Raw genomic sequence first — 288,358 nt, 5'->3', positions numbered from 1 at the left:
TTTTTTGCTTTCCACTTTAACTTTCATCAAGAGGCTTTTTAGCTCCTCTTCACTTTCTGCCATAAGGGTAGTATCATCTGCATTTCTGAGGTTATTGATATTTCTCCCGGAAATCTTGATTCCAGCTTGTGTTTCTTCCAGTCCAGCATTTCTCATGATGTATTCTGCATATAAGTTAAATAAGCAGGGTGACAATATACAGTCTTGATGTATTCCTTTTCCTATTTGGAACCACTCTGTTGTTCCACGTCCAGTTCTAACTGTTGCTTCCTGACCTGCAGAAAGATTTCTCAAGAGGCAGGTTAGGTGGTCTGGTATTCCCATCTCCTTCAGAATTTTCCACAGTTTATTGTGATCCACACAGTCAAAGGCTTTGGCATAGTCAATAAAGCAGAAATAGATGTTTTTCTGGAACTTTCTTGCTTTACCATGATCCAGCGGATGTTGGCAATTTGATCTCTGGTTCCTCTGGCTTTTCTAAAACCTGCTTGAACATCAGGGAGTTCACAGTTCACGTATTGCTGAAGCCTGGCTTGGAGAATTTTGAGCATTACTTTACTAGCAGGTGAGATAAGTGCAATTGTGCAGTAGTGTGAGCATTCTTTGGCATTGCCTTTCTTTGGGATTGGAATGAAAACTGACCTTTTCCAGTCCTGTGGCCACTGCTGAGTTTTCCAAATTTGCTGGCATATTGAGTGCAGCACTTTCACAGCATCATCTTTCAGGATTTGAAACAGCTCAACTGGAATTCCATCACCTCCACTAGCTTTGTTCGTAGTGATGCTTTCTAAGGCCCACTTGACTTCACTTTCCAAGATGTCTGGCTCTAGATTAGTGATCACATCATCATGATTATCTGGGTTGTGAAGATCTTTTTTGTACCATTCTTCCATGTATTCTTGCCACCTCTTCTTAATATCTTCTGCTTCTGTTAGGTCCATACCATTTCTGTCCTTTATTGAGCCCATCTTTGCATGAAATGTTCCCTTGGTATCTCTAATTTTCTTGAAGAGATCTCTAGTCTTTCCCAATCTGTTGTTTTCCTCTATTTCTTTGCATTGATCGCTGAAGAAGTCTTTCTTCTCTTCATGCTATTCTTTGGAACTCTGCATTCAGATGCTTATATCTTTCCTTTTCTCCTTTGCTTTTCACCTCTCTTCTTTTCACAGCTATTTGTAAGGCCTCCCCAGAAAGCCATTTTTCTTTTTTGCTTTTTTTTTTTTTTTCCATGCAGATGGTCTTGATCTCTGTCTCCTGGACAATGTCACAAACCTCATTCCATAGTTCATCAGGCACTCTATCTATCAGATCTAGACCCTTAAATCTATTTCTCACTTCCACTGTATAATCATAAGGGATTTGATTTAGGTCATACCTGAATGGTCTAGCGGTTTTCCCTTCTTTCTTCAATTTAAGTCTGAATTTGGCAATAAGGAGTTCATGATCTGAGCCACAGTCAGCTCCTGGTCTTGTTTTTGTTGACTGTATACAGCTTCTTCATCTTTGGCTGCAAAGAATATAATCAATTTGATTTCGGTGTTGACCATCTGGTGATGTCCATGTGTAGAATCTTCTCTTGTGTTGTTGGAAGAGGGTGTTTGCTATGACCAGTGCATTTTTCTTGGCAAAACTCTATTAGTCTTTTCCCTGCTTCATTCTGCATTCCAAGGCCACATTTGCCTGTTACTCCAGGTATTTCTTGACTTCCTACTTTTGCATTCCAGTCCCCTATAATGAAAAGGACATCTTTGTTGGGTGTTAGTTCTGAAAGGTCTTGTAGGTCTTCATAAATCCGTTCAACTTCAGCTTCTTCAGCATTACTGGTTGGGGCATAGACTTGGATAACTGTGATATTGAATGGTTTGCCTTGAAGATGAACAGAGATCATTCTGTCGTTTTTGAGATTGCATCCAAGTACTGCATTTCAGACTCTTTTGTTTACCATGATGGCTACTCCATTTCTTCTGAGGGATTCCTGCCTGTAGTAGTAGATATAATGGTCATCTGAGTTAAATTCACCCATTCCAGTCCATTTTAGTTTGCTGATTCCTAGAATGTCAACATTCACTCTTGTCATCTCTTGTTTAACCACTTCCAATTTGCCTTGATTCATGGACCTGACATTCCAGGTTCCTATGTAGTATTGCTCTTTACAGCATCGGATCGTGCTTCTATTACCAGTCACATCCACAGCTGGGTATTGCTTTTGCTTTGACTCCATCCCTTCATTCTTTCTGGAGTTATTTCTCCACTGATCTCCAGTAGCATATTAGGCACCTATGACCTGGGGAGTTCCTCCTTTGGTATTCTATCATTTTGCCTTTTCCTACTGTTCATGGGGTTCTCAAGGCAAGAATACTGAAGTGGCTTGCCATTTCTTTCTCCAGTGGGCCACACTCTGTCAGCGTGAAGCCACAGTTAGGAATAGTAATAATCATATTATCATTATGATTATTATTATCTTGTACTTATTGATTACTTTCTATATTTCAGGCTTTGGATCAAGTAAATTAGGAAATTATGTTATAGCATCACTAACACATTTTATCCCTGCTTTGATGATCTGGTGATTGAGGCTCAGAGAAGCTAAGCAGTTCACCCAATTGACCCAACTAATAAATAATGGATCCAAGATTTTATCACACACTGTATATTTTCACACTTTCAATTTCTTATAAAGAAGTTACATTTCTTATTTTGAGACAGAAAGAGAGCCAGGTAATATATGTAGGGGCAATGAAGATTATATCCCAAAAGTATAAATGTTATGAAGATCAAGTGTATTCCTAGGTGAAAAGTGAAAGTCATTCTATCATGTCTGACTCTTTGCTACCCCATGGATTGCAGCCTGCCAGGATCCTCTGTCCATGGAATTCCCCAGGCAAGAATACTAGAGTGCATAGCCATTCATTTCTCCAGGGAATCTTCACAACCCGGGGATAGAACCCAGGTCTCCCATTTTGCACGTGGATTCTTTACTCTCTGAGTCACCAGGAAAGCCCAAGAATACTAGAGTGGGTTGCCATTTCCTTCTTCAGGGGATCTTCTTGACCTAGGGATCAAACCTGTGTCTCTTGCATTGGCAGGTGGATTCTTTACCACTGAGTTACCAGAGAAGCCCCTGACTTTGGCATTTGTTGATGTTGTTTAGTCACTAAGTCTTGCCCCATTCTTTGCTACCCTATGGACTGCAGCATGCCAGGCTTCTCTATCCTCCAATGTCTCCCAGAGTTTGCTCAAACTCATGTCCACTGAGTTGTTGATGCCATCTAACCATCTCATTCTCTGTCTCCTTCCTCTCCTCATGCCCTCAATCATTCCCAGCATCAGGTCTTTTCTGATGAATCAGCTTTTCATATCGGCTGGGAGAGGGGAATGGTTTTCCACTTTGGTATTCTTGCCTGGAGAATTCCATGGATAGAGGAGCTTGGCAGGCTACAGTCCATGGGGTCGTAAAGAGTCAGATATGACTGAGTGACTTGGGCAATGGCTGCCTTCTATTAGAGAAGGCCAGAATAAGGGTTCAAATGTATGCATGGCACCAAATGATACTATTCAAATATAAACCAGCCCACTGTCTAGTAGGCTGCTTGTTGAAGAGAAATTGATCTCAAAACTTTAAAGATAAATTCATCCTTTAGTGGACTTAATGCAATAATTTTAATAACTGGGAGATTTGTATTTATCTTAAGCTCTGTTGTACATAGTACTGGTGGCTGGGTGAAGTAAAACATCAGTATTTATACCTCCATCTGCAACTGTGTCTCCATATTAAAAAGGTAGCTATGGAAAATTCTGAAAGAGATGGGAATACCAGACCACCTGACCTGCCTCTTGAGAAACCTATATGCAGGTCAGAAAGCAACAGTTAGAACTGGACATGGAACAACAGACTGGTTCCAAATAGGAAAAGGAGTACGTCAAGGCTGTATATTGTCACCCTGCTTATTTAACTTCTATGCAGAGTATATCATGAGAAACGCTGGACTGGAAGAAGCACAAGCTGGAATCAAGATTGCCGGGAGAAATATCAATGACCTCAGATATGCAGAGGATACCACCCTTATGGCAGAAAATGAAGAGGAACTAAAAAGTCTCTTGATGAAAGTGAAAGAGGAAAATGAAAAAGAAAAAGTTGGCTTAAATCTCAACATTCAGAAAACTAAGATTGTGGCATCTGGTCCCATCACTTTATGGGAAATAGATGGGGAAAAGGGAAACAGTGTCAGACTTTATTTTTTTCAGCTCCAAAATCACTGCAGATAGTGACTGCAGCCATGAAATTAAAAGACGCTTACTCCTTGGAAGAAAAATTATGACCAACCTAGATAGCATATTTAAAAGCAGAGACATTACTTTGCCAACAAAGGTCCGTCTAGTCAAGGTTCTGTTTTCTCCAGTAGTCATGTATGGATGTGAGAGTAGGACTGTGAAGAAAGCTGAGCACCAAAGAATTGATGCTTTTGAACTGTGGTGTTGGAGAAGACTGTTTTTTCCCCCCATTTATTTCACTTTTTATTTTAATTTTTAAAGTTTATTTTGTTTCTTTTTTATTATTTATTTATTATTATTATTTTTTTTACTTTACAATATTGTCTTGGTTTTGCCATGCTTCAACATGAATCTGCCTCCAACTAGTCCATTCTGAAGGAGATCGGCCCTGGGATTTCTTTGGAAGGAATGATGCTGAAGCTGAAACTCCTGTGCTTTGGCCACCTCCTGCGAAGAGTTGATTCACTGGAAAAGACTCTGATGCTGGGAGGGATTGAGGGTATCAGGAGAAGGGGACGACAGAGGATGACATGGCTGGATGGCATCACTGAGTCAATGGACGTGAGTCTGAGTGAACTCCGGGAGTTGGTGATGGACAGGGAGGCCTGGCTTGCTACGATTCATGGGGTTGCAAAGAGTCGGACGCGACTGAGCGACTGAACTGAACTGAACTGAACTGCGTGACATAGGGAAACCCTTGCTGATTGCAGATCCTGAGCCATGGAAAAGACATTTCCCAAGTGGAGCCACCACAGAAATGTATGAATCAGGCAAAACACTTAGGGAAAGGGAACTACCATAATTGTTGTCACTGTCAGCTCTAATGGACAAAGATAGTTTGGTCTACCTGTAGGACTGGTTGGTCCTGTAAAGAGGGTTGGGTCATTTACTTTGCAATATTAAAGGAGGAAATCAACTTCTATATTAGTCTGGAATAGTCCTAATGGTCTACATGTCTGATTAGATAAGTGAAGTGAAGTGAAGTCGCTCAGTCGTGTCCGACTCTTTGCGACCCCATGGACCATAGCCTACCAGGCTCCTCTGTCCATGGGATTTTCCAGGCAATAGTACTGGAGTGGATTGCCATTTCCTTCTCCAGGGGATCTTCCCGACCCGGGGATCAAACCCAGGTCTCCCGCATTGTAGACAGACGCTTTACTGTCTGAGCCACCAGAGAAGTCCTCGATTAGATAAGAGAACATAGTTAATATTTCTCTAAATTATTAAATATTTACCACACATATATGATATTCTGTTTAGAAATATTTGCTCCAATTATTGCAATATTCCCATGAGGTAGAACTTTTATTATACCTTTTTTAGTAAAATAGTTTAGAAAACAGGATCAAAGAAATATACATATCTGTATTAACAGTAGAGCCTATACTTGAAACTGATCAATTTACTTAGAATCTAGAGCTTTCAGTTACTATACTAAAGTAATAATCTCTAAGTAGCATCAGTAGTGATTACAAGGCAGATGGAGGCGAATAGTTCTAGGAACAAAGAAAGATGATTTAAATGCTTGTAACTGACTTGCAACTGAAGGAAGAGAGGTTAAATAGGATCAGGGCTCAACCTATCAGATCAGAGCTGAGAAGGGAGTTAACCATAAACACAAGAATTCCATGCAAGATCCCAGACATGAAGAAAAACTAGAGTGTAAATAGACAATTGAATGAGATTTAAGACAGGATTAATGAGAAATATTTTTCCTCAGGTTTTGTGAGATCTCATGGACACTAGATAGCGGGCTTATTGCTACATGATCACCTAGAAATGGCTTATTGGTAGCTATGGCCTTCTACTGCCCATTGATCAGGATTGCCTCAACACTGGTCTGTAATCAAAGCCTGTGAGTGACAGACCTTGATGACTGACAAATATAAACTGTTACTTTTAAGTTTACATCTCAAAGTTCTTGTGGCCCATGGAACCATGAACTACATATTTTATAAGATAATTTATGGCTTGCCTTTCAAATACAGAACTGTGTAAATATATCAGAGTCTCACGTCAATATATTATTTGTTACAGAAAAGCATTCAGTGTTGAGTAGGCCTGTTTTGGACACCATGCAAGACAATATTACTTCAGTTCAGTTCAGTTCAGTTCAGTCACTCAGTTGTGTCCGACTCTTTGTGACCCCATGAATCGCAGCACGCCAGGCCTCCCTGTCTATCACCAACACCCAGAGTTCACTCAGACTCATGTCCATTGAGTCGGTGATGCCATCCAGCCATCTCATCCTCTGTCATCCCCTTTTCCTCCTTCCCTCAATCCCTCCCAGCATCAGAATCTTTTCCAGTGAGTCAACATGAGGTGGCCAAAGTATTGGAGTTTCAGCTTTAGCATCATTCCTTCCAAAAACACCCAGGGCTGTTCTCCTTCAGAATGGACTGGTTGGATCTCCTTGCAGTCCAAGGAACTCTCAAGAGTCTTCTTCAACACAACAGTTCGAAAGTATCAATTCTTCAGCGCTCAGCTTTCTTCACAGTCCAACTCTCACATCCATACATGACTACTGGAAAAACCATAGCTTTGACTAGATGGACCTCTGTTGGCAAAGTAATGTCTCTGCTTTTGAATATGCTATCTAGGTTGGTCATAACTTTCCTTCCAAGGAGTAAGCGTCTTTTAATTTCATGGCTGCAGTCACCATCTGCAGTAATTTTAGAGACCCCCAAAATAAAATCTGTTACTGAAGCATAAAACAACTTATATGCCAATATCACTTAAAATTTAACATTAAAATCTCCAGTCTGTCAGCCCTTGAATATCATAACTTCATGAGTCCGCTTCTATGTGGGTTTTTTTTTTATCCCCAATAACAAATAGTGCAGTACTACAATCTATAGATGTACAGAAAACTCTGATGTAGATCACTTACTGTGAGTTATGCATGGATTTATGACTTTGGGGAGGTTCAGCACCTCTAATCTCTGAGTTTTTCAAGGGTCAACTGTATATAGAAACATCAACCTATTGAAAGAGGATAGATAGGTTTATATTTATCACCATTTCAAGTGCCCATTCAGATTTGTTTTCTAATTCATTGGGAAGATCAACATGTATTGATAAATAATAGGTGAAATTGATAATGTTCATCTATGAACTAAGAAAAAAGGCAGTTCCATGATCTTTCTGGTACATGCCCCTGAGTTTTCCAAAGTCGCATTTGTTTCTTTTTTTTTCCACGTTTCCATATGTGCTCAGTCGCTCAGTCATGTCTGACTCTTTGTAAACCCATGAACTGTAGCCCGCCAGGCTCCTCTGCCCATGGGATTTTCCAGGCAAGAATACTGGAGTAGGTTGCCATTTCCATATACTATCTATCAGTCTGTTTTGATCTCAAATGGATATCTGACACAAGGGTGAATAGATTAAAATTCCAAATGTTCTGAAATTGAAATGCATTCAGTATTTTTGTGCCAAGTTGAGGAAAAGTTTCAATACCAACCTTTTTCTTATTATCCTTTTCTTTCCTTGAATAGAGTTTCTACTGAATTGAAAAGAATCCCCACGCACCAAATGATACAGGGCTCAAAAAGGAGACTTGTGCTTAACGATCTATACAGACATATAATCAAGTAGTAATTGTAAACCTAGCTGATATGTGACTGGAGTACAGTGTTAATGAAATTTCACAGCGGTTCTGGTAAGATGGTGATGGTTATTAAAGCTGACCCCCTTCAGCAACGTAGATTGCCTTAGGTTTTAATTTTATTTTGACAGGATCCTTTATTACTTTTTCTGAAATCAATATTGACACACACAGCACACTGCAGAAACAGCTAAACAATGCAGACACTCAGCAGTGAAAATCTGAACAACAGGTGGTTTATATTTTTAGTTGCTACATATATCATCCACTGCAGAAAAATTATATATGACACATGGAAAAATGCTATGCATGCATTAATGCCATTGAATGCATTTAACGTAGGCTCCAACTTTATATCCAGTAAATATAAAAAGCAGTATGATCTGTCATCACTTTTGAAGGCTTCCTTAAAATGGATGGTTAAGAAAGGTTACTATAAGTTTATATACCAATTCTACTTTGAAGTACAAAGGCAACTTTGAATGTAGACCTTAATTTTTTGAGACTACTTAAAACAAAACTCAGACAGGCAATACAATTTGATATATACAATGGATCTTATAGACTATCATATTAATTAAGCTTTCACAAGTAGAAATCTTTAGTTAAGTGACCTCACAACAAGAACCAGTATCTTAGGTAAATATGTTTTCTCTGAAAAGTATCACCTTTGAAATTTATGATTAAACGTTTCAACAAGTAAAATGACTGAGGACTTTCAGCTATAGTTCAAATGAGAATTGTTGTAATAAAATATTACAACAGATTGTAATATTTTATTATATATTTATTATTGTATATCAAAATTCTCCAAGCCAGGCTTCAACAATATGTGAACTGTGAAATTCCAGGTGTTCAAGCTGGTTTTAGAAAAGGCAGAGGAACCAGAGATCAAATTGCCAAAACGTACTGGATCATCGAAAAAGCAAGAGAGTTCCAGAAAAACATCTATTTCTTCTTTATTGACTATGCCAAAGCTTTTGACTGTGTGGATCACAATAAACTATGGAAAATTCTGGAAGAGATGGAAATATGAGACCACCTGACTGGCCTCTTGAGAAACCTGTATGCAGGTCAGGAAGCACCAGTTAGAACTGGACATGGAACAACAGACTGGTTCCAAATAGGAAAGTGAGTACCTCAAGGCTGTATATTGTCACCCAGCTTATTTAATTTATATGCAGAGTACATGATGAGAAACGCTGGGCTGGAGGAAGCACAAGCTGAAATCAAGATTGCTGGGAGAAATATCAATCACCTCAGATATGCAGATGACACTACCCTTATGGCAGAAAGTGAAGAAGAAAGTGAAAGAGGAAAGCAAAAATGTTGACTTAAAGCTCAACATTCAGAAAACTAAGATCATGGCATCTGGTCCCATCACTTCATGGGAAATAGATGGGGAAACAGTGTCAGACTTTATTTTTTTCTGGTCTCCAAAATCACTGCAGATGGTGATTACAGCCATGAAATTAAAAGACACTTACTCCTTGGAAGGAAAGTTATGACCAACCTAGATAGCATATTGAAAAGCAGAGATATTACTTTGCCAACAAAGGTCTGTCTAGTCAAGGCTATTGTTTTTTTCCAGTAGTCATGTATGGATGTGAGAGTAGGACTGTGAAGAAAGCTGAGTGCCGAAGAATTGATGCTTTTAAACTGTGATGTTGGAGAGGACTCTTGAGAGTCCCTTGGACTTCAAGGAGATCCAACCAGTCCATCCTAAAGAAGATCAGTCCTGGGTGTTCATTGGAAGGACTGATGCTGAGGCTGAAACTCCAATACTTTGGCCACCTCATGCAAAGAGTTGACTCATTGGAAAAGACCCTGATGCTGGGAGGGATTGGGGGCAGGAGGAGAAGGAGGATGAGATGGCTGGATGGCATCACTGACTCAATGGATGTGAGTCTGAGTGAACTCCAGGAGCTGGAGAAGGACAGGGAGGCCTGGCGTGTTGTGATTCATGGGGTCACAAAGAGTCGGACACGACTGAGCAACTGAACTGAACTGATTTTCCTTTTACCACTGAGTGTCAAAAAAGACAAAAGCTTTCTGAAGAGCAGATACTTTCCCAATCTTTCTCACTTTGGTAGATACTGTTTTTCAATGCCTATAGTTGTCACAATCAGTCTGCCTGGAACTGTTCTTTCAGGTCTCCACTTGTCTACAATCATCATCTCTAAGATTCTCCCAACAGTGCCAATATTTTTTCTCTGAACGTCACTGAGTTGTATGCTCTTGTACCCAAACCTGAAATCTTAGGCACTCAGTTGTGTCCAGCTCTTTGCAACCCCATGAACTGTAGCCTGCCAGACTCCTCTGTCCATGGAATTCTCCAAGCAAGAATGTTGGAGTGGGTTGTCAGTCCCTAGAGAAGGACCTAGGGATTGAACCCTAGTCTCTGGCATTGCAGGCCAATTCTTTACCCTTTGAACCACCAGGGAAGCACAAAGCTCCCTCCAAAAGCTCACCATTAATTTGCACATGTTCAGTTCTCTGTACTCTGTTCTGTTTTAAACCTTTCTAAACTTTGCTTGTTGTGACCATCTTCCTTCCCTGAAGTCCTAACCCATAGAGTAGTATTAAACAATTTCTCTATATGTTTATCTCTGAATTCATTTACTTTAATGCTGTTGCTGCTGCTTCATAGCCTATAAACATGGCCCTTTCCTAAATATTTTGTCATTTCTTTTCTGCTTTCATGTTGTTTGTACCTTCTCTTTTCATGGTTTCATTTCTTAATCCTCCTGGTTCTCTATTGTTTGTATAGGCATTACTCTAAAAATTTTCTAATTTTTGCCTCATCTTTAATTAGGTACTAGTAAGTTTTTTTTTTTTTCAATAATTCCATTAAAAAAGCATTTGGAGTGAAAATACTCAGAATGGTTAAAAACAACCACCCAAGAATAAGCTTGCTTTTATGCTGGAGACTGTCCCCAAAACTATCAAAGGATCACTTGTGAGTAATTACATGGATTTCAATTAATATAACTCATATATTAAAATGAATTATAGAAAAAAGATTATGTAAGAATATGGAAAATAGGTTATATTATCAGAAGTTAAATTGATTAGCTTGATTTTTATGACAGGCAAATAAATAAATGGTGAATTATAATTCCTAAACTATATATAAATTTTTCTTCATTTTGCATAAAAAATGAGAAATACTCTTTGAAGTTGTGAAGCCTTGCCATTACATTTATGCTCACTAAGCAGTGTACCATAATTATTTAACTAGAGTTTCTATATTTTTGTGTATACAGCATCGCTGAGCCATTAGAAACCCTGTATTATTGTGTTTTTGTTTTTTTTTGCAATTACCTGAACATCCCCTGGGTCCAAGAAGATGAATAAGTTTTTCTAGAATGCTGACTCTCTTACCCTATTAGGAATGATTCTGCTTGTTGTTTCTACTGTATAAACCTAATTTTATTGGTGTTTATTTAACAACCTCAGATTTCTTTTGAAGTTAATTTTAAAAGCCTTTTAAAGACTATATAAATATAATGGGAAGGTAACTAATGTCTTCCTACTGAAGTTATTCACTCATATACAAAAATAATGCCACTATTATATAATTTTTTCTTATTTTATTCAAATAATTTTTTTTCCTTTGCAACACTGAGAGCACCGGTTTACTCACTCCACTGAGAATATGCAAAGAGCAAACACACAAGGAACAATTAAGTGTGTCCCCAAAATTGGAGTATGTGGGATTTAAGTTAGTAATAAATATAAAATGTCCTCACTGTAGATACTATCATACAATAAATATCATTTGAAGTTATTTGGTTGGATTATATATGTTACTATTACACACTCATTAGCTTTTAATTGACTTCAATCAGAAGGAAGAAATATAGACAAAATGACTCTCAATAGAATTCCTCCACAATACTATTCATCAATAGTATTCATCTTCAGTCAGTTGAACACAGACTGTGACAACTATGGGCATTGAAAAACAGGATGAATACTATTGACAACGATAGGCATTCTTTTTTTAAAAAAGTAAAACTTCTTTTCTAAGATTAAATTTTATTAGAATAGTTGATTTACAATGTTGTATTAGTTTCTGCCATACATTAAAGAGAATCAGTTATACATACACATATATCTGCTTCTTTTTAGATTATATTCCCATATATGTCATTACAGAGTATTGAATAGAATTTCCTGTGCTATATTAAGTTGGTGCAAATGTAACTGCAATTTCAGACAATGAATTTTTAATCACTATAACTAGGCTCAAACATATCTTTATTAATCAGTATAGGAACCATTACAATCAGCAGATTTTTGTCAATGCAAAATAAGTTTGTTTATTCCTATAGCATAAAAATCCACACTTCAGGATTCAGCAAATTTTGGAAAACATTTTCTGCTTCCTGTTGGTTGTAGACATATTTTCCCTGCAAAAAGATTTCCAGATACTTGAAGAAGTGGTAGTCAGTTGGCAAAAGGTCAGGTGAATATGGTAGATAAGGCAAAACTTCATAGCCCAATTTGTTCTATGTTTGAAGTGTTGGTTGTACAAAGTGCAATTGGGTGTTGTCATGGAGATGAATCAGACACTTTCTGTTGAACAATGGTGGCTGCAGGCATTGCAGTTTTTAATGCATCTCATCAATTTACTGAGCATACTTCTCAGATATAGTGGTTTCACAAGGATCATAAAGCTATAGTGGATCAGACCAGCAGCAGACCACCAAACAGTAGTCACGAGCTTTGTGTGTGTTTGTGTAAGTGTGACTTTGGGAAGTGCTATGGATCTTCTTGGTCCAACCACTGAGCTGGCTGTCACCTGTTGTCATATAAAATCACTTATTTTTCACACATCACAATCCAATCAAGAAATGGTTCATGTTGTATTAGAATCCATAGAATAAGAGAATAAGAATAAGAGAAGATAACACTTCAAAACAATAATTTATTTTTTATTTTATTTTTTAATTTTCAGTCAGCTTATGAGGAACCCATTTATTTTTTCACCTTCCCAGGTTGCTTCTGAAGCGACTTAGCTGCAGTAGCAGCAGCATTATCTGTTGTATACATCCATGGTCATGTTCAGTTATGTCTGACTCTTTGTGACCCTTTGTACTGTAGCCCACCAGGTTCCTCTTTCCATGGGATTTTCCAGGCAAGAATACTAGAATGGATTGGCATTTTTTCTTTGTATCTATAAGCCTTTTATTTTGACTGTTTTGTCTTTTAGATAAGTGAGGTCATGTGGTATTTGTCTTTTTCTTGCATCTTTCACTTTGCACAACACATTCTATATGCCAAATGATCATAGAATGGTTGATGTTGAGTTCTTTGGCAATTTCTCATGTAGTTGTAAGTACTCTTGCCTGGAAAATCCCATGGATGGAGGAGCCTGGTAGGCTACAGTCCATGGGGTCATGAAGAGCTGGACACAACTGAGCAACTTCACTTTCTCTTTTCACTTCCATACATTGGAGAAGGAAATGGCAACCCACTCCAGTATTCTTGCCTGGAGAATCCCAGGGACAGAGGAGCCTGGTGGGCTACCATCTATGGGGTCACACAGAGTTGGACACAACTGATGTGACTTAGCAGCAGCAGCAGCATGTAGTTGTAAGAGGATTGGCTTCAGTGATTGCTCTCAGTTGATCATTGTCAACTTCTGATAGCTGGCCATTACATTCATCTTCAAGGCTTGTATCTCCTTTGTATAACTTCTTGAACTACCACTGCCCTGTACATTTGTTAGCAGTTCCTGGGTCAAATGCATTGTTGATGTTGCACATTGCCTCTGATGTTTTGTGACACATTATGAACTCAAATAAGAAAATCACTGAAATTTGCATTTTGTCTAACATCATTTCTGTAGTCTAAAATAAATGTAAAGTAAAAAGCAAGTAATAAGTTATTAGCAAAAAATAAAAATAAAGCGAGAAATACACATTAAAATGATGTATAACATAACCACATCTATTTAAGAATGTATTCCAATATTAAATGGCAAAATTCAGCAATGCAAAACTGCAATTACTTTTGCACCTATCTAATAGTAGGTTCTTATTATCTATTGTCAGAGAAGGCAGTGGCACCCCACTCCAGTACTCTTGCCTGGAAAATCCCAAGGATAGAGAAGCTTGGTATGCTGCAGTCCATGGGTCGCTAAGAATTGGACATGACTGAGCGACTTCATTTTCACTTTTCACTTTCATGCATTGGAGAAGGAAATGGCAACTCACTCCACTATTCTTGCCTGGGAATCCCAGGGATGGCAGATCCTGGTGGGCTGCCGTGTATGGGGTCGCACAGAGTTGGACACTACTGAAGGGACTTAGCTGCAGTAGCAGCAGCATTATCTATTGTATACATCCATGGTCATGTTCAGTTATGTCTGACTCTTTGTGACCCTTTGTACTGTAGCCCACCAGGTTCCTCTCTCCATGGGGTTTTCCAGGCAAGAATACTAGAATGGACTGGCATTTTTTCTTTGTATCTATAAGCCTTTTATTTTGACTGTTTTGTCTTTTAGATAAGTGAGGTCATGTGGTATTTGTCTTTGTCTTGCATCTTTCACTTTGCATAACACGTTGTAGATCCATTTGTGATATTGAAAATGGCATGATTTCATTTCTTTATTGGCTGAGTAATATCTTACTGAAGATATATATATATATCTCTAAAATCCCAACATATATATATGTACACACACACACACACACACACACCCCACATCTTATTTATGGACACTTAGGCTACTTCAACCCACTCCAGTGTTCTTTCCTGGAGAATCCCAGGGATGGGGGAGCCTGGTGGGCTGTTGTCTATGGGGTTGCACAGAGTCAGACACGACTGAAGTGACTTAGCAACAGCAGCAGCAGCAAGCTACTTCGATATTTTGACTATTGCAAGTATGCTGTAATGAATCCATTATCAATGTGAATTCTATTTAGCTAGATAAGACATCAAATAATTGCACATCAGATAAGTTATAATGATAATTTTCAATTTAAATCATAAAGACAATTTGATAAAGACATAAAAACAATGTACCAAATAAATTATTTTGTCTCTGTAGATTAAATAATATATATAAATCTATGGCCTTACTATTTTAGACATACATAATACATACAAAAATAAATCTCTCCTAAGGCCACAAAAGTAAGATGTGTCATCAAACCATCTCAAATTTCCTAAAAGTTAGATTTATCTAGTTTACTTTTTCTCAGAATTCTCTTTGTTTTCTTGCAAAAATAGGAAAAATTTAAAAATCTACTTCAGGATATCATGTTGATCACATTAGATTGAGTTTATTCAAGTTTCTCAGAAGACTTTTTGAAAGTACACCCCCCATTCCCCAATACAATGTTTTATCTTTTAATACCAGATTACTTTATGTTATAACTCTGTTAACTCTACTTCCAAAACTTTCCTTGGTTGACAATGCTGGTATGGAAAATTTATTATAAAACAGATTACATGTGAGGCTTTTCTAGCAGTGCCTAACAACTAAAACAAAAAACAGAATGTTAGAGTTGATTTCATGGACATTTTTTCTTGAGTTCTCTTAATTCCTTTCAGAGTCTCTGCTTTACTTTTTTCATTTTCTCCAAAGAAACTTATTAGAATTCAGAACTGAGGGAATTGTCCCATAAATCCCTAAACATAGAAGCAAAAAAAGAAATTTGAAACTAAAAATATTCCTTTTTTTTTCTCTCAGTGAAGTCTCCTCTATCAAGTACTTCTGAAAATTGAATATCCCTTGCCTAATATATTTTCATATATTCATTTTCAAATAAGCTGGAGATCATTTTACAAATACTCATATTGGATTGTAGGTTTTCTACTTCAGCTAGCAAACAAAGGGCTTTGTATTGATCCTTTCATTTTCACATATATGTAGACTGAATATTATCTACCTCATATTATTGTTGGCTCATTTATATTTGCACTATAAAGTCAAAAGTTACAATAGGTAATCTAAAAGGTCAGTCCATCAAAGATTATCTAAGGCAAAGTTTAGCATATAGGAGTCAAAGGTCATGGAACCTGCATGCAGGACCCTCTGTCAAACCACGCTTACTGTCACCATAACGTTGTACTCAATAGAATGGCGTTAGAGACTGGAATAGATAGTAGAACTGGGAGTATAGATCAGTATCTAACATACCTATTGTGTATTCCCAGTAAACCGACAGGCCTGTTCAATACCACAATATAACTATAACACTAGGTCTTAATTTTGCATGGATTTTAAGTCTCTTTTCTTTGTTTTTAGGAAAATGTCTTTTTTACTAAATGGGTAAGCAAAACTGGATATTGTTTTACTTATTCTTATGATATTCTTATGAAGAAGGCAAATGTCAACGCTTATAATCTTTACCTTGTGAATAGGGCAGGTGTTAAAAGATGAAACTGTTTTTGTCAGTTTGAAAGCTGAAACTAGAATTCCTAAGAATACTCATTCATGGTCAGTGCTCTTTCCCTACAGTTGTCTTTTACTTTGGAAGAATGCAAAGATTATAGTCCACACATAATGTGTAATGTTTGACTCTGCATGTATCCAGTTTGTGTTTGCCTTCAGAATGATCTCCCTATCTACTGATACTAGTGCAATTAATGCTAATTATGGGCTTTCCAGGTGCCTCAGTGGTAAAGAATCCTCCTGCCAATGCAGGAGACATGGGTTTGATCTTGAGGTTGGGAAGATCCTCTGGAAAAGAAAATGGCAACCCTCTCCAATATTCTTGCCTGGGAAATCCCATAGACAGAGGAGCTTGGCAGGCTATAGTCCATGGGGTCTCAAAAGAGTCAGACACAACTTAGGGACTGAACAACAACAATGCTAAAAATTGTGTTTACCAGTTGACCTTCAAAAACATACATACCTTGACAAAATTTTTAAGAACAAATTTATAAGGAATATTTGTAATCATTTATAGATACTGGACTACTTAAACGTGTTTTAAAATTATATATTACATGTTATAGAATATGTAATTATATATTACAAAGTATAAAAGTCAATTGTTTCTAGAGCTGGTTTATATTGTCTCACAGAGCATATTATTAAATTTTCAGGACTTTCATAAGTACAAACTGGTTTTATATATACATAGCAAAAATAAAGTAAAAACAAAGGTAATACATACTAAAAACTTACTGTTTCCTAATTATGTTATGGCACTTTACTTTTCTCTCTGCTCTATACATCTTGTATGTGTATATTTGAAATACTATGTGACATTGTGCTGCCAAGGCTCTCTTTTCAAGTACTCTTTCAGTGAAGTCACTTTAGGAGCTTGAATTTGGCCACAGTGGGAGGGCTTACACCATTGAAGTTGGCAATTTTCATAGACCAGATCTTAATTTATTGTTTTATTCATTGTCTAAACTCGGCTCTGTAGATTAGCTGCTTGTTTTTATACAATAATTGTTATGGGAACCTAGGCATGCTGGTTGTTTTTGTACTTCAATAACAGAGTTGAGTAGTCATAACAAAAAGTCATGTGGCTAGCAAGCTTGAATCATATACTACCTGGCCCTTTAAGAAGTTTGCAAAAACCTTGTTCTGTACTCATGAAAGCAATGGAAAAATTGCTAATAATGCAGTTGAACTTTAAAAGTGTGTTGTGACTTTGGCTGTTATACTGTGAATAATACAGAATAATAAAAATTTATTATTGAAAAAATTATCCATTTCACCAAAGTCCCTAACATTACTGATAAGTGACATTTTAATGCATATCTTCTTTGTTTCACTTGCATCATGCTCATTAAGGTAAATAAAAATATCCACCAACATTTGTCAAAGTTATATTTATTAATGACTGGGCAAACATAGTGGCTATAGATACAAGCATTTATCAAAAGCCTATAAAAACATGTTGAGAAAATCAATTTCCTGTATGGAATTTAGAATAAAGAGTACTGCCTATTTTTTAATGGAGAGACAGGTTCATCCTTTATCAGAACACTACCACCTAAATCTGTGTGCTTTTACCTTCCTTAAATCTATTATACAGTTATATAATTTTATTATATAAATACAACTATACAATGGTATGTACTGTACATATACCTAATATAATATGCAGTTTATTGTATATTATTTTTGACTGTGTTAGTCACAAATAATTTGCAAATTGGATTTATTTGAAGAATTGGCAAAATTCATACACAGAAAGAGATGAATTATTATACTATGAAAAAGCTATTACACCCATTGCAACTTTATAGAAAAAAATCATATTACTAGTTTTATACAGCTATCAGTTTATTGATCCAACTGTTTCTAGAAAAGCAACCGTTTTAAATAGACTGCTTTTATCAAATTACCAAACACTTTTTCCACTTTTTATCTAATCATTAATAGGTAGAATTAGAGATACAAAAAGTCTGAACAATCAGTGTGCAGTGTATTGTCTTATGTAAAAAGTTAAAAAATAGAGAATCATCTTTCTCCACAATCAAGAAGTAAGGCTTTATTTTTTTCATTTTTCACAAAATAGCAAAAATTACCTCATTAATAGTTTTTCACTATCAAGACTGAATTACTTCCTCAACTTGTTAGAACTCCAAGAGGACTCAATAATTTCACATTTATTGAAAGAAATTGAAGGAGGCAGACTGTAATCTAGGGCTGTGTAATTCAGTATTTCAATGAATTTTATATTCAGCATGAACCAACAAAGCTTACATGATGAGTATTTCAGTTGTTGAATGACTCCCTTACAGTTCCATTGTGAGTAAGCTATTCTATAGTATATTTCAGAAATTAGGTTTTGAAGCTTCAGTGAAAGTAAATTTCAGTGTTCTCCACTCTAGCTATAGGATATATGAAGAGAAAAGATTGAAAACAACAAAAACTAAAAGTAACTTAGTAATATATTGTTTAAAGAAATGGAAACTAAAACAAATACAATTTATTCCAACTAATTGGTAAAATACATATCTGCGAATTAAAATAGAATGTTGATTGTAGTTGCTGGTTTTGATGGAGAAAATTGATGAAGGATAGAAGGAAACACCTGTGGAGATTGGACAATATAAAAGCAATTTATCAAATTAAGACGTATTTTTCTTTATATAGTACAGTAGAGGCTATGCTGCTGCTGCTGCTACAGCTATAGAACTGGGAAATTAAGGATTGTATCTACAGGGATGCATGGATATATTTGTCAAGTTTTGCTGAGGAACTGATTAAAGACTGGGCAAGGTGATGGCACCCCACTCCAGTACTCTTGCCTGGAAAATCCCATGGACGGAAGAGCCTGGTAGGCTGCAGTACGTGGGGTCGCGAAGAGTCGGACACGGCTGAGCGACTTCCCTTTCACTTTTCACTTTCATGCATTGGAGAAGGAAATGGCAACCCACTCCAGTGTTCTTGCCTGGAGAATCTCAGGGACGGGGGAGCCTGGTGGGCTGCCATCTATGGGGTCACACAGAGTCGGACATGACTGAAGTGACTTAGCAGCAGCAGCAGCAAGTATTCTTCAGATGAATTACAATAGGAGTTTCCTGGCGTGGTTCCAAGCCTGCAACACTGGTTGTTCATAACAGAGAACTAGCCTCTGTCTATTTTATTTTGTCTTGTTCATGTTTGGTGGGAACCTGCAGAATTTGATTGAAATACTACCTGGGAGGCAAGAGTCATATAGAAGGGAAGTGCCATAATAGAGATGAGGCTTTAAAAGAGATGATGCCACAAGAGATCGAATAACAAGGTCCAGATGCAGTAGTAATAGTAAATTGAAACAGATGAGCACATCTGGGCCACAAATATAAATAGTGTGCTAGAATTTGCTGGTGACTGATGCATGCGGCCTTTTAAACCCATGGAGAACTTTAAAAACTTTGATGCTCAGGCTATAGCTCAGAATAGTTAAGTTAGAGCCTCAGGACGTAGGACCCAAGCATTCTTTTTTTTTTTTTTTAAAGTTTCCCAGATCTTTCCAAAGTGCAACAAAGTTGACATCTGTCTTAAAATAATTTAAAGAACAGATTGCATGTTAGAATAACCTGGAAGGTTTGGTGCACCAATGCCTGATTCCCTCCCAAAGCTAATCAATTCAATCTCTGGGGATAAGGCCTCAGAGTGGAGATTAACTGTGTAATTTAGACACCAATTTATGTCTCATTTATTTTCACTAAAGTAATTCCAGTCTGGGACAATATGAAACCAAATGAATTGAAAAAACTACAAGGATGCCAAAAAATGAGTAATGGTTTACTTCATGAAAGCTATTATATGTTCTTCACACTTGAACTTTATTACGTTTTAATTTGATTACCCTGTGTATAAAAATATATTAAATGCAAGTTTAACATTTCAGGTATCATTATCATTTCACAGTATTGTAATTTTTATGAAAATACTATTTGATTTGAAATTTCTAATGCTGAAAACATTTGACTTTTAAGGAAATGGCAACCCACTCCAATATTCTTGCCTGGAGAATCCCAGGGACAGAGGAGCCTAGGGGGCTGCCGTCTGTGGGGTCGCACAGAGTTGGACAGGACTGAAACGACTTAGCAGCAGTGCTCTGTAGTTAAAGAACTAAAATAGAAACTCCCTAAAACCAATTCAACCAAGAGGATTCAATTCCTTCAGCCCCCATTTTGTAATTCTTCATTGTCATGAAAGTCAAAGCATGTGAGTAATACTGTTCTTCAACACTGTGAAGGGAAATTGTTACATCAATAATTAATGCTCTGAAAGGTTAAATTTAATTTGAAAGTAGGTGATTTTCTCTCACCAGAGTTATGGACATTGAAGGTGACAGACTTCCTTGTCATGGGAAAGCTAATGCTAATTGGGTAGCTTTTCTTACATTGTGCAGAGTTACCAATATAATTTCTGTTTATCAACTGTTGGAGAAAAAAGTTTTCTTTTACTTTAAAACCGAGGGAGCGAATTTAGAATGAAATTAGAATGAAATTTTAAATTTGACAAAAAGGAAAGTGCTGTCAGAGAGCATGCATCCTGAAAGTAAACTGAAACTTTAGGAATACATAATAGAAATAAATTTATTTTCTGAGACAAATGGAATTCTGATTTTCACTGTAAGATATTTTTATAATTTCCTTGTTTTAATTTACAACATTTTCTTGAAGATATATGGCTTTCATTACTACATTCAGAGAGAAATTCTATACAGTTGTAGATAAGCCTCTAGTTAAAAGAGCTACTTGAAGGAAGAAGAATGCAAATGAATAATTAGCTCTGTAGCAATATCTGATTTACTGGTCTAGTTAACTACACTAATTAAATCAAAGTGCATCACAATTTATTATTGGAAGGCATTTTATCCAAATGTTAAAAAAATTTTTATTCATGCACCATATAATGGTACAGTTTATTTTATTAATTTAAGTTGGATCAAGAATAGTCAAGTTTGACTTGTCAAGTGTTAACACATCAATCTAACTGATGTTGAAGAGTATGGCTTTACCTTTCTCAACTGAAAATGACTGTTACCTTAGTCTAGACAAATTTTTACGTGTAAACAGTGGTAGACACACACACACACACACACACACACACACACACACATACACACAGTCATTAGCTAGGCTCATAGCCAGAGGCTAGTCATTTTGTTGTGAGTCTCATGGAATGAAGAAAATGTTCCAGTGCCCTCCTCATAAAAGATTTTTTCAAGTACAAGTTTATTTTCAAACAAAAGAGGTACGTCTATGTATTATTTTCTATTGATTCTCTTAATTAAGTTACTTCATGATAATTTGCCAATAAAGCATTTAATTCATACCAATGAAAGATGTTCCTGAGTCTGAGAAGTGAAATTGAATATTTCTTGTCTTAGTAACACGTTTGGGTAAGACAAGTCCAGGGATATGCAGGGCTGAAGAGAAAGCTTTCACAGTTTATTCTTCATAAACAAATATTAAAGCCTAGAACACTAACATTTCTGAAGGTATATCAAGAATTATGGCCTGCACATCCATATAGAAAAACTTAAAGGAACCATGTGTATGTGTTGAAATAAGCACTTGCAGAGATGAGAAAATAATTGGGGGATCTCTCTACCACACTTTCTTTGTTAAAACAAAATTCTTCACTTATCTCCCACTAAGGGAAATCCATGTGTGATTTATGCTACACTATATTTAGTAGAAGATAGATGACTATTTGATGGAATAAATAGTAAATGGGCTTCATCATTAATCTATTACTTTATTTATATATGAACAACATGCTAAAGAAATGCCCCCATTCTATTCCATTCACATGTGAATTGGTGAAACTACAGAAGTTTGGATAGCTTACAATTTTAAAGCTTTTCTAAGGTCACTTAGAGAAATGGATGAGTTAGCAAACATCTATGATAGATAGCCTAAAGGGACATAACCTATTCACTAGTAAAGCTTGTGAGCTATGAAAATTGAGCAATTACCTGAGGAAATGCTTTGTGGAGCCATGACCCTTGTCCCTTGTTGTCTCCATGGAGACTACAGAAAAATGAATTGTGTATACTAGCTAAATAAATGTTGATATGCATTATGGGCAGAAAAGGACAATCATGATAAAATATAGCAAATATTTTTTTCTAAACCTTACCTATAAATCTTTGGTTGGTAGTTATCTACTTCATAGTCAAGAAAATTGAGGTCTACACCAGTTCCTCTTGATATGTGTAGAATCAAATGGCAAACTAAGAAATTATCAGATATTTTGAATTTATTGAAGTGATCTGTCCATTGAATTTTACCACCCTGATTGCTAGGGGTGGATATGCCAATAATGATGTATGTAAAAATGTAAAAAAAAATCATTTTCCCAAGATGTCTTCTTTCCCATTTTAATCATCTTCATTAAATTAATAAATGTGTGAGTGTCCAGGTCTTTTTCTTTCATCTCAAAAGTTTATCCACATCAACACATGGAATCTTCAGCCTTAGAAAAGATGAATTTAGAAGGAAAAAGAAACCCCTCCAGTCACCAGAGCAGGTGAATTACCAGGTGATAGTCATTAAGATAGCAAGTATTCAGCCAGATTTCTCTCTCATTTCTAATTTAAGAATTACTATATTAAGAAAGCAAGAGCAAAATTGTTTTTTGTTCCTCAAAAACAAAAACTGAACCTCTGTTGAAGGGAAAAATGGAAGAGAAAGGTAGTTTATTAAATTTCTTATTAAATCCACTGTCTCATTTTCATTTGATCAATCACCTTTACAAAGCTAAAACAAAACAGTGGTTTAGCAAGTGTTTAAAGTGTGTGCCTTTACAAATTGAGACAGCTTAGCTGAAGCAAGCATTTATGCATATGTGTTAACATTAGAGATATCTGTTCTTCAGTAATTTTGTGTTACTTTGTTTTCTCAGATCCTGCAAAGAAAACATGACCAATTGTTGTATAATGATGATGAATACAGAATAAAGTTGTTCCCTCTTATAAGGGGAATCTAAAGAAGTATTAAAAATTGACTATTTTCCTAATTACTCAGCTCTAATTCTTCATCCTATACTGAAGTGACCAAGGCAATACAACTTACTTTCTTCTTCTCTAGAGCACTTGTGGCTACATATATGACAGAAGTTCCTCTTCCATTATAATAGCAGTCATGGTGTTTAAAATTCAGAGATTCAGTTTAGGTTAAAAACAAACAAACAAATAAACAACTCTTAGAAAAGTAGCCCAAAATAAACATTTTTGTTAAAAATCTGCTTAATATAGCATGATATAAATCAGAATATTTTCAAGAACCATCATTCTAATTGTGTTCTAAAAATTGCAAGTTAAATGATTGAAAAATGAATTATTAGGGAAAATTTGTCTTCAGTCAAGCATTAACCTCTCTCTAAAGTAAGTGGTTCATTCTAAATAGTGGGAAAAAGTAGCACTTGGGTTTTTTTCTTTATTGTAAGTGACTTGATGACTGAACTTCAATGTAATTAATATGTTCAGTTCAGTTCAGTCACTCAGTCATGTCAGACTCTGTGACCCATGGATTGAAGCACACCAGGCTTTCTTGTCCATCACCAACTTCTGGAGTTCATTCAAACTCATGTCCATCAAGTCGGTGATGCAATCCAACCATCTCTTCCTTTGTCGTTTTCTTCTCTTCCTGCCCTCAATCTTTCCCAGCATCAGGGTCTTTTCAAATGAGTCAGTTCTTCATATCAGGTGACCAAAGTATTGGAGTTTCAGCTTCAGCATCAGTCCTTCCAATGAATTTTCAGGACTGATCTCCTTGAGGATGGACTGGTTGGATCTCCTTGCAGTCCAAGGGACTCTCAAGAGTCTTCTCCAACACCTCACTTCAAAAGCATCAATTCTTTGGTGCTCAGCTTTCTTTACAGTCCAACTCTCACATCCATACATGACCACAGGAAAAACCATAGCTTTGACTAGATGGACCTTTGTTGGCAAAGTAATATCTCTGCTTTTTAATAAGCTGTCTATGTTGGTCATAGCTTTTCTTCCAAGGAGCAAGCGTCTTTTAATTTCATGGCTGCAGTCACCATCTGCAGTAATTTTGGAGCCTCCAAAAGTAAAGTCTCTTACTATTTTCATTGTTTCCCCATCTATTTGGCATGAAGTGATGGGATCAGATGCCATGATCTTAGTTTTCTGAATGTTGAGTTTTAAGCCAACTTTTTCACTCCTCTTTCACTGTCATCAAGAGACTCTTTTTTTCCTCTCCATTTTCTGCCATAAGGGTGACGTCATCAGCATATCTGAAGTTATTGATTTTTCTTCTGGCAACCTTGATTCTAGCTTATGCTTCCTCCAGTCCAGCATTTCTCATGATATACTCTTCACAGAAGTTAAACAAACAAGGTGAAAATACCAGTCTGTTCTTCCATGTCCAGTTCTAATTAATCATTAGGATCACTTAAAATGCATTTTTGGCACAGAGATTATTAACAATAAAAATTTGTTTCAACCATCTACTCAGTGATTGTGTATTGAAGTTCAAGTGTTGTGAAATTCACAAATGAAAGCCCTATCAGAACTAAAAACTTAAGCTTCCATTCCTATCCTTTGCCTGAGGCATGCGTGTGTGCCTAGTCGTGTCCTACTTTTTGTGACCCCATAGACTGTAGCCTGCCAAGCTCCTCTGTCCATGGAATTTTCCAGGCCAGCCTACTGGAGTGAGTAGTCATTCCCTTCTCCAGGGGCTCTTCCCAACCCTGAGATTGAACCCAGGTTCCTGCATTACTGGCAGATTCTTTACCAGCTAATCATTAGGGAACCCCAAGAATACTGGAGTGGGTAGCCTGTTTCTTCTTTGGCAGATCTTCCTGACTCAGGATTTGAACTGGGGTCTCCTGCATTGCAGGTGAATTCTTTATTGGATGAGCTACCAGGGAATCCAGATATTGAGACATTTGAATTCAAATTTGTATTACTAAATACAAATTGTCGCCTTTAACAAAGTTTGCCAAATGCTAATGCTCAAACTACTGCACAGTTGCACTCATCTCACATGCTAGTAAAGTAATGCTCAAAATTCTCCAAGCCAGGCTTCAGTAATACGTGAACCGTGAACTCCCTGATGTTCAAAGTGGTTTTAGAAAAGGCAGAGGAACCAGAGATCAAATTGCCAACATCCGCTGGATCACGGAAAAAGCAAGAGAGTTCCAGAAAAAAACATCTATTTCTGCTTTATTGACTATGCCAAAGCCTTTGACTGTGTGGATCACAATAAACTTTGGAAAATTCTGAAAGAGATGGGAATACCAGACCACCTAACCTGCCTCTTGTGGAATCTGTATGCAGGTCAGGAAGCAACAGTTAGAACTGGACATGGAACAACAAACTGGTTCCAAATGGGAAAAGGAGTACATTAAGGTTGTATATTGTCACCCTGCTTATTTCACTTATATGCAGAGTACATCATGAGAAACACTGGACTGGAAGAAGCACAAGCTGGAATCAAGATTGCCAGGAGAAATATCAATAACCTCAGATATGCAGATGACACCACCTTTATGGCAGAAAGTGAAGAGGAACTAAAAAGCCTCTTGATGAAAGTGAAAGAGGAGAGTGAAAAAGTTGGCCTAAAGTTCAACATTCAGAAAACGAAGGTCACGGCACCTGGTTCCATCACTTCATGGGAAATAGATGGAGAAACAGTGGAAACAGTGTCAGACTTTATTATTTTGGGCTCCAAAATCACTGCAGATGGTGATTGTAGCCATGAAATTAAAAGACGCTTAATCCTTGGAAGAAAAGTTATGACCAACTTAGACAGTATATTCAAAAGCAGAGACATTACTTTGTCGACTAAAGTCCGTCTAGTCAAGGCTATGATTTTTCCAGTGGTCATGTATGGATGTGAGAGTTGGACTGTGAAGAAGGCTGAGCACCAAAGAATTGATGCTTTTGAACTGTGGTGTTGGAGAAGATTCTTGAGAGTCCCTTGGACTGCAAGGAGATCCAACCAGTCCATTCTGAAGGAGATCAGCCCTGGGATTTCTTTGGAAGGAATGATGCTGAAGCTGAAACTCCAATACTTTGGCCACCTCATGCGAAGAGTTGACTCATTGGAAAAGACTCTGATGCTAGGAGGGATTGGAGGCAGGAGGAGAAGGGACGACAGAGGATGAGATGGCTTGATGGCATCACGAACTCGATGGATGTTGAGTCTGAGTGAACTCCGGGAGTTGGTTATGGCCAGGGAGGCCTGGCTTGCTGCGATTCATGGGGTCACAAAGAGTCAGACACGACTGAGTGACTGAACTGAACTGAATGAAATGTGTTGGATATTTTTGTGTACATATTTTATATAATGTACATATGATATATTGGTTTTTGTACTTTTAGGTTTACTTTTTACTGGTAGTATTTTGAAAGAGGTAGAAAATTTAATTTTGTAGTAAGTTATGCTGCCATTAGACATCTGAACTACATTTCATCTGTGTGGAGGAACATAATTATACTGATTTTAGGAAAACCCTGAAACATACCTTTAGAAAAAATTTAGTTTGGGAAGTAGATGAACCAAGAGAATGGGTGAGATGATGTGGATAAAGAAAAGTGAGAAACAACGTAAACTAAGAATTATATGCTTAGAAACATCATACTTTAAGGGTGTATCTAAAAAAGCAGACCTAGCAAATGGAGTTAGTAGAAAGAGGATTCATATAGGAACAAGAGAGAAATGCTATCATGGGAAATAAGGGGATATTCTCAAGGAAAGGAAACAAAGTATTAACTGTAGTGGAAATATCAAATATGTGTAAGTATTGATCATTGGAACAAGCAACAAAGCCCATACTGGTGAGCTTCACAAGATGATTCAGAGAAGAGATGAGGCCAAGACTGCTCATTTGGAGGAAGGGATATAACAACGTGCATATTACTCTTGGTGACATTTCCTTCATGACTTTTATCAAAAATGAGAGAAACATAACAGAAGCTAGATGGGAACCTAGACAGACAATCTGCTTCTTTGTTGGTTTGGGTATAAGAAATGGGACAAGTTCTAGAAAAGATGGGAAGGACTGGAATCAGATAAAGTGGTGGGACTGGACGGTAAAGTGTCTGCCTGCAGTGCAGGAGACCCGGGTTCAATCCCTGGGTCGGAAAGATCCCCTGAGAAGGAAACGGCAACCTACTCCAATATTCTTGTCTAGAAAATTCCATGGACAGCGGAGTCTGGTGGGCTACAGTCCATGGAGTCACAAAGACTCGGATATGACTGAGCGACTTCACTTCACTTCACTTCAGGGGAAAAATGCAAGTGAGGGTGAGAGGAGATAGTATTAGGAGTTGCGGAGATAGGAAGTTGAATGATTTCATGCCTTATACATTGAATGGTCTCTGCAAAGCCAGAGATAAACTTCACAGTTGGAAAAGGGAGAGTGGCTTTGCAGATGCTTTAGAAATAGTGGTGGATGTCTGGAGTGTGTCCCATGAGGAATGGATTTTAGAATTCCAGAAGGAAAGCGCTTCTAGGAGGTTAGGCCTGAGTATGACTATGGAGTGGTTTGATAAAATGTCTTTTATATAACCAGTCTTGTTATCAACAAAGTAAAATAACTTTTAAGTTATTTTAAGTAGAATTAAATTTCCTAGTGTAGTTATTGAAGCCATCTATGTTAATAAGAATAGTTTATAATATCTGAATGCATAACATGTAGGTAGAGTTCCTACATGCACTTAAGGTTTTTCTTTGTTTTGCTACATGTTCTAAGGAAAAAAAAAAAGCACACCTTTAATAAATAATTTTGCTTTCAACCTAAGAACTAAGTCTTAGCTTATAGAACTTAATAGCATATTTTTTCTCATTTGTATCGACTGAAATGTTTCTGCCCCTGAAGCTAATATAACCTTTTAATGTTTTATTAGGTACAACTACTACTTATACAGCAGTCACTAAGTATCAGACACTGTATTAAACATCTTACAAATAATTCTCATGAAAAAATCAATCCTCATATAAAGCTTAATAGGTTAACAATTATCATTCTCCTTGAAAAAATGAAGAATTGGATTTTGGAGTGGTTAAGACTTTTTACCCAGGTAATATAGCTACTGAAAGTTGGAGCCAAGATCCAGACTCAGATTTATCAATTCAGAATGTGAGCTCTATAGCATTTTTTATGTGGTTAGAAGAGTTTCTGCTAAGAAGAGACCCTCAGGTTGCTTCTCTAGAAGAAGAGTTTCATGGGAAAGGCAACAAGGATATACTTCCCATGATATTGCCAAGATTAATTACATTAGGGAGTTCTTCAGAGATTTCCTACAGATACTATGAGCTTTTCAAAGGTATTTGAAAAGAGAATCTTTTTAAAGGAGAACTTAGAATAAACTCACAATATAAAGGTTTAGCCTGGAAATATTGAAATGACATGAAGTAAACACAAGCATTATATAAAGGAAAGGTGTAATGAATTAGTCTCACATAATATTCACAATAAGACACTGCCTGAAATCTTTTTTTTTTTTTTTCTCACTGTGAATAGTATTCCAGCTCACTAATTTCTGGAGAAAAAACAGAATATCTTGGGAATTAAAAGGGAAAGAGGAAATGGGGGAATAACTGAGATTGCCATGCTGACAATGATAAGTTAAATGGTTTGGGGATTGGTGATTTTATTACAATATGTTCTTATAATTTTTTCCAGTAATTTCACATTTTGATATTTTGATTTAAAATCTTTATTTTTATGTTCAGTTCTGAACTATTAAAATATTGAAAGGAAAATCTAGATGTTTTACAATTTCAGAGGTTTATGGAAATATAGCTCTGTATTCTGTTATTCTGTTAAAAGTACCCTTGGACTGCAAGGAGATCCAACCAGTCCATTCTAAAGAAGATCTGTCCTGGGTGTTCTTTGGAAGGAATGATGCTAAAGCTGAAACTCCAGTACTTTGGCCACCTCATGCAAAGAGCTGACTCATTGGAAAAGACTCTGATGCTGGGAGGGATTCGGGGTAGGAGGAAAAGGGGACGACAGAGGATGAGATGGCTGGATGACATCACCGACTCGATGGACGTGAGTTTGAGTGAACTCCGGGAGTTGGTGATGGACAGGGAGGCCTGGCATGCTGCGATTCATGGGGTTGCAAACAGTCGGACACGACTGAGAGATTGAACTGAACTGAAACCTCAGCCTAATGTTTTAAAATTTTATTCTTCTATGCTAGACCCTGCCACAAAGTATTAAAAATATAGCAAAGAATATATGTGTATATATATATATATATATATATATATATATATACACATGTATATATATAGGCAACTCCATCTATTTCTAGTGTTTACAGTGACAGACTGTAAAGATAAATAGCAGAATCCAGAAATGCTCTTGAACTCCCATGCAAGGCACAAAACTTGTTATTACATGAAAGTAGATGCTCTTTACATCTTAGCTAAGTCTTTATTTCACCTCTGAGAAATAGATTAACTAAAGCAGAAACATTTATCCTAACCAGACTGAGTTACAGTGTTAGCCCATTGACCATCAGCCTCCCCTGTAATCATGATTGTTGCCACAGAGTGATCCCTGCTAATTAATTTCCTAGTTAGGTCACAAGGGAACACTTAGGGAAGAGCTGTTATAGTTTTCTCCCTTCTACCCTGAACAGATAAATCAGTGATCATAGTTTATTTTTAAACCTTTGAATAATCATTTTCAGAAGTAATTTCACACTTAAGAAATATTTTATATTTCACTGTATTGCTAGGATTTTTTACTGAAAGTAAGACAAAGTGCAAAATTACATTTATTTCACTTTTGCAAAAACAGTACAAAATACAAACCTGCCATAGTCTGGTTTTGCTTTAGTCTTATCTTTGGGCTAAAAAAACTTTATAAGGAAAATACAATTTTCTTCTTCCCTAGAGATGAAGGCAGATGGTATCAAGTATGTTTAGCTCTTCCAGCAACAGTTTTCTATAGCATTAGCAGTAAATCTACCATTTGCAATCTATTGTATATTTAAATCTATTTAATTTACATTTAACAAGACACCTCTTATTCTTCTGAGTTAATTAAAGGGTTAGTGACTATTAAAAAGATACTTATTGAAATGCAATAAATAAGATAACTGAGTTGGTGTGTAATTAACCAAATTTACATAAGTAATAAACATCGTTTTGCAGTCTTCTGGAATGGCCTTGAACTAACGCTGATAGTCCAATCTTATACAAGAACAAGTGTCTAGGCATTTAATTAGCATAAAACTGAATTGCGGTGGAAAATTAATTGTATATAAATTTTTAAAGTAACTGCCAAAGAATAATGTAATGGTGCTTTATGTGGTCTTTTAACATTCTAGGGATGCTTATTAAATTTTCAATGTGTCTTTTCAGGATGAGAAATATTTCAGATAGAATGCAAACCAAGTTCTCCCCTACCTAGGACTTGTGTTTCTCTACAGCCACCACAGATACTTTTCGTGGCCCTAGTTTACCTTGATGGAGAAGGCAATGGCAAGCCACTCCAGGATTCTAGCCTAGAAAATCCCATGGACGGAGGAGCCTGGTAGGCGGCAATCCATGGGGTTGCTACAAGTCGGACATGACTGAGCGACTTCACTTTCACTTTTCACTTTCATGCATTGGAGAAGGAAATGGCAACCCACTCCAGTGTTCTTGCCTGGAGAATCCCAGGGACGGGGGAGCCTGGTGGGTTTGCCATCTATGGGGTCGCACAGAGTCGGACACGACTAAAGCGACTTAGCAGCAGCAGCAGCAGCAGTTTACCTTGAGTATGTCCCTCAGTGCTGTCTCCTACATGTCATGATTCTCAATTTGAGAAATGAAACATTTCGATAGAACTTTCACAGGACAGTCCAAATTTTCTCAGAAAATTCAGGGTCCTTCCAACTTCCTAACTTATAATGGACCTATATGTTTAAGGTACAATTTAATAGAAAATACATAATTTATAATTCTTAATATTACAAAAGTAATTTTGTATTTTTTCAATGTGTGTGAATCTGTCTATAGAATACATTAATGCATCATTTAATGGAGGCCTAAAATCTCCATTCTGTGTTACTTGGTGATACAGCATTGCTGGTTCAAGTAAATGGTCATCATATGTTCTAAAACTGAGGACAAATGGAAAAGGGACAGAAAGCCAGCAGTAAATCCAAGGACTTTAGTGTTTAGAGTGTAGTTATGGAAAAATATTTTCTGCTCTGATATTATGTATAGCGATGGTTTTCACATATATTAGTATGTCTGTGATAAGCAGGTTAAACATATTCTCTGAATATGTTGCCTTTAGAATGTTGTTTTTTGGTAGCTTTTGAGAAGATCAGTCTTGGGTGTTTTTTGGAAGGAATGATGCTAAAGCTGAAATTCCAGTACTTTGGCCACCTCATGCGAAGAGTTGACTCATTGGAAAAGACTTCGATGCTGGGAGGGATTGGGGGCAGGAGGAGTAGGGGACGACCCAGGATGAGATGGCTGGATGGCATCACTGACTCGATGGACGTGAGTTTGAGTGAACTCTGGGAGTTGGTGATGGACAGGAAGGCCTGGCACGCTGCAATTCATGGGGTTGCAAAGAGTCAGACACGACTGATCAACTGAACTGAACTGAACTGAACTGACCCATATACATGTTTTTTCCATTTAAATTGTTTGAGTACCTTTGTTTGCTTTATTTGAAAGAAATATGATTTTTTTTCTCTGTAAGATAAGCTTTTCATATAATACTCATACAGATACAAGACTATGTTGTAATTAATAGAGCACTTGTGTCCAAATTCACAAAGTATTTCTGATTTAATTCTTAGCTTTTTGCTTTTGTGGACTGCTTATTCAATCTCTACACTCACTGAAAGTTAAAAAAAAATGGATTAAAAGCCAGAGAAAAATAATATCCAAGCAGGATGGATTTAGATAAAACAAAATAGAAACAAACACTGTTGTATTTTCACTGGAAAGTGTCTATTAAATAGCTTAGCCACTGACTATATTGATGGTTTTAACAGCGAAGGTAATTCATCAGAAGTGAATCAGCTAAGATATTTATTTCTAAAGAATTTACAATGTTTCACAAGAACTACTTAAGCAATACTGTATCATATAGTGAATATGTGTTTTCAAGTCAGGTTTACACCTGCCAAAATGATCTGTTACTATCACTGAAACTATAAATTACTCTGTGTTCACCTGAGATATAATGATGTAACTGAGAGAATTATCCACATCCCTAATATAATACACTAAGTCTTCATACAATAATGAAAAGTGGTAGTTGCTCGTTGCAACCCCATGGACCATAGCCTGCCAGGCTCCTCTGTTCATGGAATTTTCCAGGCGAGAATATTAAAGTGGGTTGCCATGCCCTCCTCCAGGGGATCTTCCTGACCCATTGTGGGCAGATGCTTTACAGATGTATTTGATGGCTACAATAGTTTTTAGAGCTTTTTGCCCAATGTGAGAATAATATGATTATTTTTGGAACTATTTTCTCTTCTTGTTTGGTTTCTCATCAGCATATTCTGTGAGGACATTTCTTGCAATGGATAATTATGTGGCAGGAAGCTCTCTTTTCATATGATTGATAAAGGTTGCTTGTACATTTGGATAGTACAAATACATATAAATTTAGAGGTGTGAAAAATTAGTCAACATTATTAAAATAATCAGTTGAAAAATTTGAAAGCATGCATGTTATATCTATATATATTTCTTTTTATATAAATATGTTAACTACTGCATCAATAAACGTGATGGACTCCAGGTAGTTGAACATTCTCTCTTCATAATCCATAAACCAAACATCCAAACTATTCTAACTCTCTTCACTGCTCTCCCTCATTAGGAAGCTTGTTTGTATTAAGCCATGATGTCTCAAACTATGCTTCTGTTGCACATAGATGTTCTATTAAATTCACATAAGGACGATTTTTACAAATTCACTAAGAAGAAAATAAGAGCTAATATTTTCTGAAGTTTAAGTTTTATTAACCCTTTGGCATTTGCAAGGAGAGCTTGCAGTTATTTACATAATAAATGAAAGCATAACAAATGCTAACAGAAAAACTGTGAGCCTTTTTAGAACTATAGAGCCTTTTTTTTTTTTTTTAAACCAAGTGAGATTTCTATTTTCCTTTCTGGGATATAGGCACTTGCTGCTGGTAAAAGTGATTTATATTTCAAATGATAAAATCCAGTATGTCAATATTTCCTAGAGTTCTGGGAAGAATGGTCAGCCCATGAACACTGAGAATGCTGGCACTAAGCTTTTAATTTACTATTCTTCAGTTTCATCACTTGACTCACATTTCCTTGCCTCTTCCAGAATGCTGATTTGTATTCTTGCTGAAGTAGAGTAACTAGCTATTTTTTTCTGTAGTTGACTCTAACATAACTGTTCTGCCTAAGGAAAAATATTGTCAGCTTTTCTCCTCACACTCATTTCTCCAGAAAGAAGACTGTCTGAGGATCAGATCTCTGTTCCTGTTGTCCTCTTGCAACACAGAAGACATCTGAGTGTGGGTTGTCTGGGACAGACTGAGTCAAAGACTTCTTTGCAGAAGGGGTCTGAGGGATACCTCAGGAATAGCATCTGTGAGAAGCATCAGAAGGAAGCAGGATTGTAGACAGGGAAGGGAATTGCAATACAGTTCCAACCATGGCATTAGTATATCCCACAGGGATCTCTGGAGTTGGGATGACCCATTAGAAATGTTTCAGGTTGAGGCAGGACCTGGGGCTTTTCTTTTTCACGTTGCCTTAAAAAAATTAATTGGAGGATAACTGTTTTACTGTATTCATTAAAAATGTACAGTTTTACAATACTGTAAATATTATGAAACATATTTCTGCCATATGTCAACATGAATCAGCCATAGGTATACATATGTCTGTTTCCGAACCGTACTCCCACCTTCTATCGTATCCAACCACTCTAGGTTCCTTTCATTTCTGGTGGTCATTGGGTGAATGTTATCCCAAGAGATGTGTGTGAACTTGAGCAAGGTAGTTCCCTTTCACTCTCCAAGGCAATTCCGTGGTAAATACTAAACTGTAACTGGCCAATATCCAGCATTCCAGTTGGTGTAGGCACAAATGACTTAGTCTCAAAGGCGAGTATATGGTTGATGCGCCAAAGTATTCAATTGAGTCTGTTGACTAACACAGTCAGGAAATTTTGCTGATCTTTCATTAAACTAATTGCCACATTACAGCTATCTGTGGAAAGACAGTACCACACAATGGAGTATTACTCAGCTGTTAAAAAGAATTCATTTGAATCAGTTCTGATGAGATGGATGAATCTGGAGCCGATTATACAGAGTGAAGTAAGCCAGAAAGAAAAACACCAATACAGTATACTAACACATATATATGGAATTTAGGAAGATGGCAATGACGACCCTGTATGCAAGACAGGGAAAGAGACACAGATGTGTATAACGGACTTTTGGACTCAGAGGGAGAGGGAGAGGGTGGGATGATTTGGGAGAATGACATTCTAACATGTATACTATCATGTGAATTGAATCGCCAGTCTATGTCTGACCCAGGATGCAGCATGCTTGGGGCTGGTGCATGGGGATGACCCAGAAAGATGTTATGGGGAGGGAGGTGGGAGGGGGGTTCATGTTTGGGAATGCATGTAAGAATTAAAGATTTTAAAATTTAAAAAATAAAAAACTAAAAATTAAAAAAAATAAATAAAGTAGGTCAGACTCTGGAAAAAAAATAAATAAACTAAATTGGGGCAAAGAAGTTAATCTGAAACAATAAATATGTGATTTCACATATACTCTAAAAAAGAAGAGCAATAAAAGGAGGCCAGGGTACTGGATGAGAAAGCAAATCATAAATTAGAACAATTAAGCAATGTCATTAACACATTAAAACGTTAAACATTAAATTTAAACATAAAATTAAACATTAAAACATTAGTCCAGAAATAAACCCAAATATACAGAGGTATTCAGTATCCCGGGAAAGACTGAAGGCAAAAGCAGAAGGGGGAAGCAGAGGATGAGACGGTTAGACAGCAGCACTGACTCAATGGCCATGAATTGGAGCAAACTCAGGGAGACAGTAGAAGACAGAGGAGCCCGATGTGCTACAGTCTGCGGGGCTGCAGAGAGTCAGACACCGCTTAGCAAGTGAACGATACCAACAACAGACACAGGTCGGGGGTGTGTGTGTGTGTGTGTTTTCTGTAACAGTAAAAACAAAAAAAAAACAACCCTTAAATGCCCATTTAGTGGGAACTGGATAAACAATGATAAGCCTATACAATGGAATACTGTACAATGATTTTAAAAAATAAAGTTAAATACCTTATTGACATTGAAAAATCAAATATATGTTTACATGCAAAAAGGCAAGCTGCAAAACAATAATATAACCTTATTTTGTTAAACACATAAAAAGCACACACCAAACAAGGGTTAACAAGGGTTAACCCAATGGATTAACCATTAAGCTATGGGGAAAATTTTACACAGCATAAAATCTATTTCTGTAATGTTTAAAATTTTTATAACAAGCATGTTCTATTGTAATAAAACTATACACAAATATTTCAATAAATTTAGCCACTAAAATCACAAAAAAAAAAAAAACAGCCATTGAAATCTTTTGAGAGAGAAAATAGTTCTCTTAGGGTGTTTAATAAACTAACCTCAACCATGTGTATGCAAGTAAACAGATAAGGATAGAAGAAATGTAGGTATTTTTATGAAATTAATGTTGACATTTTTAAAGAAATTCCTAAATTCAGATTATAGCTAATAACCAATTGACATTGAATTGAATCATTCATAAAAAATAATGATCTTAAATCATAGATTTTTTGTTGTCCTTGAATATTACCTAGATCAACTATATAAAAGTTATGTTTTCTCAACTTGATGCATAGGAAATGCAAAATCTAAGGTAAGAGAATTTCAAATATTATAGATAATCTCACTATTATATTGAATTATAAGTATCATATTTAAATAACAAGAATTATTGTTTTCTACATAAGAAATGCTTAATTAGAAGCAGAACTGGGCAAAGCTATTTTAGTGTTACAGTTATTTTTCAATTGCTCAGTTGTGTTTGACACTTTGCAACCCCATGGACTGCAGCATACCAGGCTCCCCTGTGCTTCACCATCTCCTAGAGCTTGCTCAAACTCATGTCCATTGAATCAGTGATATCATCCAACCATCTTGTCCTCTGACATCCCCTTCTCCTCCTGTTTTCAATCTTTCCCAGAAGTAGGGTCTTTTCTAACCAGTCAGCTGTTTGCATCAGGTGGCCAAAGTATTGGATTTTCTGCTTCAAAATCAGTCCTTCCAAAGAATATTCAGGACTTATTTCTTTTAGGATTGACTTATTTGATCTCCTTGCTGTCCAAGGGACTCTCAAGAGTCTTCTGCAACAATACAGTTCAAAAGCATCATTTCTTCAATGCACAGCCTTCTCAGTAGGATTTGTAAATAATTGAATTTGATCCTGGGGATTTTATAAGGCCTATTATATAAATCAAATGGTATTATGGTTTTAATTTAAATTTGTTTTTACTATACTCTAGTTAGCTAGAATCTACCATTAGTGTTTCTTTTAAGATGTATTATTATAAAGTGAGGGCTTCCCAGGTGGCTCAGTGGTAAAGAATCCACCTGACAAGCAGTAGACATGAGTTTAGTCTATGGGTCAGGAAGATCCTCTGGAGAAAGAAATGCAACCCACTCCAGTATTCTTGCCTGGGAAACCCCAGGCAAGATGAGGAGATCCCATGGTTAGAGGAGCTTGGTGGGCTACTGTCTATGGGGTTGCAAGGAGTTGGACATGGCTTAACTAAACAATTTTGAAGTGGGGAAATCTTAGGATATGACCATATAGTTTTTTGAGCATAACTGATTTTTACTATATTAATTTCCTCTTCTTGCACCCTGTAATGAAGTAAGATTTGTACATCAAGAAGAGAATAGCAGATTCCATCATTTGTAATAAAATAAACCTGGTGTAGATTAGTTACTGAAGTGAGTATAAACCCTAAAGATCCATGTGCTTTAATTTCTGCATTTACTCACTCATAAACATATATCACTTGCCTTCTTAAACAAAAATATATATTATTCACCTTCTTACTACACATATAGCACTTGGCTTTAGCTGATCAGCCCCTTGAAAATCTGCTTAACAATTACATTTTGCAGAAAAGTCAGTGGAAATTATGATTAGCAGGTTCATTGTTAAAGACTCAACTTAGACATTGTTATATAGACAGTACATAAATTTCACAAGTTATATATACTTCTGTAACTAAGTAGCAAATAACTTATATTAATATTTGGCTGTTAAAAACACTGTATATCTAGAAACATTGATGAATAAATGAGTGTACTGATTTGTGATAGCATCTCATTAATATCCTTGTCCTGGACAAATGGTACTACAAACAAACGTAAACAATTTCAGACAAATGTTAGCAAATTTACAATTTTAAAATTTCCCCCCAAATCAAAACTACTGATACCTCAGGCTGTTCATTATAATAGGAAGTTGAACAGTTCCATGTTTTCTAGTCATTTTGAATCAGTAACTGAGCAATTTACTGGTGAATACTGAACTATAACTCCTGATAGTACCGGTTCTACTGAGCTGTATATTTAATAACTGGAAAAGCCTGATTCCTTCCAAGTAAAAAATGCTTCTATGTGACATTTATAATACATTAGCACTGGCTCTTTGGAGAAGGCAATGGCACCCCACTCCAGTACTCTTGCCTGGAAACTCCTGTGGATAGAGGAGCCTGGTGGGCTGCGGTCCGTGGGGTCGCTAAGAGTTGGACACAACTGAGCAACTTCACTTTCACTTTTCACTTTCATGCATTGTAGAAGGAACTGGCAACCCACTCCAGTATTCTTGCCTGGAGAATCCCAGGGATGGGGGAGACTGATGGGCTGCTGGCTATGGGGTTGCACAGAGTTGGACATGACCGAAGTGACTTAGCAGCAGCACTGGTGTTTATGGAATTTAGGAAATTTTATTTTATCATACAATTTATACAGGTTTGTCATCCCCTTGTTTCTTTTTATGTGTAACATCAGCTTAGGTGGTACCATATATTTAAGTGCATTTTTAATTATACAGTGATTGTTACTCTAGTGTTAAGAAAAGGAAAACACAGACAATATATCTTTTATTAAAAAATAGATCATTATAGAGTGTCTCTTATATTTTAGAAGACATTATGAGTTATTTACCTGCCACGAATATCATCTACAAGTGCTCTATTTAACATAAGTGTACTCTGCAGTGGGAACATTTGCACATTCATGAGTTATACATGAGTCTCCTATGAAATATTGAGACTGCCTGTTTCGTCTTCCAGAAGAGGGTGCAACTAGTTTACTCTCCTAGTCACCATCAGGTCTGGAATAACGAGAAGGCCTTTGACAAAATTCAACATCCATTTATGATAAAAACTCTCCAGAAAGCAGGAATAGCAGGAACATACCTCAATATAATAAAAGCTATCTATGACAAACCCACAGCAAACATTATCCTCAATGGTGAAAAATTGAAAGCATTTCCCCTAAAGTCAGGAACAAGACAAGGGTGTCCACTTTCACCGCTATTATTCAACATAGTTCTGGAAGTTTTGGCCACAGCAATCAGAGCAGAAAAAGAAATAAAAGGAATCCAAATTGGAAAAGAAGAAGTAAAACTCTCACTGTTTGCAGATGACATGATCCTCTACATGGAAAACCCTAAAGACTCCACCAGAAAATTACTAGAGCTAATCAATGAATATAGTAAAGTTGCAGGATATAAAATCAACACACAGAAATCCCTTGCATTCCTATACACGAATAATGAGAAAGTAGAAAAAGAAATTAAGGAAACAATTCCATTCACCATTGCAACGAAAAGAATAAAATACTTAGGAATATATCTACCTAAAGAAACTAAAGACCTGTATATAGAAAACTATAAAACACTGATGAAAGAAATCAAAGAGGACACTAATAGATGGAGAAATATACCATGTTCATGGATTGGAAGAATCAATATAGTGAAAATGAGGATACTACCCAAAGCAATTTACAAATTCAATGCAATCCCTATCAAGCTACCAGCCACATTTTTCACAGAACTAGAACAAATAATTTCAAGATTTGTATGGAAATACAAAAAACCTCGAATAGCCAAAGCAATCTTGAGAAAGAAGATTGGAACTGGAGGAATCAACTTGCCTGACTTCAGGCTCTACTACAAAGCCACAGTCATCAAGACAGTATGGTACTGGCACAAAGACAGACATATAGATCAATGGAACAAAATAGAAAGCCCAGAGATAAATCCACACACATATGGACACCTTATCTTTGACAAAGGAGGCAAGAATATACAATGGAGTAAAGACAATCTCTTTAACAAGTGGTGCTGGGAAAACTGGTCAACCACTTGTAAAAGAATGAAACTAGATCACTTTCTAACACCGCACACAAAAATAAACTCAAAATGGATTAAAGATCTAAATGTAAGATCAGAAACTATAAAACTCCTAGAGGAGAACATAGGCAAAACACTCTCAGACATAAATCACAGCAGGATCCTCTATGATCCACCTCCCAGAATTCTGGAAATAAAAGCAAAAATAAACAAATGGGATCTAATTAAAATTAAAAGCTTCTGCACAACAAAGGAAACTATAAGCAAGGTGAAAAGACAGCCTTCTGAATGGGAGAAAATAATAGCAAATGAAGCAACTGACAAACAACTAATCTCAAAAATATACAAGCAACTTATGCAGCTCAATTCCAGAAAAATAAACGACCCAATCAAAAAATGGGCCAAAGAACTAAATAGACATTTCTCCAAAGAAGACATACGGATGGCTAACAAACACATGAAAAGATGCTCAACATCACTCATTATTAGAGAAATGCAAATCAAAACCACAATGAGGTACCACTTCACACCAGTCAGAATGGCTGCGATCCAAAAATCTGCAAGCAATAAATGCTGGAGAGGGTGTGGAGAAAAGGGAACCCTCCTACACTGTTGGTGGGAATGCAAACTAGTACAGCCACTATGGAGAACGGTGTGGAGATTCCTTAAAAAATTGCAAATAGAACTACCTTATGACCCAGCAATCCCACTTCTGGGCATACACACCGAGGAAACCAGAATTGAAAGAGACACATGTACCCCAATGTTCATTGCAGCACTGTTTATAATAGCCAGGACATGGAAACAACCTAGATGTCCATCAGCAGATGAATGGATAAGAAAGCTGTGGTACATATACACAATGGAGTATTACTCAGCCATTAAAAAGAATTCATTTGAATCAGTTCTGATGAGTTGGATGAAACTGGAGCCGATTATACAGAGTGAAGTAAGCCAGAAAGAAAAACACCAATACAGTATACTAACACATATATATGGAATTTAGGAAGATAGCAATGACGACCCTGTATGCAAGACAGGGAAAGAGACACAGATGTGTATAACGGACTTTTGGACTCAGAGGGAGAGGGAGAGGGTGGGATGATTTGGGAGAATGACATTCTAACATGTATACTAGCATGTGAATTGAATCGCCAGTCTATGTCTGACGCAGGATGCAGCATGCTTGGGGCTGGTGCATGGGGATGACCCAGAAAGTTGTTATGGGAAGGGAGGTGGGAGGGGGGCTCATGTTTGGGAATGCATGTAAGAATTAAAGATTTTAAAATTAAAAAATAAATAAATAAATAAAAATAAAAATTTTCAAAAAAATATATAAATAAAATGTATTGTTAATCTCCAAAAAAAAAAATAAAAAATAAAATATAAATTTATTTATTTAAAAAAAAAAACAAATGGAAAGTATTTTTTCCTTTCAACGGACTATAACTGCAAAACAACTAATTGGAATTTCAATGAATAAAAAGGACAATTGGTTAAGAAAATATAGTAGAGAAGAAAATATTTATTCCAAACATTACATATTACATATACCATATAAAAAGTACGCATAGACAAATTAAGAGATGTTAATAAAAATTACTCATGGATATGCTTTGTCAGTTTACGTTAGCCAAATGTGTCATATCTGAGTTAAGCACTTGGTCATTTAGAGAACCTTGAATCCAAGCTTACCTTAGGGTTCTATACCCGTAAAAGTGAAAGTGAAAGTTGCTCAGTCGTGTCCAACTCTTTGCAACCCCATGGACTATACAGTCCATGGAATTCTCCAGGTCAGAATACTGGAGTGGGTAGCCTTTCCCTTCTCCAGGGGATCTTCCCAACCCAGGTATTGAACCCAGGTCTCCCACATTGCGGGCAGATTCTTTACCAGCTGAGTCACAAGGGAAGCCCCTATGCTCATGAGTAATTTTGTGGAGTATTTATCACAACTGGTAATTATACACATACCCAGTGATTCTAGTAAAATAGAACCATTATACAAAACCTCTAATTGTATAATTATAGTGTGCTGTGTCATCATACGGAATATGGTTCTTTTAGACAAAACATTGTTCAAAGTACATAAAAGTTCTTCTGAGTTTGAGCTCAACTCCAGTATTCTTGCCTGGAAAATCCCATGGACGGAGGAGCCTGGAGGACTACAGTCCATAGGATTGCAAAGAATTGGATATGACTAAAGCAATTTAGCACAAGAAGAATAATTACAACTGTAAGGCATCAGTTCAGTTCAGTTGCTCAGTCGTGTCCAACTCTTCAACCCCATGTCCTACAGCATGCCAGGCATAGGTGAGTAGAATCATAACCTTCTGAGTTTTGCTTAATCTCCTTAAAATTACTATCAGTTAGTCTTGGCCAATCTTTCACCAATAAAAAAAAAAAAGAGGAAAATACATGCTCAAAAACTGAAAAACATTGTACATTACAAAAAAAAAAAAGATACACATATTTGACTGACTTTTTCCCTAGGTTTGGATTTGAAATAGTTTTGGCATGCTTCACTTGAACAGATTTAGATGCTTTGTAGAGGCAAAATAAAAGATGACCGGTTAATTAAACATTGGAGATGTGCCAAAGCACAGACCCCTCCTCATCACAGGGTTCAGCAGGTGCTTCCATCCCAAGTGTGATATCTCAGTTGTAGGTAAGTTCACAAGCTAATTAGGATCCTGCTGGATGATTGGCTATTCAGTCAGTTCAGTCGGTCAGTCTTGTCTGACTCTTTACGACCCCATGAAGTGTAGCACTCCAGGTCTCCCTGTCCATCACCAGCTCCCGGAGTTCACTCAAATTTATGTCCATTGAGTTGGTGATACCATCCAACCATCTCATCATCTGTCATCTCCTTCTCCTCCTGCCTTCAGTCTTTCCCACCATCAGGGTCTTTTTCAATGAGTCGGTTCTTAACATCAGGGGGCCAAAGTATTGGAGTTTCAGCTTCAGTATCAGTCTTTCTAATAAATATTCAGGACTGATTTCCTTTAGGATGGACTGTCTGGATCTCCTTGCAGTCCAAGGGACTCAAGAGTATTCTCCAACACCACAGTTCAAAAGCATTAATTCTTCAGTGCTCAGCTTTCTTTATAGGCCAACTCTCATATCCTTACATGACTACTGGAAAAACCATAGCTTTGACTTGATGGGCATTTAACTTCCTTGAATAATTTGGTATTCAGTGTTTAGGAAAATTAGCATGAGATCACTAGAGTAGTATGCAAATATTTATTAATAAAGTTAGTATTAATCCACATAAGCACTATGTTTCTTTCAAAATTTCACTTAAATGAACAGAAGTAGAACATAGGGAAAACAAAGATGCAAAAACCTATCCAACAAGAAACAACCCAAAGTTAAAGAAACCATGATATCCTACCTAAGCTTCTAATGATGTAATTAAAAGGTTTATATGTCATGTAATTAGCTATGTCTGCTGCTACTGCTGCTGCTAAATTGATTCAGTCGTGTTCGATTTTGTGCAACCCCATAGATGACAGTCCACCAGGCTCCCCCGTCCCTGAGATTCTCCAGGCAAGAACACTGGAGTGGGTTGCCATTTCTTCCAATGCATGAAAGTGAAAAGTGAAAGTGAAGTCGCTCAGTCGTGTCCGACCCTCAGCGAGCCCATAGACTGCAGCCTACCAGGCTCCTCCATCCATGGGATTTTCCAGGCAAGAGTACTGGAGTGGGGTGCCATTGCCTTCTCCATAACTATGTCTAAATATCATTAATCCCTTGGTGATAGATTTTTTCATAGATGGGATAATCTGAGTTCATGCTTACACTAGAATCTCAGAATTCTAGGAACTCCTATAATTCCCTAGTAGTTACTGATTTGCATTCCCTAGGTTGGATTCTAATCTCTGTTACCATTGTCTTTTTCATCTGCTCCTGCAGTCCCAGGTTTCTATTGGACTAAAATCTCCTTGAGGGCTGCTGTCTTTTATGTTAATGCCTATCACTAGAAACTAGAATCAAAACAATTATAGAAAAATCTCCTTATATATTTAAGAAAAATTAGTAACATATTATTTCAGATTATATACTCAATTTATTTTTATTTATAATTTATAACTAGTAATAGATTAAATAAATTGAATTTTAAGTACACAATTTACTTTTGTGTCTAGCTCAACTTCATGGCAAATACATGGGGAAACAGTAGAAACAGTGATGAACTTCAGTTTTTGGGCTCCAAAATCACCGCAGATGGTGACTGAAGCCATAAAATTAAAAGAGGCCTGCTCCTTGGAAGAAACCTAGACAGCTCATTAAAAAGCAGAGACATTACTTTGCTTTCAAAGGTCCGTCTAGTTAAGGCTATGGTTTTTCCAGTAGTCATGTATGGATGTGAGAGTTGGACTATAAAGAAAGCTGAGAGCCGAAGAATTGATGCTTTTGAAGTGAGGTGTTGTAGAAGACTTTTGAGAGTCCCTTGGACTGCAAAGAGATCCAACCAGTCCATCCTAAAGGAAATCAGTCCTGAATATTCATTGGAAGCTGAAACTCCAATACTTTGGCCACGTGGTGTGAGGAACTGACTCATTGGAAAAGACCCTGATGGTCGGAAAGATTGAAGGCAGGAGGAGAAGGGGACAACAGAGAATGAGATGGTTGGATGGCATCACGACTCAATGGACATGAGTTTGTGTAAACTCTGGGAGTTGTTGATGGACAGGGAGACCTGGCATGCTGCAGTTCATGAGGTTGCAAAGAGTCAGACACAACTGAGAGACTGAACTGAACAATATCCTTAAGGGCTTCCAACATACCTTTATTCCTTATACAGAATCTCTTGTATATTCTATATTTCTATGTATTTTCAGGGATCACACAAAAGCATACTCTAAACACTGATTATATTTTCTATAATGTTTTTCTCTTTATTCTGAAGTACACTGATGTCTCATTTCTGTGGACCCAACCCACATGCATATTCGTAATAAAGAATCTGTATTAATAGAGCATGTTAAAAGAATAATAAAAATAAAAAATAAATCACCCAAAAGTCATTTATACTTACTGTTTCAATTCTCTCCACTCTAAAGCATATGTATTTCATAACAAAACTAACCACACCCAATTTCAAAGAGAGAATTATGACTCTGCTTGGCCCTATGTTACTAGACAAATATGCCAGGTCTGGGTCCCAAGATGGTGAAATGTCTTCAAGACAACCTGAGAGAAATAACAATTTGGAAAAATGTGTGCTTGGCTTTCATTTGTCCACCTCTGAGTATGCTATTAATTTTGTGGTTAAAGAGCTATTACAAAAAAGAACAGAATAAAGTAATATTTAGCAGGTGCAAGGCAATATGTGCACACTATCAGCATCAGGGAGCCACCTGGGTTCCATCTAACTCTATCCAAATCAATCTTTTATCCAATAACACAAGATGATTCAGACACAGAGGAAAACAGTGCACAGTATTGCAAGTTACTTACTCCTAAGGCAGTGATATACATTAGCTGTTTGGTCTTGGTCTGTCTGTTTTTCTCTGTGTGTGTGTGTGTATTAACTATCCATTCACCCAGATATATTTATATGTATTTCCATCTATATGGAAATATATATTTATATATATAGAGAGAGTTCTACATGTCCTCTTCAAAAGTTGAGATTTCCTAAAAAGATGAATGAAGCCCTTTTATTTTACTATTAAGGAAAAATATGTATTGTTCTCTAAGCACAAGCAATCTATAAATATTTATGGCATGCTCATTAATATTTTTGAGCATTATAAACAGTGGCTAAAACTATGTACTTGGTATCAGATTGTCATGACTTTATTTGTTCAACAAATATTCAGAGATTTTAAGCTCTATCCAAGATAGTTAGTACTGTGTAGTATATGAACTTCAACTAACTGTGTCTCAGTTTCCTCTCATTCATAATTAAAAAACAATAATAGCTCTACTAAACAATGTTGTTTATAGGATGAAAGTAAAAGTGGCTCAGTTGTGTCTGATTCTTTGTGACCCCATGGACTAAACAGTCTGTGGAATTCTCCAAGCCAGAATAATGGAGTGAGTAGCCTTTCCCTTCTCCAGAGTATTGTCCCAACCCAAGGATCAAACCCAGGTCTCCTGCATTGCAGGGAGATTCTTTACCAGCTGAGCCACTAGGGAAACCCAAGAATACTGGAGTGGGTAGCCTATCCCTTCTCCAGGGATCTTCCTTACCCAGGTATCCAACCAGGGTCTCCTCCATTGCATGCAGATTCTTTAACAGCTGAGCTACCAGGGAAGGATGAGATGAGCTAATACAAAGAATGTCCCTAGGAAAGGGTTTGCCACTTATTAAACACTGAGTTTCTGTTAAATTATAGATCCATCCTAAAAAAATTTTATGTGATTACAGAGATCAGGTCCAAATAAATCCTCTTACACCCCAGTCTAACATTCTGTCCATACTACATTAGTTTATTAGATACTATTTGAAAGGAAAAGAGTATTACTTGGGACTAGGATACTTTTATATGAAAAAATATTACTTTGATAGTCATTGACTATTATCTTTGTCAGGGAGGCATGCTTTGCAGTAGGAAAGATAAGCATGAGAATTTGGAAGATTATCGCTTTGCTAATCTTTTTTTTTTTTTTTTTTTTTTTTTACTTTTCTACTGTCAATAGTGCCTTTATAGCTCAGACCTAGAAAAGGTGCCACTCATCTTCAATATTAACCTCACAGGTGACATTACTGTTTGTAAATTAAAGGATCTGTGAAAAATGGTTGACTACTAATATAATTTGCCTAAGTTATACATGAGAAAACATAAGGACACAGATTCTATTTACAGTTTCCCAATGAGTACTTTCATCCTTGATAAGAAGTAAGAGATTGGAGTATTTTTTTTTAATTTTACTTTCTTTTAATCTGTTACTTTCTATTAATTTTTATTTTATATTGGAGTGGCTTCCCAAATGGCTCAGATGATAAAGGCCCACACTGGTGGAGACCCCAGTTTGATCCCTGGGTTAGGAAGATCTCCTGGAGAAGAGATTGTCAACTCAGTTCAGTATTCTGGCCTGGAGAGTCCTATGGGCAGAGGAGCCTGGCAGGCTATAGTCTACAGGGTTGCAAAGAGTTGGACATGACTGACCAGCTAACACACTCACACATAGTTGATTTACAGATGTTTTAGTTTCAGGTGTATATCAGTGTGATTCAGTTACACATGTGTATATATTATATACACATATGTATGTATGGATGGATATACACACATACATATGTATGTATACTGCTAAATCACTTCAGTCATGTCCGACTCTGTGCGACCCCACAGACATCAGCCCACCAGGCACCCCCTCTCCTGGGATTCTCCAGGCAAGAACACTGGAGTGGGTTGCCATTTCCTTCTCCAATATGTATGTATATATATATATATATATATATATCCATTCTTTTGCATATTCTTTTCTTATATAGGGTATTGCAGAATATTGAGTTGATTTCCCTGTGCTATATAGTTGGTTCTCATTATTTATCTATTTTATATATATATATATATATATATATATATATATATATATATATATATAATTGTGTAAATGTTAATCCCATTCTCCTAACATCCCTCCCACTAACCTTTCTTATTTGATAAACATAAGACTGTTTACAAAGTCTATAGATATATTTCTATTTTATGAACAAGTTCATTTGTACTTTATCTTTTTATATTACACATATAGGTGGTATCATGTGACAATTTGTCTTTCTCTGGCTGATTTATGTCACTTAGTATGAAAATCTTAGGTCCATCAATATTGCTGCAAATGACATTATTTCATTCTTTTTGTGGCTGAATAATACTCCATTGTGTATATATATGTCCTGCATCTTTATCTATTCCTCTGTCAATAGGCATTTAGATTGCTTCATGTCCTGGATATTGTAAATAGTGCTGCAATAAATGTTGAGGGTATATGTCTTTTGGAATTGTGGTTTCCTTCAGGAGTAGGGTTGCAGGTTATTTTGTAGGTATACTTTCAGCCTTTTTACAAACCTCAATACTGTTCTCCATAGTAGCTCTACCAATTTACATTCCAACCAATAATGTAGCGGGGGGGCTTCCTTTCTCTCCACATCCTCTCCAGCATTGTTTTTAGATTTTTTGATGATGGTCATTCTGACTGATGTGAGGTGATCCTTCATTGTAGTTTTGATTTGCATTTCTATTAGTGATGTTTAGCAACTTTTCATGTGCTTTTTGGCAATCTGTATGCTGTTTTTGGAGACACTTCTATCTTTTGGAGATCTTCCAACTATTTTTTGCCTGGGTCCTTTAATTTTTACATAGAGTTGCATGAGCTGCTTGTGTATTTTTGAGTTTAATCCTTTGTCATTCCCTTTGCAAATATTTTCTCCCATTCTGTGGGTTGTCTTTTCATTTGGTTTATGGTTTTCTTTGCTGTGCAAGAGCACTTGAGTTTAATTAGGTCACATTTGTGTTTTGTTTGTTTGTTTGTTTCCTTTTCATTACTCTAGGATATAGAACAAAAAGACCTTGCTGCGATTTGTGCCAGAGGGTGTTCTGCCTATGTTTTCCTCTGAGCGTTTTATATTAACTGGCCTTAAATTTAGGTCTTTAATTCATTTTGAATTCTTCTTTGTGTATGGTATTAGAGTGTGCCCTGATTTCATTCTTTTCAATGTGGCTGTCCAGTTTTCCCAGCACCACGTGTTGGAGAGAGTTTTTTTCCACTGTATATCCTTGTCTTTTTTGTCATAGATTAGGTAACTCTGGATGCTTAGATTTATCTGTGAACTTGGTGTCCTGTTCCATTGATCTGTACTTCTGTTTGGGGTCTAGTACCACAATGTTTTGATGACTGTATTTTATAGTATAGTCTGAAGTCAGGGAGCCTGATTCCTCTAGCTCAGCTCTTCATTCTTAAGACTGCTTTGGCTATTCATGGTCTTTTGTGTTTCCATACAAATTGTAAATTTTTTATTTTAATTCTGTAAAAGTTTCCAGGTTCCTACATAGGCTGCTTTATGCTGTGTTCTAGTGCATGTGAGACCTTGTGTGCACCCTCAAAAAATGAAGTCTCTGTTACCCCCAACCCTTTGTAGCTCCAGCATTCAAGCTCTGCTGGCCTTCAGGGCTGAGTTTTTGCAGCCATGCTTTATCCTGATACCAAACTCTAAGACTTTTTTGGCAGCTATTTTTATGTGGGAACATCCCTGTGTAGTCTGTGTGGGTTTAATTTTTTGTGTGGGGTGTGTGTGTGTGTGTGTGTGTGTGTGTGTGTGTGCATGTGCACACACTAGGGCTGTATTTGGTGTGAATGTCTACCACCTCTTTCTGCACTGTATGCTGGCTGTTATCTCATTGATAGGGTGTTTGAATGGTGTTGTGATGACCAGAGCCTGCCCTGATTATTGAGCAGGGCCTCCCCTTTGCTCTGTGGTTGCCACTGCCTTATCAGGAGCTGCATTTGTTCTTTCGCTGTTGATGTAGAAGTCCCCACATCTCTTTCTTATCTGTGCTTCTGATCTGTGGTGTGAGGTATGCAGTACTGGAGCATCCCCACCAGAAGAGAAGCCACTGAGTATTCCTTTCTGGAGCTGTCGTGCATGCATGGTCTGCATGCACATGTTCTGCATGCTCTGTTGTATTGCTTTTCACTCATTGTTTTGAGATCACTAGTTACTCTCTTGTTGGCACTTCTCTCAGTCCAACCTTAACTAGGGTATGCTGGCAATTGGGCCTGGTGGTGTTTTCACTAAGCAGTGTAGGTCCACTGATGTCAGTTCCTAGGATTGCAGGAATTATGGATCTGGACCCACTGTGGGTGGTATGGGGACAGCTTAGACTCTGACCTAGCCCAACCCCAATATGTGCATATCCTCAGAGTTCACAGCTGCTAAAGCTATGAACTTTAGCAGGTGTCCTGGTCTCAGTTGCAGGAGCACTCACCTATCCAGATGTTTCACAAGTGCTGAGTTTACTAAGACAGTCGCAGGGCTTTAATCTGTGGTTTGTACAGCAGCAAGGAGATATTTCAGCTCTTCTTCCTCAGTTGCACAGCCCCTGGAGCTCAGCTTTGGTATCAGCTCCACCTCTGTTTGTGAGCCACCCACAAGAATCTGCTCCTAGACCAAGTGAGAAGGGGCAGAGGCAGTGGCTGACTCTGGTGTGAGGGGCACCCACTCCAGCAGTGCTTAAAGATAGAGAGGCTCTGCCCTTCACACATTACTCAACAATGCTGTTTTGCTTCTCTAGTGATCTGGACTTCCTTCAGGAGTATTCCTGGTTGTAGAGATCCTCACTCCTGCTTCCTCATGCTGTCTCTGCAGGTCCTCTCCCCAGGTCTCCTCTCCAAATCCCATCTTCTAGTACCCAGCTCCCGTCCACACTAAGAGACACTTATCTCAGGCTGGAGAGTGCAGGGTTGTGGCATGGAACATCTGTGTAGACCTCACTCTGGCCTGCTTGCCACAGACCTTAGTCGTATCACTTTCCTCTGATAGTCCCCGAACCTCCCCCTTTGTCCCAACTGTCCTCTTCACCTATGAGGGAGCTTCCCCAGGTGTGGGGACCTTGCCTCTCCTTCAGTTCCTCCAGGGGCATAGGTACCATCCCATTTTTTCCTTTATTTTTTCCCCCTTTATTTCTCTTTCATTCACTCAGTTACATGAGGATTTTTTCTTGTCCCTTAGGTGTCCAAGGTCCTCTGCTAGAGTTCAGCAGGTGCTCTGAAAGAACTGTTCAGCTTGTAGATGTACTCTTGGTGTCCCTGTGGGAAGAGATGAACTCCATATGCTCCTTCTCTTCTGTCCTGACCCAGTCTTTTTCTTTCACACTTTACTTCTGTAGTTGTGGAGTGACAACAAGCATTATCATTTTTTTCTGTCTGTTTGTAGACAACCCTTATATCGAATTAAAAAGAAAAATAAGCAAGACATGTTCTAAATATTTTACAGTTATTTCACTATTACAAACATCTTAAGGGAAGTTGGAGATAAACATTTCTGTTACTATTCAACTGTTGGAAAGAAAGGTTTAGTTCTTTGGTATATTAGTCTAAGTTTTCTGTGCTCATTATTCTAAGAAAAGCTAAATATTTTCTTTTTAAGAAAAGTGTCAATAAAAATCCCAATCTTAAAGTGGTTGGATTATTGAAGCATTTGATTCAGATAATAGAACAAAGTTTTGTTTTCTGTTTCATCTTTAGATCTCTATCATCAATGAAAATTGATAAATGGTTAATTATAGATGTTGTCTGAGCATATTGCAGCTCCTTTCTTCATTGTACAAACTAAATTATAGAACATAAATTGAAAGAAACATGTTGAAAATTTAAGAATTTTACCAGAGTAAGAATAAAGCTTTTATTTTATTAATAGCCTAAACTTTCACATCAGTGAGCTTTTAAACTAATTTTATTACACATTGTGCTAAAACAGTGAAAATGTTTTAAGCTATACTCATCCTTTTTTAGAGGAAACATTTTTTTTTAAGTCTCATTTACAATTTAATTCTAACCCATTTGAATTGACAAGCTAAATGTGAGAATGTAAATAGAAAACCTGAAGGGAAGAGGAAAAATCTCTTCAGAGACAGGCTATTTTTCTTGCCACTCTGTTAATATGTCAAGAAGAGGGTCTGAGCAATTTGGGGGCTAGAGTGATTTATAGTGACTCATTCATTTTAATTATCCTTCTAAAGTTTTAAATAAACACCACACAAGCTCTTTTTGTTTTTCGCTTTTGGTTAATGTACCTCTTCTAAGAACATCTTACTGTAATTAAATGATCAAATTCTGGCTGCGACTATAGAAAAAGCTATAAACCTCTTTTAGTTTTCAGGAAGTACAAAATGATTTCACTTCCTCTGACACCATAACTTTTACTCTTTGATTGATGTTTCCTCAAACTTTCTATCTAGTTTCTAACATCACCTTAATGTTGAAGAAACAGAAATTGTTGAAAACTGGAGACAATGGAAAAATAGATAAGATGATTTCTTGTTAGGTAATAAGAATCAACTGAGATATTTAAAAAAAAATGTTTGGCCATGGAGAAGAGGACAATAAAGAAAAACTAAAAAAAAAAATCATTTATTTTAGCACTACAGAAATTTCTAAATTCAATTTTATTGCTTAAGATGAGCATCTAAATGACAAGTCATTTATTTTTTAGAAGTTATCCAGTGTTGAATCTAATGCTGCCTTTATGAGCTTCAAAATATCTTACTTACCTCAAGCAATCATGCTGAATAGAAAAGCACACTGTCATCTGAAACACTTACCTCTTTTACTGAGCTTCCCAAGTATGTACTCATATTTTCCAAAGTAAGTTTAAAAATAATTTATAAAAACAATTTTGTGTTCTATACTACTGTAGTTTCTCTTAGGTATATATGAAATATATATAAATATGTATATGTTATATATTACATTTCCTCAGTACCTCTCATATTTCCAGATTTTATTTCAAAGAGTACACAAATTAATAAAAATACCAACTTTTAAAAAGATTCATTTGTATTATTCTTTATTATCTCATATGAGCACAATACTTGGCAAAAATTAGAAGCCTTCTTAGACCTGTATTAAATTTTGCCAACGGTGTGAATGCATGCATGCTCAGTAACTTCAGTCACATCAGACTATTTGTAACTCTATGGATTGCAGCCTGCCATGCCCTTCTGTTCATGGGATTTTCCAGGCAAGGATACTGGAGTGGGTTGCTATGTGCTCCCATCAGAGGATCTTCCTGACCCAGGCATCAAAACTGTCTCCTGTATTGCAGGCAGATTCTTTACCCACTGAGCTGCAGCTTTGCCAATGATAGCATTATACATATTGTTAATATCAACTGTTTAAATTTGGACAAACTCTTTAAAATGTAAATCCTAATAAGGTTGAAGGTCTTCAAAAAGTAATAAGCACCTTATATTGCATGGAAATTCTATTTCTGTATTTTTAAGGGTTGAATGAAATATCCTTTACCTTGTGGCTCAGCTGATAAAGAATCCGCCTGCAATGTGGGAGACCTGGGTTTGACCCCTGGGTTGAGAAGAACCCCTGGAAAAGGGAAAAGCTACCCACTCCAGTATTCTGGCCTGGAGAATTCCATGGACAAGTCCATGGGGTCGCAAAGAGTCGGACATGACTGAGCAACTTTCACTCACTTACCAAGCTAGGTTTAAAGTCCAGGAAAGTAACAACAATTTAACAATCAATGTCCAAATTGGAGAATAGTAGCAAAAGGCCTCCAAAGACAGAGGCTACGGGGAAAAGAGAAGGAAAATATGAAAAATTAAAATTGCATCTCAACCATCTATTTGACTTTCAGATATTGTACATTGAAATGTGCCATTGCAAACAACAAGGGATATTTATAAGGGTTATGTTATGTTACGATAAAGAGGTCTTAAACTCAGTATGACTGGCAACAAGGCAGATGATGAAAAAGAAGTAATAATGACTATACATTGCAAGATTTATTGAAGAGACTTTGTGGTTAATTTACACATCTTGTTTCCAGGTTTCTGTTTGTCCAAATTGGCTCTAATATGCTGTGCTCAACCAAGCACTAGTTTTCTTACCCTTCCTCACCCATATTTTGTGAATCCATTTGAATATTTCATATTCAATCAAATTTAAACTGCATGGATATTTGTCATTCTGCAGCCCATGATTTGAATTGTTTAATTATTTTCAAGCCTCTTTTTTTTTTTTTTTTCACTTTCAACTCACCAGTATTGATGTTGGGACTCCCATGTGTGTATCCTATAATAAAACTAAAAAGAGCTGCTTATTGAGTATTATGCTGCTGAGAAAATTATTTAAGTTACTACAACAAAGTGACTACTGATAATAATATGACTTCCATGTAGCGTAACTAGAACATGAAGATCTACTGCTTGATCTGACATAAGTTCTGAATTTCAGGTCTTATGACAACTTTATTTCTCACTTTAATTAATAAAATTGCAATCTGTTTTTTTTCTTCAGTCTCACAGTTTAGTTAGCATTAGGCAGTCCCTCAGGGACTGATTATCCCTGAAAATGGAAAGAAGAGCATCCCTGAGCTTCCAAAGCAGAAAGCCAGATACAGCCAGTCTTCCCTTTGATCATTTTATTATAACTTACATCTTTATCCATTCTAATGATTTCTAAAATGAGGATATAGATGTACTTATTTCCAAGCAAACCTTTTAAATACACCAGTTGAACAACCTCTGCTTTTCTTAGAAAATGTTAATTTAGTTTCAAATCAAGTATTATATTGAGTTCATCTTGATCGGAAGAAAATTTGTCAAACTGGTCTTTAGAAATATGTAAATTTGTTTGTAAATATAAGTTGAATAAAATTAAAGTTTTTAAATGTATGTATGGAATTCAGCATCTGAGTTTTATTAACCCTCTAAAAATGTCCTAGCATGATTCCTGGAAGCTGTGTATTGTTATTTCATATGGCAAAAGAGTCAAAGGGTCTTTGCAGATGTGAGTAGGGATATGGGAAATTGCCCTGGGTTATCCAGTTGGCTGAATCTAATCACAACTCCTTTAATTAAAAAAAAAAAAAAATCTTTCCTGGCTGATGTTAGAGCTAGATATGACAATGGACGGAAAGTTCAAGAAATGTGATATTGCTGGCTTTGAAGATGAGGAAAGGAGAAGACAACCTAAGGGATGTTGGTGATCTCTAGAAGTTGGAAAAGGCAAGGAGACACTTCTCACCTAGAACATTCAGGAAAGAACAGCCCTGCAGACATCCTAATATCTGACCAACAGAAATGCAAGAATATAAATTTGTTTAACCTGATGAGCTTGTGGTAATTTGTTATGGTGGCAGTAGAAAACTAATACAGTGAATACTTTATATGAGATTTATCAAGTATAAGAAGAAGATACCTGTGAAAATATCTTGTAATCGTGACGATGAAGGATAAGAATGAAACAAGAATTCTTGGAAACTCAACTGCACAAATAGAGCATGCTACTGAGTTTGTTAGGAGGATTCCACTGCTTAAGAATGCCCTCTAAATGATCTATCATTTATGTACAGAGAATGCTCCTAACAGGACAAAGATCTTAAAACTTCAACTCTGGGAAAAAGGATTGACAATGAAGGATCTTAGAATATGCACCGAATGTGAATAAAAAATCAAAGTAGGTTACCAACCTGTTTTTTCTTTCAGTGATATTCTTATAGTGACAGTAAACAAAATGTCCCTTATTCCAATTAAAAGGAAACTAGAAGAAGTGGATTGGAGCTCATTGTGATTTTGCTTTTTACAAATTGGGTTTTTGGAACTTGTGAGACACTTGCCCCAGCTTTTTCAAACTCTTCTTTGCTGCCCATGATGAAAGTGTAGCACAGTCAAAGGGAAGAAGATAGAACAATCAGAAATTGCTTGGTTATGCTTTTTCTTTGGTTAATCCAGGTTTATTGAGATATAATTGACACATACTATTGTGTAAGTGTAAGTCTAAAATGTGGTGACTGGATATATATATATATATATATATATATATATATATACTGCAAAATGCTTACCACAATAAAGTTAGTTAACACATCCTTCATCTCAGAAAAAAATCATTCTGTTGTTTCGAAAAGAACATTACAGCTTTACTTTCATAGTAATTTTCAAACTATACAGTACTTTTAACTGTAGTCACCATGCTGTCCCTTAAATGATTGGAACTTATTCATCTTATAACTAAAAGTTTGTATTCTGACTGATGAATTCCCAGTTCACTCACTCCTCAGCCCCTCCCTCATAACCACCATTCTATTCTGTTTCTATGAATTAAAAGATTTTAGAATCCATATTCACTTGGGATCACACAGTATTTTTCACTTGCTGCTTGACATATTTCACTTAATATAATGACTCCATGTTGTTGCAAATGACAGTATTTCCTCTTTTTTTTTTTTTTTTTGCATGTGGCTGAATACTACTCTATTGTTATATAGACCTCATTTCTTTATCATTCATTCGTTGAAGGACACTTAGGTTTTCATGCCTTCATTACTTTGAATAATGCTGCAGTAAACATGGGAATACAGATATCTCTTCAAGATAGTGATTTCATTTCCGCTGAAAATGTACCTCAGTTTAGTTCAGTTCAGTCCCTCAGTCGTATCCAACTCCTTGCAACCCCATGAATTGCAGCATGCCAGGCCTCCCTGTCCATCACCAACTCCCGGAGTTCACACAAACTCATATCCATTGAGTCAGTGATGTCATCCAGCCCTCTCATCCTCTGTTGACCCCTTCTCCTCCTGCCCCCAATCCTTCCCAGCATCAGAATATTTTCCAATGAGTCAGCTCTTCGTATGAGGTGGCCAAAGTACTGGAGTTTCAGCTTGAGCATCATTCCTTCCAAAGAAATCCCAGGGCTGATCTCCCTTATAATGGACTGGTTGGATCTCTGTGCAGTGCAAGGAACTCTCAAGAGTCTTCTCTAACACCACAGTTCAAAAGCATCAATTCTTCGACACTCAGCTTTCTTCACGGTCCAACTCTCACATCCATACATGACCACAGGAAAAACCATACCTTGACTAGATGAACCTTTGTTGGCAAAGTAATGTCTTCTGCTTTTGAATATGCTATCTAGGTTGGTCATAACTTTCCTTCCAAGGAGTAAGTGTCTTTTAATTTCATGGCTGCAATCACCATCTGCCGTGATTTTGGAGACCAAATATATAAAGTCTGACACTGTTTCCACTGTTTCCGCATTTATTTGCCATGAAGTGATGGACCCAGATGCCATGATCTTTGTTTTCTAAATTTTGAGCTTTAAAGTCAACTTTTTCACTCTTCTCTTTCACTTTCATCAAGCAGCTTTTTAGTTCCTCTGCACTTTGGTAAAGCATCTGCCTACAATGCGGGAGACCCGGGTTCGATCCCTGTGTCAGGAAGATCCCCTGGAGAAGGAAATGACAATCCACTCCAGCACTCTTGCCTGGAAAATCCCATGGTCGGAGGAGCCTGATAGGCTACAATCCATGGGGTCGCAAAGAGTCGGACACGACTGAGCGACTCCACTCACTCAATTTCTGCCATAATGGTGGTGTCATCTGCATATCTGAAGTTATTGATATTTCTCCTGGCAATCTTGATTCCAGCTTGTGCTTCTTCCAGCCCAGCGTTTCTCATGATTACTCTGCATATAAATTAAATAAGCAGGGCACAATATACAGCCTTGACATACTCCTTTTCCTATTTGGAACCAGTCTGTTGTTCCATGGCCAGTTCTAACTGTTGCTTCCTGACCTGCGTACAGTTTCTCAAGAGGCAAGTCAGGTGGACTGGTATTCCCATCTCTCTCAGAATTTTCCATAGTTTATGGTGATCCACACAGTCAAAGGCTTTGGTGTAGTCAATAAAGCACAAATAGATGTTTTCTGGAACTCTCTTGCTTTTTCAATGATCCAGCGGATATTGGCAATTTGATCTCTGGTTCCTCTGCCTTTTCTAAATCCAGCTTGAACATCTGGAAGTTCAAGGTTCATGTGTTGCTGAAGCCTGGCTTGGAGAATTTTGAGCATTACTTTACTAGTGTGTGAGATGAGTGCAATCGTGCAGTAGTTTGTGCATTCTTGGCATTGCCTTTCTTTGGGATTGGAATGAAAACTGACCTTTTCCAGTCCTGTGGCCACTAATGAGTTTTCCAGTTTTGCTGGCATATAGAGTACAGCACTTTCACAGCATCATCTTTCAGGATTTGAAATAGCTCAACTGGAATTCCATCAGCTCCACTAGCTTTGTTAGTAGTGATGCTTTCTAAGGCCCACTTAACTTCACATTCCAGGATGTCTGGCTCTGGGTGAGTGATCACACCACCATGATTATCTGTGTCATGAAGCTCTTTTTTGTACAGTTCTTCTGTGTATTCTTGCCACCTCTTCTTTTATTTTTTTAAATTTAAATTTATTTATTTTAATTGGAGACTAATTACTTTACAATATTGTATCAGTTTTGCCATACATCAACATGAATCTGCCATGGGTGTACATGTTTTCCCCATAATGAAACCCCCTCCCACCTCCCTCCCTGTACCATCCCTCTGGGTCATCCCAGTGCACCAGCCCCAAGCATCCTGTATCCCACATTGAACCTGGACTGGCGATTCATTTCTTACATGATATTATACATGTTTCAATGTCATTCTCCCAAATCATCCTACCCTCTCCCTCTCCCACAGAGTCCAAAAGACTGTTCGATACATCTGTGTCTCTTTTGCTGTCTCACATACAGGGTTATCATTACCATCTTTTTAAATTTCATGTATATGTGGTAGTATACTGTATTGGTGTTTTTCTTTCTGGCTTACTTCACTCTGTATAATCGGCTTCAGTTTCATCCACCTCATTAGAACTGATTCAAATGTATTCCTTTTAATGGCTGAGTAATACACTATTGTGTATATGTACCACAGCTTTCTTATCCATTCACCTGCTGATGGACATCTAGGTGGCTTCCATGTCCTGGCTGTTATAAACAATGCTGGGATGAACATTGAGGTACACGTGTCTCTTTCAGTTCTGGTTTCCTTGTTGTGTATGCCCAGCAGTGGGATTGCTGGGTCATAAGGCAGTTCTATTTCCAGTTTTCTAGGGAATCTCCACACTGTTCTCCATAGTGGCTGTACTAGTTTGCATTCGCATCAACAGTGTAAGAGGGTTCCCTTTTCTCCACACCCTCTGCAGCATTTATTGCTTGTAGACTTTTGGATCGCAGCCATTCTGACTGGTGTGAAATGGTACCTCATTGTGGTTTTGATTTGCATTTCTCTAATCATTAGTGATGTTGAGTATCTTTCCATGTTTTTGTTAGCCATCTGTATGTCTTCTTTGGAGAAATGTCTGTTTAGTTCTTTGGCCCATTTTTTGATTGGGTCATTTATTTTTCTGGAATTGAGCTACATGAGTTGCTTGTATATTTTTGAGATGAGTTCTTTGTCAGTTGCTTTATTTTCTCCCATTCAGAAGGCTGTCTTTTCACCTTGCTTATAGTTTCCCTTGTTGTGTGGAAACTTTTAATTTTAATTAGATTTAATTTTATTTTTTAATTTTAATTTATTTTTGCTTTTATTTCCAATATTCTGGGAGGTGGGTCATACAGGATCTTTCTGTTATTTATGTTGGAGAGTATTTTGCCTATGTTCTCCTCTAAGAGTTTTATAGTTTTAATGGCTGAGTAATACTCCATTGTGTATACGTACCACAGCTTTCTTATCCATTCACCTGCTGATGGACATCTAGGTTGTTTCCATGTCCTGGCTATTATAAACAGTGCTGCAATGAACATTGGGGTACACGTGTCTCTTTCAATTCTGGTTTCCTCGGTGTGTATACCCTGAAGTGGGATTGCTGGATCATAAGGCAGTTCTATTTCCAGTTTTTTAAGGAATCTTAAAAAGATTAGGTCTTATGTTTAGATCTTATGTTTAAATCTTAGGTCTTATGTTTAGATCTTTAATCCATTTTGATTTTATTTTTGTGTATGGTTGCCACCTCTTCTTAATATTTTCTGCTTCTGTTAGGTCCATACCATTTCTGTCCTTTATTGAGCCCATCTTTGAATGAAATGTTCCCTTGGTATCTCTAATTTTCTTGAAGAGATCTCTAATTTTCTTGAAGAGATCTCTAGTCTTTCCCATTCCATTGTTTTCGTCTATTTCTTTGCATTGATCGCTCAGGAAGGCTTTCTTCTCTCCTTGCTATTCTTTGGAACTCTGCATTAGGATGGTTATATGTTTCATTTTTTCCTTTGCCTTTTGCTTCTCTTCTTTTCACAGATATTTGTAAGGCATCCTCAGACAGCCATTTTTCTTTTTTGCATTTTTTTCCATGGGAATTGTCTTGATCCCTGTCTCCTGTACAATGTCACGAACCTCCGTCCATAGTTCATCAGGCTTAGGTGTCATTATTATGCTATCCACATAAAATAGCTTGAATGTGTTCTCTCATTTTCAAATTCCTAGCATAAATTCTTCTTTAATATTTGATAGAATTCACCAGTGAAACCATCTAGTCCTGACATTTTCTTTGTTGGGACCGTTTTGATTGCTGATTTTGTCTCATTGATTGTTATCGGTCTGCTCAGGTTTCTATTTCTTCATGATCTAGTTGTGATAGGTTGCATGTTAGTAAGAATTTATCCATTTCTTCTAGGTTTCCCCATTTGTTGGCATGTAATTATTTATAGCAGTCTCTTTTGTTGTTGTTGTTTAGTCCTTAACTCATGTCAGACTTTTTGTGACCTCATGGACTGTAGCAATGCCAGGCTCTTCTGTCCTGCACTGTCTCCCAGAGTTTGATCAAATTCATGTCCATTGAATTGGTGATGCTATCTACCCATCTAATTATCTGCTGCCCCATCTCCTTTTGCCTTCAATATATCCCAGAATCAGAGTTTTTTCCAACAGGTCAGCTCTTCACATCAGGTGACCAAAGTATAGGAGCTTCAGCATCAGTCTTTCTAATGGATATTTAGGATGATTTCCTTTAGAATTAACTAGTTTGATCTCCTTGAAGTCTGAGGGACTCTCAAGAGTCTTTCCAGTACCAGAAATCAAACCAATCAGTCTTAAGCACTTAGCTTTCTTTATGGTCCAACTCTCACATCTGTACATTACTACTGGAAATGACTATATGGACCTTTGTCAGCAAAGTGATACATCTGCTTTTTACTATGCTGTCTGGGCTTGTCCTAGTTTTTCTTTCAAGGAGCAAGTGTCTTTTAATTTCATGGCTGCAGTCACCATCCTCTGGAGTTCAAGAAAAGAAAATCTATCACTGTTTCCAATTTTTTCCCCTTCTCTTTGCCATGAAGTGATGGGACTGGACGCCATGATCTTAGTGTTTTGAATGTTGAGTTTCAAGCCAGCTTTTTCACTCTTCTCATTCACCCTCATGAAGAGGCTCTTTAGTTCCTCTTTACTTTCTGCAATTAATGGCAGAAAGTCTCTTTTGAGCCTATGTATTTTTAAGGTATCAGTTGCAATATCTTTCATTTTTAATTTTACTAGAGTACTGTTTTTATGCTGTCTAGTTAAATATCCATTTTTATTTACATTTTAAAAAAGAGATCTTACTTTCATTGATCATTTCTAGTGTTTTTAATTCTGTTTCATTTATTTTCTGCTCTTACCATTGCTATCTTCTTCCTTCTATTAAATTTGGGCTAAGTGTAATCTTATTTTTTTAAGTATGTTATTAAACATAGCTATTTAAAGATTTTTTTTTCTAATTTAAATATTAATTTATTGACTATGCCAAAGCCTTTGACTGTGTGGATCACCATAAACTGTGGAAAATTCTGAAAGAGATGGGAATACCAGACCACCTGGCTTCTTGTGAAACCTGTATCAGGTCACGAAGCAATTGTTAGAACTGGACATGGAACAACAGACTGGTTCCAAATAGGAAAAGGAGTACATCAAGACTGTATATTGTCACTGTGCTTATTTAACTTCTATGAACTTCTATGAATCATGAGAAACGCTGGGCTGGAAGAAGCACAAGCTGTAATTAAGATTGCTGGGAAAAATATCAATAACCTCAGATATGCAGATGACACCACCCTTATGGCAGAAAGTGAAGAACTAAAGAGCCTCTTGATGAAAGTGAAAGTGGAGAGTGAAAACGTTGGCTTAAATCTCAACATTCAGAAAAAGAAGATCATGGCATCTGGTCCCATCACTTCATGGGAAATAGATGGGGAAACAGTGGCTGACTTTTATTTTTCTGGGCTCCAAAATCACTGCAGATGGTGATTGAAGCCATGAAATTAAAAGACCTTTACTCCTTGGAAGGAAAGTTGTGATCAAACTAAACAGCATATTAAAAATCAGAGACATTACTTTGTCAACAAAGGTCCATCTAGTCAAGGCTATGGTTTTCCAGTAGTCATATATGGATGTGAGAGTTGGACTATAAGGAAAGCTGAGCGGCAAAGAATTGATGTTTTTTACCTGTGGTGCTGGAGAAGACTCTTGAGAGTCCTTTGGATGGCAAGGAGATCCAACCAGTCCATCCTAAAGGAGATCAACCTGGGTGTTCATTGGAAGGACTAAAGCTAAAGCTGAAACTCCAATACTTTTGCCACCTTATGCAAAGAGCTGACTCATTTGAAAAGACCCTGTCTGGGAAAGATTGAGGGCAGGAGGAGAAGGGGATAACAGAGGAGGAGATGGTTGGATGGCATCACTGACTCAATGGACATGAGTTTGGGTGAACTCTGTCTGGTAATGGACAGGGAGGCCTGGCATGCTGCGGTTCATGGTGTGGCAAAGAGTTGGACACAACTGCAACTGAACTGAACTGAACTGAAGTATTAATTGCTATAAACTATCTTAGGACCACTTCTTCCTGTTATGAATTTCTAATTTTGTACCATTTCAGTCAGAAAAGATATTTGGGATGATATTAGAGTTTTCTTAAAATTGCTCAGTGAGACTTGTTTTGCTTCCTAACATATGATTTATCTTGGAGAATGTCCAGTATTCCAATGTGCCCTTGAGAAGAATGTGTATTTGCTTCTATTGGATGGAATGCTCTGTATATGTCAGATGGGTATTTTGGTGTAAATCATGGATCAAATAAAAAGTTTCATTGTTGATCTTCTATCTGAATGATCTATTTATTGTTGAAATGTTATTGAAGTGTTTTATTATTGTACTGTTGTCTGTTACTCCTTTAATATCTGTTAGTGTTTATCTAATTAATTTAGATGCTGGGTGCACATGTATTTTAATTGTTATATTCTTTTGATGACTCCTCTCTCATGTTTTTCTCTTGTTACAGTTTTTAGTTTAATTCTATTTCAACTAATAAAATATAGGTACTTTTCTCTTTTGGTTTCCATTTACTGAAATATCTTTTTTCATTCCTTCACCTTGAGCCTGTGTGTTCTTGTAGCTGAAGTGAGTATCTGATAGGCAGAGTACACTTATGTCTTGTTATTTATTTATTCCTTAATTAATACAGAATTTTATACCTTTAGAGAAAGTAATGGAATTCCAGAAAAATATCTACTTCTGCTTCCTTGACTATCCTAAAGCCTTTGACTGTGTGGATCACGACAAACTGTGGAAAACTCTAAAGAGATGGAAATACCAGACCATCTTACCCATCTCCTGAGAATACTATATAAAGGTAAGAAGCAGTAGTTTGAATTGGACATCAAACAAGGGATTGGTGCAGAATTGGGAAAGGAGTATGTCAAGGCTGTATATTGTCACTCTACTTATTTAACTTTTAGGCAGAGTGCATCATGAAAAATGATGGGTTGAATGAATCATATGCTGGAATGAAGAATGCCCCGAGAAATAATAACAACCTCAGATATGTAAATGACACCACCCTAATGGTGTAAAGTGAAGAGGACCTAAAGAGCCTATTGATGAAAGTCAAATAAGAGAGTGAAAAAGCTTCCTTAAAACTTAACATTCAAAAAGCTAAGATCATGGCATCTAGTCCTATCAGTTTAAGGCAAATAGATGGGGACAAAGGGAAAGTAATGGCATATTTATCTTCTCGGGATCCAAAATCACTGTGGACAATGACTGCAGCAATGACATTAAAAGATGATTGCTCCTTGGAAGAAAAGCTAAGACAAACCCATCAGTTCAGTTCAGTTCAATCTCTCAGTCGTGTCTGACTCTTTAGCACCCCATGGAGTGCAGCACGCCAGGCTTTCTTGTCCATCACCAATTCCTGGAGCATACGCAAACTCATGCCAGTGGAGTCGATAATGCCATCCAACCATCTCATCCTCTGTTGTCCCCGTCTCCTGCCTTCAATCCTTCCAGGAATCAGGGTCTTTTCCAGTGAGTCAGTACTTCGCATCAGGTGGCCAAAGTATTGGAGCTTCAGCTCGATAGTCAGTCCTTGCAGTCAGTCCAATTCAGGACTGGTTTCTTTTAGGATGGACTGGTTGGATCTCCTTGCAGTCCAAGGGCTTCTCAAGAGTCTTTTCCAACACCACAGTTCAAAAGCATCAGTTCTTCTGTGCTCAGCTTTCTATATAGTCCAACTGTCATATTCACACATGACTAACGGAAAAACCATAGATTTGACTAGACAGACCTTTGATGACAAAGTAATGTCTCTGCTTTTTAATATGCTGGCTAGACTGGTCATAGCTTTTCTTCCAATGAGCAAGCCTCTTTTAATATCATGGCTTCAGTCAGCCTCTGAAGTGATTTTAGAGTCCAAGAAAATAAAGTCTGTCACTGTTTCCATTGTTTCCTCATCTATTTCCCATGAAGTGATGGGACCAGATGCCATGATTTTAGTTTTCTGAACGTTGAGTTTTCAGCCAGCTTTTCCCACACTTCTCTTTCAGTTTCATTGAGGCTCTTTAATTCTTGTTCATTTTGTGCCATAAAGGTGGTGTCATCTGCATACCTGAGTTTATTAATATTTCTCCCAGAAACCTTGATTCCAGTATGTGTTTCATCCTACCCAGCATTTCACATGATGTACTCTGCATATAAGTTAAATAAGCAGGGTGATGACATACAGCTTTGACGTCCTCCTTTCCCAGTTAAGAAGCAGTCTATTGCTCCATGTCCAGTTCTAACTGTTGCTTCTGGAAGTGCATACACATTTCTCAGAAGGCAGGTCAGGTGGTCTGGTATTCCCATATCTTTCAGAATTTTCCACAGTTTATTGTGACCCACAGAGTCAAAGGCTTTGGTGTAGTCAATAAAGCAGAAGTAGATATTTTCTCAAACTCGCTTGCTTTCTCAATGATTCAACAGATGTTGGCAATTTGATCTCTGGTTCCTCTGCCTTTTCTAAATCAAGCTTGAACATCTGGAAGTTCCTAGTTCATGTACTGTTGAAACCTGGCTTGGAGAATTTGAGCATTACTTTGCTAGCATATGAGATGAGTGCAATGTTTTGGTAGTTTGATCATTTTATGGCACTGCCTTTCTTTGGGATTTGAGTGAAAACTGACCTTTTCCAGTCCTGTGGCCACTGCTGAGTTTTCCAAATTTGCTGGCATATTGAGTGCAGCACTTTCACATCATCATCTTTTAAGATTTGAAATAGCTCAACTGGGATTCCATAATTTCCACTAGCTTTTTTTGTAATAATGCTTCCTAAGGCCCACTTGACTTCACATTCCAGGATGTCTGGCTCTAGGCAAGTGATTATATCACTGTGGTTATCTAGGTCCAGAAGATCTTTTTTGTATATCTCTTCTGTGTATTCTTGGCACCTCTTCTAAACATCTTTTGCTTCTGTTAGGTCCATACCATTTCTGTCCTTTATTGTGTCCATCTTTGCATGAAATATTGCCTTGGTATCTCTGCTTTTCTTGAAGAGATCTCTAGTCTTTTCCATTCTATTATTTTCCTCTATTTATTTGCATTGGTCACTGAGGAAGGCTTTCTTATCTCTCCTTGCTATTCTTTTGAATTCTGCATTCAAATCGGTATATCTTTCTTTCTCTCCTTTGCCTTTTTCTTTTCTTCTTCTTTTTTTTTTTTTTTTTTCAGCTAATTTTAAGTCCTCCTCAGACAACCATTTGGCCTTTTTGCAGATTTTTTTTTTTTTTCACTTGGAGATGGTCTTGATCCCTGCCTCCCATACAATGTCATGAACCTCCATCCATAGTTCTTCAGGCTCTTTGTCTATCATATCTATTCCCTTGAATCTGTTTGTAACTTCCACTGTATACCATAAGGGATTTGATTTAGCTCATACCTGAATGGTCTAGTGGTTTTCCCTACTTTCTTCAACTTAAGTCTGAATTTGGCAGTAAGGCATTCATGATCTGAGGCACAGTCAGCTCCCGGTCTTGTTTTTGCTGACCGTGTAAAGCTTCTCCATCTTTGGCAGCAAAAATATAACCTTCCGATCTCAGTATTGACCATCTGGTGATGTCCATTTGTAGAATCTTCTCTTATTTTGTTGGACAAAGGTGTTTACTATGCCCAGTGCATTGTCTTGGCACAATTCTGTTAGTCTTTCACCTGCCTCATTTTGTACTCCAAGGCCAAATTTGCCTGTTACTCCAGGTGGACATGAGTTTGAGTTAACTCCAGGAGTTGATAATGGACAGGGATGTCTGGCAGACTGCAATCCTTGGGGAAGCAATGAGTCAGACATGATTGAGCAAGTGAACTGAACTGAACAGAACCAGGTGTCTCTTGACTTCCTACTTTTGAATTCTAGTCCTCTATAATGAAAAGGACATCTTCTGTTGGTGTTAGGTCTAGAAGGTCTTATAGGTCTTCATAGAACCATTCAACTTCAGCTTCTTCAGCATTACTTGTCAGGGCATAGACTTGGATTACTCTGATATTGAGTGATTTTCCTTGGAAACAAACAGAGATCATTCTGTCACTTTTGAGATTCCATCCAAGTACTGCATTTTGGACTCTTTTGTTGGCTATGATAGCTACTACATTTCTTCTAAGTGACTCTTCCTCAGAGTAATAGATATAATGGTCATCTGAGTTAAATTCACCCATTCCAGTCCATTTTAGTTCACTGATCCCTAAAATGTTGATGTTCACTCTTGCCATCTCCTGTTGACCCCTTCCAATTTGCCTTGATCCATGGAGCTAACGTTCCAGGTTCCTATGCAATATTGCTCTTTACAGCATCAGACCTTGCTTCCATCATCAGTCACATCCCCAACTGGGTGTCGTTTTTGCTTTGGCTCTAGCTCTTCATTTTTTTCTGGAATTATTTCTCCACTGATCTCCAGTAGCATCTTGGACATCTATCGAACTGGGAAGTTCAGCTTCCAATGTCCTATCCTTTTGCCTTTTCATACTGTTCATGGGGTTCTCAGGGCAAGAATACTGAAGTGGTTTGCAATTCCTTTCCCCCAGGGGACCACATTTTGTCAGAACTCTCCACCATGACCATCTATACAGCATATTAACAAGCAGAAACCATCAGTGTGCTGACTAAGGTCCATTTAGTGAAAGCTATGGTTTTTCCAGTAGTCATGTAGAGGTATGAGAGTTCACCATAAAGCAGGCTGAGCTCCAAAGAATTTATGCTTTCTAACTGTGGGGCTAGAGAAGATTCTTGAGAGTCCCTTGGATAGCAACTAGATCAAACCAGTCAATCCTAAAAGAAATCAATCCTGAATATTCATTGGAAGGACTGATGCTGAAGCACCAATACTTTGACCACCTGATGCAGAGAGCTGACTCATTGGAAAAGACCTCGATGGTGGGAAAGATTGAGGGCAGGAGCAGAAGGGGATAACAGAGGATGAGATGGTTGGATCCCATCACCCATTTAATGGACATGAGTTTGAACAAACTCCAGGAGATAGAAGCCTGGCGTTCTGCAGTCCATGGGGTCACAAAAGACAGATACGACTTACTGACTATGCAACAATAACTTCTTTCTCCTTTTCTTCCTTACTGTCTTCCTTTGTGAACTGATGATTTTCTTTGATCCTCTTTTCCTTATCTTCTGTGCATTTACTAGAGGCTTTTGTTTCTGGTTACTCTCAGGCTTACTTAAAAACCTGTTATGGGGGGGGGGGCAGGGCAGGGACGCGCGGGAGGCGCGGGCTGCAATGCTTTGCAAGAATCGGGCAGGAATGCCCCACGTGCAACCAGAACGATCTAACTTGGGCTAGCAAACCAGACTGTGGGATAGCTACCACGCGAAAAGCTCAAACATAAGACACCGCCAGGACCGAGCACAGAACAAAGGACGGAGCGGAAAAAGCCGGCTGCAGACCATTCCCCGCCGGGGACAGGCAACCAGAGCCGTAAGGACTGGAAAGGGGCAATTGCAGACCCGGAGAGACTTGACTTATCTAACTGCAAGCAGGCTCCTTTGCTAAGACTTCTGGGGGTGCTGGACAGTCACAGTCTGCCTCACGGGGTGCACCAGCGGTCCACCCAGAGAGCTGAGCGGCAGCGGCGGAAAAGGTGACAAGCCGCGGCGATCGCACTCGCCAAACTCCTGAGCTACTCGAACCTGGGAAGGGCACAAAGCGCAGTCCCAGCCGCATTTGTGCCTCTGAGGGCTGCCTGAGCGCTGAACCTGAGCAGCTTGGACCGGGGAAGTGCACGCAGCCTAGGGCCGGCCCCAGACGGTTCCGGTAGAGCCGGAGTGGTTTGTGCGCCGCGAGAAAGGACAGGTCAAGCGGAGCAGAGATACTGTGTGCACGTGACAGTGCTATTTGCTTGCAGCATCCCCCCTCCCCACAGCGCGACTGAACTAGTGAGCCTAAAAAACCAGCAAACAGAAGAAGTTAAACAGAGGGAACCACCTTGGAAGTGAGCCCACATGGCCCATAACATCAGAGAAGGGCTAGATATATTTTTAATATTTTAAAAATCATTCCTTTTTTTTTCTTTTTTTTTTTGCTTTTTGCTTTTTTGTTTTTTTTTCTTTTTTTCTAGCTTTTTTAAAATTGTTAAGTCTTCTAGTTTTCCTCTAATTTTTATTTCTATAACCTATTATTACTATTTTTTTTAAAGACTTTTTTTTTTTTAAGGCAAACACCATATATACTCTTTGGATGGTTGTTGGTGGGTTTTTTTGTTTTTGTTTTTGTTTTTAAATAATTCTTTTTTTTTCTTTCTTTCTTCCTTTTTCCTTCTGCTTTTCTTTAATATTGTATCTTTGAAAATCCAACCTCTACTCTAGATTTTTAATCTTTGCTCTTAGGTTTTTGTTGTCAATTTTGTACATTTAAAAACCCAAACTTCACTACCCAAGTTTACCTGAGAGCGAGATTACTGGCTTGACCACTCTCTCCTCCTCTGGACTCTCCTTTTTCTCCACCAGGTGGCCTCTGTCTCTTTTCTCCCCCATCTCTTCTCTATCCAACTCTGTGAATCTCTGTGTGTTCCAGACGGTAGAGAACACCTAAGGAACTGGTTACTGGCAGGATTTGTCTCTCTCCTCCTCATTCCTCTCTCTTATCCTCCTGGTCACCTCTGTCTACTTCTTCCCTCTCCTCTTCCCCGTATAACTCTGTAAATACCTCTGAGCGGTCCAGACTATAGAGCGAACATAAGGAAGTGACTGCTGGCTAGCTTGCTCTCTCCTCTTTTGATCTCACCGCATCTCATTCCAGTTACTTCTAACTACCCCCTCCATCTTCTCTTCTCCTTGTAACTCAGTGAACCTCTCTGAGTGTCCCTCAATGTGGAGAAACTTTTCATCCTTAACCTAGATGTTTTATCATCGGTGCTGTATAGACGGAGAAGTCTAGAGGCTACTGTAAAAATAAAACTGAAAACCAGAAGCAGGAAGCTTAAATCCAAAGCCTGAAAACATTAGAGAACTCTTGAATTCAGGGAACATTAAGCAATAGGAGCTCATCAAATGTCTTCATGCCTACACCGAAACCAAGCTCCACCCAAGGGCCAACAAGTTCCAAAACAAGACATACCATGCAAATTCTCCAGCAACACAGGAACACTCCCCTGAGCTTCAATATACAGGCAGCTCAAAATTATCCTAAAACCTTTGATGTCTCATAACCCATTACGGGTCACTCCACTGCACTCCAGAGAGAAGAAACCTAGCTCCACCCACCAAAACTCCAACACAAGCCTCCCTAACCACAAAACCTTGACAAGCCACTGATAGAACCCCACCCAAAGTGAGGAAGCACCATAATAAAGAGAACTCCACAAATTACCAGAATATAAAAAAGGCCACCCCAAACGCAGCAATATAACCAAAATGAAGAGACAGAGGAATACTCAGCAGGCAAAGGAACAGGAGAGTTGCCCACCAAACCAAACAAAAGAGGAAGAAGTAGGGAATCTACCAGAGAAGGAATTCCGAATATTGCTAGTGAAAATGATCCAAAATCTTGAAATCAAAATGGAAACACAGATAAATAGCCTAGAGAAAAGGATTGACAAGATACAAGAAACGTTTAACAAGGACCTAGAAGAAATAAAAAAGAGTCAAAATATAATGAATAACGCAATAAATGAGATCAGAAACACTCTGGAGGCAACAAATAGTAGAATAACGGAGGCAGAAGATAGGATTAGTGAAATAGAAGATAGAATGCGAGAAATAAATGAATCAGAGAGGAAACAAGAAAAACGAATTAAAAGAAATGAGGACAATCTCAGAGACCTCCAGGACAATATGAAACGCTCCAACATTCGAATTATAGGAGTCCCAGAAGAAGAAGACAGAAAGAAAGATCATGAGAAAATCCTTGAGGAGATAATAGTTGAAAACTTCCCTAAAATGGGGAAGGAAATAATCACCCAAGTCCAAGAAACACAGAGAGTTCCAAATAGAATAAACCCAAGGCAAAACACCCCAAGACACATATTAATCAAATTAACAAAGATCAAACACAAAGAACAAATATTAAAAGCAGCAAGGGAAAAACAACAAATAACACACAAGGGGATTCCCATAAGGATAACAGCTGATCTTTCAATAGAAACTCTTCAGGCCAGGAGGGAATGGCAAGACATACTTAAAGTGATGAAAGAAAATAACCTACAGCCCAGAATACTGTACCCAGCAAGGATCTCATTCAAATACGAAGGAGAAATCAAAAGCTTTACAGACAAGCAAAAGCTGACAGAATTCAGCACCACCAAACCAGCTCTCCAACAAATTCTAAAGGATATCATCTAGACAGGAAACACGAAAAGGGTGTATAAACCCGAACCCAAAACAATAAAGTAAATGGTAACGGGATCATACTTATCAATAATTACCCTAAATGTAAATGGGTTGAATGCCCCAACCAAAAGACAAAGACTGGCTGAATGGATACAAAAACAAGACCCCTCTATATGCTGCTTACAAGAGACCCACCTCAAAACAAGGGACACATACAGACCGAAAGTGAAGGGCTGGAAAAAGATATACCACGCAAATAGAGACCAAAAGAAAGCAGGAGTGGCAATACTCATATCCAATAAAACAGACTTTAAAACAAAGGCTGTAAAAAGAGACAAAGAAGGCCACTACATAATGATCAAAGGAACAATCCAAGAAGAAGACATAACAATTATAAATATATATGCACCCAATATAGGAGCACCACAATATGTAAGACAAATGCTAACAAGTATGAAAGGGGAAATCAACAATAACACAATAATATTGGGAGACTTTAATACCCCACTCACACCTATGGACAGATCAACTAAACAGAAAATTAACAAAGAAACGCAAACTTTAAATGATACATTAGATCAGTTAGACCTAATTGATATCTATAGGACATTTCACCCCAAAACAATGAATTTCACCTTTTTTTCAAGTGCTCATGGAACCTTCTCCAGGATAGATCACATCCTGGGCCATAAATCTAAACTTGATAAATTCAAAAAAATCGAAATCATTCCAAGCATCTTTTCTGACCATAATGCCTTAAGATTAGATCTCAATTACAGGAGAAAAACTATTAAAAATTCCAACATATGGAGGATGAACAACACACTTCTGAATAACCAACAAATCACAGAAGAAATCAAAAAAGAAATCAAAATATGCATAGAAACGAATGAAAATGAAAACACAACAACCCAAAACCTGTGGGACAGTATAAAAGCAATGCTAAGAGGAAAGTTCATAGCAATACAGGCATACCTCAAGAAACAAGAAAAAAGTCAAATAAATAACCTAACTCTACAACTAAAGCAACTAGAAAAGGAAGAGATGGAGAACCCCAGAGTTAGTAGAAGGAAAGAAATCTTAAAAATTAGGGCAGAAATAAATGCAAAAGAAACAAAAGAGACCATAGCAAAAATCAACAAAGCAAAAAGCTGGTTCTTTGAAAGGATAAATAAAATTGACAAACCATTAGCAAGACTCATCAAGAAGCAAAGAGAGAAAAATCAAATCAATAAAATTAGAAATGAAAATAGAGAGATCACAACAGACAACACAGAAATACAAAGGATCATAAGAGACTACTATCAGCAGTTGTATGCCAATAAAATGGACAACGTGGAAGAAATGGACAAATTCTTAGAAAAGTACAATTTTCCAAAACTGAACCAGGAAGAAATAGAAAATCTTAACAGACCCATCACAAGCACGGAAATTGAAACTGTAATCAGAAATCTTCCAGCAAACAAAAGCCCAGGTCCAGATGGCTTCACAGCTGAATTCTACCAAAAATTTCGAGAAGAGCTAACACCTATCCTCCTCAAACTCTTCCAGAAAATTGCAGAGGAAGGTAAACTTCCAAACTCATTCTATGAGGCCACCATCACCCTAATACCAAAACCTGACAAAGATGTCACAAAAAAAGAAAACTACAGGCCAATATCACTGATGAACATAGATGCAAAAATCCTCAACAAAATTCTAGCAATCAGAATCCAACAACACATTAAAAAGATCATACACCATGACCAAGTGGGCTTTATCCCAGGGATGCAAGGATTCTTCAATATCCGCAAATCAATCAATGTAATTCACCACATTAACAAATTGAAAAATAAAAACCATATGATTATCTCAATAGATGCAGAGAAGGCCTTTGACAAAATTCAACATCCATTTATGATAAAAACTCTCCAGAAAGCAGGAATAGAAGGAACATACCTCAACATAATAAAAGCTATCTATGACAAACCCACAGCAAACATTATCCTCAATGGTGAAAAATTGAAAGCATTTCCCTAAAGTCAGGAACAAGACAAGGGTGTCCACTTTCACCGCTACTATTCAACATAGTTCTGGAAGTTTTGGCCACAGCAATCAGAGCAGAAAAAGAAATAAAAGGAATCCAAATTGGAAAAGAAGAAGTAAAACTCTCACTGTTTGCAGATGACATGATCCTCTACATGGAAAACCCTAAAGACTCCACCAGAAAATTACTAGAGCTCATCAATGAATATAGTAAAGTTGCAGGATATAAAATCAACACACAGAAATCCCTTCCATTCCTATACACTAATAATGAGAAAGTAGAAAAAGAAATTAAGGAAACAGTTCCATTCACCATTGCAATGAAAAGAATAAAATACTTAGGAATATATCTACCTAAAGAAACTAAAGACCTATATATAGAAAACTATAAAACACTGATGAAAGAAATCAAAGAGGACACTAATAGATGGAGAAATATACCATGTTCATGGATCGGAAGAATCAATATAGTGAAAATGAGGATACTACCCAAAGCAATTTACAAATTCAATGCAATCCCTATCAAGCTACCAGCCACATTTTTCACAGAACTAGAACAAATAATTTCAAGATCTGTATGGAAATACAAAAAACCTCGAATAGCCAAAGCAATCTTGAGAAAGAAGAATGGAACTGGAGGAATCAACTTGCCTGACTTCAGGCTCTACTACAAAGCCACAGTCATCAAGACAGTATGGTACTGGCACAAAGACAGACATATAGATCAATGGAACAAAATAGAAAGCCCAGAGATAAATCCACACACATATGGACACCTTATCTTTGACAAAGGAGGCAAGAATATACAATGGAGTAAAGACAATCTCTTTAACAAGTGGTGCTGGGAAAACTGGTCAACCACTTGTAAAAGAATGGAACTAGATCACTTCCTAACACCGCACACAAAAAAAATTCAAAATGGATTAAAGATCTAAATGTAAGATCAGAAACTATAAAACTCCTAGAGGAGAACATAGGCAAAACACTCTCTGACATAAATCACAGCAGGATCCTCTATGATCCACCTCCCAGAATTCTGGAAATAAAAGCAAAAATAAACAAATGGGATCTAATTAAAATTAAAAGCTTCTGCACAACAAAGGAAACTATAAGCAACGTGAAAAGACAGCCTTCGGAATGGGAGAAAATAATAGCAAATGAAGCAACTGACAAACAACTAATCTCAAAAATATACAAGCAACTTATGCAGCTCAATTCCAGAAAAATAAACGACCCAATCAAAAAATGGGCCAAAGAACTAAACAGACATTTCTCTAAAGAAGACATACGGAAGGCTAACAAACACATGAAAAGATGCTCAACATCACTCATTATTAGAGAAATGCAAATCAAAACCACAATGAGGTACCACTTCACATCAGTCAGAATGGCTGCGATCCAAAAATCTGCAAGCAATAAATGCTGGAGAGGGTGTGGAGAAAAGGGAACCCTCCTACACTGTTGGTGGGAATGCAAACTAGTACAGCCACTATGGAGAACAGTGTGGAGATTCCTTAAAAAATTGAAAATAGCACTACCTTATGACCCAGCAATCCCTCTTCTGGGCATACACACCGAGGACACCAGAATGGAAAGAGACACATGTACCCCAATGTTCATCGCAGCACTGTTTATAATAGCCAGGACATGGAAACAACCTAGATGTCCATCAGCAGATGAATGGATAAGAAAGCAGTGGTACATATACACAATGGAGTATTACTCAGCCGTTAAAAAGAATTCATTTGAATCAGTTCTGATGAGATGGATGAAACTGGAGCCGATTATACAGAGTGAAGTAAGCCAGAAAGAAAAACACCAATACAGTATACTAACATATATATATATGGAATTTAGGAAGATGACAATGACGACCCTGTATGCAAGACAGGGAAAGAGACACAGATGTGTATAACGGACCTTTGGACTCAGAGGGAGAGGGAGAGGGTGGGATGATTTGGGAGAATGACATTCTAACATGTATACTATCATGTAAGAATTGAATCGCCAGTCTATGTCTGACGCAGGATACAGCATGCTTGGGGCTGGTGCATGGGGATGACCCAGAGAGATGTAATGGGGAGGGAGGTGGGAGGGGGTTTCATGTTTGGGAACGCATGTAAGAATTAAAGATATTAAAATTAAAAAAAAAAAACCTGTTATGGATATCCCAGTTTATTTTAGGCTGATAAATTAACAGATCACATATTAAAAAATATAACTTTTTACTCACTCTGAATTTTATATTATTGATGTAAAAATTATATCTTTTCATACTGTATATCCATTAAATATTTTATAGCTATAGCTCTTTTTAATACTTTTTGTCCTTAACTTTTATGCTATAGGTCATTGATTAACTCAGCACCTTATTTCAGTTACGTTATTCTGAATCTGACTATATACTTACTGTTACCAATGTGTTTTTTATTTTCATACATTTGTATGTTACAATTTAGTGTATTTTCTTTTAACTTTGAAGAACTCCTTTCTTGTAAGGCATGTCTACTGATGATGAACTCTGTGTTTGGAAAAGTCTTTATAGCACTTTCATTTCTGAATGACAGCTTTGCAGGGTAAATATTTCTAGGTTAGCATTTAAAAAATCTTTTTACAACACTTTCAATCAACCACCCTCTACCCCTCGCCTATAGTGTTTGAGAAATCTACTAATAGCTTTGTGGGGTTCATGAAGGCATATAGCTGGAGGGCCAAGCCACACATATGCCTAGTGGTACAGGTCAATGACTGAAAATAGAGTCAAATTCAGACCCACAGTAGCTGTGGAGGCCTTGCTTGTCTGCATGACCTCCATGGCTGCAGGATGTCACCACAGGTGTATATGGCAATAAAAGCTGGTGACAGAATTCAGACTAGCAGCTTATAAATGCACAACTGGAGGTCTAGTGCCAGGTGTGTGCATGCCATTGGGGCCAGCTCCTGGGGTCTAGGCTTTCATCTTGCACTCATGCAGTCTCAGAGGCTTGATTTGTTGAGCTGGCTGTCAGTATAGATCTCTGGCTCAGACAGGAGTTGAGGGAGAACCTGGAGGAGGACCTAGTAGTGTCTGCAATGTGAATACCAGTGAGGTTTAAACTGGTGAAATTTGCAGGGGCTTTTTGGTGGCTGTTCTGGCTGTCTTTTTTTTTTTTCTGTATAGCAGGTCACTGGGAACTGTGATCACTCCCACTGAATGGCTGATACTGGTAAACCCTTGCTCTTCTTGTTTACAGCCACCCTTATTCATCTCAGCTTTGCTGAGCTCTGGGTAAGGTGTAACGCAAGCAGACCCTTCCAGCTGTGCCCTGCAAGGCAAGGAAAGCTAGTGGCTCACCCTGCACTCCCTTTCCTAGTGAGGGACTCTCTTTTGAGCTGTGTATTCCTTCCTGGTGCTGAGAAGTGACAGCCAGGGGGATGGTACAGGAAAAACGAAGCTTTCTGCTTCCCCTTTGTGTGGTTATTCTCAGGCTTTTTATTCTACTGTGTTGATGAAGTTTCTTAAATGGAGTTCTGAGATCTCCCAGAGCTGTGTTTGTTGACATCTATCAGTGTTTTGATATTTGTAGGGCAACAGAGCCTAAAGTCTCCTAATTCACTTTCTTGGTGATGTCATGCTCCTCAGTTATGTTTTTTCTTCATAGAATATTTGTTCATTTGTGTGCCAGTGTTTCAAACTTAGTAGCTTTCTAATATGATATAATATTTAGTAAAATATTTGACCTTGATCATTATTTAGCTTTTTGGATTTTCTAGTTATTCTTATGTGTTAGTCTTCAAAATATATTTTAGATTCATTATTGTTATTATTATTTATGTTATTTTGACATTATCAAATAATTTAAAAAGTATATATATTTCCTCTTTGGATATTAAATATTCTTCAATTACCAAAACATACCCTATTTGTATTAATTGAGGGCTTATCCTAAATGTACAAAGTGACTTTAGAAATTAACTAATAATATATATTGATTAATTCATTCAACAGTTATTAATTAAGTCACTACTATATGTCACCCCCTGTTCTAAGCATTTGGATACAAAATAAGCCAAACTCCCTGCTTTCGTGGAACCAATGTTCTGTCAGAGAAAGAGATAAAACAGATGAACATATTCTATATATGTTAGTCAGCTATTGCCATAAGAGCAAGTTGCTATGAATTCTGTGGCTTAGAAAAATAAACATTTATCTTTCTTGCACCTTGGTCTGTGGGCGGACTCAGATGGTTGTGCTTCAGTTTGAGCCAAGCCTGGGCTTGGCTCATGGGTACAGAATGGTTTCTCTTTCATGGGGTTCCTCATTCTTTTTCAACCAGCAACTACTCAGACCTGTCCTTCTCACAGCAGATGTCCCAGGAACAAACAAAGCAAACCTCACAGACTTGTACAAACTTCTGCCTACATCATATCCATTCACATACTACTGGCCAGATCAAGACATGTGGCCAGGGAGTTACATTTTATCTTAAAATGAAAGGGGGAGGGAAGTGAATACTTTCTTGACAAGACTGTAATCCACTGCAGTGCGTTCAGTTCAGTTCAGTTCAGTTCAGTTGCTCAGTCATGTCCGACTCTGCAGTGTGTTAGAAGGTGACAAATTCTATGGGAAAAAAAGTGGAACAGGGGAAAGGTTGTTGAGAATTTGGGAGGATTGAGGTACAATAGGGTAAATATTAAATAGCATAGCCTAAGTGGTCCTCTCTGAGCTGACATTTAAGCACAGACATGAAGAAGCCAAGGGAGTTCTCCATGTGGATAACCTGAAAGAAGAGCAGTCTAGACAGAAGGAAGAGGCCATTGGATAGTCCTAAAATGTGAGGATGTCTAATCTCAAGGAACAACCAGCAGACAGTGTGATCAGAATGGAGACAAGGAGAGTGGAGTGAAGTATGAAAGGGATCTGAGAGGTAACTGGAGGCGAGATCATTGAGGCTGCATAGGCTGTTATAAGGGCTTTGGTTTCCATTGAGTGAATTGAACATGACAGAGGATCCAATAGAGAAAACTTTTAGGACATTAACACATTGACTAAGACAGCATAAAAGCTATTCCCTAGAGAGTTATCTAAACTGGGCTACAGTGATAGCTGTAGCTTCTCTTTGAATGTTAGAAAATACAGGTATTCAAAATGTTAGTTCATGAAGTTAATTAACAGAATATCATTCTGACATATAATCCTTTAAATGTCAATGACTTATCATTATATCTTTCTGGGTCAGTTAATTCAAATATAGGTGGAGGTAAAGCTTTTTATAGAAATATAATGTGATAGTCAAAAACTGTTTGTCTCATCCCAGGTTGAGAGAGTGAAGAGAATGCCATTCCACCTCTTATTCTGCTAGTAGGTAAATCAGTCTCTCCAAGATTTTAGAAGTTTTTGGATAGTGACCCATTTATTGTACCTTTTCATTTAAATATAGGACTTGTTAACTTGTCTCATTTTTGTATATTTCCTAGTTCTGAAAACATTGTTGAGGGTTTCTAACAATCTTATGCCCTGTTTTGGAGACTGGAAAACTGAAGTGTATATGAGATTTGCTTTCAGGGATCCTTGAGTCTGTTAAGATGGAAGAGGTATAGACATTGTTAAATTTGTATTAAAAATAATAAAAAAATAAAAATACAAATCAGTCAGAGTTACGTTTCATGAGAAATTTTAAAGATTCACAAGAGAAAGGATTAACACTCTAAACACTCTAACAAGCAACAAAAAGGGTCAGAATGTAAATGCCTATGAGAACAAACAGGTAAGGTAAAGTAGTCTAGGTGGAAAATAAGGGCATACACTGTATATAAAACACAGGCACTTTCTTTTATTTTTTTCTTAGAATAGCTAGATATTACCTTTATTTTTTTATAAAAACAGGTAAATATGCAAAATCTTTTTTCTTTCCTAAGGGAAATGTAGGCTGTTTATATTAATAATGGTCAATCTATCTTTGTGTATTGCTAAAGCACATTTGTCAAGGTTTTACCACCTAGTGAGAAACTTGAGGAACTTGTGATTTTTAGTTTCAATAACAATTTAAATCAAGATTGGCAATGAATTTGGGGCCCATAATCATCACTATTATTACTTAAATCCTTAACCATTACAATATATTTAAAATAAATGATTTTCTGTACAGAAAATGTAATTTTCTGTAATACAAAACATACTATTATAGAATGTTATTTATAATAAAAGTATTATATATATGCTTTTATTTAGTACATATTTAACTATTATTCTTTCCTATCTTATGTGTATTTATAAATAAGTATTAGAGATGTGGGTTTTGCAGGTGGTGCAGTGATAAAGAATCCACCTGCCAAGCAGGAGACACAAGAAAGTCAAGTTTGATCCCTGGGTCAGGAAAATCCCCCAGAGTAGGAAATGGCAACCTACTCCAGTATTTTTGCCTGGAAAATTCCATAGACAGAGGAACCTACTAGGCTCACAAAAAGTAGGACATGAATGAGCATTTACATGCACACACACACAAACACACATTATAGCTGTATCTTATATACATTATATATATGTATATTAATGTTTATAATGACTATGACTCTTCCAAATATTTCACTTTTTATATTGTTCCACTGAGATTTTCTTTTTACTAGATTGACTCTAATATCAAAAAAGAAAAAAAAAAAAGGAAAGGCACTTGAGAGGAGAAATTAGCAGTTAAATGTAGTCCCTCATTTAATGATTTGGGCTTCCTATTTGGTTTTAGGGTCCAGTTCCTCACTGCCATCACCACAGCCCTCATGTGAGATTTCCCACGAAGTGAGATACATAGCAAGGGGGCAATGTCATTTTGTTGTTGTCATTTTTTGGTCACCAAGTTGTGTCTGACTCTTTGCAACCCCACGGACTGCAGCACTCCAGGCCTCCCTGTCCCTTACCATCTCCGAGCTTTCCCAAGTTCATGTCCATTGAATCGGTGATACCATCCAGATATTTCATTCTCTGTCACCCTTTGCTCCTTCTCCCTTCAATATTTCCTAGTATCAGAATCTTTTCCAATGAGTCAGTTGTTCGAAATAGGTGGTCAAATTTAAGTCCAAGGGACTCTCAAGAGTCTTGTTCAACACCACAGTTCAAAAGCATCAATTTTTTGGCACTCAGGCTTCTTTATGGTCCAACTCTCACATCTATATATGACTACTGGGAAGAACATAGCCTTGACTATACGGACCTTTGTTGACAAAGTGACATCTTTGTGTTTTAATACACTGCCTGGGTTTGTCATAGCTTTCCTTCCAAGATGCAATCATCTTCTAATTTCATGGTTACAGTCACCATCTTCAGTGATTTTAGAGCTCCAAAGGAGGAAATCTGTCACTACTTTCACTTTTTCCCCTTCTGTTTGCCATCCCTTTTCCAGGAGATCTTCCCAACCCAGGGACCAAGCCTGCGTCTCCTGCTTTGCAGGTTGACTCTTTACTGTCTGAGTCACCAGAGAAGCCCTAATTTCATTTTAAGTACTTACTTATCTGACATGATTTTAAGTGATATTTACCCATGCACAAAAAGTTCTTCAGTTTTTAATTCTCTTTCAATCCTTCTTATTATATAAAAAAAAGTCTCAGAGAAGAGCTAACGTATACCTAGAACTGTCCTTTTCAACCAAGTGCGGGTAACCTTAGGCTGAAAGCTTTAGATGGCAAAGATACCTACCTAGCTAGGATTCAAGAATGTGATTCTGTTTCCTTGAATTCAGTTTCTATTTCTGACAAGTAATTCTATCATGCCATTTATAATGGTAGTAATTTAAGTTTCCTTTTAAAATGAGTCACTGAAGAGAAAAAAAAAAGTTAAGTAAATGCCAGTGTTTACTATGTGTACAACATCTATAAAAATGAGAGTTGATTATTCAAGTTTAGGGAGCATAACCCTACTTCACACCTTATTTTCCCTCATAGATTGCTGTAATAGCTTCTTAAGTGTTCTTCCTACCTTTTTTTTTTTCCTCTATACTGTGTTACAATTTCATCACCTTAAACATGAATGTAATAAAGACACCTTGCTTTAATGGTTGCCTCATTGCCAGTGGAAATATCTAAACTTTTTGGCATAGTATGTATACAAGGGTGTTCAATATCTGAGCCTTAGGTCTTGTCATCACTTTCTCCTGTGTACTCTATGTCTGCCATACCAAATCACCTGAAGTCCTTAATCATGATATCACAGGCACATTCTTCATGCTTGAAAATATGCATTCTTCTATTCCCTTGAATTATAAACTTCTCTAACTTTATACACATTTTCTAGTTTTTGATGGTGACAATGATACAGAGAAACATAATTTAAATATTTAAAAACAAGAGGCAAAGAATATTTGTCTTATGCTCATGAGCCCACAGGGAAGATGGAGGTAGTTGTGGTTTAGAGGTGGCTAGCCACAGGGTCCAATCGTGCTAACTGATAATGTGTACCAGATCCTGCCATATCTTCTGATATTCAAGAGAAGCTGCAACTCAGATACTGAATGTAAAACACATCAGTTTGTAAATGTTGGATCAGACACAGAGTACTATATATAAAACAGATAGCCAAGTCCCACTGTATTGCACAGGGAACTATATTTAATATCTTATAACAACCTATAAAAGAAAATAATCTGAAAAAAATATATATGTGTATAAAACTAAGTCATCTGACTGTATACCAGAAACTGACATGACATTGTAAATCCAACTTTACTTCAATTAAAAAAAGAAAGAAAGTGGGATCAAATTATTAAAAATTGAAGAAGAATATGTCTGGGCCATAAAAATGCATGTTGGCTGAATTCAGGTAGAGGAAGAAGTGATTTGCAAATGTTCCCTAAGGTAATATTTTTGTTACGGTTTGAAAGAATAGTAGGAATTTTTTACCTGAGTGACAATCATTTCTAACAGTCTATATTCAGCTTAGGTTCTCACTTAATACAATATATGACAAGAACCATCAAGATGACATGCACTTATATAATCTATTTCCACCTTAAAACTTTTCTTGCTATGGACATAAGAAAGAACAATGACATAGATGCCTTTGCAAAGGTGAAAACACATGCTTCTAAATTTGTGTTCTCATACCTTGACCAAAACATCAGCCCCTTCTACAGCAAATATTGTTAATCAGTTAGTGGGTACCATTGCCTCCCAGAAAGAATTTCTATGAGTTATTAGATATAAAATTTTACAGCTGCCAAAAGGTGATAAAACACTTTCTAAACCATGATGTTAGTTTTTTCACAATAAGCTGAAGCACATTGTGATCCAGAAGCATTAACTCTACTGTAAGTTGCATTGTTTCCTTAATAGACTCCTTTCCATAAGCCTTTGGTTAAAATCCTTCAAATAACTGAACAGCCAATCAACAATAAAGCCCAGGGGGTTTCCAATAATGGTTTTTGTTTTTGATTCTTATTATTTTCAAACGTTCTCTGATTGAAAAGATAAATTATTCCCATTAATTAAAGAAATCAAATTTTCTTAGTCTCGGGAAAGAAGCATGGAAATAAATGTAAACACAATTTTGAAATCATTGCCTGAGAATATATAATTGACAGAAGGAAAAATTCTCTTTTATAAAATGTCCTTTCTCTGGAGGCATTCTGTTATGAGTTCTTTTTATATAAAATGATTTTCTAAAGAATATTTTTATGAGAAATCATGGTAATACTGTTTCAGTGCTTCAGCATCATTTCAATTGCTGTCTGACTGATACAAAATGTAATCATGATTTTACTTAATTTTGCTGGATCTTGCTTATTCCATTTCCTAGAAGGAATTGTTTTTTCCTTCTTTCTTCCACCTCTTGTCTGCTGTCTCTGTCCCCTCCTTCTTTTTACTGAAGCACCCTTACCTTAATTTCAGTAAACCCTTGAACTTACTAGATTCTCCCAGCAACCTCCCCCTTTTACTTCTAGCTCTCTTGAGACTGTATTTCATGGCAAAACCCGATTAGCTTATTTTGATGTTTTTATCTTTCTGTGATTAGGAACCAGTCCATGCAGCCAAAACAGACAATTTTCTGAGGGCATTAAGTGGGTTTTCAGATCTCCTGTGAGGAGGGATGAGCTTCAATAAAACATTAGGGCATACCAAAGTTGACTGCCTTGAGTGATGTAACATCTTATGTGGTTCCTGCCTTTTACTGTAAGTTTACACTCCCATGAACATTAACTCTGCCTGTCTGCAGTGCCTTAAGTGAAGGTTTGCACGCAAATATGGCCTCCATGAAAGTTACCTCGGGCTAAAGTACTTCCATCATCGACAAAATTAAGCGTCACAGTAAGTCTCTGGTGGTTTAGTTGGCCTCAGATTCAGTTGCGGCTCATGTTTTATTAATGTGGTGAGATTGTCCTTTATTTTCAGCCTCCCACAGCAGGTGAGCTTGTCATATTCACTAAAAGAGAACGAGAGAAGATTGCCAACCACTTGCGCGAATTGTTTCCACTGTTCTTAATTTCTGCTGAGAGGCACGCAATATAAACAAAGTTTTACTTAACTGCTGGAACATTTGTCAAGGATTTGATACACGCAAACCTCCATTTCTATGCTATGCTATAAAAAAGAGTGCAGTGGGCTTCCCTGGGTAACCCTGTGCATGCCAAGCGCAATCTCAGAATGAAGACCTTTGGCTACTTCCTCTGGCTTTAGCCTAGTGGAAAGAAATCTACCTACCCAGAAAACTAGATGGGTGGCCTGAAAATAAGTTAAAAATTCACAGTCAGCTAGAGTAGAAAGGTTCTGAGCTCTACTCATGTTTAACTTTACCCCAGCTGAGTTTCCTATGGCGGACATTTTTTTTTTTCTTTTCAGTATAGAAAATGCTAAATCCCTTAAAGTTATACCAGGTGTTAAAAGCTAAGTCCTTGAAGTTCTAACATGCTAGAAAAACCTTAAACTTTATTCTATTCTCTGTACCCAATACACCATTTAATACAAAGAATATCTTTCTTTTGAATTATCAGAAATAAGAAATCATGTATATCACAGTAAAAAAGATAGCTCTTACTGTGTTTAATCTCTATTAATATAAACATTCATCTTTTTTAGAAAACAATTATTTGCTATAATTATAGATTGTCTTCTCTGAAATAAAACCTACAGATTAAAAGATCAGGGGAACAAACTCTATACTGCAAATAATGATACATAACATCCTGATAAATGGATTCTATATATTAATTATATTTCCTGAGTCTTGAGAAATGAGCAAACTTATATCATTGCTTTTTGTAGACTGTTTTTCAGTTGCTAAATTGTATCCAACACATTGCGACCCCATGAACTGCAGCATGCCAGGCTTCCATGTTTTTTACTATCTTCCAGAGTTTTCTCAACTCATGTTCATTGAGTCAGTGATGCCATCCAATTATCTCATCATCTATTGCCCCCTTCTCCTCTTGCCCTCAATGTTTCCCAGCATCAGGGTCTATTATGAATATGCATTCATAATCCATAATACAAATCAGGGAATGCTTTCTCCAGTATATTAATATATTCATTGAATAATAGGGAAAAATACACTATTAATGTCTTAAAAAATTTTGGTCTGAAATTATCTAGTTTGATCACATCTGCCAGTATGTTTGCAAATCTGATAGTTTGACTGTTAGTTAAATGTGCATGCCAAACATTCCTTCTTCTCAGTTTGTACTTTGGGGATACTTAACTGTGAAAATCATCATGCTGTTTTGATTTACTTATATCTAATCAAAATTTCTAGAATAAACACATGATATGTAGAAGCTGAAGTTCATAGTTGATGCTATTACAAACCTAAAATTGCTTTAAAATTTGCTTAATTAGCTTTGGTGATCTGTTAAAAATGTTGTCACTCCTTTACATCATTAAAATTTTTGCTTATCTAATTGTTACTAGATTATTTAAAAAAAATATGCCTTTTGGAGGGCTTTCCTGGTGGCTTGGTGGTAAGGACTCTGCCTGCAATGTGGGAGATGCAAGAGATGTGGGTTTCATCCCGGGATCAGGAAGATACCCTGGAGGAGGAAATGGCAACCCACTCCAGTATTCTTGCCTGGAGAATCCCATGGACAGAGGAATCTGGTGGGCTATAGTTCATAGGGTCACACAGAGTCAGACACAACTGTGCAACTGAGCACACACATGCCTTTTGGAGAATCACGATGTAATTCTAGTATTGGCAAACACATATTTTGTATTTTTTTTTTAAATTAAATACTTAGAAACATTTTATTTCTATATAAACGTAATATATTTTAAAATTTTCTTTTGAATGGAGAGTCGGTTTTTTTATCTAAGTAGAAAAAAGAATATTATATTTTTAAAAGGGTCAATGGTAATTTCAAATGCAATGCATTTCAATGTGGAAGACTAATATTTCCTGTTCCTGAGAGGAGTGGTTCAGGTACCTTATCTATAATCTGAACTCAAATCTGAACTTAAATTGCTTAATTAAGGTTAATTTGAGACTTCACAGGTGGCTCAGTGGCAAATAGTCTACCTGCAATGCAGTACACTCAGGAAATGCAGGTTCGATCCCTGAGTAAAAAGATCCTCTGGAGGAGGAAATGGAAACCCACTCCAGTATTCTTGCCTGCAGAATTCCATGGACAGAGGAGCTTGGCAGCCTACATACAGCTCATGGAGTGAAAGAGTCTGAGCACAAGGTTAATTTTGAATAACTACCTTAACTTCTGCTTATCTATGGATGACATTACCTGACATTTCAATGCATATCATTATATGAGGAGAATCATGTGGTCTGGAATCATGCAGACCCATTGAATTTCTCCACCTGTAACACAAAGATAATAATGGTCCTTGGACTTTCCTGGTGGCTCAGATGGTAAAGCATCTGCCTACAATGTGGGAGACCTGGGTTCTATCCTTGTGTTGGGAAGATCCTCTGGAGAAGAAATGGCAACCCACTCGAGGACTCTTGCCTGGAAAATCCCATGGACGGAGGAGTGTGGTAGGCTATAGTCCATGAGGTCGCAAAGAATCGGACATTACTGAGTGACTTCACTATCACTATCACTTACTTTCTAAAAGTATGATTAAGTTGCTGTATTTTTTTTAATGACAGCACATGCTGACATAATGTTTGAGCACTTCATGGTAGACAGTATTCTAAAAATGTTCCCCCACAATTCCTGCCCCTTGGCTAATAAACACTAACCTAGGTGCTACTGTGAAGGAACTTTGCAGCTGAAAACAAAACTACTAATCATCTAACCTTACAATAGGGAGATTATCTTAAATTGTCTGTGTAGACTCAGCCTAAATACTTGAGTCCTTAAAAGTTGAAACCCCATTCTCTATGTGGGGTCAAGAAATAGAACACATGAGGGGATCATAGGTGTCAAGAAAGGTGAAGATGAAGGGAGGGCAGAGATTCAGAGTGTGTGCATTAGACCTGCTGTTGCTAGAAAGGCTACTTGTAAACCATGAGGAGGAGTGGAGACAGCCACTAAGAGCAAAGCCAGGTCCCTGAACTGACAGTCAGCAGTGACACAGGTACCCTCTCCTCTAGCTGCAAGAACAAAATTTAGCCAACAAAATTTAACCAAGCTAAATGAGCTTGACAGCAGATCCACTCTCAGAGCCTTGAGAAAAGAAAGTAGCGCTGTTGACACCTTAACTTCAGCCTTGTGAGATGCTTAGCAGAGAACCAGCTGAATTGCACATTGCCTAGACTTCTGACCACATCCCCCCCCCTCTCCCCACAATGTGAGATAAACAGGTTTTGCCTTAAGCCACCAAGTTTGGAGTGGTTTGTTACAAAGCAGTAGAAAACTAATATAGACTTATTTTCTAAGCAGGAGTAATGGCAAGTGTGCAGTTACTGGGATGAAAGGATGCATTTATTGTTATGAATAACACACAGTAAAGAAATGAATGCATTATCAGATAATACACAAATATTAAAGAAACTAATGTAGTTGGAAAACGGGTAAACTCAGTTTCCAGAGAAAATGGGTAAATTCTTATCTTAAACCTGCAATGGTTACACAAACAAAAAACAGGAAGTGATGACAATGCAATTGTGCAGTCTATTTGATGTAGTGAAGAAGATTGCATTGAGGGCCTGGTTATGAAAGACAAGATGAGAGAGAAAGCCAGCTCAGAAAAGAAGTGAAGGGAATGATAAATGAGGATGAAGATGGCAAATTTTGTGCTGTATTGAATAAAGCTTTCAAGGATTTAATGACTCAAAAAAGAATTCTGCCAGACAGTGCTGCTTATGTAGCTTTAGCTGATTTTGACTTAACATAAAACTAGAATGAAAATGTTGCTGATTGTTCTCCCTAGTGATCCATGTGGTTCACTCTGTCACTTCCCCTTCGTTACTGTTCAAATATCACATTATCAATGGAACTTTTCTAACACTCTATAGAAATGGTAAAATAACTCCCACACCCCATTTGCGACCTCTCTTTGTAAGCTTCATTTTTCTCTGCAAAACTCATGAAGAAAGTGCTTACTTATTTATTTTTAATTATCTCTTTTCCCCACTTGATTCATGAGTACCAGAAGCATGTCTTTTCACTACTCTATTTCCAACACCTAGAAAGTTATATGAGATGCTCAATAGTTGTTCGCTAAATGGATGAAAGGAAAGCCCAAACATTTGACCCCTGTTTGGAACACTGTACTCCATGTTGCCCTTCCCCTCCATCTTTATTCTTCAAGCATTCCAAAATGTGAATGGAACTATTGAATTTGTGTCAGACAAACTGAAATCAAAGTTAGATTAAAATACTTTTTATTTTGAGAAATTCTAACAACCTAATCAGTGAGAATTTATCCATTAATCTTCTTTATGTTAGTAATTTTGGCTATTTATTTTGAGTGCTTTTCTTTATTTCATCTATTATAAATTGAAGTCTAAGAAAAGGATGAATGTGTATATCATAATACACTAAAGTCAAGCCTCACTTTATCATCAATGGCATTCCTAAGAATTTGTAACTTTCAGGATTTTTACCCAAATTCTAATCCAAATGAGGCATTGGTAACTCTGGATTAACACTTTAATTAAAAAAAAGAGTTTATTTAGAAACAACAGAGTTCAAAAACCTGCTTAGCATCATACAGTAGGATTAGTATTTAGTCCACCATTCTAAGGAAATAACAAGGCACCAATGTGTGCTGAGTAATGAGAAGGCAGATAGATTGAAGAAACTTCTCCTGAAAGAGCTGGCCCACAGATTCCATTTTTATCCTGTAGTATTGTTTTTTAGCACCTTGTAACGTTTCTGATTGCTATGTGGTCTCTTCCAGAATACCAAGCCAGAGAGAATTCAGATGCTGATGTGTCTATGTTCTTTGAAGGTTATTCCTGTCTCATTTTTTGAATCTTAATTTTGGTTTCCTTTTCTACATAGTTTCACATTTTCTTTGAAATATAAAGCTAAATGGCAGCAAGAATAATTTGTGTAAAATGAGTTCCCAACATGCAGTTTCATCCCATAAACAATGCCTATGGTTCAATAATGCAAGTGGAAAATCAGAATCACATTTTAAAATAACTGCAGAGTAACATAGACTAAAGTCAGTTCCTACTACTTAATTAGATTTATTTGTATGAGAAGATGTTCAGGATTATTTCACTGGAGATATTATTTTAGACTTTCTCCTACAGTGCAATAATTATTGACACTATTTTCAGCTAACCACAGCATTTTGACTGAGAAGTAATTCTACCATCACTTTTCTGTCACATGGTATAACTAATAGGCTAAATTTTTCCAGCAAAGTGCATTAGATATGTGAAAACAATTCAAAGCCAGTAAATGCAGTTACTTTGGAAACATTATGAGGAAATGTCACACCATAACATTTACCTACGATGTTTTATTCTTTAACCCTCGAGTGCTTTTGTTGTTTCCTGAGTCGAGATTAGTACCTTAAAAAGCTTTTATTAAACATGTACAATCTAAATGAAGCACTCAACCAACTGTAAATTCTTTCAATTAGACTTCCTGCAAATGACATATGAGTGTGAATGTTCAATAAACCTCTGAATACTAGTGATTTAGGGCTAAGCAGAGCTAGAGGATTTCTAGCAACAGATTGAATGCAATTGATTGTGTGGTAAAAGGTGAGCAAAGTATGTGGTTGTTCCTTGTTTGCCCTTTCATTTCCTTAAGTCAAGGGAGGATACTTGCAATGCAGAATTTATATTAATGTGCTTTGAGCAATAACTCAGGGCACAGAAAAGACACAACAACTCCAAGATTAACAATTGCATTATTTCAAGGCACCAGACCTCAGCTTCTTTTGAGCAATATAAGAATTACTTGCAGATAAGAAAAAAATTCACCCAGAGTGTCATTTATTTGCTTTTGTTTGTATGGAAGAACAATTTCTGTTATTTCCTTACAGACCATAATTGACTTGCTTTATACTCTCTGATGGAAGCTTAGTGTATGTAATGGAATTGCTTTGGGTCACATTAGCGATTTTAAAATCTGACGGTGACAGCCAAACATATCTACCTAAATAGGAGATTTGACATTTATATTTATTTTCTGGAGTTGTATATTTAATCTCCTATGGAGTAAATTTTAGGCCCTGTAAAATTTCTGGATTAATGATATGGTCATGAAAAGTAAACAGTATTTGCCTTTTAAATAGGAGGACCATAATATTAACTTTTAAACTTGTTATATTTTATTTGGTTATATATACAGGCATACCTCAGATTATTGGACTTTGCTTTATGGTGTTTGCATATACTGCATCTTTTACAAACTGTGGGATTATAGCAACCCTCCCTTGTCAGATGATGGCTAGGACTTTTAGCCATCATATGATAAGGGAGGGTTTAGAGTATTTTAGTGGAGAAGGCAATGGCACCCCACTCCAATACTCTTGCTTGGAAAATCCCATGGACAGAGGAGCCTGGTGGGCTATACAATCCATGGGGTCACTGAGGGTCAGACACGACTGAGTGACTTCACTTTCACTTTTCACTTTCATGCATTGGAGAAGGAAATGGCAACCCACTCCAGTTTTCTTGCCTGGAGAATCCCAGGGATGGGGGAGCCTGGTGGGCTGCTGTCTATGGGGTCACACAGAGTTGGACACGACTGAAGCGACTTAGCAGCAGCAGCAGCAGCAGCAGCAGAGTATTTTAGAGTAATTCTAGAGTATTTTTTAATTAAAGTATATACATTTTGTAGACATAATGCTATTGCACACTTAATAGACTACAGTGTAGTTTAAACAGCTCTTATATTCACTAGGAAATCAAAAAACTTCAAGTGCCTTGCTTTATTGTGTTATTTGTTTTATTTTGGTGATCTGGATCCAAACTCACAGTATCTCTGAGTTATGACTATGTTCATCTTTGAAATTAAATAAAGGCCTGGAAGTTAAATCTTGATCATTTATATATACACACATTGTGTCAAGGTATGTTGTGATAGGAAGCAATCCTATATCTATGTCACTAATCAAGTTTAATTCTATTAAAAAATAAACTGCTTCCCTTGGGATTCAGCTGGTAAAGAATCTGCCTGCAAGGCAGGAGATCTGGGTTTAATCCCTGGGTTGGGAAGATCCCCTGGAGAAGGGAAAGGCTACCCACTCCAGTATTCTGGCCTAGAGAAACCCATGGACTCAATAGTCCATGGGTTCACAGAGTCAGACATAACTGAGTGACTTTCACTTTTCATGAAAGATAAACTAAGGTACAGTAAAAATTTAAGAATCTGAGTAAAAATTGATTCTAGTCTAGCAGCACCAAACTGAAAGTTTTTAGTAGATTTCCACTGATAGGAACCAAGGGAAAGACTTTTGTAGAGAAGATGCTTAAGTAAAGCCAGGGAATTATTTGATTGGCAATAGTTTAAGCATTTGCTCTATTTGGAAAAATCTAGTTGGCTATCCAAAATCACTGCAGATGGTGACTGCAGCCATGAAATTAATCGACGCTTACTCCTTGGAAGAAAAGTTATGACCAACCTAGATAGCATATTCAAAAGCAGAGACATTACTTTGCCAACAAAGGTCCATCTAGTTAAGGCTATGGGTTTTCCAGTGGTCCTGTATGGATGTGAGAGTTGGACTATGAAGAAAGCTGATCACTGAAGAATTGATGCTTTGAACTGTGGTGTTGGAGAAGACTCTGGAGAGTCCCTTGGACTGCAAGGAGATTCAACCAGTCCATTCTGAAGGAGATCAGCCCTGGGATTTCTTTGGAAGGAATGATGCTCAAGCTGAAACTCCAGTACTTTGGCCACCTCATGCGAAGAGTTGACTCACTGGAGAAGACTCTAATGCTGGGAGGCATTGGGGGCAGAAGGAGAAGGGGAGGACAGAGGATGAGATAGCTGGATGGCATCACTGATTCAATGGATGTGAGTCTGAGTGAACTCCGGGAGTTGGTGATGGACAGGGAGGCCTGGCGTTCTCCAATTCATGTGGTCGCAAAGAGTCGGACATGACTGAGCGACTGAACTGAACTGAACTGAGTTGGCTATCTGTGATTGGTTAAGTATCAGTTTCTCAACCTTGAGGCATTTATGGGCTTAGGTTTTCGTTTGCTTCTGTGGGCTGCTATGGCACTAAATCCACCTCACTCTAACGGCCTCACTGTTTAGTTAATTTATCAGTTCTCATTCATGTTACTTGTCCATTATATGTTAGTTGCCCAGTCCTGTCCAATTCTTTGCAATCCCAGGACTATAGCCCTCCAGGCTTCTCTGTCCATGAATTTATCCAGGCAAGAATACTGGAGTGGTTACCATTTCCTACTCCAGGGGATCTTCCCAACCCAGGGATCGAACCTGGATCCTCCACTTTGCAGACAGATTCTTTAACATCTGAGCCACTAGGGAAGTTCTACTTGTCCATTAAGAGATCGCAATGGAGATATCAAACATTGTCACTTATGGAGTCAGGCCCACTGAGCTGTCACTACCTGACAAGTTGGTTATTACTTCAGAAGAAAGAAATAAACTTTGGTATTTCTCAGTGCACTGGTGGTACATGTTATGTTCACTTACAATTTACAAAGTAGCTAGCTTTATTTGCAGTTTCCAGAAAGCAAGTGAAAATGTTCTGGATGCCACCTGATTTTATAGTTCTTTCTTAGCACAATTTTAAAATAAATTACAATTGGTATGGCAGAGATAAAGGGTTGCCAAAATTGAATACAGGTCGCTGAGGATCGGACACGACTGAGCAACTTCACTTTCACTTTTCACTTTCATGCATTGGAGAAGGAAATGGCAACCCATTCCAGTTTTCTTGCCTGGAGAATCCCTGGGATGGGGGAGCCTGGTGGGCTGCCGTCTATGGGGTCACGCAGAGTTGGACATGACTGAAGCGACTTAGCAGCAGTAGCAGTTAATTATACACATGTAGGAAATGCAAGTTCCATCCTTGTGTGGTGAACATCCCCTGGAAAAGGGCATGGCATCAACTCCAGTATTCCTTTCTGGAGAATCCATGGACAGAGGAGCCTGGCTACAATCCACTGTTTGCAAAGAATCATGCACAACTTAACTGACTTTGCGTGTGTGCATGCATGCATGCTTATACAGTGACGGTGTTGGACCATTCCAGACTGAGGTTGTATCAGTTTGCTGCCACAAAAATAACACAAAGCTACAAAAATTTACCTCAATGGTATTTAAAAATAAAGAGCACGTTAATACAGGGGTCAGTAAACTACAGCTTGATGGTCCAATGAGATCTTCAACCTATTTTTGCACATCTCATGTGTTAAGAATAGTTTCTATAGTTTTAAATGGTTGATAGAAATTTAAATATTTTATGACACATGAAAATAATATGAAATTCAGATTTCAGTCTCCAGGAGTAAAGTTTCATTAGAACAAAACCATGACTATTGGTTTACTTTATCTACGGCTGCTTTTGTGGTACAGTGGGAGAGTTGATAACTGGTATAGAGACTATCTGGCTCCAAAGCTGAAAACATTTATTGTCTTTTCCTTTATGAAAAATGTTCTCTGGTACCTGAACTGAAACACTGACTGATTTAGCTTGAGTTTGCCTGGAATGGCTCTACTCATGTCTCATCTTTCCTTTGGAATTAGTGATCATAATCCTCCCCTGGCAATGATGACAAGCAAGAGGATGAGAGATGAATATTTGTATGGAGTGAAGATATTCTGGAATACCCATACAGCGAATATCTTGGCACCAGAAAAATCTGAAATCACTAATGCTTAATAGAATTTAAATCAAAGATGCCAAAAAGAAATCTCTTGAAATAGCTACAACAACTGGTGGAGGGCATAGCAACCCAGTCCAGTATTATGACCTGGACACTTACATGGACAGAGGAGCCTGGCAGGCTATAGTCCATAGGTCGCAAAGAGTCAGACACAACTGAAGCAGCTTAACACACATGTACACATGCATGTACATGCTTGAATGATTAATACATAACAGGCATCTTGAATATGTTTATTTTAATTCTAGGTATTACAATTTATCTTTTATAAATGAGAAAACTGAGATGCTAGATATATTAGATAATTTTCACAATTTTTTGTAACTAATAAAGTGATAAGGATTAGAGATTCAGATATATCTGCAGTAGGCATGACAATGTGTTTTGGTAGACATGAAGGGTTCTAGTTTTTGTGTATTGCCAGCCTAATGATCAATAATTCCTCTTTTCTCCTTAAAATTGTTTGGTTTAGATAATTAATTAGATGGTCACTATAGTCTGAAACAAACTCTTTCAACTGCATCTCTTTGAATTAAAGTAGTGTGTTGTGTGCTAAGTCACTTCAGTTGTGGCCAACTCTTTGTGACCCTATGGACTTGGCCCATCAGGCTCCTCTGTTCATGTGATTCTCCATGTAAGAATACTGGAGTGGGTTGCCATGCCCTCCTCCAAGGGAACTTTCTGACCCAGGGATTGAACCCAGTTAAAGTAGAACAGGAAACTAAATGTAAAAGCCCTGTATACCTACTAACCTGCCTTTGTCCTTAGTTAAAGTATATTTATAAAAGGCTAATATCTAGAAATGAAATATCTGCTGTTCAGGACTTAATCCCTTTATCTCCATTATTATAAGTGAGGAAAGTTTCACCACACTCATCTCAGCATTATGAGAATCATCTCTGAGTTTCCTAACATGTTGAAACATTTTTCCCACTTCCACTTTTTCTATATGATCAATCCTATATTTCTTGTATTCTGAAACACATTTTTTATATACCTTGTGTGTGTTTTGACATTTTAAGTTTATTACATGGCTTATATATATATATATATATATATATATATATATATATATATATACTCAGTAGTAGGAAATAATTTTGGGAGATTTTCATACTAAAGCCAATTATGACTGTTTCCTGCATTGTGAGAATTGCTCTCTTATTTCTCTAAATGAATCAAAAATGATATGTATAACTGGACAGATTTGTTATACCCAAATATTGTTAAATGGGAAGCTGTGAAAAATAAGGTTTTATTTACTTGACTTTTAGTATTATAAGGAGGGCTTCCCTGGTGGCTCAGACAGTAAAGCATCAGCCTGCAATACAGGAGACCCAGTTTCAGTCCCTGAAGCAGGAAGACTCCCTGAGGAGGGCATGGCTATCCATGCCAGTATTCTTGCCTGGAAAATCCCATGGAAAGAGGAGACCGATGGACTATAGTCCATGGGGTCACAAAGAGCCGGACACAACTGGGCAACTAACATTTTCACTTTCACAATAAGGTAGAGTTGAATTATTCACCAATTTAAAATCTTTGATTAATTAGTCCTTCAGTTTAACAGTTTACAATTAGAATAGCTGTAGAAATTTCTCCACTTAATTGTATTCTTGAATGTATTGTTAGTGTTAGTTTTTCTGGCCCTAAACCTTATCCTGTGCAGAGTCTGGTATTCAATTAGTGTTTATTGACTAACTGACTGACTGACTGATTGACTTAATGTACTAAATCAGTGCACTTAAAAGGTAAATTTGAGCTGTTTTATTTTATTAGAAGTCAGTGATAAATCTCTTTGTATATAACATTTGTTCCAACTGTTTGAGAAGGAAGTTTTACTAATAAAACCATAGTGATCATATGAATTAACTTAAGCAGAGAACATTGTCAGTGAATGCTGACAGTAATATTTCTTTATTAAAAAAAAATCTCTACTAGATGCTACACAGAAAAATACCAAACCCTATTATTTTTAATAATATACTTATATTTAAGAAAGTTTGGGGCTTAGTAATCATGGCTAATAAAGGATGAAAATTTGGGAACTTAGCCAAACATGACTTTGAGAAAACAATTTCCCCCTTCGAATTATGTATTAGAATAGCCACTTGACAATTATGGGACTCAGATGCTAAAAACTCCCATGGTTGGAAAATCTTCATTTGAAAATATTTTATGTTAAAAATAGGAGTGAGAATTAAGATAAACCTATGTACATGTATGCACTTTTCTTAAGACACACAGTAGAAAAGATAAGGGAGGAAAAGCTAGCTTTGTGTATTTATTAGATTGCTTTTTCATGACTACAGGACAGTGTGTTCTCCAATATCTTATATTTTTTCTTAACCATAGAGCAATGATGGGGAAGAATATATTAGGTTATTTTTGACGAAAGATATCAGAGGTGAAAACAGATTCTCATTGGGTGAAACATATATGTGATATAGTATATAACAAGCAGGATCCTGCTAACAGCCACATTCTAGTAGTGGCAGTTATTGGTGTTTATTTTTTTTATTTTTTATTTTTTGTGACTGTCATTTCATTTATTTATTTAAATTTTTATTTTTACTTTATTTTACTTTACAATACTGTATTGGTTTTTTTTTTTCTTTTTTTTTTATTTTTTATTTTTTAAAATTTTAAAATCTTTAATTCTTACATGCATTCCCAAACATGAACCCCCCTCCCACCTCCCTCCCCATAACATCTTCCTGGGTCATCCCCATGCACCAGCCCCAAGCATGCTGCATCCTGCGTCAGACATAGACTGGCGATTCAATTCACATGATAGTATACATGTTAGAATGTCATTCTCCCAAATCATCCCACCCTCTCCCTCTCCCTCTGAGTCCAAAAGTCCGTTATACACATCTGTGTCTCTTTCCCTGTCTTGCATACAGGGTCGTCATTGCCATCTTCCTAAATTCTATATATATGTGTTAGTATACTGTATTGGTGTTTTTCTTTCTGGCTTACTTCACTCTGTATAATCGGCTCCAGTTTCATCCATCTCATCAGAACTGATTCAAATGAATTCTTTTTAACGGCTGAGTAATACTCCATTGTGTATATGTACCACTGCTTTCTTATCCATTCATCTGCTGATGGACATCTAGGTTGTTTCCATGTCCTGGCTATTATAAACAGTGCTGCGATGAACATTGGGGTACATGTGTCTCTTTCAATTCTGGTTTCCTCAGTGTGTATGCCCAGAAGTGGGATTGCTGGGTCATAAGGTAGTTCTATTTGCAATTTTTTAAGGAATCTCCACACTGTTCTCCATAGTGGCTGTACTAGTTTGCATTCCCACCAACAGTGTAGGAGGGTTCCCTTTTCTCCACACCCTCTCCAGCATTTATTGCTTGCAGATTTTTGGATCGCAGCCATTCTGACTGGTGTGAAGTGGTACCTCATTGTGGTTTTGATTTGCATTTCTCTAATAATGAGTGATGTTGAGCATCTTTTCATGTGTTTGTTAGCCATCCGTATGTCTTCTTTGGAGAAATGTCTATTTAGTTCTTTGGCCCATTTTTTGATTGGGTCGTTTATTTTTCTGGAGTTGAGCTGCAGAAGTTGCTTGTATATTTTTGAGATTAGTTGTTTGTCAGTTGCTTCATTTGCTATTATTTTCTCCCATTCCGAAGGCTGTCTTTTCACCTTGCTTATATTTTCCTTTGTTGTGCAAAAGCTTTTAATTTTAATTAGATCCCATTTGTTTATTTTTGCTTTTATTTCCAGCATTCTGGGAGGTGGATCATAGAGGATCCTGCTGTGATTTATGTCTGAGAGTGTTTTGCCTATGTTCTCCTCTAGGAGTTTTATAGTTTCTGATCTTACATTTAGATCTTTAATCCATTTTGATTTTATTTTTGTGTGCGGTGTTAGAAAGTGATCTAGTTTCATTCTTTTACAAGTGGTTGACCAGTTTTCCCAGCACCACTTGTTAAAGAGATTGTCTTTACTCCATTGTATATTCTTGCCTCCTTTGTCAAAGATAAGGTGTCCATATGTGTGTGGATTTATCTCTGGGCTTTCTATTTTGTTCCATTGATCTATATGTCTGTCTTTGTGCCAGTACCATACTGTCTTGATGACTGTGGCTTTGTAGTAGAGCCTGAAGTCAGGCAAGTTGATTCCTCCAGTTCCATTCTTCTTTCTCAAGATTGCTTTGGCTATTCGAGATTTTTTTGTATTTCCATACAAATCTTGAAATTATTTGTTCTAGTTCTGTGAAAAATGTGGCTGGTAGCTTGATAGGGATTGCATTGAATTTGTAAATTGCTTTGGGTAGTATCCTCATTTTCACTATATTGATTCTTCCAATCCATGAACATGGTATATTTCTCCATCTATTAGTGTCCTCTTTGATTTCTTTCATCAGTGTTTTATAGTTTTCTATATATAGGTCTTTAGTTTCTTTAGGTAGATATATTCCTAAGTATTTTATTCTTTTCGTTGCAATGGTGAATGGAATTGTTTCCTTAATTTCTTTTTCTACTTTCTCATTATTCGTGTATAGGAATGCAAGGGATTTCTGTGTGTTGATTTTATATCCTGCAACTTTACTATATTCATTGATTAGCTCTAGTAATTTTCTGGTGGAGTCTTTAGGGTTTTCCATGTAGAGGATCATGTCATCTGCAAACAGTGAGAGTTTTACTTCTTCTTTTCCAATTTGGATTCCTTTTATTTCTTTTTCTGCTCTGATTGCTGTGGCCAAAACTTCCAGAACTATGTTGAATAGTAGCGGTGAAAGTGGACACCCTTGTCTTGTTCCTGACTTTAGGGGAAATGCTTTCAATTTTTCACCATTGAGGATAATGTTTGCTGTGGGTTTGTCATAGATAGCTTTTATTATGTTGAGATATGTTCCTTCTATTCCCGCTTTCTGGAGAGTTTTTATCATAAATGGATGTTGAATTTTGTCAAAGGCCTTCTCTGCATCTATTGAGATAATCATATGGTTTTTATTTTTCAATTTGTTAATGTGGTGAATTACATTGATTGATTTGCGGATATTGAAGAATCCTTGCATCCCTGGGATAAAGCCCACTTGGTCATGGTGTATGATCTTTTTAATGTGTTGTTGGATTCTGATTGCTAGAATTTTGTTGAGGATTTTTGCATCTATGTTCATCAGAGATATTGGCCTGTAGTTTTCTTTTTTTGTGACATCTTTGTCAGGTTTTGGTATTAGGGTGATGGTGGCCTCATAGAATGAGTTTGGAAGTTTACCTTCCTCTGCAATTTTCTGGAAGAGTTTGAGTAGGATAGGTGTTAGCTCTTCTCGAAATTTTTTGTAGAATTCAGCTGTGAAGCCATCTGGACCTGGGCTTTTGTTTGCTGGAAGATTTCTGATTACAGTATCAATTTCCGTGCTTGTGATGGGTCTGTTAAGATTTTCTATTTCTTCCTGGTTCAGTTTTGGAAAATTGTACTTTTCTAAGAATTTGTCCATTTCTTCCACGTTGTCCATTTTATTGGCATACAACTGCTGATAGTAGTCTCTTATGATCCTTTGTATTTCTGTGTTGTCTGCTGTGATCTCTCCATTTTCATTTCTAATTTTATTGATTTGATTTTTCTCTCTTTGCTTCTTGATGAGTCTGGCTAATGGTTTGTCAATTTTATTTATCCTTTCAAAGAACCAGCTTTTGGCTTTGTTGATTTTTGCTATGGTCTCTTTTGTTTCTTTTGCATTTATTTCTGCCCTAATTTTTAAGATTTCTTTCCTTCTACTCACTCTGGGGTTCTCCAACTCTTCCTTTTCTAGTTGCTTTAGTTGTAGAGTTAGGTTATTTATTTGACTTTTTTCTTGTTTCTTGAGGTATGCCTGTATTGCTATGAACTTTCCTCTTAGCACTGCTTTTATAGTGTCCCACAGGTTTTGGGTTGTTGTGTTTTCATTTTCATTCGTTTCTATGCATATTTTGATTTCTTTTTTGATTTCTTCTGTGATTTGTTGGTTATTCAGAAGTGTGTTGTTCAACCTCCATATGTTGGAATTTTTAATAGTTTTTCTCCTGTAATTGAGATCTAATCTTAATGCATTATGGTCAGAAAAGATGCTTGGAATGATTTCGATTTTTTTGAATTTATCAAGTTTAGATTTATGGCCCAGGATGTGATCTATCCTGGAGAAGGTTCCATGAGCACTTGAAAAAAAGGTGAAATTCGTTGTTTTGGGGTGAAATGTCCTATAGATATCAATTAGGTCTAACTGATCTAATGTATCATTTAAAGTTTGCGTTTCTTTGTTAATTTTCTGTTTATTTGATCTGTCCATAGGTGTGAGTGGGGTATTAAAGTCTCCTACTATTATTGTGTTATTGTTGATTTCCCCTTTCATACTTGTTAGCATTTGTCTTACATATTGTGGTGCTCCTATATTGGGTGCATATATATTTATAATTGTTATATCTTCTTCTTGGATTGTTCCTTTGATCATTATGTAGTGGCCTTCTTTGTCTCTTTTCACAGCCTTTGTTTTAAAGTCTATTTTATCGGATATGAGTATTGCCACTCCTGCTTTCTTTTGGTCTCTATTCACGTGGTATATCTTTTTCCAGCCCTTCACTTTCAGTCTGTATGTGTCCCTTGTTTTGAGGTGGGTCTCTTGTAAGCAGCATATAGAGGGGTCTTGTTTTTGTATCCATTCGGCCAGTCTTTGTCTTTTGGTTGGGGCGTTCAACCCATTTACGTTTAAGGTAATTATTGATAAGTATGATCCCGTTGCCATTTACTTTATTGTTTTGGGTTCGGGTTTATACACCCTTTTCGTGTTTCCTGTCTAGAGGATATCCTTTAGAATTTGTTGGAGAGCTGGTTTGGTGGTGCTGAATTCTGTCAGCTTTTGCTTGTCTGTAAAGCTTTTGATTTCTCCTTCGTATTTGAATGAGATCCTTGCTGGGTACAGTAATCTGGGCTGTAGGTTATTGTCTTTCATCACTTTAAGTATGTCTTGCCATTCCCTCCTGGCCTGAAGAGTTTCTATTGACAGATCAGCTGTTATCCTTATGGGAATCCCCTTGTGTGTTATTTGTTGTTTTTCCCTTGCTGCTTTTAATATTTGTTCTTTGTGTTTGATCTTTGTTAATTTGATTAATATGTGTCTTGGGGTGTTTCACCTTGGGTTTATCCTATTTGGGACTCTCTGTGTTTCTTGGACTTGGGTGATTATTTCCTTCCCCATTTTAGGGAAGTTTTCAACTATTATCTCCTCAAGGATTTTCTCATGATCTTTCTTTCTGTCTTCTTCTTCTGGGACTCCTATAATTCGAATGTTGGAGCGTTTCATATTGTCCTGGAGGTCTCTGAGATTGTCCTCGTTTCTTTTAATTCGTTTTTCTTGTTTCCTCTCTGATTCATTTATTTCTACCATTCTATCTTCTATTTCACTAATCCTATCTTCTGCCTCCGTTATTCTACTATTTGTTGCCTCCAGAGTGTTTCTGATCTCATTTATTGTGTTATTCATTATATTTTGACTCTTTTTTATTTCTTCTAGGTCCTTGTTAAACCTTTCTTGCATCTTCTCAATCCTTGTCTCTAGGCTATTTATCTGTGTTTCCATTTTGATTTCAAGATTTTGGATCATTTTCACTATCAATATTCGGAATTCCTTCTCCGGTAGATTCCCTACTTCTTCCTCTTTTGTTTGATTTGGTGGGCAACTCTCCTGTTCCTTTACCTGCTGAGTATTCCTCTGTCTCTTCATCTTGGTTATATTGCTGCGTTTGGGGTGGCCTTTTTATATTCTGATAATTTGTGGAGTTCTCTTTATTATGGAGCTTCCTCACTTTGGGTGGGGTTCTATCAGTGGCTTGTCAAGGTTTCCTGGTTAGGGAGGCTTGTGTTGGAGTTTTGGTGGGTGGAGCTGGGTTTCTTCTCTCTGGAGTGCAGTGGATTGACCTGTAATGGGTTAGGAGACATCAAAGGTTTTGGGATAATTTTGAGCTGCCTGTATATTGAGGCTCAGGGGAGTGTTCCTGTGTTGCTGGAGAATTTGCATGGTATGTCTTGTTTTGGAACTTGTTGGCCCTTGGGTGGAGCTTGGTTTCAGTGTAGGTATGAAGGCTTTTGATGAGCTCCTATTGCTTAATGTTCCCTGAATTCAAGAGTTCTCTAATGTTTTCAGGCTTTGGGTTTAAGCTTCCTGCTTCTGGTTTTCAGTTTTATTTTCACAGTAGCCTCTAGACTTCTCCATCTATACAGCACCGATGATAAAACATCTAGGTTAAAGATGAAAAGTTTCTCCACCTTGAGGGACACTCAGAGAGGTTCACTGAGTTACAAGGAGAAGAGAAGATGGAGGGGGTGGTTAGAGGTAACTGGAATGAGATGTGGTGAGATCAAGAGAGGAGAGAGCAAGCTAGCCAGTAGTCACTTCCTTATGTGCGCTCTATAGTCTGGACCGCTCAGAGGTATTTACAGAGTTATACGGGGAAGAGGAGAGGGAGGAAGTAGACAGAGGTGACCAGGAGGATAAGAGAGAGGAATGAGTAGGAGAGAGACAAATCCTGCCAGTAACCAGTTCCTTAGGTGTTCTCTACCGTCTGGAACACACAGAGATTCACAGAGTTGGATAGAGAAGAGATGGGGGAGAAAAGAGACAGAGGCCACCTGGTGGAGAAAAAGGAGAGTCCAGAGGAGGAGAGAGTGGACAAGCCAGTAATGTCTCTCTCAGGTAAACTTGGGTAGTGAAGTTTGGGTTTTTAAATGTACAAAATTGACAACAAAGATTAAAAATCTGGAGTAGAGGTTGGATTTTCAAAGATACAATATTAAAGAAAAGCAGAAGGAAAAAGGAAGAAAGAAAAAAAAAGAATTATTAAAAAACAAACAAACAAAAAAACAAAACAAAACAAAACACCAACAACCATCCAAAGAGTATATATGGTGTTTGCCTTAAAAAAAAAAAAAAAAAAGTCTTTTTTTTAAAAAAATAGTAATACTAGGTTATAGAAATACAAAGTAGAGGAGAAATAGAAGATTTAACAATTTAAAAAAAGCTCGGAAAAAAAAAGAAAAAAAAAGCAAAAGGCAAAAAAAAAAAAAAAAAAGAATGATTTTAAAAATATTAAAAAATTAAAAATATATCTGGCTCTTCTCTGATGTTATGGGCCGTGTGGGCTCACTTCCAAGGTGGTTCCCTCTGTTTAACTCCTTCTGTTTGCTGGTTTTTAGGCTCACTAGTTCAGTCGCGCTGTGGGGAGGGGGGATGCTGCAAACAAATAGCACTGTCGTGTGTACACAGTATCTCTGCCCCGCTTGACCTGTCCTTCCTCGCGGCGCACAAACCGCTCCGGCTCTACGATGCTCAGCTGGGAACCGTCTGGGGCCGGCCCTAGGCTGCGTGCACTTCCCCGGTCCAAGCCGCTCAGGTTCGGCCCTCAGGCAGCCCTCAGAGGCACAAATGCGGCTGGGACTGCGCTTTGTGCCCTTCCCAGGTCCGAGTAGCTCAGGAGTTTGGCGAGCGCGATCGCCGCGGCTTGTCACCTTTTCCGCCGCTGCCGCTCAGCTCTCTGGGTGGACCGCTGGCGCACCCCGTGAGGCAGACTGTGACTGTCCAGCACCCCCAGAAGTCTTAGCAAAGGAGCCTGCTTGCAGTTAGGTAAGTAAAGTCTCTCCGGGTCTGCAATTGCCCCTTTCCAGTCCTTACGGCTCTGGCTGCCTGTCCCCGGCGGGGAATGGTCTGCAGCCGGCTTTTTCCATTCCGTCCTTTGTTCTGTGCTGGGTCCTGGCGGTGTCTTATGTTCGAGCTTTTCGCGTGGTAGCTATCCCACAGTCTGGTTTGCTAGCCCAAGTTAGATCGTTCTGGTTGTGTGAGGGGCGTTCCTGCCCGATTCTTACAAAGCTCTGCAGCCCGCGCCTCCCGCGCGTCCCTGCCCTACCCCCACTTCCCAATGGCGGATGCAGGCGTCTGTGCTGCTTTTCCGCTGGGGGAGTTACTGTTGGGCTTGTAATCTCTTGGTTTTAATTATTTATCTATTTTTCCTTCCTGTTATGTTGCCCTCTGTGTTTCCAAGGCTCGCCACAGACTCGGCAGGGAGAGTGTTTCCTGGTGTTTGGAAACCTCTCTTCTTAAAATTCCCTTCCCGGGACGGGCTTCCCTTCCCGGGACGGAGCTCCCTCCCCACCTCCTTTGTCTCCTTTTTCGTCTTTTATATTTTTTCCTACCTGTTTTTATTTATTTATTTATTTATTTATTTATTTATTTTTTATTTTTAGTTTTTTATTTTTTACATTTTAAAATCTTTAATTCTTACATGCATTCCCAAACATGAACCCCCCCCCCCCCACCTCCCTACCTGTTTTTGAAGACAATGGTCTGCTTTTCTGGTTGCCTGATGTCCTCTGCCAGCCTACAGAAGTTGTTTTGTGGAGTTTGCTCGGCGTTGAAATGTTCTTTTGAGGAATTTGTGAGGGAGAACGTGATCTTCCCGTCCTATTCCTCCGCCATCTTTCCCTCCCTCCTTGGTTTTGCCATTCATTGACATGAATCCACCACGGGTGTACATGCGTTCCCAAACATGAACCTCCCTCCCACCTCCCTCCTCATAACATCTCTCTGGGTTATCCCTGTGCACCAGCCCCAAGCATGCTGTATCCTGCATTGGACATAGACTGGTGATTCGTTTCTTACATTGATAGTATACATGTTTCAATGCCATTCTCCCAAATCATCCCACCCTCTCCCTCTGAGTCCAAAAGTCCGCTTTACACATCTATGTCTCTTTTGCTGTCTTGCATACAGGGTCATCATTGCCATCTTTCTAAATTCCATATATATGTGTTAGTATACTGTATTGGTGTTTTTCTTTCTGGCTTACTTCACTCTGTATAATTGGCTCCAGTTTCATCCATCTCATTAGAACTGATTCAACTGTATCCTTGTTAGTGGCTGAGTAATACTCCATTGTGTATATGTACCCCAGCTTTCTTATCCATTCATCTGCTGATGGACATCTAGGTTGTTTCCACGTCCTGGCTATTATAAACAGTGCCACGATGAACATTGGTGTTTAGATTATAACCTTCAACATCATGTAGACAACAATTGGAAGACCTGTATACTGGGTCATTCAGAAAAGATAAAATCAATGCCCCTACTTACTGGAATGAGACTAGGACAGAGGTAATGGTCTTTATGGTTCATTGCTATCTTCAGGTTATTTTGTCTTTTCTTTTTTGAGCAGCTGGTAGAAATCAATTGTCAAAATAGCTACATATAAGGATACTCATATCCTTTAAAGGATTAATTTTATCATATTTTGCTGTGTGCCAGGCTTGGAGGCAGTACTTGTTTAAAGTTACCTTAGCAATCACAGTGTCAAAGCAGAGTGGTGAATCACTGGGTTAGAGCTCTGATGGAGAACATTATTTTCTTCAGACTATTACTTTCCTTCCCAACAGGATGATAGGACTAAATTTTAAATGAACGTCTTTGAGAGAGGTACAGTTAAGGGGAGAGTGATGACTGCATGGATGCCTACAGGCTTCCTGTCTTCTTGTCTTCTGTCTTCCACCTTTGATGCAGCTGTCTGATGGTTCCCTTTAGCAAAGATGTGACAGGGAAGAACACGTGAGTGAGGACACTTGAATCATGGCTTGCTTCCTGTGCAAGACCTGAGCCATGACAAGACGAGTTAGTGCCAGATAGAGAGGAAATGGGAAGAGCACAAATGAAGAGAAGTATTGAGAGGGAGGATATATTTTTGTTTTCCCAGTTCAGAAAGAATTGAACTAGAGAAAAAGAAAAACAGAATTTGAGGATACATGCTGCTGCTGCTGCTAAGTCACTTCAGTCATGTCCAATTCTTTGCGACCCCATAGATGGCAGCCCACCAGGCTCCATCCACAGGATTCTCCAGGCAAGGATACTGGAGTGGGTTGCCATTTCCTTCTCCATGAAGATACATGAGAGAAGTGTATTTTTTTTTAACTTACCCTGAAAAAGATGAAAGTGATATCAAATTAATTATATCTCTCATTAAATATGCATTTAGTGACTGTCACTAGGGTTGTGCAAACTAAAGACATGAATAGACACTTATGCTTTTGGGGAAGATATAAGGAATAAACAAATACCTTTAAGCCAGAAAGAAACAGTTTGTTATCAAAGGATTACTTATATTTTTCTGCTTTCTCTAAGTGCCATTAATATTTTCCTAATGATCTATTGTCATGGTCTTTACAGACCGGGACTAGGGACTGGAGTCGACAAAAAGAGGGATGCAGGGAACCCAAGCCTCTAGTGAAACAAAGGTACTTTATTTGTGGCAGCATGTGTTTATACATCTTTATACAAGGAAGCTTTAGGCAGCAAAAATAAAGTTGAGCAAAAACAGAAACAGGTGAATAACAATCATCACACAATCGTCACAGGGCCAGAAGACAATCCATATCCTGAGTAATAGGGATGTGACTGAGTAATTTATAATAAAGTAAAAGGTCACTGAAGGGAATCCACGCATGCGTTCTGTTCATGACTTCAGTCCTGAGAACTGCATGCAGCGCTGCTCTTTCCTGTTTTCCAGGAACTGATAAGGAACAGAGGGCCCTTGAGAAACAGCACACAAAGGAAGAAAACAACCTGTTGGATTCCTTAAAGTTGAACGTCCCCTGACGATCTATATTTGAAAACATGTAGACCTGTCCCAGCCATATTCTCCAATATCAATTTCAAACAAAAAGAGAACAGAAATAATAATATCAATTTTCTATAAAGAAATAACAGAAGAAAATCCTACCCCAACACTTTGATACCTGATATAAAAAAAGATGTATTTTGTGTCCTTCATAGAATAATCACAACAAAGGTCTGAAAAGCAAGTAAATTAATTGATAAGTAATTATTGTAATATTTAAATTGGCATCTCATTCTTGTCATATTCACTGAGCATAGTGTAGAGAATTAACATAAAGGAAATTATAATTTTCTAGAACTATAACCTTCCCCCCAAATTTAGAAAATATCTAGTCAAACTTTCATTTTTAATTTGCAGAAATTGAAACCCTGAGAAATTAACTTTAATGATATTAAAATTTCTGACACAGTACTAAAAGCACTGTGTTTTAACATTCAATTTTCTGTTTTGAAAGTTATTTCAAATAAACTATAAGAAAGGTCAACTAGATTATTATCTCAATATTTTTATATATTAATAACAAATATTAGAAACATGTTTCTCAAAATCTCAACATAAAAGTTGACATATATTCAAAAAAGTAAATGCACATAAAGTGAAATTCTAGAATGTGCAATAAGTATTTTTATAAAAGTTTCTCTAAAAGAAAGACTGAAATCCATTAATAATTTATTAGAGTTTAGGAATTTAGGAACAATCTGTTTAAATATTTTAACCATAAAGAACACTACTGTTATAATAGATTGGAAATATAGCACTGTGCCTCATAAAACCTTCATAGTAATAAATATAACTATATAAATAAGCATTTAAAAATTTTAACATATTTTTAGTTAATTTAAATCCTTGGGGAGTTTTTATAAGCATGTTTTATAAAATAAGAAAAAATAGTAGGTGATATCACAACCTACTACATTAATGGAAATAATATAGCAAGACAAAAATAGAAATTCCAAAAGATCACACACAAAAAAGCAAATCTCCTTAATAATATTAAGACTAAGTATATTTTGTGATAAAAATTGATTAGTTTTTAATATAGGTACTATGTGGATTAGTATAGTTTGAAATTTCCTGATTTCTGTGAGACACAACTTGGAAAAATGTTGATAAAGGTTTTTGGAGAGTCTGAGACAAAGCAAAATTAATCATTGCTTTTCAAGTCTAGCAGATGATACATTGAAAAATTATGTCCAAATTAACCTTCATAGATTTGTAGTAATTATAATATGCAGATTTTTATGTTTACTTGACTAAAAGTCTGTAGTAAGGTGAGATTAACATCGATTCTAGTACATATTATGTTTCTCAATTTGGAAAGATATATGAAAGAAGGGAAACTATTTCATAAAACAAAAAGACTTTTTCTATTTAGAAGTGAAGTAAAGTAAATTTATGTTGTGTCAAGTCATTTTAGACAAAATGTACTGGAGAAAGAAAGAAAGCAAAATGATTGCTTCACAGATGCCTACAGTTCACATGAAGTGCTAAGATTGTGTGAGAGGTAGACTGAAAATCACTCTGAGTTCTGTTAAATGCTTTTGCTGACATATTAAAAGAAAATAAAAACCTGTCAAAAATGCTTGAATTGATGTAGAACTTTGATAGTCACATTATTCCAGGCAAGAATACTGGAGTGGGGTGCCATTTCCTACTCCAGGGGATCTTCCCGACTAAGGGATTGAACGCCCCCCCCAACCCCCACCGTCTCTTGCATCTCCTGCATTGGCAGGTGGATTCATAGCCGCTAGCACCACCAGGGAGGCCCCTAACAGGCCTCCAGCTGAATTTAAATATCACTCTGTATTTCTGAGGTGTTCAGTTATTATATGAGCAGAACATAATAGAAATATACCATTTCTTCAACCATGTTTTACCCATAATATTATACTTTTTCATCTTAAAGAAAATAACATTTTAGGAGTAAAGACCACAGATTATTTCCAAATTAAGATAAATAAACATAATAGTATATCCATTATGTCTGTATTATCACAAAATACAAAATGACACCATATAAATATATAGGTTTTTCAAAAGTCCCTTTAATCCTTATTTTCAGGAAAAGAAAGCTTAATGTAATATATTTCTTGAAAAAATAAAATAAAATAACAGACTAAACCAGAACTCTAAAAAGCATTGAGAATAAATATTTAACTCTTTTGTTCCTTTCTGTGAATGAAAGAAAGGTCAAATGAATTGGTCACCATATAGGCCAGAATCTTTCTTTCTCCTTTCACTTCATCTCCATCAGTTTTTTTCTAAATTCAGTACTTGGCTTTCTGCTTCTCTTCATGGATCAGTTCAGTTCAGTTCAGTCGCTCAGTCATGTTCGATTCTTTGCAACCCAATGAACCGCAGCACTCCAGGCCTCCCTGTCCATCACCAACTCCCAAAGTCCACGTAAACCCATGTCCATTGAGGAGTGATGACATCCAGCCATCTCATCCTCTGTCATCCCCTTCTCCTCCTGCCCTCAATCTTTCCCAGCATCAGGGACTTTTCCAATGAGTCAGCTCTTCACATCAGGTGGCCAGAGTATTGGAGTTTCAGCTTCAACATCAGTCCCTCCAATGAACACCCAGGACTGATCTTTAGGATGGACTGGTTGGATCTCCTTGCAGTCCAAGGGACTCTCAAGAGTCTTCTCCAGCACCACAGTTCAAAAGCATCAATTCTTCAGTGCTCGGCTTTCTTTATAGTCCAACTTGCACATCCATACATGGTCACTGGAAAAATCATAGCCTTGACTAGATGGACCTTTGTTGACAAAGCAATGTCTCTGCTTTTTAACATGCTGTCTAGGTTGGTCATAACTTTCCTTCAAAGGAGTAGTGAAGTGAAAGTGAAGTCGCTCAGTCGTGTCCGACTCTGCGACCCCATGGACTGTAGCCCACCAGGCTCCTCTGTCCATGGGATTCTCCAGGCAAGAATACTGCAGTGAGTTGCCATTTCCTTCTCTAGGGGATCCTCGCAACCCAGGGATCGAACCCAGGTCTCCTGCATTGCAGGCAGACGCTTTAACCTCTGAGCCACCAGGGAAGCCCACTTCTCAAGGAGTAAGTGTCTTTTAATTTCATGGATGCAATCACCATCTGCCGTGATTTTGGAAACCAAAACAATAAAGTCAGCCACTCTTTCCCCTGTTTCCCCATTTATTTGCCGTGAAGTGATGGGACCAGATGCTATGATCTTAGTTTTCTGAATGTTGAGTTTTAAGCCAACTTTTTCACTCTCCACTTTCACTTTCATCAAGAGGCTCTTTAGTTCTTCTGCACTTTCTGCCATAATGGTGGTGTCATCTGTTATTGATATTTCTCCTGGCAATCTTGATTCTAGCTTGTGCTTCTTCCAGCCCAGTGTTTCTCATGATGTACTCTGCATATAAGTTAAATAAACAGGGTGACAATATAAAGTCTTGATGTACTCCTTTTCCTAGTTGGAACCAGTCTGTTGTTTCATGTCCAGTTCTAACTGTTGCTTACTGACCTGCATACATATTTCTCAAAAGGCAGGTCAGGTGGTTTGGTATTCCCATCTCTTTCAGAATTTTCCACAGTTTGTGGTGACCCACACAGTCAAAGGCTTTGGCATAGTCAATAAAGCAGAAATAAATGTTTTTCTGGAACCCTCTTGTTTTTTCAATGATCCAGCAGATGTTGGCAACTTGATCGCTAGTTCCTCTGCCTTTATTAAAACCAGCTTGAACACCTGGAAGTTCACAGTTCACGTATTGCTGAAGCCTGGCTTGGAGAATTTTAAGCATCACTTTACTAGCGTGTGAGATGAGTGGAATTGTCCAGAAGTTTGAGCATTCTTTGGCATTCCCTCTCTTTAGGATTGGAATGAAAACTGACCTTTTCCAGTCTTGTGGCCACTGCTGAGTTTTCCAAATTTGCTGGCATATAGAGTACAGCACTTTCACAGGATCATCTTTCAGGATTTCAAATAGCTCAGCTGGAATTCTATTGATCTCCACTAGCTTTGTTCATCAGAGAAGGCAATGGAACCCCACTCCAGTACTCTTGCCTGGAAAATCCCATGGACGGAGCAGCCTGGTAGGCTGCAGTCCATGGGATCGTGAAGAGTCAGACACAACTGAGCAACTTCACTTTCACTTTTCACTTTCATGCATTGGAGAAGGAAATGGCAATCCACTCCAGTGTTCTTGCCTGGAGAATCCCAGGGATGGGGGAGCCTGGTGGGCTGCTATCTATGAGGTCACACAGATTTGGACACGACTGAAGCGACTTAGCAGCAGCAGCAACAGCAGCAGCTTTGTTCGTAGTGATGCTTCCTAAGTCCCACTTGACTTCACATTCCAGGATGTCTGGCTAGAGATTAGTGATCACATCATCGTGACTATCTGGGTAGTGAAGATCTTTTTTGTATAATTCTATGAATTCTGGCCACCTCTTCTGAATATCTCTGTTTCTGTTTGGTCCCTACCATTTCTGTCCTTTATTGAGCCTATCTTTGCCTGAAATGTTCCCTTGGTATCTCTAATTTTCTTGAAGAGATCTCAAGTCTTTCCTATTGTATTGTTTTCCTCTATTTCTTTGCTTTGATCACTGAGGAAGGCTTTTTATCTCTCCTTGCTCTTCTTTGTAATGCTGCATTCAAATGGGTATATATTTCCTTTTCTCCTTAGCTTTTTGCTTCCCTTCTTTTCCCAGCTATTTGTAAGGCCTCCTCAGACATCCATTTTGTTTTTTTTTGCATTTCTTTTCCTTTGGAATTTTCTTGATCCCTGTCTCCTGTACAATGTCATGAACCTCCATCCATAGTTCATCAGGCACTCTATCTATCAGATCTAATCCTTAAATCTATTTCTCACTTCTACTGTGTAGTCATAAAGAATTTGATTTAGGTCATACCTGAATGGTCTAATGGTTTTCTCTACTTTCCTCAATTTCATCTGAATTTGGCAGTAAGGAGTTCATGATCCAAGCCACAGTCAACTCCCTGTCTTGTTTTTGCTGACATTATAGAATTTCTCCATCTTTGGCTGCAAAGAATATATCAATCTGATTTCGATGTTGACCATCTAGTGATGTCCATGTATAGAGTCTTCTCTTGTGTTGTTGGAAGATGGTATTTGCTATGACCAGTGTGCTCTCTTCACAGAACTCTACTAGCCTTTTCCCTGCTTCATCCTGTACTCCAAGGCCTAATTTGCCTGTTACTCCAGGTGTTTCTTGACTTCCTACTTTTGCATTCCAGTCCCCTATAATGAAAAGGACATCTTTTTGGCTGTTAGTTCTAGAAGGTCTTGTAGGTCTTCATAGAACTGTTCAACTTCAGCTTCTTCAGCATTACTGATCGGGGCATAGACTTGGGTTACTGTGATATTGAATGGTTTGCCTTGGAAATGAACAAAGATCATTCTGTCGTTTTTGAGATTGCATCCAAGTACTGCATTTCAGACTCTTTTTCTGCCTATGATGGCTACTCCATTTCTTCTAAGCGATTCCTGCCTGCAGTCATAGATATATTGGTTGTCTGAGTTAAATTCACCCATTCCAGTCCATCTTAGTTCACTGATTCCTAGAATGTTGATGTTCACTCTTGTCATCTTCTGTTTGACCATTTGCAATTTGCCTTGATTCATGGACCTAACATTCCAGGTTCCTATGCAATATTGCTCTTTACAGCATTGAACCTTGCTTCTATCACCAGTCCCATTCACAGCTGGGTATTGTTTTTGCTTTGGCTCCTTCCCTTCATTTTTTCTAGAGTTATTTCTCCATTAATCTCTAATAGCATATTGGGCTCCTACCGACCTGGGAAGTTCATCTTTCACTGTCCTATCTTTTTCCTTTTCATACTGTTCATGGGGTTCTCAAGGCAAGAATACTGAAGTGATTTGCCATTCCCTTCTCCAGTGGACCACATTCTGTCAGACCTCTCCAATATGACTTGCCCATCTTGGGTGGCCCCATACAGCATGGTTTAGTTTCCTTGAGTTAGACAAGGCTGTGCTCCATGTGATCAGACTGGCTAGTTGTCTGTGATTGTAGTTTCAGTTTGTCTGCCCTCTGATCCCCTCTCTCAGTGCCTACCATCTAACTTGGATTCTTCATGGATACGAGTTGCTTATTCTGAAAGGTGCTTACATTGTTTCTTTTGCAGATGAAGTTCATAAGAAAGGACACTTTTTTTTTTTTTTTCATTTTGTCAACAGCTTCCTGATCTTGTATTGCTATATCTGAAAAACCTAAGGTTTAAACTATGGACCATCAATTTGTAACTTGTGTATTTCTTGAATTTTAGTTTCCCCAGATAAAATATAATTGTGGATTCATTTGAAGCAAGGGATGCTGTAGAGAAAATGGTATTCCTTTGCATTTTATTTAATTTTTTATTGTGGTAAATATCACATAATATAAGATGACACATACACACACAGACAATGGTTATCATAATGCATTTTTAAGGTTAACTTAATATATGCCCTCAGTTCAGTTCAGTTCAGTTCAGTTGCTCAGTTGTGTCTGACTCTTTGCGATCCCATGAATCGCAGAACTCCAGGCCTCCCTGTCCATCACCAACTCCCGGAGTTCACTCAGACTCATGTCCATTGAGTCAGTATTGCCATCAAGCCATCTCATCCTCTGTCATCCCCTTCTCCTCCTGCCCCCAATCCCTCCCAGCATCAGAGTCTTTTCCAATGAGTCAACACCGCATGAGGTGGCCAAAGTGCTGGAGTTTCAGCTTGAGCATCATTCCTTCCAAAGAAATCCCAGGGCTGATCTCCTTCAGAATGGACTGGTTGGATCTCCTTGCAGTCCAAGGGACTCTCAAGAGTCTTCTCCAACATCACAGTTCAAAAGCATAAATTCTTTGGTGCTCAGCCTTCTTCACAGTCCAGCTCTCACATCCATACATGACCACAGGAAAAACCATAGCCTTGACTAGATGGACCTTAGTCGGCAAAGTAATGTCTCTGCTGTTGAATATGCTATCTAGGTTGATCATAACTTCCCTTCCATGGAGTAAGTGTTGATTAATTTCATGGCTGCAGTCACCATCTGCACTGATTTTGGAGCCCCCAAAAATAAAGTCTGACACTGTTTCCACTGTTTCCCCATCTATTTGCCATGAAGTGATGGGACCAGATGCCGTGATCTTCGTTTTCTGAATGTTGAGCTCTAGGCCAACTTTTTCACCCTCCTCTTTCACTTTCATCAAGAGGCGCTTTAGTTCCTCTTCACTTTCTGCCACAAGGGTGGTGTCATCTGCATATCTGAGGTTATTGATATTTCTCCTGGCAATCTTGATTTCAGCCCTACAAACAGATTGTAACTTTTCCCCCCCTGTGCTATACAGTAGCTTCTCATTAGTTATCTGTTTTATACACAGTAGTTAATATATTTCAATCCCAATCTCCAACTTTTTCCTCTCCCCCTCAGTCCCCAAATGTCCATGCATTTGTTCTCTACATCTGTGTCTCTATTTCTGCTTTGCTAATAGGTTTATCTGTACTGTTTTGCTAGATTCCACATATGTGTTAATATATGATATTTGTTTTTCTAACTTCACTCTGTGTGGTACTCTCTGGGTTCGTCCAGGTCTCTGCAAATGGCACAACTCCATTCCACTTTTATAGCTGACTAATATTCCACTGCATATATGTTCTATGTCTTGTTTATGCATTCCTCTGTTGATGGACATTTAGGTTGTGTCCATGTTGTGACTATTGTAAATAGTGCTGCGGTGAACACTGGGAGGCATATATCTCTTTGAATTATGGGTTTCTGCAGGTGTGCCCATGAAGGGGATTGCAGATCATATGGTAGCTCTTTTTTAGGTATTCAGGAACCTCTATATTGTTCTATATAGTGGCTGTATCAGTTTACAATCCCATCAGCAGTGTATAAGGGTTCTTCTTTCTCCACATCCTTGACAGCATTTATTGTTTGTAGATAATTTTGATGATGGCCATTGTGACTGGTGTGAGGTGATACTTCACTGTAATTTTGATTTGCATTTCTCTAATGATTAGTGATGTTGAGCATCTTTTCATGGGCTTCTTGGCCCTATGTATGTGTTCTTTGGAGAACTGTTGACTTAGATCTTCTGCACATCCTATTATTCAATTGTTAGTTTTTGGGTATTGAGTTGCATGAGTTGTTTGTATATTTTGTAGAGTAATCACCTGTCAGTTGCTTCATTTGCAATATTTTTTCCTATTCTGAAAGTCTTCTTTTCGTCTTGTTTATGGTTTCCTTTGCTGTGCAAAAGTTTTTGAGTTTAATTAGGTCCCAGTTGTTTATTTTTGTTTTTATTTATTCCTTTGACAGGAATCATGGCATAATAAAATATTTACGTGATCCCACTTACCATGTGGGTTCAACCCCATGAATTGGACTTCACCTTTCTGTTCTCCTCATCATTTATCATGATGGTACTTTATAGACAAATTTCTCTTAGTTTATGTGTTAGTCAGGGCTCTCCAGAGAAGTAGCATCAATAGGGGAGAGATCTGAAAGAGACTTATTATGAGGAATTGGCTCATGCTTTTATGGAGGCTGAGAAGTTCCATGATCTGTCATCGGTAAGACATAGACCGAGGAAAGCCAGCAGTATAATTTCAGTCCAGTTCCAAAGGCCTAAAAGCAGGGAGCTGATGGTGTAAATCTCACTCCAAGGGCAGAAGACTGATATCCCAGCTCTCACAAGAAGACAGCAAAAGGGGTGAATTTCTTCTCCATTTACCCTTTTATTTTATTCACACCCTCCAAGATTGGAAGATGCCCACACACATTGAGAAGGGTGGCCTATTTTACTCATTCCACTCATTTAAATGCTAATCTTGTCCCTGCTTATTTAACTTATATGCAGAGTACATCATGAGAAATGCTGAGCTAGAGGAAGCACAAAATGGAATCAAGATTGCTCGGAGAAATATCAATAACCTCAGATATGCAGATGACACCAGCCTTATGGCATAAAGTGAAGAAGAACTAAAGAGCCTCTTGATGAAAGTGAAAGAAGAGAGTGAAAAAGTTGGCTTAAAGCTCAACATTCAGAAAACTAAGATCATGGCATCCGGTCCCATCACTTCATGGGAAAGAGATGGGGAAACAGTGGAAATAGCAGCTGACTTTATTTTTCTGGGCTCCAAAATCACTGCAGATGGTGATTGCAGCCATGAAATTAAGAGACACTTACTCCTTGGAAGGAAAGTTATGACCAACCTAGATAGCATATTGAAAAGCAGAAACATTACTTTGTCAACAAAGGTCCATCTAGTCAAGGCTCTGGTTTTTCCAGTGATCATGTATGGATGTGAGATTTGGACTACAAAAAAGCTGAGCACTGAAGAATTGATGCTTTTGAACTGTGGTGTTGGAGAAGACTCTTGAGAGTCCCTTGGACTGCAAGGAGATCCAACCAGTCCATCCTAAAGATCAGTCCTGGGTGTTCATTGGAGGGACTGATGTTGAAGCTGAAACTCCAATCCTTTAGCCACCTGATGTGAAGAGCAGACTCATTTGAGAAGACCCTGATGCTGGGAAAAATTGAAGACAGGAGGAGAAGGCGATGGCAGAGAATGAGATGGTTGGATGGCATCACCCCTCAATGGACATGGGTTTGCGTGGACTTTGGGAGTTGGTGATGGACAGCGAGGCCTGGCATGCTAAGGTTCATGGGGTTGCAAAAAGTAGACATGACTGAGCAACTGAATTGAACTGAAGTGAACTTGTCCAGAAACACTTTCTCAAACATAGTCAGAAATATCACTTAATCTGGCCACCCCTTTGTTCAATCAAGTTGACACATAAAATTAATTATTTCAATTTGTCAGCTTCCCCACTGAAAACTCCACATCATGAATTGTTGTTCAGTCACTCAGTCATGTCCAGCTCTTTTCAATTCCATGGACTGCAGCATGCCATGCTCCCATGTCCTCCACAATTTCCCAGAGTTTGCTCAAATTCATATCTGTTAAGTTGGTGATGCTTGAATGCAGAGAACATATTCAGTAGGTTCCTAGTTTCATCCCTAGCACCTAGCCACACTGCCCCAGCCATTCTTTTTCATACAGTGAGCTCCTTCCCACTCAAATTCAGCTGCTTTCTCAGGAGTGAGGAGTGGTTTCATATACAAACTCTTTAAGAAGAGGAGTGAACATATGCCAGGGTCCAGCCCCGGTGGATCCAGGGTGATTTGAAGGTGGGGGGATGGAGACAGCGTCTGTGGAAAAATATATATTTAATCATAGATATAGAGAGATTAGAAATGGATAGTGTAGTAGGAAGATTAGTGGAGAAAAAGAGGCTGAATAACTTGGATTACGTGGAATAGCATCCATGCTCCAGATGGGAATTCAGCCAGAAAAATGGGAGCAAGAAAGAAGCAACATGGGGGAATCAGTCTTTCCGGAAACTGATCCATTTTCTTTATTTTTAGGTTTGCTTATATACCTTTTGTTACACATAGGGATGAATACAGAGTCACGGGGCGGGGGGTGGGGTCAGCAGTCCTGACCTTTATCAAAATCAGGTGCTTCACATAAAAAGGTCTTAGGGATTTTATGATCCTTTCTTTCTGATACCCAAAAAACTTATTTTTTCCAAGGGTGTTTTTTCTTAAACCAGGCACCACCCTCCAAATAAAGTTACTTTCCTATAGGGTGAGGGTGTAGTGAGTTACAATCAAGAAAGGAATTTATTTAATCCAAGGTTAACATGATTAGTCTTAAAGGTTAATACTTATTTCTCCTATATGCTTAAAGGTTAATACTTATTTCTCCTATATGTTAGTTATATTCATTATAAGGGTAGGGAACATGGAGATTTAGCAGCAAACATCAGCCCAACAAATGAAAATCCTTTCACCAGTGTTCCCCTTAAGATCTATTTGGTCTTAGGATGGTGATAAAGTTACATTTTTTTTACATAACTAGGACACAGTGATTTATAACAAAGCACAGTGATCTATTACAGAAGAGAAAATCCATTAACTCAAAAAGTCTAGTATTGCTAACATCAAAAACTACTATATTTCCTTTTCTATAGTCCAAATATATTGATTAATATATTCCCAGGTGCCTAAGGATATGGAGGCCTGGCGGCAATCATTGACTCAACAAGACCAAAAAGCCCTATGCTAATTAAGACTCTCAAAATACTCCAAAACTCTCTGTGCTGTTTATGGTTAAGAGGTAGTAAACAATCATGTGGCAGGAGTATGGATAATCCTGTCACACAAGCTAGTCTGTCAGCAGAGAGGTTTGACCTGAGACATCCTTGTCCCACCCAGAGCAAGGAATTAGCAGCAATTATTGACACAACAAATGAAGAACCCTTCACCAATATAATTCCTAACCAACCCACTATACTAATAATTTCTAATTCCCCAAAAGAATTGCCTTTAATAAGTCTAAAAAATCTCGTGCCTCTCAGATTGGGAGGCTGTAAACAATCACATGTGGCCGGACGAACCTATACAGGTGGGCTAGATAACCTTCAGAGGAGTCCATAAGCTGAAACACTCTTGTCACGCCCAAGAATTTTTATTGCCTTGGAGCTGCACGTTTACTCCTTCTCCGAGAGAAACAGTTATGGGGGAGAGCCCCCCATAAAGTCAGAGGCATAGGTGAGAGCATAAAACAGACTCTGGTTTTGGGGTTAGATGCTCGGGAACAGGGGGTTTCCTGAGGCTTGATCACGCCTTTGCGTATGCCAAGCCTCCTTCCTCATGACCTTTGCCATGGGCGGAGTTCCTCACGCTGGCTCCCGGCAAACGTAGATGAGGTGAACTTTACAGCAAAAATACAAGAGAAAATGTTACTTACAAATGCAGCTTTTTATCTAACACATCCACATACTCTTGGCAACATGGGTGTTCAGTCACGTCCAACTCTTTGGTATCCCATGGACTGTAGCCTGCCAGGCTCCTCTGTCTCTGGAACTTTCCAAGCAAGAATAATGGAGTTAGTTGCCATTTCATTCTCCAGGGGATCTTCCTGACTCAGGGATCAAACCTGTGTCTCTTGTGTCTCTTGCATTAGCAGGTGGATTCTGTACTACTGTGCCACCTGGGAAGCTCCCTCTTGACAACAACTTGCTATTATAAAACTTCCTCAGCTCATTTCTCTTCTACAAACCTGTTCCCTTCCTCAGTTTTTAAACTTTTAGGTAATAGAATCATGAATTTCTCAAACTACAGACATAGAAACCTGCATTCAGTGTTTTACAAAGTGATATCCAATTTCAGGTTTATTTCTTCAATTCAGTCATTTTTTTTTTTCTAATGTATGCTTGCTTCCCCTGACTTAGCCAACACCTATTGTCTTTTGCCTGATTGCTTTCAACAGCGTTTTTTTTTTTTTTTCCAATCTCCCTATAGTTGGCCTTTCATTTTATTATTTTCTCCACCTTAAAGAAGTTTGAATTTTTTGTATAAATGATATCTTTCATATTATTATTTGGTTTAAAAAATATGGTTTTTAACATATAGGATTCTGTCTAATATCTCTAATTTGGAAATACAATCATTCAGAATTTTTCTATACCTACCTATTAATTTATTTTCTATTTTGTGACCTATGTTGCAGAGTTAGTAAAATTTCTTTTATATATGGTGTTCTTACATGATTCTTTGCCGCTCAATATACACTTCTATTTAAAAAACCCTATCTTCCTCTCTGCCTGAAAGACACCTACTTATTTTCAAAGCAAAGATAAATGATCATATTTCATTTAGATAATGTCAGATTCTCCAGAGAATTAGTTGCTTCATTTTCTCTAACAATGATATCAACAAGAATAATCACAGACTTTTATGTGCCATTTACTTCCCATCATGTCATGATTCTCTTTCAGGTGATAAAGCTGAGGTTCTGACTATTTAATTCAACCAAGATAATATAAGCTGAGGCCTTACTCCTTAATCAGTCCTTTGAAAAGCTCTTTGAATGAATGAGTCCTTGAGTGAGTAGATTTGCAAAGAATTCTTTCATACTTAGATGCGCATACTCACTGTACAGTGTTCATTTAGCCCTTCTGTTTCTTATGCATTTGCTTATCCCGCTATTGATTTAAAAGTACATTTTCACTATTAATACATATTTTTATCCTAATTTCACCCAGATTTCTCTGAGGTATCTTGAAAAGAAGTTGACTTTCTAAAATTCTCTGTTTCATATTCTTCTTACCCATACCCCAAATATGCTGTATCCATAAGCAATGTGTAGCTTCCAGTCTCTGGTACTCATTGATACTTTAATTTCGCTACCAAATTTTTAATCTTTTACTTGCCATCTACTTCTTTTGGCTTCCAGGATCTCAATTTTGATCTTTTGCTTTAAGTTACGTCCCCTCTGTCTCTCTTGATTTCTTTACTACTATATTAGTTAGCATAATGGCTATGTATGGTTATGTATATAGTAACAATGGACATTCAGTGGCTGAAATAGATAAGTTAGATGATGCTTGCCTATCTTTTGCATACACCTAAGACTTTGTTGGGAGAAGGCAGTGGCACCCCACTCCAGTACTCTTGCCTGGAAAATCCCATGTACGGAGGAGCCTGGTTGGCTGCAGTCCATGGGATCGCGAAGAGTCGGACACGACTGAGTGACTTCACTTTGACTTTTCACTTTCATGCATTGGAGAAGGAAATGGCAACCCACTCCAGTATTCTTGCCTGGAGGATCCCAGGGATGGGTGAGCCTGGTGGGCTGCCGTCTATGGGGTCGCACAGAGTCAGACGTGACTGGAGCGACTTAGCAGCAGCAAGACTTTGTTGGCTTAACTCTAGGGCATTATTCATGAATTAAAACCTCTTAAAAATCTGCCATTCCTAAGGTTGTCCTGGTCTGAATGGTCCAAGATAAAGTACTAACAGGTCTGTGTTCTAACCTTTTGTTTGGGAGGAAACAGAGTGCAATGAAATGAGATGTTAAAAGTTGCACCTCCCACCTCTGTTCACATCCCATTGGTATGGATACAGTCATAAGACCTTACCAAACTGCAAGCAAAATTGTGAAATCAAGTCACTAACTAGAACTTTTGAAGGGGAGAAAGAGAATAGAAACTAATATAAGTAGAAGTGCTCATTATAATTACTGATTATTCCAAAACCATGCTAATTTATCCTATATTAATAGTTATCCAGTTATTTAGTAGGAAATTCCCCACTTGAACTAGAAAGTTTTGAGCCATTTAAAAACATTGGATGTTGGATATGAAATTTTCTGAACCTCAGTTTTCAAACTGAAACTTGAATTTGTGGAAATGCTATCAATGTATACCTTGAGTAATTTGAAGTAGTAACCATTGTATATTTCAGGAACATCATGCATGATGACAGGAAAACTTGTTTTATATGTTTTAAGAGCATATGTTTTATGCTGTTTCATTTAACCAACTCATTTTTGTTATAGAGATCCCTATGACCAAAGGGCAGTGATTTGAAATATTGTGCAATATTCTATTACTAAAAGAAAAAGAGAGAGGATGAATATTGGGCTAATGAATATTTAAAGAAAAAAATTAAAATTACCAGTATTCTCATGACTTTTTTCCCCATATTTTTATATAATTTTATTTTACATATATACTCTTTCATACACTTTTGTGTTTGAAATTTTTCCCACAAAATTGTATGTCTTTGCAGTTTAAACATCATTAAATCTTTTTAATGAAAGGAATATAAATTCTATACTTATGAAAATATTTGCAAATTAGACACACTAGATTTTCATAGTTGCTTTATATGTTACCAACTAGTTTATAATCTGTGACATCAGAGATATAGTTTTTTTAAAATTTTTTTACTTTACAATATTGTATTGGTTTTGCCATACATTGACTTTTTAATATCTACCATAGGTTTTTTTTTTTTTTTCACAATCTTAAGCATTCTATTGTCTCTTGGCCTCAACTTTATTTTTTACTAACTGAGATGGTTAGGCGAGATGATCCCTAAGTGTATTCCCTTATCTAATGTTTCTATTGCCTCATTAAAAAATTTATTAAAAGTTTCATTAAAGAATGGCATTCTTATTGCATGGCCATTTGCTGTATATAGCTTTAAGTCTGATTGAACAAAACAGACTTAAACTAATATAATATTGTAAGTCAACTATACTTCAATAAAAAACAAAAACATGACCAAGAATCCTCTGTTAAGGAGCTTACCTTTTAATGAGAAGCTTGGTAATGATAATTAGGGAAAAATAATAATTAGGTAATTAATACTTGAAGACATCAAAGTCACACTTAGAAGAAAAGAGAAGTTAATATTTACATGAATCTGTGAGTTTCAATAACATAAAGTATTACATTATGTATGTGGTTTCTTAAACATTTAGGTCTTTGAAAAATGTATCCCTACTGGGTTTACTCATATGTTCTTCCGTATCCCATCTCTATCCCTCCCCCACCTATAAAAAATAAAACACAGCATATAAATGCATATAGAATGCTGTCAAAGAAGAACTCACTTATAATATTCTGTACCTTCCTCTGGAAGGTTTTCTGTTAAGAGTGTGCAGTGATACTAGACAGCTGTTACATTGAAGTCTACCAATGATTCATTATTAATAAGTCTCTCATACTGAATGACACTAGAAATAAAAGAATTATTTTTTATTTAATCCAAATACTGCCATAAAATATTCTATTTGTGGTAACACTTTGCCTCAAATAATCATTATAGGACATTAGTAAAACGTGCCAATAAAAACATTATAGCACAATAAATTTTAAATATACATATTAAGTATAATTTGACATGGCTCAGTATTTTAAAATATGCATTCATTATATTTTTATTCAAAGGCACTTATCTAATTTTGAGTTACTGACAAATTGAATGCATGAAAATTTATTAACTACTATTTAGTCCTTTTCAATTACTCCACATTAGCTTTCTTTTTTTAAATTTTCATTTTATATTGGAGTACAGTTGATTAACAATGTTGTGTTAGTTTCAGATGTACAGCAAAGTGATTCAATTATGCATATATAAGTATCTATTCTTTTTCAAATTATTTTCCCTTTTAGGCTGTTACAGAATATTGAGCAGAGTTCCCTGTGCTATACAATAGGCCCTTGTTGATTATCTATTTTAAATATGGTAATGGGTACATGTAAATCCCAAACTTCAAATCTAAAGCCCATTGAGAGGAACCTGGGTATACATTCTTTATCATTTCACCTTAGTATCATCTCTAAATTAGCAATATCATAATAAAAACTAATCTTTATGGAGCTTTATGCTAGTGATAACACTGAATTATTTCTTAATACACATCTAACCCAATGAGTTAGATTCTATTAATATTATCATGCTTACTCTACATATGATGGAAGTGAAACTTGCACAGATTATGAAACTTTCCCAAATAATTTTCAGTTCAGTTCAGTCACTAGTCGTGTCTGACTCTTTGCGACCCCATGAATCACAGCATGCCAGGCCTCACTGTCCATCACCAACTCCAAGAGTTCACTCAAAATCACATCCATCGAGTCAGTGATGCCATCCAGCCATCTCATCCTCTGTCGTCCCCTTCTCCTCCTGCCCCCAATCCCTCCTAGCATCAGAGTCTTTTCCAATGAGTCAACTCTTCACATGAGGTGGCCAAAGTACTAGAGTTTCAGCTTTAGCATCATTCCTTCCAAAGAAATCCCAGGGCTGATCTTCTTTAGAATGGACTGGTTGGATCTCCTTGCAGTCCAAGGGACTCTCAAGAGTCTTCTCCAACACCACAGTTCAAAAGCATCAATTATTCAGTGCTCAGCTTTCTTCACAGTCCAGCTCTCACATCTTACATAGGTACAACGTCAGATACTCTAGATCCTGAACCTTAACCACAATAAGCCCCTTCTTAGGGACTGTAACTGAGAAGTTTATACAAGTCTCTGTTTATAACTATCTGACTATGTCTTGTTGTTTACTTTCCAAGTTGTAACTAACTCTTTTGTGACCCTATGGACCGTAGCACATCAGGCTCCTCTGTCCATGGGATTTCCCAAGCAAGAATACTGTGATAGGTTATCATATCTTTCTCCAATGATGATGTCTAAGCCTATTTAAAAAAGATGCTAAAATCTAGACTTTCTCTCAGAGAAATGATGCTAATACTATGTTGATTGAAAAAAATAATTTTAGAGGATTTTTCCTAACTTGATAATGTTACTATATTAACGTTTCCCCAATTCTGTGATACGTATACATGAATAGAAGAGACAACCACTCACTTAAAATCAATATACTATGCTTGTTATTAATATATAGAAAATATTTTATAGTGAAGTCTAAAGAAATTCTTAGACACTTAAGTATCTAAAAGTTAAGACTATCAGCTTTTTTACAATAAAATATTAGTTCAATTCTGTCCAATTTTATATTTGCTTTTTTCTCTTTTAAAATTTCTCTTTCTATTATCTGTGTGTATATATATATGTATATATATATGTATATATATATATATAATTTTGAAACTCAGAATACAAAAAATGATCTCATTATATAAGATGTTGACTAAGTTCTTTAACTGAAAACAGATAGCAGTGACTTAAAAGAAGATAATATAATACTCTTCTGTTTTCAAAATGCTGCCATATGACATAGAGGGAAGAGGTATTTTCTATATTGTGGCTTTACCATTCCTAAGGCTGTTGACCTTAAAATGACACATTTGAATCAGATTGAATGCCTGAAAGCAGACTTGAGTAGTGAGCAGTTTTCTTTTACAGGAGTGATTATAAAGTTGCATTCATCATTCCTGCTCCATCTTATTGTACATAAGTCAGATTTATGACAATTCTGAGTTTCAAAGTAGTCTTGCTAGTTTCTGGAGAAGAAAAGGGCAACCCACTCCAGTATTACCAGGAAAACACTATGGACAGAGGAACCTGGTGGGCTGCAGTCCACAGGGTCATAGAGTAGGACATGACTGAGCATACACACTCATCACCATCTTGCTAGCATAGTCTCTAATTGGGTGCTTGTTTGCCCAGTCGAAATTATCAATGCTCTGTGAGTAAAAGAAAAAGAGAAGGGGTTATTGACATAAATAATCATTAAAGAAAATAATTTATTTCTGAAATCTTTAATGTTAATTTCTATCTAGTATGTAGTATTGAAATAAATATGTGGAATACACTAATCATTCCTCAGGTTTGATGATATCTTAAGAAAGAATTCAGAAATGTAAATTCAAGTTAATCCACATAGCAAGCAAACATAAAAATAGAAACAGCACCCAAATACATTCTTTAAAATAGTTCAATTTATACTTGAATATAATTTATGCTTGAAACAATTATATATTCCAGGATATATTTAACACTTTAAAAATGCTATAGGTAAAATTATTTCAAAGTGGACACTTGTTCCTTTTTAATTATTATACTTTCCTAAATTAACTGGCCAATTTGTATTATTCTCCACACTGTGTCTTAATATATCTTCCCATTTTATGTGAAATTTAATGTTTCATACTAATGTATATGAATTTCACATATATCTTGGATAGTAATGTTTTACTAATTATATTTTTTTGGAGGCTAATTGCTTTACAATATCGTATTGGTTTTGTCATACATTGACATGAATCCACCATGGGTGTTCATGTGTTCCCCATCCTGAACCCCCTCTCCCACCTGCCTCTCCATCCCATCCCTCTGGGTCATCCCAGTGCACCAACCACAAGCATCTTGTATCATACATCAAATCTGGACCTGCGTTTTGTTTCACATATGATAATAAACATGTTTCAATGTCATTCTCCCAAATCATCCCACCCTTGCCCCCTCCCACAGAGTCCAAAAGACTGTTCTATACATCTGTGTCACTTTTGCTGTCTCACATACAGGGTTATCATTATCATCTTTCTAAATTCCTTATATATGTGTTAGTATATTGTATTGGTGTTTTTCTTTCTGGCTTACTTCACTCTGTATAATAGGTTCCAGTTTCATCCACCTCATTAGAACTGATTCAAATGTATTCTTTTTGATGGCTGAGCAATACTCCATTGTGTATATGTACCACAGCTTTCTTATCCATTCGTCTGCTGATGGACATCTAGGTGGCTTCCATGTCCTGGCTATTATAAACAGTGCTGCAGTGAACATTGGGGTACACATGTCTGTTTCAATTCTGATTTCCTCAGTGTGTATGCCCTGCAGTGGTGTTGCTGGGTCATATGGCAGTTCTATTTCCAGTTTTTTAAGGAATCTCCACACTGTTCTCCATAGTGGCATACAAGTTTACATTCCCATCAACAGTGTAAGAGGGTTCCCTTTTCTCCACACCCTCTCCAGCATTTATTGCTTGTAGACTTTTGGATAGCAGCCACTCTGACTGGAGTGAAATGGTACCTCATTGTGATTTGAGTGATGTTGAATATCTTTCCATGTTTTTGTTAGCCATCTGTATGTCTTCTTTGAAGAAATGTCTGTATAGTTCTTTGGCCCATTTTTTGAATGGGTCATTTATTTTTCTGGAATTGAGCTGCATAAGTTGTTTGTATATTTTTGAGATTAATTCTTTATCCATTGCTTTGTTTGCTATTATGTTTTCCCATTCTGAATGAAGGCTGTCTTTTCACCTTGCTTATAGTTTCTTTGGTTGTGCAAAACCTCTTAATTTTAATTAGGTCCCATTTGTTTATTTTTGCTTTTATTTCCAATATTCTGAAAGGTGGGTCATAGAGGATCCCCCTGTGATTTATGTTGGAGAGTGTTTTGCCTATGTTTTCCTCTAGGAGTTTTATGGATTCTGGTCTTAAGTTTAGATCTTTAACCCATTTTGAGTTTATTTGTGTGTATGGTGTTAGAATGGAGAAGGAAATGGAAGCCCACTCCAGTACTCTTGATGGGAGAATCCCATGGGGGAGAAGCCTGGTGGGCTACAATCCATGGGGTCACAAAGAGTGGGATACGACTGAGCGACATCACTCACTCACTCACTCGTGGTGTTAGAAAGTGTTCTAGTTTCTTTTTTTACAAGTCGTTGACCAGTTTTCCCAGCACCAATTGTTAAAAAGATTGTCTTTTCTCCATTGTATATTCTTGCCTCCTTTGTCAAAGATAAGGTGTCCATAGGTGTGTGGATTTATATCTAGGCTTTCTCCTTTGTTCCATTGATCTATGTTTGTGTCTTTGTGCCAGTACCATACTGTGCTGATGACTGTGGCTTTGTAGTAGTGCCCGAAGTTAGGCAGGTTGATTCCTCCAGTTCCATTCTTCCTTCTCAAAATTGCTTTGGCTATTCAAGGTTTCCTGTATTTCCACACAAACTATGAAATTATTTGTTCTAGTTCTGTGAAAAATACCACTGGTAGCTTGATAGGGATTGCATTGAATCTATAGATTGCTTTGGGGAGTATCCTCATTTTCACTATATTGATTCTTCTGACTCATGAACACAGTATATTTCTCCATCTATTTGTGTCCTCTTTGATTTCTTTCACCAGTGTTTTATAGTTTTCTATACATAGGTCTTTTGTTTCTTTAGGTAAGTATATTTCTAAGTATTTTATTTTTCTCATTGCAATGGTGAATGGAATTGTTTCCTGAATTTCTCTTTCTGTTTTCTCATTGTTAGTGTATAAGAGTGCAAGGGATATGTGTGTTGATTTTATATCCTGCAACTTTACTATATTCATTAATTAGCTCTAGTAATTTTCTGGTGGTGTCTTTAGGGTTTTCTATGTATAGGTTCATGTCATCTGCAAACAGGGAGAACTTTAATTCTTCTTCTCCAATCTGGATTCCATTTATTTCTTTTTCTGCTCTGATTGCTATGACCAAAACTTCCAAAACTATGTTGAATAGTAGTGGTGAGAGTGGGCACCCTTACCTTGTTCCTGGCTTTAAGGGAAATGCTTTCAAATTTTCACCTGTGAGGATACTGTTTGCTGTGGGTTTGTCATATATAGCTTTTATTATGTTGAGGTATGTTCTTTCTATTCCTGCTTTCTGGAGGGTTTTTATCATAAATGGATGTTGAATTTTGTCAAAGGCTTTCTCTGCATCTATTGAGATAATCATATGATTATTATTTTCCAATTTGTTAATGTAGTGTATTACATTAGTTGATTTGTGGATATTGAAGAATCCTTGTATCCCTGGGATAAAGCCCACTTGGTCATGATGTATGACCTTTTTAATATGTTGTTGGATTCTGTTTGTTACAATTTTGTTAAGGATTTTTTACATCTATGTTCATCAGTGATATTGGCCTGTAGTTTTCTTTCTTTCTTTCTTTCTTTTTTTTTTTTTTTTGTGTGGCATCTTTGTCAGGTTTTGGTATTAGTGTGATGGTGGCCTCATAGGATGAGTCTGCAATTTTCTGGAAGAGTTTGAGTAGGATAGGTGTTAGCTCCTCTCTAAATTTTTTGTAGAATTCAGCTGTGAAGCCATCTGGTCCTGGGCTTTTGTTTGCTGGAAGATTTCTGATTACAGTTTCTTTCCGTGCTTGTGATGGGTCTGTTAAGATTTTCCATTTCTTCCTGGTTCAGTTTTGGAAAGTTGTACTTTTCTAAGAATTTGTGCATTTCTTCCAAGTTGTCCATTTTATTTGCATATAGTTGCTGATAATAGTCTCTTATGATCCTTTGTATTTCTGAGTTGTCTGTTGTGATCTCTCCATTTTCATTTCTAATTTTGTTGATTTGATTTTTCTCCCTTTTTTTCTTGATGAGTCTGGCTAATGGTTATTCTTAACGGTCATTTCCTAGTTTGAGTTCTGCTTCTTATTTATCAACTTACTGCTTTTCTGTGATACTTTAGAACTTTGAAAGCTTTCTGTTTTTGGTAGTCAGGTCCACCAATAATATTCCTTCAGAGTGGCCACAGGACTGGAAAAGGTCAGTTTTCATTCCAATTCCAAAGAAAGGCAATGCCAAAGAATGCTCAAACTACCACATAATTACACTCATCTCACATGCTAGTAAAGTAATACTCAAAATTCTCCAAGCCAGGCTTCAGCAATACGTGAAACGTGAACTTCCTGATGTTTAAGCTGGTTTTAGAAAAGGCAGAGGAACCAGAGGTCAAATTGCCAACATCCACTGGATCATGGAAAAAGCAAGAGAGTTCCAGAAAAATATCTATTTCTGCTTTAATGATTATGCCAAAGCATTTTTCTGTGTGGATCAAAATAAACTGTGGAAAATTCTGAAAGAGATGGGAATACCAGACCACCTGACCTTACTCTTGAGAAATCTGTATGCAGGTCAGAAAGCAACAGTTAGAACTGGACATGGAAGAACAGACTGGTTCCAAATAGGAAAAGGAGTACATCAAGGCTGTGTATTGTCACCCCCCTGCTTATTTAACTTATATGCAGAGTACATCATGAGAAACGCTGGACTGGAAGAAACACAAGCTGGAATCAAGATTGCCGGGAAAAATATCAATAACCTCAGATATGCAGATGATGCCACCCTTATGGCAGAAAGTGAAAAGGAACCAAAAAGCCTCTTGATGAAAGTGAAAGAGGAGAGTGAAAACGTTGGCTTAAAGATCAACATTCAGAAAATGAAGATCATGGCATCTCGTCCCATCAGTTCATGGGAAATAGATGGGGAAACAGTGGAAACAGTTTCAGACTTTATTTTCCTGGGCTCCGAAATCACTGCAGATGGTGACTGCAGCCATGAAATTAAAAGACGCTTACTCCTTGGAAGAAAATTTATGACCAACCTTGATAGTATATTCAAAAGCAGAGACATTACTTTGCTGACTAAGGTCCATCTAGTCAAGGCTATGGTTTTTCCAGTGGTCATTTATGGATGTGAGAGTTGGACTGTGAATAAGGCTGATTGCCGAAGAATTGATGCTTTTGAACTGTGGTGTTGGAGAAGACTCTTGAGATCTCTTGGACTGCAAGGAGATCCAACAAGTCCATTCTGAAGGAGATCAACCCTGGGATTTCCTTCGAAGGAATGATGCTAAAGCTGAAGCTCCAGTACTTTGGCCACCTCATGTGAAGAGTTGACTCATTGGAAAAGACTCTGATGCTGGGAGGGATTGGGGGCAGGAGGAGAAGGGGATGACAGAAGATGAGATGGCTGGATGGCATCATGGACTCTATGGACGTGAGTCTGAGTGAACTCCAGAAGTTGGTGATGGACAGGGAGGACTGGTCTGCTGCGATTCATGAAGTCGCAAAGAGTCGGACACGACTGAGCGACTGAAGTGAACTGAACTGAATTTACATACAACACAGAATAGTTTTGATATGTACAACACAATTATTCGACTTGCATTCATTATGATATGATTACCACAATAATCTATTTAATGTATCATCCAGTATATATACAACAACCACAAACTCCTTCTGATGAGAACTCCTAGGATTTATTCCTTTAGCAATTTCATATATGTCCCACAGCAGTACTAATAGTTCTCATGTTGTACATGATATGTCTAGTGCTTACTTATAACTGGGAATTTGTACAGTTTGAGCCCTTCATCCAATTGCCTATCTTTCTACCTACTCCTTACCTGTGATAATCACAAAATTGCTTCTTTTACTATGAGTTTCTTTAAAAAACAACAACGACAACAACAACAACAACAAAACCAACTTTCTAAGTGAGATTATACAGTATTTGTCTATCTCTTTCTGACTTATTTCACTTAGCATAATGCCCTCAAAGTCCACTGATAGTGTCACAAATGACATGATTTTCTCCTTTTTGTGGTTGAAACATACTTCATATATACATACATATGCTGGCAACTTCTTTATCCACTTAACCATCATTGCATACTTAGGTTGTTTCCAAGTCTTGGTTATTGTAAATAATGCTGGAATGAACATATGAGAAGAAGATATCCCTTTGACATATTTATTTTCCTTCAGATACATACTAGACCCTTGAACAACACAAGTCTGAGCTATGGGTGCCTACTTATGTGTGGATTTTTTTCAATAATTACCTTCGGAACTAGGTCTGTGGTTGGTTTTGGTTGAATCTGCAGATATAGAATGACAGATACAGAACTACAGATGCAGAAGTCCTAATATGGGACCTGAGCATCCCCAAACTTTGTTATCCCTAGTGGTTCCTGGACCCCTCTTTCTACCAATGGTATCTTCTTTATACTTCTGGGTATATAGAAGTATAATTGCTAGCTCATATGCTATCTCTATTTTTAATTTTTTGAGGAGTTTTGAGTGTCTTTTAATGTTCTTTTTGGCCAAATATTACTTCTCCTTTAAAGATTAGTAGCATTCATCCATATAATCATTTTTTTTCATATGTGGGCTTTTTGTTATGAAATAATACATGGGAATGATTAGGAAGAAAAAAGATGCAGATTAGCTCAATATAAAAAAAGTATGACAATCATCACTTCATCTTGTCATCTATAAAAATTAAGCTGCTTGTTATTTCCTGTTTTTTTAAAGATGAATAGAGAACATTTTATAAGATTTTTAATACAAATGATATGTTACAAGAATTAATGTAGCAATTGTGCACCATCTATTTTTAAAGGTATCTTTACATTACATGCTCTGGGAGTTGGTGATGGACTGGGAGGTGTTCTGTGGTCCATGGAGTTGCAAACAGACAGACATGACTGAGATACTGAATTGAACTGAACTTACATTGCTTGGAGATTTGGGTTGAATACTTTTTGAAATGGAGATAACTGGCTGAGTTTTTATAAGGCCCTATAGTGATTGGATTTTTATAGGAATTTTACTTAAAGATCTCTGTACTAGACTAGATATTCATAAGTCAAAGAGAAACTAGCTGTATTTTTATAATGGCTAACTTACTGCAGAGCATAAGTGAGGAGGTAATACTCTGCTTAATGCCTCATCCTTCCTATGTACCTGGTCAGGGCTCAAGCTGACCACTGTATATGGTTCCCTGAAATTTGTCAGAGGAGTAAAGACAGACAAAGTATCAAAATTTCCTTGAAAGTGGGCTTTGAATCTTACTCCCATATGTTCAAGAGCTTTTATGTTATGAAAAGTGAAAGTGTTAGTTGCTCAGTCATGTCCGACTCTTTTTGACACCATGGATAGCCCAAAAGATTTCTCTGTCCATGGATTTTTCAGGCCAGAATACTGGAGTGGGTAACCTTGCCCTTCTCCAGGGAATCTTCCTGGCCCAGGAATTGAACCCAGGTCTCCTTCACTGCTGGCAGATCCCTTACCATCTGATCCAGCAGGGAAAGCTGGTACTTTTTTATGTTACAGTGACACATTTTATTGGATAGTGAATTGTGCATATTGATATAGCCAAATAGATTTATTTGCTGTCTTCTTTTTTCTAATTTTATTTCTTAATTATATTTAACTTAGAAAGCAGTAATTGATGAATGACCTTTACTACTTTAGAGAACTAATTACTTCAACTCACAGATTATACAAATTTTATCAAGCAGAACAGTACCTTTGTTATCAACTCAAAAACTGTTTCTTAACTCTCAGATATACTATCTAATGGAAACATCTAGGAGAGTTTTACAAATTTTTATTTCACTTAAAAATCTAGGCCTTTATGAATCTACTAAGAAATCTAACTAAAAGAAAAGTATATAAATCCAATATCAGTATCTTAACTTAGGCTGCTGTAACAGATAACCAAAGATTTGGTGGCTTAAACAATAGCCATTTGTTTTTCATTATTCTGAATGAAAATTTTAAACCAGGATGCCAGTTTTGTGTGATCAAATTATGGTTAGGACTCTGCTTGTGGCTTACAGATGGCTGTTTTCTTGCTTTACCCTCAAATGGTGGAGAGAGGTGAGTAGGGAGCAGGTGAGGAGAACAGGCTCTCTACTCTCTTCTTATGAGGGCACTAATCTCACCCTGAGGATCACACCCTCATGACCTCTTCTAACCCTAGTTATTCTCCAAAGGCCCTTCCTTTAAATACCATTACATTGGGATTTATGTCTTCAACATATGAATTTTGGTGGGACACAAACATTTGATCATTAACTATTAGGAATTGTGTTCATGATATAATTCCTCCAAAGATTACATATAAAGTATTATGAATAAAAATTTAAATGGCTTTTGTTTTCATAAAACACACAGACATTACTGTAGGTCTTACTGTAGAAGCATCTTTATTACTGCCTAAGTGATTTACAGTGTTGTGATTGAACTTCTACTGCTTCAGTAAACAAAAGAAAGCAATTTCAAATTCAATTATTAAAATGCTAACATTAGTTTGGTATGGAACCAAACAGAAAATCACTTTGTCCATGGCTTAAAAAGTAACATTATCCACAGTGTGAAGTAACTTGAAACCATTATGGAGCCAAATGCAATGATATTGAATAACTTTATTTTTCTTGATGTATTCCAAGAGCTATATTTTATTAAATTCAAAACTAAACTAGTCTCACCTGGGACTTTTCCAGGAAGACTCCTCTTGTAAGCATTTATCTCAAAAATGAGAGGATGAAACATTTGTTCACTTCTATTTTGTTGAACATCTCTTGCACTCTTCAAACATATGTATATTTTGCCTTTTTCATTTCTGTTTCTCTTCCATCTTTTTGTCTTTTTCTTCCATAAAGTGAACAGAGGTTTAAAACATATGTAATTATACAAAAATGCTAAGGTGCATTTTTTCACATTAATGTATCCTAATTGAGATGCACAATAGATTTGATGATAAGTCACAGCTTAGATGTTTCTTGATGTTTCTTTCTTAGTGGTTCACTAATAATGGTGAATCTTATAATAAGTGTTCTCTTAGTGTGAAATATAGTTTAATAAAACACTTAGCATAAGTACTTAGCTGTGGACATGTGCAAGGTGGCTATTGTTTGTTCTGTACTACTAATCACAGAGCAAGAAAAAACAAATGAAGCAAAATGATCTTTCCCTAAGGGCTGATAATATAGCATCAGTTCAGTTGCTCAGTCATGTCTGACTGTGACCCCATGAACAGCAGCACACCAGGCTTCCCTGTCCATTACCAACTCCCAGAGTCCACCCAAACCCATGTCCATTGAGTCGGTGATGCCATCGAACCATCTCATCCTCTGTTGTGCCCTTCTCCTCCCATCTTCAATTTTTACCAGCATCAGCTTATTTTCAGATGAGTCAGCTCTTCACATCAGGTGGCCAAAGTATTGGAGTTTCAGCTTCAACATCAGTCCTAGCCATGAACACCCAGGACTGATTTCCTTTACGATGGATTGGTTGGATCTCCTTGCAGTCCAAGGGACTCTCAAAAGTCTTCTCCAACATCACAATTCAAAAGCATCAGTTTTTTTGGCGCTCAGCTTTATAGTTCCAATTCTTCGGCACTCAACTTTATAGTTCCAAAGAATAGCAAGGAGAGATAAGAAAGACTTCCTCGACAATCAAGGCAAAGAAATAGAGGAAAACAACAGAATGGGAAAGACTAGAGATCTCTTAAAAGAAAAAAAAGAGAGAGATACCAAGGGAATATTTCATGAAAAGATGAGCACAATAAAGAACAGAAATGGTAGGGACCTAACAGAAGCATAAGATATTAAGAAGAGATGGCAAGAATACACAGAAAAACTGTACAAAAAAATATTTATGACCCAGATAATCACAATGGTGTGATCATTCACCTAGAGCCAGCCATTCTGTAATGTGAAGTCAAGTGGTCCTTAGAAAGCATCACTACGAACAAAGCTAGTAGAGATCAACGGAATTCCAGTCGAGCTATTTCAAATCCTGAAAGATGATGCTGTGAAAGTGTTGCACTCAATATGCCAGCAAATTTGGAAAACTCAGCAGTGGCCACAGGACTGGAAAAGGTCAGTTTTCATTCCAATCCCAAAGCAAGGCAATGCCGAAGAATGCTCAAACTACTGCACAATTACAGTCATCTCACACGCTAGTAATTTAATCCTCAAAATTTTCCAAGCCAAGCTTCAGCAATACATGAACCATGATCTTGCAGATGTGTAAGCTGGTTTTAGAAAAGGCAGAGGAACCAGAGATCAAATTGCCAACATCCGCTGGGTCATGGGAAAAGCAAGAGAGTTTCGGAAAAAACATCAATTTCTGCTTTATTGACTATGCCAAAGCCTTGACTGTGTGGATCACAATAAACTGTGGAAAATTCTGAAAGAGATGGGAATACCAGACCACCTGACCTGCCTCTTGGGAAAGCTGTATGAAGGTCAGGCAGCAACAGTTCTCACTGGACATGGAACAACAGACTGGTTCCAAATAGGAAAGGGAGTACGTCAAGGCTGTATATTGTCACCCTGCTTATTTAACTTCTATGCAGAGTACATCATGAAAAAGGCTGGGCTGGAGGTAGCACAAGCTGGAATCAAGATTGCCAGGAGAAATATCAATAACCTCAGATATGCAGATGACACCATTCTCATGGCTGAAAGTGAAGAAGTACTAAAGAGCCTCTTGATGAAAGTGAAAGAGGAGAGTGGAAAAGTTAGCTTAAAGTTCAACATTCAGAAAACTAAGATCATGGCCTCTGGTCCCATCACTTCATGGGAAATAGATGGGGAAACAGTGGAAACAGTGACTGACTTTATTTTTCTGGGCTCCAAAATCACTGCAGATGGTAACTGCAGCCATGAAACTAAAAGACGCTTACTCCTTGGAAGGAATGTTTTGACCAACTCAGACAGCATATTGAAAAACAGAGACATTACTTTGTCACCAAAAGTACGTGTAGTTAAGGCTGTGGTTTTTCCAGTGGTCATGTATGGGTAATATAGCATGGCAAAAGAGTACATAATAAATCTGAGCTCACTATCTCAATAACATCTATTTTAATGTTTTCAATTGTCTCTAATCTTTTCCCTCTTAATTTCTGCCTCCCTGTTACTGTGTCCTTGGGCACCAACTTCAAAGAAAAGCAAAAAGAAAAGTTCTACCACTAATGTACTATCAAAATTATAGAAAAGTCACTGTTATTTAGTTGCTAAGTCACATCCGACTCTTGCTAAGACCCCATGGACTATAGCCGACCAGGCTCCTCTGTCTGTGGGTTTTTCCAGGCAAGAATACTGAAGTGTCTTGCCATTTCCTTCTCCAGGAGATCTTCTTGACCCAGGAATCAAACCTGCATCCCCTGCATTCGCAGAGAGATTATTTACCACTGAGCCAGTAGACAAGTAAAGTAAAATAAAATAATTTTATTTAAAAAATGATTCAAATAACAGTTCATTTTCTATTAAAAAGTGTTGAAGTAGATCTAAAGCCTTAGGTCTACTTATCATGTGTTTTTCTAAGTATATGTGACCCTTAGGGGAATATTTGGTAGTCTCAAGACTTTTGTATTTTCTACACACTGAGAACTACCAAATGAAAACACTATCCTCCTTCTCTTCTCTGAAATTTAGGATAGCTATGTCTAACTCCCTAGATAGTGTATCTCTATGAATTTTAACAGATACTTCAAACCCAAAATGTGTGAAAGTTCTTTGGGTATTTGCACTCATTCTCATCACAGAAACAGGTAAAAGCTTGTTTCTCCTTTAGCGATCATGGCACCTTTATCATTCTAAGTAAACAAGGAAAAAGTCCTATAGTAATTTTTGCCTTGTCTTCATCTCTCATATCCAGTTCATGAACAAATCATGTAAACTCTCCCTTTAAAATGAATCCAGAGACTTTTGCTTCTGACCATGATAGGATACTGGACTAGGATTAGCCTTCCCTTTGAAAATAACACTGGGAAACTGGGTAAATCTATAACTATTTTTTTTAGATATTGGAAAAAAGAGTCTTAGAAATGTGGTTCTTATGAAAAAAGAAGCAAATGAGCCTTATGTTTGCACAGGATCTTGATATGAAGGAAATTTCTAGAACACAGTGCACCAAAGAGAAATACAAGGAGGATATATGAGTCTTATTGATGTGAGGAAATGGCAATGAGTTTGGGAAGGCTGAGGCAGCTAACATTTTCAAGAAGCAGTACTGGATAAGAGGGAGCTGCTTAGTGTGCCTGGAGCTTTTTGGCTGTAAAAGTGTGCAATCTGTAAGGACAGACAACCAACAACTACTAGGGAAATAAAATCTCAAAAACTTGAGGAACTCAAACAGGCTAAAAGATGTTAGAATTCCAACCACCCAGAATGAAGAGATGTCAGTGAGTACTCAAGCCAGTCAGGTGAAACCCAGAAAGTTTCTTCCTTAGATAGAGCATGACAATAGCCCTAGAATAATTTTTTTTTTTTTTACCAGACCTGCCATAACAAAGGTGAAACCATCACTAACTATGGATCAAGATGGTTTTCAGATAAAATAATTGCTGGTATGAACAAAAATGTTTTAAGGAAAACAAAATAAAATATAGATACTATGTGTTATTCACAGTATTTATCATTCAGTGAAAATTACAAGTGATATGAAGAGCTGAATAATATGGACAAAGGGTATAAAATATGCTCAAGGTTAAGAGAGGAAAATTTGATCGACTAAAAGTAGGTATACACACTCAATGAAAACTGAAAATACATGAATGCTCAAAAAGTTTGAAAGAATGTCTTTTATGTTGATTTTCTAACATATAATTTTTATTCAAATACCTATGATTCAAATATTTTCCAAGACTTAAGTTCTAGGTGTTCAATTTATCTTCCAAATATGTTTTTCCCAAATGTATCTTCAGCACTTTCCAAATTATTTCTACAGCTTTAAAATAAGATTGCTGCTAAGTCGCTTCAGTCGTGTCTGACTCTGTGCGACCCCATAGACCGCAGCCCACCAGGCTACCCTGTCCCTGGGATTCTCCAGGCAAGAACACTGGAGTGGGTTGACATTTCCTTCTCCAATGCATAAAAGTGAAAATCTAAAGTGAAGTCGCTCAGTCATGTCCAACTCTTAGCGACCCCATGGACTGCAGCTTACCAGGCTCCCCTGCCCATGAGATTTTCCAGGCAAGAGTACTGGAGTGGATTGTCATTGCCTTCCCCAAAATAAGATTAATAACAGATTTAATTTAAATACTTCCAGGCATACCTGAGAAAGCTGTATGCAAGTCAAGAAGCAACAGTTAGAACCAGGCATGGAATAATGGGCTCGTTCTAAATTGGCAAAGAAGTGTGTCAAGGCTGTATATTGTCATCCTGCTTAGGTAACTTACATGCAGTGTACATCATATTAAATGCCAATCTGGATGAATCACAAGCTGGAATCAAGATTGCCAGGAGAAATTTCAACAACTGCAAATATGCAGATGATACCACTCTAATGGCAAAATAGCAAAGAGGAACTAAAAACCTCTTGATGAGGGTGAAAGAGGAGACAAAGAATGTTGGCTTAAAACTCATCATTCACAAAACTAAGTTCATGGCATCTGGTCCCATCACTTCATGGCAAATAGATGGGGAAAAAGTGGAAACAGAGACAGAATTTATTTTCTTGGGCTCCAAAATCATTACTGGCACTGACTTCAGCCATTAAATTCAAAGACTCTTGCTTCTTGGAAGAAAGCCTATGACCAAATTAACATATTAAAAAGCATAGACATAAGTCTGCTGACAAAGGTCTGTATAGTCAAAGCTATGGTTTTTCTGGTAGTCATGTACAGATGTGAGAATTGGACCATAAAGAAGGCTAAGCACTGAAGAATCAATGCTTTCTAACTGTGGTGCTGAGGAGATTCTCGACAGTCCCTTGGACAGCAAGAAGATTAAACCAGTCAGTCCTAAAGGAGATCAATCCTGAATATTCACTGGAAGGACTGATGCTGAAGCTGAAACTCCAATACTCTGGCTAAGTGATGTGAAGAAAAATTCATTGGCAAAAACACTGATGCTGTGAAAGATTGAGGGTGACAGGAAAAGGGGGAGACAGAGGATGAGATAGTTGAATGGCATCACTGACTCAAAGGACATGAGTTTGAGCAAGCTTTAGGAGATGTTGAAGGACAGGGAAGCCTGGCATGCTGCAGTCCATGGAGTTGCAGTGTCAGACATGACTTAGCTACTGAACAACAAGACACACTTTAATAAAATGTTTGTTACATTAAACAATAATGTGGCTATAAACTGCTAAAGCATGCCATCAGTAATATCTGCACTATTTAAGATGGCACCAGGCACTGATAGACTCCTGTTGAACGGGTATTTAGAGTATGGTGTAAACTTAGTGGAAGAACTTTGTAAGCATCATCAGGTCAACTATTATTGCTACATACTTTTTTTGCTAAAGTAGAGTCAGCTACCTCTATCTGGAATTAGCTGTCACCTATGTTATCCTTTCCCTGTTCTCTGTTCTCATAGGTGTGTTATCCTTACATGCATTTGTATTTATCACTTGACAATATAATTGTAATTTATTATGTATTTACCACAAAGTTATGCATGGTTAGTAAATAAGAACCATCATATAGTTACCTCTATAATCTTGCAGCTAGGCCAATAATAAATCACCATAAAATTTCACTGAGCAAACAAATAATATACAAGATTTCAGGAGTAACTTGGCTCTGTGAGAAAGGGCCTTCCCTGTCCTGTTGCTTGAAGGTAGAACTTCTATGAGCACTTTAAACTTCTATTCTAAAACTTAGATATCTGTTGAAATGCAAAAAAAAAAAAAAAAAAAAAAACAGTTAGATATGTTAATATGCAGGTAGCACAGAACTTGAAACAAAATTCCCATTTTTAATTAAAATTTTATAGGGAGAAAATGTAGACTTCCATGCAGTTCTAAGAAATAACATAGATGCCAATTACCCTTTTCCTAGTTACTCCCAATTCTAACGTCTTGGAATACTACAATATGATTTTCCTGTTGGTGTTTGGTTGAAATAGGGCAAGTATTGACAAACACGTTCTGTTGTTAGATTTCCCTGTTCTGTTTATTTGTTCGTATGTGTTGTTGTTGTTTAGTGTTTTTTTTTTTTAATAAAATAGGCTTTTCTCTGATCTTTTTTGGTTTGTATGTGTTTTTTTTTCCCATTTTTTTTTTTTTAATGTGGGGATTTTTCATAGGGATAATAGACTTTTCTTTGAACTTTTCTGTTGTGTATCTGTTGATCTAGGTGGTGGTCTCTGCAGTGCCTTGTCTGGAACATATGAAGCAAAGGAAACACAGGAGACTCATCATTATGTCTGTGAAGTCTCTAGTCAGTCTTCTTTCTTCTTTCCATCTTTCAGAGTGTTCATATGCTTCTTTGTTTTATGATATCCAGGGTTTTTAGGTTGTAAGAATGAGGACTGGGAGGAATGACATTTGTGCATATCGGTGAGCCAGATATGTTTTCAAAATATATCAATAGAATGGGTTTGTAATTTATGGGAATGGAAAACAGTTACAAATGAGATTTACCTAGATTAAGCAAAGAAACTGTAGGCTGTATGCTTTAAATAGCAGAAGAGGAACCACAAATGGGAAAGAAAATAATATGAGAAATATGGCAATACAAAAGACACATTTTGATTGCTATGCCATCCTTTTCCTAAGAGATGGCTCAAGATGACAATATTTCTAAACACAGAGAGATTGTCAAAGCACTGACTATAAAGAAGGAGGAAATTGTGTCCAACTATAGAAACAGAATTTAATTTGAGTGAACTGAAGAAACATCAAACCTATCATATTATACCTAGGCCTTCTTCCAGATAAAAGTGAGATTATAATTTAGATATCTGCAAAAAACAAACATTTGCATTAAATGTGTTTGTAGAATACAATGCTACAGAGAGGGAGGGAAGAAAAAGACAAGGAAAATAAAATTTGTTACAGATTTCAGATTATTGAGCCCTGATGTACAATTTCCTTGTCATGTTAACAATTTGTTGTTCAGTTGCTCAGTTTTGTCTAACTCTCTGCGACCCCATGGGCTGCAGATGCCAGGGTTCTCTGTCCTTCACAATCTCCTGAAGCTTGCTCAAACTCATGTCGATTGAGTTGGTGATGCCATTCAACCATCTCGTCATCTGTCATCCCCTTCTCCTCCAGCCTTCAGTCTTTCCCAGTAGCAGGGTCTTTTCCAATGAGTCGACTCTGTGCATTGTTAGTCACAGGAAGTCATGAACAGGTAAATCAAATAGAAAACTGTACTTGTTATTTGAGGCAATTAAAGAGGCATGACTATGGAAATAATCAGATTGGCACATCCACATTAAGGAAGATCACCCATCTGTCTGATCAGGGACTTAACTACTGTATCTAAAAGTGCTAAGGGATCTGATGTTTGCATGCTGCTTAATGAAACAACAATCCTGACAAATTTTTAAATTTTTAGAGTAAAAGCTTGTTTAAGCGTTGTTATAATGCTGTTCAAGTCTCATCAACTGGGAGTATAAGACCAAAATTCCCCACTGAGGATGGAGATGATTTGGTATTTATGGTCGTTCAATCAAGTTGCTTTATTTAGCAATAGTAGAAAATGCAGCTGATTTATCAGCAGTGGCTGTATGATATAATCATTCCACACTCCAGAATTCTGTAACTGGTAGGATGTTATAATTTTGTCTACAGGGAAAGATTTGGATCTTTGATTCATAAAAACTCTTCTTTAATAACAAAATTTAGAAGGAAAGTGTTCATAAAAATAGTAACAGAGCCAAACTTCAGTATTCTCAAATAAGGCATAGTATTCTAATGAATAAACCAGTGTTATAAAGAGAGAGGAAAATAAATTTGTTTATAGATCATATGAGTAGCTGTTTCATTGACATAATTATAGATAGGAAAAATCAGTTTTCTATATAACTATAATTATCTCCTTGAAACTAGAAAAAATGAGAATGATTTTTTTTTCAAATGTGAAAATATAGGGGATATACCTAGTGCTGATTGTAATTTTTCTGGCTAGTGAATAAATTTTGGGACCAGATGGGACCAGATTCCGTTATCCTAGTTCTTTGGATGTTAAGTTTTAAGCCAGCTTTTTCACTCTCCTGTTTCACTTTCATCAAAGGCTCCTTAGTTCCTCTTCACTTTCTGCCATGAGGGTGGTGTCATCTGCATATCTGAGGTTATTGATATTTCTCCCGCAATCTTGATTCAAGCTTGTGCTTCATCCAGCCCCATATTTTGCATGATGTACTCTTCATATAAGTTAAATAAGCAGGGGGACAATATACAGTCTTGACAAACTGCTTTCCCAATTTGCAACTAGTCTGTTGTTTCATGTCCGGTTCTAACTCTTGCTTCTTGACCTGCATACTAATTTCTCAGAAGGCAGGTCAGGTGGTCTGGTATTTCCATCTCTTGAAGAATTTTCCTGTTTGTTTTTATGCACATAGTTAAAGGCTTTGGTGTAATCAATAAAGCAGAAGTTGATGTTTTTTTCTGGAATTCTCTTTCTTTTTCTAGGATCCAACAGATGTTGGCAATCTGAACTCTGGTTCCTCTACCTTTTCTAAATCCAGCATGAACATCTGAAATTTCATGGTTCATGTACTGTTGAAGCCTGGCTTGGAGAATTTTGAATATTGCTTTGCTAATGTGTGAGGTGAGCACAATTTTGTGATAGTTTGAACATTCTTTGGTGTTTCCCTTCTTTGGGATTGGAATGAAAACTGACCTTTTCCAGTCCTGTGACCACTGCTGAGTTTTGTAAATGTGCTGGTGTATGAGTGCAGCACTTTCACAGCATCAGATGTTTTTAGGATTTTAAATAGCTCAACTGGGATTCCATGACCTCCACTAAGTTTGTTCATAGTGATGCTTCCTAAGGCCCACTTGACTTTGCATTCCAGGATGTTTCACTCTAGGTGAGTGGTCACGCCATTGTGGTTATCTGGGTCATGAAGATCTTTTTTGTATAGTTCTTCTGTGTATTCTTGCTTCCTCTTCATAATATATTTTGCTTCTGTTGGTTTTATACCATTTCTGTCCTTTATTGTGCCCTTCTTTGCATGAAATGTTCCCTTGGTAATCTCTAATTTTCTTGAAGAGATCTCTAGTCTTTCCCATTCTATTGTTTTCATCTTTCCTTTGCACTGATCTCTGAGTAAGGCTTTCTTCTCTCTCCTTGCTATTCTTTGGAACTCTGCATTCAGGTGAGTATGTTTCCTTTTCTCCTTTGCCTTTAGCTTCTCTTCTTTTCTCACCTATTTGCAAGGCCTCTTCAGAGAACCATTTGGCCTTTTTGCATTTCTTTTTCTTGGGTATGGTCTTGACCCCTGCCTTCTGTACAATGTCACAAACCTCTGTCCATAGTCCATAAGGCATTTTGTCTATCAGATCTAATCCCTTGAATCTGTCACTTTCACTGTATACTCATAAGGGATTTGATTTGGGTCATACCTGAATGGTCTAGTGGTTTTCCTTATTTTTTCAACTTAAGTCTGAATTTTGTAATAAGGAGTTCGTGATCTGAGCCACAGTCTGCTCCTGGTAATTTTTTTTTTTCCCTGACTGTATGGAGCTTCTTCATTTTTGGCTGCAAAGAATGTAATCCATCTGATTTCAGTATTGAGTATCTGGTGATGCTCATTTGTAGAATCTTCTCTTGTGTTGTTGAAAGAGGGTGTTTGTTATGACCGGTTTTCTTTGCCAAACTCTGTTAGCCTTTGCCCTTTTTCATTTTGTACACCAAGGTCAAGTTTTCCTGGTACTCCAGTTATCTCTTGACTTCCTACTTTTGCTTTCCAGTCCCCTATGATGTAAAGGACATCTTTTGTGTGTGTGTGTGTGTGTGTTTGTTTGTTCTAGGAGGTCTTATAGGTCTTCATCAAACCATTCAATTTCAGCTTCTTTAACATTACTGATTGGGACATTGACTTGGATTACTGTGATATTAAATGGTTTGCCTTTAATGATATCAATGATATCTCTTGTGTTACTGAAGAAAAGTCACTTAATAGTTGATGCCTCAGTTTCCTATCTGTGACATGATGATAATAATTAAGCAATAAATCTACCTACCTTGTCGGTTTGCTGAAGGATTGAAATAAGAGAAGTAGTTACAAAGAGCTTAGAACAGTACCTCCTATGTACCGCGTTATATAGGAGTTTTTCCTTAATCTCTCCATGGTTGCACTTTTTAAAAATGATTGTCAACAAAGGCCAACTGTTGCTAAATATGCATGCCAGACTTGTATGAGTAGGAATAATATTGTTTTCTTCTTTAGATGGAAATTATAAAAGTGAAATAGAAAATGTATTCCAAGGAACTAGTTATACTTTTAATGAGACAAAGTAAATGCCCATTGCATTGGAAGCTGGAGAAGACGATGTATTCTTCATGAAATGTTCAGTTCCAACTCTTATGTTGTCTTTGTTCTCCCAAATCTTCAAGGGTAGCAGTTTTATATAGCACCAAGCAGCTTCACCTAAATAAAGGAATGTCCATGTATTTTTATAAGTGAAAAAGAAGTCACTTGAACAATCACAGTTAAAAATCTTCAAGGTATAGAAAGTACAAATTATAGTTTAAATATCATAATAACTAAAATAGCTTTTTTTGTATTTGGATAATTCATATATCCTCCTCAGAGTTTAAAATCTATAATTTAAAATTCATAAACTTTTGTTTCTAGAAAAAAGACCTAATACTCTGTTTGTTCCCAACTGTAGAGCTTTTGAATATTGTAGACCTTTAAAAAATAGATTAATGATGAATTAGAAATCAGATTTTACTAGAAATATCTGTTTATTGATTATAATGGTAACAGTGAGAGAAATGAAATATTATTTATTGAATTATATAGTAAACAATAAGGTCACTGGAAAGCACAAAGTTCAGAAATGAAGTATAAGCTTAGTGGTCTTTGTTCTCCTAAAAATATTAAAATAGTTTATAGTAGCATATGTTTACATTTTTTGCTGCTCTATCTACTATAATTGAGTATGTGCCATAGATCCATAATATGTTTTCAAATGTGTTATGACTGTTTCCTCTTGGCCTTTGACTAAGATCAAGTGTTATGTGTTGTCTCAAGGGACTCTAGCCTGCAAAAGCCAAGAAACAGATTGTTATCTAATAAGCATTTTAACTAAAATGATGGTAACCAATATTACACTATGTGTTTGATTATTTATGAGTAATCCATTGCTCAGTAAAGATGTTCAAAGCATTAGCCATAATGAATCTTCATCATTGTCAACCATGTCAGACAGTAATCACACTCCATATTTTTTTCTGTTCTTTTAACTCTTTTTCTTTTGCCACTTGATTTGTTAAACAAAAAATAAGCTAAGTATAGCTTAAAGTCATAAACCTTATTGGTTTAAAAGTATTTGACTTTTTCTTTTCTACTCTCAAGATATTAATGGAGCACCTATTTTATTCACTGTAGTTTTACAGACTCCTTAAGAGAGAGGTAATTATGTAATGTATGGATATTAGATTGTGTGTGTGTGTGTGTGTGTGTGTGTGTGTGTGTGTGTCCCTACAGAGTCCCAGAGAAAATTGGGAGGAACTTCACTTTTTTTAGATTCCCATGTTTCAGCAAATAGTTTCCTTGCCTCCATTCAACTGTCAACACTCAGGTGTAACCAATTAAGATGTATCACTGTGTGATGGGGAAATCACTCATTTCTTACCCATTACTTGTATTTCTCATTCTTTGCTCAGATAAATCATATATTATTGGAACAAAGAGGAAATCTACTAAGCTCAAAAAATACATCTGCTGTCCTCCTTTGTAGTTAAGATTACTATTTGACCTTACCTTATAACCTGTCACTGGGGCTTCTGGGGAAGTACTTAAAAAATACACACACACTCCTGACCACTTTGACTATTGGCTACTTGTATATCTACTTCCTTCCACAGTCATGGCTGTCACTGTGTGATTGCCTGGTTTTCCCTGAGGATGGCAAAGTGGAAAGGCAAAAAGATATTGGGGGGTTACTAGACCTCAGCAGCCCTGGATTGTCTCCAGATTTATCATTAAGTGACAGATTCCTCATTAATTTTGTCTGAGTCAGTCCCTTCTAGAAATCTTATATTCACAGTGAAATCCAATCCTTAGCATCTTCATAAGCCATGTATATTTTAGAAAGTACTTTGTAAGAACATAATGCCTTAAGTATCTGAAGAAAGTGATTGATCAAATCTTAGATTCTGAAGTTGAAACTTCAGTTTTTATGACACATGAAACAAGATATTTTATAGCTACACTTAGTTGCCCTTATTAGAAGTACATGGTAATATTGAAAAATATTATGCTTTAAGCATGGACTATTCTCATTTGGGAATTAATCAAGTCCTAAATTACTAACCTTGACAGACTGTACAATCCAGGAAAGGAGGAAACATTTTTATCCTGCCCAAATATCCTCAGGGCCTAGCAAATGATTTAAAACATGGAAGATTCTAAATCAATACTTTGAAATAGTTGAGTCAATTAATGAAAAGATGGACAAACACAGGTTGTGCCCAAACGAACAAAACTCATAAAATGTGGATCATTCTTCTTTGATGTTAAAAGACTTTTGTGAATGATTTCTGCCCTTGAATAGGCTCAACAAACAGTGCCCTGCAGTCCACACAAAGGCTTTTGTTTTCTGAGGTGTCTTTTTCTCTTCTCTTCCTCCCTTCTCCTGGTAACCTCCCCGTCTTATCCCCTTCTCATTCCTTCCTTTTTCCCTATCCTACCTCCTCTCCCCTTCCCTCCCTTCTTTTCCCTTTTCTCTTTCTTTCTTTTGTTGTCTCTCACCAGCCCATTTGCTTAGTGCCCCCAGTCTCCATCTTTTCAGCAAGACTCTGTGATCAATAATCTGACTTTTTGAACCAAAGAGATACTGAGAGTGAACCGATATGTGTGTGCCTTCTTTTCATGAGAAAAAGAAATCCACTGAATGCCTTTTTTTTTCTTTATCTCTTAACCCCGGTTTTCTTTTCTATGTAAGCAGAAAAAAATTTTTTCCTGATTAGTTTACATGGCCTAGACCTCATATAAGCTTTAGAAGCAGAATCAAAATATCATTTCTTCCTAGAATATTACATTTTAAACCCGCTTAAAACATAACAACATGTAGAGATAGAAAGTGATTTTACTACAGCATCCAAATATTAGATTGCACATCTCACCAAAATTGATTTTCAATATCTAAGTACAGGAAAAGTGGATAAAAATATTGCAGCCTGTTTTAAAAATAAATTGACCAAGTTTACTGATTCTAGATAAATTTCAACTACTACTCCTCATATCTTTAGTTTGATCTTGAACTTAATATCATACTGACCCCTGACTCTGTCTCTGGTCAGCTAGATAAAGTCCTGGAACTAGGGTTTGTATAATTTTATGCTGTATTTGTTAGTGTCTCTTAGATGAAAGTACAGCCAATATTGGGAAATAAAAGACTTTCTGTTCTCTGGATTCACTGGAAATCTTTGCTTATAAAAACACTTTTGAGATTCAACTTAGAAACTGACCTTAGTTTATCATTGAAATAGACACCTAAAAAGTGTTCAGGAGGAGTCTCTGGACTTAAAAAAATTTCCAAGTATCAGCCTTTGGCCTAACAATATTCTAGAGTCACATCACAGGTTGTAGGTTCATTTCTGTATTGATGTTTAAAAGCATATATGATATATATGTTTCAGGAGGTGATTTAATATTATATCCATTACAAAACTCTGAGTCACTCACAAAGTGGAGAATATTGTACTGAATTGCATGGCATCAACTGTGATATTATCACCTCTGACATCAACGTAACCTTCTCTGAGAGGCCAATTTCCAGAAAAACTGCCAGAGCCCAGGCTTGAGGAGAAAGTGGATACAAAATATATTAATTTAGAGGCATTAAAGCTGTTTCCCCAGTTTCCATGGGTGTTGAACATAAAATGGCTATCACTGTTTTATTTTGATGTTAAACCTTTTTAAATTTTTCAAGTGTATAAAGTTGAATAAGATTTGAATAGTAAGACATGGTACTATAAAATTCCATGTTGATTGTGTTTATATACATAAATATACAACATATTTGGAGGAATACGAAGTATTATTGAAAGTAAACCTCAGGAGAAAAGAGTTTAGTAGTCAAGAGTTTAGTGTCATTGGAAGTTTTTGCTCTTTTTCTTATATTGAGATCTATATATTTATATCAATTGTAACTTTACAAATAAAATATTAAAACATAATATAATAATATCATATCTCAGAATTGGAAAGGTGCCTTAAAGTATTTTAGCATATTGGTGACAGAAAATTCTCAGTTTTGATAGATAATAATAGAGTTCAATCTAGAATTAAGACCATCTTTGCTAATCTCTCTGCTTTAAAAATTAAACAAATTGACATTCTGTCTATCACTACAAATTAGATTTTGTTTATCACTATAAATTTTAAAAACTCAAATATCTGTTTAAAAACAGTTTACTAATACAGTAATTACTTAAATCTAGAGTTTTTATAATATATCAATGAGAAAAATATTTAAATAGAAATAAAATAACTAGATTCTAATATTGCCCAAATGTTTCCTTTTTAAAATAATCTTTAAATTTATCATTAAAAATATATTCTTACACCACTTCCCACATTTCTAGTGTTAAAAATGAATTTATAAATTCTGTCCACATTGTCACATACATCTTATTATTCAACAAAATAATATATGATAAATGTATTTAAAATTATAGTTTAAGTGGATAGAAAATATGCATAGCAGATTATATAAGCATATATGTGCATGCTTTTTATTTTTATATTTATTTTAGCAGAACAAACCAGAATCCAGGAAAATTTAAGTGACAGGAGCAAATATTATGGCTTAGAATTTATACATCATTTGGCAGTAACTTATCCAAACTGTCCATAGAGAGACACAAGCAACTTTCTGCTTGCTGAGAACTACATTTCTCAAACTAATAAGTTTGAGAATCTTGAAAAATTTTTGGAAATAAATTAGAGTAAATAGGTGAGAAGAGAGTGATGTACAGTATGTCATGTGACAGCTGGAAATTAACAGAAAAGGGAGCCTTTTTATGGAAACCTGAAAAAAATAATCATCAACATTTATGATGAGGGAAGCATTTGGTCTCATATATCTATGACTACACTTTTTTGGCATCATACTGGCAGATGTATACATATAATTTGCTAATTATAGTAGAAAATAAAATAAGTAAAATTACTTAGGAGATTGACTTCCAAAAAACAAACACATGCATTTTTAAAATGCTTTTTGAGAGGGGAGAAAGCAAAACAAAAAAGTACGTTAGTGGTGGTGGTTTAATCACCAAGTCATATCCAACTCTTTGCAGCCCCATGGACAGAAGTCTGTGAAGCTCCTTTGTCAATGGGGTTCTCCAGGCAAGAATACTGGAGTGGGTTGCCATTTCTTCTCCAGGGTATCTTGCCCACAGACCCAGGGATTGACCCACCTCACCTGCATTGCAGATGGATTCTTTTACTGCTGAGCCACCAGGGAAGGCCCCATGTTTTATAGATTCACTCACTTGGAAAACATAAGCCACTTATGATCCTTTGTATTTCTGTGTTGTCTGTTGTGATCTCTCCAGTTTCATTTCTAATTTTATTGATTTGATTTTTCTCTCTTTGCTTCTTGATGAGTCTGGCTAATGGTTTGTCAATTTTATTTATCCTTTCAAATTTATTTTCAATTTTATTTATCCTTTTGGCTTTGTTGATTTTTGCTATGGTCTCTTTTGTTTCTTTTGCATTTATTTCTGCCCTAATTTTTAAGATTTCTTTCCTTCTATTAACTCTGGGGTTCTCCAATTCTTCCTTTTCTAGTTGCTTTAGTTGTAGAGTTAAACCTAACTTTATTTGACTTTTTTCTTGTTTCTTGAGGTATGCCTGTATTGCTATGAACTTTCCTCTTAGCACTGCTTTTATAGTGTCCCACAGGTTTTGGGTTGTTGTGCTTTCATTTTCATTCGTTTCTATGCATATTTTGATTTCTTTTTTGATTTCTTCTGGGATTTGTTGGCTATTCAGAAGTGTGTTGTTCAACCTCCATATGTTGGAATTTTTAATAGTTTTTCTCCTGTAATTGAGATCTAATCTTAGTGCATTATGGTCAGAAAAGATGCTTGGAATGATTTCAATTTTTTTTGAATTTATCAAGTTTAGATTTATGGCCCAGGATGTGATCTATCCTGGAGAAGGTTCCATGAGCACTTGAAAAAAAGGTGAAATTCATTGTTTTGGGGTGAAATGTCCTATAGATATCAATTAGTTCTAACTGATCTAATGTATCATTTAAAGTTTGCGTTTCTTTGTTAATTTTCTGTTTAGTTGATCTGTCCATAGGTGTGAGTGGGGTATTAAAGTCTCCCACTATTATTGTGTTATTGTTGATTTCCCCTTTCATACTTGTTAGCATTTGTCTTACATATTGCGGTGCTCCTATATTGGGTGCATATATATTTATAATTGTTATATCTTCTTCTTGGATTGTTCCTTTGATCATTATGTAGTGGCTTTCTTTGTCTCTTTTCACAGCCTTTGTTTTAAAGTCTATTTTATCGGATATGAGTATTGCCACTCCTGCTTTCTTTTGGTCTCTATTTGCATGGTATATCTTTTTCCAGCCCTTCACTTTCAGTCTGTATGTGTCCCTTGTTTTGAGGTGGGTCTCTTGTAAGCAGCATATAGAGCGGTCTTGTTTTTGTATCCATTCTGCCAGTCTTTGTCTTTTGGTTGGGGCGTTCAACCCATTTATGGTTAAGGTAATTATTGATAAGTATGATCCCGTTACCATTTACTTTATTGTTTTGGGTTCGGGTTTATACACCCTTTTGTGTTTCCTGTCTAGAGAATATCCTTTAGAATTTGTTGGAGAGCTGGTTTGGTGGTGCTGAATTCTCTCAGCTTTTGCTTGTCTGTAAAGCTTTTGATTTCTCCTTCATATTTGAATGAGATCCTTGCTGGGTACAGTAATCTGGGCTGTAGGTTATTGTCTTTCATCACTTTAAGTATGTCTTGCCATTCCCTCCTGGCCTGAAGAGTTTCTATTGAAAGATCAGCTGTTATCCTTATGGGAATCCCCTTGTGTGTTATTTGTTGTTTTTCCCTTGCTGCTTTTAATATTTGTTCTTTGTGTTTGATCTTTGTTAATTTGATTAATATGTGTCTTGGGGTGTTTCACCTTGGGTTTATCCTATTTGGAACTCTCTGTGTTTCTTGGACTTGGGTGATTATTTCCTTCCCCATTTTAGGGAAGTTTTCAACTATTATCTCCTCAAGGATTTTCTCATGATCTTTCTTTCTGTCTTCTTCTTCTGGGACTCCTATAATTCGATTGTTGGAGCATTTCATATTGTCCTGGAGGTCTCTGAGATTGTCCTCATTTCTTTTAATTCGTTTTTCTTGTTTCCTCTCTGATTCATTTACTTCTCGCATTCTATCTTCTATTTCACTAATCCTATCCTCTGCCTCCGTTATTCTACTATTTGTTGCCTCCAGAGTGTTTCTGATCTCATTTATTGTGTTATTCATTATATATTGACTCTTTTTTATTTCTTCTAGGTCCTTGTTAAACCTTTCTTGCATCTTCTCAATCCTTGTCTCTAGGCTATTTATCTGTGATTCCATTTTGATTTCAAGATACTATCAGCAGCTGTATGCCAATAAAATGGACAATGTGGAAGAAATGGACAAATTCTTAGAAAAGTACAAATTTTCCAAAACTGAACCAGGAAGAAATAGAAAATCTTAACAGACCCATCACAAGCATGGAAATTAAAACTGTAATCAGAAATCTTCCAGTAAACAAAAGCCCAGGTCCAGACGGCTTCACAGCTGAATTCTACCAAAAATTTCGAGAAGAGCTAACACCTATCCTCCTCAAACTCTTCCAGAAAATTGCAGAGGAAGGTAAACTTCCAAACTCATTCTATGAGGCCACCATCACCCTAATACCAAAACCTGACAAAGATGTCACAAAAAAAGAAAACTACAGGCCAATATCACTGATGAACATAGATGCAAAAATCCTCAACAAAATTCTAGCAATCAGAATCCAGCAACACATTAAAAAGATCATACACCATGACCAAGTGGGCTTTATCCCAGGGATGCAAGGATTCTTCAATATCCGCAAATCAATCAATGTAATTCACCACATTAACAAATTAAAAAATAAAAACCATATGATTATCTCAATAGATGCAGAGAAGGCCTTTGACAAATTTCAACATCCATTTATGATAAAAACTCTCCAGAAAGCAGGAATAGAAGGAACACACCTCAACATAATAAAAGCTATATATGACAAACCCACAGCAAACATTATCCTCAATGGTGAAAAATTGAAAGCATTTCCCCTAAAGTCAGGAACAAGACAAGGATGTCCACTTTCACCGCTACTATTCAACATAGTTCTGGAAGTTTTGGCCACAGCAATCAGAACAGAAAAAGAAATAAAAGGAATTCAAATTGGAAAAGAAGAAGTAAAACTCTCACTGTTTGCAGATGACATGATCCTCTACATAGAAAACCCTAAAGACTCCACCAGAAAATTACTAGAGCTAATCAATGAATATAGTAAAGTTGCAGGATATAAAATCAACACACAGAAATCCCTTGCATTCCTATACACGAATAATGAGAAAGTAGAAAAAGAAATTAAGGAAACAATTCCATTCACCATTGCAACGAAAAGTATAAAATACTTAGGAATATATCTACCTAAAGAAACTAAAGACCTATATATAGAAAACTATAAAACCCTGATGAAAGAAATCAAAGAGGACACTAATAGATGGAGAAATATACCATGTTCATGGATCGGAAGAATCAATATAGTGAAAATGAGTATACTACCCAAAGCAATTTACAAATCCAATGCAATCCCTATCAAGCTACCGGCCATATTTTTCACAGAACTAGAACAAATAATTTCAAGATTTGTATGGAAATACAAAAAACCTCGAACTGCCAAAGCAATCTTGAGAAAGAAGAATGGAACTGGAGGAATCAACTTGCCTGACTTCAGGCTCTACTACAAAGCCACAGTCATCAAGACAGTATGGTACTGGCACAAAGACAGACATATAGATCAATGGAACAAAATAGAAAGCCCAGAGATAAAGCTACACATATGGACACCTTATCTTTGACAAAGGAGGCAAGAATATACAATGGAGTAAAGACAATCTCTTTAACAAGTGGTGCTGGGAAAACTGGTCAACCACTTGTAAAAGAATGAAACTAGATCACTTTCTAACACCCCACACAAAAATAAACTCAAAATGGATTAAAGATCTAAATGTGAGACCAGATACTATAAAACTCCTAGAGGAGAACATAGGCAAAACACTCTCTGACATAAATCACAGCAGGATCCTCTATGATCCACCTCCCAGAATTCTGGAAATAAAAGCAAAAATAAGCAAATGGGATCTAATTAAAATTAAAAGCTTCTGCACAACAAAGGAAAATATAAGCAAGGTGAAAAGACAACCTTCTGAATGGGAGAAAATAATAGCAAATGAAGCAAGTGACAAACAACTAATCTCAAAAATATACAAGCAACTTATGCAGCTCAATTCCAGAAAAATAAACGACCCAATCAAAAAATGGGCCAAAGAACTAAATAGACATTTTTCCAAAGAAGACATACGGATGGCTAACAAACACATGAAAAGATGCTCAACATCACTCATTATTAGAGAAATGCAAATCAAAACCACAAAGAGGTACCACTTCACACCAGTCAGAGTGGCTGCGATCCAAACATCTGCAAGCAATAAATGCTGGAGAGGGTGTGGAGAAAAGGGAACCCTCCTACACTGTTGGTGGGAATGCAAACTAGTACAGCCACTATGGAGAACAGTGTGGAGATTCCTTAAAAAATTGCAAATAGAATTACCGTATGACCCAGCAATCCCACTACTGGGCATACACACCGAGGAAACCAGAATTGAAAGAGACACATGTACCCCAATGTTCATCGCAGCACTGTTTATAATAGCCAGGACATGGAAACAACCTAGATGTCCATCAGCAGATGAATGGATAAGAAAGCTGTGGTACATATACACAATGGAGTATTACTCAGCCATTAAAAAGAATTCATTTGAATCAGTTCTGATGAGATGGATGAAACTGGAGCCGATTATACAGAGTGAAGTAAGCCAGAAAGAAAAACACCAATATAGTATACTAACACATATATATGGAATTTAGAAGATGGCAATGACGACCCTGTATGCAAGACAGGAAAAAAGACACAGCTGTGTATAACGGACCTTTGGACTCAGAGGGAGAGGGAGAGGGTGGGATGATTTGGGAGAATGGCATTCTAACATGTATACTATCATGTAAGAATTGAATCGCCAGTCTATGTCTGACGCAGGATACAGCATGCTTGGGGGTGGTGCATGGGGATGACCCAGAGAGTTGTTATGGGGAGGGAGGTGGGAGGGGAGTTCATGTTTGGGAACTCATGTAAGAATTAAAGATTTTAAAATTAAAAAAAAAAAAAACTAAAAAAAAAAAAAGAAAACATAAGCCACTTGAAAGAAACAATTCTGATTTGAGGAGGAAAAAAAAAAAAAGAAACCTGTGGAAAATAACAATTCAGCTAGAAAAGCTACATTTCTTTTTTCTCCTTAACTTTAGAATGCATCTTTGTTGCAAAATATTGTAATATCAATTAATTTCAGGGCCAAGTTAGAAGAAAACTAGAGGCAGAGCATCTGTTCCCAGGTTTTACCTGCTGGTTGCCTCCCTCCTGCAATTTCAGAACAATAAAACCTATGCCATTGGATAATTTCCAGAGTAGGCTGGTTATTTCTTTGGTGGTGCAGCAATCAGTCTAAAGGGCTCTGCTCACAAGTTTTGGAGCCGTGAGATTTGTTGAGAACTGAGATTTTGCTGTGCAGTGTGTTTGTGTGCCAGTGTGTAAGAGTATAGGTATAATGAGACTGGTTTTTTCACTGTTAGAATGTTTGTTTGTTATGAAAGCCTCTTTGTGTTTTTATTTTTTCCTGGGTGTATTGCATGTGCAAATTCTTTATACAGTTGTTTTTGTTTGTTTTACCGGTTTTGTGTGTCTTGATTTTTTTAGAAGCCATAGCAGCATTGAGACATGTTTATATTTCCTTGACTGTTCATCTGATCCATAATCAATGAACCACATGGATAGTAAGAAACAATATCTGCCCTGGGGCTAGAATGTAAGTTTCTTATTTATTCCCTGTAGTTTGAGTTGCCTCAATGTGTAAAATTCTAAAAACTTCATACCTTCCTGGACTTTACAGTTAATTCTTGGGGTATGTCTGGAAATATAAGTTCTATTGAAACACTCCTAGCACTTAGTCAAGGTTGAGTTGCAGCTAAAATTTTTCTCGTTCTAATTTTTCTCTAATTGTGGACACTAATTATGTTCTTTAAAAAATAATAAAACAGTATTTATATTCTGTTACATATGCTCTCAGAATTGGTACATGTAGAATATTCCAGTTATAATATAAGTTATATACTGTATAATATTAGATTGACAATCATATTAGTACATGTATATAATGTTGCTTATTTGTTTATATATTACTTATGTGGATAGATTGTTTAATAATTTTTAAGGTAAATAATTTTAGGAAAGTTTACATTTAATTTACAGAAATAATTCAAGTGTTTATCATATTTTCTACAATATAAACAAATATATTGTTTATATGCCTTGTAATTACTTTCAAATTCCAATTTTCTTTGACTGATTTGCTCCAAGAATTTACTACTATCACTGAATAATAAAATATATATATATTATTGGTTATTTGCATCTATAAGAAATGAAATTATCCTCTGTACAATTATTCTTCTTAAAACAGAATATTGAAGAGCATAGCTGAGTGAATATAATCAATATTTATTGCAATTTCTAGAAAATTAGCAAAGTTTAAAAATCTATATGTACCCTGTATTACCATTTATATGTAAAAATAAGACAATATATATTAAATGAATCTTTGCAGGAATCTCTCTTGATTTTGTAATCCTCTTCTCTGTCACCTAAGTCCTATGGCTTTACTGTAAACTTGTAATATATAGCAAGTTGTTATCCTTGAAATAGATTTCCCATATATGTCACAAGTATTAAAAGGGCTTCCCTGGTGGCTCAGTGGTAAAGAATCCACCTACCAATTCAGGAAATACAGGTTCGATCCCTGGGTCTGGAAGATAGCATGGAGGAGGAAATGGCAACCCGCTGCAATATTCTTGCCTGGGAAATCCCATGGACAGAGGATCCTGGCAGGCTACAGTCCATGGGATCACAAAAGAGTAGAATATAACTTAGTGACTAACAACAAAAAACAGACATGAAGTTCTAGTTTCCATAAGGCATTTTATTCTGAATTTATACCAAATAAGTCAATTAATCAAGACCCTCTATAAGATGAAATTCACTATCCTTGAGGAGGCAGGATCCCAGAATCTCAACAAAACCCAAGTGGCAAAGCTAAGCTACCAGAGTAGTCCCACCACTGAAGGGTCTCTTCATATCACAGGATATGCTTACTGTTGCTCCTTTAACATGCTAATCTGCAGATGGTAAAGAATCTGCCTGCAATGCAGGAGACCAAGGTTCAATCCCTGGGCTGGGAAGATCCCTTGGAGAAGGGAATGGCACTCATTCTAGTATTCTTGCTTGCAGAATTCCATGAACAATGGAGCCTGGTGGGCTATACGTTCCATGGGGCTGCAAAGAATCAGATACAACTGAGCAGCTAACATTGTCACTTTATTTTCACCAGGTAGAACATTTGCCAATGTTCATGATTGCTTACTCATACTGTCAGCGTTTGGTGATCATGCTGGCATTTTTTCCTTTTGGGTTTTAAAGTACTGATGTATAATGCTTTGATGGAGAGTGAAGTGAAGTGAAGTGAAATGAAGTTGCTCAGTTGTGTCTGACTCTTTGCGACCCCATGGACTGTAGCCTACTGGGCTCCTCCATCCATGGGAGTTTCCAGGCAAGAGTACTGGAATGGGTTGCCATTGCCTTATCCAGAGGATCCTCCCCACCTACAGATCAAACCTGGGTCTCACACATTATAGGCAGACGCTTTACCATCTGAACCACAAGGGAAGCACGTTTTTGGAGAGTAACATGGATAAAAGTTAATATCTCATTTCTAAGATGTTATCTTTGCAGCCTCTGATGGATGAGGTAAAAGTGTTATTAAAAGCACTGCACTCAATATGCCAGCAAAATTGGAAAACTCAGCAGTAGCCATAGGACTGGAAAAGGTCAGTTTTCATTCCAATCCTTGCCTATTTAATTTATATGCAGAGTACATCATGTGAAATGCTGGGCTAGATGAAGCACATGCTGGAATCAAAATTACCAGGAGAAATATCAATAATCTCAGATATGCAGATGACACCACCCTTATGGCAGAAAGTGAAGAGGGACTAAAGAGCCTCTTAATGAAAGTGAAAAGGGAGAGAGAAAAAGCTGGCTTAGAACTCAACATTCAAAACTAAGATCATGGCATCTGGTCCCATCACTTCATGGGAAAAAATGGGGAAACAGTGGAAACAGTGACAGACTTTATTTTGGAGGGGGCTCCAGAATCACTGCAGATGGTAACTGCAGCCATGACATTAAAAATCTCTTGCTCCTTGGAAGAAAAGCTATTTCCAACCTAGACAGCAAATTAAAAAGGAGAGGCATTACTTACCAACATAGTCCATTTAGTCAAAGCCATGATTTTTCCAGTCATTATGTTTAGATGTGAGAGTTGGATCATAAAGAAAGCTGAGAGCCAAAGAATTGATGCTTATGAACTGTGGTGCTGGAGAAGATGCTTGAGAGTCCCTTGGACTGCAAGGAAATCAAACCAGTCAGTCCTAAAGGAAATCAATCCTGAATATTCATCAGAAAGTCTGATGCTGAAGCTCTAAAAATTGGGCCACTTGATTGGAAGAACTGATTCATTGGAAAAGACCCTGATCCTGGGAAAGAAAGAAGACAGGAGGAGAAAGGGGCAACAGAGGATAAGATGGTTGGATGGCATCACCAAATAGATGGGCATGAGTTTGAGCAAGCTCCAGGAATTGATGATGGACATGAAGCCTGGTGTGCTGCAATCCATGGGGTCTCAAAGAGCCGGACACAACTGAGCAACTAAAAACTTTAATGAATATGGATAAAAGTTAAGAAATATTTCTCATTTCTGAGATGATATTTTTGCAACTGTAATATTTATTAGATTATTTAAGTGGTGTTCAATAAATATAAGTCCCCTTTTAGATGACTTTGGAATAACTGTATGATCTGGCTCCAATAGACCTTTCTATTAAACCCTCACTAAGAGTTTGGGTGAACTCCGGGAGTTGGTGACGGGCAGAGAGGCCTGGCGTGCTGCAGTTCATGGGATCACAAAGAGTCGGACATGACTGAGTGACTGAACTGAACTGAACTGAATTGCCTTAAAGAAGCATCTAAACAACAAACAATAAAGACAGCTGACAATCTGTAGTTATATTAGGATCTATAAACTTTTCTTTTTCCTATTATTCATAACTTTAACTTGAATGATCAATTTTCATGATTATTTACCCAGTCCCCCAATCAGCATTAATATTAAACCCAATAGGCTATCTCTTATTATAGTATATTATAATATCTGTTGCCCTGAGTTATATCCACCTGTGAATCTTCTATGCTATATGAGCTGATTGTACATTTTGTCCTCTGTCTCACTTCCATCCCCTTATTCTGGTACCTGACATGGTAACTTATAAATAGTAGATGTTTCCTAAAGAAATGTGATTGTGTCAAGTGTGTCATTGGAAACATCTCAAGGAGATTGACCAAACTGGGTAGTATCTTCGGTTTCTTATTAAATTTGTTACTCTTGTAAAAGTGTAGATTAAATATTACAAAAATGGGGATGACCCAGAGAGATGTTATGGGGAGGGAGGTGGGAGGGGGGTTCATGTTTGGGAACGCATGTAAGAATTAAAGATTTTAAAATTTAAAAAATAAAAAACTAAAAAAAAAAATAAAAAATAAAAAATTAAAAAAAAAATCAACTGCTTGGCAAATGTCAAGACATATACTTTATCCATCTATGAAATAAAGTGAAAACGTAAGTCAAAAAAAAAATAAAATCATTCCATATACATCTTTATTTACATAAATATCATTCAGGCTCCTCTCAAACAAGGCACCAATGGACCTCATTACTAAGTTAAAGAAAAATATAATTTCAGCATAATCTCTCAGGGTAATGAAATCAAAGAGAAAGCATGGGGTCTGAACCCTGAGATTATGATTATGGCTCTGACATAAGTGATCTTTGTGAACTTCACCAGGTCACTAACCTTCTCTTGGTCTGTGTTTCTTCTTTACTAAAATTATGATAGTGCATGAGGCCACTTGCCTAGTCTTTTCATGTTTTAAGTTGGCAATTTTAATTATGAGTTCAGTTCAATTACTCAGTCCTGTCTGACTCTTTGCAACCCCCTGGACTGCAGCACACCAGGCCTCCCTGTCCATCACCAACTCTCTGAGTTCACCCAAACTCATGTCCATTGAGTCAGTGATGCCATCCAATCATCTCATCCTCTGTCGGCCCCTTCGCCTCTCACCTTCAATCTTTCCCAGCATCAGGGTCCTTTCAAATGAAGCAACTCTTCGCATCAGGTGGCCAAAGTATTGGAGTTTCAGCTTCAACATCAGTCCTTCTAATGAACATTCAGGACTGATTTCCTTTATGATCGACTGGTTGGATCTCCTTGCAGTCCAAGGGACTCTCAAGAGTCTTCTCCAACACCACAATTCAGAAGCATCATTTCTTATGCACTCAGCTTTCTTTATAGTCCAACTCTCACATCCATACATGACTACTGGAAACACCATCACCTTGATTCAATGGACTTTTGTTGACAAAGTAATGTCTCTGCTTTTTAATATGCCATCTAGGTTGGTCATAGCTTTTCTTCTAAAGAGCAAGCATCTTCTAAAGAGCAAGCATCTTTTTATTTCATGGCTGCAGTTACCATCTACAGTGATTTTGGAGCCCCCCCAAAATAAAGTCTGCCACTGTTTCCACTGTTTCTCTATTTGCCATAAAGTGATAGGACTGGATGCCATGATCTTAGTTTTCTGAATGCTGAGTTTTAAGACAACTTTTTCACTCTCCTCTTTCACTTTCATCAAGGGGCTCTTTAGTTTGCCTTCACTTTCTGCCATAAGGGTGGTGTCATCTGCATAACTGAGGTTATTGATATTTCCCCCAGCAATCTTGATTCCAGCTTGTGATTCCAGCTTCATCCAGCACAGCGTTTCTCATGATGTACTCTGCATATAAGTTAAAAAAGCAGGGTGGCAATATACAGCCTTGATGTACTCCTTTTCCTATTTGGAACCAGGCTATTGTTCCATGTCCAGTTCAAAGTGTTGCTTCCTGACCTGCATATGGGTTTCTCATGAGGCAGGTCAGGTGGTCTGGTATGTCCATCTCTTTCAGAATTTTCCACAGTTTATGGTGATCCACACAATCAAAGGCTTTGGCATAGTCAATAAAGCAGAAATAGATGTTTTTCTGGAACTCTCTTACTTTTTCCATGATCTAGCAGATGTTGGCAATTTATTTTCTGGTTCCTCTGCCTTTTCTAAGTGGCTCAGAGGTTAAAGCATCTGCCTGGAATGCAGGAGACCCAGGTTTGATCCCTGGGTTGGGAAGATCCCCTGGAGAAGGAAATGGCAACCCACTCCAGTACTCTTGCCTGGAGAATCCCATGGAGGGAGGAGCCTGGTAGGCTAAAGTCCATGGGGTCGCAAAGAGTCGGACACGACTGAGCGACTCACACACACACACACTGCCTTTTCTAAACCCAGCTTGAACATCTGGAAGTTCATGGTTCACATATTGCTGAAGCCTGGCTTGGAGAATTTCGAGCATTACTTTACTAGCAGGTGAGATGAGTGCAATTGTGCATTTGAGCACAATTGAGCATTCTTTGGCATTGCCTTTCTTTGGGATTGGAAGGAAAGCTGCCCTTTCCCAGTCCTGTGACCATTGCTGAGTTTTCCAAATTTGCTGGCATATTAAGTGCAGTGCTTTCACAGCATCATCTTTTAGGATTCGAAATAGCTCAACTGGAATTCCATGATTTCCACTAGCTTTGTTCATAGTGATGCTTCCTAAGGCCCACTTTACTTCACATTCCAGGATTTCTGGCTTAGGTGAGTGATCACACCATTGTGATTATGTGGATTGTGAAGATCTGTTTTGTACAGTTTCTGTGTATTCTTGCCACCTCTTTTTAATATATTCTGCTTCTTAGGTCCATACCATTTCTGTCCTTCATTGAGTAAAGGACCAAAAACATTATAAGTAAAAAGTACCAAAAACATTTGAATTTTATATTTTTATTGAAGCATATTTGATTTATAATATTTTGTTATTTTCATGTATACAGCAAAGTGATTCTCTTTACATGTTATACATATATATGTGCATATATGTTTTTTAGATTCTTTCCATTTTGTTCTTACAAGACATTGAATATACACACTGCTATATATTAAATAGATGAACAAGGATGACCTATTGTATAGAATAGGGGACTATACTCATAAAAACCTGAATTGTAGCACATTAAAAAAGCCTCAAGTCAAAAACCCTAGCAACTGAAAATTCTGTGGAAATATACCAAATTAAATGACCACATATTGCATTCTCTCTCTATCTCTTTTTGAATAAATCCTCACTAGTACTTCTCTCCTGGTGTTCCATATGGTTTAGCATTTTACCTGGGTTTTTTTTTTTTTTTTAATGAGATATATTAGTAAGAGAGAAGTCAGAATGGCTGTGGTAGATCTCCATTACAGCATCTGCCATGGTCTCATCTGGTAGTGTGTGTGATGCCTGTGCTCTGTACGAAGATTTTACTTTTATCTCATGAGTAAACATGAAAGAGAACCAACAATAATCTTTTAACCCAAGAGTCCCAGAGGCAAGGTAATTGAAGTCTCTCTATCAAGACAAACAGTGCAGGGTCTCACCTTTAAAATAAGCACTTTCCCATCTCTTTAAGAATTTTCCACACTTTGTTGTGATCCACCCAGTCAAAGTTGGTATAGTCAATAAAGCAGAAGTAGATGCTAAAAAAAAAAAAAATGAAGATCATGGCTTCCGGTCCCATCACTTCATAGCAAATAGATGGGGAAACAATGGAAACAGTGACAGACTTTATTTATTTATTTATTTATTTTGATCTCCAAAATCACTGCAGATGGTGAAAAAAATAAAATAAAATAAAATAAAATAAGCACTTTCTGATTAATGTGGCCAGTATTGGCCAGCAGTAGGACACCACAGCCCCTGTCAGCCTCTTATAGTAAAAACTGGCTGTGCTATCTACTAAGGCCTGCAAGATATGCAAGCCACTTGGCTACTTCTTGGCAGGGTCACTGGAAACACAGACAACTATATTAGCTGTATAAAATATCTGAGTGAAACAGAGGCTAAGCAGTCTTGCCTCAGAATGTACATTCTGAATGCTTTTGTTACAGTGCTTTTACCAATTTTTATGTGGTGAAAATCTCAATTCTGTCCATTTTCTTGTTTGATGGCACTATATTGTTGACTTTATTTTAATTTTAAACTTTATTTTAGGGTAGATTTAGGTCTACAGAAAACTTACAAATGTAGTTTAGATAGTTTGCAGATGCACAAACCTGATTCCCTCTATTAGCACTATTATTAACATCTTCATCTCGCATTCACAGGAGACATTTGTCACAATTGATGAGCCAATATTGACATGTTATTTTTGACTAATATCCATACTTTCAGGTTTTCTTAGTTTTAAAATGATGCTTTTTTTTTTTTTCCTGTTCCAAGATTCTATCAAGGATACCATAATACATTTAATCATCTTAGCTTCTTAGACTTTCCTTAGCTGGAACATTTTCTAAGACGCTTTCTCTGTGATGGTCTAGTAAGCTTTACAGGAGAGCATGTGTGTGTTCAGTCATGTCTGACTCTTTGGGACCCTGTGAACCATAGCCCACCAAGCTCCTCTATCCATGGAATTTTCCAGGCAACGATACTGGAGTGGGTTGCCATTACTTACTCCAGGGGATCTTCCCAACCCAGGGATCAAACCCTCATTTCTTGCATCTCCTGTGCTGGCAGGTGGATTCTTTGCCACTCTAATAATGATACTCTGTATTATGTTCCTTAAGTAGGAGTTGTATGACTTTTTCTCATGATTAGGTTGGGCATGTGGGTTTGTGAGAGGAAGACTATAAAGTGCCATTTTCATAGCATACCAAAAGTGCATACTATCAACATGACTCTCCTCTTTAAAGTTAATTATGATCATGAAAGAGCTGATACCAGGTTTTTCCACTGCAAATTTTTGTAGAATTTTTAAGGTTTTTTACATAGATCATCATGTTATTTACAAATAAAGACAGTATTATTTTTTCTTTCCAATTTATATAGCATTCACTTTCTTTCCTTGTTGCAATATGAAAGGACTTCTGATATGATATTGAAAGAAAGTAGTAGAAGAGGACATCCTTGGCTTGTTCTCAATCCAAGAGAAAAAGTAAGTCTCTCATTATTTTTATAAATAGTCATTTTGGTTTTATATTTATTAATTTATTTGCTGTCAGGTCTTATTTGTGGCACAGAGGCTTTTCTCCAGTTGTGATGCTTGGGCTCAGTAGTTGTGACGTGGGTTTAGTTGCCCTATCCAAGACTGAGGATCAAACTGGTGCCCTCCTGCATAGCAGCTGGATTATTAACTACTGGACCACCAGGGAAGTCCCTGAGTCTATCATTATTAAGTACGACTTTATCTGAAGATCTTGCGGTGGTGTTCTTTAGCAAGCTGAAAAAGTACTCTTTAATTTCTGGTTTGATGAATTTTTTATCATAAAAAGGAGAGTGTTGTTAAATGCTTTTTCCTCTATCAATTGATGTGATCATGTATTTTTGTTTTTTGGGAAAATCTCACTTGGTACTTGATCATAGTGTATATAATTCCTTTTACACATTGCTTGATTTGCTTTGCTAATATTTGTTGAGGATTTTTATGTCTGTGTTCATGAGAATTATCAGTCTGTAGTTTTTCTTTCCTGTAACATATTTATCTGACTTTTAAAATGATTATTTTAATTAATTTATCTTTTTGGCTACACCAGGTTTTAGTTGTGTTATGTGAACTCTTAGTTGTGGCATGTGGGATCTAGTTCCTGACCAGGGATGGAACCCAGGCCCCCTGCATTGGGAACACAGAGTCTTAACCACTGGACCACCAGGGAAGTCTTATATTTATCTGATTTTGATATTGGGGTAATGCTTCATAAAAAAGTTAGGAAGTTTTTCTTTTACTTCTGTTTCTAGGAAAAAAATTACAGAATTGGATTTTTTTTTTTTTTTTTTTAAGTTTGGTAGAAATCACCAGCAAAGACATTCAGGCTCATTTTTTTTTTTTAAGTTATTAACTATTGTTTCCATTTTTAAAATAGATATAGGCATGCTTAAATACTCCTTTTCAGGGAGCATTCTTGTCTTGCTACTCTTTCAGCTGTAACCTTAACTGTTACTAGTCTTACTGGGGTGTTGGTCAAGTATAAAGAAGATAGTGTTCTATATTCTTCTGATTAAATCTCAGTGTTTTCTTGGGCTTAAATACCTTGGCTGTGGCCATCAGTAGTGTTTCCCTCCATCTCTTTGGTGGAATAAGAAGACACAAGGGGATGGGAACTAACTCCCCAGAGCTCTACTTGGAGTTTGTGTATTGGATGGGGGAAAAAAATAGAACAGTTATTAACTAAATTTGTATTTCAAGGCACTGATCAACTGATGTAGAACCGCTATCATGCAAAAATCTGTGTTGTTTTTTATCTGCTAATGGAGTCACTAAATTAACACTTACTATATCATTTGAAATAAAAATATGTGAAATTAATTGCGACATTTACAATCTAAATAAAAATAATTTATCCAATGATATAAAAACATAATTTTTACAGTGGTAATATTAAATAGCTTTTATTAAGTCAAAATCTTATAAATTAAGATGACCTATGATTTTGCAGCACCTAATGATGATTTAATACTAATTGTACCATAAACAAAGATAAGTTTGTGGAGATTTTCATTCATAAATTTATATATCAAAGGAATGTATCGAGTGGAGACAGAATACAGTATGTGCATTAATATATGAGATTAAATATTTAAATATATTTGCTTAAAGTTAATTAGGCTTAGAAAAATCCTTCATTTAGCTTAGTTTGCTTTGAGCTTATCTGGTATGTTAGCTCTTAGAAAAGCAATATTTTTCAATTAAATATGTTGTGATCTACAGAGAAGTGTTAATTGAAGATATGAACTTTGGATTACCCATTAAATTGCAACTTTGAAGTAGATTGTAGTCATGCATGTTTGAAAAAGACCATAAAAACGTATTTACGCAAAACCCCATATATTTTTCAGAAACATTTTTTTTTCTTCTGAAACTGACATTTTATTAGTGACAACTGTGACTAAGAAACTGATTGCAGCATGTGACTATGTAATCATAATATTCTGGGTCTATATTATTTTTAAATGTTCTAAAAGTTACAAAAAAAGATTTTAAACATGTTTCTTTAATGTGCATGGACTTATCTTTAGAAGGAATTTTAATTTTGAAATTAGATTTTGAATAGTGCTATTCAAGAGATTACCAATATGATCAATTAATCAAGTAAATAGATATTTAGAAAATGGATGCAATTTTTGCTCTTTGTGTTGCTCTTCCTTCTGTTAAAAGTTCAGGGAAAAAATAAGTCAAACCAAAGAACCACTGAAATAGCAAGCACAAGTTTATTGTGAACACATCAAAAATAGTTCTCCAAACCAAAGCGCTCAAACCAAACATGGAATGAAGCCCAGAGATATTTTGTTATACAGCAGTTTGTGTAGTATGGAAGCAGTGACTATTCTTCACAGTGATTGCATATCATGCTAGAATTTCCTTAAATGCAAGGACATTGGTTAGTGGTTATCTCATATCAACCTTGAGGGATAATTTAAGTCCACTTATAATTTTCAGAGTCATAACAAGAAGTCACCTAGGTCAACTTAGCCTTACTTGTCTTTCAAAATAAGCTAAATTAAGCTTTGCTTGTATGACTAAACTAGTTTTGTCTTAGGAAATTTTCAAGTCTAGTTTCCATTTGTGTTTGATTTTAACACCACTATCTGAAGCGTTTGTACAATAAATTATGCTATTACCCTATTTATTGAATACATAAAAAAGAAGTTTTAAAAGTGGTATCTAAAATGTATTTAAAATCGTTCTGTTGGGATCTAATATTTAAGATATAAAGCTATTAGAAAAAAAAGATTGCATGGTAAGTTTTGTCTAATTAAAATTAGACCTCCCAGTATTCAATGCACATCCTCTTCAGCTTAATACAGTTTTCTTTATAAGCTTTCTAGGCCACCAAATGCAAAAGCTATTACTGTCTTCTCTCTAAATTTGTCTGTATCAACAAAGTCTGCAACAGTGAACCAAGATTCAGGTCTTTGTAGCAAAAGTAAAAATAAAACAGAAAGCACCATATGTTTAAAATAACCAATACTTATTTCACAATCTGAGCTCTATTCTAGATACAAATTATGATCACATTGTAAGAATAACTTGCACTTCAATTATTGGAAATAAGTGTTTTATATAAACAAACAAAGTAATTCATTGGACTTTTAAAACTCTATTCACCTGAAAGATTTAAAACTCTGTCTTTAAAAAATACAATTTTCCACACAAAAGAGATTAATATTATTACAGGGTTGGTGATTCAACATTAAACTACAAAGAGTTTAAACTAGCCTATCTTTGTACTCATCAACCAAAAGAAGAGACACAAATTTAGACAGACTGTTCTGCTGCACCCTGCTTGTTTGTAAAGCCAGACATTCAAACATCCAAACTTTTGGGTGCCTCTTAAATATTAAAGTGGAAGAATTATTGGCAGAGAGGCCAAAGGCACTGAAGATGGGAAAACTGAAGTGCACCATCCATTTGAAATGCAATGAATAATGTGCAGCGTGCTGATAGTGATGGATGGTGATGGTTCCTCAGTCAGCACTAGCCACTTGGCTGAAAGGCAAATTGGGAATGCGAGGCAAACTCAAAGCTGGGCAGGCCATCAAAATAAATAAGTAAAAAGAAAGGACACTAAAAGGCAATGGATTGTTAGGATGAAGGCTTGTAATAAATGATGATGTCAGTGACGAATTAAAGTTGCTTATGTCATGGTTAGAATTTTGGGGAGGAAAACAGATCGGAAAACTTAGCATTATCAGCTACTAGAAACTAGCTGTCAGACTGCTGAGTTTTAAAATGTAACTTTCTGTCAGAAATGCAAAGTTAAGATTTAGGTGATACCAGAGGATATAGATCAATATCTATTTTCATTTATTCTTCACATACCTGAGGAAGTTGATTACAAAAAGAAAGATAAATATTGAAGAGAATTAGGATGGGCATGGGAAATGGATGACATATGTGAAGGGGATTAAGAGGAACATAATTCCAGCTATAAAATAAACAGGTCATAGGGAAATAATGTACACATAGGAATTTTTTAATTTTTTTTAATTTTAAAATCTTTAATTCTTACATGCGTTCCCAAACATGAACCCCCCTCCCACCTCCTTCCCCATAACATCTCTCTGGGTCATCCCCATGCACCAGCCCCAAGCATGCTGTATCCTGCGTCAGACATAGACTGGCGATTCAATTCTTACATGATAGTATACATGTTAGAATGCCATTCTCCCAAATCATCCCACCCTCTCCCTCTCCCTCTGAGTCCAAAAGTCCATTATACACATCTGTGTCTTTTTTCCTGTGTTGCATACAGGGTCGTCATGGCCATCTTTCTAAATTCCATATATATGTGTTAGTATACTGTATTGGTGTTTTTCTTTCTGGCTTACTTCACTCTGTATAATCGGCTCCAGTTTCATCCATCTCATCAGAACTGATTCAAATGAATCCTTTTTAACGGCTGAGTAATACTCCATTGTGTATATGTACCACAGCTTTGTAATCCATTCATCTGCTGATGGACATCTAGGTTGTTTCCATGTCCTGGCTATTATAAACAGTGCTGCGATGAACATTGGGGTACATGTGTCTCTTTCAATTCTGGTTTCCTCGGTGTGTATGCCCAGCAGTGGGATTGCTGGGTCATAAGGTAGTTCTATTTGCAATTTTTTAAGGAATCTCCACACTGTTCTCCATAGTGGCTGTACTAGTTTGCATTCCCACCAACAGTTACACATAGGAGTTATAGTCAATAATATTGTAAAAACTGTGTGGTGGCAAGTGGTAACTGGACTTCCATATAATGCATGTGTACTCATATATAGAATCACTATGTTTTACACCTGAACTAATATGTCATATTTATAGCTCAAAATATCAAAAATGCATTTTGAACTTCCTCTAGAGAAGTTTAATGGCACATGTATTACAGTTACAAAACTTATTTGGCTCAATCTCATCCTAAACTAGGTTTCTGATCCCCCAGAGGGTATTTGGTTCCGTTTATTCATTTATATGCAGATTACATCATGAGAAACACTGGGCTGGAGGAAGCAGAAGCTGGAATCAAGATTGCCAGGAGAAATATCAATAACCTCAGATATGCAGATGATATTACCCTTCTGGCAGAAAGTGAAGAGGAACTAAAGCCCCTTGATGAAAGTGAAAGAGGAGAGTGAAAAAGTTGATTTAAAGCTCAACATTCAGAAAACTAAGATCATGGCATGTGGTCCCATCACTTCATGGCAAAGAGATGGGGAAACAGTGGAAACAGTGTCAGACTTTATTTTTGGGGGGCTTCAAAATCACTGCAGATGGTGACCACAGCCATAAAATTAAAAGACGCTGACTCCTTGGAAGGAAAGTTATGACCAACCTAGACAGAATATTAAAAAGCAGAGATATTACTTTGCCAACAGAGATCTGTCTATTCAAGGCTATTGTTTTTCCAGTGGTCATGTATGGATGTGAGAGTTGGACTATTAAAAAAAGCTGAGTGCTGAAGAATTTATTCTTTTGAGCTGTGGTGTTGGAGAAGACTCTTGAGAGTCCCTTGGACTGCAAGGAGATCCAAGCAATCCATCCTAAAGGAAATCAGTCCTGGGTGTTCACTGGAAGGACTGATGTTGAAGCTGAAACTCCAATACTTTGGCCACCTGATGCGAAGAGTGGACTCATTTGAAAAATTCCTGATTCTGGGAAAGATTGAGGGCAGGACGAGAAGGGGATGACAGAGGATGAGATGGTTGAATGGCATCACCAACTCGATTGACATGGGTTTTTGTGGACACTGGGAGCTGGCGATGCACAGGGAGGCCTGGCGTGCTGAGATTCATGGGGTTGCAAAGAGTCAGACACGACTGAGTGACTGAACTGAACATTCATTTACATGGGTCAGTAGGTCAATTAATGAGTCTACTACTTGCTAAACGCTGCATGTGTGTAGCTGTGGACTTGGCTTTGTGTTAGGTGCTGGCGAAAAAATCAAAGTCCTTGCCTTAAAGCTTTCTAGCAAATGGGGTGAAAAAAGTTTTTATTTCATATTTCAACAATGAACTTTACAGCGTTTTACCGAAATTCAACTAATGTGACTTCAATAACAGAGAAGGCAATGGTAACCCACTCCAGTCCTCTTTCCTGGAAAATCCCATGGATGGAGGAGCCTGGTAGGCTACAGTCCATGGGGTCGCTGAGGGTCGGACACGACTGAGCAACTTCACTTTCACTTTTCACTTTCATGCATTGGAGAAGGAAATGTCAACCCACTCCAATATTCTTGCCTGGAGAATCCCAGGGATGGAGGAGCCTGGTGGGTTGCTGTCTATGGGGTTGCACAGAGTCAGACACGATTGAAGCGACTTAGCAGCAGCACATGGTGATTTTTGTGTTTGAAATGCCTTCCTAGACAAATAGGTACCTGGAAGCCAATATCTGAATGGGAGTAGGGGAACTGAAAACACTGGGTCTGTTACTTGGGCAGTATTTAAAAATCCTCAGTTTGAACATCCTCGAGAAAAACTCAAAGACAAGGTCATACAAATCAAAGCTAAACAAAAAATCTAAGGGAAATCACATATGAGGAAGAAAACAATGAGAACAAAGCAGCAGGAAAAAAAAAAAAAGAAACACCAGAACAGAACAAATTTGGTATAGGGTAGAAGGCAGAGTCTAGGCCAAAAACTTTTAAGGAGCTAGAACATAACAATGAAGTCTTGTCTTATGCTTACAGCCTCACCAATAGGTGTGAAAAGATCTTTGAAGGGTACCAAGTAGGCTCAGATGAGTATATTATATATCTCATCTATATAATAGGTGAGAATCTATGAGATAAGATTTAAATAAATTTATTTAAATTCATAAATTTCTTAGATAAAATAATCAAGCCTAAAAGTATTCAGCATTGAGAATATTTTGTTGCATCAGAGTTAACAGGAATAAAATATGATAAATGTATTGATTTATACTTAAAATTTTTCTTTTTATCTTGAATTAATTTTCTATCTAACATGTTCTTTGTCCAGCCCTGTTCATCCTTTTATCTGCGTGTTCATTTTGGACCAATAAAAGGACCAAACCTACTCTATATTAACAAATCTCTGCTGTTTAGATGCAGCCTGGTATGTTTCTGCTACTGAACGATCCAGTGTCCCTGAGGCAAAGCCCTATTGTGTGTGAGCATCATGCTTTAGGCATCCTCTAGTCTCCACTACATTCACTGTGATTTTTCTCTCATTCAAATTCCCTGCTACAGTGACCTCAGTCTCAGGTTACTTGACTGGTATCACTGAGGTGATGCTCAGCTGTAGGTGGGGAGAGCAACTTTATTCCCCACCAACTTTGTTCCTTGATCCACCTTGGCTTTCACTAAATCACAACAGTTTTTCCAATACAAAAACATATTGTTTAAAAAGTACTCTAATACCCCTTTCCAACCACATGTGGACACTTTTCCTACTCATTCCAGCTTCCCAGTAGAAGTTGAATACTATTTTCTATTCTGAAACTATAATAATTCTGCATTGAGCTTTCACTGTTGCTTGATATCTGGATGTGTGCTGCTCTGTCACATCCGAAAATGTCTCTGAGTTTTCTTGCTATGATGGCCAAGTTTAAGCCCAAGTTGCTCTTTCCCTCTGAAACCTTAGAATTCATGGAACAATTATAACTCAGAGGGAGGACACCCTACAACTTGGTATTCTCCCCAGGTCCTTTTCTCTCTGGCCTCTCCATTTGTTTTTCTGGGCTTTCCTATCTCCATTGCATCTCAGAACTGAGTTTCCCCAATTCCACCACAAGTCTGCCTTAAAAAGTGTGAAGCATAATCTCAACAAACTAATTTTTATTAGGTATTTTAGTTCTATTTAACACATTATAAATAAGTGCATGCTTTTATATTTTGAACTGTGTTGATTAACAAAATTTATTCCTGAGTTGAGGGTCCTCCAAAAAAAAACTGGTGCTTCTGTCAAATACAAGTCAGTTTGCTCTTTTGAAAGTCATTTTTTTAAATTTATAAACAATGTTATAAATGTAATGTTTTGTGGAGATGCAAAACAAGAACAACATCATAGCAAATATAAATACGAAAGCAGAAAGCATCTTCATTCAAAGCATGCGTTTTTGACCTAGAAATAATGCAGAAGTGTGTTTGTATCTAAAGACACTTTTTATGCAATAGAATTTTTTCAGTGAAACATTGAACGTGTCTCAGTGCTAGCACTTTAAACCTCACAAAACCTTGTGATAAGATGCTGTGTGTGAGTGTAACAATGTGTGTGCCTAATCTCTCTCTCTTGCTATCCTCTGTTTGCTCCTGTTAGTTTATTAACTCCTGGAAAAGAAAAAATATATATATTTTTCATTTCTCGCTCGTGATTCCCCTTTCTAATTATTCATACCCCAGAATACATGAAAATTCATAGGACTCTTTTGATATCACTGTTTAGAAGACAGTTTTTGGCTACATTGGTTAACTGAAAAAATAATACTAGAATCTCATTCTGTTTATTCATCTCCCAGTATTATGGCACTTTTTCTCTTAGCTTCATACTCCCAGACTTAAAATGAGTATTAAAAAAGTAGATAGGTATTGAGCACAGAAATGGAAATAATACTGTAAAGCCAAAATAAGTATATGGAGAATGAGAAAAAAATCAAATGAGGAATAGAAATTAATAGTTTCTTTCATTAATGTATGAAGTATGCCTATCAGTTTGTAACAGCTTCACTTGATCAGAATAATATCACTAAGAAAGTAGCTCACATCTGGAGAAGAGAACAAAGGCCTTGAAATGTTAAGTAATATTCCCTCATTTGCTAAAGTGGACAGGAGGCAAAACTTGAACCTAGTACAGTCTGTTTCCAAAGATACCCCTTCCATTATATACCTGTCCCTGAGTTCAGTCATGCCCTTGTTCTATATTGTATTTTCTCAAATGCATTTCCCCATTCTCTAAGTATCCTGAATTCAATCAGTCCTTCAAATACAGCCCCAAACTTGTTCCTTCAAGAAACTTCGTTGATTACTGTACATTAGCTTTCAAAGAGTCACTAATCCTCTAAATTTTATTTCCTCTTTATAACCCCCTGCTTATTTAACTTATATGCAGAGTACATCATGAGAAACACTAGGCTGGATGAAATACAAGCTGGAATCAAGATTGCCAGGAGAAATATCAATAACCTCAGATATGCAGATGATACTACCTTTATAGCAGAAAATGAAGAGGAACTAAAGAGCCTCTTGATGAAAGTGAAAGTGGAGAGTGAAAAAGTTGGCTTAAAGCTCAACATTCAGAAAACGAAGATCATGGCATCTGGTCCCATCACTTCATGGGAAATAGATGGAGAAACAGTGGAAACAGTGTCAGACTTCATTTTTTTGGGCTCCGAAATCACTGCAGATGGTGATTGCAGCCATGAAATTAAAAGATGCTGACTCCTTGGAAGGAAAGATATGACCAATCTACATAGCATATTGAAAAGCAGAGACATTACTTTGCTAACAAAGGTCCATCTAGTCAAGGCTATGGTTTTTCCAGTGATCATGTATGGATGTGAGAGTTGGACTGTGAAGAAAGCTGAGCACTGAAGAATTGATGCTTTTGAACTGTGGTGTTTGGAGAAGACTCTTGAGAGTCCCTTGGACTGCAAGGAGATCCAAGCAGTCCATTCTAAAGGAGACCAGTCCTGGATGTTCACTGGAAGAACTGATGTTGAAACTGAAACTCCAATACTTTGGCCACCTCATGCGAAGAGTTAACTCATTGGAAAAGACCCTGATGCTGGGGGGGATTGAGGGCAGGAGGAGAAGGGGACGACAGAGGATGAGATGGCTGGATGGCATCACTGACTCGATGGACATGAGTTTGGGTAAACTTCGGGGGTTGGTGATAGACAGGGAGGCCTGGCATGTTGTGATTCATGGGGTCGCAAAGACATGACTGAGTGACTGAACTGACCTCCTGTAACATCTATCACACAAAAAACATTTGTCCAATCATATTGTGCCCTGCATTATTATAATTTTTCATATAGACTTTTAAATCTTCACTAAGATTGTAAATTCCCTCGGTTTAAAGCTGAGAATCCATAAGTCAACAGATTTACCATGACTGAGACATTGTGTGAGGTGAAATGGTGTATAAAACAATTTGAACAGTAAATAAGCCAAAGTCTTAGAAGACAGTAGGTGTCTTGATATACTAATGGCACAATAAGTCTTAATAGCATGCCATCACAACACTCATGGCTCATGAAAGTTAAGGGTCTATTCTCACCCTCACTGTGTGTTGATTGACTGTACTGAGGCTGTTTTCTGGCCCAGATTTGTTCCAGCTATGGTCAGGGCTTCACTGATGGTTCAGATGTTAAAGAATCTGCCTGCAATGAGGGAGACCTGGGCTTGATTCCTGAGTTGGGAAGATCCCCTGAAAGAAGGCATGGAAAGCCACTCCAGTATTCTTTCCTAGAGGATCCCCATGGACAAAGGAGCCTGGTGGACTACAGTTCTTGAGGTTTCAAAGAGTCATATATGACTGAGTGACTAAGCACACACACGTGGTCAGTTCCATAGATGCCTCATTCTGGGGCATAGGCTCAGGGAACTCTGTGTAGGTAATTCTTGTCCTTAGGAATTTGAACTACCATGTTTGACATCCCCAAAGGATCCTTTATTAATATACTTCTTAAATGACAATATTTTTTAGCAATGATATGAAAGAATCATGTATTCATCAGTAATTATCTGTATTTTTCCTACACATTAAATTGTATAATATTGAATTCAGTGAAACATTTTATATTAAAACTCAAATTTACCTTTGTAAAGAAAAATACTTACCCTTCAAAGTTTTCTTTAAACTTAACAATTTTGCATGTAAATACAAACTCTAAGTGGTCACATGCAATGACATTAGTAACTCAAGTTGTGTCTACATTTTTATAATTACTGTGAAACTGTTACTTAAAAATATCTCTTGGTTGAAGCAGGGATAAATAATGCTAGAGGGCTTGAAGGCTCAAACTTCTTTTGAAGTGAAGTTGAGTGATCTGACCAATTATCAATTTACTCAAAATGAATCCAAATAACTTAGTCTACTATGCTAATGGCTGAATATAACTTCAGTAACTATTCGGAAACAGGCCAACAAACTTATTTTTTTGTTTTCTGTTGAATAAGTATTTCATCCTTTGTAAAACTCTCTCTGTTTCTGCAGTACATACATAGGATTCCCGGACTTCAAGAAGTTAAACTCAGTCACACAATCTCAATTCAACTCTCTGTTCATATCATGTCTACTAAATTCCCATTAGTCAAACAGGTCACATGGTTAGGCCTAAAGTCAAGAAGTAGGTATGGAAGTATACTTTCCCATGATAGGGTCATGGCATGGATGTGAGGAGTTAGAATTGAGATGAATATTTCAATCTACTCTAGTAAATAATAAAATCAGTAAAATATATTATGATTAAGGAATAAGTAACTTGAAGACAAAAAGGAAATTCTGGTTACAAAAGATAAAAAGGAAATTCTGGTTACAAAAGATAAAAAGGAAATTCTGGTTATAAAAGGATTTGTTAGTTCAAGAAAATACTCACAGTCATGTGTAACTGGCATCTTTGAACAATTTCTAATCATGCATTTGCAAGAGTACCTTTTATGCACTATATACAGGATTTATAAAATCATATATTAGCTACATACAGTAAATTATTCTTCTTTCTGCAGATCTCTTTTGCTCAGCCACAAACCCTGCAATAAACCTTGGCATAGTACATAAAAGTATAAAAGTAGATTCAGGAAGCTATTTTGTATTTAAAGTATATAGAGCAATGCTGATTCATTCCTAGTAATAGAAATCATAAAGATCTTTTGACAAAGGCCTTTTTCCAATTTTTTTTTTTTATGGCCAACTTCTATGTATGTTTTAATTAACAATGAAATAAACTGAAAATAAAATGTAAAGTTGCATGGTTTCTTTAACAAACAGAAAATTTTAAAAACCAATAGATACACATTTGGGAATGATAAAATGTCAGATGCTTCATTGTTGATGTACTTAAAGTATTTGTAGTTCGTTATAAAAGGTCCGTCTAGTCAAGGCTATGGTTTTTCCAGTAGTCATGTATGGATATAAGAATTGGACTATAAAGAAAGCTGAGCGCTGAAGAATTGATGCTTTTGAGCTCTGGTGCTGGAGAAGACTCTTGAGAGTCCCTTGGACTCCAAGGAGAGCCAACCAGTCCATCCTAAAGGAGATCAGTCCTGAGTATTCATTGGAAGGACTGATATTGAAGCTGAAACTCCAATACTTTGGCACCTGATGCAAAGAGCTGACTCATTTGAAAAAACCCTGATGCTGGGAAAGATTGAGGGCAGGCAGAGAAGGGGAAGACAGAGGATGAGATGGTTGGATGGCATCACCGACTCAATGGACATGAGTTTTCATGGACTCTGGGAGTTGGTGAGGGACAGGGAGGCCTGGTGTGCTGCGGTTCATGGGGTCGCAAAGAGTAGGACACAACTGAGTGACTGAACTGATCTGATAAAACTTAAAGACTGTATTATAAGGAATATTTGTCTTATACTTGTGAAAATGCATGTATTTATAACTCCATTTTTTATTATAATAGTGGCCATAGAATAAGTGATTGAAATATACAAACACTTGCAAATTAAATCCTTTATTATTGTAGTTCTAGACATTTCTACATCACTTCGGTATGTCCCCTGCCTGGCTCACTCATACTTGCTCTATCCAAAGAAACTTATCTTTGTCTCTGAGCTTTGTCACCAAGTTTCAGGAATATTCATTCAGTTTACAATTGATTACTTACCAACAGATGGCTCAGTCAATAAAGAATCTGACTGCAATGCCTGAGACCCAGGTTCAGTCCCTGGTTTGGGAAGATCCCCTGGAGAAGGGAACAGCAACTCACTCCAACATTCTTGCCTGGAGAATTCCATGGACAGAGGAGCTTGGTGGCCTACAACTCATGGATTCACAAAGAGTTGGACATGACTGAGCAACTAACATTTTCAGTTCACAGTTGATTGAAGTTCATATTTATAATGTCTCCCTTCACTGGTGGTATTTGCAAAGAGAAGTTTTTACTTTTCTATTTCTACTGAAGTTTCTACAGAATGTCCAGTCTTTTCATGATGGTCACTTTTCCACTTCGCTCATTTCTTGACACATCTTGACTTCTCTCTGACTTACACTATGGTTGCTAAATGGTTTTCCATCTCTGAATATTTGGATGGGAATGGGGTTTGGCAATCAGTATTCCTTTGAGCTGGAGAAGGAAATGGCAACCCACTCCAGAGTTCTTGCCTGGAAAATCCCATGGACAGAGAAGCCTGGTAGGCTACAGTCCATGGGGTTGCTAAGAGTGGGACACAACTGAGCAACTTCACTTTTGCTTTTCACTTTCATGCATTGGAGAAGGAAGTGGCAATCCACTCCAATATTCTTGCCTGGAGAATCCCATGAACAGAGGAGCCTGGTGGGCTGCCATCTATGGGGTTGCACAGAGTCAGACACGACTGAAGTGATTTAGTAGCAGCAGCAGCAGCAGCAGTTCCTTTGAGTCATGCCTGAAAAAAATCACCTTCTTCACAGAAGTCATGAGATCCAAGTTACATCCAGTTCAGCTTCCAGATGGCTGAATAAGCTCTTAGTTGTTTCATTTATTATGTAGACTTCAAAAGCTCTCCAACTTCATTTCCCAAACCAGGAGCCCTCACTGAACTTAGCATTATTAATTTTGCACATTCAGAGCTCTTTTTTTACTTGATTCTTCTTCAAAAGATTTTCAAAATTCTTCTCTGGAATATCAGTGGGACTTTCTAGAAAAAGATATAAAATATGCATTATAGATTTACTTAGGCCTAATTATATTAAACTAAGCAGTATGTTGCTACCAAACTGTGTAGCTTTAATACTTTATTGTAATACTATAAGTGTAGTTAATACTTTTATAACTAAAGACAATTTCTCTGTGCTCATCACACAAGGACCATTTCAGAAAATTGTTTCTGTAGCTTTGTTTTTCTCTACCACTTGTAAATTGCTTATCACCATCAAAGCAGCAAAGAAAAAGTGAATACTGTTTGCTCTTCAGAATATGGTAACTGCCTTAGGAGTGTCCTGTGCTCTGGGACCTATAATTGCAAAGGAGAAAATTGGTTTAGTTAGATTCATTGTAACACTGTGAATCAAGCTAAATGCTGTTTTCAGTGTAGTCTCTACAATGCTAATAAGACAGGCAAAATAACCATTTATTCATTCAACATGTGTTTACTGACCAATGATGATTTTGGAACCAAAGAAAGGATCAGAGGACAAGGAGAGAATTCAATAGAGTAGATCCTTGTTAAATTTAAAAAAAATTAAAGAAAATCTAAATTAGGAATGATCACCATATCTAATAATTTTAGTAAAATATAGGCAATGTTCAATGCCACATTTTAAAAGATAAAATTTAAATAACGATGCCAGACATTTGACTTCTAATTAAGCTTTTCTTCACCTATCTTATAATATATGGTATTTAAATTTCTATTCCCCAAACTTGTAGATTACTAACCATCTTTTTTTTACTTGAACATAAACTCCTTGGAGGTAGACACTGTCTTGTTCGCCAGTAATGTTACAAATTATGATACATAGGAAGCACTCAACAAATACTTGTTGAATTAACAAATTTATGAACGTTAATGGGATCAGAAAACAAAGATCATGGCATCCGGTTCCATCACTTCATGGGAAAGAGAGGGGGAAACAGTGGAAACAGTGTCAGACTTTATTTTTTCGGGCTCCAAAATCACTGCAGATGGTGACTGCAGCCATGAAATTAAAAGATGCTGACTCCTTGGAAGAAAAGTTATGACCAACCTTGATAGCATATTCAAAAACAGAGACATTACTTTGCTGACTAAGGTCTGTCTAGTCAAGGCTATGGTTTTTCCAGTAGTCATGTATGGATGTGAGAGTTGGACTGTGAAGCAGGCTGAGTGCCGAAGAATTGATGCTTTTGAACTGTGGTGTTGGAGAAGACTCTTGAGAGTCCCTTGGACTGCAAGGAGACCCAACCAGTCCATCCTGAAGGAGATCAACCCTGGGATATCTTTGGAAGGAATGATGCTAAAGCTGACACTCCAATACTTTGGCCACCTCGTGCAAAGAGTTGACTCACTGGAAAAGACTTTGATCCTGGGAGGGATTGGGGCAGGAGGAGAAGGGGATTACAGAGGATGAGATGGCTGGATGGCATCACTGACTCGATGGACATGAGTCTGAGTGAACTGCGGGGGTTGGTGATGGATAGGGAGGCCTGGCATGCTGCGATTCATGGGGTCACAAAGAGTCAGATATGACTGAGCAACTGAAATGAACTGAACTGAACAAGATGATAAAGTCAATCTAAACCAGGAAAGCTAAAATCACAAACAACAAAGGTCCTCTGTGTAAACTTGTAAGAGAAATCCAATATGTGGATATCCAAAGAAACTTCAGGTAAAATCAAAATAAAGAAAGTGATAATAACAGTACTTCCATAGTGTTTTCTTGTGCCCAGGGAATCCTCTAAACATTTTACATATATTCACTCATTGAGTCTTCACAATAACCCTTTGAGGTAAATAATATCATTATTTGTATTGTTTCACATGAAAAAATTGAAGGATAGAGAGATTAAGAAACTTGCTGAAGATTATACAGCTAAATCTTGGTTAGTCTGGGATTTTAATCCAGTTTGGTTTCAGAGTTTACTCATAAGACATAAAGTTCCTTGAGACTTCATGTGGAGAGAAGTGAATGCTGGCAGGGGTACAAGTAAAAACCTTTCAGATAATTTATGTTAGATTTTATCTCATGGGAATAACTGGATCTGCAGAAAAGTGATCACCTAAACAGTTACTTAAAAAATTTTAGAAAAATTATGTTGGTTTTGATGGAAATGGATGACAGACTAGTTCTGTATCTGCTCTACTTCTGGGATGATTCACAGGTAGTAGGATATTAACAATTGAAGGATATTAACAATTACTTAATGCAGTATATACTGTGTGCTGTTATTGTTCAGTTGCTCAGTCATGTCTGAATCATTGCAACTCCGTGGACTGCAGCACACAAGGATTCCCTGTCCTATACTGTGTAATCAATTATTTTTCACTGCTAAAAGTACAGCAGTGCAGTGGAAAGAAGACTGGATTTTAAATTAAAAAATAATAATAATTCAAACTTTAATTTCTATAATCTACCATCTCTGTTTTTCTAAAACCTGAGTAAGATCCTTGAATTGGGATGTGGAATAGAAAGCCAACTGATTATCCCTCTTCTCAAAATCTGAAGCAACTGAGAGATGGATACCCACATAGGGCACAAATGTGATATATGGTGCTTGCCATCACAAGGAAGTGAGAAGAAAGCATTCAATATACAGGCCATTAAGTCCAAAACTGATCAAAGGCCATGAAAACACAGGATCTTTTCTTCTCTTAGGGCTTCACAGGTGGTGCTAGTGGTAAAGAATCTGCCTGTCAATGTAGGAGATGCAAGAGAGGCAGGTTTGATCCTTGGGTTGAGAAAATCCCCCAAAGTAGGAAATGAAACTCCAGTATTCTTGCTTGGAAAATTCCATGGGCAGAGGAGCCTGGCAGGCTCCTTGGATTCACAAAGAGTTGGACACAACTGATCACTTGAGCACTGACATTGGTCACCCCAAGATATAGCAGTTTCCCAAGTCACTTCTTATTGCACATACCCTAATCTTCAGATACAACCTATGTCAAGAATAGTAACTAACAAACTCCATCCCACTTTCTAAAACTCTCCCACTTTGTCCTCTGGAATACATAGTTATCTCTTTAAGGTTCCTTTCACTTTCTCCCGTTAAGTGAAATCTGATTATTTTCTACTCCTCTTACATTTCTTTCAGGAGATGGTTGTTTTTTCTCCCATCCTTCAGAACCACTTGGCCTGGATTGAGTCTGGGTATGACTTCTTTCAGTCCCAGATTAGTCTCCCTTTCTCCACTATAACTGCACTCATTCTGAACAGCATGTCATCAGATTCTAAAACCTACACCATTCCTTGCTACAGACATTTCCCAGCCCTTTAAAGCATTCTTCTTGCCTTCCATGTATATAGCATTGGCATCACTGTCACTTTAACACTGATCGTGACCCAATTTTACTGATTTCAGTATCTGTATGATGATATGTCTAATATCGCATCCTCTCAATTTCATGACCAGATCCTCTCCTACAAATATCTTGTCCTTTGTCCTTCCTCAGAAGCTCACATGAAGGATAATTTGTCTGTCTCACACCCCAGTGTGTGATTTATGAAGTTGAATACCATCTTGCTCACAGTTGAATCATTAATGCCTGAACAGAGCCAGCAAATAGGAGCCATTCAATACTCATTTACTGAATGAATAAGTGTTTTAAAAGATATCAGCAAATATTTATTGAATAAGTCAATGCTGTCGGTGTCAACAGGATGCCAGTCTAACCCAGTTTTCCAGCATCCACAACCTACACACTTAAATGTAATTAGGAGGAATCTCTGAATAAGTTTATGGTGAAAGCTTATGTACCATATAGAGGCAGTAAGAGCCAAACACCCTTATCACACTGCATTATCAGACAGGGTAAAAACAAATATTTCTGAGAGTATAACTTAAATAAAATACATAACCAGATAATCGATCTGGTGTTCCACGCATAGCTATTTCTGGAGGTTTTCTTATTTTAGTATTTTAACATCCCTTTCACTTTTAATTTATTTTGCTTGGGAGAATTTTCTTCCTAAATGATGATACCACCATGATCCATGATCTTTTGTTAACTGTTATCCTACAATTAAAGCAGGTATCCCTCAAATTAAATGTGTTCATTCACAGCTTCATCCTTGCATTTTTCCTAGTCTCTATGACTTTTTCAGTTTTCAGTGAAATTTAGCACTACACCATGAAGACTGGAACTGACTGCATTCTTTTACTCTAAAAGCTCCACATCCAGTGGAAGGGCTTTTTGTTTTGTTTTGTTTTGTTTTGTTTTAAGTCCCAAGCTTGTCTCCAATGAAGATTTAATTCACCTGACCCTGTAAAAAAAGCTTATATAGTATATATCTTTTCTTATTAACGTAAAATTTATCTATTTATAAGATGTTTAGTCTGTGAAATGCATTTCATGAAGGTGTGTGAGGAACTAATAAATTTTAAAATTCTGCTAAATTACTATGAATGACTGTTTTAACTTTGCCTGTGGAAAATTATATTAAATTTGTACAAACTTATGTGGAAATACACAGAAAGAATACTGAGTTTATATATCATATATAATTTCATTATTTTTATATATGAGACTAAGTTGATAACCAGAACATGTTGAAGTATGTACAACACTATAAAGCTCACAAATTTTAGTGATTATCATTTATACCCACCTACTTCTGCACCATATAGTGTACTTTGGGAAAAAACAAAAAACAAAAAACGGTCTGTCAAGTAAGTTATTTTTATGTAATATCTTTTCTTTCTTCTTCTTCTTCTTCTTTTTTTTCTTTTTTTTCGTATAAGGTAATTGGCTTCCAAACAGGAGAGGTTGCACTGTTCATAAGAGGCTGCTGCTGCTAAGTCGCTTCAATCATGTCTGACTCTGTGCAACCCTATAGATGGCAGCCCACCAGGCTCCTCTGTCCCTGGGATTCTCCAAGCAAGAGTACTGGAGTGGGTTGCCATTTCCTTCTCCAATGCATGCATGCATGCGTGCTAAGTCACTTTAGTCATGTCCAACTCTGCGTGACCCTATGGACACCAGCCCTCTAGGCTCCTCTATCCATAGGATTCTCCAGGCAACAATACTGGAGTAGGTTGCCACTTCCTTCTCCTTAGTAAGAGGCAGGGCTTGAATTTGATCTTAGCTCTGTTTGATTGCACAGAACATGGTCTGTGATGTAATTTTGTTTTTGTTTTTGTTTTTTTTTTTTTTTAATTTATTTATTTATTTAGTTTTTTTATTTTTTAAATTTTACAATCTTTAATTCTTACATGCGTTCCCAAACATGAACCCCCCTCCTACCTCCCTCCCCATAACATCTCTCTGGGTCATCCCCATGCACCAGCCCCAAGCATGAAATATACCATGCCCATGGATTGGAAGAATCAATATAGTGAAAATGAGTATACTACCCAAAGCAATTTACAAATTCAATGCAATCCCTATCAAGCTATCAGCCACATTTTTCACAGAACTAGAACAAATAATTTCAAGATTTGTATGGAAATACAAAAAACCTCGAATAGCCAAAGCAATCTTGAGAAAGAAGAATGGAACTGGAGGAATCAACTTGCCTGACTTCAGGCTCTACTACAAAGCCACAGTCATCAAGGCAGTATGGTACTGGCACAAAGACAGACATATAGATCAATGGAACAAAATAGAAAGCCCAGAGATAAATCCACACACATATGGACACCTTATCTTTGACAAAGGAGGCAAGAATATACAATGGAGTAAAGACAATCTCTTTAACAAGTGGTGCTGGGAAAACTGGTCAACCACTTGTAAAAGAATGAAACTAGATCACTTCCTAACACCGCACACAAAAATAAACTCAAAATGGATTAAAGATCTAAATGTAAGATCAGAAACTATAAAACTCCTAGAGGAGACCATAGGCAAAACACTCTCAGACATAAATCACAGCAGGATCCTCTATGATCCACCTCCCAGAATTCTGGAAATAAAAGCAAAAATAAACAAATGGGATCTAATTAAAATTAAAAGCTTCTGCACAACAAAGGAAAATATAAGCAAGGTGAAAAGACAGCCTTCGGAATGGGAGAAAATAATAGCAAATGAAGCAAGTGACAAACAACTAATCTCAAAAATATACAAGCAACTTATGCAGCTCAATTCCAGAAAAATAAACGACCCAATCAAAAAATGGGCCAAAGAACTAAATAGACATTTTTCCAAAGAAGACATACGGATGGCTAACAAACACAAGGAAAGATGTGATGTAATTTTGAATTCTTTGGAGATGCTAACAATATATTCAGTGTCCTAAAGTTTAAGATTATTGAATATGAAAGAAACACTATTTGTTAACTGATAATTATTTTTCATTAGGTAATTAGACTAAATTTTATCTTAATCTCTTTGTGTGTGCACATGTATATAAGTGATCACTAAATGTGTCTTGAAAGGAATGGCTCTTTTTCTTACCCACCGTTTTGAGTATATATTTGAATGAATATAATTCCCTTATATAGATACTCCCTCTAGAAATCTATTTTAAATTTAATGTGTCAAATTCATTCGATCCATTTTTTAATTTTAAATTTCAACACATCATCCTTTTTTTAATTCTGATTCTGATAATGACTTTTCCCCATGCTTTTCTTTTTTTTCCTTTTTACTACAGCACTCATTCTTCTATCATATTCTTGTGTTCAATCCTTTTTGGACTCTTTATTATAGATTTCCTAATTTCATGAAGAAAACTCACCACATAAAATATGTAGACTCTTTTTATCTCACTTTAAAAGGAAAGTAAACTTTCTTATTGTGTTTTACAGATAGGAAGATGTTGTACCAAAATAGTGATCTCATTTTGCCTTAATTATAGTGAATGATTTCCCCAGAAAAGAGAACCAGTAAAAATTATATCTTCTAAGAATTCCTCTTTGTCATCAGAGTACACTAAAGGATATTTACAATATATGTTTTAAAATTTAAAACAAGGACTTAAATGTTTAACTTTTGTCATTCTAAATGATGTAGAATCATTGTCAAATAGTAATTCCATCTCCAGGTAGTAGTGATTCTCTTTAGCTCAGTTCAGTCCCTCAGTCGTGTCCGACTCTTTGTGACTCCATGAATCACAGCACGCCAGTCCTCCCTGTACATCACCAACTTTCGGGGTACACTCAGACTCACGTCCATCGAGTCAGTGATGCCATCCAGCCATCTCATCCTCTGTCATCCCCTTCTCCTCCTGCTCCCAATCTCTCAGAGCATCAGAGTCTTTTCCAATGAGTCAACTCTTCACATGAGGTGGCCAAAGTACTGGAGTTTCAGCTTTAGCATCATTCCTTCCAAAGAAATCCCAGGGCTGATCTCCATCAGAATGGACAGGTTGGATCTCCTTGCAGTCCAAGGGACTCTCAAGAGTCTTCTCCAACACCACAGTTCAAAAGCATCAATTCTTCAGCGCTCAGCCTTCTTCACAGTCCAACTCTCATATCCATACATGACCACAGGAAAAACCATAGCCTTGACTAGACTGACTTTAGTCAGCAAAGTAATGTCTTTGCTTTTCAATATGCTATCTAGGTTGCTTATAACTTTTCTTCCAAGGAGTAAGCGTCTCTTAATTTCATGGCTGCAGTCATCATTTGCAGTGATTTTGGAGTCCAAAATAATAAAGTCTGACACTGTTTCCACTGTTTCCCCATCGATTTCCCATGAAGTGATGGGATGAGATGCCATGATCTTCGTTTTCTGAATGTTGAGCTTTAAGCCAATTTTTTTCACTCTCCACTTTCACTTTCATCAAGAGGCTTTTTAGTTCCTCTTCACTTTCTGCCGTAAGGGTGGTGTCATCTGCATATCTGAGGTTATGGATATTCTCCCAGCAATCTTGATTCCAGCTTGTGTTTCTTCCAGTCCAGAGTTTCTCATGATGTACTCTGCATAGAAGTTAAATAAGCAGGGTGACAATATACAGCCTTGACGTACTACTTTTCCTATTTGGAACCAGTCTGTTCCATGTCCAGTTCTAACTGTTGCTTCCTGACCTGCATACAGATTTCATAAGAGGCAGGTGAGGAGGTCTGGTATTCCCATCTCTTTCAGAATTTTCCACAGTTTATTGTGATCTACACAGTCAAAGGCTTTCACATAGTCAATAAAGCAGAAATAGATATTTTTCTGGAACTCTCTTGCTTTTTCCATGATCCAGTGGATGTTGGCAATTTGATCTCTAGTTCCTCTGCCTTGTCTAAAACCAGCTTGAACATCTGGAAGTTTATGGTTCACGTATTGCTGAAGCCTGGCTTGGAGAATTTTGAGCATTACTTTACTAGCATGTGAGATGAATTCAATTGTGTGGTAGTTTGACATTCTTTGGCATTTTCTTTCTTTGGGATTCAAATGAAAACTGACCTTTTCCAGTCCTGTGGCCACTGCTGAGTTTTCCAATTTTGCTGGCATATTGAGTGCAGTACTTTCACAGCATCATCTTTCAGGGTTTGAAACAGCTCAACTGGAATTCCATCACCTCCACTAGCTTTGTTCATAGTGATGCTTTTTAAGGCCCACTTGACTTCACATTCCAGGATGTCTAGCTCTAGAAGAGTGATCACATCATCGTGATTATCACAGAAATAGTGATAATGACACATTGTGATATCACAGATAATCATACATGGTGATTATCACAGAAAACTAATCAGTCTAATCACACTAGGACCACAGCCTTGTCTGACTCAATAAAATGAAGCCGTGACCGCAGAGCAACCCAAGACGGGCGGGTCATGGTGGAGAGGTCTGACAGAATGTGGTCCACTGGAGATGGGAATGGCAAACCACTTCATTATTCTTGCCTTGAGAACAACATGAACAGTATTAAAAGGCAAAATGATAGGATACCAAAAGAGGAACTCCCCAGGTCATTAGGTGCCCAATATGCTACTGGAGATCAGTGGAGAAATAATTACAGAAAGAACGAAGGGATGGAGCCAAGCAAAAATAATACCCAGCTGTGGATGTGACTGGTGATAGAAGCAAGATCCAATGCTGTAAAGAGCAATATTGCATAGGAACCTGAAATGTCAGGTCCATGAATCAAGGCAAATTGGAAGTGGTCAAACAAGAGATGGCAAGAGTGAACGTCGACATTCTAGAAATCAGCAAACTAAAATGGACTGGAATGGGTGAATTGAACTCAGATGACCATTATATCTACTACTGCGGGCAGGAATCCCTCAGAAGAAATGGAGTAGCCATCATGGTCAACAGAAGAGTCCAAAATGCAGTACTTGGATGCAATCTCAAAAACGACAGAATAATCTCTGTTCGTTTCCAAGGCAAACCATTCAATATCACAGTAATCCAAGTCTATGCCCCAACCAGTAACGCTGAAGAAGCTGAAGTTGAACGGCTCTATGAAGACCTACAAGACATTTTAGAACTAACACCCCAAAAAGATGTCCTTTTCATTATAGGGGACTGGAGTGCAAATGTAGGAAGTCAAGAAACACCTGGAGTAACAGGCAAATTTGGCCTTGGAATGTGGAATGAAGCAGGGCAAAGACTAATCGAGTTTTGCCAAGAAAAATGCACTGGTCATAGCAAACACCCTCTTTCAACAACACAAGAGAAGACTCTACACATGGACATCACCAGATGGTCAACATGGAAATCAGATTGATTATATTCTTTGCAGCCAAAGATGGAGAAGCTCTATACAGTCAACAAAAACAAGACCAGGAGCTGACTGTGGCTCATATCATGAACTCCTTATTACCAAATTCAGACTCAAATTGAAGAAAGTAGGGAAAACTGCTAGACCATTCAGGTATGACCTAAATCAAATCCCTTATGATTATACAGTGAAAGTGAGAAATAGATTTAAGGGCCTAGATCTGATAGACAGAGTGCCTGATGAACTATGGAATGAAGTTCGTGACATTGTACAGGAGACAGGGATCAAGACCATCCCCGTGGAAAAGAAATGCAAAAAACCAAAATGGCTGTCTGAGGACGCCTTACAAATAGCTGTCATTCTGTTACAGATATATAAGTCATCTAAAGATGGTAATTTTGATTTTGGTGAAAAATCATATTTATACAGCAAGATTATTTTTTCCCCAATCAGGTACTGCCCACTGCAAGAAGCATATGATGTATTAGACCGGTTGTGATGCAGAAGGAAATGACAACCCACTCCAGTGTTCTTGCCTGGAGAATCCCATGGGCAGAGGAGCCTGGTAGGCTACAGTCCATGGGGTCGTTAAGAGTCTGACACGACAGAACGACTTCACTTTCACTTTTCACTTTCCTACATTGGAGAAGGAAATGGCCACCTACTCCAGTATTCTTGCCTGGAAAATCCCAGGGACAGAGGAGCCTGGTGGGTTGCCTTCTGTGGGGTCACACAGACTTGGACAACACTGAAGCGACAGCAGCAGCAGCAGCAGACCTGTTGTGAAAGTACTTGATAAAGATTTAGAAGTTGATTTTGCTTTAATGTTCTGAGAATGAGTTAGAGAAACTATTTATTTATTAAGTAGCTACAAATGGAACAAAGTCCTTAGGACAAATTTGTGGAAGATTTGCCCCATCATTCTAAGCTCATCCAGCAGCTGAGACACCGAGATTCACTCTAAGCATGAGTGGAAAATCATTACAAAAGCCCATAGTAACGTCACTGAATTCCATGAGTTGCCTGGCTTATCTTCTCCAGAGCAATGCCACGTGCTAAGTTCCAGGCTCTCAAGTATTTATTTTCCAGCAGATGCACTCCTGAATCATGTTTGTGCCAAGTTTTGCATAATGTTTTATGTTCTTTATCAGTACAACAATATTAAAATTTAATAGGAAGTTATCACTGTGGCCAATATAAAAGATTAAGTAGGCTTGTCAGTCTCTTTTCTCGAAAAGAAACCATGGTATTCAGAGAGAATAAAAAAAAGAGAATCAGACAACCAGATGAGGATTCAAATCAATATTATATTCTTCATTTTCTATATCATAAACTGTTTTTCTATCATTCTTAACCACAATGAGACTATAAGAAACTCAATGAATTTATATGTATAAAGATAAAATGTTTTATTTTTTTTCAAAAATAGGGAAAAAGACTTGCCAAAAGTAAACACACAAAAAGTAGGAAACATATTGGAAGTTAGGACTTGATGATGAAATAATTTAAGAAAATATATTTTACAATCTTAGGACTTAAAATATGATATTTAAATGTGAAGGTATGAAGCTAATAGAATTAAATGAAACAGAAATAACTTGAAAATGTATTAAGCCTATAGGTTTATGAAAATAACAATAATAGATGTTACACATTTCATCAGAAAATAATGAAAGTTACAAATATGGTTCTCATTTTTCTTTTCTTTCCATACCTTGTCTCTACAAGGCAGTGATAAACTGCATCAGAAAGCAATTCATCACTAAGATAGTGACTTATCAGAGCACCTGGAGTTGTTTGTACTTGTTCATTGCATTTTGGAAAGTAACAGCCTCCTATCCTTTCTAGGCAAACTGGCTAATTCTTTGAGATTATTCCTTTTCAGTATTTGAGGTGGTCATTCAGTCCTACTGTGCTCAGGTTTAATATGTAAAGCAAGATGTAGCAGATAGCCTATATTACATTAACTGAATTACTTTATTTTTGTTGACTTCACTGCAGTTCCCTCATAGTTCAGTTGCTAAAGAATCTGCCTGCAATGCAGGAGACACTGGTTCAGTTCCTGAGTCAGGAAGGTCCCCTTGAGAAGGGATAGGCTCCCCACTCCAGTATTTTTGAGCTTCCCTTATGGCTCAACAGGTAAAGAATCTGCCTGTAATGTGGGAGACCTGGGTTTGATCCCTGGGATGGGAAGATCCCTGGAGAAAGGAAAGGCTACTCAGTTCATCATTCTGGCCTGGAGAATTCCATGGACTCTATAGCCCATGGGGTCACAAAGAGTCAGACACGACTGAGTGACTTTCACTTCAACTTCACCACATCTTTCTCAGCACACCCTAGCCTCTGACCCTTCTTTAAAGCAGCATGTAAAGCCATAATTATTCACTAAAACCATCAAGAGATTGATCATGTGCTGTTAATTCTATTTTTGTCTCAAGTCCTTCTCTACTCCACCCTGTAGTTTTGTTGCCATGGCAAATTATTTTACCTCAAATTATTTATGGTGCTCATTCCTTTTTGTGAGAATTGAACAAAATCTTGGTGTATTTCTCTAGATTTTCTGTATAAATTACCCTCAATAAGAAAATAAATCTCAGGAAAAAAAAAAAAAAAAAACAAAGCAAAGTGAATCCTAGTTGACTCATGAACCTTGAGTCTCGCTTCATGAAAAATTAGAATGCCAAAGAGGTAATTCTTTGAAAATAAACATATGTTTTGGATGGGTTGAGCTTTAATCAGACTAAGGGCCAAAAGAGAGTTACGTGAAAAGAAAATAAAGCTGTACTGAAAAGTCATTTCAGAAGACTGTTTAAAGGAAGGAGAGAATGAGGCTTAGAGAATAAATAAAGGGCATATTTTTGGAGAGGAAGGGTCTTCACATATTTAAAGAGATATTCCCTCTCCTTTTTTTTTTTTTTTTGTTACTGATGGACAAATAAGACTAAGGGGGTAAAAAATTCTTAATAATTATGCCTCCTCACATATTATTGAATTACTCAAACATAATTTTTTAAACAGTGATTTTTGAAAATAATTTTATTTATTTAGCTGTGCTAGGTCTTCATTGCCGAGCAGGCTTTCCTCTAGTTTTCATGAGCAGGGTCTACTCTAGTTGTGGTGTGTGGGCTTCACTTGTTGATGAGCACAAGCTCTAGAGAGTTCTGACTTCAGTAGTTGCCACTGTGGGCCCAGTAGTTGCAACTCCTGGGCTCTAGAGCATAATCTCAGTAGTTGTGGCACATAGGCTTAGTTGTGGGATGTGGGATCTTCCCAGGCCAGTGATTGAACCCATGTCTCCTGCATTTGCAGGTGGATTCTTTACCACTGAGCCACCAGGGAAACCCTAAAGCATAACACCGGGGAGTCTGGTGGCCTGCCCTCTATGGGGTCTCACAGAGTCGCACACGACTGAAGTGACTTAGCAGCAGCAGCAGCAGCAAAAGGAAGAGTGCATTGGGTGAAATCTAACTAGACAGGTTTTGATTTTGTATTTCATTTGGCTTCTGACTCAGAACCGCCTATTCTAAGTTCCTTAGGGACAAGGTCACATCTGTTTATGCTTGAAAGTGTTTTGAGCCTTAGCTTATAAATAACTCTTTAAAAAGGTAAATAGATTGTAAACTATCTACTACTTTTTGTTTGCCCATGGCGACTATTTCAGCGTGTTGAATATATCAGAGATTCAATAAATACTTTATGGACTAATTGGCACATGAAATTTTGAAAAGCATGTTCTTAGAAATGCAGCCAATAGGACTTCACAGCATACTCAACTTTGTCTCTGCAGATGTTTGGACTTAAACTAATGTGATCTGTCGAATTTGGCACCTTGGCTTAGAAAGGCTTTTTCTACTCCAGGTGGCAATGCCTTGAAGTAATCACAAATGACTGTTTCCCAGCAACGAGGAGAAGAGCCTCCTGCTGCACAGTAATTTCCTCAGTTCTTCTTAACACAAATGGAAAAAAAAAAAAAAAAGGAGATTAACCCTGTTTATTGAGTTTATCGTTTCTATCTTTTGCCCTTCCTGATAGTCTATCATCAATTAAGAATGTATGGAGGAAAATCTGTTTCAATAAAAACTTTGTTATACATATATATATATATATATATATATATATATATAGTATACAAATGTGTATGAATATATACTAGAATGATTGTGAGTAATAGCAAAATCTCACTCAAATTAGATGAAGGAGAAAAGATTGATCCAAAATTGGATTCAAATATGTTTGAATTTTATATGTATTTATGATGTACATATTTTATTATATAATATATATTGTGTGATGTTCATATTTATATATTTTATGATATACATTTTTTGATGTACATATTTCTATCTAACACAAAAGTTTTTATTAGTGGTTAAAACATAGTTTGATTTTCTGAATAACATCATAATATCTCAGCCTACAAAGTGCCAATCTTAAAAATGTGTACATTTAAAAATATAACGCATTCCTGCTCTAATGATTCTTCTATGTATGCAGTCAAGTTACAGAATCTCCATCTGTAACTCAGTGAAACTGATCAGTTTATGATTTTTCACATGGAGGCATCACTGAGAATGCTAGGAAAGGCATTAGCTATTAGCTACATGACAGCATAAGAGGAAGAGACAGAAGGATCCAGTATAACACAATGGCCAGGATCCCAAGCTCTAGAGACAGACTGAATTTGCATCTCAGGTTCAACCACTTATTACATGTATGATTTGAGGCAAATTATTTAGCAATTCTGTAGCTTAATTTCCTCATCTGTAAGTGATAATGGTGACTTTGATGATAGTCTCTACATTTTAATATTTATTTTAATGAATTGATATGTTAATATGACTTAGAATGGAAACTTGGTAAAATAAGCTTCAGATTATTCTAAGCACTTCAGTTATACATACAATTTACATGTATGTGTATGCTCAGTTGTTCGGTCATGCCCGACTCTTTGTTACCCTATGGACTATAGCCTGCCAGACTCCTCTGTCCATGGAAATTTCCAGGCAAGAAAACTGGAGTTGTTTCTGTGCACTGCAATATGCTCCTGGGATGCCCTTACATTTACATACCTATAGGTAAATTAATAGTTGCCTCAATCAAATGTTAGTCAGAAGAATAATGGAACATTTCTATCATCTGAGTTAAATACCTAGTCAACACTTTCTTCCTTATGTTCCATTTAATAGTTAATAACTGATATTGAAAAAATTATGATAATTGTGCAATGTATTTGCATTGTGAATTAATAATGCATATTTTATAATGTACTTTATAATGTAATTGTACTAATAGGTTCAATACCAATATGAGGTCTTAAGTTTATATTTTTGCATATCCTTAAAGAGCAACTCTCTACAAAAAAAAAAAAAAATTAAATAGCATAATGGAAACAGGATATGCAACTTCAAAAGCAGAGGCAGACAGATATCCTACTTTTGATTTGCACAACTAATGTTGAACCAATGAAGATGAAAATAAAAAGAGAGTTTATAACCGAAGGGAATCATAGTCCTCTGCATTTGTATGAAAAGATACGAAGTGCTAAAATTCATTCAGCCTACTAGACCATCTTCTGAAGCTTCACATCACAGAGCTCTTGGATTAGACCATACCTATAGGAAACAAAAGGGTTTCTTTCTTCCAGTTACTGTGGTAAAACTACTGAAAACTCCTGAAATTAACCCCCCTACTAGTCTTTTCTGTCTGCCAAGAAAGACTATACTGGACAAAGAGCAAAACATTGTGATGGCTGTGTAGGACTAAATAAATCTTTCCTTCAGAAAGGAAATTTGGATAACAGAGGACTTAAAAAAAAAAAAAAGCTTCAACAAGTATAGCTGAAACTTTTGCATTGTTTATCAATCTTTGTCACTAATTCTATGTGTTTTCTTATGCTATTGGAGGAAGGGATCTAGCTACAACAGGTAAAGAATTTCAAAAGGTGTGAAAATGTGGGTCATTTGGATGCCAATTAGAAATTAAACTGGTCAAACTCAACCCCTGTCAGTTTCACTGCTTTTGTAAGCTTTCTATATTAAATTTCATAACTTGAAAGGACGAAGAGTGGATGTGCTGTTTTTCAAAAACTTTTTATGATAGAGGGGAAAGGGAGAGGAGAGAATAAAGAAACTTCAAACTAAATGAATCTTTATATATTCAAATGATTGGAAAGTTAGAATTGTACTTTGTGAAGAATATTTTAAGTGCTGTGAGTACATATGGAATATGAAAATAAGATTAATTTAAATAAGCAAATATTAGTTGATCATGTATTACATATCTGGACTTCCAATAGGTGCTTTACATTATGGTAAATATAAGTTGAATTATACATGCCCTCTGATCTTGGAACATAAACATCAAAGATGAACAAAAATAATAAGGTAGGGAGTGATATATGCTATTGAACAAGGTTTTCAAACTATGTATTATTTTTCATGTGAAAAAGAGGAAGAATAGTTTACCCAAGGCTGGAGGAACCACAGAGAATTTCTTTCAGGAGGCAGAATTTGAGATAGAGTTTGCAAAATGGGTAGACCTTAGTTGATACATATGGTAGGGAGTAATAGTCCATATAGAGAAATGTGTGATTAAAAATATAAAGACAAATTTTGATCTGTGTTTCTGGATCTTTGTAAAGTATATATAAGTCAAATGCATATAAAATGGAGGAGTGGGAAAGAAACCATATTAAAAAAAAGTTTAAGTCAAAATTATAGAAGTCCTATTTTGATAAGAAACAGGAAAAAATAAAGTTTTTACATTTTCTAGGCATAGAAACCATTGAAAACTAAATTAGAGTGCCATGAAAAGAGGTATGTCTAGGGGGAGGATATACCTAGTAGTTACTGCAATGGTTATGCCATGCATAACAATATTTTATTAATCAAGACTACAAAATATCTTATATTGAAAATGGTTAGTTCTGAAATCCATAAAGATGTATTTTGAATTATTTTACTTAAATGTCAAAGCATACATGGTTTTGCTACCTTTTTGGTTTATGTTGTTCCTCACTATCAATCACATTGATATACATATATATATATGTTTGTATATATATATATATCCTATATAGTATATCTATAACTATATGTTTTGCAACTCTTAGTAGCACTAGTTGTTAAGAATCCATCTGCCAATGCAAGAGACACAAGAGATGCAGATTCAATCTCTGGGTAGGGAAGAACCCCCAGAGTAGGAAATGGCAATCCACTCCAATATTTTTGCCTCGAAGATTCCATGAGCAGAGGAACCTGGTGGGCTACTCCATGCAGAGTCAGACATGACTGAGCACCTGAGCATGTACATACACCCATCTATGATATAAGTATAGATATACAGATCTTTATTCACCTTTAACCCAGTCACAGTGTTTTGAGGAAACTCTAACCACATGGAGATGACATGTGTATTTTCTCTCTGACAGCTACAGCTAGATCCCTTGATAACATCAACTTTAAGATTTATAGGTCAATGAGCATCCAGATCATTTAATCACCCAGGTTTTAGATTTCTCAGGTGAGGCCTCAAACACATTGGAGCAGAAAGAAACCATCTCTGATGTACCCCTGTCTGAAATTCTTACTGACACTGAGTATGGTGTTCTAGTTTGGCTAAAAGGGGATGACAGAGGATGAGATGGCTGGATGGCATCACTGACTCGATGGACGTGAGTCTGGGTGAACTCCAGGAGTTGGTGATGGACAGGGAGGCCTGGTGTGCTGCAATTCATGGGGTCGCAAAGAGTCGGACACGACAGAGCGACTGAACTGAACTGAACTGAACTGATTCATTGGCTTGTTTAAGAATTATTTATGTTTATTGAAATTTTTCCTGCCTAATCCATCATATTTTAAGAAAGATTTATTTTTAAATCTCTCAGTATTATGTGGATTTTACTACTTATACTTGTGGTTGTAAGAGACCTGTGTATGTGGAAAATTTGTTACTGAGGATTTATGTTATAGAAATTATCATGTCTTCTGATGAAATAAGCCACTATCATTAGATAACTGCCCTCTTTATCTCTGGTAATGTTGTATAACATTTTGTCTGAAATTAATGTGACCATTCCAGCATGCTTTCTATTATAATTGCTTGTTTTTTTTTTCCCACTCTTTCACTCCTTCAGTTTACTTACATTTTAATTCAGTTGTTTGTAAGCAATATCTAGCTGCATTTAATATTTCATCCAATGTAACATTTTCTTTGGATTATATTCCTTATTTTCATTTATCATTACTACTGATATACTTGGATTAATTTCTAAAACCTTATTTGGTTATGCTTATCTTACCCTTTTCCCTTTTTTTTTTTAATTTTTGAATAGATACTTACTTTTATTTCATTTTTCCCTTCAACTAATTTTTAATATGTTTACTAGTTTTGTTATTTCCTCTTGCACCACTGAATTTCGATCTGGGATAGTTATTCTTCTACTTATTTTAGGAATTTTCCTAGAGACAATTTATTACTTAAAAACTGCTTTCTATATTTGGAAGTTGTTTTATTTTTTTTAATATTACTCTTATTCTTGAAATATTTTCTCAGGATGTGTACTTGATGGGACACATTATTCTGTTCTCAATACTGTGAAGATAATTCCCACTGTCCTCAGGCTTCTGTTGCTGTTGAAAAATTATTGGAAAGTCAGGGATTGAATAATGCTTGGTCTTTTGAAAATAGCCTACCTACTTTTTCTCATCAGCTAAGTCAAACAAAGTCACCTTGCTATCTCTGATATCCTGATGAACCATCATACCAATAGTACACTCAGTCATTTTTTTTTATGAGACAAATACAACTGAATAATTTGAAAATACTCTAATAGAACTCTTGTTATTTGAAGGCTAAAAGTTTTAATTTGAAAATGTATGTTGTTGTTCAGTCACTCAGTTGTGTCTGACTCTTTGTGACCCCATGGACAGCAAGCACACCAGGATTCCCTGTCCTTCACCATTTCCCAGAGCTTGCTCAAACTCATGTCCATTCAGTCGGTGATGCCACCCAACCATCTTATCTTCTGTCATCCACTTCTCTTCCTGCCTTCAATCTTTCCCAGCATCGGGGTCTTTCCTTATAAGTAGTCTCTTTGCATCAGGTGGCCAGAGAATTAGACCTTCAGCTTTAACATCAGTCCTTACAATGTATATTCAGGATTGATTTCCTTTAAGATTGCCTAACAATGTATATATAGTGTTTTAGAATTCAAGTGAATTTTTTCATATGAAAGATTTGAGTGAATGACATTGGCTCTGTCTTTTAAGCTCCTCCCTAAAATAATGGAGAAATCTTTGGCAATTTTTTATACTTGGGATGTTTTAAGTGTATGACTTGTTTGAGGACTGGATTTTACAGTCTAATTTTTATTTTACAAGTAAGATTTACTTTACCTCTTTATAGTGAAAAGATGATATTTTTCTATTTATGAAGTACCATTTACAGTCACTTTCCAGCTACAGGAATATCCACTGTCAACATTGCATTTAAAAAAATGCAAGAACTTCAACAATCTTCACATAGAGCTCTCTGATGAAATATTAACTGCTGTTTGTATAGTGCTAATAAATATTTTTGTATAAGTCATTTTGTTTGATCCTTTAGGAAAACCTATGCTTTGTGTATTACTCTTGCCATCACTTTTTCCATAGCACAGGAAAAGATTAGTAAGATTAAATGCTTTCTTAAAGTGGATAAAAATAGTACAAAATTGACACAATCCTTCTAACTTCAAAACTGATGCTTTTATCAGCACATTTTAACATTATTCTCCTAAAAATGTGGAAGCAAATTTCTCCCTGTATTTGATACTTGTGAATACTTTGGGAACCTACAAATTATCCTGAGATACCCTTATTTGAGATTACACTTGACAGAAAGCCACAGTGACATGAATGGGTATTGTTGTCATTTGAATAATAAACATTTAATATAAAATGGTATGTCTTGGTGAAGGGGTTAATGGCTTAATATTTTGAAACTATTTTTCTACCTGCAAAAATCCATAATTTGTGCATTATTTCTTCCGTGAAAAGATAAATCTCTCTCTACATATATTTAATTAATCAATATCCCATCATCCAGGCATAGAGATTCATCCAAGTAACAAGTGTTTATTGAGTATATGTTATGTGCTAAAAACAGGAGGCATAGCAATAAACAAGACAGATGTCATGCAATTATTTTGTAGGTTAGAAAGTTTTAAAAAGTCAATAACATTTCAAATGATAATAAGGATATTAATGGCTACTGGTCTGCCCCACTCTGTTAAGTTTCACAGAAAAAGTTTTATTTTCATGAATGTTTTTGGCACCTTACCTTGATTGTCACTACTCCATGTGAAGGTGGAAAGTATCACAGTCTCTTATTCTTATCTACTTTAGGAATTAACCTACTTCCTAAAATATGTGCCTTATGTTGTCTTCTAAGTAGGCTAAATTTTACATGAGATATTTCAATATTCACTTGTGATGGGTGAATATTTTGCCTTTAATTTTCTTCCCCTTCAAAAGGATTTGTTAAAGTCCTTACCTCAGTACGTCAGAATGTAACATTATTTGGAAATGGGGTTTTTGTAAAGAAAATCAAGTTAAAATGCTGTCATTATGGTGGGCTCCACTACCATATGACTGGTGTCATTAATAAAAGGAGACATGTGGTTACTGAGACAGACACACATATAGGAAAGGCAACGTAAAGACCCAGGGAAAATACCAAGTGAAGATGGAAGGTTGGAGGGCTACATCTTCAAGGCAAGAACACCTGGTGGTGCAAGAGCTAGGACAGAGGCAGGGAACTGATCATTCCCAAGAGCTTTCAGAGAGCCTGAAGTTCTGCCAACACGTTGCTCTCAAGACTTCTGGCCTCTTGAACCAGTCAGTTTGTGGGACTTCGTTATGGTAGCCCTAGGAAACTAATCTAGTGAGTAAACTGTCCACATTATGAAATTCAGAAAAAAAAAAAAAGAGAGAGAGAGAGAGAGATTCAAAAAAATAAAAAAAGAAATACACTTACTTTCAAATAAAAGGTGAGATTTCCAGGATACTAGAAGGGAAAGAAAAGTATCACAAATAGCACATGATGCTCTTTAATCAAGTGGGAGAAATGCCTCATCATTGGGTTGTGGCTTTCTCTTATACATGTTTGGCTAAAACTGGAAAGCTAGTGGGACTGAAAAACCACAGAGTGGCCTTAAAAATGATTTATTTATTTTACTGGCTAGGCCTGAATTTCAGAGTCATCAAGAGACTTCTATAACTAAGACTGAACAAACAGAGTAACATATGAGGAGGATAAATTCCAGTGTTTTTTTTTTTTTTTTTTTTTTTTAACTTTAATGGAGAAGATTTAAAGGATGTTGTTTAGACTTTATGTCCTTTGGGACTTTATTTCCCTAGGAAATTCATAGTAAAAAGGAGTTTTTATTCAAATTTTTGGAAATTATATATTAAGTTTTATGATCGAATTGCCTTTATGATTTTATTTGTGATTCACAATTATACTCCTGCAGTAAGTGATGCCAACTGAAGACTAAATAGCATACAACATTCATGCTTAAAATAATGATGGTAAATAATGCCCTTCATATATTTTCTTTAAAAATATATTTTACTAAATTTTTAATAAGTTATTTTTACTAAATATTGAGACTATTTTTCCCTATTTTTTTTGCCATTATTTTTATTCACTACACTAATTATTCTTATTTTATATTTGAAAACACTTGGTATGTGAATACAAAAGCATTTTTACTTGAGTGTGATGAGAAAAGGAATGAGCAAGCTGGGAGCTTAAAAGTAAATATTCTGGTGTTTCTCAAATTGTTTTCCTTAAACAGTAGACTGTTGTGAGGTGATAGTCTTCAATGATCTGATTTAATAATGCAAGTTTCCAAATTTAATGAAAAACTTTATGTGATGTAAGCTAAGGCTCGGTCTATCCAGTATTATGAAGTCTTGTAATGATTAACAGCACTGACAAAAGGAAAGGAAAGGTAGCACAGTCGTGTCTGACTCTTTGTGATCTCATGGCCTGTAACCTGCCAGGTCTTCTGTTCATGGAATTCTCCAGGCAAGAGTACTGGAGTGGGTTGCTATCCCCTCTCAATGGGGTCTTCCCAACACAAGCATCAAACCTGGTTCTCCTGCATTGCAGGCAGATTCTTTACCAACTGAGCTTCTAGGGAAGCCCCAAACAACACTGAAATATCCACTAGATCAAAATATCCAATGAAAAATAAATCATTTTGTTAGTATGACTCATCCTCTCTCCACTGTTGATTCCTCTTCCTCAGTAAGATACCTTTCAATGAAAGACAAAAAAGATAAGGAAAATGCTAGAAAGGCAAAATAAGTTTTCAGGTTTTATGTAGTGGTAAAAAGATACTATATTACAAATATTTAGTGATTTTGAACTATGAAAGCGACAATAATGTACACCTCTAATTTAAAAGCATTTCCTTTTCTTGAATACTTACTAGTATATCCAGTCCTATGCCAGAAACATTGCATAGATTGTTACATTTGTGAAAGAAAGTGAAGTCGCTCAGTCCTGTCCAACTCTTTGCAACCCCATGGACTGTAGCCCACCAGGCTCGTTGTGTCCAACTCTTTGCAACTCCATGGATTGTAGCCCACCAGGCTTCTCCATCCATGGAATTTTCTAGGCAAGAGTACTGGAGTGGGTTGCCATTTCCTTCTCCAGGGGATCTTACAGACCCAGGGATCAAACCTGGGTCTCCCGCATTGCAGGCAGACGCTTTACTGTCTGAGCCACCAGGGAATCCCTATATTTCTTCAATACTTTCTAGTATATCCAGACCTATGCCAGAAACATTGCATAGATTGTTACATTTAATTAAAAAGAAATCCACATTAGTATTTCTTTCTTAACATTTTCCTTCTCTGAAATGCGGAAGGAAAAGTTACTAAAGGATGATTATATATAATGTCTACAATAGATGATTTTAAAGCTAAAATTTGAACCCCTTTCATTGTTTCTAAAGCTTATATTCTTATCATATAGTTATCCTGACTTTATTATGTAAAATCTCAATGATTTTAATAACTGATTATGCCAATTTGGTGTGTTACACAAGCTTTATTTCTCTCTGGTACTAACTATTCAGTTCACAGCTCATTAGTACCTTAACTTAAAATGTAGAAAGGGAACTAGAGCACTAGGCAACAGATGAAATTTGCATTTGTAGAAGATTTAGTATGAATGAACATGAAAACTAATTGCTAACCTAAGACCTCTTTTTTTAACTAATGTTTTATTTGAATTTTTGGGTTATAGGTGCAGCTCAACTTTCTATTCTATTTCTTTCTCTTATAACCATACAGAATAACTGAATTATTGGGGTTAGACTTTTCCAACAATTATCAGTTATCTGGCTATCTATCAATTTCACAAACATATACCCACAAACAGCAAATAATAGACAATGTTTTTCTTTCAATATGCTAGCTTGTAATGTGTCATATTTTACTCTTAAATGTCAAAATATAATGTATTTCTTTAAATTCTTACAATTAATTTTTGGCATTTATGAATGAAATGAAGTGAAAGATTTTCATTTCAACAACAAACATGCAAGTTTTTTTGAAATTTCCAGCTTCATATTTCTTTTTATGAATGCAATATTCTGTAACATGTAATACCTCTAAGATCACTGTTCTAGTTTATAAAAATCCATATTACACTCTTAGGCTTCATATAAATGCAATAATCACTTCATTTCTACTTTAGAGATTAAGAGCTTTAGATTTATGATTTTCCCACTGCAAGAATGATCAAGGACTTTATTTTACTTTATTTTCTATGCATGGGGTAAATTAAGCAAGCTCATGTTGTAACCAATATGTTATTTTCAGTTACAAATAGAGCTAGGCAAACATTTGAAAAAAGTTAGAAATTTTGACTGTGCTTTGAGGACTATTGCTTCAAATTATTTCCAAACTCAATTTACTTCACTCTTTTTTGTTCCCTTATAAAAGAGCCTTATAATTACAAACATGCAGAGAAAATTTAAAATTCAGTTTTATATTGTTAGAACTATCATTATGATAATAGCATTTCTCAGAGTTGGACTGCATCTTAAGACAGCCATACCAAGATTTCAATAATAACCAAATTCCATTTGTTTCCTAAAATTACTTGAAATCTCTTTCACAATATTATTATTTCACAATATTATTGCTGTATTGAACATGTTAATAACAATGTAGATATCTTCACAACACTGTATATAATTATAGATAATCCTATAGGACAGACCTAATACAATTTGTCACCTATTTACATAGTGTTGTTAAATCAAATGTTGATTCAGTACATACATGTATATATTAGGTGGCCATTTAAATTTTTACTTGTATTTAATGTTCTAAAATAACTGCCTTTGAGATTTTGCCTTAACTGGTAAAAATTATCCATCTTGTTATGGAATGTTACCTTCAAATTCATCAGGAGAGAGGAGATAATGAAAGTAATGAAGGAGAGACATTTGAAGGAATAAGTCAATAAGGCTTGGGGAAGGAAGAGAAGAAAAAGGAAACTAGAGAAAATGAGAGAGGAAGAAAAGAGATACTGGGAGAAATATTTTCAATCTATTGTGTTGATAAGAATATACTCATAAGGATTTTGCTAAGACTTTTAATAATTTTACATGAAAGTAAATAATATGTCCCCCAATACTAGAAATATCAGTATTAGATGGCTTACAGCAATATTTGATAACATCAAATTAAGTTGAGAATAATGGATGATAATTTGCAAACCTCAGGAACTTTCTAGGTGTTATCTAAAACTGGCACCCATATGCAAAGGGCAGCAAGAAGCCAAGGAAAGAGGCAAACCCCTACAGATTGGTTGGGGTCAGGTTTAATAAGTAGCAGAACTTACCTATGAGGATTGTCTTATGAGAGACCCCAAGAGGTATAGATTTCTGCATCTGCCTGGAAACCTTGAAAGTTTATATAGAGTTATAATTGGGTTCAGTCATGTATGCTATCCAGATGATCTCAGCATCCCATTTCTATCTCAGTGCTGTACCCGTGGGGCAACTTCTGGGAACTGGGAAGGCAAGCAAAGCACATATTCCAAAGACAGGTGAACGGGTGGGAAGCCTCCAACTGCCACGGTCCAACTCAAGGTCAACCAATGAGTCATGTCTTTTCAATGACCGGCCCCAAAAATAGATTTTATTAGAATTAAGGGTTTATTTTATGAGCAAAGGCTTATTTACTATTGTGCTATTAGAACATTTTCAGCAAAAATAATTATCTTATCATTTTAGTTATATTTGAAAGTGAAAAAAAAATCAACATAATGGTAATCAGTGAATTGTAAAGTACTTAGTAAATCCTGCAAGGTGAAAATATTGATTGATCAAGATCATAACTAGTATGTAGGAAAATTCTTACACTCAAGTGAGCCTATGTTTATTATCTATGAACATATAAAAGTGTAGGTTAAGTAAGCTTGCATATTTAAAGTTATTTTATGTTTTGTTTGAAGTAGAATACAAATGAATTGCAGGAATAGAGTGGCAGAGGTAGAGAATTGCCGGGGTCCAGCGCCGGTGGATCCAGGGTAATTTGAAGCTGTGGACGGAATCGGCGTCCTGGAAAAAACTTATTTAATTACAGATATAGAGGGAGATTAGAAACAGATAGTGTAGTAGGAAAATTAATGGAGAAAAAGAGGCTGAATAACTGGTTTACGTGGAATACTAATCACCACCTACGAAGGTCACAGGCGTCTTTCCGTTCTCCCGAGGGAAAGGAGGCACTGAGGCCTCTCCGGTCCAATCTTAGAAGCCCCGGCAAAGTTAGTAGGCTTGGTGCGTACCTTCGTACAGGAATTCAGCCAGGAAAACGGGAGTGAGAAAGAAACGACACGAGGGAATCAGTCTTTCCAGAAACTGATCCGATTTCTTTATTTTTCAGGTTTGTTTATATACCTTTTTGTTATACATAGGGATGAATACAGAGTCACGCAGGGGTCAGCAGACCTGACCCTTGTCACAATCAGGTGCTTCATATAAAATTATACAAAGGTCTTATGGGTTTTTACATCATCTTCTAGCCATGAGGTCTGCTGACATTTTATGGCCCTTTCTGATACTGGTCAGTTAACTAGAAAACTTATTTTTCCAGGGGTGATTTTTTCTTAAATCAGGCACCACCCTCCAAATAAAGTTGCATTCCTATAGGATGAGGGTGTAGTGAGTTACAATCAAGAAAAGAATTTACTTAACCTAAGGTTTAACATGATTAATCTTAAAGGGTTAATACTTATTTCTCCTATATGCTAGTTATATTCATTATAATGGCAGGAATATGGAGATTTAGCAGCAAATATTGGCTCAACAAATGTAAACCCTTCATCAATGTTCCCCTTAAGATCTATTTTGTCTTAAGATAGTGATAAAGTTACATTTTTACATAGCATAGTGATTTATAACAAAGTACAGTGATCTATAACAAAAGAGAAAATTCATTAACTCAAAAAGTCTAGTATCACTAACATCAAAAAACTCTCTATTTCCTTTTCTATATTCCAAATACATTGATTAATATATTCCCAGGTGCCTAAGGATATGGAGGCCTGATGGCAATCATTGACTCATCAATGAAAAAAGCCCTACGCTAATACTCCAAACTCTCTGTGCTGTTTATGGTTGAGAGGTTGTCACACGAGCTAGTCTGTCAGCAGAGAGGTTTGACCTGAGACATCCTTGTCACACCCAGGGCAGGGAATTAGCAGTAATTATTGGCAGGACAAATGAAAAAACCCTTCACCAATATAATTCCTAATCAACCTACTAATACTATACTAATGATCTTCTAACTTCTCAAAAGAGTCTGTATTTAGAAAGTTTTAAAACATCCCGTGCCTCTCACAGTTGGGAGGCTGTAAACAATCACATGCGGCTGGATGAGCCTGATCAGGCAGGCCAGAGAACCTTCAGAGTTCATAAGTTGAAACACTCTTGTCACGCCCAGGAATTTTTATTAACTTGGAGCTGCAAGTTAACTCCTTCTCCAAGAGAAATGGTTATGGGGGAGAGCCCCCCATAAAGTACTCTGGTTTTGGGGGTAGATGCTCGGGAACAGGGGGTTTCCTGAGGCTTGATCACGCCTTTGCGTATGCCAAGCTTCCTTCCTCATTACCTTTGCCATGGGCGGAGTTCCTCATGCTGGCCCCCGGCAGAGAATGGACTTGTGGACACAGTGGCAGAAGGCAAGGAGGGGGTGGATTGAGAGAGTAGCATTGACATATATGCACTACTCTGTATCAAATAGCTAGTGAGAAGCTGCCGTATAGCACAGGAAGCTTAGCGCGCTGCTCTGTGAAGATACAGAGAGATGGAATGGGGGTGAGGGATGGGAGGAAGGCTTAAGAGGGAAGGGATATATGTATGCTTATAGCTGATTCATGTTGTACAGCAGAAGGTAATACAACATTGTAAAGCAGTTTTTCTCCGATTAAAAACAAAGAATATGTACCACAGCTTTCTTATCCATTCATCTGCTGATGGACATCTAGGTTGATTCCATGCCCTGGCTATTATAAACAGTGCTGTGATGAACATTGGGTGATACTGGATGCTTGGGGCTGGTGCACTGGGACTACCCAGAGGGATGGTACGGGGAGGGAGGAGGGAGGGGGGTTCAGGAAAGGGAACACGTGTATACCTGTGACGGATTCATGTTGATGTATGGCAAAACCAATACAATATTGTAAAGTAATTGACCTCCAATTAAAATAAATAAATTTATATTAAAAAAACAAAGAATACAAGTGAATCTTTTGAGTACTTATAGATAATTTTAACAAAAACTTAGCAGCTGCTAACTGTATAAAGACAAGACAGACCAAGGAATAACATGTAACATAATGGCTTAAATTATTCTGTGAAAGTGACATTAATATGTAGACCTTTATTTCCTGCTGGAGATTTTATTCTACAAATGTACCATTGCTTTGGAGATTAAGCTAATGTAAACTTTCCTTATAAATACAATGACGACTTTCAAAAAGAAAATACTTTTCTAATAACTTCACTATATAAGAGAAATCTGAATTATATAATTTTAATGATCATCCCAATCAAATTTAATTAATTTCCATTACCTTGGTTATTAGGTGAAACTAATAAAATTATATTTCATGTAAACTAGCATTTTCCATAAGCAAAAAGCCTGGATAATATGAGAGATACTTATTATACTGGTTATGTTTCTAATCAACTTCCAACAGGGAGTCCTTTTAGTGTAGGTAATTTTCCTTGTAGAAACATCAGTTAACTCTCTCTGATAAATCTACCTAGAAGTGGTGAGCCACTTTAAATCTCCAACTTCTTAAAGAGTTTGTGATATGGCCATTAATCATTATCAGCTAACAGATGTATTAAAATTTATCACTCTTCTAAAACTCTCCTGTCGATTTGGACCCAGGCCAGGGTGGGCCCTTTTCACATAAAATGGAATAAAACAGACATGCACATAGACTCATTTCAATTCGGCCTGTCTCACCGCAATGACTTGAAAAATGTATTCAATAAATTGTGTTCACAGATTTATGACCACCGGATCTTTCCCCTTTTGTCTAGAACTAAAAGCAGATATTTAACCGAACTAGATTCTTGTGCTGCTTTCAGTGCTCCATCTAAAGCAATATTTGAAGGATGCAATCACAGAAGAAAAAAAAAAAAAGTAAAATAGGAAAGAATACCAAGTATGTTTGATGTGCCCTTCATACACATTTTTTTTCCCCACAATGTCATGACTGCCAACTGCATTATCAATGGCTTCAGGAAATGACTAAAAGGTGAAGGGAATAAAAAATTCAGTTTAAAAGGGACAAAATTAACTCATCTCAAGTGTTTTTGATGCTTCTTTGCTATTTTATGGTCATATAATTGATAGTGTCTCAATCTCTGTGATCTCTAGATCCAGGTTTTGCTTTTCTCAGTTTCTTTAGAAAAGAAAGAAATGCTGTCTATTTTTCATGCATAAAGAGCTTTATAGCTTGTGTGTAAATATTTGTATCTCTTTACCCAATGTAAACCATAGTTAAAGCTTTTCTTGTGTTTCTTTGTACATTCTCAGATGCAGTGTTTGAGAGTCATAGTCTCACATCACTGAAATTCTTCAGCTCCAGAATAATGGGTAGCAATTTTGTTTAATATCTAGAGAAATTATTTTTTTATCCTTGCAGAGATTTAATACATATACATACAAAGGAAATGTATAATTTTTCTCCCCTCTTTAATTCAAATGGTAGCATGTTCTTTTCCTTGTTACATTTACATAAAATATACATGTTGAAAAATTTTCCATATGGCTACATGGAGTGCTCTCCCCTTTTCTGTGGTAGAAAACACATAACATAAAATATTTCTTCTTGACTATTTTTAAGCATGCAACAGATCTCTAGAATTTTTTTTTTTTCAAAACAGAAACTCTGTATTTATTGAACAGCAACTCCCCTTTGCCCAGCCCATGACAACCACAATTCTAATGTCTAAGAATAGGTAACTATGCTGTTGCTGCTTCTAAGTCACGTCAGTCGTGTCTGACTCTGTGCGACACCATAGATGACCTCCTACCAGGCTCCTCTGTCCCTGGGATTCTCCAGGCAAGAACACTGGAGTGCGTTGCCATTTCCTTCTCCAATGCATGAAAGTGAAAGTGAAGTCGCTCAGTTGTGTGTGACCCTCAGCGACCCCATGGACTGTCGCTTACCAGGCTCCTCCGTCCATGGGATTTTCCAGGCAAGCGTACTGGAGTGGGTGCCATTGCTTTCTCCGTAGGTAACTATAGACACCTATAGATACCTCTAATATGTGAAATCATGCAGTATTTGTCTTTTTTGTGGTTGGCTTATTTCATTTAACCATATATAGTCCAGTTTCATCCATGTTGTATCATATGACAAGATTCCTTTCTTTTTAAGGCTAAATAATATGTACTGCATGTATGTATTAACACCACAATTTCTTTATCCATTCCTCAGTCAAAGAACATTTAGTTGGCTTCCATATCTTGGCTATTGTGACTAATGCTGAAATAAACGTGGGAGCACACATTTGTCTTTAAAATCCCGAATTCAGTTTCTTTGAATATATAACAGAAATGAGATTGGTAGATAACACTGTAGTTTTAATTTTTTGAGAAAATTCCACATGATTTTCCATGGTGGCTGCACCATCTTACATGCCTACCAACTGAAGCCAACAGTTCCAGTTTTCTCACATTGCTGCCAACACTTGTATTTCCTATTTTTGTGATTCAGTTCAGTTCAGTTCAGTCACTCAGTCATGTCCGACTCTTCACGACCCCATGAATCACAGCTCACCAGGCCTCCCTGTCCATCACCAACTCCCGGAGTTCACACAAACTCATGTCCATCAAGTCAGTGATGCCATCCAGCCATCTCATCCTCTGTCCTCCCCTTCTCCTCCTGCCCCCAATCCCTCCCAGCATCAGGGTCTTTTCCAATGAGTCAACTCTTTGCATGAGGTGGCCAAAGTATTAGAGTTTCAGTTTCAGCATCAGTCCTTCCAATGAACACCCAAGACTAATCTCTTTTAGGATGGACTGGTTGGATCTCCTTGCAGTCCAAGGGACTCTCAAGAGTCTTCTCCAACACCACAGTCCAAAAGCATCAATTCTTCGGCACTCAGCTTTCTTCACAGTCCAACTCTCACATCCATACATGACCACTGGAAAAACCATAGCCTTGACTAGACGGACCTTTGTTGGCAAAGTAATATCTCTGTTTTTGAATATGCTATCTAGGTTGATCATAACTTTCCTTCCAAGGAGTAAGTGTCTTTTAATTTCATGGCTGAAATCACCATCTGCAGTGATTTTGGAGCCCCCCAAAATAAAGTCTGACACTGTTTCCACTGTTTCCCCATCTATTTGCCATGAAGTGATGGGACCAGATGCCATAATCTTCATTTTCTGAATGTTGAGCTTTAAGCCAACTTTTCCATTCTCCTTTTCACTTTCATCAGGAAAGTGCCAGGCTGCATCGGCACAGGAGCGGCCAAGAGGAGCTACCCCATGCCCAAGGTCAGGGCAGCAGCTGAGACGAGCTACCACACACCTGAGGTCAGGGGAGGCAGCCAAGAGGAGCAACCCCACATCCAAGGAGCAGCCACTGCATGGGCGCAGAGGGGCCAAGAGGAGCTACTCCACTTTCAAGGTCAGGAGAGGCAGCCGTGAAGATATACCCCTCATCCAAGGTAAGGAGCAGCAGCTGTGCTTTCCTGGAGCAGCCGTAAAGAGATACCCCACATCCCAGAACAACAGAATGATCTCTGTTCGTTTCCAAGGCAAACCATTCAATATCACAGTAATCCAAGCCTATGCCCCAACCAGCAACGCTGAAGAAGCTGAAGTTGAATGGTTCTGTGAAGACCTACAAAACCTTTTAGAACTAACACCCAAAAAAGATGTCCTTCTTCTTATAGGGGACTGGAATGAAAAAGTAGGAAATCAAGAAACACCTGGAGTAACAGGCAAATTTGGCATTGGAGAATGGAATGAAGCAGGGCAAAGGCTAATAGAGTTTTGCCAAGAACACACTGGTCATAGCAAACACCTTCTTCCAAGAACAGAAGAGAAGACTCTACACGTGGACATCACCAGATGGTCAGCACCCAAATCAGATTAATCATATTCTTTGCAGCCAAAGATAGAGAAGCTCTATACAGTCAGCAAAAACAAGACCAGGAGATGACTATGGCTCAGATCATGAACTCCTTATTGCCAAATTCAAACTTAAATTGAAGAAAGTGGGAAAACCACTAGACCATTCAGGTATGACCTGAATCAGATCCCTTATGATTATACAGTGAAAGTGAGAAATAGATTTAAGGGACTAGATCTGATAGAGTGCCTGATGAACTATGGATGGAAGTCCATGACATTGTACAGGAGACAGGGATCAAGACCATCCCCATGGAAAAGAAATTTTTGTGATAGTGGCCATCAAACAGGTATGAGGTGACACCCCATTGTGGTTTTAATTTGCATTCCCCGGATACTTAGCTATGTTAAAGAACTTTCATGTGCTTTTGGGATATTCATTCTTTTCTCCATGTCTATTCAACTCCTTTGGCCATTCTACAGTGAAGTTTATGTTGTTGTTTATGTAATTATTATGCATTTATGTTGTTCTTGAGTTATAGAAATTTATATATTCTGGATATTAAATTCTTATCAGATACATGGTTTGCAAATAATTTCTGCCATTCCATAGATTGCCTTTGTTCATTCTTTTCTTTGCTTCACAGAAGTTTTTAAGATTGATGTAGTCCCACTAGTGTATTATTGATTTTGTTGCTTGTGTTATTGTGATATCCTATAAAGGTTTGCCAAATCCAGTGTCATAGAGCTTTTCCCCTATGTTTTTTCTAGGAAAATTTATCTTCAAGTTTTAGGCCTTTAATGTATTTGTAATTTCTCATATATGATGTAACCTAGGGTTCACCTTCATTCTATTGCATATGAATATCCAGTTTTCCCAACGCCATTTGTTCCAAACAATATCCTTTGCCCATTTTGGCAAACTTGTCAAAGGTCATTTATGAAGTGATGACATTTTTCTGTGCTTTCTATTTGTTTTCCTCTTTCTGTATATCTGTTTTTTATACCAGTACCACAATATTTAAATTACTGTAGGTTTGTACTAGGTTTTGAAATCAGAAAGTGTAATTTTTGAATCTGTGTTTTCTTTCTCAAGGTTGTTTTTGATATTTGATATCCTTTGAGATTCCATATCAATTTTAGAATTTTATTTCTATTTCTGCAAAAAAAAAAAAAATTCCATTGAGACTTTGATAGGGATTCCCTTGAATCTGTAGATCACTTCGGGTAGTATGAATATTTTAACAATATTTTTTCTAATCTATGAACATTTAATGTCTTTCCATTTATTGGTGTCTTCATTAATTTCTGTTAGCAATATTTTGTAATTTTCACAAGTCGTTTGCCTTGTGATTTTTTTTTCTTTTGTTGTTAAATTAGTGTATGTTAAAAAGAGTCTTGGAATCTTGAGTGGAGAGTGATGGTTCAAAAAAGACCACAAAGGAAGGTGAAATAGGGGTTTAATATTCACAGGTCCTGAAGAAGGTACACAGCATGCCTTGAGGGGCATTGCAAGGAGGTCCAGGCAAAGTACAGGCAGACAGTGAGCCACAGGACCTGGGAAACATTCCTTTATTAGGGTTTGCAGATAGAATGCTTTGTGGTTCTGGGCTAAGCCTGAATTTATCAATTCAGAACAGAACAGAAATGTTCTGGTAATATTCCAGGGGCTATTATTTAAGGGATACACAAGGGAAAGAGCTAGAAGACAGAAGAGACTGTTTATTACAAGGGGCATTGAGGAAATCATATCAGGAACTTATATTTACCTGTGACTCAGTGAGATGTTATCTAAGGCATGTCCTTGAAAGGGAAAGAATGACATGTCAAGCCCCCTGCAGGCTACTTAGCTTCACAAAACGAACACAATATTATAGTGAAAGTGAAGTTCGCTCAGTCTTTTCTGACTATGGAATTCTCCAGGCCAGAATACTGGGGTGGGTAGCCTATCCTTTCTCCAGCCTATCTTACCCACTCAGGAATTGAACTGAGATCTCTTGTATTGCAGGTGGATTCTTTACCAACTGAGCTAAAGGGAAGTCCTTATGGGGTAGTTTAAATTCTCAACATGCCTGTTCATTAAGTTTATCCCTAAGTGTTGTGTTTCTTTTTCTTTTTCTTTTTTTTTTTTTATTCTGTTCTAAATGGGATTGTGGTCTTAACTTGCTTTTCAGATAGCCCATTGTTAATGTATAGAATTATAAATACTTTGTTGTGTATATGTGTAGGCTGTTAGTTTGTTGACTTTGTGGACTAGTCCTCCTAACTTTGTGTGTGTGTGGAATATATAGTTTTCTACATCTTCAGTTCAGTTCAGTCACTCAGTAGTGTCTGACTCTTTGCGACCCCATGAATTGCAGCACACCAGGCCTCCCTGTTCATTACCAACTCCTGGAGTTCACTAAGACTCACGCCCATTGAGTCAGTGATGCCAACCAACAATCTCATCCTTGGTCGTCCCCTTCTCCGCCTGCCGCCAATCACTCCCAGCATCAGAGTCTTTTCCAATGAGTCAACTCTTCTCACGAGGTGGCCAAAGTACTGGAGTTTCAGCTTTAGCATCATTCCTTCCAAAGAAATCCCAGGATTGATCTTCAGGATGGACTGGTTGGATCTCCTTGCAGTCCAAGGGACTTTCAAGAGTCTTCTCCAACACCACAGTTCAAAACCATCAATTCTTCGGTGCTCAGCTTTCTTCACAGTCCAACTCTCACATCCATACATGACCACAGGAAAAACCATAGCCTTGACTAGACGGACCTTAGTCGGCAAAGTAATGTCTCTGCTTTTGAATATGCTATCTAAGTTCGTCATAACTTTTATTCCGAGGAGTAACCCGTCTTTTAATTTCATGGCTGCAGTCACCACCTGCAGTGAGTTTGGAGTCCAAAAAAATAAAGTCTGACATTGTTTCCATTCTTTCCCCATCTATTTGCCATGAAGTGATGGGACAGGATGCCATGACCTTCGTTTTCTGAATGTTGAGCTTTAAGCCAACTTTTTCACTCTCTACTTTCAATTTCATCAAGAGGCTTCTTAGTTCCTCTTTACTTTTTGCCATAAGGGTGGTGTCATCTGCATATCTGAGGCTATTGATATTTCTCCCAGCAGTCTTGATTCCAGCTTGTACTCCTTCGAGCCCAGCGTTTCTCAGGATGTACTCTGCATATAAGTTAAATAAGCAAGGTGACAATATACAGCCTTGATGTACGCCTTTTCCTATTTGGAACCAGTCTGTTGTTCCATGTCCAGTTCTAACTGTTGCTTCCTGACCTGCATATAGGTTTCTCATGAGGCAGGTCAGGTGGTCTGGTATTCCCATCTCTTTCAGAATTTTACACAGTTTATTGTGATCCACACAGTCAAGGCTTTGGCATAGTCAATAAAGCAGAAATAGATGTTTTTCTGGAACTCTCTTGCTTTTTTGATGATCCAGCGGATGTTGGCAATTTGATCTCTGGTTCCTCTGCCTTTTCTAAAACCAGCTTGAACATCTGGAAGTTCACAGTTCACATAGTGCTAAAGCCTCTCTTGGAGAATTTTGAGCATTACTTTACTAGGGTGTGAGATGAGTGCAATTGTGCGGTAGTTTGAGCATTCTTTGGCATTGCCTTTCTTTGGGATTGGAATGAAAACTGACCTTTTCCAGTCTTGTGGCCACTGCTGAGTTTTCCAAATTTGCTGGCATATTGAGTGCAGCACTTTCACAGCATCATCTTTCAGGATTTTAAATAGCTCAACTGGAATTCCTTCACCTCCACTAGCTTTGTTCATAGTGATGCTTTCTATGGCCCATTTGACTTCACATTCCAAGAAGTCTGGCTCTAGATGAGTGATCACACTACTGTGATTATCTTGGTCTTAAAGATCTCTTCTGTACAGTTCTTCTGTGTATTCTTGCCACCTCTTCTTAATATCTTCTGCTTCTGTTATGTCCATACCATTTCTATCCTTTCTCGAGCCCATCTTTGCATGAAATGTTCCCTTGGTATCTCTAATTTTCTTGAAGAGATCTCTAGTCTTTCCCATTCTATTGTTTTCCTCTGTTTCTTTGCATTGATCACTGAGGAAGGCTTTCTTATCTCTCCTTGCTATTCTTTGGAATTCTGCATTCAGATGCTTATATCTTTCCTTTTCTCCTTTGCTTTTTGCTTCTGTTCTTTTCACAGCTATTTGTAAGGCCTTTTCAGACAGCCATTTTGCTTTTTTGCATTTCTTTTTCCTTGGGATGATCTTGATTCCTGTCTCCTGTACAATGTCACGAACCTCTGTCCATAGTTCATCAGGCGCTCTATCTATCAGATCTCATCCCTTTAATCTATGTCTTACTTCCATTGTATAATCATAAAAGTGAAGTCGCTCAGTCGTGCCCAACTCTTTGGGACCCCATAGTGCCCTGCACCAAGCTCCACCGTCCATGGGATTTTCCAGGCAAGAGCACTGGAGTGGGTTGCCATTTCCTTCACAAGGGAATCTTCCTGACCCAGGGATTGAACCCAGGTCTCCCGCATTGTATACAGACGCTTTACCATCTGAGCCACCATGTCATACCTGAATGGTCTAGTGTTTTTCCCCATTTTCTTCAATTTAAATCTGAATTTGGCAATAAGGAGTTTATGATCTGAGCCACAGTCAGCTCCTGGTCTTGTTTTTGTTGACTGTATAGAGCTTTTCCATCTTTGGCTGCAAAGAATATAATCAATCTGATTTTGGTATTGGCCATCTGGTGATGTCCATGTGTAGTCTTTTCTTGTGTTGTTGGAAGAGGGTGTTTGCTATTTTCTTGGCAAATCTCTATTAGCCTTTGCCCTGGTTCATTCTGCATTCCAAGGCCAAATTTGCCTGTTACTCCAGGTGTTTCTTGACTTCCTACTTTTGCATTCCATTCCCCTGTAATGAGAAGGACGTCTTTTTTGAGTGTCAGTTCTAAAAGGTTTTGTAGGTCTTCATAGAACCGTTCAACTTCAGCTTCTTCAGCATTACTGGTTGGGGTATAGAGTTGGATAACTGTGATATTGAATGGTTTGCCTTGGAAATGAACAGAGATCATTCTGTCGTTTTTTAGATTGCATCCAAGTATTGGATTTCGGACTCTTTTGTTGACCATGATGTCTGTGGGCAGAGACAATTTTACTTCTTTCCTCCCAAGCCATATGTCTTTTGTATTTTCTTTTTTTCTTGTCCAACTTCTCTGGGTAGAACTTTCACTACTATGTTGAATAGAAATGTGAGAGAGGTCAGTCTTGCCTTTCTCCTAATTTTAGAAAGGCAGCTTCTCAATGATGAATGTCATGTGGACATACATGAAAAGCTGTGGACTCTTCATATATGCTTTGACTATGTTGAGATAATTTCCTTTTACTCTAGTTTTATCATGAAAGTATATTGAATTTTGTCAAAGCACTTTCTGAATCAAATAATCTTCTGGGTTTTGTTTTTTATTCTGTTATTGTAGTACACCACATTGATTGATTTTTACATGTTGAATCATCTTTGCATTCCAGATCATTGGAATGTGTTGTTAGATCAATTTGCTAATATTTTGTTGAGGAGTTTAGCATCAATATCCACAGGGGGTGGTCTATATTTTTTTTTGCAGTGCTCTTATCTGCCTTTGGTATCAAGGTAATATGGACCTTGCAAATTAGTTTATAACCATTCCATCTTATTCAAGTTTTTGGAAAGGTGAGAAAGATTGAATGATTTTCCTGATTCTGTCAAACTGTTTATCTGTGCTCCCTTGTAGCTTTCTGATCTAACTCAGGACAATTATTTTAGGTTTTTGTCAGGAAATTTGTGAATCTTCATTTCTTTGGAGTCAGCTACTAGAAGCTTATTATACTCCATTGGTGGTGTCATGTTTCCTGTGTTCTTGTGATCCCTGTAGCCCTGTGTAAGTATTTACACATTAAAGAAAGTAGTTACCTCTTCCAGATTCATGGAATGGCTTCACTAGAGACATTCACTTGTGGTGGAATACACTGGAGCTTCTGTGGCCTTGGGTCTAGTGGTATAGAACACCAGTTGCAGGGACTATGTGATGGCTCCCAATTTGTTGGAGCATGGTGCCTTAGCTCAGACAGATGGCTCCATCACATTGACAACATTGCAGTTCTTGATGTTGAGAGCCAAGGAGTGTCCATCATGGTTGCCAGGGTTATCAAGATCCTCAGCAGTGCTGCTAGTTGCAGTGGCGAGGACAGGTGATAGTGGTGGCTACAGCTAGTGGTTTGCCCCTGCTAGTGGCATGAATTTTATACAGGTATGCACATAGTTTTAAGGGCCAGGACCAGGGCCTGTTGTGACATGTAAGACAGTTATGAGGGTTCAGGCTGTAATTATGTACTTATTCAGCTTTAGAGACTGACTACAGATTCCCACATGGTAATTGTTGCTTTTTACAGCAGAATTGGCAAAGTGCAGGTGTGTGGCTGTGGTTGTGTAAAGCAATGCAGGCTAGTGACAGGAGTTGAGGCCATCTCTTGGTGCCCAAGCAACTGTTAGAGCCTCAGCTTTTTATGTGCATTCACATACTGTAGGGACTAACTGGGAACATATGCATGGCAATAAGGCCAGCTGTGGAGAAATGGGCTGGTGTAATCCACAGATGCTGCCACAGGGCCTGAGGCCAGCTTCAGATGGGGTAGCCACAATGAATCCTGGGGCCTGAGGTATTCACAGCAGCACCGAATGGGGCTGCTACAGTGGGAGTGGGTTAGGGGAACAATCAGACAGCTGGAGTCTGTGGGGCTCTTCATGGCAAAAGCTAGAGGGGACTTTTGCTGGCCAGTGATTTCCTCAGTGGCAAATGCCACTGGGGTCCTCTTGGAGTAGTGTACTAAGGTCCATGACAAAATCCTTTGTGTTAAAACCTGCAGATGTTCTGCCATGTCCACAAAGTCTGTAGAGGTCCTCAGAAGTTAGTGCTGCTTGATCCTCTGCAGATCAGGCTGTTGGGAACCCTGGTCACTTCTTCCATGTGGCTGATACTTACAGCTCTTCCCCTTTGTCTTTATTCTTAGTCATCACTATGCATCTTTGCTATCCCAATCTTTGGGTGTGGTGAAACTGAATTGGAGTCTTCATACAGTACTCTGAAAGAAGGGGGAGGCTGATCATTTAACTGACTGTGCCTTTCCCAGTGAGAGGAACACTCTGGGGCTGAGGAATTGCATTTTGGTACAGAGTTGTGCTGGTCTAGGGGTGAGATGATGTATACAAAATAGAGTAGGTCTCCTACTCTATTATCTTGCTAATAAAGCTCTCCCATAACAATGTATTTGAAACTGATAACTAAAATTGTATTAAAAAAAAAAACTCTTCAACCCCTGGATTTTATGTTATCATTGTCACAAATTCTAGATTTTTATATTTTGCATTTGTTAACATAGTCTTATAGTAATTTATATAATATTGATGCTTTTATTTTCAAATCTACACCATATTTGAAAGGGATTTATGTATCATAATTAGAATATTATAGGATTTTGTACTTGTCTATTTATTTATCTTTAATAGAAAGCCTTATATTTTCATATGTCAATTTGCTGTCTAGCATCCTTTGATGTGAAGTAGGAATTTCTTTAATGATTCTTATAAAGCCAAGAAAGTATACATTTCTCCTTCACTTTTAAGAATAGTTTTGCCAGGTACAGAATTCTTGTTTGGCAATATTTCTTTTCTTTCACCACTTTGAATATAATGCCACATGCCATTATGGTCTGAAAGGTTTCTGCTTAGAAAAAAGAACTAATAGTCCTATGAGAACTCATTTATATCTGATAAGTTGCCTTTTTTTTTTTTTTTTCCTGGCTAGTTTCAGAATTCTGTCTTTGTCTTACATTTTCGATAGTTTGATTTTAATGTGTCTCAATATCGCCTTTGGGTTTATTGTTGTTGTTTGAATTTCTGGCTTTGAAGGTTCATCTTCTTCCTCATGTTGAGAATTTGTGGGCCACTATTTTTTTTTTAGTTTTTTATTTTTTAAATTTTAAAATCTTTAATTCTTACATGCATTCCCAAACATGAACCCCCCTCCCACCTCCCTCCCCACAACATCTCTCTGGGTCATGCCCATGCACCAGCCCCAAGCATGCTGCACCCTGGGCCACTATTTCTTCAGAAAAATTCCCTAAACTTTTCTCTTTTTTCTCCTTCTGAACCCTAATAATGTGACTTCTTGATGTATAGTAATTTGACTTCTTGATGGTATACCATAAGTGCCTTAGGCTTTTGTCACTTTTCTTCTTCATCTTTTTCTTTTTGTTTCTCTGATTGGATAACTTCAGATGACCCATCTTTAAACATCCTTATTGTGTCTTTTGATTGATCAAGTCTGCTATCAAACCCCTCTGGTAAATTTTTCAATTTATTGTATTCTTCAGCTCTAAAATTTTTATTTTTTTCTTGGTATACTTTCTATCTATTATTATTATCATTTTGTTCATATATCATTTTCTCAATTTAATTTATTTGCCTGTATTCTGTTGTAATACACTAAGCCTCTTAATGTCTATTATTTCAAATTCTCCATAAGGTAGTTCATAGAACACCTTTATTTATGGTCAGTTTCTGGAGATTTATTTTTATTATTTGATTGGGCCATATTTTCTGCCTCTTCATATACCTTGTTATTTTTTGATAGGATATATGCATTTGAAAAAACAGTTACCACTCCAGACTGTCTTTGTACAGGAGACGACAATCAACCCAGCTAAAGATACTCTACTACTACTACTAAGTCGCTTCAGTCATGTCCAACCCCGTGCAACCCCATAGGCGGCAGCCCATCAGGCTCCCCCGTCCCTGGGATTCTCCAGGCAAGAACACTGGAGTGGGTTGCCATTTCCTTCTCCAGTTTTCCTTTAAAATTGGAGGAAGTTACAGTTCAGTACACACAGGCAAAGTCATATCTGACTCTTTGTGACCCACATGGACTGTAGCCCACCAGGCTCCTCTCTCCATGGAATTCTCTAGGCAAGAATACTGGAGTAGGTTGCCATTCCCTTCTCCAGGGAATCTTCCCGATCCAGGGATCAAACCCAGGATCTCCTGCATTGCAAGCAGATTCTTTACTACCTGAGCCACCAAGAAAGCCCTTTCACACACAGGCAACGGAGCCACAGTGGACTCCTAAAACCTGTAAAGTCACCCTCCTGTTCCTTTAATGCAAGATATAAAGACGTTTCCTATCTAACATCTCTTTTCTGTTGAAAGAAATCTGATAGATTTTTCCATCAAAACCTATTATTCTTTCTTAATTTCAAGCTGGTTGGCTCCCCATTAAGTATAAAAGTGATTTGTTTAGACAAAAATGAAGCTAAGGTGGCTATGAGCTCAGATGTCAGATATACATTTGTTTACCTAGCTCTGTTAAAGCATATTTTAAAGCATTCTGCATACTCAGAGACCCTCAAACCCTTTGCAGGGATATGTCTTTTTTGAGCCTGTACATATAACTTCCTAATTAGAGAGGTTTACTTGTGTCTTTTTAGAAGAGTTTACAGTCTTCTAAGTGAGGGAGGTCAGTGGGATTCTTCCAAGGTTATCCATTTTTGTCTTCTGTGTAATCTGGTTTAGATTTCCTCTTTTCATTGTGTTTTATCTTACACAGAAGCATTTTTCCATAAGTTATAACATAATGTCTTATTATTCATCATTAACATCAGGTAATGGTATATAATAGGATTAAGTTGAAATACATAAATGTGCTTTTTTGTTTGGCCATCCCAAGAACAAAAATTCTTTGCCATTGTTTACTCCTTCTGCCTGAGAGATTACTTTGAGTGCTGTGTTTAATTTAGACTGTAGTGGTAGAAAATGGAAGAGAAAGTTTAGAAAGGTAAATCTTAAACTTCATGAGGAATAATTATAGCTTAGACAAGTCTCTGAATATAGGTCATATATAGTTTATATTTTGGTAATAAGTGATTTCTGATTCTGTTGTAAAATATAACAAATGTGAGAAATTTCATTATTTTGCATTTCTATTTAGAGCTTTATTTAAATAAATAATCACAGATTTTGTCACATGATTCCTTCATGTATTTTATACACAATGACATTTTAAATAAGGTTCAGAAAACCTGTTTGTGTCTCTGCATGTGTGCTCATTTGCTTCAGTCATGTCTAGTTTTTTTTTTTTTTTTTGCAGATGCATTTTTTTTATTTTTTTTAATTTTAGTTTTTTATTTTTTAAATTTTAAAATCTTTAATTCTTACATGCATTCCCAAACATGAACCTCCCTCCCACCTCCCTCCCCATAACAACTTTCTGGGTCATCCCCATGCACCAGCCCCAAGCATGCTGCATCCTGCGTCAGACATAGACTGGCGATTCAATTCTTACATGATAGTATACATGTTAGAATGTCATTCTCCCAAATCATCCCACCCTCTCCCTCTCCCTCTGAGTCCAAAAGTCCGTTATACACATCTGTGTCTCTTTCCCTGTCTTGCATACAGGGTCGTCATTGCCATCTTCCTAAATTCCATATATATGTGTTAGTATACTGTATTGGTGTTTTTCTTTCTGGCTTACTTCACTCTGTATAATCGGCTCCAGTTTCATTCATCTCATCAGAACTGATTCAAATGAATTCTTTTTAACGGCTGAGTAATACTCCATTGTGTATATGTACCACTGCTTTCTTATCCATTCATCTGCTGATGGACATCTAGGTTGTTTCCATGTCTTGGCTATTATAAACAGTGCTGCAATGAACATTGGGGTACATGTGTCTCTTTCAATTCTGGTTTCCTCGGTGTGTATGCCCAGAAGTGGGATTGCTGGGTCATAAGGCAGTTCTATTTGCAATTTTTTAAGGAATCTCCACACCGTTCTCCATAGTGGCTGTACTAGTTTGCATTCCCACCAACAGTGTAGGAGGGTTCCCTTTTCTCCACACCCTCTCCAGCATTTATTGCTTGCAGATTTTTGGATCACAGCCATTCTGACTGGTGTGAAGTGGTACCTCATTGTGGTTTTGATTTGCATTTCTCTAATAATGAGTGATGTTGAGCATCTTTTCATGTGTTTGTTAGCCATCTGTATGTCTTCTTTGGAGAAATGTCTATTTAGTTCTTTGGCCCATTTTTTGATTGGGTCGTTTATTTTTCTGGAGTTGAGCTGCATAAGTTGCTTGTATATTTTTGAGATTAGTTGTTTGTCAGTTGCTTCATTTGCTATTATTTTCTCCCATTCTGAAGGCTGTCTTTTCACCTTGCTTATAGTTTCCTTTGTTGTGCAGAAGCTTTTAATTTTAATTAGATCCCATTTGTTTATTTTTGCTTTTATTTCCAGAATTCTGGGAGGTGGATCATAGAGGATCCTGCTGTGATTTATGTCTGAGAGTGTTTTGCCTATGTTCTCCTCTAGGAGTTTTATAGTTTCTGATCTTACATTTAGATCTTTAATCCATTTTGAGTTTATTTTTGTGTGCGGTGTTAGAAAGTGATCTAGTTTCATTCTTTTACAAGTGGTTGACCAGTTTTCCCAGCACCACTTGTTAAAGAGATTGTCTTTACTCCATTGTATATTCTTGCCTCCTTTGTCAAAGATAAGGTGTCCATATGTGTGTGGATTTATCTCTGGGCTTTCTATTTTGTTCCATTGATCTATATGTCTGTCTTTGTGCCAGTACCATACTGTCTTGATGACTGTGGCTTTGTAGTAGAGCCTGAAGTCAGGCAAGTTGATTCCTCCAGTTCCATTCTTCTTTCTCAAGATTGCTTTGGCTATTCGAGGTTTTTTGTATTTCCATACAAATCTTGAAATTATTTGTTCTAGTTCTGTGAAAAATGTGGCTGGTAGCTTGATAGGGATTGCATTGAATTTGTAAATTGCTTTGGGTAGTATACTCATTTTCACTATATTGATTCTTCCAATCCATGAACATGGTATATTTCTCCATCTATTAGTGTCCTCTTTGATTTCTTTCAACAGTGTTTTATAGTTTTCTATATACAGGTCTTTAGTTTCTTTAGGTAGATATATTCCTAAGTATTTTATTCTTTTCGTTGCAATGGTGAATGGAATTGTTTCCTTAATTTCTTTTTCTACTTTCTCATTATTCGTGTATAGGAATGCAAGGGATTTCTGTGTGTTGATTTTATATCCTGCAACTTTACTATATTCATTGATTAGCTCTAGTAATTTCCTGGTGGAGTCTTTAGGGTTTTCCATGTAGAGGATCATGTCATCTGCAAACAGTGAGAGTTTTACTTCTTCTTTTCCAATTTGGATTCCTTTTATTTCTTTTTCTGCTCTGATTGCTGTGGCCAAAACTTCCAGAACTATGTTGAATAGTAGCGGTGAAAGTGGACACCCTTGTCTTGTTCCTGACTTTAGGGGAAATGCTTTCAATTTTTCACCATTGAGGATAATGTTTGCTGTGGGTTTGTCATAGATAGCTTTTATTATGTTGAGGTATGTTCCTTCTATTCCTGCTTTCTGGAGAGTTTTTATCATAAATGGATGTTGAATTTTGTCAAAGGCCTTCTCTGCATCTATTGAGATAATCATATGGTTTTTATTTTTCAATTTGTTAATGTGGTGAATTACATTGATTGATTTGCGGATATTGAAGAATCCTTGCATCCCTGGGATAAAGCCCACTTGGTCATGGTGTATGATCTTTTTAATGTGTTGTTGGATTCTGATTGCTAGAATTTTGTTGAGGATTTTTGCATCTATGTTCATCAGAGATATTGGCCTGTAGTTTTCCTTTTTTGTGACATCTTTGTCAGGTTTTGGTATTAGGGTGATGGTGGCCTCATAGAATGAGTTTGGAAGTTTACCTTCCTCTGCAATTTTCTGGAAGAGTTTGAGGAGGATAGGTGTTAGCTCTTCTCGAAATTTTTGGTAGAATTCAGCTGTGAAGCCATCTGGACCTGGGCTTTTGTTTGCTGGAAGATTTCTGATTACAGTATCAATTTCCGTGCTTGTGATGGGTCTGTTAAGATTTTCTATTTCTTCCTGGTTCAGTTTTGGAAAATTGTACTTTTCTAAGAATTTGTCCATTTCTTCCACGTTGTCCATTTTATTGGCATACAACTGCTGATAGTAGTCTCTTATGATCCTTTGTATTTCTGTGTTGTCTGTTGTGATCTCTCCATTTTCATTTCTAATTTTATTGATTTGATTTTTCTCTCTTTGCTTCTTGATGAGTCTGGCTAGTGGTTTGTCAATTTTATTTATCCTTTCAAAGAACCAGCTTTTTGCTTTGTTGATTTTTGCTATGGTCTCTTTTGTTTCTTTTGCATTTATTTCTGCCCTAATTTTTAAGATTTCTTTCCTTCTACTAACTCTGGGGTTCTCCAACTCTTCCTTTTCTAGTTGCTTTAGTTGTAGAGTTAGGTTATTTATTTGACTTTTTTCTTGTTTCTTGAGGTATGCCTGTATTGCTATGAACTTTCCTCTTAGCACTGCTTTTATACTGTCCCACAGGTTTTGGGTTGTTGTGTTTTCATTTTCATTCATTTCTATGCATATTTTGATTTCTTTTTTGATTTCTTCTGTGATTTGTTGGTTATTCAGAAGTGTGTTGTTCAACCTCCATATGTTGGAATTTTTAATAGTTTTTCTCCTGTAATTGAGATCTAATCTTAATGCATTATGGTCAGAAAAGATGCTTGGAATGATTTCGATTTTCTTGAATTTATCAAGTTTAGATTTATGGCCCAGGATGTGATCTATCCTGGAGAAGGTTCCATGAGCACTTGAAAAAAAGGTGAAATTCGTTGTTTTGGGGTGAAATGTCCTATAGATATCAATTAGGTCTAACTGATCTAATGTATCATTTAAAGTTTGAGTTTCTTTGTTAATTTTCTGTTTAGTTGATCTGTCCATAGGTGTGAGTGGGGTATTAAAGTCTCCCACTATTATTGTGTTATTGTTGATTTCCCCTTTCATACTTGTTAGCATTTGTCTTACATATTGTGGTGCTCCTATATTGGGTGCATATATATTTATAATTGTTATATCTTCTTCTTGGATTGTTCCTTTGATCATTATGTAGTGGCCTTCTTTGTCTCTTTTCACAGCCTTTGTTTTAAAGTCTATTTTATCGGATATGAGTATTGCCACTCCTGCTTTCTTTTGGTCTCTATTCGCGTGGTATATCTTTTTCCAGCCCTTCACTTTCAGTCTGTATGTGTCCCTTGTTTTGAGGTGGGTCTCTTGTAAGCAGCATATAGAGGGGTCTTGTTTTTGTATCCATTCTGCCAGTCTTTGTCTTTTGGTTGGGGCGTTCAACCCATTTACGTTTAAGGTAATTATTGATAAGTATGATCCCGTTGCCATTTACTTTATTGTTTTGGGTTCGGGTTTATACACCCTTTTCGTGTTTCCTGTCTAGAGGATATCCTTTAGAATTTGTTGGAGAGCTGGTTTGGTGGTGCTGAATTCTCTCAGCTTTTGCTTGTCTGTAAAGCTTTTGATTTCTCCTTCGTATTTGAATGAGATCCTTGCTGGGTACAGTAATCTGGGCTGTAGGTTATTGTCTTTCATCACTTTAAGTATGTCTTGCCATTCCCTTCTGGCCTGAAGAGTTTCTATTGACAGATCAGCTGTTATCCTTATGGGAATCCCCTTGTGTGTTATTTGTTGTTTTTCCCTTGCTGCTTTTAATATTTGTTCTTTGTGTTTGATCTTTGTTAATTTGATTAATATGTGTCTTGGGGTGTTTCGCCTTGGGTTTATCCTATTTGGGACTCTCTGTGTTTCTTGGACTTGGGTGATTATTTCCTTCCCCATTTTAGGGAAGTTTTCAACTATTATCTCCTCAAGGATTTTCTCATGGTCTTTCTTTCTGTCTTCTTCTTCTGGGACTCCTATAATTCAAATGTTGGAGCGTTTCATATTGTCCTGGAGGTCTCTGAGATTGTCCTCGTTTCTTTTAATTCGTTTTTCTTGTTTCCTCTCTGATTCATTTATTTCTACCATTCTATCTTCTATTTCACTAATCCTATCTTCTGCCTCCGTTATTCTACTATTTGTTGCCTCCAGAGAGTTTCTGATCTCATTTATTGTGTTATTCATTATATTTTGACTCTTTTTTATTTCTTCTAGGTCCTTGTTAAACCTTTCTTGTATCTTCTCAATCCTTGTCTCTAGGCTATTTATCTGTGTTTCCATTTTGATTTCAAGATTTTGGATCATTTTCACTATCAATATTCGGAATTCCTTCTCCGGTAGATTCCCTACTTCTTCCTCTTTTGTTTGGTTTGGTGGGCAACTTTCCTGTTCCTTTACCTGCTGAGTATTCCTCTGTCTCTTCATCTTGGTTATATTGCTGTGTTTGGGGTGGCCTTTTTATATTCTGATAATTTGTGGAGTTCTCTTTATTATGGTGCTTCCTCACTTTGGGTGGGGTTCTATCAGTGGCTTGTCAAGGTTTTGTGGTTAGGGAGGCTTGTGTTGGAGTTTTGGTGGGTGGAGCTGGGTTTCTTCTCTCTGGAGTGCAGTGGAGTGACCCGTAATGGGTTATGAGACATCAAAGGTTTTGGGATAATTTTGAGCTGCCTGTATATTGAGGCTCAGGGGAGTGTTCCTGTGTTGCTGGAGAATTTGGGTGGTATGTCTTGTTTTGAAACTTGTTGGCCCTTGGGTGGAGCTTGGTTTCAGTGTAGGTATGAAGGCATTTGATGAGCTCCTATTGCTTAATGTTCCCTGAATTCAAGAGTTCTCTAATGTTTTCAGGCTTTGGGTTTAAGCTTCCTGCTTCTGGTTTTCAGTTTTATTTTTACAGTAGCCTCTAGACTTCTCCATCTATACAGCACCAATGATAAAACATCTAGGTTAAAGATGAAAAGTTTCTCCACATTGAAGGACACTCAGAGAGGTTCACTGAGTTACAAGGAGAAGAGAAGATGGAGGGGGTAGTTAGAGGTAACTGGAATGAGATGCGGTGAGATCAAGAGAGGAGAGAGCAAGCTAGCCAGTAGTCACTTCCTTATGTGCGCTCTATAGTCTGGACCGCTCAGAGGTATTTACAGAGTTATACGGGGAAGAGGAGAGGGAGGAAGTAGACAGAGGTGACCAGGAGGATAAGAGAGAGGAATGAGTAGGAGAGAGACAAATCCTGCCAGTAACCAGTTCCTTAGGTGTTCTCTACCGTCTGGAACACACAGAGATTCACAGAGTTGGATAGAGAAGAGATGGGGGAGAAAAGAGACAGAGGCCACCTGGTGGAGAAAAAGGAGAGTCCAGAGGAGGAGAGAGTGGTCAAGCCAGTAATCTCGCTCTCAGGTAAACTTGGGTAGTGAAGTTTGGGTTTTTAAATGTACAAAATTGAGTCATGTCTAGTTCTTTGTGACCCTGTGGACTGTAGCTCACCAGGCTCCTCTGTCTTTAGGATTCTCCAGACAAGAGTACTGGCGTGGGTTGCTATGCCCCCCTCCAGGGGATCTTCCTGACTCAGGAATTAAACCTACATCTCCTCCATTGCAGAGAGACTCTTTACCATCTGAGCCACCCAGGAAGACCAATCATTGTTGTAATTACTTACAGTCTCCCAAGGTATTCATAGAGTTACCTACTTCTAGATATTTAATGCTTTCAACATATTATTAGCATTATCAATCACTTTTTCAATGACTTGTGCTGGACCTAAATTTATTAAACTCTTCAATTAAGCCCATTAAGATGAACAATGGCCATGTATATTTCACGCAAGTGTTTTGGTGGTCCCAAGTGATGTCTAAAGAGCACTTTTCATATCATAAACAACACTTCTTAAGGTATAAGTTCCTCCCAGTTGCCACTACTGTATTCTGAAAATTTCAGTAAATTTTACATATACAGCAGTTAGTATGTACTTTCCAAATAATATCGCATTCACCACATCATCCTCTTACATTTATTTTTAATTAAGCCATTATCTGTATGAGTGTTAATATACTTTTCAATCACAGGGTTATCTCATCTTTAAAAACTGGTGGAATCATATCTGATGTCTGTGCTCTGAAGTTAATTATCAATAACCTGATCTTAAGTCAGTTTCACTGTTTGAAGCCGAGTCTTTTAATATTAAAATTAGTTTCTTATGTAAGACCTGTTAGATGTTCTCAAGTAGGAAGTCAAGAAACACCTGGAGTAACAGGCAAATTTGGCCTTGGAGTACAGAATAAAGCAGGGCAAGGCTAATAGAGTTTTGCCAAGAGAATGCACTGATCAAAGCAAACACCCTCTGTCAACAATGTAAGAGAAGACTGTATACATGGATATCACCAGATGGTCAACATCAAAATCAGACTGATTATATTCTTTGCAGCCAATGTTGGAGAAGCACTATATAGTCATCAAAAACAAGACTGGGAGCTGACTATGGATCAGATAATGAACTCCTTACTGCCAAACTCAGACTTAAATTGAAGAAAGTAAGAAAAACCAATAGACTACTCAGGTATGACCTAAATCAAATCCCATACAATTATACAGTGGAAGTGAGAAATAGATCCAAGGGATTAATGATAGACAGAGTGCCTGATGAACTATGGATGGAGGTTCATGTCATTGTACAGGAAACAGGGATCAAGACTATCCAAAGAAAAAAATTCAAAAAAGCAAACTGGCTGTCTGAGGAAGCCTTACAAATAGCTGTGAAAAGAATAGAAGCAAAAAGAAAAGGAGAAAAGGAAACATATAAGCATCTGAATGCAGAGTTCCAAAGAATATCAAAAAGATAAGAAAGCCTTCCCCAGTGATCAATGCAAAGAAATAGAGGAAAACAATAGACTGGGAAAGACTATAGATCTCTTCAAGAAAATTAGAGATACCGAGGGAACAGTTCATACAAAGATGGGCTCAATACAAGACAGTAATGGTATGGACCTAACAGAAGCAGAAGATATTAAGAAGAGGTGGCAAGAATACACAGATTAAGTATACAAAAAAGAACTTCACAACCCAGATAATCACAATGGTATGATCACTTATCTAGAGCCAGACATCCTGGGTGAAGTCAAGTGGGCCTTAGAAAGCATCCCTACGAACAAAGCTAGTGGAGGTGATGGGATTCCAGTTGAGCTATTTCAAATCATAAAAGATGACGCTATGAAAGTGCTGCAATCAATATGCCAGCAAATTTGGAAAACTTAGCAGTGGCCACAGGCCTGGAAAAGGTCAGTTTTCATTCCAAACCCAAAGAAAGGCAATGCCAAAGAATGTTCATACTACCATACAATTGCAGTCATCTCACATGCTGGTACAGAGAAGGCAATGGCACCCCACTCCAGTACTCTTGCCTGGAAAATCCCATGGGTGGAGGAGCCTGGTGGGCTGCAGTCCATGAGGTCGCTAAGAGTTGGCACAGCTGAGAGACTTCACTTTAGCTTTTCACTTTCATGTATTGGAGAAGGAAATGGCAACCCATTCCAGTGTTCTTGCCTGGAGAATCCCAGGGACGGGGGAGCCTGGTGGGCTGCTGTCTATGGGGTCGCACAGAGTCAGACACGACTGAGGCAACTTAGCAGCAGCAGTAGCAGCAGCAGCAGCAGCACATGCTGGTAAAGTAATGCACAAAATTCTCCAAGCCTGGCTTCAACAGTATGTGAACAGTGAACTTCCAGATGTTCAAGCTGTTTTTAGAAAAGGCAGAGGAACCAGAGATCAAATTGAAACATCATTGGATTATCAAAAAAGCAAGAGGATTCCAGAAAAATATCTGTTTCTGCTCTATTGACTATGCCAAAGCCTTTGACTGTATGGATCAGCACAAACTGTGGAAAATTCTGAAAGAGATGGAAATACAAGACCACCTGACCCCTCCTGAGAAATCTGTGCGCAGGTCAGGAAACAACAGTTAAAACTGAACATGGAACGACAGACTGATTCCAAGTAGGGAAAGGAGTACGTCAAGGCTCTATATTGTCACCCTGCTTATTTAACTTATATGCAAAGTACACCATGAGAAATGCTGGGCAGGGTGAAGCACAAGCTGGAATCAAGATTACTGGGAGAAATATCAATAACCTCAGATATGCAGATGACACCACCCTTACGGCAGAAAGCGAAGAAGGACTAAAGAGCTTGTTGATGAAAGTGGAAGAGGAGAGTGAAAAAGTTGGCTTAAAGCTCAACATTCAGAAAACGAAGACCATGGCATCCGGTCCCATCACTTCATGGCAAATAGAAGGGGAAACAGTGGAAACAGTGGCTGACTTTATTTTTTTGGGCTCCAAAATCACTGCAGATGGTGACTGCACCCATGAAATTAAAAGAGCTTTACTCCCTGGAATAAAAGTTATGACCAACCCAGACAGCATATAAAAAGCAGAGTCATTACTTTCCTAGTCAAGGCTATGGTTTTTCCAGTAGTCATGTATGGGTGTGAGAGTTGGACTATAAAGAAAGCTGAGCACTGAATCATTGATGGTATTGAACTGTGATTTGGATAAGACTCTTGAGAGTCCCTTGGACTTCAAGGAAATCCAACCAGTCCATCCTAAAAGAAATCAGTCCTGAATATTAATTGGAAGGATTGATGTTGAAGCTGCAACTCCAGTACATTGGCTGACTCATTGGAAAAGGCCCTGATGCTGGGAAAGATTGAAGGCAGGAGGAGATTGAGACGACAGAGGATGACATGGTTGGATGGCATCACCAACTCAATGCACATGAGTTTGAGTAAACTCCGGGTGTTGGTGATGGCCAAGGATGCCTGGCGTGCTGCAGTCCATGGAATCAGAAAGAATTGGACATGACTGAGTGATTGAACTTAACTGAACTGTACTGAGATGTACTCATAACTTAACTTTTATACTTTAAAAAGAGGAATCTGCAAATGATAGGATAAATCCTTCCTGTTGTTTGTTTTTGCACATTCCATGAGCATAGAATGACTTTTCTATTTATAATTTTTGAAAAAAAAATATCAAAAGAGTAATAATACGTTGTGGCATGTGAAAACTGCATGAAATTCAAACATCAGTGGTCAAAAGTCCTATTTTAACCCAGTGATCACTCATTTATGTACCATCTGTGGTTGTTTTCGCTACTACATGGGCAATGCTGGATGGGCACTTGTGATAAAAGCCATATAGCTACAAAGAGCTACAAAGTCAACACTACTTACTCTCTGATAGTTTAAAAAGTTTTCCAACCACATTCTAATGGTGAGAGCTTAGAGCTTCTGTGTATCACATTAGTCCCTTTTCTAGGACCAATATTCACTTTAGGCAGGAAGTATCTAAAATACTAAAACCCAACCTTGCAATTCAATAGTAAGGCTCCTTTATGTCCAGTCTGACTTCTGACCATACTCCTCAGAAGTCATTATCAGCTACCAAATGAGTTTCTCCCAAGCTTCTGCCACCAGTTAGGTCTCCCTATTGCTTTGACATGTGCTCCAACCACAGTGGGTAGCTTCAGGTCCCAGGAACTTGTCTACTTCATGACATTTCAGCTAAAAGAGCATACTTTATTTTTGATAATACGTACTAGGATCCTTCTAGGACAGCGTTTTCCACAGTGTGTTTCATGAAACGTTAGTTTCCCAGGATGCTCCAGTGTGTTGCTAAATGGATTCATATTTAAAATAAGTTAGTGAATCTCTTGACTGAATAAATTTAAACACTTTCTCTTCAGAATGACTTCTTTGTCATCTGATTTAACATGCAGAATTCCTCAAACTTACTTGACAGTCAAACATCTTTTTATGTGAAGCATGTCACGGGACTTCAGTTTTCTCTAAGGTGTCTTAAGTGTTTAGAAATTCAAAATTAAAAAGCAAGCTAATAATATGCCAATATTAAAAGGGAGGAGATTTTTCACCTTTAATCTATATAGTAGTTTTCCACTTCTAAATTTCTCAAATGGATCCATTGTCTATTTTTATTTGGTGACCAACACATAAATAACACTCTGTGTCAGACATTGTTCTAGACACTTTTCATATACTGATTAATTTAAAAGTTGCATAACAACCCTATGACTAAAGTGAATTATTATCCATGCTTTACAAATGAGAAAACTAATGCAACAAAAATATAAGGTGATTTTACCAAGGTCATTTGTTAAAAGGTGGTAGAGCTCGAGTTCAAATCCAGACAGATTGCTCTCAGAGTCTATCTCTTTAATCCATAAACCATACTGGCTCTCCTGAACCAGTCACAAAATTTCTCCAAATGCAGAAGTATACTCATCTATGACATATCTATTTTTGACAAAGGAACTTTCTAATCAAACTATATGGTCTGCTCTGCATCTGATTTCCCATATATAGAAGGAGACTGTAAACAAAAATAATAGTAACAATAGCAACAATAACAAAGAAAAAAAGAGAGACAACAAACCTTTCATTATCTCTCTGCATTAGTTTGGGCTGTCATAATAAAATATCAATAGCACAAACAGGGTGGCTAAACAACAGAAATTTCTCATTATTCTGAAGGCTGAAAGTCAGAGGTTAAAGTGCTGGCAAGCTAGGTTTCATTCTGAAGCCTCTTCTTTTGGCTTGTAGACACCCATCATGGCACTGAATACCTACATATTCTCTTCTTTTTATACACATAGAGACATAGAGATGGGGAGAGTGAGATCTCTTTGTCTCTTCTTATAAAGATACCAATTCTTCTGAATCAAAGCACCATTCTTATGACTGCATTTCACCTTAATTGCTTCCTATAGATTCTATCTCCAAATACCTTTACTCTGGGAGTTAGCCCTTCAACATACGAATTTGTGGGAGGACAGTGATTCAGTCCATAGCAGTCCACTATGGACATCTTCAGAGGTACCTTTACAGTTAGGTAGGAGTCAGTTGACTGGTTCTTTTCAATAAACTGAAAACAGAAGTATTGTATAGGCCAATGTAACTAGGAACTACTCTTTCCAACTCCTTCCTGATGTGGTAACCTCAAATGCTACATAATTCAAATGATGCATTTCACGTTGTAGGAGAGGAGTGGGTATGTGTCACGTACAGTAGAACAGAGTGTAAAAGAAAAACGTAACACTATTCCCAAATTAGTTTCACTATAAAATCTAGAAGCCATAATTTTTTCATCTTTTTGAATCTATTTAAAACTTAACTCAGTTTTTTCCTGGAAATACAAGTGTTTAAGAAAGCACCTGTAAGGAATATGTACTGGACATAATAGACTGGTTATAATCTCTTATTTGTCAAGACTTAACTCTGACCTTTAACAAATCATTTAACTTATCTGGACCTTGGTGTCCTCTTATAAAAATATTGGCCAGATGGACTGGATATCTCTAAAACTATTTCAAATCTGTCTTAAAACATAACATAAAATCAGAGAAAATATACTTTCACCAGGATAAAAATACTCTAAGAATATTGCTTTTTTTCTTTTTCTCACATTATTTTTATTTGAAAGACACATAGCCCCTCAATACCAAGAGTATTAAACTCATTAATAAGAACAAATAATTTGTATTGTGTCAACAAAATTTGAAACTTTAAATTTGTTTCCATAGAGTCTTTAAAATACTTTAACAATAAAACTGTAAAAATATGTGAAACATTCCTTGATGCTGGGAAAGATTGAAGATAAAAGGAGAAGAGGGTGGCAGAGGATGACATGGCTGAATAGTACCATTGATTCAATGGACATAAGCTTGGGCAAACTGCAGGAGATAGTAAGAAAGAGGGAGGCCTGATATGCTTCAGTTCATGTGGTCAGAAAGAATGGTACATGACTTAGCTACTGAACAACAACAATGTGTAATATTGCAAAGTCATTTTATTGTCTGATTTAGTTCAGTTTCTCATAACAGAATACCACAGATTGGGTAGTTTAAACAAAAAATTTATCTTCTCCAAGTTCTGAGCCTCAAAGCCCAAGCCCAGTGTGCTGGCAGGGTTGGTTTCTGGTGAGATTCCCCCTTCCTGGTTTATGCATGACAACTTTTTGCTGTGTCGTCAAATGCCTTTTCATTTCTTATATGAACACTGTTCCTACTGGATTAAGGCCCTACTCTTACGACTTCATTTAACCATGATGACTTTAAGGATCTAGCTCCAAATACAGTCATAGTAGGAGTTAAGGCTTCAACATAAGAATTTTGGGTAGAAAAAATTCAGTTTATAACATTGCCACTTAAAACCTTTTACTTTTCAATAAACTTCATTGTTATAAATATAATGAAATATGCCTAATTCCTTAATTACAGATTAAGATATCTGTATAGCAGTGCAAGTCAAGTTTTGAAATTCAGTATCATATATTTCACCTGAAATTATTTTCAGATAAATTATTATAAGAAAAAGTTATTCCATTTTGAAGACTGTGTTTTTCTCCCTTAAGCATCTCTAAGCCTCATTTTTTCATTTACAAAATGGGAATAAAATGTCTGTATCATAGAGTTTTGTCTCATTAGATTTAAATTTGTAGTAGCTCTTTACAAGTGATGAACATACTAAATGTAAAAAAAAAAAGTATTATCTTTATTCTGCAGATTAAATTATGTGTCAGTTTGAATTTAAACCATTTATAGTAGACCAAAATGCTTTCCTCAATCAACTAAATAGTAGGATAAGAGCTTAAACTTTCGAAAAAATGTATCAAAATTTTCAATTTCAAAAGAAACACAGTTTGAAGATGCATTATTCTGCTTGCAGTATGAAATTTGAACCTGTAAATTTATGATGACAGTAAAATAAATTATTATTTACATTTTTTTCTCCATACTCTATGGAAGACTTGCATGCGTGGTTGTCATCAGTGAAGATCAGTAGCAGCCTTTGAAGGCATCAGTGGAAGCCAATATTCATGATAGATATGATGGAGGAAGCAATGTCGGTAGTGATGTAATCAACATGAGATACATGAAATTAGGGTACTTCAGAGTGAAGAAGAGCTATACTGTTCCATTACAAATAGATTCCAAAGAGCATTTCACTGTGAAAAACAGCATTGCTACATTTTTTAAAAAATGACAGATGTAAAATTATCCAGGAACAGCATATTTGACAAGGAAGAGTACAAATCCCATCAATTTCTTTCTTTCTTTCTTTTTTTTTTTTTTTTTGCCAAGTAACCTGTATGTCCTAAGGGTGGCCCTAATGTTGGACTTCCCACAAGACTTGGGAAGGAAACTGGAATTATTTAATATTAAGAGAAAAAATAATCCCAATAGTTTAGATGCATTGGCTACTTCTGGTTTATGCTAATAGTTTATTTTCACCCTATTAACCTAATCTTCTCAGCAAGCATTTTAATTCCTTGCTATCAATTAATATTTGATAAATATGCATCCCACTGTCAAAAAAACAAGTAAGTAGAAAATAGTTCGTAGAACTCAGGTATTTTGATTTTTTTTTTTTTTTACTTTTGTGCTCTTTACACTGAAATAAGTGATGACTTGTTGGGAAGTTTAGCTTTGTCAACATCAACAAATAGTCTTACAAATCCTACTTATTTTTCTCTATCCTGAGCATAGATCATGTGGCCATAGGGTTATCTGACTTGTGCAATTCAACAAGATAGAGAGATACTTTAAAAAAGGTAATAAAGATAAACTCCTCACCCTGAGCTCACATGCACTATGCTTTCCAAACTGTCTACAGGATTATTAGCTGCTCTATTTTGACAGGCCTCAGTGAGATTCATAGATCCTTGACTAGAACACTGCTTTACAATTTAATAGCAGCTCTTCCTACATCAGCCTTGCATTAAATAAGGACACAGCAAGATTGGATAGCAGCTGGACTGGCTTCACAATAATCACTGAAATACCAAACCCAGAAGCACATATCTCAATGTCTGGGATTTTTTAATAATAATCCCAGATTCTCTATTTTTTATAAGACAACTTTTACATACTTTTCTGAATATTAGTGAATTATTCAGAAATGCATATGAAGTGCATAGTAAATATGCTGTATGCTATGTGTGGTCCCAAGAGATTTACTTTTTAGAAACAAATGCAAAATCAGGGGATTCCCTAAACGTACATAGAAAGGAAGAAGGGTAATTGAAAATGAAAGGCAATTTTTATTGGTAATCATTGAGACCAGCTCAATCTGCAGATACAATGCATTGTATTTCTCCAAAAGATCAGACATACTATAAATCTAACAAAGAATAACTAAGGTAAATAACATAATACTGAATCTTTACTTCTGAACTTCTTTATGGCTCCATTATTCTTGGTACACATACAGAATGCTTTTTAAAGAAATTTAGTTTTCAAACTCAATGCTTGTGTGTTGGGGATATAGATTTTAAAAATATTATAGAAATTGTTCCACAAAATTGGAAGAAGTAGAAAAATTTGGATTACATTTTTAAAAAAGTTAAATTGGATTGTAGAATTGTAAAGACAAACAAAAATCAAAGGAAGGCTTATTTTATCAGCACAGTGATTATCATGGAGTTATATGTTAAATAAAAGGTGAACCAACAACAAATAAGAATAAATAAATGGTTCAGGAGAATAAGAGTGAACACTCAGACAATATAAATAAATGGATATCTGGAGTATTTTAACTTTCCCATGACAAATAAAAAAGTCAATGACTGTTCTACATGCATATAATAATTCAAACTGCATATAATTCAGAAATGCTTGCATTATTTTAGTTCTCTTAGACTTTTCTGCTGAAATTTACAGACTTGCTAATATGTCACCAAAGTTATAATGATATTTGCATTACTAATAACACACTCTGGAGTGGCTATAAAATATTTTAAAACTATCTAAAATTACATTTATGTATAAAGTATCTATCATGGCGGTTTGCAAAATTTTTTCTCATTTCTAATAGAAAAACACAGGAAGGGATGGCTTCATGATCATTAGGATATTGGTTATTTATATCTGACTGTGCAGTTCAGTTAAGTTCACTTGCTCAGTCATGTCTGACTCTTTGCAACCCCATGAATCGCAGCACACCAGGCCTCCCTGCCCATCACCAATTCCTGGAGTTCACCCAAACTCATGTCCATCGAGTTGGTGATGCCATCCAGCCATCTCATCCTCTACCGTCCCCTTCTTCTCCTGCTTCCAATCCCTTCTAGAATCAAGGTCTTTTCCAATGAGTCAACTCTTCACATCAGGTGGCCAAAGTACTGGAGTTTCAGCTTCAGCATCAGTCCTTCCAAAGAACACCCAGGACTGATCTCCTTCAGGATGGACTGGTTGGATCTCCTTGCAGTCCAAGGGACTCTCAAGAGTCTTCTCCAACACCACAGTTCAGAACCATCAATTCTTCAGCGCTCAGTCCAACTCTCACATCCATACATGACCACAGGAAAAACCATAGCCTTGACTAGACAGACCTTTGTTGGCAAAGTAATGTCTCTGCTTTTGAATATGCTATCTAGGATGGTCATAACGTTCCTTCCAAGGAGTAAGCGTCTTTTAATTTCATGGCTTCAATCACCATCTGCAGTGACTTTGGAGACCCAAAAAATAAAGTCTGACACTGTTTCCACTGTTTCCCCATCTATTTGCCACGAAGTGATGGGACCAGATGCCATGATCTTCGTTTTCTGAATGTTGAGCTTTAAGCCAAATTTTTCACTCTCCTCTTTCACTTTCATCAAGAGGCTTTTAGTCTCTCTTCATTTTCTCCGTAAGTGTGGTGTCATCTGCATATCTGAGGTTATTGGTATGTAACCCCCCAAATAATGACAGATATTGGGCAACCATAAGGAAAAAGGGCTTAGTGACAGGTGGCTCAATTGGTAAAGAATCTTCTTGCAATTCAGGAGGGCTGGGTTTGATCCCTGGGATGGGAAGGTCCCTGGAGAAGGGAACGGCTACCCACTCCAGTATTCTTGCCTGGGGAATTCCATGGATAGACGAGCCTGGTGGGCTTGAGTTCATGGGGTCACAAAAAGTCAGACATGACTCGGTGACTAACACTTCCACTTTTTTCAAGGGAAAACAATCTTAGAAAGGAAAAAGCTAATGATGAGAACATTATAAACTAAAGATGAAAAGGATTTACATCGTTGACATAATTGAATTGCTAATCAAATTATCTGAGGGTCCATACTAAATTTGAGAACTTTAGGAGAGAAAATGAATTTTTTGGTTTTTTAGCTGTTTTGAAGTAGGATTTTCAGATTATACCTATTTAAAGAATTATGCTATATATAGCCAAGTTTTAAGTATAAAATCTGCCAACTCCTTCCTTACTTATAAAGACAATTAGGAAGACCTAAATTTAAATATATATATACAGGTATACTTACATATAGTTATATATGTAAAACACAACATTTACATAACCATTATTTTATTTTAATCTGATTATTTGGTACATTGCTTTTGAGAGGTATTTCTCAAAAATATAATAGCAAAGATGATCCTACCTAAAATTGCCTCTTCTCCTTGGATGTTTCTGCCTCCTGATCGATCAAACTTTTTTTTTTTAAGAGTGAAAATTGTATGCTTGTTTGTTAATCCTTTTGTTGACAATGTCTGTATCCACACTCAAGCCTATTTCTCAACCATTTCAATTGGTATTCATTCCTTCTACCCCGCTGCTGTCCTTGCAGATAAATAGCTTTGTATAAGAGACAATCAGGTCAGTTCAGTCACTCAGTCGTGTCCGATTCTTTGCGACCCCATGAATCACAGCATGCCAGCCCTCCCTGTTCATCACCAACTCCTGGAGTTCACTCAGACTCACGTCCATCGAGTCTGTGATGCCATCCAGCCATCTCATCCTCTACTGTCCCCTTCTCCTCCTGCCCCCAATCCCTCCCAGCATCAGTCTTTTCCAATGAGTCAACTCTTCACATGGTGGCCAAAGTACTGGAGTTTCAGCTCCAGCATCATTCCTTCCAAAGAAATCCCAGGGCTGATCTCCTTCAGAATGGACTGGTTGGATCTCCTTGCAGTCCAATGGACTAAAAGTGTCAATTCTTTGGCACTCAGCTTTCTTCAGATTTCCTTAAATCCAGATAGGTTACCTCTAGTATAGTGTCCATTTCACTGCTTGTTTATTGTGGGGAAAATGCATAACAAGTTTATCCTCTGAGCTTTGCTTGATTATATTTTAGTGCTCAAATAAGACTACTTATCACAGCGAACATTCTCCTTTAATTTAATCAATTTTAGGGAATTGATGATCAATCTTTATAGGGGAAGAGGGATATCTGTCACAACAGTACATTTTCTAAGAGGTCTCAGGATGATTCTGTGAAGATGAGCACATTATTCCATTTATTTACCTTTTCAATTTCTTCATGGTACATAACAAGGATAGGGTTGTTTGGGGAGATATAAAATATGAGAAAGTACTTTAAAAGGCTTTTTGTTGTTCTAGATAATGGCCCTAATAACTTTAGTTACAACTTTTCTTATCCAAGCGATTGGGAAATGGGGACTATTAGAGTTTTTGTTAACATCATGCTATATTTTTATTACACTTTATTTTAATCTATTATCCTTAATCTATTGTAAATAAAAAAAGTCTTTTTCTTCATGTAAAATGGGCTATACATCTGCAGTTTTGTATATATCAGAATTAAGTTTGATGGCAATTTAAGAATAAAAACAAACTAAGAAACTAAATACCTATATATCATTAAACCAAAAACAATGATAAAATAAAACAACAAAATGAATACCTACCAAAACAGGACAAGAATCTGGAACTAATGCATTGTTTCGGCCGAGAGGAGCTACCCTGCATCCGAGGTCAGGGGCAGCAGCCGAGAGGAGCTACCCCACGTCCGAGGTCAGTGGCGGCTGGGAGGAGCTACCCCGCGTCCAAGGTCAGGGGTGCCGGCCTGGAGGAGACACTCCACGTCCGAGGTCAGGGGTGGCAGCCAAGAGGAGCTACCCCGCGTCTGAGGTCAGTGGCAGCCAGGAGGAGACACCCTGCCTCCGAGGTCAGGGGCAGCCTGGAGAAGCCACCTTACACCTGAGGCCAAGGGCAGTGACCCTGAGGAACCACCCCGAGCCCAAGGCCAGGGGCAGCAGCTGGGAGGAGCCACTCATGCCTGAGGCCAGGACCTGCAGCTTGGAGGAGCATCTCAAGGAATGGTGGCTGCTCAGGCGCAGGGGGGCCTAGAGGACCCATGTTGAAGGTCAGGAACAGTGGTGGTAAGGAGATACCCCTCATCCAAGGTAAGGAGCAGAGGCTGTGCTTTGCTGGAGCATCCGTGAAGAGATACCCCATGCCCAAGGTAAGAGAAACCCAAGTAAGATGGTAGGTGTTGAAAGAGGGCATCAGAGGGCAGACACACTGAAACCATACTCACAGAAAACTATGAATCTAATCACACTAGGACCACAGCCTTGTCTAAGTCAATGAAACCAAGCCATGCCTGCTGGGCAACCCAAGACAGGCGGGTCATGGTGGAGAGGTCTGACAGAGGTCCACTGGAGAAGGGAATGGCAAGCCACTTCAGTATTCTTGCCTTGAGAACCCCATGAACAGTATGAAAAGGCAAAATGATAGGATAACAAAGGAGGAAATCACCAGGTCGTTAGGTGCCCAATATGCTACTGGAGATCAGTGGAGAAATAACTCCAGAAAGAATGAAGGGATGGAGCCAAAGCAAAAACAATACCCAGTTGTGGATGTGACTGGTGATAGAAGCAAGATTCGATGCTTTAAAGAGCAATATTGCATAGGAACCTGGAATGTCAGGTCCATGAATCAAGGCAAATTGGAAGTGGTCAAACAAGAGATGGCAAGGGTGACCATTGATATTCTAGGAATCAGCGAACTAAAATGGACTAGAATGGGTGAATTGAACTCAGATGACCATTATATCTACTACTGCGGGCAGGAATCCCTCAGAAGAAATGGAGTAGCAATCATGGTCAACAGAAGAGTCCAAAATGCAGTACTTGGATGCAATCTCAAAAACGACAGAATGATCTCTGTTGGTCTCCAAGGCAAACCATTCAATATCACAGTTATCCAAGTCTATGCCCCAAGCAGTAATGCTTAAGAAGCTGAAGTCGAATGGTTTCATGAAGACCTACAAGACCTTTTAGAACTAACACCCAAAAAAGATGTCATTTTCATTATAGGGGACTGGAATGCAAAAGTAGGAAGTCAAGAAACACCTGGAGTAACAGGCAAATTTGGCCTTGGAATGTGGAATGAAGCAGGGCAAAGACTAATAGGGTTTTGCCAAGAAAATGCACTGGTCATAGCAAACACCCTCTTCTAACAACCCAAGAGAAGACTCTACACATGGACATCACCAGATGGTCAACACTGAAATCAGATTGATTATATTATTTGCAGCCAAAGATTGAGAAGTTCTATACAGTCAACAACAAAAAAAAAAGACCAGGAGCTGACTGTGGCTCAGATCATGAACTCCTTATTGCCAAATTCAGACTTAAATTGAAGAAAGTAGGGAACACCACTAGACCATTCAGGTATGACCTAAATCAAATCCCTTATGATTATACAGTGGAAGTGAGAAATAGATTTAAGGGCCTGGATTTGATAGATAGAGTGCCTGATGAACTATGGAGTGACATTTGTGACATTGTACAGGAGACAGGGATCAAGACCATCCCCCATGGGAAAGAAATGCAAAAAAGCAAAATGGCAGTCTGGGGAGGCCCTATAAATAGCTGTGATAAGAAGAGAGGCGAAAAGCAAAGGAGACAAGGAAAGATATAAGCATCTGAATGCAGACTTCCAAATAGCAAGAAGAGATAAGAAAGCCTTCCTCAAGGCTCAATGCAAAGAAATAGAGGAAAACAACAGAATGGGAAAGACTAGAGATCTCTTCAAGAAAATTAGAAATACCAAGGGAACATTTCATGCAAAGATGGGCTCAATAAAGGACAGAAATGGTATGGACCTAACAGAAGCAGGAGATATTAAGAAGAGGTGGAAAGAATACACGGAAGAACTGTACAAAAAAGATCTTCACGACCCAGATAATCATGATGGTGTGATCACTAGTCTAGAGCCAGACATCTTGGAAAGTGAAGTCAGGTGAGCCTTGGAAAGCATCACTACAAACAAAGCTAGTGGAGGTGATGGAATTCCAGTTGATATGTTTCAAATCCTGAAAGATGATGCTGTGAAAGTGCTGCACTCAATATGCCAACAAATTTGGAAAACTCAGCAGTGGCCACAAGACTGGAAAAGGTCAGTTTTCATTCCGATCCCAAAGAAAGGCAATGCCAAAGAATGCTCAAACTACCGCACAATTGCACTTATCTCACATGCTAGTAAAATAATGCTCAAAATTCTCCAATCCAGGCTTCAGCAATACATAAACTGTGAACTCCCTGATGTTCAAGCTGGTCTTTGAAAAGGCAGATGAACCAGAGATCAAATTGCAAACATCCACTAGATCATGGAAAAAGCAAGAGAGTTCCAGAAAAGCATCTATTTCTGCTTTATTGACTATGCCAAAGCCTTGGACTGTGTGGATCATAATAAACTGTGGAAAATTCTGAAAGAGATGGGAATACCAGACCACCTAACCAGCCTCTTGAGAAATCTGTATGCAGGTCAGAAAGCAACAGTTAGAACTGGACATGGAACAACAGACTGGTTCCAAATAGGAAAAGGAGTGTGTCAAGGCTGTATATTGTTACCCTGCTTATTTAACTTCTATGCAGAGTACATCATGAGAAACGCTGGACTGGAAGAAACACAAGCTGGAATCAAGATTCCCGGGAGAAATCTCAATAACCTCAGATATGCAGATGACACCACCCTTATGACAGAAAGTGAAGAGGAGCTAAAAAAACCTCTTGATGAAAGTGAAAGAGGAGCGCGAAAAAGTTGGCTTAAAGCTCAACATTCAGAAAACGAAGATCATGGTATCCGGTCCCATCACTTCATGGGAAATAGAAGGGGAAACAGTGGAAACAGTGTCAGACTTTATCTTTTGGGGCTCCAGAATCACTGCAGATGGTGATTGCAGCCATGAAATTTAAAGACAGTTACTCCTTGGAAGAAAAGTTATTAGCAACCTAAATAGCATATTAAAAAGCAGAGACAGTACTTTGCCGACTAAGGTCCATCTAGTCAAGGCTATGGTTTATCCTGTATCATGTATGGATGTGAGAGTTGGACTGTGAAGAAGGCTGAGCACTGAAGAATTGATGCTTTTGAACTGTGGTGTTGGAGAAGACTCTTGAGAGTCCCTTGGACTGCAAGGAGATCCAACCAGTCCATTCTGAAGGAGATCAACCCTGGGATTTCTTTGGAAGGACTGATGCTAAAGCTGAAACTCCAGTACTTTGGCCACCTCATGAGAAGTGTTGACTCATTGGAAAAGACTCTGATGCTGGGAGGGATTGGGGGCAGGAGGAGAAGGGGACGACAGAGGATGAGATGGCTGGATGGCATCACACACTTGATGGACGTGAGTCTGAGTGAACCCCGGGATTTGGTGATGGACAGGGAGGCCTGCCGTGCTGTGATTCATGGGCTCGCAAGTAGTTGGACACGACTGAGCCACTAAACTGAACTGAACTGAACTGATGCAATAAATGGAACAAAATTTAACTTCTAAGCTAAATGAAATAATTTTTATGTGTTTTTACATGCTCAATCGTACCTGACTGTGACACCATGGATTAGAAGCCACCAGGCTCCTCTGTCCATGGGATTTCCCAGGCAAGAATACTGGAGCAGATTGCCATTTCCTATGCCAGGAGATCTTTCTGACCCAGAGGTGAGACTCTGTCTCCTAAATTGGCAGGTGTATTCTTTATCACTGCACCACTTGGGAAGCACAAAGTTTACCTACTCAGTCCAACTTGTGTGGCCCCATTCTGTGAATATAATTGAGCACTTTTGGATAACCAGTAATATATAGAAATTAGTTTTAGTACATGTCTGAAATCCTTTCAAAACACACAAAGTAAAATGTACTTCAAAATTCCATCTTCTAACAGATAAGATGGTGCATATATTTATTATGTAACACTCCCATCAGAATCTGGGGCAGCACTTCATAATTTTCATACTAATGCAGTAGAAGCTATGAATATTCACAATATGTGGGACAATGTGCTCTGCTGTGCTTAGTCACTCAGTCATGTCTGACTCTTCGTAACCCCATGGACTCTAGCCCTCCAGGCACCTCTGGACATGGGGATTCTCCAGGCAAGAATAATAGAGTGGCTTGCTATGCCCTCCTCCAGGGGATCTTCCCAAACCAGGGATAGTCTCCTGCACTGCAGGCAAATTCTTTTGTTTGTTTGTTTGTTTGTAAATAAAGTTTTATTGAGACACAGTCATACCTATTTGTTTACCATCTGAACCACCAGGAAAGCTCATAAAGTGCATAGCCTATCCTTTGTCCCGGAGAACTTCTAGACCCAGTAATTGAACCAGGGTCTCCTACCTTGCAGGAGGATTCTTTACCAGCTGAGCTACCAGGGAAGCCCAAGTGGGACTATAAATAACCTCTTTTCACTTCATATCAACATTTGGCATCAAAATGTTTGTTGTAAGTACAGGGGAAAAATCTTACCATTTTCAGAGAGATTTTGGTAATGGGATTGTGGATAAGGGATTGAATATCTGTATTTAGTTTAGTGTATATCTCATAATCCTATGCTGCGCTTAGTTGCTCAGTCATGTTCCAACTGCTTGTAACCCATGGAAGATAGCCCACCAGGCTCCTTTGTCTATTGGCATTCTCCAAGCAACAATACTGGAGTCAGTAGCCTATCCCTTCCCCAGGGGATCTTCCCAACTCAGGAATTGATCCAGGGTCCCTGCATTGCAGACAGATTCTTTAGCAGCTGAGCTACTAGGGAAATCTTTATATCATAATAGATAATATAATAAATATTTGCTAAATATATCTGTAATAGAAACTGATTAAGAGCATATTTAGTTCAGTTCAGTTCAGTTGCTCAGTCGTGTCCAACTCCTTGCAACCCAATGAACCATAGCATGCCAGGCCTCCCTGTCTATCACCAACTCCCAGAGTTCACCCAAACCACTGTCCATCGAGTTGGTGATGCCATCCAGCCATTTCACCCTCTGTCATCCCCTTCTCCTCCTGCCCTCAATGTTTCCCAGCATCAGAGTCTTTTCAAATGAGCCAGCTCTTTGAATCAGGTGGCCAAAGTATTGGAGTTTCAGCTTCAACATCAGTCCTTCCAATGAACACCTAGGACTGATCTTCTTTACAGTCCAACTCTTTCATCCATACATGACCACTGGAAAAACCATAGCTTAGACTAGATGGACCTTTGTTGGCAAAGTAATGTCTCTGTTTTTTAATATGCTGTCTAGGTTGGTCATAGCTTTCCTTCCAAGAAGTAAGCGTCTTTAAATTTCACGGCTGCAATCATCATCTACAGTGATTTTGGAGCCCAGAAAAATAAAGTCAGCCACTGTTTTCACTGTTTCCCAATATATTTCCCATGAAGTGATGGGAACAGATGCCATAATCTTCGTTTTCTGAATGTTGAGCTTTAAGCCAACTTTTTCACTCTCCTCTTTCACTTTCATCAAGAGGCTTTTTAGCTCCTCTTCACTTTCTGTCATAAGGGTGGTGTCATCTGCATATCTGAGGTTATTGAGATTTCTCCCGGGAATCTTGATTCCAGCTTGTGTTTCTTCCAGTCCAGCATTTCTCATGCATCTGCGTATCTGAGGTTATTGATATTTCTCCCAGCATATTTAGTATTGTTGTTCAGTTGCTAAGTCACATCAGATTCTTTGCAACCCCATGGGCTGCAGCACACCAGGCTTCGTTATTATAATAAGGAAAACATGGGACATGAAATTATAATATTGTTATTCTAGTCTTATGTTTATTACTTAAGCTCTCTGGATGTTGTAAGTCATATTTATTTGTCCTTTGAATTAATATAATTTTGACAATGAGATGAGAAATACCAGAATTTGGCACACTTCTGTTCTAGATTTAATGTACATAAATGCTGTAGAATCTGGTAATTCTGAAAATGAATTGTGTTTCTACCAAAATACAGACAAACTTCAGATGATAACCTTGACTCTTTGGAAACTATTACACTGATTAAGAATTTTTAATGAAATCTAAGGAAAATAAAATAGGCAATTTGCAAGAAATTGTTTTCCTATTTTTTGAAATCTCATAACATTTAAATAGAATTCCTGTGACTACTAAATTTCTTTCAGGAGTTCTGTATTAGGTTTTATGTTTATCTATTCCTTCCAAAAAAAAAAAAAGTTTCAAACTAGGAAATTTATTTTTTTGCTCAGAAAATATAAAAAAGTATTATATACATCCTAGGAACAGCTAGAACTTGACATAGAAAAACAGACTGGTTCCAAATAGGAAAAAGAGTACATCAAGGCTGTATATTGTCACCTGCTTATTTAACTTATATGCAGAGTACATCATGAGAAACAGTGGGCTAGAAGAAGCACAAGCTAGAATCAAGATTGCTGGGAGAAATATCAATAATCTCAGATATGCAAATGACAGAAGAGGAATTTATGGCAGAAAGTGAAGAGGAACTAAAAAGCCTCTTGATGAAAGTGAAAGAGGAGAGTGCAAAAGTTAGCTTTAAGCTCAACATTCAGAAAACGAAGATCGTGGCATCTGGTCCCATCACTTCATGGCAAATAGAAGGGGAAACAGTGGAAACAGTGTCAGACTTTATTTTTGGGGGGCTCCAAAATCACTGCAGATGGTGATTGCAATCATGAAATTAAAGGATGCTTACTGCTTAGAAGGAAAGTTATGATCAAACTAGATAACATATTAAAATCAGAGACATTAGTTTGCCAACAAAGGTCTGTCTAGTCAAGGCTATGGTTTTTCCAGTGGTCATGAATGGATGTGAGAGTTGGACTGAGCACTGAAGAATTGATGCTTTTGAATTGTGGTTTTGGGGAATAGTCTTGAGAGTCCCTTGGACTGCAAGGAGATCCAACCAGTCCGTTCTAAAGGAGATCAGTCCTGGGTGTTCTTTGGAAGGACTGATGCCCTAAGATGAAAGTCCAATACTTTGGCCACCTCATGCAGAGAGTTGACTCATTGGAAAAGACTCTGATGCTGAGAGGGATTGGAGGCAGGAGGAGAAGAGGACAACAGAAGATGAGATGGCTGAATGTCATCACCAAGTTGATGGACATGAGTTTCAGTAAACTCTGGGAGTTAGTGATGGACATGGAGGCCTGGTGTGCTGCAATTCATGGGGTTGCAAAGAGTCTGACATGACTGAGCGACTGAACTGAACTGACTGATAGCCATCTTAGTCAGTATTGAAGAATGAGAATTAGAAACATTTAAAAAAGTCATTTCTTAAGAATAAAAGTAATCAAAGATTTGTCAAAAATTTGAAGAGAACCTAGAATGAAAAAAAAAATTGTTTATTTTGCTTTAACTACTCTGATATTTGGGCTTGAAAGCTCATTTCAAAGTGTGTGTCTTCTTCTGCGATCTTTGACAATTTATATTTATCTCAGTGGGATTTGAAATATGTCATTTTTTTATTGTGGTAAAATATTCATAAAAACACATGCCATTGATAGCTTATGGTGAACGGTGTCAAATTCCTGATCTCCAAAGAAGTTTTAACTTCATGACCAGGGACCAGGTTTGATCACTCAAGAGGTTTTGTATAGCAAAGTTTTATTAAAGTATAAAAACGGACAGAGAAAGCTTCTGACATAGACAACAGAAGGGGTATGGAGAGTGCCCCCCTTGTGCTGGCAAGGGAGTTATATAATTTTAATTATTACAATAAATCAAAAGAATGTCTCAAGGTTGTAAAGATCTTACTAGACCCATTCCCATAGTTTACATTTTAAGATAACAGGATTATCCAGAAGGTTTTCAGGTAGGAGAAATTGTCCTCAAACAGGATACATTTTTGTTGTATAATCCTTAGTACAGAGTTCAAACTGATTTGTTTGTCCTGTAATCATCTCTTCTGGGCCTAAAGAAAAAACCTTTTATGTGACTAACTCTAAGGAAAGTAAAGAAAAAAAAAGATGTTTGTCCTTTCTTCCTCCTTGAGAACTCCAGATCCCTATCTCCTTAAGAGCACCAGACCCCCTTCTTCTTCTCCTCCTGCTCCTGCTCCTCGGGGACCCTGGACTTCTTATCAACTGGCCTAGGAATTAACTTTCACATCAAGGTGTTGCATTCGATAGGTCAGCAAATCTGGAAAACCCAGCAGTGGCTACAGGACTAGAAATGGTCAATCTTCATCCCAATTCCAAAGAAGGATAGCACTAAGGAATGTGCTAACCATTGGACAGTTGCACTCATCTCCCATGCTAGTAAGGATATGTTTAAAATCTTGCAAGCTAGTCTTTCAGTTCAGTCGCTGAGTCGTGTCTGACTCTTTGAGAGCCCATGAAATGCAGCACATCAGGCCTCCCTGTCCATCACCAACTCCCGGAGTTCACCCAAACTCATGTCCATCCAATCGGTGATGCCATCCAGCCATCTCATCCTCTGTTGTCCCCTTCTCCTCCTGCCCCCAATCCCTCCCAGCATCAGAGTCTTTTCCGATGACTCAGCTCTTTGCATGAGGTGGCCAAAATATTGGAGCTTCAACTTTAGCATAAGTCTTCCCAAAGAAGGACTGATCTCCTTTAGAATGGGCTGCTTGGATCTCCTTGCAGTCCAAAGGACTCTCAAGAATCTTCTCCAACACCCAGTTCAAAAGCATCAATTCTTGGGCACTCAGGTTTCTTCACAGACCAACTCTCAAATCCAAACATGACCACTGGAAAAATCATAGCCTTGACTAGACAGACCTTTGTTGGCAAAGTAATGTCTCTGCTTTTTAACATGTTACCTAGTTTGGTCATACCTTTCCTTCAAAGCAGTAAGCATCTTTTAATTTCATGGCTGCAATCACCCATCTACAGTGATTTGGAACTCCCCAAAATAAAGTCTGACACTTTCCACTGTTTCCTCATCTATTTGCCATGAAGTGATGGGACTGGATGCCATGATCTTAGTTTTCTGAATATTGAGCTTTAAGCCAACTTTTTCACTCTCCTCTTTCACTTTCATGAAGAGGCTTTTTAATTCCTCTTCACTTTCTGCCATAAGGGTGGTGTCATCTGCATATCTGAGGCTATTGATATTTCTCCTGGCAATCTTGATTCTAGCTTGCGCTTCTTTCAGCCCAGTTTCTCATGATGTACTCCACATAGAAGTTAAATAAGCAGGGTGACAATCTGCATCCTTGACGTACTCCTTTTCCTATTTGGAACCAGTATGTTCTTCCATGTCCAGTTCCAACTGTTTCTTCCTGACCTGCATATAGGTTTCTCAAGAGGCAGGTCAGGTGGTCTGGTATTCCCATCTCTTTCAGAATTTTCCACAGTTTATTGTGATCCACACAGTCAAAGGTTTAGGCATAGTCAAGAAAGCAGAAATAGATGTTTTTCTGGACCTCTTTTGCTTTTTTGATGATCCAGCAGATGTTGGCAATTTGATCTTTGGTTCCTCTGCCTTTTGTAAAACCAGCTAGAACTACTAGAAATTCATAGTTCATGTATTGCTGAAGCCTGGCTTGGAGAATTTTGAGTGTTATTTTACTAGCATGTGAGAAGAGTGCAATTGTGCAGTAGTTTGAGTATTCTTTGGCATTGCTTTTCTTTGGGATTGGAATGAAAACTGACCTTTTCCAGTCCTGTGGCCACTGCTGAGTTTTCCAAATTAGCTGGCATATTGAGTGCAGCACTTTCACAGCATCATCTTTCAGGATTTGAAACAGCTCGACTGGAATTCCATCACCTCCACTAGCTTTGTTCACAGTGATGCTTTCTAAGGCCCACTTGACTTCACATTCCAGGATGTCTGGCTTTAGGTGAGTGATCACACCATTGTGATTATCTGGGTCTTGAAGATCTTTTTTGTACAGTTCTTCTGTGTATTCTTGCCACCTCTTCTTCATATCTTCTGCTTCTGTTAGGCCCATACCATTTCTCTCCTTTATCAAGCCCATCTTTGAATGATATATTCCCTTGATATCTCTAATTTTCTTGAAGAGATCTCTAGTCTTTCCCATTCTATTGTTTTCCTCAATTTCTTTGCATTGAGCCTTGAGGAAGGCTTTCTTATCTTTCCTTGCTATTCTTTGGAACTCTGCACTCAGATGCTTATATCTTTCCTTTTCTCCTTTGCTTTTTGCCTCTCTTCTTTTCACAGCTATTTGTAAGGCCTCCTCAGATAGCCATTTTGTTTTTTTGCATTTCTTATTCCTCAGGATGATCTTGATCTTTGTCTCCTGTACAATGTCAGGAACCTCTGTCTATAGTTCATCAGGAACTCTATCAGATCTAGTCTCTTAAATCTATTTCTCACTTCCACTGTATAAACATAATGAATTTGATTTAGTTCATACTTGAATGGTCTAGTGGTTTTCCCTACTCTCTTCCATTTAAGTCTGGATTTGGCAATAAGTAGTTCATGATCTGAGCCACATTCAGCTCCCAGTCTTGTTTTTGCTGACTGTATAGAGCTTCTCCACCTTTGACTGCAAAGAATATAATCTATCTGATTTTTGTGTTGACCATCTGGTGATGTCCACGTGTAGTCTTCTCTTGTGTTGTTGGAAGAGGGTGTTTGCTATGACCAGTGCGTTCTCTCGGCAAAACTCTATTAGCATTTGCCCTGCTTCATTCCGTATTCCAAGGTCAAATTTGCCTGTTACCCAAGGTGTTTCTTGACTTCCTACTTTTGCATTCCAGTCCCCTATAATGAAAAGGACATCTTTTTTGGGTGTTAGTTCTAAAAGGTCTTGTGGATCTTCATTGAACCATTAAACTTCAGCTTTTTCAGCATTACTGCCTGGGGCATAGACTTGGATTAATGTGTTATTGAATGGTTTGCCTTGGAAACAAACAGAGATCATAGTGTTGCTTTTGCGATTGCATCCAAGTACTCCATTTTGGACTCTGTTGACCATGATGGCTACTCCATTTCTTCTAAGGGATTCCTGCTCACAGTAGTAGATATAAGGGTCATCTGAGCTCAATTCACCCATTCCAGTCCATTTTAGTTTGCTGATTCTTAGAATGTCGACGTTCACCCTTGCCATCTCTTGTTTGATCACTTCCAATTTGCATTGATTTATGAACCTAACATTCCAGGTTCCTATGCAATATTGCTCTTTACATCATTGAACCTTGCTTCTATCACCAGTTACATCCACATCTGTGTATTGTGTTTGCTTTGGCTCTATCCCTTCATTTCTTCTTGAGTTATTTCTCCACTGATCTCCTGTAGCACATTTGGCACCTACCAACCTGGGGAGTTTCTCTTTCAGTATCCTATCATTTTTCCTTTTCATACTGTTTATGGGGTCCTCAAGGCAAGAACACTGAAATGGTTTGCCATTCCCTTTTCCAGTGGACCACATTCTGTCAGACCTCTCCACCATGACCCACCCATCTTGGGTGGCCCCCACGGTATGGCTTAATTTCATGGGCACAGGAGGGCTGAGAGGAGCTACTCCACATTCAAGGTAAGGAGTGGTGGCTATGAGGAGATACCCCTCGTCCAAGGCAAGGAGCAGTGGCTACACTTTGTTGGAGCAAATGTGAGGAGATACCCTACATCCAAGGTAAGAGAAACCCAGGTAAGATAGTAGGTGTTGTGAGAGGCATCAGAGGGCAGACACACAAACCATAATCACAGAAAACTAGTCAGTCTAATCACATGGATTACAGCCTTGTCTAACTCAATGAAACTAAGCCATGCTAGTCTTTAGCATTATGCAAACCAAGAACTTCTAGATGTCCATGCTGAGTTTAGAAAAGGAAGAGGAACCAGAGATCAAATTGTCAACATTCACTGGATCACAGAAAAGCTAGGGAGTCCCACCCCAATCCCCGCCTCCAAAAAAAACAAAAAACAAAAAACTACCTCTGTTTCATCTACTGAGCCAAAACCTTTGACACTGGATCATAATTAACTGTGGAAAGCTCTTAAAGAGATGGGAATACCAGACCATCTTACCTGTCTCCTGAGATACCTATATGCGGGCCAAGAAGCATCAGTTTGAACCTTGTATGGAACACTGATAGGTTCAAGATTGAGAAAGGAGACAGGGCTGTCTGCTGTCACCTTGTTTGTTTATGCTCAGCACATCATGAGAAAGGCTGGATGAGTTACAACCTGGGATCAAGACAGTCAGGAGAAACATCAACAACTTCAGATATGCAGATGACACCACTCTGATAGCAGAAAGGGAAGAGGAACTTCAGAACCTCTTGATGAGGGTGAAGGAGGAGAATGAAAGAGATGGCTTAAGACTAAATATTAAAACAAAGGGACAAACTAAGATTGTGGCATCCAGCCCCATTACTTCATGGCAAATCTAGGGGGAAAAGGTGGAAGTAATGACAGATTTCTTCTTCTTGGGTTCTAAAATTACTGTGGACAGTGACTGCAGCCATGAAATTAGAGGAAGATTGCTTCTTGACAGGAAAAGAATGAAAAATCTATACAGTGTGTTGAAAAGCAGAGGCATTACTCTGACAAACAAGTAATAGTAATAGTATAGTCAAGTAATAGTATAGTCAAGTCAAGTCAGTCGTATAGTCAAGGCTATGGTCTTCCTGGTTGTCACATACAGTTGTGAGAGCTGGACTATCACAAAGGCAGAGCACCAAAGGATTGATGACGCCTTCAAAATGTGGTGCTGGAGAAGACTCCCGAGAGACCCTTGGACAGCAAAACCTTGGAGATCAAACCAGTCAATCTTAGGGGAAGTCAACCCTGAATACTCTTTGGAAGGACTTATACTGAAGCTCCAGTATTTTGGTCACCTGATGCGAACAACCAACTTATTGGAAAAGTGCCTGATGCTGGAAAGATTAAGGACAGAAGGAGAAGAGGGCATCAGAGGATGAGATGGATGGATGGCATGACTGATGCAATGGGCATGACCTTGGGCAAGCTTCAGGAGATGGTGAGGTCCAGGAAGGCCTGGTGTGCTGCAGTCCTTGGGGTCACAAAAAGTCTGACCTGATTGGGTGACTGAACAACAATATACATAAAAATTTATTATTTTAACTGTTTGGGAGATACTTGTATTTGTCCTCAATTACACTCAACATGCTGTGTATCTATCACCACGCATTTTCAGAATTTTTTTTTATCTACTCACACTGAAACTCTGTATCCATTAAACAGTAATTCCTTTTCTTCCCAGCCCCTGGCAACCACCATTTCACATTTTGTCTCTATGAATATGACTAATCTATGTAGGTCATAGTAGCTCAGTCGGTAAAGAATCTGCCTGCAATACAGGAGACCTGGGTTCAATCCAGGGTTGGAAAGATCCCCTGGAATAGGAAATGGCAACCCACTCCAGTATTCTTGCCTGGAAAATCCTATGGACACAGGAGCCTGGCAGGCTACCATAGAATTTCAAGAGTTGGATACAACTTAGTGACTAACACCACCACATTTGTCATAGAGTCAGAATCATGCAGCTTTTGTCCTTTTATACCTACCTTATTTCCCTTAACATAATGTCTTAAAATTTATCTGTGTTGTAGCATATGTCAGACCTTTATTCATTTTTAAGACAAAATGATAGATACTTCATTATACGGAGTATGTTCTTTGTGTAAATAACCTATCTTTATGTTTTTATTTTGTGCTTATGGTAGTAAATAGCCTTTTGTGATGCAGTCTTGTTAATGCATGAATGATGTGCTTTCAAGGTCATGAAAATCAATATGACAGTATTTACTATTCTCCAGGTGGGATATATCCATCCTAGTGAGGACTAGAAAAAAATGGTAAGATTCAAAAATAAGAAAACATTTTTTTGGAAATTATCCACTTTGTTTTCCTTTAAATTAAAAAAAAAAAAACCAAAAACTTGTTAGCAGTTGTAATAATTTTCAAAGAGTCAGGATTATTAACCAAAGTATTTTTGAAATGTTATGTAACTTTTTTTTTTTTTTTGGTGTAAGTTTGTTACAATCTCTTGTTGATTTTTATTACCAGCTGTCAAAAACTGTGGTGTTTTTATTATTAACCAAAGTATTTGGGAGATATTATTTGACTTTTTTGGTACAAGATTATGAAAATTTCCTGCTGATTTTATTATTAACCATCAAAAACTATGCTGTTTTGTTGTAATAGACGTGTTCTTGTTCATATATTTATCTCTCTTTATTCAGTTGATACCCTGGGTGAAAGTCACTAAGTAACGCAAAAATTTTGTCTGCATATTAAATTTTATATCTTCATGGATTTCCTCTACTTTTCAGCCAAGTGAATAGGTTTCATATTCCTCAAAGTTATGTTTTAAGTCTGCATGCTGTACAACTACAGTGGTCAAAGAATGTCAATATCAAGTACATTGCATTGACAGCTTTTGATCAAACTAAGCTGCTTGTAGGAACTGCATTTTCAAATCTTCTGTATCTGCTACATAATTATGTTCAAAAGACCTTTGATCATATTTTATAGGCATTTTATTTACACCCTTAAATCAATAGTGAAAATACTTAGAGAACCAAATTTAAATTCCTAAGTTGAGTACAGACATAAAGGGTTAAAAATTGGTATGTGCTCCAATTTGAAGTAATTAATTTAGTAATTGTCAGGGATGAATAAGTAGAGCATGAGAAAGAATATTCATTATGTGCATAAAGGAAGACTCCGGATTCCCAATTAACATTATAGCAGAATCAGCATAAAATGAGCATTAATATTCCACAGGATAATTGGCAACCTTTGTGGTATTATTGTTTTGTTTATTTGCTCTTTTCCCTGCTTTAGCTATTCTCAAAAAGGTGCCAATATTCCTAAGGGGGATCAGAATTTATTATATATTCTACTCCTATTCTTACTGATAGTTAAAGGCTTTTGTTACATACTTAATACAAACCATGCTGAAAACCTTCTATGAATTATCTTGTTTAATCTTTACCATAGCCCTATGATGTAGTATTTTTATATTCATTTTATGAACAGGATATGCTATGGCTTTTGTAAGGTCATTGGACAAGTGGCTGTGCTTCCATGTTTTATTTCTGTGTTACAAACTCTTACTCATATTTTAAGTCACATTTTACCGTTTTCTAAACATTTTTATGTATATTGTTTCAACATCAACAAACCAACCCTATGTAATAGTAATTATCCGGGTTTTGGAGATAAACAAGGTAAACCAAGACTCAGAAAAATTAAGTTGCCACAATGACAAAATTAAGAAGTAATTCACCTCCCAAGTAAACTCACTTCTCTATTACTTAATGCCTCAAATATTAGCTGGGTTTTTTTTTTTTTTTTTTTTTTTTTTTGAGAGACACAAAGTAAAGCATATTTGTGTAGGTTAATGATTGGTTGTAGCCCTTATGTGTTTTTCTCACTTTGAAATGATTCAGTTTAGTTCAGTCACTCAGTCATGTCCGACTCTTTGCGACTCCATGAATTGCAGCACGCCAGGCCTCCCTGTCCATCATCAACTCCCGGAGTTCACTCAGACTCACGTCCATCGAGTCAGTGATGCCATCCAGCCATCTCATCTTCTGTAGTCCCCTTCTCCTCCTACCCCCAATTCCTCCCAGCATCAGAGTCTTTTCCAATGAGTCAACGCGTTGCATGAGGTGGCCAAAGTACTGGAGTTTCAGCTTTAGCATCATTCCTTCCAAAGAAATCCCAGGGCTGATCTTCAGAATGGACGGGTTGAATCTCCTTGAAGTCCAAGGGACTCTCAAGAGTCTTCTCCAACACCACAGTTCAAAAGCATCAATTCTTCAGTGCTCAGCTTTCTTCACAGTCCAACTCTCAAATCCATACATGACCACTGAAAAAACCATGGCCTTGACTAGACAGACCTTTGTTGGCAAAGTAATGTTTCTGCTTTTGAATATGCTATCTAGGTTGGTCATAACTTTCCTTCCAAGGAGTAAGCGTCTTTTAATTTCATGGCTGCAGTCACCATCTACAGTGATTTTGGAGCCCCTCCAAAATAAAGTCTGACACTGTTTCTACTGTTTCCCCATCTATTTGCCATGAAGTGATGGCACCAGATGCCATGATCTTAGTTTTCTGACTGTTGAGCTTTAAGTCAACTTTTTCACCCTCCTCTTTGACTTTAGATAAAATTGAGATGAAAAATAAAAGTCCATATTCCAGTTTATTTATAAAAATTAAGAAATCTAGCCATGTAGTAGCAAGCAGATGGGACTGAACAGGGCTGCCTTCACAGAAAGGGTATGAGCTATTGAGTTCAGAGTTTCCATCACCTGATTTGTTTTACATTAAGCTACTTCACTTATTAACTAGCCTGTGTCTGAGTTTATTTGAACCTTATATAGCTGAATCTTTGTGTCAGAAGAAACACTCTTTACTCTAGATTGCACACTGTTTATAAATCTGGAACATGAATCTCTATACCCTTCCATTTATGAAAGTTCTACTAAACTATTAAGACACAAGCCAATCCTTTCTATATGCAGATATTTTCCTAGTTTGGGCACATTGTGATGCCTTCTGTCTTCAAATCCCCTACAAAAGCAAAAATCAGACTGAACAGTGTTATACAGAGAAGGGAGACATTATTCAAGATGACTGCAATGGAATAAATAGAACAGAATACAGCCTGAGCTCAACTCCCTTAGACAAACAACAGAGGTTGAGCTAGTGTAACAGTACTGGAGAGTTATAGGAGTTAGAAAGATCAATGGGACATGTGGATCCCACTGAATTAGTTCAGAGTTTACAAATGTTTCTCTTTGTGATGAGGCTATCTGTGTTTGTTCACAGCACTGGCCCATTGAAGGCCTCTGTCCTTTCCTAGAGCCTGGAAGTTAGGGATCTATCTTCCCTGAAGATTATATTTTAACAGGATGGTTCCTACATTCTTGAGAAAGATATTTTTTACTTGTAGATCAGGCAAGAGACTTTTAAAGAGGTTTATATCTAAAGGGAAAGAGAAAGAATTTACAGTTATACAATTTCTAAAGTAATTGCTCTAAGAAAAGCAGTATTAGGTGCATAGAGCTAGGGAGACTGTTTAAAGGTTAGTGAAGCTGAAGAGAAAGTTAAGGTCATCTTCGTCACCCTATATAACCACTGTGCAGAGACCGACAGTTATTGGCCAATATCCATTGCTCCATTTTTCCTTCAGTAATTAGAATTCAAAGTTTGATGCTAGGCGCAGAACTGAGCTGACAGACACAACATATCCCAGTCCAACTGCTAGTAAGTAATCTGTCTGACTAAATCTTGGACAATAAGAAGTGAGTGGACCTAAAGTATGTTACCCCCAAAGAGAACAGAGGCTTACCCTCTTCTTTGCCTTCTCCAAGTTCTGTGAAAAGGAATGTAGACAAGATAGCAGGAGCTAGAACACACATTTTACATTTTGACAAGGAAAATGTATGCTGTGGATGGCAGCAACATGGCAATGAGTGAGATGACAGGGGAATTTGCTGTTGTTCAGTTGCTCAGTCATGTCCAACTCTTTATTTCCCCATGGACTGCAGCACACCAGGCTTCCCTGTCCTTCACAATCTCCCAGAGCTAGCTTAAACTCATATCCGTTGAGTCAGTGATACCATCCAACCATCTCATCCTCTGTTGTCCCCTTCTCCTCCTTCCTTCAATCTTTCCCAGCATCAAGGTCTTTTGCAATGAGTTGACTTTTTGAATCAGTTAGCCGAAGTATTGGGGCTTCAGCATCAGTCCTTCCAATAAGTATTTAGGATTGATTTCCTTTAGGATTGACTGGTTTGATCTCCTTGCTGTCCAATGGATTCTCAAGAGTCTTCTCCAATACCACAGTTCAAAAGCATCAGTTCTTCAGTTCTCAGCCTTCTTTATGGTCAAACTCTCACATACATGTATGACTACAGGAAAAACCACAGCTTTGAGTATATGGACCTTTGTCACTAAAGTAGTGTCTCTACTTTTTAATATGTTGTCTAGGTTGGTCATACCTTTTCTTCCAAGAAGTGTCTTTTAATTTCATGGCTGTAGTCACCATCTGCAGTGATTTTGGAGTACAAGAAAGTAAAGTCTGTCACTCTTTCTATTGTTTCCCCATCTGCATGCCATGAAGTGATTTGACCAGATGCCATCTTTTATTTTTTTGAATGTTGAGTTTTAATAGAGCTCCTTCACTCTCCTCTTTCACCTTCATCAGGAGGCTCTTTAGTTTTTTAAAAGATAACATGTTTAAATGAAGTGACTCTCTTACAGGTATCAAAATTAACATATATTTAACATTTTATTTAAATCATTAATGAAAAAATGGTAAGGGTTAATAATCAATTCAAAAAAGAATTTGAAGCATAGAGCATTTATAAATATGAGTGTTATAGACAATAAGAAAATAAGGGCAAATGTAGGAAAATATAGTTTGTCTATTTACACCTAATTAATTTATCAACGTATAGAGAAGAATAATTTTACACTGGCACCAATTATCTAGAATTAATAGAGTTATAAAATACACCCCATAGAATCAGTATCAAATCACTTTGAAGGATATACTTTAGGCAATGTGTTTTCTGTTGAGCACTTCCCCTCTACTGTTCCCCACAACCTGCTATTTTTCCTTACAGTTCCCAATACTGTGCAGCTCCCACATCATTATTGGGATGCTTACACTTATGCTGTCATGTGAGAGAAATGTAAACTTATTTGTAAGCAGCTGTATTTTTTGTTTTGTTTCTTACATATTCATGGCCAGACCTTAAGTTAAATACTATTCCTTGGTTGTTAAACAAACACTGTTTTGAAATATCTCATTACAGTCTTAAAAAATAAATCATGAATACAGGTAAAATATCGTATACCTTTTTGACTCTCACTCCAATCACTTGACACATCCATAGAGGTATTCTTCAGATATTAATAGATTGATTACTGGCAACTTAATTTGATGTTATTCTAGAAAAAAAATGTGAGCACAGAGATTGGGATATTTAATTCTACCTTCTGTGAAACAAGGTTATAAAGGGAATCTAGGCTATTCAATTATTTAAAAATGGAAGATGTCATCATGACTGGTCTCCATCCAATGCTAATATTAACTGCATTAGTGCTTTGAGCCTTGGAAATTTTCCATGAAAGAGGAAGATTTTAGATTACCTCTTCATAGAAAAACATTTGGGAACAGAGTTGAAAGATGACCTCAATGATAAGTTACCACTGCTTATTCCAAGTCTTGAATTATATAGTAAAATTTAAGTGCTAATGTTTTCCAGAAACCTAATATACCATTATGACTTTCATTTATTGTAATTGAATACAATGTACATATAGGTAATTAAACTGTATTTAACCCAAAGTATTATTTTTGCCACTAAATTCAGCCTATTTCACCAAAACTTTTACTTGAGAAGCTAGTAAGAAGTCTAATTAATTAATTTATATATCCCAACCTTTAATACACAACAACTAATCCTATGATTAGTGTGAATGCACAAAAAGATCTTAAGACATATTTCTCATTTTCCAGAAGTAACTTAGAAATTATCTAACATGTATTATTTATAATACTACTACTTATAGTAGCACTATTAAAACTAACTTACCACTTAGGTACTCTGATATAAGCCTTACCAATATGTTCATGTATTTCCAAAATTGTTCTTTTCTACATGTCCAGGCAGTATTTGGTCATTAGTAGTACAGAATAAACCAATCTGAGAGTTTCTGAGCAGTGGAAACTGGAGCTAGGTTGGCTGTCCCCATGTCATGTTACTTTTGTCATTGAACTTCTGTTTGCTATGTGAAGGTTGATGTGAGAGTGCAGCAAGAACATACTTGAAAGAGGTCCATGCAATATGCATATTTCCTTTCTGCATGATTCACACATACCATTCTTGAAGCCATATGACCACAGAATTCTTGTGGATCATTGAATGACAAGAGTTCAGTAGGCCTCAAAGCAAGTATTAGGAAAAGAATTTATAGAGGCCACTAACCACCTATGCACTAAACAATGACAGAGAAGGAAGGGGAAGATTCTGAAAACAATAGTTCCTTTTCCTTGCTTACTCTTCAGTTGGCCAAAGACAGAGGGTATTGGTAGAATGTACATGTATCAAGAAGTCAAATAAACAGAGTAGAATTGTGTAGTATTTCCACCAGTTGGGATAGAATGATATGTGTGAATAATTTGGTTTCTTTATTGCTGTTCTTTTTCTTTTTTTTTCCCCCGTGAGTTAAATACTCTTATGTTTCATTTAATCTGTCATTGCAAAATGAAAAAAAAAAAAAAAAAGAGCTGTAAAATCCATGCTAATACATTAAAGGGAAGTAGTTACTTACAATTACATTAGGTAGCAAATAAAAACAGTATAAGTTGAAAGAGAGATCACAGACAAAAAAGAACTTTGTTTTTATAGTTGTATTTGAGCAAGAAGCCTCACACTTTCATTTTTTCCTGAGCTCCATAAATTCTCTAACTTCCCCCGTTTGGAATTTACATTCTCATGAGGAAACAGTAAGAAAACCCATTAGAATGACAGATATGGGAGTGTTGTAACATGGGAAGGGAATAGATAGTGGGGAAGGGAATAGATAGTGAGGAAGGGAAAGGGCTTTCAGATAGGATTTCAGGAAAGAGGTTCCACGTTTTTGAGAAGGTGACTTTATAATGGAGACCTGAGAGATGAGAAGAAACTGAGCATGATAATACCTGTGGATATCTTGGAAGGAGGGAACAGCATAAGGAATAGTTTAGGTATTGGACATGGCTTCATGAGTTCCCAAAATGGGAAAAACAAAAGGCCTTTGTGGCTTGAGCAGAGTGACTAGAAGACTAGTAGAGAAGAGAGAAGAGGGGAGAGAGCCACTTCAAGGGTCATGATGCCCTAAAGATGGGTTTTAGGCTTTCACTAAGCAGAATGGGAGCATCCAGGTTTTTGAGTAGGACAGTGATGTAACTGTATAAAGTTTTATTTGTGTTAAAATGGAGATTTAGAGGTTTAGGGAGTTATTTTAATCTCTTCTCTAATGGTACACAGCTAATGATAAGAACCAGAACTAAAAACTAATTAATCTTACTCTAGGATCCATGTATCTACCCATGGTGCTATACTCTGAAAATAGACACTGCCTGCTGTGAAAAACTACATGAACTGAACAATTATACAGATTTCCTTCTAGCAGCTGCAGTAGGGAGAACATTCATTACTGAGGAAGTCTCAGAGTAAAGGAAAAAGGACTGGTGTCTTATAGAGGTAGGGAAAGCAGGGAGCTCTGGGGAAGAATGGAGGCAATTTCCATGTTGGAAAATGCAAGGGCAGGGTAGTCTTTTGACATCAGCCTGTTTCTTAGAAGACAAAATGGTATGGGAATTTCTCAACTCTTCTTGTTTTCAAGGAGCATAAGGCTCAGGGGCAATTCAACATTGTCACTCACAGGGGCAATTCAACATTGTCACTCCCTGGCACAACTTTGGTCATAGCTTCTCAAACTGCCACCATTTCAGTTGAACTTGGTAGGTCGTTGGTACTGTTTGTTTAAATTTCCTTTATACACGATAAACATAACATAGACAATAAACATCAGACTAGAAAGTTACTTTATTCCTAGAAATGCACAGAAACAGAATAATCAACTACAAATTGGCACCTGCTTGTCAACTGAAAACTGGCATTTGCCAAGAGCATTTGCCAGCAACTGAACAAGTGCCTTTGCCATCTGCCTCTGTGGAGACTGAACCCTGCCTGCTGCATCTGCTGGCCTTCAACACTCCCTAAAGGAAATTCAGTGTAGAGAATGAGGCACTCTGTGCCCCAGGGAATCTGGTGGGATAGGTCTTTAGATAGATATTTTCAGGAACTGATTTCATGATCCCAGTCTTTGCATCTCTCCATACCTAAAAAAACACCAAATCCCTACATGATGACATCAGGTTCTCGTGACTAACAGAAACTCTCTTGTTAAGTAAGTGCTTGATTGCACTGAACTCCCGCTTCACCAAAATTGTACGTATTGACCTTCCCCCACTACCTTTTTAAAACAATTTCTCAGAGCTATCTGCGGTGCTGTCTCTTGGGATGCAGTCTTCATCTTGCCTCAAATAAAACTGAACTTGCAACTCTCACATTGTGCATTTTTTAGTCAATAAGAACAGTCTGTGAAAAATAAATTGTGAAGCAAATATTAACCATTTGAAAAATGACACAAATCCTAATTTCCTTGGAAGCCTTGACCAAATGCATTACACCTTTTCTACTCACTTGTCCCAGGTAGCTGGAAGTATTTGTTTGAAACACAGTCTTGGCTTCATTCCAGATCTACTAAACCAAAATTTACTTTTAAAGTAAGTAAGATCCTTGGGTAATTTGTAATGCTTAAAGTTTGAGAATCACTGATTTGAGGCTGTATAATTTCTTATTCCTAAAATCCATAAAAAAAGATTCCTATCATGGATAAAGAAATGCTACTAAAGGCAAAAGAAACTGTGAAATACCTTAAATATTTGAAAGACATTTCAAAGTAATAATAGATTTGTGGGATTGATTAAAATGTTTTCCAATACTTTTAGTGACATGTAGTCTAATAATTTAACTGGCTGCTTTTTTATCTGTGTTACATATGATGTCTTGTAATAATAGTATATTCAATTAAATATACAATATTGAAATACAATATTGCCCCCAATTTGTAAGAGGAAACATACAGAGAAAGTTAATAGGTGAATGCATTTTCTCTATACTACAAATTCTGTAGTCATAAGATAGTGAAATAAGAGAGAAGGGAAATGCTACAGGATAGTAGTTTCATTCTTAGTTTTGCCCCTATTTGAGAAATTCCTGTTTCTGTCCATAAAAGATGTACAATAACCCTTTCTTATGGAAACATACATACATTGTACAGAGTATTCAGAAGGACAATACTACACAGGATACCAAGCTACAGGAGATAAGAGCCAAATGAAATGTAATCGGATATCAATCAGGAGAAAATTTTTTGACTACACGAGGGAAGCAAACTCTCATAATATTCAAATAATAGCTACTATGCAATTAAATAGACTTTAAACATGGATATATCCAAGTGCCAAGTGGATCTACAAACAGTAAACTTGTAGACAGGCAAACATCTCTGCACAGCCTAGAATGATGAACAGCATTAAGAAATCTGTAACATAAGGTTTCCACATGATTCCACATCTATTTAGAAAATGGAGATTTCTCTAAATGGACTTTGTAAAATCTTTAGTGTTCGTGTTGAGAGTGAATGAACTTATAATCCAACGAATTTCATACAGTTTGCTATGCATAATTATATAAAATGATCAGAAGATATATTGAAATACTTACATAATTTCGACTTTGTTATCACTCAAACATTGGTTATAAAGCTTAAAGACTAGGTGGTCTTTGTGAGTCATCTGTTTCTGAGCAATTTGGAAGTGGAATCCTTTCATGTTTTGTGAGCCTCAATTTTACCAATGCTGGAAGAGTTGCCTGTGTAATTTCTTGCATCAGGGTTCTTGAGATTTCTGCCATTTTTAAAAATTGTCCAAAGATTAATCTTTTAGAATTGGCTTATAAAATTAATTTCTATGGGAAGAATTGCTTTCCTCAAAATTTTTCTGCAAAATTCTGATTGCTTTCTTTATTAACCAATGAACTGGTTTCTTTAGTAGTTTCAATAGAGCGGAAAAATTTGTCCAAAAATTATGTCATCAATTTAGATTTCCTCCTATTTAAAATCTTCTACACACATTATAAGAAAAGCCCTTGAGATGTTTATATAATTTTTTTTTTTACCTTATTTACTTTTTTTTTTTAATTTTAAAATCTTTAATTCTTACATGCATTCCCAAACATGAACCTCCCTCCCATCTCCCTCCCCATAACATCTTTCTGGGTCATCCCCATGCACCAGCCCCAAGCATACTGCATCCTGCGTCAGACATAGACTGGCGATTCAATTCACATGATAGTATACATGTTAGAATGTCATTCTCCCAAATCATCCCACCCTCTCCCTCTCCCTCTGAGTCCAAAAGTCCATTATACACATTTGTGTCTCTTTCCCTGTCTTGCATACAGGGTCGTCATTGCCATCTTCCTAAATTCCATATATATGTGTTAGTATACTGTATTGGTGTTTTTCTTTCTGGCTTACTTCACTCTGTATAATTTTAATTAAAGTGAACAAGTTTAGTTGAAAATTAAAATGTGAATACATTTGGAATCCACACATATGCATTTGATAAGTTCATAGAATATGTTACTATTATGAATTAAGAAAATAGCATCATGCATTGATTAAAAGTAGTAGTTTACTTGGTTTTCAGGAAAGAAATGCAAACTTTCATTTTATTCTTGATGTAATGTGTTCAATTGTAATATGTTGAAGAGGAAAGAGGGTAATATGTTCAAATGTAAAGTAAATCTATATAGACTTCTTTCTTCTGACTTTCAGAGTATGTATGAGTGAAAAGGGTTAGTTGCTCAGCCGTGTCCAACTCTTTGCAACCCCATGGTCTATAGTCTGCCAGGTTCCTCCATCCATGGCATTCTCTAGGCAAGAATACAGGAGTGGGTTGTTGGTCCCTTCTCCAGAGGATCTTCCTGACCCGAGGATTAAACCCAGGTCTTCTGCATCACAGACAAATCCTCTACTGTATGAGCCATGAGGGAAACCTACATGAATGAGTAGCCAGGTCCAGGGCTGCTCGTCAGAACCCACTGATAACAAGAAGGAACTTTCCATACATATGTAATTTACAGAGTTGAGCTGGTAAATAATGGCTTTGAAAATATTATTATCAGGTGCCAAGTTGATAATTATTCCACATAGAGAAGTTGAATAAGTGCCTTAAAAATTTCTAATTATGTTAGTCATTGACTGGTTTAAAGGTAGTTATCTCCTCTATATATGTTAAAAAATAAAAATAAAAAAGTGAATCCTTTAAACGTTAGAGATGACTTTTGTCCTGAAACTGTTTTCTGTTTTGGGAGGATATAGTAGTTGCAAGTAGATAAAAAAAAAATGCAGATAACTAACTCTTAGATAACCAGACATTGCTTAAAAACCACATGGCTAAATAAATAACAATTAGTAAGTAATAATTTTCTTTCCAAATTGCATTCATTTGAAAATATAGTTAAGGGAAAATATTCTTATGAACTAGACCAAAAATTGTCCAGGATTATCAAAAAACACAATATTTAGAAAATATTTTAAGAACAGTTGGACAAAGATATTTAATGAGTGTCAAATTTTACACGTATTATTTAACCCATACAACATCCTTTAACATTTTGTATCTAGAGAAACAGAGAGCAAGCCCTTAACTTCACCTAAATGGTAAAGAAGATAATAGATTTTGAAATAAAAGCTTCAGTTGCCAAATTTGACGATTTTTCTGTATATAGAAGACAGATAACTCTAACATAAGAAAAACTTTTAATTTCCTTTTGTCCTTAACTAATGATTTATCATGCACCTTGTAAGAATGGCAACCCACTCCAGTATTCCTGCCTGGAGAATACCAGAGACGGAGGAGCCTGGTAGGCTACAGTCCATGGGGTCACAAAGAGTCAGACACAACAGAGTGACTTCACTTCACTTCTTCACTTCTTCAAACTGGTGAAAGTGAAATCACTCAGTCCTGTTACTTTTTGCGACCTTGTGGACTGTGTCCATGGGATTTTCCAGGCAAAAGTACTAGAGTGGGTCGCCATTTCCTTTTCCAGGGGTTCTTCCTGACCCAGAGATCAAACCCAGGTCTCCTGCCTTGTAGGCAGAGGCTTTACCATTTGAGCCACCTATCTAAACTGGTGAATTGATGGCTATCCTCTTGGAAGAAATGTACAGGTTAAGCCAGAGAGGAAAAAGGGAATCTGGAAAGGGAGAAGGAGAGTATTTATAGGTTGACTCACATTTTGGTTTCTGTTGTTCAGTGTCATGATTAAGTCACTCTTTTTAAAATTTTATTTTATATTGGTGTTCCTTGATTCCTTTTATGCTTGCTTGCTACTCTAACATCTGTGAACTGAATGACCTATGGATTAGCAATGTCAGTATCACCTAGGAGCTTGCTTAGAAATGCAGACTCTTAAACTTCACCCCAGGCTCACCTGAAGCAGGACATATAATTTTACAAGACCCTGAGTTAACTCAGAGTCTTGATATTTGAGAAAACCTTCTCTATAGTGTGTTGCTTTCCAAAGTATGAATATGCAAATTTCCAACCACAGGTGAGATAGACTATCCGTTCCAAAATGTCCTTGAAGCAAGTGTAAACAAGGGCAATAACTCAAATTGTTTTATAGGGATGGGTCAGTCCATGCTCTGTGTCATATCCAATTTATGGAGTTACTGAACAGTTTTTGAAAACAAATATTCCATCATTCTCCAGATGGATATCTTCTTCTAGATTTGTTTCTTGAAGGCTGTTTGGAATATACTGCCAGTGTCCCACTTATAGCTCTACTAGGCAGCTATCAGTCACCATTGATTCCTGTGGTAGTGATGTGACTGAAATCAATGGCTTAAATCTCAAAATCTGTATGCTGCTGCTGCTAAGTCACTTCAATCGTGTCCGACTCTGTGAGACCCCATAGACGGCAGCCCACCAGGCTTCCCCGTCCCTGGGATTCTCCAGGCAAGAACACTGGAGTGGGTTGCCGTTTCCTTCTCCAATGCATGAAAGTGAAAAGTGAAAGTGAGGTCGCTCAGTCGTGCCCGACTCTTACCGACCCCATGGACTGCAGCCTACCAGCTCCTCCGTCCATGGGATTTACCAGGCAAGAGTACTGGAGTGGGGTGCCATTGCCTTCTCCACAAAACCTGTATAATTTATCCTTAAACCATTCATATACTCTCTGAACAACAGTGGTTTTAACAATGCTCAGTTTTTCACTACAATGCTTTCTAACTCCCATATAAAGAATTCTGATTATTTGGATATTTTGTGTTAATGGAGATCGTTTACATAAAATAAAATTATATGAAATTTAAAAATTCAAATATATTAAACCGTAAGCACAGATTAAAAATGGATTTTACTTCGCATTCCTGAGGTGAATATGTTTCAGCCAGAAAAATTCTAACCATTTGAATTGACTCTCTTTACTTACTAGTATGCAAGAAAATATCTATATAGACATTGATTTATAGTGAAATAGGCAGAACTTGAAATAAAGCTCCTAAACATATCTCAGTCATTAATAATATATGTTTTCCTTTATTCTAATAGCAAATGGAATAAATTCTCCCAACCTAGATAGAAAAAGCAAAAGGAACTTGAGAACAAAAATTGCTAGTTTGAAAAATAATCATTCTATCATTTTGGACATAAGAAATAATTGGATTTCCAAAACGAGCCAGTAAAATTTGGAAAAAAATTACAGAATTTAATAACAGAAAATGGAAGTTGATTTGGAGAAAGCAAATATTGTAGTGCTTAATTATTACTAAAGTTGGTAGAATATATATTTTTTTAAATGGTGGCAACAAGAAATATTATTTGATTAAAGAGAAATGAACAAACAAGCAAATGATATAATTGAACTATTGTACATATTTCAAAAATATAACCTTTACTTTGACAAGTTGAATCATGGAGGTAATAACTCATGGTACCATACAGATAAAATATTAATATAATGTTAATTATTCATATATGTTATCTAATTAGCATTTTTAATGAAATCAGAATAACTCTTAGATTTTCTGTTAAATTAAAATTGCTTAAAATTTGGTTTCAAAGAAAAGAAAGAGGAAAGGAAATTAACAAATGACATTCTATACAAGATTATTGAAATGTGCCTCAATTAACCTCATTAACTCTTTTCAGTGAGAACTGTTATAAAACTTAATAGAAAACAAAACAGAAATTCAGAGAGGCAGATCTGTTGGAACAACCCAGTTGGCAGAGGAGTTTCAAATTTCAACTGGAAACATGATTTTAAAACATATTCTTTGTCCTGTAAGACATTCCAATTGTCAACTACAAATTGGCACTTATGAAGAGCATTGCCAAAGACTGAACAGAAAAGGCATTTGCCATCTGCCTCTACAGAGACTTAATCCCATGCTACTATAGCTGTTGACATTCAACAATCCCTGAGGGAGCACTAAATCCCTTCATGGTGACATCAGATCCTCATGACTAACAAAAAACTTCTGTAAAATGAGTGCTTCATGGCACTGAACTCCCTCTCTACCAAAACCTTATATATTGACTTTTCCCCACTGCCACTTTGGAGTAGTCTTTCAGAGCTATCTGAGATGCTGACTCCCAGGCTGCAGTCCTCATTTTTCCCCAAATAAAATCTAACTCACCACTCTCAAGTTGTACATCTTTTTCAGTTAACACAATCAATCAGTTCAGTCACTAAGTTGTGTCCAACTCTTTGCAACCCCATGGACTGCAGCATGGCAGGCTTCCTTGTCCACCACCAACTCCCAGAGCCTACTCAAACTCATGTCCATTGCATTGGTGATGCCATCCAACCATCTCATCCTTTGTTGTCCCCTTCTCTTCCTGCCTTCAATCTTTCCCAGCATCAAGGTCTTTTCCAGTGAGTTGGTTCTTCACGTCAGGTGGCCAAATGGAGTTTCAGCTTCAGCATCAGTCCTTCCAGTGAATATTCAGAACTGATTTATTTTAGGATGGACTGGTTGGATTTTCTTGCAGTCCAAGGGACTCTCAAGAGTCTTCTTCAACACCACAGTTCAAAAGCATCAATTCTTTGGCACTCAGCTTTCTTTATAGTCCAACTCTCACATCCATACATGACAACCGGAAAAAACATAGCTTGAATTAGAAGGACATGTACTCTTGTGCACACCAGGACCCAGCAGAAAGGAGCTGTGACCCCACAGGAAACTGACCCAGACATTCCCATGACTGTCCAGAAGTCTCCAGCAGAGGCGTGAGTTGGCAGTGGCCTGCTGCAGGCTTGGAGGCACTGAGTGCAGCAGGGTATGCATGGGACCTTTTGAAGGAGGTCAACATTATCTTCATTACCTCCACCATAGTTTGGCCTCAGGTCAAGCAACTGGGAGGGAACACAGCTTTGCCCATCAACAGAAAATTGGATTAAAGATTTATAAACATGCCTCTTCCCATCAGAACTAGACCCAGTTTCCCCTCAGTGGGTCTCTCCCATCAAGAAGCTTCTGTAAGCCTCTTATCCTTATCCATTAGAGGGGAGGCAGGATGAAAACCACAATCACAGAAAACTAACCAAACTGATCACATGGACCACAGTCTTGTCTAGCTCAATGAAGCTATGAGCCATGCCATGTAAGGCCACTCAAGACAGATGGGGCATGGTGCAGAGTTCTGACAAAACGTGCTCCACTGGAGAAGGAAATGGCAAACCACTTCAGTATTCTTGCTTTGAGAACCCCATGAACAGTGTGAAAAGGCAATAAATCAAGATATCAGTTCAGTTCAGTCACTCAGTCGAGTCTGACTCTTTGCCACCTCATGAACTGCAGCATGCCAGGCATCCCTGTCCATCACCAGCTCCCAGAGATTACCCAAACTCATGTCCATCGAGTTGGTGATGCCATCCAGCCATCTCATACTCTGTCGTCCCCTTCTCCTCCTGCCCCCATCCCTACCCAGCATCAGGGTCTTTTCCAATGAGTCAGATCTTCACATAGATGGTGAAAGTATTGGAGTTTCAGCTTCAACCTCAATCCTTCCAATGAACATCCAGGACTATCTCCTTTAGGATGGACTAGTTGGATCTCCTTGCAGTCCAAGGGACTCTCAAGAGTCTTCTCCAACACCACAGTTCAAAAGCTTCAATTCTTCGGTGCTCAGCTTTCTTCACAGTCCAACTTTCACATCCATACATGACTACTGGAAAAACCATAGCCTTGACTAGACGGACCTTTGTTGGCAAAGTAATGTCTCTGCTTTTGAATATGCTATCTAGGTTGGCTATAACCTTCCTTCAAGGAGTAAGCATCTTTTAATTTCATGGTGGCAATCACCATCTGTAATAATTTTGGAGCCCGCCAAAATGAAATCTGACACTGTTTCCACTCTTTCCCCATCATTTCCCATGAAGTGATGGGACCAGATGCCATGATCTTCTTTTTCTGAATTTTGAGCTTTAAGCCAACTTTTTCACTGTTCTATTTCACTTTCATCAAGAGGCTTTTTAGTTCCTCTTCACTTTCTGGCAAAGGATGGTGTCATCTACATATCTGAGGTTATTGATATTTCTCCTGGCAATCTTGGTTGCAGTTGTGCTTCTTCCAGCCCAGCATTTCTTATGATGCATTCTGCATATAAGTTAAATAAGCAGGGTGACAATATACAGCCTTGACATCCTCCTTTTCCTATTTGGAACCAGTCTGTTGTTCCATGTCCAGCTCTAACTGTTGTTTCCTGACCTGCATATAGGTTTCTCAAGAGGCCTGTCAGGTGGTCTGGTATTCCCAACTCTTTCAGAATTTTTCATAATTTATGGTGATCCACACAGTCAAAGGCTTTGGTATAATCAATAAAGCTAAAATAGATGTTTTTCTGGAACTCTCTTGCTTTCTCTGTGATCCAGTGGATGTTGGCATTTTGATCTCTGGTTCCTATGCCTTTTTTAAAACCAGCTTGAACATCCGGAAGTTCATGATTCACCTATTGCTGAAGCCTGGCTTGGAGAATTTGAGCATTACTTTACTAGCATGTGAGATTAGTGCAATTGTGCAGTATTTTGAGCATTCTTTGCCATTGTTTTCTTTGCAATTGGAATGAAAACTGACCTTTTCCAGTCCTGTGGCCACTGCTGAGTTTTCCAAATTTGCTGGCATATTGAGTGCAGTACTTTCTCAGCATCATCTTTCAGGATTCAAAATAGCTCAACTGGAATGCCATCACCTCCACTAGCTTTGTTTGTAGTGATGCTTTCTACAGCCCACTTAACTTCACATTCCAGGATGTCTGGCTCTAGATGAGTGATCACACCATGGTGATTATCTGGGTCGTCAAGATCTTTTTTGTACAGTTCTTCTGTGTATTCTTGCCACCTCTTTTTAATATCTTCTGCTTCTGTTAGGTCTAGACCATTTCTGTCCTTTATCGAGGCCATATTTGCATGAAATATTCCCTTGATATCTCTAATTTTCTTGAAGAGATCTCTAGTCTTTCCCATTCTTTTGTTTTCCTCTACTTCTTTGCATTGATTGCTGAAGAAGGCTTTCTTATCTCTCCTTGCTATTCTTTGAAACTCTGCGTTCAGATGCTTATATCTTTCCTTTTCTCCTTTGCTTTTTGCTTCTCTTCTTTTCACAACTATTTGTAAGTCCTCCTCAGACAACCATTCTGCTCTTTTGCATTACTTTTCCTTTGTGTTGGTCTTGATCCCTGTCTCCGTACAATGTTATGAACCTCCGTCCATAGTTCATTAGGCACTCTATCTATCAGATCTAGTCCCTTAAATCTATTTCTCACTTCCACTGTATAATCATAAGGGAATTTCTTTAGGTCATACCTGAATGGTCTAGTGGTTTTCCCTGCTTTCTTCAACTTTGAATTTGGCAATAAGGAGTCCATGATCTGAGCCACAGTCAGCTCCCAGCCTTGTTTTATCTGATTGTATAGAACTTTTCCATCTTTGGCTGCAAAGAATATAATCAATCTGATTTCAGTGTTGACCATATTTTGATGTCCATGTGTAGAGTCTTCTTGTGTGGTGTTAGAAGAAGGTGTTTGCTCTGACCAGTGCGTTCTCTTGGCAAAACTCTATTAGTCTTTGCCCTGCTTCTTTCCATATCCCAAGGCAAAATTTGCCTGTTACTCCAGGTGTTTCTTGACTTCCTAGTTTTGCATTCCAGTCCCCTATGATGAAAAGGACATTTTTTTGGGGGGTGGGGGGTATTAGTTCTGAAATGTCTTGTAGGCCTTCATAGAACTCTTCAAATTCAGCTTCTTCAGTGTTACTGATTGGGGCACAGGCTTGGATCACTGTGATATTGAATGGTTTGCCTTGGAAACGAAAAAAGATCATTCTGTCATTTTTGAGATTGCATCTAAGTACTGCATTTTGGACTCTTTTTTTGACCGTGATAGCTACTCCATTTCTTCTCAGGGATTCCTACCCACAGTAGTAGATATAATGGTCATCTGAGTTCAGTTCACCTTTTTCCAGTCTATTTTAGTTTGCTGATTCCTAGAATGTCGATATTCACTCTTGCCATATCCTTTTGACCACATCCTATTTGTTTTGATTCATGGACTTAATATTGCAGGTTCCTATGTAATATTGTTCTTTACAGCATTGGACCTTGCTTCTATGACCAGTCACATCCACAACTGGGTATTATATTTGCTTTGGTTCCATCCCTTCATTCTTTCTGGAGTTATTTCTCCACTGATCTCGGTAGCATATTGGGCACCTAAATAGAGGAAAAGAACAGAATGGGAAAGACTAGAGATTTCTTCAAGAAAATTAGAGACACCAAGGGAACATTTCATGCAAAGATGGGCTCGATAAAGGACAGATAGTATGGACCAAACAGAAGCAGAAAATATTAAGAAGAGGTGGCAAGAATACATGGAAGAACTGTACAAAAAAGATCTTCATGACCCAGATAATCATGATGGTGTGATCACTAATCTAGAGCCAGACATCTTGGAATGTGAAGTCAAGTGGGCCTTAGAAAGCATCAGTACGAACAAAGCTAGTGATGGAATTCCAGTGGAGCTGTTTCAAATCCTGAAAGATGATGCTGAGAAAGTGCTACACTCAATATGCCAGCAAGTTTGGAAAACTCAGCAGTGGCCACAGGACTGGAAAAGGTCAGTTTTCATTCCAATCCCAAAGAAAGGCAATGCAAAAGAATGCTCAAACTAGTGCACAATTGCACTCGTCTCATGCGCTAGTAAAGTAATGCTCAAAATTTTCCAAGCCAGACTACAGCAATACGTGAACCGATAACTCCCTGATGTTCAAACTGGTTTTAGAAAAGGCAGAGGAACCAGAGATCAAATTGCCAAAATCTGCTGGATCATGGAAAAAGCAAGAGAGTTCCAGAAAAATATCTATTTCTGCTTTATTGACTATGCCAAAGACTTGACTGTGTGGATCACAGTAAACTGTGGAGAATTCTGAAAGAGATGGGAATACCATACCACCTAACTGGCCTCTTGAGAAATCTGTATACAGGTCCGGAAGCAACAGTTAGAACTGGACATGGAACAACAGACTGGTTCCAAATAGGAAAAGGAGGACGTCAAAGCTGTATATTGTCACCCTGCTTATTTAACTTCTATGCAGAGTACATCATGAGAAACGCTGGACTGAAAGTAGCACAAGCTGGAATCAAGATTGCCGGGAGAAATATCAATAACCTCAGATATGCGGATGACACCACCGTTATAGCAGAAAGTGCAGAAGAGCTAAAAAGTAACTTGATGAAAGTGAAAGAGGAGAGCGAAAAAGTTGGCTTAAAGCTCAACATTCAGAAAACGAAGATCATGGCATCTGGTCCCATCACTTCATGGGAAATAGATGGAGAAACAGTAGTAACAGTTTCAAACTTTATTTTTTTGAGCTCCAAAATCACTGCAGATGGTGACTGCAGCCATGAAATTAAAAGACGCTTACTCCTTGGAAGAAAAGTTATGACGAACCTAGATAGCATATTCAAAAGCAGAGACATTACTCTGCTGACTAAGGTCCATTTAGTCAAGGCTATGGTTTTTCCAGTGGTCATGTATGGATGTGAGAGTTGGACTGTGAAGAAGGCTGAGCACCAAATAATTGATGCTTTTGAACTGTGGTGTTGGAGGAGACTCTTGAGAGTCCCTTGGCCTGCAAGGAAATCCAACCAGTCCATTCTGAAGGAGATCAGCCCTGGGATTTCTTTGGAAGGAATAATGCTAAAGCTGAAGCTCCAGTACTTTGGTCACCTCATGTGAAGAGTTGACTTACTGGAAAAGACTCTGATGCTGGGAGGGATTGGGGGCAGGAGGAGAAGGGGACAACCCAGGATGAGATGGCTGGATGGCATCACTGACTCAATAGACGTGAGTCTGAGTGAACTCTGGGAGATGGTGATGGACAGGGAGGCCTGGCGTGCTGCGATTCATGGGGTCGCAAAGAGTCGGACACGGCTGAGCGACTGAACTCAACTGAGCTGACTGACCTGGGAAGTTCCTCTTTCAGTATCCTATCATTTTGCCTTTTCATACCGTTTCATACCATTCTCAAAGCGAGAATATTGAAGTGTTTTGCCATTTCCTTCTCTAGTGGACCACATTCTGTGAGACGTCTCCACCGTGACCCGCCCATCTTGGGTGGCCCCACAATGCATGTCTGTTTCATTGATTTAGACAAGGCTGTGCTCTGTGTGATCAGATCGCCTAGATTTCTGTGATTATGGTTTCAGTGTGTCTACCCTCTGATGACCTCTTGCAACATCTACCATCTTCTTTGGGTTTCTCTTACCTTGGACGTGGGGTATTGCTCCACGGCTGCTCCAGCAAAGTGCTTCTGCTGCTCCTTACCTTGAACGAGTTGCCCTTCCTAACCTTGAAGGTGGAGTAGCTGCTCTCTGCCCTCTTGTGCCTGCGCAGCCACCGCTGCTTGGATGTGGGTTTGCTCTTTTTGGCCACCACCCCTGACCTCAGACATGGTGTCGCTCCTCTCGACCGTGCTTCTGTGCAGTCTGCTGCAGGTGCCGTGCTTCAAGATATGAACAAATGCTAGTCTTCAAATGTTGTAGTTGTAAGATTAGCTGATAAATAATTATATCAAGAGTAAATAATTTTACAATCTAAACTTCAACTTACTGTCTGAATATGATCCTATTGCATAATTTATTATTTTCTTTAAAAATTTGCTTCCAAATTTCAAATTTAACCTTGGCTCCCTTTCTTCTCCTTTATCTGTCAGTCCATTTTGCAACTTACCTCTTTTTTATTTTTAGGAAACAGAAATAAGAAAAATCACCATGCATATTCATTATGTTGCTGCTGCTACTGCTAAGTCACTTCAGTCATGTCTGACTCTGTGCGACGCCATATACAGCAGCCCACCAAGCTCCCCAATCCCTGCGATTCTCCAGGCAAGCACCTTGGAGTGAGTTGCCATAGTTATCATAAAATTGATGCCCTTCTCTGTTGCTAAAAACGAAGTTCAAAGTTAATGAAAGTAGATTAAATATTTCTAAAATGGACATATAAACAGACATATGCAATAGAGCTAAAAATAAATCACCAAAGCTAGTGTAATCCAACAGAATGTCACCAATGCTTCTGGAAAACTCTGAAGCAGCTGTCATTCTCTAGGAATGGATATCATGAGTTATTTATTTATTTATTTATTTCTTACTGTACTCATCTAAGATTCAAATATCTTGGGTAAATGCAGCTGATTAGTGGAGCCTGGTTCTTTCATCTCAACCTAGCAACGTGGGAGCCTGGAAAAGGTATCTGACTTCTGATATGATTTCTATATTTCACCAAGATTCCTAAAATGAAATAAAGTTCAATTATATGAAAGGATTTCAATGTGCTTGTTACCAAACAATTGTTTATATTATCTTTTACATAATGAAATTATGTAGAACATGAAGTTATTTTTTTGTTGGATATTTACAAACTAATTTCAATGAAAAAACCTATAAAACTATAAGGTACATAGTTTTGATCTATTTTGAAATGGCAACCCAGTCCAGTATTCTTGCTGGAGAATCCCATGGACAGAAGAGCTTGGTGGGCTACAGTCCACGGGTCCCAAAGAGTCGGACACGACTGAGCAACTTCACTTTCATACCTAAAATGTATCTTCAATTTCTTCTTGTAGCATTTAAAATACATTATTCCCATTTTCACAACCTAGGCTTCAAAAGCAATACAGCAGGTATAAATTTTATCATTTTTATAAGAATACCTTATATTATGAAATGAAGTGCTAATAATAAATAGAGCAGTAGCTTGCAATCTAGGATGTTCTGGACAGCTGGTATCTGAAGTCACCCTAAGTGTGCAGGGACACTATCTAGTGGCTCATATTGGAAAGTCTGATTGTCTAGAGAGCTTCAAACTCTTATATGATTAGTACAAAAGAAGAAGAAGAAAAAGAATTGGGCAATATTGAACAATGCAGTTCAAGAACATAAGCAGTGATGTGGTGATCTGCAGTTGTGAACACAAGTTCAGGAATCTAGGATTAGGAAACTTTTCTGCTGTCCCAAATATCTCTCAACAAACATGCATATTTGGTCAGTGACTGTGTTAACACACAATCTGGCCACCATCTCTGCTGAAACTTCTCCCCAGCACTAGCTATTGACTGCTGACAGTCCCCAAACTTCACAACCTTGCTTGCCAGCAGAAAACAGACACAAGTAGCCAGAAAACAGCCTTTGTCTCTCCCAGGCATAGATTTATTCTAGATTCAGTTGTGCCTCTGAAACTAGATCTGAGGGCATCTGGAAAATGTAGTTTTAAACATTTCAGCCCAATCCATTTGGCTCCCAAGAAGAAAGATGATAAAAACATCTGTCAAGCCCATTTACCATACCAATCCCAATGTTCCACTCACTCTCTTTGTCCTCACTCTGTCTCATTCACATACAAAGCTCCAGCTCTGTTTAAACTCAACTCTTTAACAGCATCTATGCTGCTGTAGACAGATGGACATCAACTCACTCTGACTGTTCTCACTTAAAGATCATGATCATGAACCTCAAGTTGGAGTGTGACATTGCCACTGTTCTACCATATTTTGCCCTTCCATACACTCTTTTGTTCTCCTAGAGGAATAATGCATACTGCATTTCCTGTTGAATTCATCCCTCACTTCCTTTGTCTCCTTACTCTCAGTAACCTTACCTTCTATTTTCCTGAGAGATAAAAGAATCAAAAGATAAATTCCACAAAATACACTACCACCTACTCACTAACATTCCTACATACCATACTCTGCTTTCCTCCTAGATGAACAGTTCATGCTCTCAAGGCTGAGTTCTTTCCTTTTTAAAAATTAATTTAATCACTTCTGACATACTTATGCATACTGTGCCAACAGTTAGACAAGGTCTCCTATAAAATTAATATAAATTTTTCTATGGAATCATTCCCATCATGTATAAATGTTTATAATTGTCCTTTATAAAAAAATCCCCATGACATCACCTTTTTTTTTTTTTTTCCCCACAGCAAAACTTTTGAAAAGCTTTGCTATGCTTGTCTCCAATATTTAAAAATCTATACAAATGAAGCTTTGGTGTTATCACTTCATTGGAACTACTTTTGTCAATGTGTCTAATGATCTTTTTACATTAATGCACACAGTATAAAATTCTCATCCTCCCTCTTTTGTTAGGACTCTCATTGTTGGACAAGTTTATTGCTTCTTCCTTGAAACATATTCTTTTCTTGGCTTCAAGTAAATAACAGTTTTCTTCTATTCTGCATGCTGCTCTGTAATCTTTCTTGTTTCTCTCATCTTCCCAACTTCTGAACACTGGAATAACTTGGAATCCTTTCCTTCTCTATCTTAACACTCTATATTAACTCCCTTAATAACTAAAGATATTTCTACTATTTAAATAACATTTATATATGAATTTCTTATTTATAGCTCTAGTTTTTATTAAAATCCTGATTAATATGTCCCAAGTACAAATTTATTAACTCTCTTAAAAATCTAACAAGTATTTCAAATTTCAAGGTTGAATATAAAACTTGTTAGAAAATCTCCCTTCTGAAATCTACTCCTACAATTTTCTTCTTCACAGAAAATGGAAAACCTATCATTCCTAGTTGCTGAAATTAAGAATTTTGAAGTCATATTTAACTGTTTGTATGCTTTCCCATTTCCACATTTCATTTTTTCATTAAATCTCCTTTGCTTTGTCTTCAAAATTACACACAGAATTATAACACTTCTTTCTACCTCCATTACTACCAACCTCAAGTTAAAAACACTATCATCATCTACCAATTTCCTACTAACTCTTCTACATTTCCTTCCCACCGTCTCTACTCTACACACAAGCTAATTAATTATATAGTTAGTTAGGTATCTCACGTCACTTTTTGGCTTAATTACATTTGCTTCTCTGGTATCCAGAACTATGTTTTGCACCTAATGGGTACTTAGATGTTTGCTACTGTCATTAAATGACTGAATGCAGATGCTCCATGGATGTTCAAGTTGACTCATTGACTAAAATAACTACTATTACTGTAATCACCATATCCATGTTCCAGGCTTGAAGAAGAAAAAAGGAATGACATAAAGTTCTTTGCCTAGTAACTTTGTCTTTATTTAATGGAACTTTCCAAAATTTTCACAGAAATTATTCACTTTCATATCTTTGGTTATTCTTACTACAAATAAACAATGTAGATGTTTCCTCCTCTTGAATCTGGATAGGTTTGTGATTATAGCAGAATTCACACAGTACAAGTTCCAAATCTAGCTCATCCAATGCACTACAGTGAGTTTCTGGTCTTCAGTCCGTTTGCTCTTGTAACCCAGATACTGTAATGTAAGTAAGCCCAGTACGCACTGAAAGGCCATGTATTCTAGCAATAGATCTTACTAGTATCTCAAAAAACAGCCAGTATTAAGCATGTGAGTGAAACTTGGAACATATAATAACAATGTCTAGCTTTAGGGTCTTCCTAGCTGAGGCCCAGATGGAATGCACAGAATAGAGACAAAGCCCCCTCAGTGACGCCACAGCAAAAATTTGAAGTGATGGACAGACCACTTTTATAGCTCAGTTTTATTGGCAAGCAAAGGAAAATACATCCTGGAGGCGTCAGGAAAGGCCAACCCAAAAGACTGGAAGAGAAGATAAGCCTCAATTCTTTTAAGCTTCCTCCTTAGACTTTTGTCTCCTCCCCCATGAGCCTGCTCTATGTAAATTGGGCTAGCCAGAAGGGCAGTTTGTTTTTAACCTGAGGTCCTCACTCCAATCCTCAGACCTACCTTTGTTCTATTTTCACTGGCTTTTCCGTTCATTGTCTTTTCAGTTCAGTTCAGTCTCTCAGTTGTGTCCAACTCTGCAATCCCATGAATCGCAGCATGCCAGGTCTCCCCATCACCAACTCCCGGAGTTCACTCAAACTCATGTCCATTGAATCGGTGATGCCATCCAGCCATCTCATCCTCTGTCATCCCCTTCACCTCCTGCCTCCAATCCTTCCCAGCATTGGGTCTTTTCCAATGAGTCAACTCTTTGCATGAGGTGGCCAAAATATTGGAGTTTCAGCTTCCATATTAGTCCTTTGAATGAACACCCAAGACTGATCTCCTTTAGGATGGTCTGGTTGGATCTCCTCGCAGTCCAAGGGACTCTCAAGATTCTTCTCCAACACCACAGTTCAAAAGCATCAATTCTTCGGTGCTCAGCTTTCTTCACAGTCCAACTCTCACATCCATACATGACCACGGGAAAAACCATAGCCTTGACTAGATGGACGTTTATTGGCAAGGTAATATCTCTGCTTTTGAATATGCTATCTAGGTTGGTCATAACTTTTCTTCCAAGGAGTAAGTGTCTTTTAATTTCATGGCTGCAATCACCATCTTCAGTGATTTTGGAGCCCCAAAAAATAAAGTCTGACACTGTTTCCCTGTAAATTTGCCATGAAGTGATGAAACCAGATGCCATGATCTTTGTTTTCTGAATGTTGAGCTTTAAGCCAACTTTTTCACTCTCCTCTTTTAGCCACCACCATTTTAGACTCCTTTTTCCTATTCTAACTATCTAACAATGTAATGGTTGCTTTATGCCACTAAGTTTTGGAGTGATTCATTAAGAAGCAGTAGCCAACTGGAATGTGTGAATTAGTGTTTTGGGTTTTAAATATAATCAAGGTTTTATTATTAACTGCTCAACTAATATTCTGCCACAATTTCTTTTATATTATTGTACTTACTAAAACAAGGATGTAGTTTTAGCTTTTAATAATAGGTATAGGAATGGTAAAAGTATTAAGACCTTCCATGCTAGAAATATAATTATCTTATTCCCATATTTTTTTGACTGGGCATAGAATTATTTCTTGAAAATTATCTATTGGCAGTATTCAAGTGTTTTGCTCTCTGATAGTCATTATTATTGCAGCTCAGGAGTCTAATACCATCTCATTCTCAGTATTTTGATGAAGCTTGGATTTTTTGTCCTCATCTGGAAGATTTTTGCAATTTTTTTTAATATATCCTTGGTGGTACACATTTCATCATAGTTCATCTCAGCATGAGACTTTTTAATTCATTAAACTGAACACTCAGCACATACTATTAACATTGAAAATATTATTTTTAAATCTTGTGGAATAATGTTGCAATTTCTCTCCCACAATTTTGTTTTCTCTTTATGAGCTTCTCATTAAAATGTTGAGCTGCTTAGATTAATCCTCTGGTTTTCATGAATTTTTCTTGCTTTTGTATCATTTTGTGAAACGTGTTCTTAATTTTATTTCTCAAACGTATTTTTTTTCCTCTTCTGTTCTTTGCATTTTCCTATTTTTTAAAACATATGTATATATTTTCTTTTGTTCTTTATGCAGTTCTCTTCTTTCATGATTGTTTCTTCTTTGAATGAGTCATAATTTTGTTAATGTTTTCATATGTACGGTTTAGGGAATTAGAGTAAAATGACAGAATTACAAAATGATAGAATGATCTCTGTTTCCAAGGCAAACCATCCAGTATCACAATAATCCAAGTCTATGCCCCAACCACTAACACTGAAGAAGCTGAATTTGAATGGTTCTAGGATAATCTACAAGACCTTCTAGAATTAACACCAAAAAAGATGTTCTTTACATCACAAGATGGAATGAAATGTAGGAAACCAAGTGATACCTGGAGTAACAGGCAAGTTTTGCCTTGGAGTACAAAATGAAGCAGGGCATAGCCTAACAAAGAGTTTTACCAAGAGAATGCCCTGGTCATAGCAAACACCCTCTTCCAATAACAAAAGAGAAGACTCTACATATGGGCATCATCAGATAGTCGATACTGAAATCAGACTGATTGTATTCTTTGCAGGCAAAGATGGAGAAGCTCTATACAGTCAACAAAAACAATACCAGGAGCTGACTGTGGCTCAGATCATGAACTCCTTATTGCAAAATTCAGAATTGAAGTAAGGAAAAGTAGACCATTCAGGTATGATCTAAATCAAATCCTTTACAATTATACAGTGGAAGTGACAAATAGATTCAAGGGATTAAGTCTGTTAAAGAGAGTGCCTGAAGACATATGGATAGAGGTTCATGGCATTGTACAGGAGGTGTGATCAAGGCCATCCCCAAGAAAAAGAAATGTAAAAAGGCAAAATGAGGCCTTACAAATAGCTGAGAAAACAAGAGAAGCTAAAGACAAAGGAGAAAAGGAAACATATACCCATCTGAGTGGACAGTTCCAAAGAATAGCAAGGAGAGATAAGAAAGCCTTCCTCAGTAATCAATGCAAAGAAACAGAGGAAAACAAAGAATGGGAAAGACTAGAGATCTCTTCAAGAAAATTAGAGATATCAAGGGAACATTTCATGCAAAGAGGGGCACAACAAAGGAAAGAAATAGTATGGACCTAACAGGGGCAGTAGATATTAAGAAGAGGTGGCAAAAATACACAGAAGAATTATACAAAAAAGATCTTAATGATCCAGATAACCACAATGATATTGTCACTCACCTTGAGCCAGACATCCTGGAATGTGAAGTTAAGTGGGCCTTAGGAAGCATCACTATGAACAAAGCTAGTGGAGGTCATGGAATTCCAGTTGAGCTACTTCATATCCTAAAAGCTGATGCTGTAAAAGTGCTGCACTCAATATGCCAGCAAATTTGAAAACTCAGCAGTGGCCACATGACTGGAAAAGGTCAGTTTTCATTCTAATCCCGAAGAAAGGCAATGCCAAAGAATGTTCAGACTACCACAAAATTGCACTCATCTCACACACTAGCAAAATAATGCTCCTAAGTCTCCAAGCTAGGCTTCAACAGTACGTGAACCAAGAACTTTCTGATGTTCAAGCTGAATTTAGAAAAGTCAGAGGAACCAGAGATCAAATTGCCAACATCTGTTGAATCATAAAAAAGGCCAAAGAGTTCCAGAAAGACATCTATTTTTGTTTTATTGATGACGTCAAAGCCTTTGAATGTGTGGATCACAATAAGCTTGGAAAATTCTTCCAGAGATGGGAATATCAGACCACCTTACCTGCCTCCTGAGAAATCAATATGCAAGTTAAGAAGCAGCAGTTAGAACTGGACATGAAAAAATGGGCTGGTTTCAAACTGGGAAAGGAATACGTCAAGGCTGTATATCGTCACCCTGCTTATTTAACTTATATACAGACTGAAGTGAAGTCGCTCAGTCGTGTCAGACTCTTTGAGGCCCCGTGGAATGTGGCCCAACAGGCTCTCCATCCATGGGATTCTCCAGGCAAGAATCCTGAAGTGTGTTGCCATTTCCTTCTCCAGGGGAATCTTCCCAAACCAGGGATCGAACCCAGGTCTCCTGTATTGCAGGCAGATGCTTTAACCTCTGAGCCACCAGGGAAGCCCATGTATATACAGACCATATCATGTGAAATGCTGGGCTGGATGAAGCACAAACTGGAATCAAGATTGTGGGAGAAATGCTAATTAACTTCAGATATGCAGATGACACCACCCTTACGGCAGATAGCAAAGAGGAACTAAAGAGCCTCTTGATGAAGGTGAAATGGAAGAGCGAAAAAGCTGGCTTAAAACTCAGCATTCAAAAAACTAAGATCATGGCGTCCTGTCTCATCACATCATGGCAAATAGGTGGGGGAAACAGTGGAAACAGTGACAGACTTTCTTTTCTTGAGCTCCAAAATCACTGATGGTGACCACAGCCATGAAATTAAAAGATGCTTGGTTCTTGGAAGAAAAGCTATGACCACCCTAGGCAACATATTAGAAAAAACATAGACATTACTTTGCCAGCAAAGGTCTGTCTAGTCAAAGCTATCTTTTTTTTCCAGTAGTCAGGTATGGATGTGAAAGTCGGATTGTACACAAAACTGAGTGCCAAGGAATTTATGCTATTGAACTACGGTGTTGGAGAAGACTGTCAAGACTCCCTTTGATAACAAGGAGTTCAAACCAGTCAATCCTAAAGGAAATCAGTCCTGAATATTCATTGGACTCTGAAGCTGAAACTCCTGTATTTTGGCCACCTAATGAGAAGAACTGACTGATTGGAAAACACCTTGATGTTAGGAAAGATTGAAGACAGGAGGAAAAGGTGATGACAGAGAATGATAGTTGAATGTCATGACCAACTCAATGGACATGAGTTTGAGCATGTTCTGGGAGCTGGTGATGGACAGGGAAGCCTGATGTGCTTCAGTCCATGGGGTCTCAAAGAGTTTTACACTACTGATCAACTGAAATGAACTGCATTAGAGTAAAAGCACCTACTACACAGTGTAAATGAGTTTTCTAGGATAGATTTCCATTTTTATGGAATTGCAAATAGCTTTTGATGTAGTCCTAAAAATGCAAGATTCTTATGACTTCTTTGGAATACGTCTAAATCCTCTCCTCTCCTTAATTATGACACCTGTAAAACAAAAATGTATTCTCTGAATTGTTTCAAATTTACTGTAAGGAAACCATCAGAGTTGCCAGTTTTTTGCAGGTATGGAATATAAAGGGGGCACAATGAAGGGCACACTTTTCTAAAAAGAAAAATGTCTTTTTAGCTACCCCTCAATTATTCACACAGATCTTGTTCCACTTCCCCTTTCAACATTGGGATCCAACAGATTCTGTGTTAGAATTCTCTCCAAAATTTCTCTCAGAAAATGATGCTGGTTGTACTACTGCCTTTTCCCCCATGCATTCTATTATTTTCAGATTACCCATCAAGACAATCTCATCTCTCTCTCTCTTCCTCAGTTTTTCAAAGTACATTATCTACTATCATCTTCACATCCTCAGAACTCTTAAATGGCATTCATGGAGTTTACAGGGTAAAAGCCAGGCTGTCCCTTGTTCACCTCCCTCCTTGGTAAGAAGCTACATGGTTTGTTAGGTTTGCTTGTTTATTCTAGCTTAATAAGCAGCAGATGTTCATAATAACAAAAGACTATAAATTGATAACAGAAGTATAGTTACTTCTCCCAGTAGTTTCTTTAAATGGTTTGACATGGAAATGACCTTTATTATTTTAGTTTTCTTTCTTTTCAGTCTTTCTCTTCTTCTAAGAGCATAAGATATTTCTATTGAGATCTTATTTCTATCTGTGTTTAAAGATAGTGTAGAAATGACTGTATGCTTAAACTCACTGAAAGATGAACCATCCTTTGACTGGCAGATAAGGCTTATAAAAGAATGAATATAAAAAGAGATTGACTGACAAAATGCTTTGGAATACCGACATTCTAAGTATGAGTGGCTAAGTCAAAGATGAGAAACTAAGTCCATCTGAGGATTATAGAAAAAGGCATTAATGTGAAGACAACACTTGTGAGGGAGAAGCAAGATTTGGTATGTGTAGAAGGGAAAGTAAGTAGAGAATTTTCTGGAAAAGAAAAGGAGAACAATAAAGAAGTCAGAGAAGTTGAGAAGTAGAAAATATTCAAGAATATTGTGAATAATGAAGTTTATTTAGAGAAAAAGACTTGACTAGTATAAGGAAATGACCAAAAACTGTGACCATAGCATAGGATGTATGCTTTATTCTGAATCCTGTAGGCAATAGGTTAAGTATACAAAATACATATGTAACAAATGACAAGAGAATGTTTATGTTTTACATAGATAATTTTAGGAACTCTGAACAAAATTCGAGAAATTTTTACAGTAAGAGTAGCCATTGTCAGAAAGGATTGATGATAAAATTGCAACTGATATTCAGGGAATCAGATTGAAAGACCCTATCAGATTGCTGAACATAGCAACTAAAAAAAGGAACATATTAAGGTTTTGAGCCAGGAATTTGGAAAAGAGTTTTACAGATGGGTATGAAAATAAAAATAATAAATTATTTTTTTGATATGTTACATTTATGAATTTGGAGGGATGTGTATATTGAGACGTAAAGCAAGCTATAGATGAAATGCATGAATAGAATGTTTAAAATATGACTTGGGCTATTGGTATATATTATGAAATACCTATTAAACATGTATAGTCAGCGCTTTTAGAAATAAAAATACTTCTAAGGCCATATAAATCCTCTGGAGGAGGAAATGGCAACCCATGCCAGTATCCTTGTCTGGAAAATCCCATGGACAGAGGATCCTGGAAGACTACAGTCCATGGGGTCATGAAGAGTCAGATATAACTTAGTGACTAAAAACAAAGAAAGAAAAAGGCAATATTGATAGTTAGAGGTGAGAATGAAATATATTAATAAAACACACACAAGAGATTCATTGAGTTTTAATGGAGAAGACAGAAGCTTCAGAGGAGACAGGCAGCAGCTCCCTAAGTTGCAAGAGAAGAGCTAGCAGGTAAGAGGATCCTCGAGGTCAAGAGAAGAGAGAGTTTCAAGAATCAAAAACAATAGTGACCAGATCATTGAAGGGGGAACCAGAGATGAATAAGTTCAAAGAGAAGGTCTTTGGATTTCAGTCAATCCTAAAGGAAATCAATCCAGAATATTCATTAGAAGAACTGATACTGAAGCTGAAACTCCAATACTGTGACCACCTGATAGGAAGAGCTGACTCATTAGAAAAGACCCTGGTGCTGGGAAAGATTGAAGGCAGGAGGACAAATGGTCGACAGAGGATAGGATGGTTGGATGATGGCACTGCTGACTCAATGGGCATGAGTTTGAGCAAATTCTGGGAGATGGTGAAGGACAGGGAAGCCTGGCATGCTGTAGTCCATGGGTTTGCAGAGTCTGACATGATGGAGTGAGTGAACAAGAAATGTAAGATGAAGTTGAACAAAGTCTAAACAAAACTCTTTTCTTTTACTATTTAAATATCAATCCTATAAAACAGGAGCCACATTATACATTGTATGTAGGAGACAACAAGAACAATAAAAAAGTGATGCAAGTTATGAGAAGCAGTTTTTTGAAAACTTGTTTTACATGTTTACAGATTGAGTGAAACCTGAAAATACTGCCTTAGGAGGTACCTCTCAGGAGAGACACGATGACTAGAGTTTGTAGAGTGATTCAAGCATGATTTGATTCTGTAGTCAGATAAATTACTTGATTTTTATAATTGAGCACTAAAATGGTGTGTCAGTTGAATTTGCCTTCTTCAGAGTGGTAATAACAAAGGTCTGTGGAGGATCATGGTCCAGAACACCCTGCTCTCTATTGCCTGGCCTCACATTAGAAGAGCCATCGTCATGTCAAAGGGTGTATCACTTTTGACATCACTCCCTTCACTTGCATTTTACTATTTATGCAGCTACTGACCTTTTTCCATTAAAATCATTGTTGTCCTAATCACAATCTATTCTGTTCAGCACTTTCATAATGTCTGTCACTTAGGAAATTAACACAGTCATAAAATTAGCATAGTCTGATGACTTGAAAGATATCATGAAACTCTGTAAACTGCTAAAGCTTATAGATATCTCATGAGTTCTTGTTGTTGTGTTACTGAGTATATCAGAAATGGGAAAAATTATAGCCTAATAGCTTTTAATACAAATATTTGTTTGTAAGATTTTATTAATACTGAAAATTAGACTTTCAGTTCAGTTCAGTCACTTAGTCATGTCCGACTCTTTGCGACCCCATGAATCACAGCACGCCAGGCCTCCTTGTCCATCACCAACTCCCGGAGTTCACTCAGACTCACATCCATCGAGTCCGTGATGCCATCCAGCCATCTCATCCTCTGTCATCCCCTTCTCCTCCTGCCCCCAATCCCTCCCAGCATCAGAGTCTTTTCCAATGAGTCAACTCTTTGCATGAGGTGGCCAAAGTACTGGAGTTTCAGCTTTAGCATCATTCCTTCCAAAGAAATCCCAGGGCTGATCTCCTTCAGAATGGATTGGTTGGATCTCCTTGCAGTCCAAGGGACTCTCAAGAGTCTTCTCCAACACCAAAGTTCAAAAGCATCAATTCTTTGGTGCTTATCCTTCTTCACAGTCCAACTCTCACATCCATACATGACCACTGGAAAAACCATAGCCTTGGCTAGATGGACCTTTGTTGACAAAGTAATGTCTCTGCTTCTGAATATGCTATCTAGGTTGGTCATAACTTTTTTTCCCAAGGAGTAAGTGTCTTTTAATTTCATGGCTGCAGTCACCATCTGCAGTGATTTTGGAGCCCCCCAAAATAAACTCTGACACTGTTTCCACTGTTTCCCCATCTATTTCCCATGAAGTGATGGGACCAGATGCCAGGATCTTCATTTTCTGAATGTTGAACTTTAAGCCAACTTTTTCACTCTCTCTTTCACTTTCATCAAGAGGCTTTTCAGTTCCTCTTCACTTTCTGCCATAAGGGTGGTATCATCTGCATATCTGAGGTTATTGACATTTCTTCCGGCAATCTTGATTTTAGCTTGTGCTTCTTCCAGCCCAGTGTTTCTCATGATGTACTCTGCATATAAGCTAAATAAGCAGGGTGACAATATACAGCCTTGACGTCCTCCTTTTCCTATTTGGAACCAGTCTGTTGTTCCATGTCCAGTTCTAAGTGTAGACTTTAAAGACTAGCAAATAAGTATCTATTACTCAGGCTGGCTTAATTATAAAAGAATAAGGCTAGCTTAAGTATATGAAGAGAATATTCATGTTTGGCTGCAAAATGGGATTTAAAGCCATTTGACAGGTTGCCCCTAAATATCACTTTTTAAAGTCCTAGACATTCAATGAAATATCATCAGTTTAGGTAAACTACTATATTTACAAACCAAAAAGTCTTCCAATACTTTATGAGTCTCTCCTGTACTTGTGAAATGAAGATAGTGATATTGTCTGCTATTTATTTCACAGGAGAATAAGGATTAAATGAGATAATTCTTATGGAAGTTTTTTAATAAACATTAATATATTATATGATGTAACAATGTATAAACTTTGTGAAAGTATATAGCCCTTGGAGACACACTTAGCTGTTAAGAACTATCAGTATCTTAGTGTGAAGCTGGTTCATGTTTATAGAATATTAAGAGAGCCTGACTTGAGGAGAGCAGGGTTAATAGGATCTAGGCTGCTGCCTAGGAAGGGTGATTGCAGAGATCCAAAGAAAATCTCGGCAGCCAAGATCACAGGAGGGAGCTGGTGCCTGAGAGAAATTTACAAAACTCAAAGGGAATAAACCAAAGAGGACTTTAGAAGTTTTCCCAGAAAAACATTGGTTATCAAGCTTGTAGTGGTCCTTGTAAAAAAGATTATTTTTTAAAAGATGATAGAATAAGTTTCCTTAAAATGAAATGAGATGATATTTGTTTACTTTGCAAGAGGAGTATAGTCCCTATATATTGTTTTCTATTAATAATACGTTGTTCATTTCTGTTTTGTCTGTTTTATCATGATATAATTTAAATAGCATACAATTCACCCTTTTTAGTTGTACACTTTGAAAAGTTTTTATAATTCTTTATAGTACTGAGCCCATCACCACCCAAAATTATGACAGAATATTTCTATCACCCCCCAAAATTTCCTTTGTACCTTTTTACAGTCAATCCCCACCACAACCTCTGCTCTGGGGACAACTATCTGTTTCTGTCTATATAGTTTTGTCTTTTGCAGACTGTCATATAAAATAAATAATAAATACATCATCTTTTCTGTCTATTTTTTTTCACTTAACCTAATGTTTTTGAAATTCATCCATAGTTTGCCTCTATTGCTGATTTGTTTCCTTTTGTGGCTGAGTAGTACTTCATTGTACAAATATACCTAATTTTGTTCATCCATTCACCAGCTGAGAGACATTAGAGTTACTTTTAGGTTTGAGTTACAGTGAATAAAGTTGCTTTTAATTTTTAGTTACAAATCTTTAAATAAGGGTATGTTTTCATTTCTCATGATTAAATATGTAGGATTGGAATTATTGAATAACTATTGTAAGTATTTGTCAACTTTGTAAAACACTGCTGAACTGTTGTCCAAAGTAGCTGTATCATTTTGCATTTCGAAGAGCAATATCTGGGGTTTTTTTTTTTTTTTTTTTTTTTACTCCTCAACCTTGCCAACACTTCATATCCTCAGTTCTTATTGATTTTAGTCATTCCAATGTGCATGCAGGGATATCTTTGTGACATTGTAATTTGCATTTCTATAATGCCAAATGATGATGAGCATCTTTAAATGTGCTTCTTTGATAAAAGGTCTAAGTCTTTTGCATATGTTTAAATTGTATTGAGTGTATCTTTATTTTTGACTTATATAGTTCTTAACATATCCTGTATGAACAATTTTTTGTGTCTTGAATTTTCATTTTAAGAATATTTTTGAAGGAATGGAGTTTACAGTTTTGATAGAGTCCAAATTATCCTTACTGGTTATTTTAATTCACATTTTTCATGACCTAAGAACTATTTACCTAACCCAAAGTAATAAAAACTTTTAAATTATTTCTTCTAGAATTTTTATATAGTTTAAGCACTTATTTTTATGTCTGTAAGAGTTTTCATGTTCATTTTTATGTATGGTATTAAGGTTTAGATCCCTTTTAGATGTATACACAGCCAACATTTCAGTATTATTTATTGAAAATGTTATTGATCCCTTATTGAAAGAATCAATACTGTTAAAATTCTTATTATACTAACCAAGGTAGTCTACAGAGTCAATGCAATCTCTATCAAATTACCAATGGCATTTTTCATAGAACTGGAACAAAAATTCCTTAAATTTATATGGAAACAGAATATCATAAATAGCAAAAACTGCCTTGAGAAAGAAGAACAAAAGTGGGTAAACCATCCTACCTTCAGACTATAATACAAAGCTACAGTAATCAAAACATGTACAGTAGTGACACAAAAACAGATCAGTGGAACACAAGTCAGTGGAATAGGATAGAGGACCCAGAATTAAACCCATGCATTTATGGTCAATTAATCTATAATGAAGGAGGTAAGAATATACAATGGAGAAAAGGCAGTCTCTTCAATAAGTGATGGTAGGAAAACTGGACAGCTCTATGTAAAAGAATGAAATTAGAAATTATCTAAAACTATGTACAAAATAAACTCAAAATGGATTAAACACTTAAATGTAAGACTGGATACTATAAAACTCCTAGGGGAAAATATAGGCATAACAGTCTCTGAGATAAATTGCAGCAATATATTTTTGGATCCAACTCCTAAAATAAAGGGGAAAAAAGTAAGTAAAGGGGATATAATTAAATTTCAAAGATTTTACAGCAAAGAAGTCCATTAATAAAACAAAAAGTAACCTACTGAATGGGAGAAAATATTTTCAAATGGTGTGATCTGTAAGGGATTAATAGCCAGCTTATGTAAACAATTCAATATCAAAAGCTAAGCAACCTAATCAAAAAATGAGCAGAAGAGCTGAATAGACATTTCTCCAAAGACAAATGACAAACAGGCACATGAAAAGTGGCTCAACATTACCTATCATCAGGAAAATAAAAATCAAAACCACAGTGAGATATCACTTCTCATTTGTCAGAATGCTATCATCAAACAGAACACAAATAACAAATTTTGACTGGCAAAGACGTGGAGAAAAGAAGCCTTGTACACTGTTGGTGGGAATGTAAATTGTTACAGCTGCTGTGCAAAACAGTATGTAGGTTTTCAATAAATGAAAAATAGAATTAACACATTACCCAGCCATTCCACTCCTGGGTATACAACATCTCAAAAATTAGAAAAGATATATACCACCCCAATGTTCACAGCAGTGATTACTTACAGTTGGCAAGGTATGGAAGCAATCTAAGTATCTAAAATAGATGAATGGATAAAGAAGGTGTGATATATTCATATACGATGAAATACTATTTAGCCATTAAAAAGAACAAAATGTTTGCCATTTGTAGCAACATGGATGGACTTTGAGGGCATTATTCTAAGTGAAATAAGTCAGTCAGAAAAAGACAGTATTGCCAGATATCACCTTTATATGGAATCTGAAAAATACAACAAACTAGTAAATATGTAAAAAAAAGCCCATTCAGATTGTTTTTGTTCAGTCACTCAGTCATATCCGACTTTGTGATCCCATCAACTGAAGTATACCAGGCTTCCCTGTCCTTCACTAACTTCTGGAATTTGCTCAAACTCATGTCCGTTGAGTCAGTGAAGCCATACAACCATTTCATCCTCTCTCACCCACTTTCTGTCACCCCGTCTTCTGTCCCTCCTCTCGCCCTCAATCGTTCCCAGCTCATAGACACAGAGAACAAACCAGTGGTTTTTAGTGGAGCGATGGAAGTGGGAGAGGGGCAATATAGGAGTAGGGGACTAAGAGGTACAAACTATTAGGTATAAAATACAAAATAAGTTACAAATGTTCTACAAGGTAGAAAATGAGGGATATAACCAATATTTCTAATAAATATAAATGGAGTATACCCTTTAAAAAGTAACTTATTGAATTACTTTGGCATGATTGTCAAAAGCACATTGCCAATATATGTGTGGTTCTGTTTCTATATAATCTCTTCTGTTTTGTTGGTGAACCTGTTTATGTTAATACCAATAGTTGCTTGATTTCTGTAACTATGTCCTAAGTGTTGGAAACAGTTTGTGTAATTCCTCCCAATTTTTTTTTTTTAATTTCACTTGTTATTTCATATAATTTTAAATTTCCATATACATTTTAGAAACAATTTGTCAATCTTTACCACAACTTTGTTGGATTTTGATTAGGATTGGTTGCCTTTATAGGTCAGTTTAATAACAACTTATTTTATTTTATGTATTTTTTGGCCACACTGTGAGGCATGTGTATCTTAGTTCCTCAACAGAATCAAATCTGTGTCCCTTAAAGTGGAAGCACAGACTCTTAACCACTGGACCACCAGGGAAGTCCCAAGAATTTATATCTGTTTTATATTATATCTTCTGATCATGATCATAGCATCTCTTCCTTTATTTAGGACTTCCTTAGTTTATTTCCATGATGTTTTTTAGCATACATGTTTTATATATCCTTCACTAAATCAATCTCTCGTTTCATTTTATACTATTGTAAATGATACTTAAATTTTCTAATTATGCACTGCCACCATGTAGAAATATAATTGATTTTTTATAATGACCTTGCATTCTGTGACCTTACTCTGTTGCTGTGCTTTATCACTCAGCGTCAGTTGTGTCCTACTGTTACTGACCCCATGGACTATAGCCTGCCAAGCTCCTCTGTCCATGGGGATTCTCCAGACAAGAATACTGGAATGGGTTGCCATGCCCTCCTCCATGGGATATTCCCAACCCAGTAATCAGACCCATGTCTCCCGCATTTCAGGCTGATTCTTTACCGTCTGAACCACCAGGGACATCAAGAATACTGGAGTGGGTAGCCTATCCCTTCTCCACGGGATCTTAACAAACCAGGAATCTAACCAGAGTCTCCTGGATGGCAAGAGGATTCTTTATCAGTTGAGCTACCAAGGAAATCCTGACCTTACTCTACTCACATTTTAGTTCCATAGCTATCTTAGTGGGCTTAATAATTTCTACAAATGTTAGCATGTGGTCTAAAAATAGTCATTATTGCTTCTTGCTTTCTAGATTGTAGGCTTGTTTTTATTTTGCTTGCCTTGTTACACTGATTTTGATCTTTTGTTTAGTATTCATTGTAATATTTAAGGTAAGAATGCAAACATTAAGTGTGAGGAAGAAAGCACCTAGATTTTTCTCTGTGAGGTATGTTGCTTGCTCTAGGCATTTCTTATGTCCCCTTCATCAGACTGAAGAAATTTAATTCTGTACTTAGTTTTGTGAGAAGTATTATA

General features: G+C 37.3%; 1 non-coding gene across 1 annotated transcript; it reads left to right on the top strand.

The window, feature by feature from the left end:
* Positions 1-158,597: 158,597 nt before the first annotated feature.
* Positions 158,598-158,669, top strand: TRNAS-GGA (transfer RNA serine (anticodon GGA)). Its single transcript has one exon. It is a non-coding gene; the product is annotated as a tRNA-Ser (tRNA).
* The last annotated feature ends 129,689 nt before the right edge of the window (positions 158,670-288,358 follow it).

The sequence above is a fragment of the Ovis canadensis genome, chromosome 6 (assembly GCF_042477335.2).
Source record: "Ovis canadensis isolate MfBH-ARS-UI-01 breed Bighorn chromosome 6, ARS-UI_OviCan_v2, whole genome shotgun sequence".
Lineage (NCBI taxonomy): Eukaryota > Metazoa > Chordata > Mammalia > Artiodactyla > Bovidae > Ovis > Ovis canadensis.
This window is presented reverse-complemented; position numbering and strand designations above follow the sequence as displayed.